Here is a 271,518-nt window from a genome sequence, read left to right on the forward strand (position 1 = left end):
AGTTGAACAACTCCTGACCACTGTCCAGGCTGCCTGTGTATGGCTTCATGACCCATAGCATCAAGTGGTAGGCTGGGTCCCCCAGGATAACTACAGGCATTTCAACATCCCCAACTGTTATTTTCTGGTCTGGGAAGTAATTTCCTTGCGGCAGCTGTTTAAACAGAGTAGTGTTCCTGAAGACGTGAGCGTCATGAACTCTTCCTGGCCATCCCACGTGGATGTTTGTGAAACGTCCCTTGTGATCCACCAGTGCTTGCAGCACCATTGAAAAGTACCCCTTGCGGTTTACGTACTGGGTGCCCTGGTGCTCCAGTGCCAAGATAGGGATATGGGTTCCATCTATCGCCTCACCACAGTTAGGGAATCCCATTGCAGCAAAGCCATCCACTATGACCTGCACATTTCCCAGAGTCACAACCTTTCATAGCAGCAGCTTAATGATTGCTTTGGCTACTTGCATCACAGCAGCCCCCACAGTAGATTTTCCCACTCCAAATTGATTCCCGACTGACCGGTAGCTATCTGGCATTGCAAGCTTCCAGAGGGCTATTGCCACTTGCTTCTCAACTGTGACGGCTGCTCTTATCTTCATATTCTGGCGTTTCAGGGCAGGGGAAAGCAAGTCACAAAGTTCCATGAAAGTGCCCTTACGCATGCGAAAGTTTCGCAGCCACTGGGAATCATCCCAAACCTGCAAAACTATGGGGTCCCACCAGTCTGTGCTTGTTTCCTGGGCCTAAAATCGGTGTTCAATGGCTAGAACCTGCCCCATTACCAGCAGGATCTCCAAAGTGCAGGGGCCCGCGGTTTGAGAGCATTCTGTGTCCATGTCCTCATCACTCTTGTCACCGCTCTGCCGTAGCCGCTGCCTCCTCACCTGGTTTTGCAGGTCCTGGTTCACCATAGACCACACGAGAATGCGTGAGGTGTTTACAACGTCCATGATTGCAGTGCTGAGCTGAGCAGGGTCCATGCTTGCTGTGCTATGGCGTTTGCACAGTTCATCCAGGAAAAAAGGCGCAAAACGGTTGTCTGCTGCTTTCATGGAGGGAGGGGTGAGGCTGTACCCAGAACCACCCACGACAATGTTTTTTGCCCCGTCAGGCACTGGGATCTCAATCCAGAATTCCAAGGACGGGGGAGACTGGAGGAACTATGGGATAGCTACGCACAGTGCAACGCTCCGGAAATTGACGCTAGCCTCGGTACATGGACGCACACCACCGAATTAGTGTGCTTAGTGTGGCCGCATGCACTCGACTTTATAAAATCTGTTTTAAAAAACCAGTTTCTGTAAAATCGGTATAATCCCGTAGTGTAGACATACCCTAATTCTGGTTTTGCTTGATGTTAGGTGGGTTCAGTAGTTAGTAATATAGCAATCTCGACATTTCTGCAAGTTTATTAAGAGTGAGTTCTCCTTTGAGAGGGGACAGGAAAAGTGAACTCTAGTCAAAAATCAATCCTTTTAATTTTTAACTTCTCTGCTCAAGGCATTTCTTTAATTAGTAAGCGATATGTCCAATCCCTGTAAATTAAAGCTTTCACAGCTTTTCTGGATGCTTGTTTACAGGAACACAAGGAACGCAAACATTTCCCAATGCGGATTTTGCATTAAAACTGGAGTAAACAACTGAATTTGCTGTATTTCTTCTAAACAGCCAAGTGGAGTAATTGAATTTCATTAAACCTAAAATAATCTTTGTTGATATCAACTGTCTTTGACATCAGTTCCTTGACGGTACAGAGAGAGCGCCAGCTAAGCAGGAGAACTACACTGATAGAAGTGATCGCTGAATGTAGTTTCGGAATCTGTATTCTTTAGTTACATTTCTTGTACGACCCGTTCCCTGTAGCTAACTCTGGCTTGGAAGCATTTGGGCCCGATCCTGTTTTTCTTGCGCACCCAAGCTCCCATCTAAGTTTTTTGTTTTTGTTTTTTTTTAATTTCTCTAAACTTTATTGGCACTGAAGGAAGAACAGGACATGGACTTTAACAAATTCCTCCAAACTAAAGTGTTTTGATACCAAGTTTCTTTTTGTGGTTAGCCATATGGGCCCATGAGTTACCTCACAAGCCCCAAGGGACTGCTGTTTTAACATAACCAAAATAAAAAGTTTGGTCAAAAACCATGTAGACATAATTTACAGCAACAAAAAAAAAGGCAGGCAAACACTTCATAGGATAACCCCCTGAACAGGATACTCCATATCCAAGTAGTAAACAAACTGGGGGAGGGGTTGGTGGAGGGGTTGGTGTAGGGATTGCAGAATTGGGTCCTTTGTTTAGTTGATGTGGTTCAGTAGAGAAAAAGGACTTCAGCTGGAGAAAACAGCGCTGCTCTACTTGTCCCAGGAGCTTCCCCAAAGACGAGCTGTTATCCTAGCACTGTTTTACTACACAGCGCTACAGCGCTACAGCCATAGGAGCAGCCGAGCTGATAATGCTCATTACTTAATTAGTGGAAGGGCTGACCTCTAAAGAAGAAACCTTTCGAATATATTTGTGAATGAATCAAGTAAATTAAACAGTGGAATGGAACAGAAATGTATCAAAACCAAAACTCCACTGACCCTAGCTATCGGAAGGGAGAATTTCTCTTTTTCGCGCACTCTGTTCATATTTGGGAACCAGTGATCTTTCTACAGCAAAGGGGTTACATGTGGACAATGCGTTTGCCTCTGAGATTAAGTAAGAACTCCCCTCGCTTTTGTGCTGATCTCAATTAAAATCTTAATCTCTAAATCCACTCCAGATAAAAATACTTTTGAAAACTCTCTGTCCCGAATGGACACAAACATCTCAAGGCAGAACAACGCGCGTCGTATTATTCGCTAACGGGCTGGGGTTCCAAGCGCTGGAGCTCTCTGCCGTGGCTTGGCTACATTATTTATCCATAACCCTGTCTTGCTTTCAGTTCCTGTAGTAACTCCGGGCTAGCAGCAGTACGTGCTTGGGCGTGAATTGGTCAGGCTCTTCCGTTCTAATTAAATGTAGCCAATCTGTGTGTTTGCTTTCAGACACCCATTTCTATAGAAAGGATCGGCTGTCCCTCTGTGTGTGGATCCCTTGCTACCCGCCCCTTGGCGTTGTTGTGGGATTAAAGCAGCGCGGCCCCATACACAAACGCAGCTGTTCCGTTTGGTCGGCCTGAGACACTTGCTGTGAAACTACGACAAGAATTCCAGTAAGTTGGCAACACTTTCACACAAAGAAAACAACAATAGGAGAAGTCCTTCCGTGCAGAAAGGAATGTTTCAAGCACTGTTCTCCTACAGTGAAAGGAGACAGGGAGGGAAGGAAGAGAGAGATTTGAAGAGGGCAGTTTCTCCCCCCCCCCCCCCCCACCTCAGCAGCTCTGGATCTTGTGATGGAGAGATCTTATCCTCTCTCTGTGATTCAGAGGTGCCAGGAAACTCATTGAATATTCTGATCTGCCCCAGTGTTTCTTGTGGCTTGACCCCGGTGCTGTGTCGTACCACTACACCAAGCAGCCCTGAACCTGCATAAATCACAACCCTGCAAAGCCTACACTCCATATCTTATCTTTCTTATTCCCCCCTCCCTTTCCTACTCGAGCATGATAGATATTAGAAAATCCTTACGGAAACGTTTGTGGGATTAGTGTCCTAAGCGATCAACGCAGAGAAAAATCCGTATCTCCTAATCAACAACAAAACAGCCGTGTATAAATTACAGGCACTTTGGAAATTAGTCTGTGACAGGCCCAAGAAAAGTTAAGTAATGTTTCAGAAATGCCTGTCAAACTCTACAAACAAGCCCTGCCTTTTAATATAAACTGTAAACTTTATGCAAACAATATAAGGAGTTTGTATAGATGGGGTAATTAAAATGAATAGGACAAATAATGTTGCGAGATAAATGCATCTCTCCCTCTCTCTGATACCATGATTTATACAATAATCCCTTGTTCCTGAAACGCATGAGTATGTTGTATTTCATACAGGAGCGATTGAGAGGGGAGGGCTAAGTGAAGTTCACCACCTAACGTTTTATCGTGATAAATTTCCTCTCTAAAAGAACTACAGTGCCACTGTGAGTCACGTTAAGCTACATGAGCTCGCAGCAGTTTTAAGGGAATTATAAATACTGTTAGTTAACATCATTTCTGTGTGATACTCCCGGTACTGCCTTCCCATCACAATCTTCTGACGGTCTCCGAAAATACGTCAACCAGATTAGATTGGGGAGTAATCTCGGAAAAATGCAAACATCTCCCGTCGTTCCCCTTTCGACTCATCTAGTCTTGTATCTCATTCCTGAAATGGCAACACTATCTGAACCCTGGATGGATATTTTACCCGGGATTTATTGTGCACCTGTGACAAAAGGATCCCCTTACCGAAGCCAGAATCATCACAAATGTTGACAAATTTAGGAGCAGGGATTTTAAAGTTTCCCTTAGCAATAGCTTCACACTCGGCCCAAGAGTTTTGTGAGACTGACTTTCTCTCCTGGGAAATTCACGAAAGGCTGGGGTGGAGAAATAGGGTTCATTCTGTGACTGCCACGACCTCAACAGCGTTTTAGAGGTGATTGACCGCGTCTTTTTATGGACTAATCAACGAAATCAGCGTTTTAAACTTTACACCCATGTCTCATTTCTAAAGCCTTTATAAGGTTCCTTCGTTAAACTCCTTTTCTTGGCGTCGGACATATTGTCAGTCGGTTGGGACACTGGAGCATCAAATGCTGTTCGCTATTTGAAATCACCCCGGATCTGCCCGAAATGTATTGTAAAGCAGTACATCACCAGTGTGATGTAACAAGTCATTGGAGTGCATTGGTGTGAAAGCATCCCTCCTACCCGGCAAAGTGCGCGCGGAAGGAGGGGCAAAGGCAGCCTGTGGCTGCAGGGCCTGGAGCAATGCCTGATTCCCTCATGCTAGTTCCGGGGCTGCTGGGTATAAAGAGCTTTATGCAATGTCTGGAGGGTGGGAGGTTCGTCTGCAACTAGCGGGATAGAAAAAGACACCAGGCGGCTTGGGCTGTTGCAGGGCAGAGCAGCCTTCCTGAGCCCAGCAGCCAGCTTCCTGGGGAGCTGGAGCATCCCAGCCCAGATGGGATCTCGCCACAGGATGGACGGAGGAGCAGCAGCTTCTTGCAAAGTGCTCATCTTATTCACTGCATGCATCATGCAGGCTAGTGGCCAAGGTAAGCCCCCTACTGCAGCCTCGTCTGCGTGGGGCGCGGGGCTCTTCCGCGCCCCTCGGGCTCGCCAGGGGGAAGGCGGCTGCTGGTCTGTAAGGGAGCTGTGTTCCCGCAGGCTGGAGCAGCGGGGGGTGACTCTCCCCAGAAGTTGTTTATCCTATAGTGGAAAGTAGAGCGAGCCCGGGGGCTCTGCGAAGCGAGTCCAGCGTTTTCTGTGACAGCTCCTCCTCAGGCTGGTTTCGTCTTTTGCTTCCCCAGGGCGGTTCTTTACCCAGTGAAGGGATCTGAGTCCTCGGGGGGAGCAGTCGCTGATCTGGGGTTACGTTGGGAAGGGCCGTTCAGGCGGTGCAAATCAACGCGTAAAGTCACGCAGGGTTTTCATTTTCTGGAGATGCAATGGAGAGAGAAGCCTTTAACTGGGGGGTGCGCTCCTTGCAGGGAGGCCGGCCAGGGCTCCGTGCATAAAGGAGGGGAAGACATTCGCCGTATCCTGGCGCTTGCTACTGAACATGTTTATTGGCCCCGGAGAACATCTATAAAGATCTGGTATGGCCGTGTTGCCGGCCCCTCTCAGCGCACCAAGTGCAGGTGGTTTGGAAGCCAAAAGTGAGCAGGCTGACTGAGTTCCCCTAGTTTCTAAGCTGGTTTTGCAACCAGCTCCTCGGTATAGTTGCACCTCGAGATGTGTTCCAGTAGGCAGACACAGGCTTTGCTAGTTTTATTTGCACTGATTATGCATGTGCAACGTCTACATGTCTGTTGTTTGTGTAACAGATGCGGTATGGTATAAAAAGAGTCTAATAAAGAAACAGATGCTTAGTCTGGAGCACAATAAGCTTCCCTCAGTCCCAGACACAGATTTGAAGTTGGGAGAGAGAACTTTTTCTCTGGGCTTTGCTGTTGCTAGGTTACATTGGGGAGCATGTGACTGGCAGAGCAGGCTGAGCACTATAGGCTGCGCCTCCGCCTACTCTGGTACTAATCTGGCTGCTGGGGATGGAGGAGTCCTGTCTCCACTCACTCACTCCCACCCTGTAACTGCAGCCCATCTCTTCCTGTCTCGCCCCTTCCCTCTCCCACACAATGTAATTGCCCCACAATTCAAATGAAACCCTTTATTGTTCCAGCAGGATGAGATGAAGTGAATTTCCTGGGCCACATCTATTGGCCGGTAGCCCCACTGTTTTATGTGTATGTGTTAGGTGGATGTATTCAGATTGTTAATCTGCTTTCTTTGCTCAACTCTTAGTGTAAGCTTCTTAGAGGGAATCAAGTAAGTAATTATACAGCAACTGCTGCTAACAGCTCCCTTTTCTGAGCAGGGAAGTAGTTAGGAGATAGCTAATGTACAGCAGGAGCATTGCAAAAGCTCCAGCCAAAGAGGTCACACTGGGTAGAGAGCTAATTCCTTTGCACTCTTATTTACACTGCATAGAACTGAAGCTGCAGTGCTGACTTAAATACTTATTTCCTTGCTCTACAGCCACTTTAAAAAAATTAGGACACATGTACAGTAGATGTGAATGTGAGAATTTACCAATTATTAGGCGGGGGGGAGGCATAGCTCAGTGGTTTGAGCATTGGCCTGCTAAACCCAGGGTTGTGCATTCAATCCTTGAGGGGGCCACTTAGGGATCTGGGGCAAAAATCAGTGCTTGGCCCTGCTAGTGAAGGCAGGGGGCTGGACTCAATAACCTTTCAAGATCCCTTCCAGTTCTAGGAGGTTGGTATATCTCCAATTATTAAATTAAAAGTGAGGGGAAAATCTTGAATTGACACTCAAAAGCAGGGCAGGTGTTAAGAATTTTGCTGTGCTGGATGTAGGAATTATCAGGAAAACTGCTAATGAGATGATGTAATGTTAGGCCTGGTCTACACTGAGCAGGGGGTGTCGATGTAAAATACACAACGTCAACTACGGGAATACCATAGCTGAAGTCAAATTATCTTATTCCAACTTACTTCCCATCCTCACCCTGCGGGATCGACGTCCACAGCTCCCCATGTCAACTCCGCTACTGCCACTCACTTCGGTGGAGTTCCAGAGTCGACGGGAGCGCATTCGGGGATCGATATATCACATCTAGATGATATGCGATATATCGATCCCCAAAAAATTGATTGCTACCCACCAATACGGCAGGTAGTCTGGACGTACCCTTAGTAATGAGTCTATGGTAATACCTGTGTTAAACCTCTTAATAGTAGTATTGTCAACTCTTGGGATTCTTATTCCAAGTCTCACAATATTTAGTATTTTACTTAAAACTCTAGTTCTTAGAATCATGTGATTATGTGGGGATTTCAGCTTTCATTTAAAAAAAGAAAGTGATTGCAGACCTTGTGGTTGCAGAGAAACTTGAAAACTTGACCCAAACATAAACTATCGTCTCAATATTCAGAAACCTCCCACTCAACCCCCCCCTCAATTTTTAATTAAAAAAAATTTCATGATTTTTAATCCAGTCTCATGATATTTTGAAGCATGACTCATGATTTTTGAATACTAGCAATTTGAATTTGGGAGCATTGAGTGGAAACCAGATGTTTCCAGAAGCCTAAGAAGACTCAGTTTGATCTGAGTGCTTATGCCTATATTAAGCAGTGTTGTGCCTTCTACCTTGACAAATCAGACTCCTGAATGTTTGTTAAACATGCTACTGGATAAACTGAGAGAAAAAATGACTCCTCAAAATTGCATAACAACTGATCCTGTTACTCATGCCAGTGGTCTTTATTACTTAGGATTACTGTCATGGGTAAAGATTACAAGATGGGGTCCATACTCTGTTTAATTTAATTTAATCTCACTGTGGTATCCTAAAGTAGCATTTTATAGGGAATTATAGAAGCAATATTTTATATTACCATAGCATTTCATTTTGAAGAATCTCAAAGCACTTCAGACATCCACCTGTACAGCACTGCTGAAATGCAGCCACAGCTTGGGTGGACATTGTGGTGCACAGCAGTGTGTGAAGGGCAAATTTGGATTAAGATCATCAAGGCAAATGTCTGAATTTACAAAAGAACCTGGAAGTCTTTAAGGATTTGTGTACTCACACAATACCCCATTTATCTGGTATTTATTATCAGACTCCTGGAAGGACTGATTCTAGTCTGCTATGATATGACCTCTAGTTCCTGGGAGTGTAGGTGTTTCAAACCTTGCTGCTCTTAACAGTTCAGTTCCATTGTGGAATCTCCATCTCTGGAGATATTTAAGAGTAGGTTAGATAAATGTCTATTAGGGATGGTCTAGACAGTGTTTGGTCCTGCCATGAGGGCAGGGAACTGGACTCGATGACCTCTGAAGGTCCTTTCCAGTCCTAGAGTCTATGAGTCTATAGGCAATGTTTTCTGTCTCTGTTCTTTTTTTATCTTTATAGTGGTTATCCATGAATAAGAAACCTATTTTCCCTTCTTGGACACTCAAATTTACCTCCAACTCACGCAAACCCAATTTTATTAAATAACATTTTTGTAACCTATGTTCAATTAAGCTTCCTACATTACTGTTTTTTTCTGGAGTGCCTTATTTTGGTTCAAATTCAGAAGAGATGATACACATTTGTCAGAAAAAGCAGCAAAGAATCCTGTGGCACCTTATAGACTAACAGACGTTTTGGAGCATGAGCTTTCGTGGGTGAATACCCACTTCCTCAGATGCATCTGAGGAAGTGGGTATTCACCCACGAAAGCTCATGCTCCAAAACGTCTGTTAGTCTATAAGGTGCCACAGGATTCTTTGCTGCTTTTACAGATCCAGACTAACACGGCTACCCTCTGATATTTGTCAGAAAATTAATATATATAAGTAGTAAAGTAACTAGCATGTATTTGGCATTCAGTTGATAGGTAAAATACATTGTAAGGAGGAGTATGACAAGGATTTAGCAGGAAAAGCATAAGGTAGTGGAGCTCCCACTTTATCTGATATGCTCCTGTTAACTTCTTTTCCTGTTACACCACTTTGGTCTCCTCAATGTGTAAGTTGCATTCATTTTTCCACCATCTCAATATCGAACTACTGCGAGTTACAAAACATTGTCACTCACACCTGTTTTCTGCAAAATTCCCTTTGACTTCAGTACCCAATGTGTAATTTACATCAACATTTAAATCATGGCTTTGAATCTGGTCTTGTCTGTATCTTTACATTTCCTCGGTGCTCTTCCCTGCATTGCATGATGAGACTTTTTTTTGCATATCTTGGCCAGATCCTCTTTAGTTTACCAGATTAAGAGTCCAGTCCAAGTCAGCGGGACTTGTGTGAGCAATGATTGCAGAACTGTGCTCTACATTTCCATAGTTAATAAGTAATATAATGATATTGGTCTAAACCTTCATAATGCTGGAGAGGTGAGCATTTCTGGTGATAGCCTTTCACCTTACATGGACTTGTTTGGTCTGTGAATCCTCTGGATACTAAAATGTGTACAGCTGCCTGAATGCACACTACAATTAAGTTGATTTCCAACTTTTGGTCTATTCCTCCTTTTTCAGTAGCTCATAATTTCCTGAAGCAAAATCTTCCTGGGCTGAGATTTTTCCATGGTTGCTCTCAGGCCAGAAGTGAAGTTTTTTTAATAAAGTTTTAACAAATCTGATCATCTATTTTATGTGTATATTGAGAAAAATCTATATCCTTCCCAGTATAACCTGATCAAAAATTTTACAAGTGGTAACACAATTCCTTAGATCATTGAGATCTAAGGAATAAGCCAAGTTTGAAGCAAATTGGTAGAGTAGTTTTAAAGGAAAGGGGAGAGATTTTGGCCCCATTAAAGGTAAAGGGAAAACTCCAGTTAATTTCAGTGGGGCCATGCTTCCATCCAGGAGAATTTAAATTTGGAAATTTTGCATTTGCACAGTTGAATTTTGCTGCATGTGCCATGATTTACTTCTTTTAAGGGTTTAAAATAAACTTCAGAGTTATTTGACATATAATATGGAATGATTTTAGGAGAGACTGTATTTTAAGTCTGTTCTCAGAGCAGAGTTAAGGTTGAAACTTCAGCTGTAATATTACAATTCCTGTCTTTTGAGTACTTGATTGCAAAACCTTAAAATGTTAAAGCTTATTTGTTCAAAATAAAAATGTAATTCTGCTATATGTATGAAAAAGTCATGTTAGCTTACACAGTAGCATCATAACTGATAAACAGAGGTTTGTAGCCTTTATGTATATTGGTGAATTCACATTCTTTGACAATTTTTTGGCCAATCTCTATTTTGTGCACGTTTAAAATTGGCCCATGTACCTGCATGTACAAACCACAAACTGGATATTTAGGTGAGCAATTATAAATCTCTTTGTGCAAATCTGAGCACTAAGTGATCTAAAAAGTAGTAATATTTGGGGTTTTCTCATGGATGCACAACTGAAAATGGGTCCTGTGTTTAAATGAGGTATGATAGAAAAGCAAATCCCTTAACAAACAATGATAATTAACAACTCTGGGCAACAGGAATCTTCTCTCAAAAGGAGGAAGTGATTTCAAAGTCTTCTAAAGTGTAAAACAGGGGCATACAATGGCAGATTGGATTATACTAGGATACAAAAGTGAACTCTCTTCACTTCCATGTTGCCAGTTTAAATCCAGCCAAGGACTAGATGTACAGTAGCCTCTATAAAATTAATAGGTGAACACAGTCCATGTCCTGGTGGATAGGTGTCACATCTCAGAAATCACAATCACATTTGGCATGAATTGACACTTTTGCTGATAGTTTCACAAATGAGGCCAAGAAATAAAGGGCCATGGATGGTTCTTACAGACCAAAACTGCTGCATATTGCTGGGGTTACACGGTGAAGCTTGCACTTCTACTACAGTATGTACTATCTCTGTTCTGTGTATGGGTAGAAGCCCAGGAGGTCTGAGCAGAAGATTACGTCCCTTGCATAGAGCCTCTGGGTGAAACCCCCTACTCTGAGGTTTTACACAGGGGAGGGAGGATTTGGGCCTTAAGGGGGGAAAAAAAAGTCAAGTAGGTGTTTTGAAAAGAAAATGAGTACAGTCCAATTTACAGTCTGTATGCTAGTAAAGGCAGATATGGGAGAGGACGTTTGGGTTGAACTGTATATCAAAATCCTGCACTGGTATACTTTTCTTGTACTCTGTCAGTGAACACTTATAAGAGGAATTCTGGGCTTGAGCTGCTCTGACAGAAATCAACAGCAGAATACCCTCGCCCTCAAGGGGAGCAGGATTGGGACCTCTGATTTGGGGAGCAGGAGTTGTGATGGCTTGAAAATTAAAAATACACATCAGTGAAACACATTATAATCATTTTACCTTTTAATTGATGAGTGACATTACTATGAACTTAATGTCAGTATTCGTTTTCGTAAGGTTTTTTTTTAAATGGGTAATCTACTTTTAGCACTTATCTTGACCTTTCTTTAATTATTTACTCCTTTTCTATATCCTGGGCAGTGAACTATATAAGGAATTTGCTAAGTAATCACCTAAAGTGAAGAACAGGATTAAAAAAACAAAATTTCAGTTAAAAATTGAAAGCAGTAATTAGATGACACCTGGTTAGACTTAGATTCTTCACGGACTGCTAGAATTACAGTAAATAATTAAGCTGCAGGATTCAAGACAAACAGGAACAGGACATCCAAGGAGATTTGAGCTAAGATAGATGTTCAGCATATGCAACACTTCCTATACAGCAAACCAAAACCTTCTTTTATATATTGAGCTAACTGGAAATTTGAGCAATGAAATCCCACTTTAATCCAGATTTACTTTCCATGTGTTTTGCAGGAAATGAGCAAAGATTCATTGAGGGGGAGGGAGAAGTTGTGGGAAGTTAGAATGCAATTTCATTAAAGCCTTTTAATTCTTTTCTTTTTAGGCTTCCTAGATTGACGTGAAATCAATCACGCTGTTCTGAGCCTCTACCCTGTATACGCCTTTTCCATTGTTAGATTATTGGGAGATCAAAGATCAGTAGTGTTTGTTTTTTCTTCTAGTTATTTAGGGCCAAATCTGTAGGTCTTTCAGTATTTTACTCAGGGAAATGTCTGTTGAAGTCAGTTGATTACAAACTTCAGGGTTTGACTGCCAGTAATAAGTTTTGCCTAACGTTCCCCACACATTTTTGAATCAGTATCTTCCATCTTTGATAATATTGCATCCAGTACTGTTCACTTTTATTGGACAAAACAAGACCTGTTCCAGACTGGAAAACTATTAAAGCTCTTCAGAATTACAGATGCAGAATCCCCGTTTCTCCTCATTTACAATTCTGCTTAAAAACTGATGGCACAATATAACCTTCTGAGTGGAAGCTGAAAAAGAAACACTTTCTAGAAGATTCGTTGGTGAGAAGCATAGAAGATTTTTCTTAATTAATCATCAACAGGTTGACACATATAAAGACTAGCTAATGGTAAGATTGTGTCACTGTGGTTAACTAGCTATAGCAATCAAACAAGTCAATTATCTGCTTGTTAATAGTTTACATTAAGTCTGGCAAATAAAGGATGGAAATGTTATACTTTTAAAAGTAAAATATATCTCTTGATATAACTTCCTAGTGATACATCATGGATTTTTTTTCCTTTTTCAGTCTTATGAGATATCTTGAATCAATTCCAGCTTGATTCTCCTCTCACTTAAACTAGTTTAATGTTATTGATTCAGCTGAGCTACTCCGGAAGTGCACTAATGTAAGAGAAAGGAGTATCAGAACCAGACACTAAAAAGTAGGGTCAGGTTGTTGCTTCTCATCTCTGCTGCAACCTGCGCCGTCTTTCCTGACTAGTACATGATCCTCACGTTCCATGTGCCTATGGTAATCCTCCTGGTTGCAAGAAGGGTAATCAGCTTAGTGGCTTCCTCATGGCTTTTACCACCCAGCGTCATGCATCTTCGAATTGAAGACCGTTCTTTTTCCAGGGTAAAAGTCTCTGTGGTCTCTATTGTTAGCGTTTCTGTAGCAGGTTGATTTTTTACGGGGTGGAGTTGCTAGCCCCACGCCCAACCCTCCCCCTTTATCCTGACTTGGGACAGGCAGATGGCCCCAAAGGACCTGTAAAAATTTCTTTTAATATTTTACCATATTTTGAGATCTGGTCTGAAGTCCACTCTGTTACTGAAATGTTCAGTTTATTAATTGGCTTTTGCTCCTCCAGTTCAGCACATTTTTTTGGAATGATTTCAAAAAATGAAGCTTAATGAGTAAACATGGAAATGTTGAATGGAATGGATAGCCTTCAGCGGATTCCACAATAAGCTTTTACTGTTGGTATTGAGCTTTTTAATGTTTTCTTTGTTTTGCAATTCTTAAACTGGATTTGAGATCTAAGGATCACTAGTAGTAGTTTCGTTTTGTTCTAGATTAAAAAAAAAGACATGTAAGAGTTAATTGAGACTGATTTCGTTTTCTGAACAGTTGTATTTTAGCAGTAATAATCTGGTTGGTTTGAATTTGATTGATTGCATTGTTATGCACTCCTATTTAAGATGAAGGGGGTCAGATCCTCAGCTAGTGTAAATGGGTTTAGCCAGTTGATGTTCTGACTCACTTTTTTTTTGTATTTGGATAGGCTTTGTTCCACACAGATGCATCCTAGTCCAGCCTGGAGCCCCAGATGCTATTTTGGTATGGGGGTCTGCTTGTATATTACAAGATTGCAGGATTGGGGCCTTTCTTGTGGTTTTCATCATGGTTAGAACAAACCAATTGGTATCATATACAGATTTTGCAGGAATCAAAATAATAATAATAATGTCTAGCACTTGTGGAGTGATTTTCATCTTCAGAAAACCTTGATACACATTTACTGATCAAGGAAATATACCAGTGGTTCTCAAACTTTTGTACTGGTGACCCCTTTCACATAGCAAGCCCCTGAGTGCAACCCCCTTTATAAATTAAAAACACTTTTTTGTATATTTAACACCTTTATAAATGCTGGAGGCAAAGCAGGGTTTGGAGTGGAGGTTGGCAGCTTGTGACCCCCCCCATGTAATAACCTTGTGACTTCCTGAGGGGTCCCAATCCCCCGAATATAATATTGTGATTCTCTTTTAGTTTGGGGAAGTAAGGGCTGCAGAATCGGGCCTTATACTCATGTGAACAATCCTCTCAGGCATGGTTACAATAGAAAAGTTTACCGAAAAAATTCCAGTTGGTGCTCCCACCATGTCAGCGCCAATGAGAGCTCTCATTTAATTGTGACTGGAACTATGACTAATGCTGTGTCAGCTGAACCTACTCTTCAGTAAGCTTAACTAACATGTAAGCCCCCAGAGCCTTGCTTACAGTAGGGCTCCCATCAGAACTATAAGGAACCAGTGTTAGCACTAGTGGGAATACTTTGGTAAAATTATCTCATGTAAACATAGCACTTGATTTCAAGGGGGCTGCCCATGTGTTTACTTTTGAGCAAAGATTGCAGGATTGGGCCCAATGTATGATACGGTAAACAAGATGGAAGATTTAAAACTAGGACAAGAATGCTACTGTAACTAATATTGGCATTTTTGCCATATGAAAAGGCTATGCATGCATTATTTTTTGCTTTTACGAGGTATAATAGGCTTTTAAACTATTGCACTTGTAGTGAATAGGGTACATAACTGGCCTGAAATTAGCAGACGTGCTTCTGGCATCTTGCTTGTGATTGTAGGAGCTTTCTTTATTAGTTTTTCAAATTCTGCCCTTCCTCTCTCTTTTCAAACCAGCCCCAGGGTGCCCTTTAAAAACCTGGCCCACTTCACCGTTTAAAACTAGTTTAGCTCCTAATATTGTGTAAATGCACTGAAGCACTAATATTCTTTTCATTACCTCTGTGGCTACTTGAAAGGTATTCACTGTAGTAATTAATCTGGGTGTTGACAAATGTGAACTGGCAGAACACCAGGAAAACTGAATTGAATCTCAGATACGCGTTGAGGGACCTATTCTGTCTTTCTTACTCAGGCAAAAGGCCCATCTCTCCAGTGTGAGTTTTGTCTGTGTGAGGAGGATAGCCTTGGGGCCAAACTCCCTAAGCACTTGCTAGGGAGTTATCTCGTGCTGTGGGATTTGTCCTGTGACTGAATGCAGTCGAGTATATAGAAATGGCTGCCTAATTGTGGAAATAAAAAATTGCTATGACCCTTCTGACCTAGTTTGGGTGTGGCAAATACATCAAAACTTTAATGCCCGAAGTGCTTTAGGAAATTGGACATCTCTTTGGGAAAGAAACAGGCACTTTGATAATTTACAAATAAACACCCTGAAGTAAACAATGACAATAGTAAAATTTGAAAACGGATTACTTATGACAGCTAAGTATTATACCTATTAGTGGCAATGGTCACATATCTGTTTTGCCCCTGACACTTCATCTTTTTGTTTCTGTTTAAATGCTCCTATTGCCTAGTCTTATAGAAAAATCAGTCTGGTTACCACCACACTATAGGCCCTGATCCTCAAAAGACTTATGCAAATACTTAATTTATTCGCTGGGAATAGTCACATTGACTACCATAGGACTACTCATTGTGCATAAAGAGTTAAGTAAGAGTATGTCTACACTGCAATAAAACACCCATGGCACGGCTGCGACTGGTCCAGGTCAGCTGAGGTGGTTTGTGAGGCATAGACTGCAGTGCTGTTAGGCTTGCTCTGGATCCCGGATCTGAGACCACATAAGAAGAAAATTAAAGTTGAGGCCAAGTCTACACCAGGAAAGGTTAGCCAGTAGAGCTATGCTCAGTGTAGCTATAGCAGCTATACTCAATATTTACACCAGCACACCCTCCCAGTGTAGATGGAGTGCCTACTGGTAAAATGTGCTTTTGCCCATTCCAGCCTTCAGTCCTTACCTGGGCCATACTCCTGTTAAAGCCAATGTTTGCTTTTGTCTGCATATAGACTGTCTGCAGCAATGGGTGTGTTTCTTTCAAAAGATTAGTAGAACGATTAAAAACTGGGCAGAGAAGGGGATCCAATCCTGCACCCCATATTTTTGTGAATAGTTGCATTGGGCTTCCTGAGAAAGGGCAGCAGGGCAGGATCCAAGGATTTTACGTGGGTAAATGCTTGAGGCAAAGACAGCATAATTTAAATCCTTATGGCCTGCTTCTGCTCCTGTGAAATCAGTGGGAGTTTTGCCATTTACTTCAGTGGCAGTAGGGTTAGACTCCCCATATTAAAAACAAGTGTTGCACAAAGATTTTATAGAAAGGATAATAAATGAATGGAATTAGCTAACAAAATGGGCCACTGAGGCAAGCGTGAGCAGTGTCTAAATTAGAGAACAAACAATTTTCTAGATGACAGAACATAGGGGCCAAACCCAACTCGCCTTACTTGCCTGGGCAGTTCCATTAGTTACAGTGGTGCTACTTGAGTGATAAAGGCAAGCAGGATTTGACCATAGATATGCGGATGTGCTGTCAGGGCCGGCTCTAGCAATTTCGCCGCCCCAAGCACGGTGGCATGCCGTGAGGGGCGCTGTGCCGCTCACTGGTCCCGCGGCTCCGGTGGACCTCCCACAGGCTTTTCTGCAGAAGGTCCGATGGTCCTGTGGTTCCGGTGGAGCTGCCGCAGGCGTGTCTGCGGGAGGTCCACTGGAGCTGCGGGAGCAGCGGACCGTCAGCAGAAACGCCTGCGGCAGGTCCACTGGAGCTGCCTGCCGCCCTCCCAGCAACCGGCAAAGCGCCCCCCACGGTGTGCCGCCCCAAGCACGTGCTTTGCGTGCTGTGGCCTGGAGCCGGCCCTGTGTGCTGTGTGGAGAGAAGTATCTTTTGCTATGTGAACTTACAACTTGCATTTAACTAACACCTAAAATTATTTTTTCTTGCATGGAAGAAATTCTGAGAATATTCCCCAATAAAGTTGGGTCGATACAGGCATTTTTTTTCAAAGTAATATATGTTATATGTCTTCTTAAATATAGCAATGAAATATATAATGGATTTTAAAAAGTGAGTTGTTTAAGATTCAGTCTTGCCTAGTGCATTAGGAAATCGTCATTTCGGGCTGATACCTGGAGCTGCCAGGACTTATCACTTCTTAGGATAGATAACTTAATTGCATCCAATTTAATTAAATCTGGCAGTGGCATGAGATTTAATTTTGAGAGCAAGCAGCTGATTGGATAGGAAGTTTATTAAAAGTACCTAAAAACCATTCAACTAAAAGTGGCTTGCTGAGAGGATGGTTTTGTAGCTTGAAACTGCATTTATCAGAATTTCCCAGTGGTGTATACTATACATGACGTGTCAGAATTATCTGAGCATGGGTTTTGTCATTGTTTCCCACATGCTATACAGTTGTAAATACTTCCAATTCGGGGAGGTTTTCCCACTTGGTCCCCCATTGCCCAATTGTTATTCTGTAGCAGCCTTGGGGCTATTAGCCAGTTTCATTCTTATGAAAATGCTTGGGATGCTTCTTTTTGTGAGTAGTTAAGGGTGCCTTTTACTTTCTTCCAGTTTGCTTGTTCTTCTTCCTCCTCGTGTAATTTGGTCAAATAGAATAGATATTTGCATATTTAATGTGTTTCACAACAAAGAGATTTTGAACAGCAATAGTAGAGCTCAGCAGAGTGTGCTTCGCTAGAGATCCACAGTGTGTGCTTCACTTATCCAGCTAATACAATCACAGCTGATTTATATGGATTAAGATACCAAATGTGAAAGCAACTGGTTAATATTATCCAATTTAGTGCAGAATATGTTCTTTCCGTAAAGTGTATCTGAAACCATTGACATTTTGTAAAGGCTAGTAGTTATTACCGAAAATTCGGACTCTCTAAAGTTAATCACGAAATAAATTTTGTAAAATAAGAGTACAACTAATTTTATACTGGACAGCTTTATAAGTACTTTTAATAAACATTTGTAATAAAAGAAAGAATTTGTGAAGATAGATTCATGACAGGTTCTCTATGGTTTGATCCTCTTTTTGTTGAAGAATAGGGGGAACTTCCTTCGATGGATGCAGGCTCATGTCTTATATGGTTAAGGGATGTGTACTTTAGAAGTAATGAGAAACTTTACCTTTTAGGTCATCTACCTATTACATTAATCCCACATTAATAAAGATTATTTCTTATTTCTGCTCTCTTAAAGGATGAGGGTGATACAGATGTGCTGGGTTTTTTTTTTTTTTAGTTCATTGGTAGAAACAAGCAGTGGATTTTTAAAGAAAAATTCGTCATGACACTTTTAAAATGAATATAGAAGTGTAGTTAGATCAAAATGAAGATAAGAATATGAACACATGCATAATATATGATTTATTTTTAATTGTTAGAGAGCTTTTTTCACATTTAGGATTGGTGTTGCTGATTAAGCATGACCTACATTTATAAAAATATCTTAATTTTTCAGTATTATTGGAATCAGTGATAAATAATATCCAGGTAGCATAACACTTTATTCAAACTCATGAACCTTATTTACAAGTTGGATTGTTTTGGAAGTTGATCTCTCAATGCTTAAATGGTTCATTTATGACTTGTCTGAAAACCAAGAGCTTGTTCCCCCTATTATTAGTTCAAATTCATATATTTGCATTTGTAGAATTTTTCAGTTAAAAGAGCTAAGTGAAGTTATAGAGGATGAGGATTATGAATATCTTGAATGTTGCTAGGAGGCATTTACAGTGTCATTCCTTTGAACTTCATGTCTGCAGGAGAGTTGAACCCTTTTTTCTTTGCAGGAAAGCTTTTCTGCTTAGTTTCAGTAGATTAAAATTCTGAATTTCTTTAATTCTAGGATTTATGTAAAGGCATTCTCAGAAATGAACCCATAGCCTCCTCTTTATGACTATTAAAATAACTGGAAAATAAAAAGGTTATAGTTTGACATACATAGAATGACTATATTCTAATTGTTAGAAGAGTTTGCATGAATGTTATTAAGATGACATTTGGTACTGAAGTTTTCCTTTCACATAGATACAATAAGTGTGTGTTGTGTATATTCTCATTTCAGATTTAGTTGCTATGTATGGTTGGGGTGCATGTGCACACACAGATCCAAATGCACAATACTTTTTGGAATCCAGCAGTTAGTAATGCAGAATATACCTCAATCCTCTACTGGTGTATATTGGCCATGCTCCACTGACTTCAATGGAGCTATGCTGATTTACACCAACAGAGGTTTTTGTCCCCTACTGCCTTGATAGAAATCCTTTTTTTGTACTGAGACACAGTACTTTTTGCTAACCTGTTTCAGTAGAGGAAATGATACAATCTGACATCGTCCTCTCTGAAACACTGCTTCTGAATTTACCATGCATGATGTACACTTTTGTTTTTGTATGCGCAAGATACATTGCATTAAACATCCGAGTAAAGTGAGAATTAACAAAAATAGGATCCTGGGGTCCCTTCTGAGTGTATAGACACATTCAGTGAAACTCCTTATGGAAACCCTGGCAGGGGGAAAGCATAGGTGTAGTTTACTTCTATAATTTTTTTTTTGAGGGGGGGGGAGTTCTAGTCAGGCCAATGGGGCTTCTTGTGGGGGGGAGGGGGACGCAAATTATGCGCTTGGCTGTGGCTTTCAGTTTGGTGGGGATCATGTCCCCTGCCTCACCCACAAGCTATGTCCATTGGGGAAAGGACAGGATTTGTCCCTCTCAAAGGGGCAGGGCAGCTGATTGTATAAAATCAAAACAGGTATCACACAGAGATATCTGAGATGGAGCAGTCTCTGCATAGCCAGGTGGGCTCATGGAAAGAAATGTACAAATAAGAGGGAAAACAAATTTCCCCCTCCTATTATCCTCCTTCCCCCTTGCTTCCCCTCCCCACAAATATCCACAGCTGATATCAGATTTAGTAATATCAAACCAAATTATCTGACTTATTTGTGCGGAATCACCACAGTTTTTCTGGGAGGGAGACGGGCAAGAAATGACATTTTCTGCAATTTGGCAAGATATAAAAAAGCCTTCACCGTTGGCTTTCTGCTTAATTTTGGGAAAGTCCCACAATTAAGATTGGGTAGCTAGACATCCAACCCAAGGTAGGTAGGGTTAGTGGAGAATTGGACCCTTTGCTTTTCAAGTTAAATCTTTCTTTTCCAAGCATATAGTATATGACCTCTGTCGCAGAAGTCTGAGTTATTTCTGAAGTGTCCAAATCTTGCTTTGCCTTCAGATCATATTGTATAGCTTTATTCCACAACTACAGTCTTCCTTATTTTCCTAATTCTGTAGTATTCAAGTCGCAAATGGAAAAGAGAATGTAACAAGTGCAACACATTCCCCACATTTGCTGGAAAAGAGAGTGCATGTGTGTTTCCCATGCTATATAATCAATAAGGAGCTGATTTCCGAGGTGTAAATGCAAAATTGAGCACTCTGAGACATCATGTGGCTTTTTTTAATAAGGGTTTGTGATCCATGTGCAGATAGATTCCAGTCACTATATATTTAGGCATTTTGCTATTTTTACAGATATATAACTAATTATCCAAATACAATTTCATGAATGCTGGAAATACTCATTTTAATTTACTCTGTCAGAACACTGTGTACAAGAGAGCAAAACAGAATGGAAATTGCTTAGGCCAAATGTCACGTGGAATGTTTTGCAGTGTTCTGAAAGTCAGGTTGTACTTTTTCTGGAACGGCCCAAGTGCCTTAACAGAATGAGAAAGTCATGTTGTGATATGTCATTCGCTTCACTGAGCCCTATATAACCCTAATTTCACTTAGTTACAGTACATATTGGTCGGGCATATAACATTCCTAGACTGGCTATAATTTGGGAATGAGCCAGTGAGAGACAATATGTGTGAAACCAAGCCCCCCTCCTCCCTTCAGAGAAACCCATGAGAGGGGGCAATATGGTAGGAAAACTCAGCAAAGGGAACCTTGCAGAGTTGTCTTCAAATAGATGGGGTACAGGTTGAGTTTACCGTGCTTCCTAGCAAAGGCAAAGGAGTTTCTGCCCCCAGAATCCACATATTTCCCCACTATCTACATAGACTTCTGGATGGAAACCTCTGTTCATTCCATTGGGACAAACACCACCCATCAATTTGGGGCAAACTCTTCAAAGCTTCCCTGGATGAGTTTTTCTTTCACCTGGTTTATTTCTGGACTTTCTGCGGGATAGGTTTATTCTCCCTGCATGGGGGGCTGGTCCTCCAAGTCCCCACTGCTGCCTACCCATGTGTGCGGCTGCCCAAGGCCCCTCTCTCATCCCCGTGTGCGGGGTTGCCCGATTCCCTCTCCCGCCTGCACGCAGGGCGGAGCAGCAGGTCTGAGCCGCTCTCCCTCTCTCCAGTGTAGGGCTGATGTTGCCACTCGCGCTCCCCCATATAGTCCTCTATGCCTGCTAGGGGCCTCACCCCACTTTTTAAAACAAAACTGGGCTTTTGTCCCACTTGCTTTTGCCATCTGATGATCAGTTGGCAAGAGCAAACAGGACAAATGCCCAGTTTTGTCAAAAAAAGTTGGGATGGCCGGGACAGGGCCTAAAAAAGAGATTGTCCTAGCCAAAATGGGACATATGGTCACCCTACGTATCCTGTTTGTAATTCTATCATTTACAAGTTACATATACCAGCAGTGCTGAATACTTGACTCATGTATACTATCACTTAGTGTAGAGAATGCCTTTTAGGGAAGTGAAAGACATAACACAACATGCGTGTGGCATTCCTTAGTTGTTGATCTTGGAGAGTGGGGAATTGAAGGCACAACACCTTCTATAGATTGTAAGCTCTTTGGAGCAAGGACCATTTTTGTTCTCTTTTTGTACAGCGCCTACCACAATGGGTTGCTAGTCCATGATTGGAGTTAGGGTGACCAGACAGCAAGTGTGAAAAATCGGGACGGAGGTGAGGGGTAATAGGATCCTAGATGAGAATTGACGCAAAAATCAGGACTGTCCCTATAAAATTGGGACATCTGGTCACCCTAATTGCAGCCCCTAGGTGCAATACTACTATTGCTCTACTTAGAAGCCCCCATACCCTCGTTTCATAGCTCCGGCTTCCAATCAGCACAGCTCCCTGGTCTACATACTCCCTGGGATACTCCCTTAAAGGAAAACCTAACCCACAGCCTAATCTGTATGTGCAAATCTGCCAGAAGAGAGAGCACCTAAAGATTCTTCTACAATGATACTCTCATTACTTAATTAATTTGTTTAAATCACTAATCCAGCACTGTAAAATAAATGGCAGTTTCCAGATATTCAGACTAGAAAGACATATTTCCTGCCCCAAAGAGCTTGCTGTCCAAAGGTAATCTGTACCACATGCCTTTTAATAACAAGGCACAATAACATGGCTGAAGAGTATTTTGTTTCAACATGATTTTTTGTTGGAATAATTTGCCTTTAATACCGATACATTATTTGATAGAGTATTAATTTTGTATAGATTTATTGTTGCATTGAAATATCAATTTAATGTATAAATGTGGAATTTAACAGCATAATTTTGCCAGGTACCACTTTCTCATTATGAGCTATTTGCTCCTTCTGCATGTTTCTTATAACTTTAATTGGCAACACAATACTAATATTTAGCATCATATAGCACGTAACACACTGTAATGAATCGTCATCAACCTTTATATATTTTACAAATGGAGACTATAGCAGGGTGTCCGCGCTCTTTAAAGTTAGGTGAGGGATCCTCCTGGGCCAGTATTACCCCATTCCAGTAGCCCTGACAACTGAACAGGGGATGTGGTCATGGAGGGGGACATCACTCATACTGCTGACTGCTTACGGCCAGAGACTGGTGGTCTGTGAGCAGGATGGGCTGGAACATCCCTCATTCCCTCACTACAGAGGGAATCTTGTCCATGGTTTAGGACAGTCCCCTTCCAATCCTTCCTTGAGAATCATGAGAACAGGATTTCTTGGGAACTGTTGTCCCCTGAGCTGTCATAACAGTAGTCCTAGGCTGGGCTAAGCATGCTAGCACTTGAGAGGCCTATATAAATAGCATTTTTCGAGCAATCAAGATTGTTAGGTTGGCAGGGAGATGCAACCTCATTAGGAAATTAGACCTAGAATCTGCCAGTTTACTATTACTAGTACACCAAATAATTTAAAATAAACTAAGGTTTAAATTTACATGATTTTTTTTAAATAGGAGTGTCTTAAGTATTTAATAATCATCAGTTTTCTTTTTGTGGAGAAAAAGCAGTCTCATGTCATGCTAGAAAGCTTGCATCAGTATGTGATCTGTGAGTGGGTTCTTGTGGTGGAAGAAAAGCAAGCAAAGGGTCTTAGCTGATTTATGCTTCTTTTCTTTTCTTTTCTTTTCTTTTCTTTTCTTTTCTTTTCTTTTCTTTCTTGGAATTCATATGGAGTTTTCCTTGTTCCTTTATTATGTGAGAGAAGATGAATAAAAGTGCCTAGTCTACCTCATTGAATACAAACTCTACGGCTTCAGGTCCAGATTAGCTCCTATGGGTATGGCTACACTTGAAACTTCAAAGCGCTGCTGTGGGAGTGCTGCCACGGCATCGCTTTGAAGTGCTAGTGTGGTCACAGCACCAGCGCTAGGAGAGAGCTCTCCCAGCGCTGCATGTACTCCACCTCCTCATGGGGTTTAGCTTGCAGCACGGGGAGCTCTCCCAGTGCTGCGGCACGGTTTACACTGGCACTTTACAGCGCTGTATCTTGCAGCGCTCAGGGGGGTATTTTTTTCACACCGCTCAGTGAGAAAGTTGCAGCGCTGTAAAGCGCCAGTGTAGCCAAGGCCTAAGTCTTTCTTGTAAGACAGCATTTTGGTTACCTCTCTGGACAGCTTTTTCCAAATTTCTGTTTAGTGTGTTTGGGCCTGAACGTAAAGGGTTTGAATATAGACTTTAGATTTCAATCTAAATATTTATCCAAATATATATTAGGATTGAGTATGAATCAAATGTGGATATGGATCAAATATAGCATAGGAATAGGAAAGTCCTAACAAACTGCCTTTATGCTGAAAATCTATAAAGGACTGGAACCTACAAATTAAAGATAGCTTCCACCTTCCAAAACCTCTGTGCTGAAAGGGCTTTGTACTACCCCCACCCGCTGCCACTTGGCAGAGTTCCACATGGCCTGGTGTGGCATTGGATAGTGTCTATTAGCTGGTGAATGGAGCTTTAATGCTATTCCCAGGGAGGGTCATTGGGTCTGTATTTAGCATCAGCTTCATTTTGACACTTAAACCCCATGCAGTCAATGGGCCAAATTCTCTATCCGTTTCACCAGTGTAAATCTAGAATAACTCCATTAAAGACAAGGGGGGTTACTCCAGATTTACACTGACGTAAATGAAAATTTTGCCCTAAATTGTTTTGGGGAGTATAAACAATTGCATTAAATAATACAGCTATTCAGGCATGCTATCGTGGTAGTGTAATGCTTGATATTCTATATTTGTTTTGATACCAAATATAGTTATATTTTTAATATTGAATTAAAGGCCAGGATCACTATGCCGTGGTTATAAGTATTTTGCTTGGTTCATAATTTGCCCCCAAATCTTTTGCTCCTCACAGGATCACTCTGTGATGCTTTAGTCTAATAGAAAGTCATAGTCTTGCATAATCTTATGTACAAGTAGCTTACTTTGTGCCATGGAAATTGGCCTTCTCTGTTTTGACCTAAGTGGATTGTGAATCCCAGACATCTTTACTCAGGAGACTATTACAAGAGAATCCCAGACACAGACAGCTACAGAAGGTGCAGCAGCAGTTGTAGCTTAAGGACCAGAGACATAAAGTCTAGCAGAAGTCTCAGGAACAGTACTCTCTCTGTATATTTCCCAAGGGATAAATTTTAAGCTGTGGGCTGGATTCTTCAGTGCAATATTGCTTTATAATAAAGTGGATGTGGAAGCTTTGTTTTTTCCAGTTGCTTTCTTGAATCCCTAAAAACTGAAACAGGCATTCGTCAATTTTTGAAAAGTCAGAATCCATACTATTTCAAAAAACAACCACCTTGGATTCTGCTTTGCATGGGTTCTTCTGGGATTCACAAAATCTTACCATCTGTCTTTTTGGTCTGTATTTGATTGATAGTTTCATCACAGTTCCATGGGTAAAAAAATATAATCAAATTAAAGCAAGGAAAAATAATTCTCTGGATTTTAAACTTCAAAAGTCACCTAGCCATTTCATCTTAGCAAATATGAAGCAAGATAATAAAGACTAAGTAAGTATTATTTCCTGCAGGAATCTTGCTAACTGGGTTCTGTTTGCCTGAGAGAAGTGTCTGGCTTTATCAGCATCTGCCATGGTAAATCAGAATTTGTACTGAAATTAGCTCATTAGTATTCATTTTTGGCAGTCGTGGTCTAATTTATGAACTGCCTTACCATTTTAAAAAGGGCACTTACTAAAAAGAAATTCTTTGATGCAATAGGGTGTCAGTAGTTACTAACCCCTCAGTTTAAGTTTAAGTTAACTTAAACAATGTCAGTTAACAAGAGCACACCTCTTACCTTCTCACATCTCCCTCCTGATGTAGAGCAACAGATTCTGCATCCATGAGCGGCATAGCACTTACTAATGTTGGCTTTGATGGACTACTCATGTGAGTAAGTGCTATTCGTTGTGAGTAATGGTTCCAGAATATGTCCCCAAATTAATACTTGGTTTAACAAGGGTAACTGCCTCTTACATCAGTTCAGCCCTTGAACACAAACTATTATAAAGCCTTCAGAAGCTGGTTTTAGTAGATGGTCAGTTTCTATTTTGTATCAAGGGGCATGTTTCTATGGGTTGTCACTTGGAGTTATTTCTGAAATTATTTGTATTGATTTAATCAGTCATTTTACTGTTAATTTTTTTTTGGATGGTGGACATTTCTAGCAATGGATACAATAATTGTGTGTACTCTGCATACTTCCTCCTTTTGATGGCCAGAATTTCTTTTGATCACAGTTTAAAAAACAACAACATACTTTTTAAAACCTTGGTGAGAAATGTCTTTGAACCTGCAGATGACTGTTACCTCTTTATTACTGTAATTTATTTTCAGCCAGATCCTTCTGCCTTTTTATTAAATAAACAATCATTTTGTACTATCTAATGTACTAGTACATTTTTACTAAGAGGATGCAAAGCAATGATATGTGAATCATCAGTTTGTTTTGCTTTTTTGAAAAGTTATTTCAGAACCCTAGCCTTCAAGGAGAAATAAGCGAGCATGGAAGATTACATTTGAAAAGACTAATACCATAATTAAATGAATTATAATAGGTCTGCTGATGAATTGTATAAATGGGCATTGGTACAGCACTTACTGTATGTAGTTCTGAGTGACTTGAACTATAATTTTTAAAAGTATTACAGAGTGTAAAAGAACTGGTTGGTTTGCAAATACTCTATTAACATTCAGTTACAGTTTTTTATAGTGTATGAAGACTGCTGTATTTATAATGCTTTCCAAAAAGTGTAACCAGTGTTATCTCATTTTATGTCACCGTACGGATATGTTTAATAACTTAGTAGAAAGGCAAAAGAAAATATTAGTATTATAGACAATGCTTAACATTTACTGGTTAATTATTTGAAACGAATGATATAATATACAGTGAAATTATATCCCATGCTGTTTGTTTTTAAGCATATACTTTTCCCATTTAGAAACCTGCAACTCTTTGCATGTTGATTAAACTCTATATTGTAATTCCTTTTTCAGTCAGGTGCAGTTAGGATTCTTGTGTACTTGGATGCTACTGATGCAGTAAATGTAGAAACAGATTGTTTTACTTCCAATAATAGTTCTAATTGATACATTGTTTAATATATGCTGTGTTTAACAATTAAACTTTAAAAAGGCCCTAAAAATCTCAAATTGAAATGTTGTTTTGTAGGGCAGAATTTAGTGAGAGGGTCTGGGATTCCAGGATGAACTTGTACATTCTTTCAGGGCATTTTTGCAAGGGAGGTTGTTGTGTTTTAAAGGTAGTTGATAAGAGACCTGCACCACCAACCCCAGACCTGCACCACCAACCACCATCATACATTAGTCTATAGAAGGTATTTGGGTGTACATACTCCTGTACCACTCGGTACCACCATTCATCCGAGTGCAGTTTTTGACCATTTGCAGGATACATTATAAATCAGGATGTCACTACCAGACAATCAGATTTCAACATTCCTTGCATAAAGTAGCTTGCTTATATCCCTTAAGAATACATCACTTAACTGTGCTTATGTGACCATGTTGGTATGTCTGGTTTTACATGAAAGTTAGGGTAACACATTGTTTATTTATGTCATTGTGAATTCAAGAGTAGGTGTACAGACACTGTGCTTTATATTTACTAAAGTTATCTCCTTTGGAAAAGTCACTTGGAATAATTGAATGGTAATTTCATCACTTGATTATTAATTAAAGCAGGAAATTGCTTTTTCTTAGTTGTTCTAAGAGTTGATCTTTGCTACTAACTCTGTTCTTTCAGTATTCCTTGCTTCAGGGTGCTGACTGAGGCTATGTGAAACAGAACTTTGTAAACCTAATTATGAGTTACAACTTCTTAGTTTTGGGGACCAGAAAATTGGCTAAATTTTCACCTTCTCTTCCCTATGACTTTGATCATGTTTCCCCTATTGGCTATCAACAGTGTATTTCATTCTCTTGTGGCATCAAGGGACTTCACTGGGCGTGTTTGGTAACGACCTGATCCTGCTGTCCTTACACATGGGAGCAGGAACCGTCTGATCAGGTCCTCAATCCACAGACATAGCAAATAGAGTGGTGGCTTTTAGAGTTTGATTGACAGCAGGTCAGATTTTCATCAGTCAGAAAGTTTTAAAGCTCAGATTCTTGTTTTAAAAAAAGCTACTAAGATGTTAATTGGAGATATATTTCCCTGTAAAAAATCTGTATCCATGTTTTGAAACCAGATACCAGTACAGGGCTGGCAAAATGAGATTTCCACTGCAGCTAAATGGATTAACTCTGAGGTTTTTTTTTATTTCTTAAATATTTAGGAACTACAAGGTGGTGGGGGTAGAGGTGGAGGTGAGGAGCCTAATTTTTAGTCTCCAGAAATGATGTTGAAAACCATTTTCCTCCTTCATTTAAGTCTGTATAATCTGAGTCCATGAAATGAAAATGGACATTTTTTGTCTTAATAGGCTTCCATACCTGGCAAACCTTTTCTTGGCTTTTTTTCTTTCACCTCTTTGTTTGACTTAAACTAGACTATTGAAGGAGACTATAGAACAGGCTAGACAGGAACAGCCTTCTATATTAAGAGTTATTACACTTGAATGTTGGGTCAAATTCTGCTCTCTCTTACATCAGGGCAACCTACTGAAGTTCAGTGGGCTTGCATGGGTGTAACCGAGTGTGGAATTTGGCCCACTGTTTCATCTGAAAAAGTGTGTTTAAAATGATTGTTCTCAATGTGTCCCTGAATTGTTGATGGGAACAATCTCCCATATCTGTTCTGATGTGATGCTATAACCAAGCTTCTTGGTTTGCTGTTTGGTTGCAGGGTGTGAGAGTGGGCAGTTCCGCTGTGGAAATGGCCGTTGTATTCCTGCAGACTGGAGATGCGATGGAGCAAGGGACTGTTCAGACGATACGGATGAAGCTGGTTGTCGTAAGTGGAATATTCAGTGCGTTAATAATTCGAAGCATTTTCACTTTTTTACAATATTTAGAATTCTCAGCTAGCACGATGCTCATGGTGCACCATGCCTGTTAATTCTTAGCGAGAGAGAGAGAACAAAGATGGTGTAAAACTCCTGGTTTGGAGGGAAATGGCTTTGGAATCTAATTGAGACTCATTTTTCTTGAGTTCCGTTGTACCGGTTCTATGGATATTAGAATATTGCCAAATTTCCAACTCACCCTTAGAAAGAGATCCAGATCACATGCTGCACTTCCCTCCAATATCCATGGCCTATGTCTAATAAGGACATCTCTTCTGATGTCTGTGCACTCTAAGCATTCGTAGATGACTAATTGGTATTACTGCAGTGAACCTGAATGGTGTGCACATACAGACACCAGTCTTCAGCATGGATACAACCTTTCGTATTCATGGCCACCCCTGTTCACAAGAGGGCATCGTACACATTTAATTTGTTCACTGTATCATGTATGATAAAAGGTTATGTGGCTCTTGACGGATTTCAGTTGAATCATTATGGAGATTTTTGAAATGTGTATCTATTAAAAATGTTACAAACAGGAAGAAACGGTTTCCCATTTTCAGAAACCCTTCTGTGTTTTGCCATCTGCCAGCACTCTCTTAGGTTTTGGAACCCTTTGTGGCAGTTAGCCTATGCTACAGTTAGGCCAGGTTTTGTCCTTGAGTTGATTTGGAGTGAAAAGGCTAATTTACATTGTTTCTTCCCACATTGGATTGGCTCGTCTCAGCTTGAGACCTGCAGTAATTGGGGGTAGTTCCTGCAGCCAGACTGGCTGATTTTCTGATTAATAAGTCAGCCAAGTGCAAAGCCAAGGGTGTTTTGGATGAAGAATATCTTGCATTAGAAGTAACTGCCATTCTGAGTCAACTGGCCATGTCACTGAGATATTTAAGTCTGAATTATTTCCTCTGAGACATTAGCCATGGTGCTATTGAACAAACTACTGAGCAAAACTTCCATTAACATCAGTCGGACCAGAATCACACTCCTAATGTATTTGCTTAAATAAGTGAAGTTGTTTTTGTCTTCATCTTCTTACATATGGACATAAAAATAAAAGATGGGTGTGTGTGTGAAAATGAATTTCAGTTTTGTTTAATTGGCTTATCTTGTTTTTTAATTCTACTTACATAGTATAATAATGATGGGGCCATAGAAGTACCTACACAGATTTTAAATCAACAGAACACAAATATATTTTTAAAATGAAACTCAATATTAATTTTTGTTCCTGAAGCAGGAATCCAAAATAATATTTATGATATGCAGCTAAACCATTTCCTTGCATGTAATTTAATTATGCATTCTTCATCCATGAAGCTGCAATACAGCGTCCCATCACTTCTTTAAATGGCTTCTTTACCTAATTGGGTAATCCCTAAATCTCATCCCATGGGCTCGGGCTGTTGCTGGGTTGGCTTTCAATGCTTGTGAACTGACAGAGTCTGAAGACATGATCTCAGGGAGAAGGGTCATTAAACAGAGAGGCCCTGCACAAATCAAATTGGACGGAGTGTGCTAGTGAGTCACAAGATGAGTATTAACTGGGGCTAGGCAAACTGTTCCAGAGTTAAGTTTAAACGTTTATTTTGTCTCTCTTTGTGCTCACTGTTTTTTTTTCTCCTTTCTCTTTTTTTAATAGCCACCTATAAAGTACTCAAAAGAGCAGGGACAGTAGAATTTAAACTATTCTAATCTCACCCCTGCATCATGAATCCACTAATGAAAATCATGTGCTTAATTTGGAAGAGGCCTCTCCCTTTAGCTCAAAAGTTGTAGGTCTTGTCCAAGTACCGTAATCCCAGGGTAGAACGCCTCATTCCTATTCTTTTGACTATAGGTGTCTCAGGTGTTTAGTTCATGCAGGGGAAGCACCCTCTCCTGAATAAACATTGTGAAATAAGAAATGATTTGCTTGTTTGTACTAGCACAACCTACCTGTGAGGGAAATCAGTTTCAGTGTCAGACCGATGGAGAATGTATTCCACAGTCATGGGTTTGTGATGACGAGGAGGACTGTGAAGATGGCTCAGATGAGCATCAACAATGCCGTAAGTACTTCCGTCCGAACATTATACCAGCATCATGAAAGTGCAAACTATTTGTATGTGAACATATTGATTACATAAAGCTCATGTGCACACACACACACAAATAAACCAGGCTAGTGGAAGCATAGCAACTTTTTATCAGAGTGATCTCTCTAATAAACAGCTGCTGAAAAGGGAGTACACTAAAATAATAATGAAATAAAACATAATAAAATAAAGCTGAATAGGCATTATTTAGATTAATAAAACCTCCAAATCTTGCAATAAAGTAGAAAAATAATTGGCTTTGCAGTTTAAATAAAAAAGAAAAGAAAATGTAAGATGCATATCAGTCACAGAAGAAGTAATAGGGAACTTACTACCAGATTCCAAAAATTGAATAGTGAAGTTACATCATTTTATGAACAGTTATACGCTTCTCAATCACCCTCAGTTAGGAGCCTCTTCATTCATTTTTTACTAAAACTTTTATTCAGCAGGCTCAGAATAAAAAAAAGAAACTATACATTTTTCCCTGGAAAAGGTTTGGAATCTATAAAAGGAAAAATAAGTAAATCTCTAAGTAGAGAAGAGTAATGAAGGGATGTTAAACAAGCCTTTAGAGAGATTCTAATGCTATATCTGGTGAAGCTCTTCAGTAAGATACTAGACAGACATTGCAATTTTACACTCTATTATGAACAGAGCTGTTATCCCTTATATTCAGATCCCCAAAAGTCCTGGCATCTGCTCATAGTCTTATGTTCAATAATCACTTAGATAGCTTAAAGCTAGTACATAAGTCCTGTTAATATTTCAGTTTAAAAGGGAAATATTTTAATGATACTTTCTGTATTAATCATGCATGGATTGGCATTTATGAACAAAAATATTTAATGTTCCCTTTCTTATGCTATAGAAACAAACACAGTGATTTGGCTGCTGCACATTAGACCAAATTTTGCCCTCAGATCATTAGCATTTGGTAGTATGTGGGATGTGGAGTGTCCAAACAATAGCTATAACCCATTTTTGGTATATCATTAGAAAACAAATGACTTCTGATTGAGTGGGATGTGGCTTCTTTACTTTTCTTCTTGTACAGATTGGTTTTGATCCTAAGATTTGCTATTTTATTCAAACTACCTAAATACCTTACAGTTAGTAAGCCAAATTCTGCTCAGTTACACCTGTTAAACCCCACAGACTTCGGTGGATTTTCATGAGTGTAGCTTAGATCAGAATTTGGATCACAGACCAGGCACGTGATCTTAAAACTTCATTTCTGTCTCTGCTGCAGAGGGGAATAAAGCTGGGCTGTCTTTTGCCCCCATTCTCCTTTGCGTATGTTATGCAGCCACTAGTTAGTTATATATCTACTAAGGACAGAGTAGATAATAAGGTCAAAATTCAATGACGGCTTTAAGTCAAGATTTGAACTGGGTCACTGTAACTTGCCTTCGTTCTGTGTGTGCCCATTAATTGGGAGCAGTTTTGAAAATGCCCGTCAATGGTTGCACAGTAAAATCCTGCAGCTTCTGCTTTGGAGCCACCTCTGGGAATATGCATTGATGCTAATTAATTTAAGGCACTTTTGTATTGCTTCTTCCTAGAATGCGTGTGTCAAGGTTCACTCCCCACTTTGAACTTTAGGGTACAGATGTGGGACCCACATGAAAGACCCTCTAAGCTTATTTTTACCAGCTTAGGTTAACGGTACACTGCCACCACCAAGCAAGTTAGCCAAATATTTAAGGAGAGCCACTTGGAAGTCGGCCTTTTCCCAAATATCTTCTAAGTCCCTAACCCCTCTTTTCTGGGCAGGCTTGAGAATGATTTCCACCCAAGTCCCCTACACCCCTTTTCCTGGGTAGACTTGAGAATAATCCTCCCCAAGCCCCTACACTCCTTTCCCTGGGAAGGCTTGAGAATGTATCCTCACTACTTAGTCCTGGTGAACATGGATCCAAACCTTTGGCAGCCGTGGGATCATTTTTAACCAAAAGCCCAGTGTGAAGATTTTTTTTCTTCTCCGAGCTGAAAGGAGAGACAGATCTTATCTCTCTTTGCCTGAAGGCAGAGGTGTTAAGTTTTTTTAACAAAGGTCTTTGTTAAAGGGAGGTTTCAAGCTGTGAGAGCTAGCAAGTAATTAACATTTTGCAAAAGAACTCATAAACAAGAAAAAAGTAATCTAACCATTCCTTCTCTAAATACTCACTACCCTATCGGAGTGGGATGGCTCCTTCTTTCTCTGTCTCCGGCAAAAGCACACACAGCCCAGACAAAAGACTTTTTCCCCCTTTCAGATTTTAAAGTATCTTGTCCCCTTATTGGTCCTTCTGGTCAGGTGTCAGCTAGGTTATGTGAACTTGTTAACCCTTTACAGGTAAAAGAGGAATTAACCCTTAACTGTATGTTTATGACACCGTGAAACTTTTTTGTCCATGAGAGCTATTCTGAAAGGCGCACACAATTGGAATGAAGAGAAGTTTGTTTTACTCTATGTTTTACTTTCTCACTTTTCTAACTGAGTTAGTGCCCTAACAGCAGAGCCCGTGATATGAGCACTAGTGAGGGAAGAAGGCACAGAGTTTCTGTACAAGAGCAGACCAGGATTCCATACAGCACTCTCCAGAGCATGAGGTGGGGGAAACAAGTTAGCGCACCAGCTAAAGGCATCACAGTCACAAGAGAGCATGGTCTACTGACTAAAGGCAAGATCATGCTTCACTTTCCATGCATGTAGGCAATGCGGTAGATAGGCTTGAGATTGCATGCCACTTTGGCCATTCTGAATTATCCTGCAGTAGCTGGCGGAGTGGCTTTGGCCTGCTGTGGCTGGTTCCACTTACTTATTTGGGTAACAGTAGTGTCCTGAGACCTCAGTCAGGACTTGGAAACCTATTGTGTTGGGCAGAGGACAAACCAGCCCCCAGCATGGAGGAAAAATTGGAGATGGGGCCACATGATCCATGACTATCAGATTAAGTGCTTCAAAGCCCTGGCATGGGTTGGAGCAGTGGCTGCACATTAGGAAATGTGTTATAGTTGTGTGGCCTGCCCACTGGTTGACAGGTGACTTTTATTTCTGCCCGAGACACAGAGGTCAAGTAATAAAAGACTGTATATTTCATGAGAGGGACTCAGTAATAAGAAGGGGAAGAGGAGAAGTACTTTGCTGCATGTAGGCCCCTCATTTGGTGAAAATCTAAATTAACTGTTTCTTGCAGCGGGGAGGACATGCTCAAGTCAGCAGTTCACATGTTCAAATGGACAGTGCATCCCGAACGGTTACACGTGTGATCGAGTTAAAGACTGCACTGATGGAACAGATGAGAGAGGCTGCCGTAAGTCTTTTAAATCTTAGCACTAGATCTGGTTTCAGCCCATCTCTCTCTGGCATTTTAATCAATTTGTAAGATTAAGGGGCTTGTTGATGGACAGAAATGACCACAATATGCTTTTTGTTATCAGAATTTCATTGCAGATTCTTTCATGGATTAGAGCTGATGTTCTGATACAGTTTCATTATTGTGGGACTTATTAAGTCCCTACTGCTGCCTTATGGTCAGGGCTTTTTGCTTGCCTGTCTCAGCAATAATAACGTTTTCATTTTAAAAACATCTTTAAAATGTTTTAAAACTTTGGAAAATTTAAAAAAATCTCATTTTGTATAAGAACTTTTATAATCAAACCTTTGCATACCTCTCAGTGGGGATTGTGACAATGTATCTAAAGATGGAATTTGGCCCCAGTATTTCATGTGTCTTATTTTTAACTGCCTGAAAATAATGTAGGGGAAATTCAAGCATTTCTTGTCTTTGTTTTTTTCTTAAGTTGTTTTAATTAAAAGTTACATATTAAGTTTAACTATAAAAGTGGTCAATAGAAAAACTGTAGGAGGTTTTATTTTGTTTTTGCGGATTGTCTATGGTACTTTATGCGAAACTGTATCATATGCTGGGATTATATCAAATATTGTGGTAAGCTTTATAACCATACATACAGAGTGTGTTCCCCAGTGATTATTAGGATGCCTAACAAGGAAAGTACAGCTGAAGGCCCTGATTCCTTAAAGATTTAAGCAGGTACTTAATTTTGTGCAATGTGAGTAGTCCTGTGACTTCAGTGGGACTGCTCAGTGTGTAAAGGTAAGCACATGCAGGGTCAGAATCTAAGTGTTGGCCTGGGGAGAAACCTTGGCCTCACTGAAGTCAATGGGAGTTTTGCTGTTGACGTCAATGGGGACAGGTTTTCACCTCTGATAATTTCATGGAGCATGGGAAAAAAAACATTGTATGCAGCGAGGGTGAAGGTGAAGACAATGGGATGTTGAATAATTATTGTGCATATGAGAGGAGGCAAGCGTGGGAAACATCATAGAAGGGGATGTGGGAGAAAGAGATGATGAATGGGAAAAGGGGACACTGGGAGGGAAGGAGTCAGTATACTCTGGGGCTGAAGGAAGAGACAGTTATACATAGGGAAGTAGAAAGTAAGCATGTATGCGCCACCAGTTGTGTATCAGTAGGGTGATAATGGGAAAGCAATGGGTGCTTTGGAATAAAAAATATTTTTTAAGACAAAAAGAGCATCATTTTAATTTAAATATTATCAAAGATTTACAAATAATGTAACATTCAGTAGAGGGAAAACTTAAGCTATAAACAAATATAAATAACAAAATAAAATGTTCAAAAGTTGGCTCATAAGTTGCACTTGCAAAATTTGCATGCACAACCATTGTGAATGCAAATTTACACAAGCAAATAGCTAATTGCACAGACAGTTGTTACTTAAAAACACAGCGCTTCATTTTGTGTAACCAGATTCCTGTTTACACATGCAAATGTATGATTTGTGCACACAATATGTATGTGTGCAAATTTTTCATGCACAAGCTTGGCCAAATATTTAATGGTCAGTGCCCATCTTGTGTTGCCTAATAGTCAGCGGGAGTTATTTGGGTTGATTAGAGGTCAGAATATTGTGTTTTGCATATATTACTAAGTAAGTAAGTAATATGAACAACTACCCAAGGGACTGCACTGTAGGCCCCCCAAGCAACATTTCCCTGGTCCCAGGGCAAACTCATAACATGGGTGCCCAACTTATTCCACAAAGACATTAATTAATGAAAGAAAAAAATATATTTTATTTTTGAAATGGCAGAGATGGGCCGTATCACTTTAAGCTTTACCTTTCTGATCTTTTTTCAGTAGCAAAATCACAGATGACCTCACTAAAGTCAACTTTTTTTGCAAGTTCACACTTAAGTAACTTAAGCGTTCCTATGCAATAGCAGATCATCTGCAGTTTTTGATGAGTACCAGCTTGCAGAAGACTTCTTTTGGCTTCTGCCAAGGTCATTGGCATTATGCAAAACGTTCATAGGGCTATATACACTGAAAATTAGTTGTAATTTTTTGTTGTAAATCTCATTAAGTAAGATAAGTGGTAGCAGATCAAGTTCTATTCCAAAAGTAGACTGGAAGCCAGTCTCTTAGAATCTTTTCTCTGTTGCTGAAAGTCCTGCGTTTTAGAAGAAATGCAGGGAAACTATGACTGTCAACAGCTTTTCAGATAGACTTCACTAGCTTTTGCGTTGGTTCGATATTCGGAGCACCAGATAGAACAATTTTTTGATAAAGAGAATCTGTAATGTGTTTAGGCCACAATACTGGATCTTGTAAAAAGCATGACTTAGTAAGTAGTGTAGCATTTCTCTCTCTTGCTTCTTGCAAATCTTCCTCTAAGTCTGGTGGTAATATTACTTGACTATCTTTGAAAGTCATTAGATTGGAATCACATGATTCATCTGGCTCCTTTTCTTCGGTTTCCACAGTCTTTATATTGAAATCATTGTCACCTTGTGGTTTTTGTTTATCCAGTATCTTAGTTTGTGCATTGTTTTGAGCCAGGCTGTTGAGAGGCCTTGTCTATCTGGAAAAATTAGAGGATTGACTGGGGTCCTTTGGCTTCTTTTCTTTCTCTTTCTTTAAGCTCTTGACGTTTCTGGCTGCCTGATTTGTATTGGTAGCCAAACATGGAGCACATACTAATGATACACAAGTGACAGATGCTCTCTAGGCACCCTGGAGATACTGTCCCTGGGATATGGTCTCAGCCATCTAGGTACCCTTGAGGACTCGTTCACTGTTTGGAATGTTGCTTCTGTTTTAACATTGCTTCTGATTGGCTCAGGTAAATCTTGCTAGATCACGTGAGATCTGGACACCGCATAGATGTATAGGCACAAACATACTCACCGAGATGTATAACATTTAATCAAACTCAAACATCCACAGTTCAGCCAGAAATTTGTTCTCATGGCTTTCTGGCTGCATCCGTCATTGGACCAGACTCTGGTAAAGTGTACCCATTTTCCCCCTTTACTTGGGGCTTGCTGCTTTGGAATAGCTAGTAGCTGGGAGCTGGAGAAAGTGGAGGCTGCTATGGTCACTTGTGCTTCTTCTCTAATTTTAGTTTCATTCTTTGAGGACATCTTAGTGTTGGATTCCTCCTGCTTGAACTCTGGACTATACAGAGTGTCTCATGGCAGAGAAGAGACAGAACTGTCATTATGAGTATAAAGAGGATTTTTCATTGTGCCTGCTGGACACAGAGAGATCCTATGGCTTTTCCAGTCTATCTCCCACACCCACTGAGTTAAAATAGCTGTGGACTGCCTAGTGACACCACACAGGGTCAAGTCCTGGCCTGGAGTTCACAGTCATGGAAGAGACTACTGAGTGAACTACAGAATAGAGGCCTCATTTTTCAAGGGGATGTCATTTGTGCCTAACACTTACTTAAAATAGTGCATCTCGGCATGCTTGCTGATAGCGTTAGTAATAATAAAAAGCTACGCTCATAGATCATGAAGCAGGTGCCAGTGTTTACAGTGTTGCTAGCAAGAAGACAGCAGTGAACTACAAAATACACTCTCAGGAAACAGATTTGGAAAAAAAGAAGAACATTGGATACTGGGTCATTAATAGAGGAACAAGAAATAAAAAGTCACGAATTGCTTTATTTACACAAAAAAGGCCGGTGTACATGCTATATAAAAGAAAACCAGCATATTACATTCTCAGCCAACAGCCTGTGCCTTTTATCCCTTACTTACAAATGGCTAAAAATGAGTGCTGTCTGTAAAATAAAAAGTGATTTAGAAGCAAAGGGTACTCTGGAATAAAAGGCAGCCCGGACAGCCAGCTTGGAGCTGTTCCACATGATAGACCTCCAGCCGACTCTAAAGTCACCAGCACAAATGCCTGAAGAATCTGCCAAGGATCCAGGAACAGATGCCACTGCTGGACAAATATTTTACACAGCTTGGCATTTGTGTCCTGTAAAAGCTTAGGAGAAAAGAGCTGGTGTTTAGCAAATGTTCAGAATATTTTTTGGGAAAAACAGTTTTCCTGAAAATGAAGTATTGTTAAAAATTAACATTCCTGTGAAGTGAAAAACTTAATGGTGACACTTTGTATTTACACAGCACCTTTTATTCAAGGATCTCAAAGCACTTTATAAACAATAATTAGCCTCCCAAACTCCTTGTAAAATAGATGATCATAGAATCGTAGGACTGGAAGGGACCTCGAGAGCTCATTTAATCCAGTCCCCTGCACTCAGGGCAAGACTAAGTATTATCTAGACCATCCCTGACAAGTGTTTGTCTAACCTGCTCTTAAAAATCTTCAATGATGGAGATTCTACAACCTCCCTATGCAATTTATTCCAGGGTGCTTAAGCACCCTGACAATTAGGAAGTTTTTCCTAATGTCCAACCTAAGCCTCTCTTGCTACAATTTAAGCCCATTGCTTCTTGTCCTATCCTTAGAGGTTAAGGAGAACAATAATTCTCCCTGCTCCTTGCAACAACCTTTTATGTACCTGAATGAAGTTATACCATTTTGTCAATGGGTAGAGTGAGGAATGGAGAGGGTACATGACGCATCCAAGGTTACACAGTAAGTCAGTGGCAGATCGAGCAATAGAACTCAATCCTTTGCTTTGAGCAGCAGACACAACAATGTTTGAAAATGAAATTACACATTTTGATATTCTGTGTTTTTATTTTAATGCTCCAAGATAAATAGAAAAATAAAATTTTGGTTTAAAGTTATTGGAATTGGCCTATTGCATGGTTTAGCAGTGTTGATTGTGTCCAATCTATTGCTCCATGGGTCACTAGATCTTGGAATTTTTGTGGATGCAGCATGTTGAGCCCTGAGGAGAGGAACTGCCTCATGTCATTCAGCAGCAACCACTCTGGCTGATTGGAGACTGCTGTTGACAGTCCTTCTTAGTCAGAAGGGTGATGACTCTGTCTTGTCTGCTAGTTAGAGAGAAAGTAGTGGTGGGGGGAGGAGGTGAGGATCAGAAAGATGTAGGGGTCCAGCGGACCATCCCCGAAGAGAATTTTACACTTCTATCTTTGCAAGAACTGGGGCTATAAGCAAAGACCATAAATCATAATGAATCACATGGTGATTTGATATACTGTAAATAGGGATTCCATTCGATTTTATACTTTGCTAGCAGTGGAGGTTGTGTGTTAATATTAGTAAGCACTATTTGTTTCCATCCAATCATTTCCCTTTCTCATCTGTGTTGATGCAAAGAAATGGTAAGAGAAATATCATTAATTTGGCCTTTTCCTCTAGCACAAGTAATTTGTACTAAAGCTTTTTTTAAATGAAAAATCTGTATAGAGTGGTCACGATTTATTGAGGAGACATCAAAGTTCATTTGCTGCCATTTTCCGTCAGAGTGTAAAGAGTATGTAAACATTTAGTGGACAGGTCTCTTACCGCAGAACTTTGGCAGTTAGTTATTTCTGGAGCAGATTTAAATTGCAAAGAAGATAAAGACTCAGCCAGTTTCTGAATGAGTTGCAATATTTAAGAAACCAGTCAAATGCAAAATGCCACCAATATTAAGTAACTGAGCAATTAAACCTGTAGTAAAATGCAACATGGAAATTCAAAGCCATAGTCCATTTTCCTTGCTGTTAATCCCATTAGCAGTAAAAGGCTAAGATAAACAACAGAAAAACATTTCAGCAGCAAGCCATTTAATTAGTGTATTGAAGCTGTTTCTGTTTCATAAAAATGTTTCTTGTCTCATTAAATAAATGCATCACTTTGTCTGTTTTATAGAAAATGGCTAATTCTTACTTCAGTTTTAAAATACTTATTAACACTTAAAAATGCAGAATGAAAATGTAAACCTTCTGCAGGAATGATTTGATCACAAATGTGTTTTAACCGTAAATAGCTAAGGTCTGTGTGATACCAAGCTGTCTTCCCATTTTGGTAAAGTGTGGTATTCCCCCATCCCTCCTGCCAACCTCTCAATTTAAAAATGAAAAATCCTATACCTGGGGTGGGAGCACCTGGCATCTCTGTGTTCTACTCTGCAGTGACTGCTGTGGCCAAGAAAAGAATAGTTACGTGAACCCAACCTTCTCAGCCAGGCAGGTCACTGTAGTGTGGGGCTATGAGGGAAGAAGGGAAATCCTCCCAGAAGGACATGTTCATTGAGGTTGATGATCTGACCACAGGCTCAGGAACTCCTGAGTTTTAATCCTGGTTTGGACAATGAGTTCCTAGAATGGGTAAATCACTTAACCTCTCAGTCTTTGCCCCAGTTACTCTATCCTTGAAATGGAGACCATATTGACTACCCCAGGAGGTTTTAACAAGTTACGGTTTGTAAAATGTTTTGAAAATGTCTCTGTAATAAAAAGTGTGACATGCAGGAGTGCTGCTAAGAAATTGCTCTTTATTCTCTGGCTGCTCTCATAGGACATGGTCAGGGTTACAAGAGGCTACACTTCTCCATCGTGTGGCAGAAGTCAGTGTCTGCTGCTTCCACTGGCTACTGTTACAGCTAATCTGCTAAGTATTATCGCTTGGTTATATTTTCCTCACAACTGTCTATCCCTGAGGTCTCAGAGCAAAAATATTAGATGGGAAGCAAAATAGTGTTGTTCTAGCCACTGCTGTAGAATAGCTTTCAAGCTGTTTATAAAGGTACAGTGTGTCCTTTGTGTTGCTACGTTTTAAATGCACCAATTAAATAAAATAACAGTAGTGACTGGTGCCCCAAATAGCTTGTGGGGCTGCGGGTAGCATGGTGCCTCCTCTCCCACCTGTCCTCTTCTGATGGTTGATCATATTTTGAAAGTGGAAAACTGGGACAATGTAGTTGGAAGCTGCTTTGGATGGGGATAAGCCAGGCCCTTAATTTTTGTTTTTTTACTGAAAAATTCCTGGGTTTTACCAAAGCTAAAATGCCATTTGGTTTTTCACATGAATTTTGGACCACTCAGATACATAAACACATACATATGTTAAGAAAATCCAATCCATTACATTAGGTAGATGTGTTTATGTTAATAAATTACCGGTAGTCTTAGTGTAAATGTGAGGCTATCAGTTAAAGTAAGGCAATGTTGTGGAAGACACACACAGGCACACATGTATATGTACACGTACATGTACATCAGTGCTTGAGTCCTAAAAAAAGAGGTGCCAGAACTCCCTGGACTTGGCTCCCTGCTCTGGAAGGAAAAATGACAGGTTAGTAACCTGGGCAGCCCAGGGAATCAAATCAGGTTAAAAATACTCTTACATTTCTCTATTTTAAATTTTTTTCTGTCCGCCTGTCCCCCAACATTAACCAAGATATTTACCCAGAAAAGTGTGAAGTTAGTTTTTTGCACTGATTTTCACCCATTTTTAAATTTTTGTAATAAACGCTAATAAATTCCTGGAAAGTTTTAAACAAAGTAAAAGCAGAAAATAAAGTGTCTTGGGGAACCCCTCTACTGCCTACTTTCCCTCTCCACAGCTCATAATCAACTAGTCTGTTCTGAAACCTCTCACACTCAACAACCATAGGCTCAGAACAAGCCCAGAGAAACAGTATAGCCAGCTCTTGTGATTTATCACAAATTTCACACATATTTGGTGTTTTTTCCTACAAGCCTCAGCTCCTGCAGTCAGGTGATCTCATAGTCTCCGTTTTCATTAAGAAAAAAGTTTCTAGCCTTAATGGTTGGAAAAACCTGGAAAATGTGAACCTTGAAGGCCCCACATCCAGCAAGAGATTGTAAAGAACTCCACATTTATTATTTTTCAAAATCTCATGATTTTTAACTCATGATTTTGGGGGGCCTGAATCATGGTCTTGAAAGATTGAGGTTGACCACACTGTAGAACACACACACACACACACACTACATTAAAGAAGATGGCCATTAGCACTGTCATAACCTTAGTCCCAGATTTGGACCTTAGCGTCCAAAATATGGGGGTTAGCATGAAAACCTCCAAGCTTAGTTACCAGCTTGGACCTGGTACCTGCTGCCACCACCCAAAAAATTAGAGTGTTTTGGGGCACTCTGGTCCCTCTGAAAAACCTTCCCTGGGGACCCCAAGACCCAAATCCCTTGAGTCTCACAACAAAGGGAAATAATCCTTTTTCCCTTCCCCCCTCCAGGTGCTCCTGGAGAGATACACAGACTTGCCCTCTCCGTTTCCAATCCTGGAACAAAAGCACTTTCCTCTTCACCCAGAGGAAATGCAAAATCAGGCTAGCAATCCAACACACAGATCTCCCCTTGATTTCTTCCTCCCACCAATTCCTTGGTGAGTACAGACTTAATTTCCCTGAAGTAAAGAAAACTCCAACAGGTCTTAAAAGAAAGCTTTATATAAAAAAGAAAGAAAAATACATACAAATGTTCTCTCTGTATTAAGATGATACAACACAGGGTCAATTGCTTAAAAGAATAGTGAATAAACAGCCTTATTCACAAAGAATACAAATCAAAGCACTCCAGCACTTATATTCATGCAAATACCAAAGAAAAGAAACCATATAACTTACTATCTGATCTCTTTGTCCTTACACTTAGAAACAGAAGATTAGAAAACAGAACTACTTCTCCAAAGCTCAGAGACAGCAGGCAGACTGAGACAAAGACTCAGACCCACAATTCCCTCCACCCAAAGTTGAAAAAATCCAGTTTCCTGATTGGTTCTCTGGTCAGGTGCTTTAGGTGAAAGAGACATTAACCCTTAGCTATCTGTTTATGACAAGCACAATAATTGTAAAGTGAATAAGGACCTGGCCAAAAGGGAGAAGGAAATGGGTTGTGCTAAAAGGTGAATGATTGGATTGGAGGGAGTTACAAGTGCAATTCCTGAAAGATTGGTCTTGGGGCCAGTCTGATTAGGCTGCATTGTCAATACAGATGAGGTTCAGAATATTATACAGGAAGATCTGGATGACTTTGTAGACTGAAATGACAGAAATGAAATGAAATTCAATAGTACAATAGATCATACACTTAGGGTCTAATAATAAGAATTTCTGCTACAAACTGGTGGCTCATCAGTTGGAAGCAGCAGAGGAGGAGAGAGACGTGGGTGAGTTGGTGGATCGCAGGATGACGATGAGCCACCAATGTGATCCTAGGATGTATCAGGTGAGAAATTTCCAGTAAAGATAGAGAAGTGTTAATGCCATTGTATAAGGCAGTGGCAAGACCTCATCTGGAAAACTCTTTACAGTTCTGCTCACCCATTTTCAAGAAAGATGAATTCAAACTGGAACAGCTGCAGAGGGGAATGGATGTCCTATCTTATGAGGAGAGGCTGGAAGAACTTGGTTTGTTTAGCCTAGCAAAAAGAAGGCTTAGGGGGATATGATTGCTCTCTATACATACATCAGTGGGTAAACCTTTTCAACTAAAGGTCAGTGTTGGCACAGGAACAAATAGGCATAAACTGGCCATGAACAAAACCAGACTGGAAATAAGAAGGTTTCTAACCGTCCCTGCCTTAGTAGTACTTATTATAAAAACTAATAGACTGCAAACTGGGCAAAATGCATATTTTAAATGACACCCAAACACCTCTGCTAATGGCACCTGATGACATCTTTTTAACTGTTTACATTGACATGACATGAGGAGAGTGTGCAAGACCCGAGTTGAGAGCATGCCCACTGCAGGAGTGATGCTTCCATAGCAGGGGTAGGCAACCTATGGCACGGGTGCCGAAGGTGGCACATGAGCTGATTTTCAGTGGCACTCACACTGCCCGGGTCCTGGCCACCGGTCTAGGGAGCTCTGCATTTTAATTTAATTTTAAATGAAGCTTCTTAAACATTTTAGAAATCTTATTTACTTTACGTACAACAATAGTTTAGTTATATATTATAGACTTATAGAAAGAGATCTTCTAAAAACATTAAAATGTATTTCTGGCACGTGAAACCTTAAATTAGAGTGAATAAATGAAGACTCTGCACAGCACTTCTGAAAGGTTGCCGACCCCTGTTCCATAGGTTCTCTCTTCTCCAGAGAGATTCCAGTGTGTAGTGGGGGAAAATGGTGCGAACTAGTGTGAACTAGTTGTCATTAATTTACAGTAGTTTGATGGTGGGTTTCAGTCCAGGAAAATGGGGCCAGCTTTCATATTTTCCCCTCTTAGCCTCACTCGGGGGTTCTGCAACAACATAAAATATCACTGGACGGGTTTATTGGAGGTGAGATAGAACTACTCCTCGCTTAAAACACTTCCCTCACCTCAGATCTGTGGGTTTTGTCTCCCCTTCCATTGTGGAAGTGGAGCAGGTTGTGGAGTCCACAGCTGGCTGCAGTTATTAGTAGGCTCTAAAATGTTGTTTCATTGTTTGAAGTTTTGAAAATAAAACACGCACAATATTTTTACTTTTTCTTTGTTGGTGACAGAAATGATCCATTAGTTGTTCTCTAGCTCAGACTAACCTCTTTTTTTCCAAACAGAGGGCTGGTCCAGACTAGGGGGGGGAAACCGATCTTAGATACGCAACTTCAGCTACGTGAATAACGTAGCTGAAGTCGAATATCTAAGATCGGATTACTCACCCGTCCAGACTGCGCGGGATCGATGTTCGCGGCTCTCCGTGTTGATTCCGGAACTCCGTTGGGGTTGATGGAGTTCCGGAATCGATATAAGCGTGCTCGGGGATCGATATATCGCGTCTAGATTAGACACGATATATCGATCCCTGAGCAATCGATTTTAACCCGCCGATATGGCGGGTAGTCTGGACGTGGCCAAAGATACTGTCAGTTTCCACCAGCTGAGTGATCTGATTGGTGGAATATTCTTACATGCTTAGTAAAGGCTGATCAGCCAGATTTAGCCTTTGAGGCTGTTAGTCCCCAAAAGAACTTTGGCTTCCTGAGCTCCTTAGCTGCAGAGGTACTGAGTGGGAAATGTCTTCTGTGGCATGTCCAGTTAGGCATTCTCTGCCAGCATCTTTCCTCATCATCCTGTACCCAGCTTGATCAAAATACATATCAGTCCGTTCTAAGTGGCTCTTAATCTGAGTGCAAGTACCTCCATTTCTAGTTAAATATGTTTACTGAGATCAATAACATTTAAAACTAAGATAAGAATAAATAAAATACTTTCTTTGGTATTGTGGCATTTTCTACATTACCATGGGGTTATCTGAATTATAAACTCCTTGGAGCAAGCACCTGGTCCTGGGAGTGGGGCAGGTTGTCTCATAATTGCCTAATTTCTTGCAGGGTTTTTTGTATGTTTCTCTGAAGCATCTGGTACTGATCACAGCTGGAGCCAGGATCCTGAACTAGATGGATCATTGGTCCCTTCCAGTGTGGCAATTCCTATGTTCCTTTTTATATTTGTCTGTAAAGCACCATGCATAGTGCAGACTGAATACATAACAATATAATTATACAGAGATACTGGATATTCTAATACTTATGGCTAATGTGTTTTTTTCTTGTAGGTTACCCAACATGTGAACAGTTATCTTGTGCAAATGGAGCATGTTTTAATGCAAGCCAGCGCTGTGATGGTAAAGTAGATTGCAGGGATGCCTCTGATGAAGCTAATTGCAGTAAGTGGCACACTTAGCATAACCCAGATACTTATAGTACTATGTATCCTCTTTGTAAGAGAAAGACTGGACTTTGTTTACTACATTTGAATATGTTTTTTTCTTTTCTCCATTCAAATGGTATCGTTCAGCCCATGGATGTGCCAGTACCCAGTTTCAATGTGCTAATGGAGAATGCATCCCCCGAGCCTTTATCTGTGACCACGATGACGACTGTGGAGACAGGAGTGATGAAAACTCTTGCAGTACGGTGGTTTTATTTGGCTTGTTTGCCTATTTTCTTAAGAGCTGGTTTTCTTTGAAAGTGCAGCAGTTAGCACAAAGCAGGAGCAATGCTCTGTTATGTAGCAGACAGAATCGAAAAGTTCTTTATATATATATTTGCTGAATGATGGACGTTAACAATGCTTCAAAAGGAATTTGTCATGAAATAGGTGTGTGTGGTGTACTGTATGTACTGGAGTTGGCGAGAATTTGCTTTCTGATAAATGGCCTCATGCCTTGATTTTCTGTATCTGAACTAAGCCAAAGGTAACTCTTCTTGCTTCCTCTGTCCCAGCTACTCAGAGCTTGCTGCTGTGTATTTTTAAAATTTGTTTGGACCTTTTTGTATTTGCATTATTACATACTGGCTGGACTTTTTAGAATTATTCCCAGTGACCATTACTGGTGAATGTCGTATCTCTATTACATATTTAGGTTAACATTTTGTTTGAAGGTTCTGTTGTAGGAAGTCTCTTGCTTATTCTTTTCTTTTGAGGGCTGGGTAATATGTCTTCTTTTGTGCAGCAAACCCACAAAACTGCTGCTTGGCTTCCTTGTGGGCTCTTCAAATGACCCCAGGGATTCTGAAGCCTACGTTGCAGGAGAGCAACAAAGACTTCAGCTTTAGGTTCATGAAAGGCCACATTTTCCTATTTAATATATTCCCAACACCAAAGACCATTTATTCCCAATGTACCTCCCCTTCAAGAGCATTCTTCATCTGCCCCTGTGATACCAACATTTTTATGCCTTATATAATGGAAAGGAATGATGTTCTCTGCTGCTCTCTCCCTCTGAGAACCCAGGGTGCAATTCTCTTTATTTTGTGAGTTTGTGAGTGTCACTTCTGCACTGTGCCCAACAGTCAAGAACTTTGGGAACGAGGTGTGATCCAGCCCCGCTGAGTGAATCGCTGGGGCAGCTCTAGCCCTATTACGGTTGCTTTTCAATTTCTTCAAGGAGCAAATTAAAATAATCTAAAAATAACCATTCAGAAAGTTTCTACCTAAAAACAGGGCAAAAGTACAAAAGTTACCAGCTGTGCAAAAACTTGAGCTGGGTTTACTCTTCAGGACTGGTTCTAAATGACTGGTCTCCCCATTTATCTGAGAGTTGTACATGTTTGTCCCTTGGAGCAGTTCAGTTTTCTCTTTTTCCTTCTCTCAGCTTATGCAACTTGCAGAGGCAATTTCTTCACTTGTCCAAGTGGCCGCTGTATTCATCAGAGCTGGATTTGTGATGGAGATGATGACTGTGAAGATAACGAAGATGAGAGTGGATGTGGTAAAGACAGAAGCCAACTTATTTTAATGATTCAGTTTACAAAGAAAAAACTTGCTAACCTCACTGTAAAAAGTCTTAACATAAGAATGTTTTATATCAGAATTTTTAAAGATCCGTGGACATTCCTGGAAAACATTAATTGTTTTTATAGATACAGTTCTACTAATATAGTTTATATTTTTTAATACTTTGGGTTTCTTTATTTTGTATTGCTAAGGTGGTGAGTATAAAGCAGGGTATGTTAAGAATTCATCTGCTTATTCCCTATAGCCCTGATCTTGCACCATTGAAATCAATGGAAAGTTTGTCATTGATTTTCATGGGAGCAGGGTATGTCCTCACATGAAGCGAGAATTCTCAGTTTGTAATAGAATGTCCATTTCCACGGTAACTAACTGTGATGTTACAAGTACAGGATTATGATTTCTGGTGGGTTGAGTACAGGAACAGATGAACTGCTGGAAGGAAAATCCTATTTTTATGTAAATATTCTTTGTAACATTTTTGTTATTAATAATGTGATATTCAAAGTAACCATCTCTATCTTTAATGAAGATCCTCCATACATCAAATCACCCTTTTCAGAGGAATTTTTAGTAAATCTGAATATACCAGGTAATGAGAAATGAGTGTGTAGGCATTAGGACTGATGAAGAGTTTTCTGCTGAAACTGTTTTTCTTACAAAAAATTCAGTTTTCAAATTTTTTGAAAAATTGAAATTTTCTGTGGGAACATTTAAACCAATTTTTTTTGTACTGAGATTTTCTGTGATTGCCCTTCTCCCCCTGCCATTTTTAGACCAGCTCTAACAGGCATATTTCAAAAGAACAAAACCATTGTTCCATTTTTAGTACACCAGTCAAGCCAAAGCTAAATAGTAATAGGTATCTGAAGAATGGGGAAAATGGAAAGGGTTCCCCTGACTGCATGAGTATTTTCCGCAGTGTAATTTGAAGACAAATGAAAGAACATGGTGACATACTATTTCTTTTATGGGCTGTCAGGGCTACATGCAACAATCAGAAGCTGAATGAAAAATAACTGAAGATGCTTATTCCCCAGGAGGCTTTTAGGAAAGCAGCTCCAAGTAGTACTTGAAGCATGTTCCTCAATTATTCTGTGTTGCTTCTCTTTTCCTTAGAAAGTGGTCGCCATGAGTGCTACCCAGGAGAATGGGCCTGTCCTGTGTCAGGACACTGTGTTCCAGTTGGTAAAGTGTGTGATGGGACTGCAGATTGCCCTGCCGGAGAAGACGAAACTAACATAACTGCAGGCAGACACTGCAGTGAGTATTAGCACTAGCAGGATGCATGGAATAGCAGAGAACAACCGTGATGTCTCTTTTGTGTCTCTGGGGTTTTCTAAACAGCACTGAGAATTTGTAGGCGCATTATTTTTATTAGCGCCGAGTTGATATACTAAAAAGTATTCTCTGCCATGCATGTATAGTTCTGTTGACATCTTGTGTGGAAGGTTTGCTAGATAAACATTTCTGATTGTTTTTTCAATATTTATTTGAAGAGTCAAAGGCTGAGTTCTTGTGGGCCATTGTTTCTCTTCATCCAAAATATTTTTGTTTTCCCTTTTCACATTAAACAGGAAAGAGCAAAACCTAGTGGTTAGAGCACAGGACTGCATGAATGGTCTACGCAAGTCAGTTAGGTCAGAATTTTCAAAATTGTCCGTTGATCTTGGGTACCCATGTTTTAGTGCTCAGCCTGAGAAACTCAGGGCCCGGTTTTCAGAAATGATGAACTTCAGTTGGACTTGTGGGTGCTCAGTAGAGTTGCCAGGTGTCCGGTATTAGACCAGAACACCTGGTCGAAAAGGGACCCTGGAGGCTCCGGTCAGCATGGCTGACTGGGCCGTTAAAAGTCCAGTTGGTGGCGCAGCTGGGCTGTCAGGCTCCCGGCCTGGCTCTGCAGGGCTCCTGGGAAGCGGGCAACATGTCCCTCCAACTCGGGAGTGGCCATGGGGGCTCTGCTCACTGCTCCCACCCCGAGTGCCGGAACTGTGGCCAATAGGAGTTGCAGGGGCATGGGCACTGCGCAGAGCCCCCTCGCCACCCCTTGGCCTAGGAACCAGAGGAATATAATATGACTTCCTGGGGGCCACTTGAGGAAAGCGCCTCCCAGAGCCCGCACTCTGAACTCCCTCTCACACCCCAACCCCCTGCCTCAGCTTGGAACGCTCCTGGAGCCTGTACCCCGCATCTCCCCCTACTGTACCCCAACCTCCTGTCCCAGCCTGGATCCCCCTCCCGCACTCTGAACCCCTCGGCCCTAGCCTGGAGCCTCCTCCTGTACCCCAAACCTCTCATCTCTTGACCCACTCCAGAGCCTGCACCCCCAGCCAGAGCCCTCACCCCCTCTTGTACCCCAATCCCCTGCCCTGAAAATGAGTGAGTGAGGGTATGGGAGAGCAAGTGACTGAGGGAGGGAAGGAGGGAGGGGGGATGGATTGAGAGGGGGTGGGGCCTCAGAGAAGTGTCAGGGAGAGGGGGAAGGGGAGGATCAAGGGTGGTCAGTTTTCTGCAGTTAGAAAGTTGTCAACCCTAGTGCTCAGTGCCTCTGAAAATCAAGCTGTGATGTTTTAAATTGGGCATTCATAATTATGGGAAAGGTAAAGAAAATACACTTCTCCTATTTAAATCACACCTTTTGGAATAAAGTTTCAGCAAAATGACAAGGATTTAAGGCTATGCCGCTGTAAGGTCTCCAGTGTAGCCTCTCTTTGCTGGCAAGAGAGCGCTCTCCTGCTGGCATAATTAACCACCCCCAGGGAGCAGAGGTAGCTATGTCAGCAGAAGAGCCTCTCCTGCTGACGTAATGCTGTCCACACCAGCACTTTTGCCGGTGAAACTTATGTCGGTCAGGGGGTGTTTTTTCACACCCCTGACCAGTGAAAATGGTAGTGTAGACAAAGCCTGAATCTTGTCCTGGGAAAGTGTCTCTGACCTGTGCTGAGTGATGTGATTGTAACACCAGAGAGCTGAGCTGCTCAGAGAGTAGATTCGGCGGGAAAAGGAGAGAAAGAAGTAAGACAAGGGAACTGAAGGAGGAAGAAAGTGACCTCTCTGATATCACAATATCACCGCTCAGCAACCAGCTGCTTGTAGGACAGAGGGAAAGGGAGGAGCAGTGAAGAATTGGAGAGGTAGAGGAAAAAGAAGCCAACACATTGTTTCATGAGTGCAGCCTAACTCTCACACTCTCGTATTGCACTGGTTAATGAACTGAATAGAAGAAACGCCTTCCTGACCATCCAACTATTGATAAAATCAGTGATTGTTGCAGAAGTGCTCTATAAAAGAGAGATGTAAATAGTGTATATATGTAAATAGTGAGGGCTACTAATGTTGCCGGTTAATGGCGGTCAAGGATAAGCAGCAAGCTGCTGAGTTTTGTAGGACCAATAAAGCTTGCAGTTATGCACTGTAAATGGCTGCCTCAATGCAGCGATTTATATGGAGCTCTTACTGTTGGTCTGTTTGATTGAATTTCATCCTTTCATTGCTTCCTGAAAACTCAGGTCCTCAAAGACTTCTCTAAACCTTAGCCCTCCTGCCTCACTATCCTGCTAAATTAGATGTGTACGCCTGCACGCACACAAACACGCATGGTATTGTGGAACAGACAAGATGTGTGTTTAGCTTCACCATTGACTTTTTTTCATTTTTATACTGTCTAATTAGATCCTGATCCTGCTGCCAGAGCTGCCCATATTTGTTTTTGCATGGGAGTGTGGTTTTTTGCTTATGGACCAGTTTCAGGATGTGTTCTGCAAATTGTAAGCTATTCACAACAGGCATCTTGGCCTCGCAACTGTCTGTAAAGCACCAGGTAGCCAGCTGCTATACAGATGACACTATTATTGGGCATTCCTGAAGTGACTTCATCTTATTTTTAGATATATCCCACTGTGCTGCCTTGAGCTGCCAGTACCGCTGCCATTCTTCACCATCTGGAGGAACTTGCTATTGTCCTGCAGGATATGTAATCAGCAACAATGACAGTCGCACCTGCATTGGTAAGTGAACAGTAGAGATGCAGATATATAAGTCTGGACTTTTCTCACAGGGGTCCTGGATATTATGGATTCCACAAATTTGAAAAAGGATCTATGATTATTGGATACCCAGGTGTGGGTAGACACATTGGCAAGCAGGTAAATCTTGAGAGTCATAAAGTTAAACCTCAAGCTGAATGGAAAAATAGCAAGAGAGCAAAAGCTCAGCAGCAGCATAAAACCACTGTGGGGACAGAGGAACAGGCCAGTGAGCCGTCATGAGGTCTTCACTTCCCAGCTAAGGAAAGACCATTTTTTTAATACTTGGAGAGGTTGTTTGTGTTTAGAAAGGCTGACTCTGCTATGGCAACTTTATGTTCAAATCTGATGAAACAGCCCTTTTACTGTTCTTGAGAGATTGATCCTGCATGCTGGGGTGTATGGCAATACACCTGGGAAATCAGAAGTTACTCAACATTCGATCTATAATTCAAAACTGACCTTATGTGAAAATGCAGATTGTTGTGGGTGAGGTAAAATGAGTATGGTACATTACTTTGCCACTCTGGAGGGCTGTATCTCCTATTATGCACACATCACATAGCCTTGCATAGAAACCAAAAAAAGTTTGTCATAATTTCAAGGTGTTGTTTGCCTAATATGCAAGTCATTGGGAAGAAGGGAATCACTGAAGTAGGTATCCAAGGAAGTAGATCCCCATGTAGCTGCTTGATTCTGCGTTAAAGCAAATGCATGTTCAGGGAACCCTCTTCTTTAACTCTGATTCAGAGCAAGTTGGAAAACCTACTCTCTGACCTAGTGTAAAGCCAGTCTCTCTTCTCTTAATCCCATTGATTGGCCTATAAAACAAACTCTCCACATTTGCTAGGAGATTGTGACAGGATGTCAGGTGATATTCATTGTGTGAGACACAGGATTGCACAGAAGAGATGGGCCACAGTCATTTTACTCAAAATCTAGCAAGGGATTAATGGCTCCTCTCTTCCTCCCACTGACTCTCGCGTAAAAAGGGAAGTCCCTTGCTCAACTCCTGATTCAATACGTAAAAAGTGGGGGCCAGCTGACATGTGAATCATTTCCTCTGGTTGGTATTGAGATAAGAAGTGAAGGGATTAGCTTATACCTGGGTTGGCTTATTAGCTGTAATGTTTGATAGGTTATTCTTTCACTTTTTAGTTTAAATTTAGTTTTACTGGTCGTATGCCTGAGGAATTTAGTGGGAAGTGGTTTTAATGAAAAGTATTAATTTCCCAAACTCATAATCTTTCATTTTTCCCTCTTCTCTGCGCCTGGTAGGGTTGCCAACCCTCCTGGTTTCACTGGGAGTCTCCTGGAACCAGGCTAGTGAAGCCAAACTGGGAGATTTTAGGCGCTAAAAGTCTGGTGGCGTACTGCGGCTAAGGCAGGCTCCTTGCCTGCCCTGGTCCCACGCTGCTCCCGAAAGCAGCCGGCATGTCCCTGGGAGGGGTAGGGGCAGGGGGTCTCCGCATGCCACCCCACCTAGGGACGTGCTGGCCACTTCTGGGAGCGGTGTGGGCCCGGGGCAGGCAGGACCATGCCGCCGACCGGGAGCCACCTGAGGTAAGGAGCTGCCCAGCTGGAGCCTGCACCCCTCATCCCCTCCTAACTCCCTACCCCAGCCCTGAGCCCTCTCCTGCACCCTAACTCCTTCCCAGAGCCTGCACCCCACATCCGATCCTGTACCCCAACCTCCTGTAGCCCTGAGCCCTTTTCTGCACCCAAACTCCCTTTCAGAGCCTGCACCTGTCACCCCCTCCCATGGCCCAATCCCTGCCCCAGCTCTGAGCTCCGTCCTGGAGCCTGTGCCCCCTCCCGCATCCCAACCTCCTGCCCCAGCCCTCAGCTTCCTTCAGCACCCACATTCCCTCCCAGAACTTGCACCCCGACCCCTCCTGCACCCAACCCCCTGCCCCAGCCCAGTGAAAGTGAGTGAGGGTGGGAGAGAATGAGCAACGGAAGGGAGGGGATAGAGTGAGTGGGCCGGGGCCTCAGAGAGGGGGTGGGGCAGGGGGCATGATAAGGATGTTTGGGTTTATGTGATTAGACAGTTGGCAACCCTGCCTCCTGGCTGCTGCTTCTTCACTGTGCTGTGGTGATTTACAGCATATGCCAAAGCCCTGGAACACCACAACTGAGAGCAACATCTATTAATTACCAAAAAATGCCGCTTCCCATTTTGTTTCAACAAATGCTTAAAATTGGAAACTCTAATAACAAGGCAGTTACCTCACCTTTCTCCCTGGGTTCACTTACCTTTCTGCCTTCCCCAGCTAGCAACAGAAAGTCATCCAATTTCAATTGTTCTTGCAGCTTTTGAAGTGGAGGAGTTTAAGATTTTAATGCCAAAGCCATGGTCAGATTAGTGCCAATAATCTGCTTGCTGCTCTTGTTGTAAATGACAACATAAATGGATGGGACCAAGTTGCTTATGCTGGGGTCAGAGACCAGGAGAGGTAAAGGGTTCTACGTTATTTTAAAAAGTCACAAAGAAAAACTCTTAGATGTTTCTCTATTCTAGAAATAAAAAAAAAAGATCAAGGGCAATTCTACAGGTGACCAAACAATTTTTTAGATCTTGTTATCAGGAAAATCTATTCTTGTTTTTAAAATTCCTTAGCTTTATCCCTCCTGCTTTGACATGAGGGTAAGACATTGGGTAGATCTCTGCCTGTGGCACTTCTTGTCATTTGTTATGTAGGTGGAACACTTTATTTTACTTGCACCAGGGGACTTGTGGATCTACTGCCCTTCCTTTTTGGTCCATCTCCACACTACCCAGCTCTCTCTCTTTCAGTTGCCAGGTCCTTTCCCTCTTTGTTAACAGATGAAGAAAATTTCCAATAGAAATTCTACAGCAACCTCCAGAGCAGAGCTGTGTGATATTAGTGAAGCTTTCTAAACATACTCACATTTTGTCAACATTGCAGTCAAAGCTTGTAAGCCTGGCACCATTGGTCCTGATGAACACTGAGAGGGAGACACTAGTTCTCCCTGATCATGAAAAACACGAGTGGGTTCAGGGAACCGTGGCCTTCCCACGGAGCTTTCTGAACTCTCTAGAATGCCAGCTTTCAATTAACATGAGGTTTCTAGCCCTTGAAGTTCTGAAGGGAGCCTTAAACTGCAACATACAGAGAAGGGTGAACTTAAGTTTATTTCAGTGGAACAACACTGGCTTGATATTCCTGGGCAGTGATTCTTTCTAGTTATGTAGACAGAATCCAAGTTAGCAGAACAAATATGAATTTCATGCTAGCATAAATAGAGAGTTCTCTGTGCAAGAGAGATCAGTCCTAAACCTTTCTGTGCTGCTTCCCAGAGTCCCTGTTCCAGTCCCTAGTTCTTGTGGTTCTCTCTGCTGCGCTTGCATAGGCTCCCAAATCCGTAAACAAGCCCATGCTCTGTTGGCTCCCTCATGAGTTCTGTTGAATCTCATTTCCTTAGCTCTGGCTTCTTGACAGAAAAAGTGTCATAGTAGTCAGGCACTGGACATTGTTTTAACAAGTAACTTCCTTTTCCCCAGTTCCCAGCTAAGTGGTAGATGGGAGGAAAAGGCAGTGAAATGGAGGAAGCAGGTGCAATGGAGTGCAGGAGTGGCAAGTTGTATGGGCCCATGGTGCCCGTGCCCCACCAATATAAGAGCACAGGGTCCCAGCTCCACCAAAATTCAGAGCTGGGTCTCTCCCCCGGCCCCGGCTGCTGCCCCTGTGCGCCTCCCCTGTCCCATCCCCCTAGTCCCCACCTGCTGCCATTGGGCAATTTAAAAGGGCCTGGGGCCCCTGCGACCACCACCGGCAGCATAACAGGGCTAAGGTGGCTTTCTGCCCACCTGCTGTGCTTCCAGAAGCAGCCGGGATGTCCCTGCGGTCCTGCGGGGAGGGGGGTAGGGGGGGGACTATGTCTCTGCATACTGCTTCCGCCCCGAGTGCCAACTCTGCCAACTGTGGCCAATGGGAGCTGCGGGGACAATGTCTGCGGGCAGCGGCGCATGGAGACCCCTCCAGCCCCACATCTAGGAGCTGATGCTAGAGTGGAGTGCGGGTTGCTTTCGGGAACTGCCCGAGGTAAGTGCTGCAACCCTCACCCTCTCCCACTCTCCCACACCCCAACTCCCTGCCCCAGGCCAGACCCCGCACCCAAACTCCCTCCCAGAGCCCAACCCCTCCCCCCACCTGCACCCAAACTCCCTCCCAGAGCCTGCCCCCTACACCCCCTCCTACACTCCAACCCTTGGCCCAGCCCGCTCCCAAACTCCCTCCCAGAACCCGCCCCCTGCACCCCCTCCTGCACTCCAGTCCCCTGCCCCAGTCCAGACCCCACACCCCAACTTCCTCACAGAGCCTGACCCCTCCCCTCTTCTGCACCGAAACCGCCTCCCAGAGCCTTAGGCAGGTGGTGGTGGTGTTGGTGGTGGTGGGGACTCGGACCCGTTCTGGGCACCACCAAAAATTATACAAACCTGCTGCCCTTGATGGAGTGGGGATAGAAAGGAGGAGGCTGCTTGGGTTGGGGAACAAATATCCCCATATTGTTGTCCTATACTTCTTTTTATACCAACTTGAAATTCAGATGTAATAATAATAATTTCTAATAATAATGTACATAAGAACGGCCGTACTGGGTCAGACCAAAGGTCCATCTAGCCCAGTATCCTGTCTATTGACAGTGGCCAATGCCAGGTGCCCCAGAGGGAGTGAACCTAACAGGCAATGATCAAGTGATCTCTCTCCTGCCATCCATCTCCATCCTCTGACGAACAGAGGCTAGGGATACCATTCTTTACCCATCCTGGTTAATAGCCATTCATGGACTTAACCACCATGAATTTATCCAGTTCTCTTTTAAACGCTGTTATAGTTCTAGCCTTCACAACCTTCTCAGGTAAGGAGTTCCACAAGTTGACTGTGCGCTGCGTGAAGAACTTCCTTTTATTTGTTTTAAACCTGCTGCCTATTAATTTCATTTGGTGACCCCTAGTTCTTGTGTTTTGGGAATAAGTAAATCACTTTTCCTTATCCACTTTCTCCACATCACTCATGACTTTATATATCTCTATTATATCCCCCCTTAGTCTCCTCTTTTCCAAGCTGAAGAGGCCTAGCCTCTTTAATCTTTCCTCATATGGGACCTTCTCCAAACCCCTAATCATTTTAGTTGCGGGGGGTACCATGGATTTATATAAGGACAATAAGATATTCTCTGTCTTATTCTCTATCCCCTTTTTAATGATTCCTAACATCCTGTTTGCTTTTTTGTCCCCCTCTGCACACTGCGTGGACATCTTCAGAGAACTATCCATGATGACTCCAAGATTTTTTTCCTGACTCATTGTAGCTAAATTAGCCCCCATCATACTGTATGTATAGTTGGGGTTATTTTTTCCAATGTGCATTACTTTACATTTATCCACATGAAATTTCATTTGCCATTTTGTTGCCCAATCACTTAGTTTTGTGAGATCTTTTTGAAGTTCTTCACAATCTGCTTTGGTCTTAACTATCTTGAGTAGTTTAGTATCATCTGCAAACTTTGCCACCTCACTATTTACCCCTTTCTCCAGATCATTTATGAATAAGTTGAATAGGATTGGTCCTAAGACTGACCCTTGGGGAACACCACTAGTTACCCCTCTCCATTCTGAGAATTTACCATTACTTCCTACCCTTTGTTCCCTGTCTTTTAACCAGTTCTCAGTCCATGAAAGGACCTTCCCTTTTATACCATGACAGCTTAATTTACATAAGAGCCTTTGGTGAGGGACCTTGTCAAAGGCTTTCTGGAAATCTAAGTACACTATGTCCACTGAATCCCCCTTGTCCACATGTTTGTTGACCCCTTCAAAGAACTCTAATAGATTAGTAAGACATGATTTCCCTTTACAGAAACTATGTTGACTATTGCTCAACAGTTTATGTTTTTCTATGTGTCTGACAATTTTATTCTTAACTATTGTTTTGACTAATATGCCTGGTACCGACATTAGACTTACCAGTCAGTAATTGCCGGGGTCACCTCTAGAACCCTTTTTAAATATTGGCATTACATTAGCTAACTTCCAGTTATTGGGTTCTGAAGCCGATTTAAAGGGCAGGTTACAAACCTTAGTTAATAGTTCCACAACTTCACATTTGAGTTCTTTCAGAACTCTTGGGTGCATGCCATCTGGTCCTGGTGACTTGTTAATGTTGAGTTTATCAATTAATTCCAAAACCTCCTCTAGTGACACTTCAATCTGTGACAGTTCCTCAGATTTGTCACCTACAAAAGCCAGCTTATGTTTGGGAATCTCCTTAACATCCTCAGCCGTGAAGACTGAAGCAAAGAAATCATTTGCCTCTCCGCATATGTGTTTCTCCCCATTCAGACACATGGCTATTGCATGTAAAACAAATACAATATGGAACCATGTAATGATGATTAAATCCTGGAAAATAGTTTGTTAGATAAGGCTTAACTCATCAACATTGAAGAACATGGAGCTTCTCCGATGGAAAGTCTTATAGAAGTTCCAAGTATTATTATTAAATATATTGAAAATTGAGTTTAGCTGTTTCTTTTATTATAGCTGATTGTAGCAATAGGCTTGTAGATTCACACTCCTGTGTATTCATTACTCGGTTTTTCTTTTGCACTAAATAAATGGTAATATGAATAAATATATTCCTCTTAGAATTCTTATAAATAAATATTCATGTATCCACACATGCAACACCTACTCATGAACTGCTGATGCTGCTCAGGTTTTTTCTCTCATTTATCTTCATACCAATCTAAACAATGAAAATGTTTCTGATAATTAAAAGTATTTACGTGGATGCATTTTATTTATGCACAAGTCATCAAAAGCAGTTTTGTCTAAATTATATTAGAGTTGCTTACTTCCAAAAATTCTGCAGTGTACGGTGTATCCTGTATCAATTTCTCCCATCTGAGTTGGATGGTGTATCTTCTTGATTGGTATCAGACACTGAGAAAACCTCACAGGGCTTGAGCCTGAAAGATGAGGGACACCTGGAGAGGTGCTGAGTGCCCGTAACTCCTTTGGATGTCATCACCTTGCAGAATTGGCCGGTAGAAAGAATGAGACATATGTGACATGAGTTAGGGAATTCATCATTAAAGTTCTGTGCTTTCATTTCAGTTGCATAAAGTAATTTCTAGAGATCCCATTGCTTATCTCCTGGGGTGTTGGACTGTGGCGTGCAGCAAGTATAATGAAGATGAATAGACAAGGTGTATTGATTTCATTAAATGGTTTCATCCAGTACAGGATTACTCAATTCCACATTGAAAAGAATTACTCACATGTTGACTTATATTGCTTTTTATAGTGTACTACTAACAGTGAAGTTATATATATGAAAATAGTATAGGCTTTCGTAGGGTCAGCTCTTCAGCTACCATAAGCTGAGAGAGCTCCACTGGAGTCAGTTACACCAGTTGAAGATCTGGCCCATGGTTTTTGCCTGGGATTATAGAGCAGATCTATATTGTCTAACTAGCTCTAAATACAGGGACCTGCAGGCCATTCACATGTAATATGAGTTTTGAGCTATTCATCTCATCTGAACAGTAGTTTAGTTCTGTTGTCTCTGCTAAGTCTAATGGAATTACTGTGTTAGAAAGCAGCACTTCTAAGAAGGTGGCAGTTGATATGTTATGCATGCTAACTAGCTAACGTGATGTTCCTTGTGGTTGTACTGATACTAGGGGCTGTACTTTTGGGAGTATTGTGCCCTTGGGTACCCCATGTATAGTCTCAAATAAGAGAGAGATTTCTGAGTCCAGCAGGGTGGGTATCTACTGAAGGTATCTCACATTCATTCCATCATTTGCTTTCCATTGTTCTTGGTCACTCTTGGAAGGTAGACACTGAAATCCCTTTTCTACCAATTATTTTTTCCTCCATTGCTTGCACAAACAAGTTTGTTATTATCAGGCAGCCCATGAAGCTTAGGCAGCCGCACTGATCTTTTTCTTTAGAGGAAAAGAAAATAGAAGCATTTGTTATCAAAAGGGAAATCTACTTACCAATAGTGACAGGGACTTTGCAAACAAATATAAGGAAAAAAGAGAGGACAGTCTTCTCAGGCCTGCCAAGTATGACAGTGTCCTCTTTACTCGAAGCTTTGTTCATATGCGTGCCTTCTCCCTCTAACAGATTTTGATGATTGTAAGATGTGGGGTGTGTGTGACCAGCTGTGTGAAGACCGTATTGGCCATCACCAGTGTCACTGTGTGGAAGGTTATTTCTTGGAGCATCACCGCCACTGTAGAGCCAACACTTCATGTAAGTAAATGGCACCAAGTGTGGTTCTTGTTGTAATTTTATTTGTAAAGCAAATATTATCTTGTAATTTTCTGTGTAGTGGAAAAAAAAGTAGTGAAATATGCTTGAGTACAGCAGGCACATGTAAAATGTTCCAGTGGCATGAAAGAGTCTGCTGGTTCCAGAGATATTCCCTATCTTTCAAATGCAATATTCAATTAGAAACAGGATTTTCAGATTGGTGGATCATTTTTAGGCTGCTTGCTCCATTTACTTTAATGGCAGCTTTGTCTGAGTGAAGTAAGCAGGATTTGGGTCTTAAATATCTTCACCTGAAGTAGATCCACTTGCCCTCTCCATGGATATATATTTTTCAAGGCAAACTTTCCTTCAAAGCCTTCTTATTGGAGAGTCTCTGCTGCTATGAAATGCTCTAATGGGATGTGAGAATGAAAAATACATATGGAAAGTGGCAGTAAATAAAAATTCACAGAAGATAGGCTGCGTGGCAAACTCAAAGAATATCCATCTCTCATGTGGGAAAAAGGCCTTTTGAGAGAAGGTGGAGGGTGGCGAGAGAGAGAGAGAACCTTCTTCAGGATGTGGATATGCACACTTTTGGTAACATTTTCACACAGAACTGTTTTTACTGCACATTCCTTAGTGGCTTCCTCCAAAACTCTAAACCAGGCTGTAGACCAGGTTGCCACGCAGTGCTTAAAGGGCCAGATTTTCACAGGTGGCTGCAATGTGTGCAATCCACAATAACAAAATCACATTTGCATCCACCAGCAGGTTTTATATGCTCAATATTGATAAGTGTCAGTTTATACCTGTGTATTCTATTTGTAGTTTGCAAACCTATTAAAGCCTGTTTGCAGAATAACTGATCTATATATTGTGCTGGTAGTCACACCTTACCCTCACTTTCAGCTGGTGTTGCATCAATTATTTTCTCCAATGGTCGTGATTTGCTGATTGGAGATGTCCATGGAAGGAGTTTTCGTACTTTGGTGCAATCCCAGAATCGTGGCGTTGCGGTCGGAGTGGACTTTCATTTTTACCTACGTAGAATCTTTTGGACAGACACAGTGCAAGATAAGGTAGGTAGAAATTTCAAGAAAAAATATGATTTTTTGGAAGTAAAAAGACCCAGGAGCAGAATGTGTTGATAGCTTTTCATTTTTGTGAGCAGATGCAGGCTATGTCTTTGTTTTCTAACAAAAAAGGCCCTTGAGAAGTTTTACATTAATCACCACATATTCCAAGCTATACTGTTACATCTGATATGTTAAACAAAGCATGCTATTATATGGTGCTATCTTGAGCAACTTTTAATTTCATTAGAAATGGAGTCCAAAAGCCTAATTAAGAGAAATAGTAGACATTCTTTCAAAACTGGACAAATTTTTCTTAGTAATTTTTTGAAACCTGATCATTTAAAATGTAAAACTGCTGTGTTTTCCAAGATGATAAAAATCAGATTTCTGCCATATACTCCAAATGGAATTGTAATTGAGCTTTGAGTAACAAATATTGACAATATTTTGTGTAATGAGCCAATATTTTGTTACACTACTTTTTTTGAAAAGAGGAAATATGTTCAGTTTCAATCAGAGTAAAACAGTAATTTTCAGAAGTTGGTTTGGGGTATATGTTAAAGCACGTAGGCTCATATTTTTCCCATTGTCTCTTTTCTCCTCCCCGAAACTCATCAAAAAGAATAAAAGTTTCAGTTCAGTTGCATAAATCCAAAACTTTTATAAGAACTTTGTAGGGCAAGTAAACCAACCCTGGAAATAAGCTGGTAACTCTGTGTCTGGAAGAATCTGTATATTTCTGAGTATAGTAACATGTCACTAATGTTAGCTGTCATATTACCTACACACCCCATTCCTCCAAGCTCTAGACTACCAAAAAAAGAGCCTAATTTCAATAATAAAAGTTTTTATAAGACACTTACTTATTGCCCTTGCTGGATGGGGAGTAGGGGATGGGAAGATCTTCCCGGTTCACCTATGAACCTCCCTGCTGACCCCAATGTGTGGAGGGTTAGCATAGAGCAAGGTTCCTGTCAGTGAGCTGGTGTTTACCACATGTGTAAATTTACCACATGTGTAAATTTTCCAAGCCTTCCACTGCAGAGCCACACTGCCAAGGGCCCTGCATGGCCATGGAGAAAGGGCAGGATTTTCCCCATAGTTGCACAATTCTTGTACAATTCTTGCATTTTCCCCACAGAATATTTCCATTTATTATGCTTAAGCCAGTTGCAGAAGCATAGCTTAAGGTTGAGGCCAGAGTTTTACCTGTAAACTGTTTTTGCCTGCAATTATACTGTTGTTTTTCCTTTTACTGTAAAAGGTACCACACTTCAGTGAATGGACATTTCCATCAAAAGCTTTTTGTGGCAGAGACTGTCTATTTATCTATGTTTGTGTAACACATAACACAATAGAGCTCCAATCCTGTTTGCAACTTCTAGGAGTAACAACAACAACAATAATAAATAAGGCATTCTCATACATGTGGAATGCATTGTAATTAATATTTATTATAACAGAAATTACATAAATGTTAGAAAAACAAAGACTGTTAAACACTCTGTTAACAATTAAGCTAAGGTACAGACTAATCAAGAACATTATGAGTTATGCACCTGTGGCGTTCCTCATCTTACCTAGTTTGCATTTGGCCTAAAATCCACAAGATCCTCTGTCACTGGGTTTAGAACAATGGAGTAGGTGCTTAAACAGTTCATATGTTCAACAGTTTGTGGACCCAACAGAGTGGATTTAAAATTGTGACCTTTATAGTTCAAAGCTTTCTGGATTGCATTAATTTGTGGTGCATCTTAACATTGTTTTAATGTAGGCTGCCTGCCTCAGAAAAAGACTTTTTTTAGTATGAATTTGATTAGTAGTAAAAAGACTAAAAGACTCACTCATTGTTTGCTTCATCGGACTGTAGCTGTGAGCTCACATGTAAATTAAAACGGCATGTCTCCTTGAGCCTTCTATTCTAAGAGCTAGAGGCTAAAGTAAGGGGCAGCAAAGGGAGTGCAGCTCACCCTCTGCTAAAATAGGAGAGCTTTCGGTCCTCTTCTTCACTTGGGTGAACAAGGCTTCCCTGCAGCTCTCCCTGATTGCTTGCTGGTGCAATAAGAGATCCTTCTCCTGGTTGTTTACTTAACCTCTGATTAGAGCTTTGCTAAAAGACTCTCTGTTGGTTAAACTGTTGAAAACTCATGCTTTCGCTGAGGTCCAGAAAAGCCAGGCAGTTGTTGTTTTTTACTCCAGGACTTTTGCCATTTTTACTGTGGTGGAAGACATTTTTAGTCGGGTAAGTTGTCCAGTCTGCAGGAATGAACATGGATCAAACTCTCTGTTTCTGCATTTGGATCCAAAATTTCACAAAAATCTTCCTTATTTCTTTTCGCAAAAGCCTGGGGAGCAGCTTTAAAGGATTTACATGGGTGTAACTATGGACAGAATTTGGTCCCATATCTGTAAGGTCATGTGATTACCTCAGTCATGACAACTACTGCGTGAGTAATTTAGATGACTAATAGAACATCATGGTAGTTAATAGTTTGTTAGTAATATGTATTTTATTTTCAGGTGTTTTCTGTTGGTATTGATGGTTCCGATATCCATGAAGTTTTAAATGTTTCAGTTGACACACCTGAAAATCTCGCAGTAGACTGGGTTAACAATAAACTGTATGTCGTTGAGACCAGTGTGAACAGAATAGATATGGTAAACTTCGATGGAACTAACCGTGTAACTCTTATTGCTGAAAATCTGGGAAATCCTAGAGGAATAGCACTCGACCCAACTGTTGGGTAAGTGATACAGGTGAGGTAATGAGAAAAGATGGTTGAAATCCCTGTATTTATATATAAAGGAACAGTAACTACGAAATAGTCAATAATTGTCTTTTGAAATAAAACATAAAAGGGAGTCCATGACAATTTGTGTTCTACTAGCTGATATCTCGTTTCACAAGAATTATGGGTATTATACCCAGCACCCCAACTAAATTCCAGTTTAAACATCATGCTCAGTTTGAAAAGTTACTTAACACTCTATCTTTCACATCCCTATGTAGGATGGCTCCTACATTTGCCCCTGAGAGGTGTCTGCATTTCATTGTGGGTGAACTTATTTCTGCACATGATGTATTGTACAGTGTCATGTTATCTGTGAGGAATTAATTGATAAATAATATTACCTATTGAATGGTAATTTACACAGATACAGACTAAGACCCCAGCTATACCATGCTATAGAACTGTCTGTTACGGCAGCACCATGGCGTGCTTTTACCATCATTGTTTGGAGCCTGAGTATTATGGCAAGATTTTAGCCTTCAATGTGCACGTGCAGCTACCATTGAAACCAGTGAGAATTGTGATGTGCATCCAGGGGGTAGAATTTTTCCTTAAATGTTTTTGTTGTGGCTGCTAGCCTTTTGCAGCTTGTGATGCAGTAGTGGGTGAACCCTGTACTGTTTTTGTTTGTCCCTGCCCCATATACTTCAGCAGTATTAAGAGGCATGAACAATTTTGATTGTCTTCTGGGACAGAGAGATGAGTTTTATGCACTTTATAATGATGCACTTCAAGGCCCACCTGGTTGATCCTGGCTTTTTCCTGGTGGTCTGTTTGGTTCCTCTGTCCATTGCTGGGCACATTAGAAGTTCCATAAACCTTTGGGTGAAATCACAGTTCTTGCTGAACTCTATCTGTAGAGAAAACTGTAGTCCAGATCCTCAATTGGTGTTAACTGGCATATTTTCATTGTGCACCAATTGATACCATAGCTCCAGCTCTAAAAATGTGCTGTGTTAAATGATGAAACAATTTGAAAATTCCACATAAAATGTAACTTTTATATAAAATCTCAAGGAAATGTGGGACCTTAATTGTTTTTTCTTTTATAGTTATTTATTTTTCTCAGACTGGGATAATCTTTCTGGAGATCCTAAAGTGGAAAGAGCCTTCATGGATGGCACAAATCGACAAGATTTGATAAAAACAAAATTAGGTTGGCCTGCTGGAATAACTCTGGATATTATATCAAAGAGACTTTACTGGGTGGACAGCCGCTTTGATTACATTGAGACTGTAACTTATGATGGACTTCAAAGGTAGAAGAGAATTTTGTTTCTTATATTTTACGGGCTAGTTGTACTATATCTGGTTCAAGATCTGTCTATCCAAATGAGATTCACAACATCTAAACTACAACACAACTTGAATGTGATATAGGACACCTTAATTTGTGAGAAGTGTCACTTGTTAAATGTTAAATTCCTCCACTGTGCCTCATGTTTTATGCCTATGTCCTATTTTCCCCTTGATTATATTTTTGCACTTCCTTCTTCATTCACATTGTTTCTTATTGCCCACTCCCATGATACATGTCTTTTGATGGCATGCATTTTTATATCTTTGAACACTTTACATTTCCTTTCTCTGTCTTTTCCTTGTGCTAGTTTGTTACATTCATTGTAAACTCGAGTTTCCTAAACCCCACACACCACAATGGAAATAAAACATTCTGATTTCTTCTCTTTTTGATTGCACTTCAAACCTAATCACAGATCTGTACTAACAGCTATTAAAAAGCCATCCTTTACCACCATTTACCACACAGTGATGTCTGAGACACTGCAGTCACTCCTGATATAAATAGGGAGTAACCACAGTATCTCAGCTACCACAGAAATTGTTGACTTTTAACGGTGACCACTGAATTTATTGTCTATTATTTATTATTTAGAAGCTCCCTCACCTCTAAATTGCTAATTATGGCCTCTGTGTTTCTCAGACATGAAGCAAAAATTGTTCCCTTTCTAGTTCCTGTTAACATCTTGTCCAAGAAAACAGTTGTCTGTCAAGTCAACAATTTTATTACTCAGGTTATTGCTTCATTTGCAAGAGAGTGTTTCTTCACATAAAAGCAATGCTGGTATCTTTGTTTTTCTCCTTATATCTGCTCTTTTCAAGGCCATGTTAATGGTTTAGTAAGGCAGGAATGCAAGTGGTTAGAACAATCTGTATTTTTCTAAGATAAAAACTTATCACTTGTTGCAACATTGAGTATCTTACATTAATGTACAAATTATGCATTTTTGAAGTGAGTCAATGGTATAGTTTGAAAGTACTTTTAAAATAGCATTTAATGTCCTCCTGAGTAACACACCGGAAAACCACAGCACACGTCTCCTCACAACTGGAGGCCCCTGGAGGTATAAAATTTGAACTACATAAAGGAAAAGAACCTTCAGTCATAAATCCAGGTTAATGTTAATATATTTAATAGTAAAGTGTTATTTAGTGAAGTAAACACTTTTGCATTATCCCTGTAATTGATCTAGCATACATTATTGCAGCGTTTGTGTGGAATGCACATATTTTATGATGGTTTTGGGTCTTTTCATGTGTCCACATTTAACTAGTGCAGGCCTCTCTGATTTGGCCTTCTGTAACCTTCTCCAAATTTTCTTCTTGACTTGTTATTTTATTCAGTATGTCCTGGCATTTTATCTTTTCACCACCCCAGGCCTCTTCTGTCTCCTTCCCAAGTGTCCCATGCTTGCCTGATCTCTGCTCTGTGGAGACTGGCTGCTTTCTGCTTCTCTCATCTCATTAGTAATTTTGAGTTGCCTTCTGCATTATTCACTTTCTGCCTACTCTGATTTCCTCTGAGACACTACTCTGCATATATTGTATCAGCTTCACTTCTTTGACCACTGTTTGTCTCTCTCATATAGTATTGGAAGCTTATTTGTATATAAAAGCAGAAGCTAATTAATGATTTAGTAGAGTTCAATTTTTTGTTGTTGTTTTTGATTAAAATGAAGTGGAATTATCTTTCTGACAATATTCTACATGTAACCTTAAATATGTCTTTGTAACAGGAGGACAATAGCTCATGGAGGGTCACTGGTTCCTCATCCCTATGGAATAAGCCTTTTTGAACATAATGTTTATTTTACTGATTGGACAAGGATGGCAGTGATAAAGGCTAATAAGTTTGCTGACTCTAACCCTCAAGTTATCTACCAGTCTTCACTGAGGCCATATGGAGTGACAGTTTACCATGCTCTCAGGCAGCCATATGGTAAGCCAACTGATTGTCAAGAGAGGTGTTGGAATCGTTCTCCTGCTTGATCCAACTGCCATTAAAGTCAATGGAAGTATATATCCACTGACTTTAATGGCAGTTGGATCAGGCCCTTTGTGACAAGTGAATATTGTATGTGAGACATAACTATGTACTGAGTGTAGGGCTATATCTGGACTACCACTTATGTCCGTATAAGTTACGTCACTCAGGGGTGTGAATAAGCCACCCTCAAGTGATGTAAGTTACACCGATCTAAGCGCCAGTGTGGACAGCGCTATGTCAGAATCAGAGCTTCTATGCTCTCGCTGTGGGTGGATTAATTAAGTTGATATGAGAGCTCTCTTCTGTCATCTTAGAGTGGCTAGACTAGAGAGCTTACAGCGGTGCAGCTGCGCCTCTGCAAGCTCTCTAGTGTAGCCATAGACTGAATACAGAAAGTTATAGACCAAAGTGTTTACTTTTTGGAAGGTGCTGAGCAATCTGAATGCCAGTTAACTTTAGCGATAGTTGATGATCAGTACCTCCTGGGAATTACTCAGCATCTTACAGGGCCCTCTGTGTCATATTTTCCTATTGAAGTTTTGCCCTCATTAGGCAATACCTCCAAATGATTTGCCGTAAATACTGAAAAAATGTCTGAAAATATAAAAGTTGATGATGTATGGAAAGTTTATAGCATGAAGATTTAATCCCATCCACATTATTTTCCAGTAAGAAATCCTTGTGGAAGTAATAATGGGGGTTGCGAACAAATCTGTGTTCTCAGTCACAAAACAGATAATGATGGGCTGGGCTACCGCTGCAAATGCACCCTGGGCTTTGATCTACACATGGATGGGCGACATTGCATTGGTAAGAAAGTGTATTAGTGGTTGTTGCAAGTAGCACTGCTATGGATGAAATTATGTCTGTAAATGGCCAGTGCACTAATGACTTCAAAACATGTGAACTCCATAGCTGTGTACTGGCTACAAAAAAATAATAGTTGAGAGAGATACAATAACTGAGAAGAAGAAAGTAGATAAAAAAGAACGGAGCCCCAGGAACTGAACTCTTTGGGAGTTTATAGGGGAGGAGACTGGGCAGACAGGAGGGGTCCCCATAGAAAAATAGTAAGGGAACATTGAGGGGACTCTAGTCCAGTTTTGTCTAGAAAATTGTGTAAATAGGTATTCAGAATCAGAGGGTAGCCATGTTAGTCTGGATCTGTAAAAAGCAACAAAGAGTCCTGTGGCACCTTATAGACTAACAAATGTATTGGAGCATGAGCTTTCGTGGGTGAATACTCACTTCGTCAGATGCATGAAAAGGTATTCAGAGTATCCTTTCCCTGTTTTTCATTACCAATGTGGGGTTAGATATGCGAAGTTGTTCAGCACTTTTTCCTATGACCTTTGTTGACAGCTGTAAAATTTAAACGTAACAATTTCCAGTGTTGCTCCTGTCTTTTCATGGTGACTTAGGAGCATGGTCACTTAGGACTTGTGTTGCTACAAGTGTCAGAAAAGAGCTGATGTGGTCAGCTCAGATATAGTCTGGTGACAGAGGTGGCCCCATACAGCCTATCAATTCTCTTTGCACAAATGGTCACCATGGAAATGAATGAGAGAGCCACGATGCCTGCTTTTCTTGGGGTAATGTTTTCTGTAAAGAGATGTAGAATCCTTAGCAACTATGCAAGTGGAAGAAGTGGAAGACTCTGCTGCATCACTATATGTTTCAGAGATTCTATTTTTTTTCTTTCTTCCATTTTACTTTTTCAGCCTCTATTTGCTTAAATTCCATTTCTGCTCTTTCCTTTTCCCCCTTCTTGAAACTCTAATTTTTTTTCTCATTCTCTTCTTCTCTCTCGTCTTCTATACATCTCTCTTCCCCCCCAATCCTTCTGTTTTATGTGTTTAAATTTTATTGCCAAAACAAACATTGCAAAATAAAACTAAAAAGTTCCTTACCTACATTTAATTAATTTTGAATCATCTGAGCCTGAGGAAGCCCTTTAAGTCACTAAAATCTATACGTGTTCTTTTCTTTTATAGCTGTGCAGCAGTTTTTGCTCTTTTCATCACAACTGGCAGTGCGTGGGATCCCATTCAATATCTCCACCCAGGAAGATGTGATTATCCCAGTGACTGGGAGCCCTTCATACTTCGTTGGAATTGACTTCTGTGCCCAGGATGACACCATTTTTTTTTCAGATACAACTAGAGATATAATTTATAAACAAAAAACGAATGGGTCAGGTGAGATGCAAACTGTTGGTTTGGTTTCTTTATGCATCTTCATATGAAAAAGCTAGGTATTTGCCTTGGCAGGAAATTTTGTAACCTCTTGCAAATTTTAGCCATTTCACAAATGTACTCAAGCCCCAGTTTTACATTCTTTGTACACCCAAACTGCAGTGGGTATGGAATCAGGCCACCCAAAACTGACGTTTTGCAGTAGCAAAAAACAGTCTATATATGCCCTCTTGGTGCAAATGGTACATCTTTGTGCCATTGCTGCCCGCTGTGTATCCAAGCTGGATTCACCACTGGCCATATACAGGTGACATCTCCATTGCTGCTTTTCCTGTAGGAAAAGACAGCTTTAAATTACACAGGTGTCATCTCAAGTCCTCCATAGCCAAACCCAACCCTCTACATTAGGACTGTGCTGGTTGTCTGCAGGCCACTGTTGTTTGCATAGGATATTATGATTAGCTTGTACCACTGCAGCCCAGCTCTGGAAGGACATTATACTGCTGGAGGCCCTCAAGTAGGGTTTGCACTATCTTTTCCCAAGGCAGAGGGTGCAGTGATCCTGCTCCATTACATACTAGTATTCATAGACGAAGATATGTAAATAATCTTTCATTTTTAGAAAATGCCAGCTAATTGAAACAATGACAGTAAAATATCAAAAATACAAAAAGGAGTATTCTAGAGAAATAGAGATGAATATCAATCCCAGTTTCAGACTGAGAAAGTACGATCACAAATATTTGTACTAATCTTATATGGGACTACTGTAAATACCACTCTGAAAACATTCAAAAAGATAAGAAGGCGGCAAGGATCCTTCCAATTCCTTTAAAGGATCTGTAAGGACTGATGCTTGCATTTTGTGTTAATTTTCCCTGTTTAAGGGCACACTACTGCAGTCCACACTCAGGCAAAACTCCCACTCAAGTCATTGTTGGATTCTGTTTTCCCTCATGTCTTTCCATTATAGGTGTATATGCTGGCTAGCATAATGGTGGCTCAGTCCCTGATTGGGAGCTCTAGAGGTGGTACTGAAATGTAAATATTGAATAATAATAATCTTAATGTGATTGTGTTATCCATAAACAGACACTCTGCTGGTCTTTGGCCAACTTGGCAACCTAGTCACTAAGAATTATTCCTGCTGTGTTCACTTAGGAGTGAAATATTTGTGCCCCCTCCTCCCACTCTCTCAACTAGTGCCAGTTCATCAATTCTGCTATATCTTTACATTGTGAAAATTGGGTGTTTCTTATTTTTATCTCCTTCTGTGAGACAAGACTCTGGCCTGATTGTTTGAGATAGTGCAGTATAGCAAGAGACCACACTAGTTGTGTGATGATTAATAAGAATCTTATTTGTGGTATTATTAGGAGTGTTCCTGACTGAAGTACAGATTAAGGACCAGTTTCGGCCCTTCCATACACATGTACACCTCTCATTGAGTTCAGTAAGGGCTACATGCACATATGGGAGGGGAGAATTTGGCCTTACTGGACTTGACTCACTCCTCTGTCAAACTGGTGAAAAATTCCCCGAGTGCTCATCACCCGGCTCCATCAGGGTGCCTGAAGTTGGCCAGTGCTGCCCAGACAGTGGGTAGCTCTGGCTGGGGAGGGAGGAAGCATGGCTAGGGTGCCTAAAGGATGTGCTGATTCAGTGTGTCCCTTAATGACCTCCCTTTGTAGGACTCCTGTGAAACCCTGTTTGCAAATTATAGCTGCCTTTTTCTGGCCAAACCTTAATTTTCCCTTTTCCAGGATGAATCTCTCTGAGTGTAGCAAGCCCTCTCTGACACGGGGTGCAATCCAGCTGCTATATCATTGGTTGGTAACTCATAGATAATCAAAATTATCCAAAAGCAGGATCGCTCTGCTCTGTGAACAAAATTGTGCTTTCCTGTGATTGTATCACATACAAAGGATTTAATTTATACTGTATCTATTGCAAATTCTAGGCAGAGAAATTCTGACAGCCAATAGGGTGGAAGGCATTGAAGATTTGGCCTTTGATTGGATCTCAAAGAACATGTACTGGACAGATCCTCGATATAGGAGCATTAGTGTAATGAGGTTGACGGATAAATCTAGACGAACTATTGTCCAGAATTTAAATAACCCTCGATCAATAGTGGTTCATCCTGTTATTGGGTAAGTCTGATTTTGTTTTTATTTTAAAAGCTGCAAATAATTGTAAGTTTTAGCAGCACCAGCACAGGTTAAATTTACGTTTCAGAATTTCTGGTTTTGGACTTCATCTACTTTCCAAAATATTATCTCTCCCACCAGCTTCTTTCTTCTGCATTTTTCTTATCCTGGCCCAGATTACAGCATCCCAAGCAAAGTGCAAGATGATATTCATTGAACATGAAAGCAATATTCAACAGAATTATCTTTAAAGGCACAGATTTTTTTATTTTGCTTTTGTTGTTGATGTAAAGCCAAGAGAAGCTTGTTAGTTTTATATCATTTGGATTAGAAAATTGCTCTCCACCTCCACAGTCTAGAGATAAAGTTATATATGTATTATTTTTAACACAGAATAGTTCTGAGAAGTATAATTTGGATCCTTTTATGACCTTCAATTTCTGTATTTGAATAATTCTATTTGAAACTTGTAAGATGCTGCTGTTTGTCTTTGACATATACTCTAAACAATAAGATTCTGCGTTGTGTAATACAATGAAAAGAAGAGTCTGTGTATCTTTTGATGGAAATGCCTAACCTTAATTGCAACTCTCCATGCAACTGCAGCTATGTTAAAGTGTCACTTTCACTGCATACTTTAGGTTCCTATCCCTGGTATAGAGTATCTTAATGATTCTTTGCATATTTTCCTTAATTGCATCTTCATTTTTAATAACCCATTCCCCTAGGCGGTTGAGTTATCCTAAAAGTGTAGTGATGAGCTGATAAGGAACATTCCTAATCTCTAACCATTGGAATGTGAAGCTTTGTTCACTGGTAGAGTTGTGTTAAGCAGCTAAGCTCAGCTCTATGACTGTAGGTGCATTGACAGGTCAGGACAAAACTATGGACATATTAATGCCTACCTGTAAATATTAAGAAAGGAATTTGTCATCGTTTGGTTTGATTTTTCTTTTTGAATTAAATCGCACTATACATTAAAATCTTGACAAAGATGTGGCTACCTCATGCCTAATGGAACAAAACATCTGAAAAATAGAGGGTACTGTGCTTAAAATAGATACTTTGCTTCTAGTGTCACTAACTGTATAAGGGTGGACCAGGGAGGTGATATATGTACTATTGAAAACCAGTAACTACACAGATCTTTGAAGCTGCTGCTCTTACCCAGTATGTTTGATTCATTAACCAGTTAAATCCGGCACCTAGAGGTCACTTGCTGTGCTTGGTTTTTGCTCATTTAATTAAACATTTAGCATTGCAGAACACTGCACCCCTCCCCATCTAAAGAAATACTCTGCATTTGTTAGGTTTATAAATCTTGGAAACTACCCTTACTCAACACACACATTCTTTTAAAAGTATTTAAGAGGATGCTTCTCTCTCTTTTATATATTGTCTTTTTGGTTTAGTAAACTCTCTCTCTCTCCTTGCTCCTTTCTTCCTGCTGCTGTTCTGTATTATCTTACTCAGATGTTGTCATAACCTTCATTTCATCTTCATTCTTCTTCAGCACAGCCACTTGGTCCTTCACAATTACTTTCGGATCAGAGGAGTTCCGTGTGATCTTACAGACTCCAGTTTCTGCTGCAACCATTGACTCCTGTTGTTTGTACTGCTTTGGCACTGAGTGGAGTGAACAACTTTGCTCTTTCTGCTGTCTAACTAATCTCTCTCTTTCTGCTACATGTGCTCTATTGCTCTATGAGGTTTATCTGCGTGATCTTTTAAGTGTAACTTTTGCCCTAATTCTGCTCTCTGTTGAAATGTGCCTTTTCTCTGCAACATGTTTTTTGTATTTATGATTCATTAGTTCCTTATTGTTCGAACTCCGTCACTTGTTTTGTAATGATTTTGGGAATCACCAAATTAGCCACTTTTAAGAGAGTCTTGTTACCTGCCAACACAATCAATTATTAACTTATCTGTGCAAATATGTATAAAGGCTGTTGTGGTGTTCGAACTCAGCTTTAATTGTCTACCACCCACAATTTTGAATTGACTCACTTATCTTCTGCAGGAAATGATATTTTGGAGTACCTCTTTACTTCTTCAAGGGGTGGAGATTTAGGAGTGGCGTGAATACATAACAAAAAATAAATGAATCAGCAACATGCTTCAGAGCTGTTGCTCTCATCTGTTTTATTATGACATGTAGTCATCTGAGTTGTTTACTTGATTTGATGTTTCACCTGTAAGTCATATGCATGGAATCTTATTCTACACCTACCAGTTCATGTTGGTACTCTGAGTTTGTTTTGTAAAATATTATTGCCCAGTGCTGTAGTCACTGATCTGTAACCAAAAAAATGTCCCAAGTGGAAGCATTTGGTTTCCCAAATGATAACAGCGGTTTCTCTTTCCACGTGCATAGCATGGTTAAGTGTCCATTAGTGCTCTGTTCACATAAGCTATAATGCAGCCTAACTGCATCAAGATTGCATTGGCTCCTCATGAGCTTGCATCTACTATCTCCAGTGTCAACTGTATTCATGTGCCTCGTACTATGGAAAGAGGAAGGGCTTGTGGAAACTGTTTAGAGCAGTGCAAATACCTCCTCCCCTCTCTTAGTGTATGCAAGGGACTCTGCTGGCTCTGGGATGTGCAATTTAGACCCCCCTGGGTCAGATGTAATGAATCTCGGTCCTTTTCCCTGCTTACTTTTAGTGAATTTGGGTCCTTTTCCCCACTTAGTTTTAGCAGAATACCTGGATGAGTATTATGAAATATATTGTTGTTGGATGGAGCCATTTCTTCCAACCAAGAGAAAATCTGATTTTTAAAAATGATTGTGATGGCATGACACAAAAGAGAGAGTGCATGTTTTTTTGAAATGTGCATTGATTGTATTAACCAAACTATTTTCAGTGGACAAAAACAGCTATTTCTTCATGGTTATGAATATTTCCCAAGCATTTTCTTCTTTTTTTTCCCAGTTATATATTCTGGACAGATTGGTTCCGCCCTGCTAAAATCATGAGAGCCTGGTGTGATGGATCCCATGCCTTGCCAATTGTGAACACAACACTTGGCTGGCCCAATGGCCTAGCCATTGACTGGGGGTAAGAAAAAGACCGATGAGAAGCCACGGAGGCCTTTTGAGCAAATATGTATTTCTTTCTTTAAACAGGGGGCATTGTAAAAGACACCTTTGCAACTATCTTTTATTGTTTGCAAGAAGCAAAAGTATGGAACACTATATTTCATACTGCGTGTTGCAGTGCTTTTATTTTCTCCGGGAGCGGTATTTTTTTCAAAATGTGAAAATGTGAAATTTGAGATTTTCTCAGAAAAAAATTCTGAAATAACTTCATGAAAAATCTAGTCTAGGACTGTTCACTTATTGGGAAACTTATTTCTGTTTGTAAATTTGTAATTCTTTGAGATAAAACCTTTTTATTGTTTTTAGTGCTTTAAGGCTGTATTGGGTGGATGCCTTTTTTGATAAAATTGAGCACAGTACCTTTAATGGGTTAGACAGAAGGACTCTTGAACGCATTAATCAGATGTCTCATCCATTTGGCTTGACTATCTTTGGAGGTGAGTCTGGCATTGAAAAATATTAGCTGTATTAAAATCCATAATATTTACCATGAAATGAGCTGAGACTGTACACAATGAAGTATTATGCAATCTTTTGCGATGCACGTTTTCTACAAAAAGACAGTGTTGAAAGTTCGTGTAATGAAATATACTCAGTGCTGCTTGTTTACTTTTGAAGGCTGCTTTTCACACATTTGTACTCAAATCATTTGAGAACTTAAATGATTGTTCTTGTAACTAAGTTAACCTTTTCAGTGCGATATCTTGGGTATGTTACACTACTAGCTACAGCTTCTAGGAGGGTGTGATTGTGTAATCACTAGACACTAGATCATAGTCTCTGAGAAGCTTAGTGAACCTTCAGCCACCACTGACCTCTCAAGAGGTGCTCTGTACTTGTGGATCGACTCAGTTGCATGTAGGATATGTCCTGATATTTATCTACAATGGCTCACATGATGTTAGTAAGAGTATCAGCACCTGCCCCCTTTTTGTGACATTATATTAAAAAATTATTTTGCAAAATATCTTCAGATGCTGGAAAAGTTTATCGGCAAACAGTTTTTAAAGTTGTATTAGAAGTTGAGATGGGACTAAGTCATTATATCCTGATACAGAATCAGATCTGAATTTGAGCTTAGACAACGTCTGGGAGGGCAAGTTGGATCTGTTTTTGGAGCAGGTATTTCTGCGGATTTAGTGGCAAATCAGTTTATGGAATATCTTTCACAATGCATTATGCAATCATTTTGTATTTGCTGCCATTTTTTTGTTTTTCCTGAAAGACTTAGGCATGAGAATTCATTAGATTTACATGACCAGCATTGAGATTTTATCCAGCGTCATTTGACCTTTTGTATCATATTGCACTATAACCGTTACTAAGTGTTAACTGTCTTTCAATACAGGTTATGCATATTTTACTGACTGGAGACTTGGAGCAATAGTTCGAGTGAGGAAATCAGATGGAGGAGAAATGACTATTATTAGGAGGGGGATTAGTAATATTATGCATGTAAAATCTTATGATGCTCATTCTCAAATAGGTAAGCTAGCTCGTTGTACTCACAAAAGAGTCAAAGTATTTGCCCTCTCACCATTAAAGGTTACCCCATTGGGCTGTCACTGATTATGTAGTTCAGTGTTCTGTGACTGGGTGTGGTTTTGTGTGGATGTATCTGTTAGTTGTTTAATAACCTCATAAAGATGAAATTCTAATTTCATTACATTCTGCCCAATTTATTATTTATTACAACTCAATATTTCCACTTTCATAAATAAAGGGTATATTGATTAAACGGCACTATTTGTCTGATACAAAAACTTGAAGACTGGACTAAACATCTTCTAAGTTGTGCTGTACCAATCATTGAATTATCTCCTTTTACATGGTTAAAATTTTGTTTTAGTCTTTTCACTCAGCTGAAATTCTGTGCATGAGGTTATTTGAATGAAGTATTACATGCAGTACACTGGCACTGAAAAATCCACCAATTTATCAAAAAATGCAACAAAATCTAGTGGTGAGACTTTCCGCTTACATAATGCTTTACATTTTCAAGTTGCTATCCAAATATTGTGTCAAATCCCATTGTCCTTACTCAGGAAGATGTTCCAGTTTGAAGCGTACGTGTGTATCTGTTTCCAGACACTTGCCAGAATTGGAGCCAAAATAAGTAGCATGTTGTTAGATTTGTTTTCTACTAGGAGAAATGTGTTATTAAACACTTACTGTACTATGGGCCTGCTTCTGATCTCATTTATACACTCTAACCCTATTGACTTTTCACTAACGTGAGAGCAGAATTAGGCCTTAAATATTTTTTTAAAAACTTTACCCAGATCATTTAGTTTTACATCATTAATCTGCCACAGTTTATGTTATGTTTTATGATAAACAATGTATTTTAACAGTTTCCAGACTATTACAAATTGAACATATATTAATCTCTCAGGGCATTTTCTTTTTAGGATCTAACTATTGTAATAGAGGAACAAATCCTAATGGAGACTGCAGCCACTTCTGCTTCCCAGTACCTAATTTTCAGAGGGTTTGTGGCTGTCCATATGGTATGAAGCTGGGTCCTAATCAGCTGACATGTATTGAAGATCCATCAAATGAGCCACCGACTTTGCAGTGTGGTTCCTATTCATTTTCCTGTGGCAATGGAAGATGTGTGCCTAGGTACTACCAGTGTGATGGTGTTGATGATTGTCACGATAACAGTGATGAACAAAACTGTGGATCGCTAAGTAAGTCGTCGTCCTTGTAATTTACAGTTAGTGATACTTGCACTACAGACACTTTTGGTGGCTCAGTCTGCATTGATTTTTTGCGTTTATTTGAGGACAAATCTTAGAAGTCTTCCTAATCCATGTGACTAGTCCCATTGGAGTTACATGAATAAGGGATATAGCTTAGACAATACATCTTTTGACTGAAAATGGGGCTTGCAGTGTCACAAGAGTGGCTTTTTCTAGGAGATTTCCATTAGTAAACTTTAAGGGATTAATAAGGTTGCAAGATACTACAAGAGTAGCTGCTAGTGGTATTTTGATATTTCTGCTGCCAGATGAAGTTAGTAAATGCAGCGGTATGTGGATGTTTGAACAAAATTGTGTTAGGGTTTGGGTTCTGGGTAAAGGTTTGGAAAGGTTTTTGTTTTATCTCCCTGAGTTCTGTCTTTTTTCTCCCATTCCACAGTAAAGTGAATGAAGAGTGCACTTTGAGCCTTTACTGTTCAGTTCCTGGTTTTTCTGTAAATTGGTTCAAACATACAAAGTGTTTAAATGTGTTGATCAAAAATAAAATGTGAGAGTAGTAGGAGAATTACTGTTGATAATATAATGCAGACAAGATATCGGATGAATACCACGCATTTATTTGGTGCTTGGCATCTTCAAGGTGATTTATAAGCAAGAGTCTCATTGACTTTACTGGGAGTTGCATGTATGTAACAGAGAGTAGAATCTATGATGTCATTTTGGTGAGAATGAAGGAGCAAGTGACCTTTCTTCTTTTTTTCATTGTTTTGAAATATTTTTTAAAACCTTTACCTTTTACCTTATCGTTAATAATTACAATTTAAAAAATTGTTCTAAGCATGTATTTCTTAAAATTACTGATGGTTTCTTGCCATAAATAATGGTTTTGATACAAGTTTTAGAAATTGCATTATTACATTTATAGTCCTTGTTTCAAGGAAGGCAACTTTTGGAGCTATTGCTGTACAAATGTTTTCATGTTTTGTTTCTTGTTTAGATAATTCTTGTGCTTCATCAGCCTTTACCTGTGGCAATGGGCAGTGCATTCCAGGTCGCTGGCATTGTGACAAACATAATGACTGTCTTGATGGTAGTGATGAACAACATTGTCCTACGCAGGGTCCCACTTCATGCCCTGTAACCTTGTTCACCTGTGACAATAGCAGGTGTATTCCCAGGATCTGGCTATGTGATACAGATAATGATTGTGGTGACGGGTCAGATGAAAAAAATTGCAGTGAGTGTCAGAATTATCTGGTTTGCAGTACAGTGTGTATAGATTACATATGACTACATAAATATGTGTACATATGTATATGAGAGGGATACATATGTTCAGAAAGAAAGAAAGAACCAATATGGAACTTGGAATAATACTATTCCATCTTATGAGACTTGGAAAAGTCAACATGCGTTCAAATATTAAGACCATATGGAAATACAAAGCAGTCACTATTAAAAATGATGTGATTGTGACAACTATATTGCTCTGAATTGTGGTATCTGCAAAATCCATTGCATTGCAGTTTACAAAATCAAAGAAACTAAGGCGCAGTGTTGTAAACACTTACATACATGAGTGATGCCATTGACTAGTCTATTGATAGGAAGGCCCCATCAGATAACATACTGTGAATGTTTTCACCCAGCAACAGCTCACAGAATTTTTGCAATGGAGTAAGAGTGTTAAGCTCCCTGGTTACCCTTCTGCAAGTCTCCTTCTCACAGGTTGGAGTCTTGGTTATAAAGAGGATGGTGATCAATTGTTCATGTCTACTAAGGGTAGGGCGAAAAGTAAACGTCTTAACCTGCAGCAAGGGAGATTTAGGTTAGATATTAGGAAAAACTTTAAGGATAATTAAGCACTGAATAGATTACTTAGGGGGTTGTGAATCCACTTCACTGGAGGTTTTAAGAACAGGTCAGACAAACACCTGTCAGGGGTGGTCTAGATATATATAGTCCTGCCTCAGTTTGGGGGGGCTGGACTCGATGACCTCTTGAGGTCCCTTCCAGCCCTACATTTCTATGATTCTATGGTCCTATTCTGCACAACTTCCAACCTGCAGCTAAATAAATCATTACCATGTACTAGTGTCTATGGTAGAATGTTTTTTAATTCATCTTGCTGTTAGCTGTTAGATAGCATGGATAGCTAAGAGAAGTGAGTCAGATGTCTTCATGTTCTGACCATTTTGCTGGTTCAAGGTAAAAGGAAAGAATGCAAACACTTTTATTTTTCTCTTAATAGATTTTACAGGGACATGTGAACCCGGTCAATTTCAGTGTCCTGACCATCGCTGCATTGACCCATTTTATGTTTGTGATGGGGACAAGGATTGTGTAGATGGAGCAGATGAGCATGATTGCAGTAAGTACAATTTCCCTCGTAAGCATGGTTATTTATGAATTTGTTTGTTGCACGTGCTGGTTTCTTTGGACTCTCTCATGCCATGTAAGCACAGGCTCTTAGTGGGTTTGGCATAAAGCTGCTCAGAGTTGCAAAATTCTCCTAAAATTCCCCAAAGTGTATGAGTAGTATGTCCAGTGCTGTGTGAGTTGGTGCAGAGTGCCAGCAACCTGCTTTCTCTGCCACTGGGGGGAATCTGGTTTCCCAGGGAGTGCCAAGGTTTTATAGTTTCTGTGCTCCAGAGAGCAAGAGACTGCAATAAAGCCTGGATTTCTTGCATCTGCCTATCTTTTGTAGCTACGGACAAGATAGGGACAATCTAGCCCTTTTTAAGGTAATAGCTAATGCAGTACTGTATTTATTCATTTGTAGTATACAACTGTAGTGCCTCAGAGTTTAAATGTGCAAGTGGAGACCAATGCATCAATACTTATTACCAGTGTGATGGTGTTTTTGACTGCAATGATCACTCAGATGAGACTGGTTGTCGTAAGTACACTATGATGCATAGATATTAAAATAGAGGCTCTGGTTATTAAAGTTTATAAAAACTGTATCTCACCCACTATTATAACCTCAAAACTACTTTCAAAATACTTAGTCTAAAAATATTTCTTCCAAGCAGGAACTCTGCATACAGTAGATTCCAGCCAAGAGCAAATTTTCTGGCATAGGCTAGCGTCTTCATTCTTCGTGGATCCAAACCTTGAATGGGGGTTTTGGCAGACTTGCTCCCAGCATTATTTTTTTAAGATTTAGAAATAAAATTTTAAAATATTTAGAATTATGATACTTTTTTGAAATCTTCTAACGCACAAGAGCTAGACCATAACTGAAGCTTAAACACTTTGTAATTTGAGCTAGTTCCTTTGAGTAATTTTGTAAATTAAAATTAATCAAGATTTTGAGGTACAGCAAGCAGATAATTGCTGTTTCAAAGACTTGTAGCAATTTGTGTGAGTATGTGCGTGCATGTGCATATTAATGTGTACATACTCAACACGGTGTGAAAAGTGAATGAAGCCACTGGTTTTTGCATTAAAAAAGTAGCAGAAGTATTTAGGAGAGTCTAAAACTTCCTGTCTGTAGCCAGACTTGGACCTGTGGCAAGTGGATACAATTCTATTGACTTCTCAAGAATTGTACCCACTTATACCAGAGTTGAATTAGACCCATTGTATATGCATCTCCATTTGAGCATGTAAATACTTTCCTTAATACCAGATATCACTCTTCTAGCTACAAGACCACCAGGGATGTGCCACCAGAATGAGTTCCAGTGTCAGTCTGATGGCAATTGCATTCCTGCTTACTGGGAATGTGATGGCCATCCTGACTGTACAGATGGCTCAGATGAACATCAAAGATGTCCTGCCAGAACCTGTCCTCCATCTCTTTTCCGCTGTGATAATGGAAACTGCATCTATCGAGCGTGGATCTGTGATGGTGACAATGACTGCAGGGATATGAGTGATGAGAGAGATTGTCCCACTCAGCCTTTCCGGTGCCCCAGCTGGCAGTGGCAATGTCCAGGTCACAGCATTTGTGTGAATCTGAGCAAAGTATGTGATAACATCGCAGATTGTCCTAATGGAGCTGATGAATCCCCACTCTGCAGTAAGTTGCTGTTTAGCATGAACAATAGTCTAAAAGTTTTGTGCTGTTTCAAAAAGTTATGCAATACAATGAGCATCATCACTGCTGCTTTGTTGTATATTCGGCATAGAAACATTTCTAGCAGAAAATGCAAGATTCATTGTGAACTCAGAAATGTGGTGGTATTCAAGATGAAGTTGGGTTAAGTATGAATCTCAGACAGGTGAACTGCACCTTGCAGTAGAAAGACAATTCCAGGGAATTCACTCCATGTGATTGGGAGCAGTCTTTATTCAGTGGACTTCCACTGACGTCAGCAGAGAGTTTTGTTTTATCAGGGAGTAAAATATTAGACACTATTTGCTTATGTTTGACATTTTAAAAATGGAACCTGATCAAATATGTTGTCATTTAAAATTAAATTGGATTCAATCTTCAATATTTTCTTAGATATTTCTAACTTGGTTTTTTTCTGATTTTAATCTAAAACCCATGAGGGAGCAGAATTTGTGTTATGTTGATTGCGACTGTTGATTTTCACTTAAGTGTAACTTCTTTCTTTCTTTCCTTGCTTCCTTCCTCTCTTTAATCAATGCACGCTCTCAGATGAACCTCAGCCAGGTATGATTATGAAACATATTAAATTACTGTGTATTAATAATATTTTAGTTTCCGATTTGCACTGTAAATGATTTATATACTTCCAGCTAACTTTGCTTTTAAGCATTATAGAACTTTAGCAAAGACTCTCATGTTTTGAATTCCTTTTACATGATAGTGACAAATATTATTAATATACTTTCCTTTTTATGAATTATACATACTGTACTTTAGTGTGATGAATAAAGATCCTGGCCACATTCTCAATAATTGACAGTTGCATGTGTATAATGGAAAGCAGAATGTGGCTCATAGTGCAAGTGCACAGGATTGATGCAAGCATAGAAACTTTAAAAAAAGATCTGCTTGTTTTCCCTCACCCTTGTTTCAGATCAGGAGAGTTGCTCTGACAATAATGCTGGCTGTACTCACGAATGCATTCAAGGGCCATTTGGAGCTCAGTGTACATGTCCAGTCGGATACTATCTTGCTAATGACTCCAAGACCTGTGAAGATATTAATGAATGTGACCCTCCAGGCTTTTGCAGTCAGCGTTGTTACAATGAAAGAGGGTCTTCGAGGTGTTACTGTGGTGAAGGATACATTTTAGAAGCCAATGGAAGGACTTGTAAAGCTGCAGGTGAGGAATACTGATATAAAATCCAAAACAGTGAGTAGGGGTTTTAGATGCAGTCCACAGCATCATGTACATAGACATTTTGATAATGCTACAAACCCCCTGTTTTATAAGAGGTTATAAAAATAGTAATTTTTTAATAATTCCTGGCATATAACCCTGGATATTAAAACTGTTAGCTGTGAGGCTAGCTAGTAATTATCATCCTTTCCAATGTGTTTGAAATGGCTTGTTCTAGAATTCTAACGTTGGGACTGTGAAAGTATGTTTTGGAGGAAGGTGTTCAGTGGGTGTGTAGATGCTCAGCACCTCTCGGTTTTCGCCTATTCAGTAAAATTTACCTCTGGGCAGATTGCAAGGTCTATGAACTACTTAAGTCCCAGCCTTACATAAGACTTAAATATTGCTTTGGGCTCGCCTTCTGTAGAGCAGCGAATGTCACCCACTGGTTGTCATTCTTCATTGTCTTGTAGTTTCTTCATAGCACTCCAGAAGTACAAAGGAGTCACAAACCCAGTGGATCTTGTCACTAGACTGTTCCTCTGTGATAGGGGGAATCCCCAGATGGTGGAGCAGCTCTGCACCACACTCCTTGCAGACTTTGTGGTTAGAGAAAAGGAGCATGGCAGTGTCACTTAGGCAATTACTGCCTGCTGGGCCCTTGACATTATAGGCAGCTGTATGTTAGTCAGAATGGCCCTGAAGATGCCCTGACTTATGCTGCGGCCAGCCCATCCTAGGATAACCCTAGAAAAATGGCTGCTTTAAGGCTACCTTTGACCCTTCACTTTCATTCTTGTACCAAACATAGCTTGACTGAAACAAATAACTGGGCGCATTGGGTGGTATTCCTCAACACATACTATTGACAAAATATACATAGTGTATTCAATATCTACATTATAGGTGGTGCAGGTAACATTGTTTATAGTGCGGGTTGACCAACAGCTCCCATTTTCAGTTGCTTATAACGTTTGCCAAATTTTTAGCTGTTCCGGCTGAAATATTCCTTACGAGGTGTCTACCTCAGACAGATTTTTTTTTTTAAGTTTCAACAAAAGCGATTTAGATGCTTTCAAGAACAAAATTAGGGAAAAGTTCATTATTTTGCCCATATTAAAAAATGTACACAACTTGTTTTATTAAGAACCTGTAGCACTTCTATACTTTGGCATGAGACAAACCCACTCAAATTTGTCCAAGTTATAAAATCTCAGTGGTTTGTTTTCCTCCCCTAGAAAAACATTCTGAATTGTTTATGGGGTTACTACTGCATAGTTTATTTGTTTGCATTCATTTCTCTTCTTTTGCAGAGTCTGGGAATCTTCTCTTACTAGTGGCAAGCCGTAACCAAATTGTTGTAGACAACATCACCTCTCAGTCACACAGCATTTATTCTCTGCTTCGAGATGGGAGGAATATAGTAGCTATTGATTTTGATTCAGTCACTGATCGCATCTATTGGTCTGACACCAGACAAGATAAGATTTGGAGTGCTTATCAAAATGGCACAGACCGAAAAATAGTAAGTCTGTTGGGGAATCTAGTCTTTTATTTCTTTTCACTATGTAAAGGAAGAGAGAATATACTATATCTTCCATTAACAAAGATGGAAGATGCAGTGTTGTCATAGCCATGTTGGTCCAAGGTTTATAGAGACACCAAGTGGGTGAGGTAATATCTTTTATTCAACCAATTCGGTTGGCGAGATAGACAAGCCTTTGAGCTATGCAGAGTTCTTCTTCAGGTCTGGGAAAGGTACTCTCAGGGCATGTTGTCATAAACAGATAGCTAAGGGTTAATGTCTCTTTCACCTGAAGCACCTGACCAGAGGACCAATCAGGAAACAGGATTTTTTTTTCAACTCTGGGTGGAGGGAAGTTTGTGTCTGAGTCTTTGTCTGTCTGCCTGCTTTTTTCTCAGCTTTGAGAAGTGATTTCTGTTTTCTAATCTTCTGTTTCCAAGTGTAAGGACAAAGAGATCAAATAGTGAGTTATGTGGTTTCTTTTCTTTGGTATTTACATGTCTATAGTTGCTGGAGTGCTTTGATTTGTATTCTTTTTGAATAAGGCTGTTTATTCAATATTCTTTTAAGCAATTAACCCTGTATTTGTCACCTTAATACAGAGAGACCATTTGTATGTATTTTTCTTTCTTTTTTATATAAAGCTTTCTTTTTGAGACCTGTTGGAGTTTTTCTTTTCTGGGAAACTTCAGGGAAATTGAGTCTGTACTCACCAGGGAATTGGTGGGAGGAAGAAGTCAGAGGGAGATCTGTGTGTGTTAGATTTACTAGTCTGATTTTGCATTCCCTCTGGGTAAAGAGGAAAGTGCTTTTGTTTCCAGGATTGGAATTACAGAGGGTGGACTCCCTCTGTTTAGATTCACAGAGCTTGTGTCTGTGTATCTCTCCAGGAGCACCTGGAGGGGGGAAGGGAAAAGATTTATTTCCCTTTGTTGTGAGACTCAAGGGTTTGGGTCTTGGGGTCCCCAGGGAAGGGTTTTGGGGGGACCAGAGTGCCCCAAAACACTCTAATTTTTTGGGTGGTGGCAGCAAGTACCAGGTCCAAGCTGGTAACTAAGCTTGGAGGTTTTCATGCTAACCCCCATATTTTGGACACTAAGGTCCAAATCTGGGACTAGAGTTATGATACATGTCTACACTTAAAACTCTGCTTTGGCACAGCTTCAGTGCTTAAGGGCTTGTCTACACTGGCACTTTACAGTGCTACAACTTTATCGCCCAGGGGTGTGAAAAAACACCCCCCTGAGCACAGCAAGTTTCAGCGCTGTAAAGTGCCAGTGTAGACAGTGTACCAGTGCTGGGAGCCACACTTCCAGCGCTGGTAGCTATTCCTCTCATGGAGGGTTTCTTTTTATAGCTATGCCATGGAGGGATAGCTCAGGGGTTTGAGCATTGGCCTGCTAAACCCAGGGTTGTGAGCTCAGTCCTTGAGGGGGCCACTTAGGGATCTGGGGCAAAATCAGTACTTGGTCCTACTAGTGAAGGCAGCGGGCTGGACTCAAGGACCTTTCAGAGTCCCTTCCAGTTCTATGAGATAGGCATGTTGCCGTATATTCTGTTCTCCTCATGGAGATGGTTTTCCTAAAGCTATGCCACGACTACACAAGCCACGTTAAAGCGTTGCCCCGGCAGCGCTTTAATGTTGCAAGAGAAGATGTGCCCTAAGTGAAGACACTCCTACGTCCACAGGAGAGCTTTTCCTGTCGACATAGCGCTGTCTACACAGGGAATTAGGCTGGTATAACTGCATTGCTTGGGGAGTGGATTTTTCACACCCCTGAGTGACAAGTTATACCAGTATAGGTCTGCAGTGTAGACATGGCCTTAGAGTGTCACAGATAAATACAAGCTTGAACGCAAAGTATCAAGGGGTAGCTGTGTTAGTCTGTATCCACAAAAACAACGAGGAGTCCGATGGCACCTTAAAGACTAACAGATTTATTTGGGCATAAGCTTTCCTGGGTAGAAAACCCACTTCTTAAGATGCATGGAGTGACTTGAACAGATAGTTTAGCATAAGTAGTTAGCACATGTTATAAGGGATCATTCAAGGGGAAGTAGTCCCTTAGAATATGTGCTAATTTCTTTTGCTAAACTGTCTGTTCAATCTTCTATTTAGACACTCTGACTACCTTTCCTAGACCTAAAGAAAAGCTCTGTGTAACTTGACAAGCTTGTCTCTCTCACCAACAGAAGTTGGTCCAATAAAATATATTACTTCACCCGCCTTGTCTCTCTAAAGAAGGAAGAGGCAGCTCTCCATGTATTATAATGAAAAGGAAGGTAACGTAAAGTGAAGCAGCTCACAATTTGCAGGAAGTAAGTTTAAAATTTGATGGATCACACACAAACACACACATACACACATACACACACTCTCTCTCTCTCTCTCTCTCCCTCGATAGTCTTGCATGTGGCCTTGATGTATTAATGCTACGCACATTATTCTAACTCCTTTCTTGGTGCCAGAATGTAAACTCCTTACTACTCGTGGGCCATTACTCACCCAAGTAGTCCCATAGATGTCAATAGGAGTACTCAGGTAATTGCTCATCAATGGGAGCATGGGGTTCATAGACTGGCCCTTATTTTGTATAAGAAATCTAAAGGGTAAAGGTTACTTGTTTCCTCTCTTCCATAGCTTTCAAACAATTGTTACCAATAGTGAATTGTAAATTATTTAGTGCCAACTAACTCTTCAATGTTTTTAACAGGTGTTTGACAGTGGTGTCACCGTGACTGAAAGTATAGCAGTAGACTGGGTAGGTCGCAATCTTTACTGGACAGACTTTGTTCTGGAAACAATTGAAGTCTCTAGAATGGATGGGAGCCACAGGACTGTGCTGATTAGTGAAAATATAACAAACCCAAGGGGACTAGTGTTAGATCCCAGAATTAAGTAAGAATTTTTTTTTGTTATTGTTTTTAAAAAATAGTATTTTATAATGATTACAATGGTAAAATAATTTTAATTTTTAACCAAAGTGCAATATTTAAGATGTAACCAAATTTATCATAATTGTAAGTAACAATTAGCGTTTGGATTATAGGAAATTTCAAGTTTACTAAACTAAGTTTGTTCACAAGTCTCAGTTACAGGAAACACTTAACCTTGTTCAAGCCATAGTATAATACATCCATTTGTTAACTGTCTTTCACTTTAATTACTCTTTGTTAACATGAAACAGATATTGTAACACTTACTTGTATGAAGTCCTGTTATAGCTGTGTTGGTCCCAGGATATTGGAGAGACAAGATGGGTGAGATAATACCTTTTATTGGATCAACTTCTGTGGTTTCTCTCACCAACAGAAGTCGGTCCAATAAAAGATATTGCCTCATCCACCTTGTCTCTCCAGTAACACTTATTTCTTAGATAAGAGCTTATGCTTTATAATGTTAATATGTTGTGGTTATTTAGTGTTGCATCACATAACTACATACAGTCTAATGTGTCATGTCTGTATAGCACAGAGCTGGTTCTGTTGCACACTGAAAACATTTACACTATGTTAAATTGAGAGAGCTGCCAGTAACTCATTAAGTGCTTTCCCATCTGAAGATGTGACAAAACAGTCAGCGCTGAATATTAATGGCAGATGAATCCCCCCTTCACTATTTATGTACTGCTGCTGACTGTACTGAAGAGTGGAAGGTAAATCGACAAACCCCTGCATCCATATACTGTTTTATTAGCAGAAAGTTGGCAGCCTACCGTGCTCTCTAACAGCTTGAGTCTGAACTATGCTGTCAGTCATGCTGAGCTGCTCAGTTACAATAATATGGTAGTTGTATAGGGGACACACCGTGAAAGACAAAATGTCTATTTTATTAAGTTGGCATTAAGCAGTTCCGGAGATGGAATGTAAAGCATTTTATCTAAGAGTTGAAAAATAATCACATGATTATAAAATAACTTTGTTAGAAGTACCAACTGTGTATCAAAGCTATAGCAGAAAACATGTTTAAAAATGTTTTATTATAAAAAAGTGATGGTTACACTTATTTTGAAAAAGAATCCTCATCCACTAATCCGACATTGATTCCAATAGTGTTTATTGCATAGTATATTTCATAAGTTTCATTTTATTTTTGTCTAACAAGACTTTCTCTGAGATTTCTCTATATGCAAATAATTTTTCTCAATCAGTAACCACACATTACTTTTTACAGTGCTCATGTGATGTTCTGGACAGACTGGGGCCAAAATCCTCGAATTGAAAAAGCTAGCATGGATGGCACAATGCGAACAGTTATTGTTAGTGATAAAATCTACTGGCCCAATGGACTTTCCATTGATTACCCAAATAAACTGCTGTACTTTGCTGATGCCTATCTTGATTATATTGATTTTTGTGATTACAATGGAAACCACAGGCGACAGGTGGTAGCAAGTGACTTGGTAAGAAAATAGTAATGAAAAAAACTGTTTCCCATGGTTCTAAGGTTCTTTTATGGTTCCCATTACAGAGGAGACTAAGAGATTAAGTGAGTTGCCAAAGGTCATATAGCAGAGCAGGAAATTGAAATTGGGGTCCTGAGTCCAGGCTAGTGACCTAAACACTGAGCTATCCTTCCTCTCATCTGGCTGTTTAATAACATGAATTCTAAGGGCCCTATCCTCCTTTGCTACTAAGCCCAGCACACTGGATGTAGCTGAATATGTTATATAAAGGTTGGAACAACATAAGGGACATTCTGACTAACAATGAGACTGCCATAATATGCCTTGTGCTGCTGCTCTTTGTTGCTAGCACTCACTATTGAGAGAAGCAAATGAGGAAACCATGCTCCCACCTATCGTCATGGCGTGAGTTCCAGTGTGGTGGCAGCTAATATCTGCTACTATACTTCAGGTCATCATTAGTACCTCTCATCTCCATCTCCTCATGGTACACATTGTTGCTTGCAGCACAACTTTGCCCACGGTACTGCCTATCCACATGTTATACCACCTATTTAGTCACAAGCAGGATTCAGTACTTTATATAGTGCTGAACAGGTTTATCAGCTAATGCTATTAGAAACATAGAAGTATGTGAGGATTAATGTATGGAATTCCACTTAATGCTAATAAGAATTACATTCACAAATCTTTCCATATTAAAACAGGAATCTATCTCTTTATATGGAATAGAAAATATGAACTAAATCTTTACTATATAATATGCATATGTAATACATAATATAAGATTTATTTGGAGTGGCCATAACTGAAGTTAACTGTCCGTTTCGTGGTGTTTAATTTATTAAGTGGATGAAAGGTGTGTGTGTCAGAGTGAGTGTGTGTATGTAGGGGAACAAACTGGTCCATGTTTTTTTTTTAGTTACAATCTTAGTAACGGTTGCCATAATTGTGGATTGCGTAAACATGAGTTCTCTGAACTGCAATATTAAGGATGTGTTAAATCCTCAGCTACTTAGATTTGCAACAATTGAGGCTCTAGCTCCATTTCTATGGCAGGACAAACCAGTTCTTGTTAAATTGGACCACTATAATCCTCAGCCCTCTTCTTTAACCCAAACCTAATTTTCCCCAGATTTGGATAAGCAACCCTCTACAACAGGCCAGTAAGCAACAGGGAATTTCAAAGGTACAAAGGGCACCCAACTCCCATTGACTTTTCTACTCATGCCTTTGAAAATCTACACCCACCCCTTTATTTAGTAGGCCCTTCTGTTCTACTCTTACAACATCTGACAGTTCTATTAATCTTCCAGGCTAGGCATCTTGTATTTGACAATGACAGACTAATGTTTATTTATCAAGTGCTTTTTCATTTAAAAACTTCTTTTTTTCCAGAAAAGCAATTAGCACCTATCCGCAGGTGACAGAGGAGAGGGTAAATCATTTGTATTCCTACTGAAGGATGTGTGTGGGGTGACAGCTGTTATGTTTTCCATTGTTCTTAGCTCTGCTGTTATTTCAGTGCAAGTGCTGGTTAATAATACCAATGGAATTAAATTGGTAAATATTCTTTCCTTTAGGTATTACAGCATCCACATGCTCTGACTCTCTTTGAAGATTTTGTGTACTGGAGTGATCGATACACTAATCGAGTCATTCGGGCCAACAAGTGGCATGGAGGAAACCAAACAATTATGATTTATAACATTCACCAGCCTTTGGGGATTGTTGCAGTCCATCCTGTTAAACAACCTGGTGGTAAGTCAAACAAAGCAACTTTGACACCGCAAAAGCAAAATCTGCAATATGCATGTACATAAACACTATTGGAATCATTCATGCAACAAAAGGCATGGCTTAAAATAAGATTACATTGTTAACGGTATTCCCTGGCTGTTGGGGTTGATCCAGTCCATCCATCCTGCTGGTAAATCAAACAAAAGTAATCTTGGCAATACAAACTCAAAACTGGCAAAATGTATAGTAAGGAACTGGTATCTGGAGTTCCTCTGTTATTTATTTTTATCTTATTTATTCAGTTAGTTAGTTACTTAGTTTAAGATAACTGGCACCTTAGAATGCATTTTACATTGTAAAACATCTCTGGCTGGAATAGATGGGTGAATTGCTTGCACACAATTTTGTCACATTTTTAGATAAGATATCTTGCTGGCTTGCTTCTTAAACATTTTTGCTTTGATTCATAGTGAAAAGGAAAGGGAAAAGGATGGTGCTATTCCATGGTGTGGCCACGCCTTTAATACTATGTGCAGTTCTGGTCATCCCATCTCAAAAAAAGATATATTAAAATTGGAAAAAGTACAGAGAAGGGAAGCAGAAACTATTGGAGATATGGAACAGTTTCCATACAAGGAGAGAGTAAAAAGACTGAGACTGTTCATCTTAGAAAAGAGATGACTAAGGGACGATATGGTAGATGTCAATAAAATCAAGACTGGTATAGAGAAAGTGAATAGGGAAGTGTTATTTATCCCTTCATGTAACACAAGAAGCAGGGGTCACCAAATGAACTGAATAAGCAGCAGGTTTAGAACAAACATAAGGAAGTACTTCTTCACATAATGCACAGTCAACCTGTGGAACTCATTGCTGGAGGGATGTTATGAAGGCCAAAAGTATAACTGTGTTCAAAAAATAATTAAGTAAGTTTGTGGAGATTATGTCCTTCAATGGCTATGTGTCAAGATGGTCAGGGATGCAATTCCATGCTCTGGGTGTCCTTAAGTCTCTGACTGCCAGAAGCTGGGACTGGGTGATAGAGTATGGACCACTTGATAATTGCCCTATTTTGTTGATTCCCTGGAAGCATCTGGCACTGGCCACTGTTGGAAGACAGTATACTGAGCTAGATGGACCATTGGTCTGACCCAGTATGATTGTTCTTATGTTCTTATATTAATCTACTGTATTATTCTTCTCTATCTTGAGTTCTGGTTTTATGCTGCTGCCTTACTACTGTTTTGTTAATCTCTTTTTAATTTTTGGTAGGTTTTAAATTAGAAATGATGACATTTTATCCTTGAGTTTGTAGGCCTCTCAGATTAGCTAGATTAGCCTTCTGCTAATTGTTAGGGGTAGCCTCAAAACATGATTTCACTACGTGAAGATCACTCTTCATGAGAACTCTTTAGTGGCAAGCTTGTGGGATTAAACGAAGCAATCTAACTTGGAAATGCAATAAGTAGATCAGTGGTGATCAGAGAGACCATGTTCCCTCTGTAATTTTCATTTTACAAATTTAGTCTGGGATTTTCAAAGAGATCCATGGAGTTAGGCAATCAACTACCACTAAAATTGAATGGGATTTGAGCACTTAACTAGCTCTCTTGTTCTGCTTTGAAAACCTCAGCCTTGAGAATTAATTTAAATCCTCTAAATTTGGCATTATGGATAAGGTTAATATGATCATGGACTAGGAATCCTGCACCCCTCGCCATGCAGTGGCATCAGGCATTGCATCTGGATTCCGATGTTCTGCATTATACAAATGAAATGAAATGGCTGGTATGTCAACAGCACTGTTGTTTTGACAATCAACATGGGAAGGTTATTCAGTGTTACAGTGTTAGTGCGTTCCTGCTTCTAGAAAACATTGTTCCTGCATTTAAAGAAATACAGATAAAGTACTGTAGTGGACTCAGTTCAACAGTTTTAAGTTTTTTATAGGATTAGGACCTAAATAGTTATTGACTCGGAGTGTATGCATACAGAACTTCATGACCTATTGTACTGTTACATCTTAGATTAACCAGTGCTTTCTTTTTAATCCTAGGTATCAATTCTTGTGCATCATCTTCCTGTAGCCACCTGTGCTTGCTTTCTTCATCAGGGCCTCGGTTTTATTCCTGTGCCTGCCCTTCAGGATGGACACTTTCTCCTGATAATGTGAACTGCATGAGAGGTAAGACCATAATAGAGATGCAAAAAAATAAAACTAGCAAAGAAAAAAAACCCGTTGGATCATTGTCCATTCCTCTGCTAGGGCAGGATGTACCACACAGAATGGTGGACTGCTATTTATGGAAAATATATCCTACATCGTTTTAGGCAGTTCGCATGGAATGTACTTTTTCTTGAAGATTTGGGGCCAAATTTTTGCAAGAGCTCTGGGCCAGATTTTTCAAATGCTCAGCGCTCACAGTCTCTGGGGGCAGATTTTTGAAAGGACTTAGCTCCCATTTAGGCACCTATAAAGGAGCTAGATTTTTTAAAAGCATTCAGCACATTGGGTGTTTCTGACAGAAATACTAGTGAAAAGAGTTAATTTTTAGTAAATATTAGAGAATATTAGCAGAACGTTGAACTTTTTTTTTAACTATTCAGACTAGACACCTCATTCTAAGACTTGTAGTAATCCAATCAGAGAACCAAAGGAGCATCATATTGCAGTGTATGTAACTAATAATGCCTAATTGCCAAGGCTGGCAAAGAGATGAATTATGGAGAACAACAGGAACTGTTGCAACATGCACTCTACTGTTCCTTGGGTAAAAATTCCGAGTACGAAGTTCAGGACCTCTAGAGGCACAAACTAGTATTACAAATACACATGACTTGGGACTAATCAAAACTAACCTACCCAACTCGAATTTCAAATATCAGATAATTACATTGATTTGCCCTTGACCAATCTGCAGACCAAGGGTTGTTTGCAGAAGTCATTCAGCAAGTTAATTTTCTAAAAATTCAAGAAAATCATAAATTGTTTGGAGGGAGTTCATGACCAAAAAAAGAGACTAAATTAGTCAAAAAAGCAAACGCATTTGCTGTGAATTGTTCGCTTAGCTCTGGTGATGTCAGGGCCGGCTCCAGGGGTTTTGCTGCCCCAAGCAGCGCGCGCAAAAAAAAGAAAAAAGCTGCAATCGTGATCTGCGGCAATTCAGCGGGAGGTCCTTTGCTCCAACCAGGAGTGACAGACCCTCCACCGAATTGCCACCGAATACCTGGACATGCCGCCCCTCTCCCGAGTGGCCGCCCCAAGCACCTGCTTGATAAGCTGGTACCTGGAGCCGGCCCTGGGTGATGTGCAAAGTGCTTTGGTGGGTTTCTCAAGGGTAAGCTTCAGAGCACATGAAATTTAGGGTAGAAATGCTTCTGGGCTAGTAAAGAGTGGGGTTCTCTCACTAATTCCGCGGCACCTTCTAACTCTCTGAGTTTTCAAGGAAAAATCAGCGGTGTTTTTTTTTTGCTGAATAAATTCTTAAGCACTGTATTCTTCAAAGAGCCATATCGATTTCCCTTATAAGAACGACAAACTAAATAAAGTGTTTTAAGTGTATATGCACCACACATTTGTTTTTCAATCTGGAGAGAAGGGGGTTCCTCATGGAAGTATGCACTATACTCTAGAATAAGAGGGAGTAGGGCTAGGCTTAGAGAGAGTACCATGAAAGAAATAGATTACACCTGTGATCAAGCTAACATGCACATGAGAAATGTTATGCATGTTTGCAAGAGTTTGCAGGATCTTTTATGCCACTAGCCAATGGGTCAGAATATTTGGAAAGTCTTGTCCTTTCTTCCTAGACCATAAACCAGGGGCGTACTGTGAAACTTCCTAAATCCATTTATGTACCGTTGTGACCTTTTTCTAAATTCCATAGCTGTGCAATACATAGAATTGTGCAAGAAAAAGGGATCTGTAGACATTTCTGTTTGAATGAAGAAACTGAACATAACTTCAGGTGATTTTTAATCTGTGTAGGCTTCTTTATCCTGTTTAGTTAAAACTTCTATTATACGCTGAAAAAACAGCATATAGAAAACAGCAGTTTTTATGTATGCATTAGATTTACTATAGGTCTGATCTTATCAGCAAAGGGTATTATACAACACTGCTGATTCTTTTCATGGTGAAAGATTTTAATTATCGTTAATGATTACAAAAGAATAGGCATTTGCCATTCTTCTTCAGAGGTTTATTATGATCGTAATCCTTGCTGACATTGTTTAGTTTAGCCTGCCAGCACAAACTTTCAGCAGAAAGATGAAACTGACTTACGCACATTTTGGCTGTATAGTGGTCTTTTCAGCAGAGTGATATTGGGGAACTCTGCATAGGTAATTGGCATATCTAACCTTATGTTGGTGGAAAAGTGTTAATTCCCAGATTGCAAATTTTCTTGCTTTACAAAATGGCTTTGGTAATTTTGATTTCAAGGTTAGGTTTCGTAATAATTCTATTTTTAAAACTTTTTGTGACACGAATGTTAGAGATGTTACCATTTTGCTTGGTGAGTCTAAAAAAAAATGTAGATGTAACACTGAAATGTAAAATCTTATGCTAACAAAGTAAATTTAGTATCTCAAACATTTAATTGAAATGGAATCAGACATTTAATTTTATATAAAATAAATCTTAATAATGTAAATGTATATTAAAAGTAATAGCTATATGAAGGATATATTTTATGGACCTGATTCAGCTTCACTGATTTTACACTCATGTAACTCCATGAGCTTCAGTGAAGTTACTTCAGAGCACAGAATCAGGCTCTACATATTCATAGTTGTGAAATAAAAAAAAACAATCCAACCAAATTCCTTGTTTTTAATATTCCATGGGTATGTAATGAACTTATAACTAGGTTATTAAGTATAATATTAACATGCATCTCAGGCACTTCCCACGTGACCTCCTTTTAGGCTAGGTCGACACTTAACATATGTGTAAGGGGCAGCATGTAGCTGTGCTTATGAGGAGTTTCCGTGGCAGGGAATTGTGACTCTGAGGCCTCATCTGCCCTGGGGTATTTTTGTACGAGTATAGCCACACTGATGCAAAGCCCTGATGTAAATGCGCAGCACCTCTAAACCAATGCAACCCCCCTCCCCCAGGGTAAACAACCCCTTAGATCAGGGGTTCTCAAATTTCATTGCACTGCGACCTCCTTCTGACAACAAACACTACCACACAACCTGAGGAGGGGTTACGGAAGCCTGAGGCTGTCCGAGCCCTGCAACCCCGAGGGAAATCTGAAGTCCAAGGGCTTCAGCCCCAGGCAGGGGGCCTGTAACCTGAACCCCGCTGCCCAGGGCTGAAGCCCTCAGACTTTGGTCCTGGCCTCGGGCAGTGGGACTCGGGCTTCAGGCCTGGGCCGCAACAAGTCTAAGCCAGTTCCGGCAACTCCATTAAAATGGGGACACGACCCACCTGGGGGTAGTGACCCACAGTTTGAGAACTGCTGCCTTAGAGTGTCACAATTCTTCCCTGATTCCAGTGTGCTCCCGGAGGTGATGTAAGTTATTGCTGCCCTTAACATGGCGCAGTTTACTGTTCCACTGCTGCTGGCTCAGCTGTTTGAGCTGATACATTGCTCTTACTCCTCACCACTCTCTACTCATTCCCTGCTCATTTGTTCATGGCGATGGGCGAGGGCCTCGAGCTGCAGTCCTGCTGAACCTGCTCTCTCCCATGTTCCCAAAGGCTGATCCTGGCAGAGATTAGGTATTGGCTCATGCCCTTTTACTCCTCTCTGCACCTGCATTAGAGCAAGTGACAGTCTTACCCTTTATTATTAGTCCAATTAATAGAACTGAATTATTAATGACTAAAACTGGCTTTATTTATTAGAGCAATATTTTTTCAAGTGTTCTTTGTTATGGTCTTATGTTAATTCAGCAAAGCACTTTGACTTATCTTTAAACTACTGATCTAATTACTTCAGTGGAACTTAAGCACATGCTTAAAATCAAGCATATGCTTAATGGTCTTTCAGTAGTGCCTAGATGATTTAGGAGCACGTTTTATTGAATTTCAGTGGGGCATGTGCTCCTAAATCATTTTGGCAGATTGAAAATCCCATATAAGTATTTTGCTGAATTAGGCCTATATTATAAGATCCCACAAACACTTACACTTGAGTAACGTTACTCATATGACTAGTTTCACTGACTTCAGTGATAGCTGCTAAGTTTCTCAGCCCTTTTGAAAACCCGGTCACTGATTTCAGGGCTTAAATGTCATTTGAAGGTTATAACTAATACTCATTTTTGAAAAGTTTACTGTGTGTGCTCACAAATTCTGGCACAGTTAGCAAGCACCATCCTATAGCATCCCATTTCCTTTACTGACTGAAATATATAGGAATATAATTCTGATTTCTATTTTGTTTTTTTCGCAGTTGAACATCCCTTCCTTATTGCTGTAAGAGATAATATCATTTATGGGATTTCTCTTAACCCTGCGGAGAAGAGCAATGATGCCATGGTTCCAATAGCAGGAGTCCAGAATGGTGTTGATGTTGACTTTGATGACTCGGAACAGATGATCTATTGGGTTGAAAATCCAGTAAGTTAATACTTGTGTTTGAAATGTACACTAAAGGGACAACACACACTTAAAAATGATACTTTTGTCTAATTTTTAACATACTAATATTATAGATAATACTTACATTACAATAACTCAAAGGAATGAAAGAAACTATTTCTTTATAGTTTTTCGATTTTGTTTATTAGTCAGTTTCATGGTTTCTTCTGTATATTCAGTTAGGGCTCAATCCTGCAAAAGCAGGATTAACTTTACCCGTGGGACTACTTATTAGAGTAAAGTTATTCGTGTGTGAATGTTTTAAGGATTGGGCCCATAGCTTGTCAGTCCAGAAAAATATGTTTAAAAAAAAAGTGTGTAAAAGCGTGTATGTGTGTGTGTGTGTTTGTGTAAATGTGATTTAAAAAAACACAACAATTTCCAGGGGGCTCTGTGGAGGTATAATGCTCTGAAACTAGTTTTACCTGATTTTAAAAAACTGACTACATTTGAATTTGATGGTGCCCCTTTAATGACTGCTCCTGCTGAGCTAATAAAAGGACTTGTTCTCTAAGGTCAACACAAAATATTTCCCAGCTTTTGCAGTGTGGAAGCTTATTTAAAAGTCTGCGGAAGCCACTGAAATGGACTTAGCAAGGAGCCTGCTGATTCAGCAACAAGCAGGTTAGGCCATGGAAACTCCCTTTTTAATTTTTTGCTGTGCTAAGTCCAGGAGAAGTGTGATGTCAATCAAGGCTTTCTCATGGGTTGTGCTGTACAGCAAGTTAGTCATGTTAGCTTCTTACCTTCCATCCATATAGGGATTTGCTTAGACTTCCCCCCGCAAATGAAAGTGGTGAAAATTTTTTGCCTTGTTTTTTTTTGCAGGTTTCTTCAAAAATAAAAAAAGGTGTTTTGGAAGAAAGAAACTAAAAATAGGGCTAGTAATGCAAGTTTTCCCTATAAATAAGTATTTAATTTTGTAATTAATTTGATTCAGCTATATTTATGACCCCATTTTTTTTTAATGAACTTTCAAGCAATCAAGTTTTACTGGAAAAAATAGTAGCAAAGGATGATTTTCAAAGTTTCGTGAGCAAGTATTCATGGAAACCAAAGCCCTGATTCTGCAAAATTTATTTTGCTTATTTAAACACATACATCAGTGTTTGCAGGACCAGAAACTCATTTTAAATTCACATGCTCATGTTTTTGTGACAGAAGTGATTATACTCTAATTCGGTCAGCGAACAGAAAAAACACCATGTGATTTATCTGCCCAATCACACGTAAGCAACACAGCTGGAATTTCTAATGTTCACAATGAAGGCATTAAATAAAATAAAAATCAAATAGATTTTAATCAAATAAATTCCAGTAGGACTTGATCCTGCAAGGTGCTGCACACCCTGGTTCCAGTTCAGCAAAACCCTTAAGCATGTACTTAACTTTAAGCATCTGAGTAGTCTCTTTGACGTTAATGAAACTAGTCAGGTGCTTACATTTATGCATATGCAGAATCCTTCGGCACCTTGCAGAATCAAGCCCATAATAAATGTGAGAAGGTAGTTATTGCCTCAGAGATATTCTGGGAGGAAAAAAGTGGCTACCTTAGTTAAATAAATAATTCATTTTGAATAATTTATTCAGCGCTAAAAAAATAGCAGCTATTTCATAGATCCATAGATTGCAAGTCCAGAAGGGACCATTGTGATCATCTAGTCTGAGCTCCTGTGTAACACGGGCCATAGAACTTCCCTTAAATAATTCCTAGAGCAGATCTTTTAGAAAAACACCTAGTTTTGATTTAAAAATTGTCCATGATAGAGAATCACCATTACCGTTGGTAAATTGTTTCTATGTTTAATTACTCTCACCGTTATGAATTTGCATCTTATTTCTACTCTGAATTTGTCTAGCTTCCCCTTCCATCCCTGGGCTTGTGTTATACTTTTCTCTGCTAGATTGAAGAGCCCATTATTAGATGTTTGTTCTCCATTTAGAGACTGTAGTAAGTCACCTCTTAACCTTCTCTTTGTTAAGCTAAATAGACTGAAAGAGCTCAATCACTACAAAGCCAGTTTTCTAATATTTTCATTCTTTATGGTAAAAAAAATTGGTTTGCTGATGAATTGACAAAATATTGTTTGACACACTTTCAGTAAACGTTGTTTGTCGCCCCTCCTTTTACAAAAGTTCATTATGCATCAAAGTTTCAAATTCTCTGTTGTTCACAAAGATCTCCGGTTTCAAACATAATGTTGATAGTTTCACAGAGCTGTATGACCAGACCCTCTGAGAATTTTTCAAGCTAGGAAGTTGCCTGGGAGCATGGGGACCTAAGGGCCGCATTCTGCAATGACTTACACATGTGCTTAACTTTACACACTGTGAACCGGATCCACAACCTGTATAGATTGTCGTAGCTGAAATGAAGTAAATGATGCTATCAGAGCTGGGCCCAGTGAAGGATCTGGCTCACACTGTGTATAGTTAAACATGTATATAAATTCTTGCTGGATTTGGGCTCAAGTTTGGCAGCTTGGGTCAAAAGGAAAAATATATATTTGATCACATGCAGCAATGAATGGCAAGGTGTGTGGGTGTGGGTGTTATCCTGGGTGCCTGTATGTGTTAGATACCTCTTAGTGCTCATGCATCCACAACTATTTGAGAAATGGGTGTATCCAGCACTGCACTTCTGGAAGTAGTATTATTGCTTCTATAAAAACATTGTGTTTCATCTTCAAATGTCAGAAAATTTTAAAATTAGTTATCCATTTTTAAGTAAAAAAAGACTTAAACTAATTCCTTTTGAAACATTCTCAGAGTCATTGAACAATGGATTTGTGTTTGCCATCCTCATAGTTCCTAATTGCCAGGAATTGTTAAATAAATGTATTTATTTAGACTATTTTTTCAGTAGAGAAACAGTACTGAGTTCAGGAGTCTAATTTGATCCTAACTGCTGTTTGAAAAAGATCATTGCCAGCTCTCAGCTGGCAGGTACAGCTGAAATTTACCAAAAGTCTAACAATTCACCTGAAGGCTCCAGGCTGATGTATCAGTTCACACAAGTGGCAGCTGAAATTCCAGGTGCAGCTGCAGGCTAAGTTCTGCAAATATTCTATTTCATTTGGAGTCTGCAGCTCCAGCTGGGCAAAGAGACTCAGGGTGATTATGGGACTATGCCCCCAATCCAGATCCCTGACCTCCAGTAGCCTCCTGGGCAGTCCCCATTGCCATTGGGTTATTGCCATTGTCAGTCCTGACAGGACTGAGGCACCCAGGGTGCACATACAGAGTCTTTTTATCATGGACTCTTCTCTACAATATGCATTTCTCTCGGATCTGTGTGTGTCAGCAAATTGCCTACACTTCCCTTATGTTCCTTGCTTACACCGCCACTCTTTCTTATCACCCCATTTTGGTTCTGTCCCTTGGGCTTTGCCTACCTTAGCATACTTTGTAGCTATAATTCTCCCTCCATGGTGGCAACAGTTGAGTCTGTAGTATAGACAGAGCTTAGGTAATTCCCACTTTATTGTCCAACTCTGCTTGTAGAAAGGTTAGATGACATGGTGGAAAAATACCTGAGCCCTGTCTTCACTACAGTCTTTGCTGATGGACCTACATGGATGGAGAACTACCTGGGTCCTAATTTACTCAGGATTGGAAGACACAATGGTAAAAATGCTTGAGCCTCATCTACACTAGTACTTAAAATGCTGGTAGCAATGATGCAAAAACACACGCACTAATTTTCCTAGTGAAGGCAAAGCTTGAAGTCTGCCATTTTCTTCCTGACCCTTCCTGTTCTCATTTTGTACCCCAGCTTCTGCTTGTTCATCTACACACAGCCCATCCCCACTAATTACAATTTTTGAATAAAATAAAAGGAACAAAACAAACACACCCCTCCACACCCACTCAACATACCACCAAGGTAGGTGCTGCACTATCACAGCATTCTCAGTATCCTCTGCTTATAACCCTTGACTCCCATTCACACTACTTATTCCCTATGTGTTTGCCTTCCGTTCCTTAGACTGCAAACACTTCATAACAGGTACCTGTCTTATTATATGTCTGTGAGGTGCCTAGGTAACTTTAGGTGGATCAATTAATAAATATATAAGAAGCATCTACCAGGCTCTTGAAGACTAGTGTCTTGTTTTTTATACTTTTTATTAAGGTGAAGTTACAATAAAATTTTAACATAAGACATTGTACGTTACTTTTTACTTACTCAGTGTCAGGTTAATATTCAAAGAACCTGGCTAAAGATTATGGCTTCCTGACTTGTGAGCCTTCCTTCTCTGAGTGTGCTAAAAAGGGTGATAGAATTTCTAAATATCTGTTCTCTTTTTGGCTCTCCTCTTGTGTACATACTTGGTGTGAAAGCTTCTCCACTGAAGGACAGTCCATATTTCACTATATCCCAATTCCACACAAGAAGACCCCTTTTTCACAAAAATGTGCAATACAAAGTCTTGCTGCAAACAATAAAAAATAAATTAATGTATTGTTCTGTTTAAAATGTAGACCCTTTACTGGAGCGTTAAGTAAGCAGATGAGGGAATCTATAGGAAGCCAGCATTTTGTCATAGAAGACTAGTGTTTTTACTGTGAAAAATATATTAAAGTAGGAAAAATGAGACTGGAAAACAGTACGAAAAATAATATTCTTTCTTGTTTTTCTCTTTGCCATAGACAGAGTGACTTGAGGGAAGATTAATTGTCTGGCAGTACTGTGGAGATATGCCACTTGGCTTAAGCAGGTACCACTCTGTTGAAGGCAGAGAAGTTATACCTGCTTATGACAACAGTAAATTTGACCCAGTAGCCACACAGCTGTAGCCTTTGCAGCTGATAAGATACTTGCTTTCAGAATGCCTGCATTAATGATGAGATACATTCTGCCATCAAATATCCCTGAACAAGTTCTGTAAAGTTGAAGTAAACTCAGAAAATCAACCAAAGAGCAGCTATAGTAGTCAGCTCTGTAGATCCCTGTCTGGTCAGTATACTTCCGGATGTGTCTCTGAAGACACTCCTAAGGGCCGGCTTACCTTACCACTTAAGTAACTTATGTTGCTCAGGAGTGTGAAAAAGCACCTGCCCCCCAAGTGGTGTAAGTTACATTGACTTGAGTGCTGTTCACACTGGCGCTATGACGGCAGGAGATGGTCTCCCGCCGACATAGCTTCCGCCTCTCATGGAGATGGAGTAATTATGCTGATGGGAGAGCGCTTCCCATTGGCAGAGAGCTCCTTCAGCAGACGTGCTACAGTGGCACAGCTGCATTAGTGCACCTGCGCCAATGTAGCGCTATAGTATAGACTTGCCCTGAGTGTCATCCATAGAAAGATGGCAACTGGTGTTGGAGATTCTGTAGGGTTTCCGCTCCTGGAGCAAGAGTGGGTAGGATCACTGGGATAAACTTAGTCAAGTTTCCTGACATTCTAACTGTTTTCAAAGTACAAATCTTAAAAAGTTATACTGGGGAGAAGTCCACATAATTTTCTTTTATTGTGTTTAAACTGTATCAAAGATGTTTATCACAGACCTTCCTTGAGTTTTCCCTAATAAAGTGTTCATACCATAGTATGATTATATATAACTGTGAAAGATATAGACTCCAACTTTCTATTCTAAGCTTAACAATTTTATATCCTCCAATCAGGATAGAGAGTAGTAATGTTTCTTTATATAATGTAGCTTTTATGATTTAAAATAGTATTTTTGCAGCTCTTTTGTACTGTGCATATACACATAAATTCTGCTAGCTCTGTTGGATTTGCTTTTTCTTAAGCAAACTAATACCATGTAATGGAAGTGCTTGTGAAGAGTAAGAAATATGATATTTTCTTTGTGACATTGCCATCGACACGTTCTCACTTTTCTTATCTTTTTTCCCCAAGGGTGAAATTCACAGGGTGAAGTCAGATGGAACTAACAGGACAGTATTTGCTGCAGCAGCTGTTATTGGTGCTCCTATTGGCCTGGCTTTAGACTGGATATCTGCAAACCTGTATTATAGTAACCCTGGCACACAGTCAGTTGAGGTACTTATTTGATAAATACAATTTAAAGGTGAAAGCCTGAATTTTTCTTTCAGAGACCATACATACAGTTTCAAAGCAGCAAGGAATTCTGGGGAAATATAGCTGAAAGCAGCTTTATTTTAAAACTGAGTATTAAGGACAAAAAACAGAAAAAAATACAAAATTTAGTTGCCTAAAGAGTCAAACTAAACAAATCAAACTCGAATCTGGACATATGTACATAGCCAATGTGATTTTAAAAGCAATACTTCATGGGAGCATCCATTAACCTGTGCACAGATCTACTTTTTATTCACATCAGTAAGCTCTCCGATGTTGTTTGATGCTGATAAATCCTCAGAACACTAGAGTGGAATGATGTGTTGCAGTTCTGCATTAAAGTCTAAGCTCCAAATCCTGTGCCTACTGAAATTAGTAGGAGTTTTGCCATTGGCTGCAATGAAAGAAAGTTCAGGCCCCAAATGCTTTGGTATGGTTTGATGTGTTGGGGCTCACGAGAGACTAGCTGCTTGGAAGTGGCTAAAGGATAAAAAAAACAGAGTTATTTAGAGTGGAAGGGAGAGGAGTAATAGGAATATAATGTAATGGATGATCAGGGATATCTCTGTCCAGAATAATTAAAGGGGGACATGTGATTAAATTAAAAGGAAGCTAATTTTAAACGGGTTAAAAAGAAATATTTTGTAAAGCAGCATAAAATCAACCTGAACCCCACTTAACACCTCCAGTGTTATAGTGAAGTATGGAAACAGTTTAGTAAGGATTTTAGTGATTTGTATGAACAGGGATCATTTACAGTTATACTAGCTGAATTAAGTACCGCGGGAAGTTTGTTTGAGAAGAACTTGTCAGAGGAGAGAACGCATTGGAGAAGTACAGAAGTCAGGGCTTTTTCTTCATGGTGCTTGTGTTAACTTTTTCTTCAGCTTGAACCTGTGTGGGTTCAGGCTGTCCAGGTTTTAGTCTGAAATTATACTGTCAATTCCACGTCGCAGACCCTAATTTTGCTAAACATTTATGTAGGTACTGAAGCTGCGTGGTGAAGTAAAGTACAGAAAAACTCTGATTACCAATGATGGTACCCCTACTGGAGCTGGAGTGCCAATTGGTTTGGCTGTTGATCCAGCACGAGGGTGAGTTTCCAGATAGCTTTTTTCTTTACTTATGCTTTATTTTCTAAGTTCTATCAGCTTATAGTAAATACTTTCTCAATTATTTTATTCCTCTCCTAATTTTTAGGGTTTATATGATGGGTGGTGGTGAAAATTTGTTGCAGGCATAAAATTGGCATACACAGAGTTTGTTTTATGTAAATTATATTTGGGTTGAATCAGTTAATCTTTTAAAACTATAGTTAGAGCTTAATATGTAATACAATCAATTACACGAATGCATACATTGCTGCATAGTTGCAGATTATTTTTTAATTGTCACATAACTTGAACTCTGGAGCACAGCTTTCATTTAAAGAAATTTCATCTTAAGCCATTTTGACTGCAAAGAAAATCTTCAAAATATCAACCCAGTGTAAAGTGATACAAGGATGACTGTCTGGAGCATTGTCTATAACGAGAAAAGGAACCATGTCAGAAAACATGTGAACTCACACATTTTAACTACCCTGATTTTAACATGATTTTATCTCCCCGTTCCAAAATGGCATCTCTTCATATTAGTCCATGTTATAAATATTAAGAGAATGTCTTTAGGTAAAAGTTTATTCATTTTTTTAAAACTGTTCAAGCCTAGCAACATACAAAAAAAACCCTCATAAACATTGAAAGTAAATTAGATTCTGGAGCTGGTTGGAAAATTTTTGAAAATTTATGACTGGGTGGAGAATGGTAATTCCATGTTGTGAAGAACTGAGGGTATGTCTACACTACACAGCTTTTGGTGACATGGCTATGTTGCTACAGCCATGTTGTTAAAAGTCAAGCTGTGTAGTCACTGTTTGTCGGCTCTCCTGCCGACAAAAAACTTCTACCCCCCACGAGCAGTGTTTGTGTCGTCAGCAGAAGACCACTCCTGTCGACAATGTGATGTTCACACTGGCACTTTGTCTTTCGAGGTGGGGGACAGTGTTTAATACCTCTGAAAGACAAAAGTTTTGTCATTCAATTACCAGTGTAGACATAGCCTTAGACATTTTTGGTTTTCATTCCAAAAAGGAACTAAACCCAATTTTGAAATCTCAGAATCCTCTGCAAAATGGAAATTAGCTCTGTTAGATTCTTATAATTCGCTGAGTTTTAGTAATTTAAGATGTTGTGAGTGGTTCAGGGAAAGGAAATATTTTTTCTTAAACTGTCTTTAACATGACAATGTTCCGAGAAAGTGAAACAGGTTGTTGGACCCGATTCAGCAGTCCATCCCTACTCAGAACTTATTGAAGTATGTTGCTGAGTAGCCCAGTAGAGTTAAGCATATTCTTAAATGCTTTGGTGAATTAGGGTCTTAGATTCTTACCTGCTTCTATAATTGGTGCAATAACATATGTTTCAGGAAACTGTACTGGACAGACCAAGGAACTGACAGCGGGGTTCCAGCAAAGATTGCCAGTGCAAACATGGATGGCTCAGATATAAAAACCCTCTTCACTGGTAACCTTGACCATGTAGAGTTTATTACCATTGACATTAAGGAACAGAAGTTGTACTGGGCTGTCACAAGCATAGGAGTGGTATGATTCTTTTTATATTGTTGCTGTAGTATCTATGTGCCCATTTCTGAAACCCTCAGTTGCATAAGTAGTTCACTTATTTAACTGAGAATAATCAAGTGACTAAAAGTTGCAGGCCATATATGACTGATTCATACAGTATATAGTAGCTGCTGGACTGGAATGAATCTTGCTTTTTTGAATTTCAGTGAGAGTTGAATGCCCAACTGCCTTTTGTGCCTCTCCCTCCATGGGTACTGAAACAGGACTTGAGTATGGGGAAGATACAGTAGTCTTGTTTACTAAATAAAGTATTTATCCAGTGTCCCTATGGAAGAGTGTGCACTCACATGTTCCATAACATTAAAAAAGCCATTGTGTTTCCTCCAGTGATTTTTAACTAATGGACAATTGAACCCTCTAGGGCTTCTATATCCTGCTCATATATGCTGCTGTGGGTCAGGCAGAGTCCAGAGAAATCTCTCAGTAGGAGCAGGAACATATCTTTCTGATTCATAGCTATCAGGAGTGTACCTGGGAGGTCCAGGGTCGCATTAGCTAGAACAGGCTTTCAATGAATGACATCAAAGTTTGTGAGAGGAAAGGTATGAACTATTCACTCCATTTTGCCAGTTTTATTGAACAGAGTGTATCCTTCTAGCACAGAGCTGCTCAAACTGCGGGTTGGGACCCTTCTGGATCACGAGATTATTACATGGGGGATCACGAGCTGTCAGCCTCCACCCCAAATCCCGCTTTGCCTCCAGCATTTATAATGGTGTTAAATATGTAAAAAAGTGTTCTTAATTTCATAGGGGGGGTCGCACACACAGGCTTGCTATGTGAAAGGGATTACCACTACAAAAGTTTGAGAACCCCTGGGGTAGTGGTGCCCACTTAAAAAAAAAGAAAAATAATAAAGTAGATGAAAATACTTGTGTGTGTTAATGAGACATGGGTGAGTAATATTTTTACTGACATGAACTTTGCTCTTATATAATTATATCTTTTTTATTTTCTCCAAAGTGTCTTTTATTTTAGATTGTCATAAGCTGTTTTGAAAAATGACAAGTTTGTTAAATTTTAATGGAAAGAAAAGAATAGTTCTCAAAAAAAACCAACCACAACTCTCGCCCCAAACCCAAGAAAAATGCCTAGATTTCTGTTCACAGAAAGAGTTTATCAGCATGTATAAAATTCTAATGAAATTCTAACTGATCTCTTAGATTGAAAAAGGCAATGTGGATGGTACAAATCGTGTGACCCTGGTTCTTCATCTCTCTCACCCATGGGGAATCGCTGTCTATGATTCCTTTCTGTACTATACTGATCGAGATTATGAGGTCGTTGAGCGGGTTGACAAGTCCACTGGAGCGAACAAAGTGGTGATGAGAGACAATGTTCCAAGACTGAAGTGCCTACGAGTGTATTATAGAGACAGTGAGTATTTGCTACAATTTAAAGAGGCAGTGTCAGGAAGTCTATATTTTGAAAAATCTACCATCCTCAAAACAAGAATCTGAAACATTATTAAATTGCCAACAAGACGGCATGGCAAACTGCAGACCATAAATTAGTCAGGTGGTGGTTTGAGTTTCTGAGAGCATCCTTACACATCATACAGGTGCATAGAAGTGTATAGCCGCATTCCTCAGCTTTACAGTGTTTGTCTGCTCATTTATTTTCAGTCAAATTACTAACATATACAAGAGTCATGTTTTATAAGAGCATTCCTTTGAAACCAAACTAAGTGGGTAGGGCTAATTTTAGACTTGCCAGCTTTGATGGTATGTTGATAAAACATGAATTTACTTATGGAATGTGCAGCAGGATTTATATATGTCTTTAACACAACATTTTAGTGCTATTTTGTGTTTGTAGTTATGAGATAAATTAATGTTATTGCATTGTCAAATATTTCTATTGTTCTTGTGTAAGTATCTCTATTTTAAGAGTTTCAAGATATTTATTGGAGCTCAGAGAAGATGACCATAATGGTCCTTTCTGGTCTTAAAATGTATGAATGTAGTTTAGGGTTGTTTTTGTTAGTTTTGATTTCAGTATGATTTCTAGTAGTATGGTATGGAAATAATTCAGGTACATTAACTTTCACTGCTCTGTATTAACATAGGCTGAGTTAACTTTTTCTGGAAGAGAAGGGAGTTCTGATTGATTGTAAAGATCTTTCTCACACGCATAGTTGAGATCTGAACTTCCACAGTGTCCAACAGTGTTATGCTCTAGTTTTAACGTTGGGCTCATTGCTAGTTAGTTTATTCATTTCAGTGTTCAAATGTCCTCAAGTAATTTGTAGAACTAGTTGATGAATTCACAGTGAATAATATTTTGCTGTGAATTTTAGCATCCTTTTCTACTTGCAAATTGTCCACAAGAAGTTATCAGTTTTCTCCAGTATGTGACTTTTTCAAAATTCTTCCCCATATAATTTCTGTGAATAAATCTCAGTATTTTATTAGATTATTTGGTAGTGAAATATGAAATGCAATCCATGTGGTTAATTTTCATAAGAAACATTGATCAGATGATGGTGTCACTGTTTTCTGACTGAAAGAGCACAATTTATTGAAATAAATTTCTGTGGAAATGTATTTCTGAGTTCAAAATTCAGTTTCTCTGAATGTTCTGATATTTATGTAAAATTCTGTTTTCACAAACATTCCTGGATATAGCCTCATATGCTTGAATATTCTCAGGAATAGAACACAAAGGGGTATGAATTCGTGCAATGCAAATTTAGTTTTTTTTATTTGAGGACAATCACATGAGGCATTTCCCAGCTCTAATAATTAGTTGTGCGGTTATCCAGTTAGGATTTTGCTGTTGCATCTGTTTTTACAGTAAGTTTACAGCTGTAACTTTAACTGAATAATTCATTCTGGAATTTCATGAGCTAGTTTACTTCAAATGTATATGAGTCATATCTGATCCTGAAAAAATATGCTCTACTGAAGATCTCTTCATCTTAGGTGAAAGGAGTCCAGACGCTTATTTTATTATTAATATTTATTTGCCACGGTTCAAAATGATTAAGATTCTTACTATTGCTTCTTATTGTTATTAGTCACTTTCCTGATAAGCTTGTGGCATGCATACATTTTATTCTAGAACAATGAGAGTTTGTAATGAACAGCTGCACTATTTTTTAAATGTCATTTCTGATTCTATAAGGCTATATATTCAGTTGGCATGTGGAGTTCCAGATCTTTCATCAGACATGTTGCAGGCTCATTAGTGTGTAAGTTACTCTTATGGGTTAGACTCAATACAATCTCAAGCTGAAGTATTGTTTTGAGACAGGACAGTTTTACAGAATCTAGCCCCAAATAAAGCCCTGACACACCTTCGTTCTAGATTTTGATTTCTAACCTCAGTATTAATCCTTTAAATAATTACGGTCCCAATCAACAAGGTACTGAAATGTGTGTGAAATTTTAAGGTGTGGGGAATTACTCATGTACTTTAAAGTTAGCAGTGTGCTTAAGTAGCTTACTGAATTGGGGCCAAAATGGCTCTGTCAGTGAATACCTACTTTTGGCCACAATAGATTAAATTTCTGCTAAAAACAAACCTGTCAAACAAAGAGAAGGAAATAGAGTTTAAAATGCACTATTGCATGGTTTGTGCTGCTGTCAGTGGTAGTGATCCATCATCTTCTGACTTCACATGCATCAAAATTCAGTTAATATTGAATGTTAGACATTAAGCTTAAAAAACCAACAAAAAAAAAACCACCACCCAAACCATAGCCCACTCAGTTAACTGGGCCAGAACGTCTGTAGAAATCTATTAGTGGTCACAAATTGGATTTTTCTCTTTTTGGCCTCCTAGTTATTATGAGTGATTCCCTATTTTTAAGTATGCTTATATTGAACTCTGAGAGCCATATGTGGTCTCCAATTCCTCTTCTTTTTTCTTTTTTCTAAAGACATGCATGACATAGGACAGTCTTTTTTAGAACTCGTGGATCATTTGGACTGATCCATTCTTATTAAATAGAGAAACATGTAAATAGATGGAAAACAGTTTTTCAGGAGATTCTTTAAAATAAGAGTTGGGGGTGGGTGGGAGAGGGAGGTGATTCTATTAAAAAAAAGGGTGGGGGAGGAGGGATAGCTCAGTGGTTTGAGCATTGGCCTGCTAAATCCAGGGTCAGGAGTTTAATCCTTGAGGGGGCCATTTAGGGATCTTAGGCAAAAATCTGTCTGGGGACTGGTCCTGCCCTGAGCAGGGGGTTGGACTAGATGACATCCTGAGGTCCTTTCCAACTCTGATATTCTATGATTGAGGTTTTACATGCATCTGTTTCTTTCTGACACAGATTCAGCTGGTTCCTCAAATGGCTGCAGTAACAATATTGGAGTTTGTCAGCAGCTTTGTCTGCCTGTGCCTGGTGGACTATTTTCCTGTGCCTGTGCCACTGGCTTCCAGCTAAATCCTGATAACAGGACCTGTTCCCCATATAGTTCCTTTGTAATTGTTTCCATGCTGTCTGCAATTAAAGGATTTAGCTTAGAGACATCTGATCACTCTGAAGCCATGGTACCACTGGCAGGAAGAGGTATGTGAAGATTGTAGTAGATGAGAAAAATCTCTTTATGTCTATTGTGGTTATTTTCTGTTAAAGATTTATAATGCTCTGGTGATTGCTTACCTGACATATGGTATACTTAACAACAAGACTAATATACTGAATAAGAATATTGCCTAGGCATCATGCCATGGAGGTAAGGAATGTATAAAATTCAGTGGCAATACCTGATCTCCACATAAAGGCCTAAATTTTCAGAAGACAACCACTTTTTGCAGATGTAGTTTGTGATTTTAATTGTAGCACACTGTAATAATCAGCCTTTATTAGTTTAATATTCTCATGCACTATTTTAAATGTTGAACTGTGGAGCCATAATAATACGATGCTCTGCACATTAACAGAGAAGCCAGTTATATGATCTTATCTAAATGTTTACATATAAAGAGTACCATGGCAATGTAAATTGATGGTAGATTTTATGCCATTAGATTGTAAACCTCAATTCACTTTTCATTGCAAACAACATAAACCACAAATTTTAAATAAAATACTTTATATTAAAAATAATTGGTTGCTTTTTAAAAATGTTTCAGGACGAAATGCACTTCATGTGGATGTTCACATGCTTTCTGGTTTCATTTACTGGTGTGACTTCAGCAGCACTGTTTCTTCTCAGAATGCAATACGTAAAATTAAGCCGGATGGTTCTTATTTTAGAAACGTTATTACAGATGGAATAGGACGAAATGGAATCCGTGGCATTGCAATTGATTGGGTAGCAGGTAAGCAGAACTGCCGCACAGCTGAATTTATAATAAAGGTTTCTCTGTATATGTTGTTGGAATCTTTAGACTAATTATATAGAAAAAAAACTCATGGAAACATTTCAAAGGGAAACCATGTGTGCTTTTAGCTAGAGCTGTATATGCAGAGTGGTTTTAAAATGAAAAAAATGTGTGAAGGGCAGCAGTCCCATTGATTACAGTTGGAGTTGAATTAACAAAGTAGAGGACAGAATTTGGCTTTAAGCTGTAGACTTAAAACCATACTTTCCAATTAATACTACAAGTTAAAATCAAACAGCAAGTTATAATTAATGCAAATACCAACTTTTCAGAAAGCATTTATTAGTTTAACACTAACCAGGAGATCTTTGTCAAGTGCATACATTCGTTTTTGATTCTTTGGTGTAATTCCTTCTGGGTGTGTCTACGCTGCACCCGCCTGTTGGTAGTGTGTGGTGCACATACACATGGGTATAAGTAGCAGTATAGACAGTGAGGCATGGCTTAGGTTAGTAGACTACAGACATGCCTGAAGGGTGTGGGCATGTACCTGACTGTGTACCCTGCATGGCTCTCTACACGCCCAAACCCTGCGTCCCCACCTAAACTGCTGTTTTTAACAGCGTAATGTCATGCTGCTGGAGCCTTTCCCTGCTCCAGGAAAAGACTCCAGTTGTGTAGAAAGATTCTTCCAGCTCCTTCCCCACTGCAGAAACTCTTCACCACTGGGAAAGTCTCTGGTTCCCTGCTGCAGAGAAAGACTCTGGCAGTGGGGAAAGGCTCTGCCAGCTCCCTACTGCCAGAGCCCTTCTCCACAGAAGGGAACGACTCCAGCAGTGGGGAATGGCTCTTGCAGGGGAAGGCTGCAGGGAAGGACTCAGCCTTTCCTCATCTCAGTGAAAGGCTCCATCAGCAGGGAGCTGCTGAAGCATTTCCCCTCTGCCTTCCCTCTCCCAGAGCCCATCACTGGCATGTGTAGCTACACACCTCAAGGTGGATGTGAAGTGTTTTTCACTGTGGCATGTATTACACATATACTACTTGCCACCAACAGTGGTGTGTATATATAGACGTAGTGTCTTTAGTTTCAAATAAAATACTAAGAAAATTTTTAATGTTGATTTGAAGCCATGTAATAAAACAAGACCTTTGAACTAAATACATTTTGTTATATGAAACCATGATGATGACCTATATGAGTGGGCCAAATTCTGTCTCAGTTATGCCTGTGCAGCCCACTGAAGTTAGTATGGATGGATGAATGAATCAAGGACAGAATTTGAATAATGTTATTTTGTGGTATTGTTTGTCTATTTCTTCACAGTTAGGCATCTATATTTAAAATTCTTTCCAAGGATGCAAATGCCCTAACTGGCTAAATACTTTTTGCTTATCATAATTTTATGATTCATTTTATGATCACCAGTTGAAGGTATCAGCTTGTGTTTCTCTGATTTTGAATTAAATTGTATTTAATATTTTTTTTAAATACAGGAAACCTTTATTTTACGAACGCTTTCCTGACAGAGACTTTTGTAGAAGTTTTGCGTTTAAACACTTCTTATCGACGTGTTCTCCTGAAGACCACAGTGGATATGCCAAGGCATATAGTAGTAGACCCAAAAAACAGATACCTCTTCTGGGCAGATTATGGACAGAATCCAAAGATTGAACGTGCGTTTCTTGACGGCAGCAACAGAACAGTGCTTGTGTCTGAAGGCATTGTCACACCACGTGGCTTGGCAGTAGATCACAGCAATGGCTATGTTTATTGGATTGATGATTCTTTAGATATGATTGCAAGAATTCAGCCTGATGGGGGTGAAGCAGAAATTGTTCGCTATGGTAGTCGCTACCCAACACCATATGGCATCACTGTCTTTGAAAATTCTATGATCTGGGTGGACAGGAACCTGAAAAAAGTCTTCCAAGCCAGCAAAGAGCCAGGCAACACTGAGCAGCCAACAGTTATACGAGATAATATTAATTGGCTAAGAGATGTTACCATTTATGACAGCCGTTTTCAACCACGGTCTCCCCTCAGTATCAACAACAATCCTTGTTTGGAGAACAATGGAGGTTGTTCCCATTTGTGTTTTGCCTTGCCTGATCTGCAAACACCTAAATGTGGGTGTGCCTTTGGCACACTAGGAAGTGATGGAAAGAGATGTTCCATTTCAACAGATGATTACTTGATTTTTGCCCTTGAGAATGCACTTAGAAGCATACAGCTCGATCCTGAGAATCACAGCCCCCCATTTCGCACAGTGAATGTGTTAAGAACTGCAGTGGCTCTAGATTTTGACAGCATGAACAATAGAATATATTTTACACAAAGTTCTCCAGCTGGGACAGGAAAAATCAGTTACGTTAATATTTACTCAGGAACTGGCACTCCAACTATAGTTGCGTCAGGTAAATGCCATTAAACTTGATCTAAACTAACAAGATATTAGCAAGATAGGCTTATAGCACCTGATTACTAGTTAAATAATTTACAGTATGTTTATTCTAATGATCAAGACAGATTGTTGAGTTAAGATATTCTCTTGAAAGCTTCTGTTGACATTTCTGTTTAGTTTTTTCTCCTTTCAGGTTCTTACTCCATCTTTATCAGCACTCACGCAAACTATGAAAGTATAAGATTAGTTAGTAGTATTATTGTTTGTTTCTTGCAGTTCCCATAATGTAATGAACACTGAACCAACATATGGGAAGGCATAGTCTCTGCCCCAAAGAACATATAATGTAAAAGCTCAAAAGAGACAGATAAAAGGTTAGCTGGATGTAACGTAGAAGCAGAGTGGTCAAGGTGGTGTTTGACCTTGGTCTTGGTAATACAGTGTTGGGTAACACAATATTCTGGGGTTTTAATTTTTTTTATTTACTGTAGAATATCTGCAATTTCCTGTCAGCCTTGGCATGACCAGTCTTGTAGGTGTCACAGGAAGTGGGTCTTCAACAGAGATTTCATTGTGGGATGGGTATAGTGATGTTGCAGACCAGCTCAGAGAAGGCGATCAGTGCAGGATAGGGTGGAAGAAGACACGGAGAAGGGAAAAAGCTTGAAAAGAGCTACAAGATCTTTTGAGAAAGCAGAGCTACTCACTATAATTGCTGAGTTACGCTGTTTGTTCATACTGCGCCAAGTCCTCAGGCAAAGGCTCAGCTCTGCCTTTTCAGCACAGCCCAGTGGTGGGGGTGGGGGTGGGGCTGCACCTCCCCTAGGAGAGCTCAAGGAGGGATTCTGTCTTGGAATCCTTTCCAGGGGCACAACTTACTGCCCTGACTGCTCTGGTCCCACTGCAGGGTGGCTGAAGAGAGAAGGTAGGGCAATGTCTCTGCCTCTTCTCCACCCTTCTCTGCTTCTTTTGGAGCACTGGGCACTCCCAGAGTAGTAATGCTGGAGAAGTCCCTGCACTTTCTGGAGGATAGAGACTGCAATTCGTCTTGCCCTTGAGTAGGCCATATAAGTGTCTGAGAGGAAGGGCTCCTTGTCCATTGACAGAACCCACCCCCACTGCGTGCCCTTATAAGGGCCTGTTTCTTAGATTTTTACTTAGGCAAATACCCATTGATGTCAATAGGATCTTAACTAGATAAGTACCTCAGGATTTGGCCTGTTATGATGGTGATGATTTGGTGAAGTGCGTGGCAATGTTTCAGAAAGTTCTAATGAAGAGATGTTCTCCTTTCTTAAGGTTTGGGAACTCCAGATGGCATAGCCTTTGACTGGATCAGTAACAGAGTTTATTACAGTGACTATTTGAACCAGACTATCAGCTCAATGGCTGTGGATGGATCTAACCACACAGTGATTGCCCGTGTTCCACGCCCCAGAGCTATTGTACTAGATCCTTGCAGAGGGTACGTCTTGCTCTTTTTTCTTCTAAAGTTTTCATTAAAATTGTAGTTTGATATTAGGAGAGCCTGGTAACGCTGCTGATAGTTAAGGGTGCCTGACACTTCCCATTGCTGGACCCATTTGGCAGAGAGATCACCCTGCTCTCAGCAATGTGGCTTTTTTTTTTCTGTTTCTGTGAGAAACTGTCCACATTTGGTCTTTGAAAAATCTGAGTTTGCTCATGTTTAGTAGAGACTTTTAAAGAGTTTGGCAGCCAAATTCCCTGAAGATTTTGCTAGTACTGGACATGCATCCAAGGCTGCAGGGCTGAGCAGGATTTCCCTTGCAAATGCTGTTTCTGGCTGCTGTGGTGCTGAGCACCAGAACTGAGAGCTCCTATGAACCTTGGCTCCTCCTGCTGGTGCCCATGCAGTGTAGAGGAGGAAGTGGAAGGGTCAGAATTAAGGTTGCACGGGGATCCTTAATTCTGGCATTTTCTAACTTCTGAGTGTTTGACTTTGCAACTTCAATATTCTTTATTTGTAGTTTTTGGATGTAGTAATATAAGATTAAATTTAGATATAGACCTTCTTTGATACTTTGCTTTGTCAACTAAATTTCAAAAAGACAAAAGCAATGGCACTCCCAGGTAAATGGTGGGGGTACAGTGGGAGCAATACTATTTTTAGAAAAGAAATAGAGGAGAAGCAAAAATGCTGTAAGTTTGGAAGTGTGTGGGCTGGAAGATAACAGCTTGAGGGAACTATGTGAATTGCACAGAGTTCTGTGTTCTGTTCCTGGCCAGTGCAACAGAATGTGTATGTATATTCAGATATATACAGACAATATGAGACAGTGCTTTGCAGGTGAAAGCAAAGGACCCACAGGAGACTCCTTCACCTGATAGTGAACGCTAGCCCATCTGAGTAGGTGCCAGGAAGATCTCTATACCAGCAGGAAGGAGAGGCATCCATCACCAGATATTGGTCAAACTAGACAGAGAAGATAATGAGAAGGCATCTGTCCACCACTTATCTGAGCTGAGCAGAGGACCAAGCGGTGGATGTTCAAAATAAGGCTTCTCTGAGGGTAGCATGTGCCTAGGATTAGTTGACACACCAAGGAAATCTACCTATTTAGATTCCTATATGGTCTCAATACCCTGTACTATCCGAGTGCCTCACAAGAATTCATGAATTTATCCTCACATCAGCCCTTTGAAGTAGGAAATAATATTATTAGCACTATTTTGCAAATGGAGAAACCACAGGAGAGAAATTCAGTGACTTTCCCAAAGTCACACATGGTCCTAGTTGATGGAGATAGTTCTTTCCTCCCAGCTGACTCTTGACTTCAGTAGGAGAGACCAGGAGGGATGTCTCTTATGAAATAATTGAGTCCTATGGCTTTTGTTTGCCAAAGAGATAACTTTGCAATTGTCTGATTGATAGATACATGTACTGGACTGACTGGAGTACCAATGCTAAAATAGAACGAGCTACACTTGGAGGAAACTTCAGAATACCTATTGTAAGCACCAATTTGGTGTGGCCAAACGGACTTACCCTGGACTATGAGGAACAGCAACTTTACTGGGCTGATGCACATCTGTATGTATCTGTCTCATCTGTGGTAGGATTTTTAAAAGAAATGTATTATTACACTTTACTCTTAGAGCTCAGATTTTTTTTCTCCCTTTTTCATCACTTCAGATGCATTTGGTACCATTGTATACTAGGGCCCATTAATAATCATTTAATAGTTTTTGAATTCCATTGTGAAAAGTAATCAGTAAATACATACTGTAGTACTGTAAGTGATTAACCACATGGTTGTTTCTGTCTTGTACCACGTAAACAAAATTGTAGGGACCAAATTCTACCACCATTACTCAGTCAAAACTTCCCTGGCTTCGTTGGCAGTTTTGATTGATTAACTAACAAATCTTAGAATTGACTTGTGATTTCAAGAACAATGTATGTTAGTAATTTGCAGGCACATATAATTACTGGGTTTCCTGAAATTCAGAGGGAGCTAAATTTACTCTAATATTGTGCTAGCTCATTTGTCTTATTCTTAATGCAGTATTTTAGCATCTTCTGCACAGCTTCTCTCCTCATTCATCACTAATTGGCAATGCCTCTCACCGCAGCATTTGGAGATGGTCCAATGTTGTTGCTGGAGGCTCTGGGACTGAGCCCTGCCCATCAGCTCAGGCCACCAGAATTTCTGCCTTCAGCAGCAGAGCTAGTTGGTTGTTCAGTCTCTCTAAGCCACTTCATTTTCTAAGTTTAAATTTTTAATAGTGACTGCATTTCAGCTTCTGTGTGTCTCTGGCTCTCCTGAGGTAGTGCGTCACTGGAGCACTGAGGCTGTAACCCCTGGGGTTCCCCAGTACAGCGTCTCTTCCACAGCTTCCTCTTTCCCCTTCCCCTCGTCACAGCAGCAGAGAAGCCTTGCAGGCATTGAACCAAGTCCAAGAAGTGCTGTACCCAGCTTTTCAGGAGTCTTGGAGGATGAGCTATGCTCTGCTGCCTCTAGCTGCCGACCATCACTCTGTCAGGGCATGAGGCTGGAGACGGTGAGCAACGTCCTGCAGCTGTAAGCTACTGACCCTTTCACTGCTAGGGAATGGGGCTTTGCATTGGACAGCTGTGTAGGGTCTCAGTTCTTGTCTGAAGCTGCAACTCGACCATGGAGGGCTCAGCCAAGGGCATGAGGATTCTGACAGAGAGGAAACCCCATCACAGCCAGCCCCGGAGTAAAACTCTGGTCTCAAAAAGGCAAAAGCAAGCATCCCATTCGTAAGGCAGTGATTAATGTAGTTAACGAGCAAGTGGTATAAAACCCAGGGGTTTAAACCCTTTCTCCTTTGCTTTCCCTCCATGAAGGAGCATTTGCTGGGCTTTTCTCCTCACAGGTGCTCTGTATCAGGATCCCCCCCGGCCTGCTTTTGTCAGGGCATGCAGATGCCTGGTGCACTCATGGAGCTCTGCTTCAGGCAGCAGCAGTGTTGCCAGTGCTTAATTTGTGGCAGGCCTTGTCAAGGCTGAGCTCTGGCACCTCTAGGCTTGGCAGTTCATAGCCCCAGCAATTTTGGGCTTGTCGCATCAGTTATGAAAGTTAAAAAATTGTTTGAGTCCTGGCACCTCTTGCATTACAAATTAACCACTGCGTGTTGCTGATCCCTGAAGTTCAAAAGTCAGATCCTCCAAAATTTTGAGATTGCCTCTCCCCCTAAGAAAGACCAAGATACATTTTTCATCTTAAGCCAACAAATTCCTCAGCATGACAAAGATGACATGAGCATTTGTACATGAGAGATCAAACTTCCTGTATAAGACACTTTCTTTCAGTCTGCCATCTGCATCCAGAGTCCTAAGAAATAGCTGGTAATAGTCACAGCACATCTATGCCCATGCACGGACAACAGCACAACCTGTGCCCTGTTCAGAGAAACAGACTTACTCAGAATTTACCAGCTGCTGGAAAAAGTTCAGCCCCACTACTTCATCAAAATCAAGAAAAATGTTTTGAGCCCAGTGCAGAAAATTGTTCAACCAGAGGTCAAAATAAGCATGGGTCTGACTGTAATTTTACCATTATGGTAAATATTCAAAAAGATACAAACTTTCTTGCATTAATCATTTCCTGGTGGTGCTTATCCATAACCAGTTGTCTCTAGTGAATGTGTTTGCTGGTATCAATCATCTGTATTATCCCCCAAGTGGGATTTCACACAATCTGTCTCCAGATAGTCCTTCTAAGAACATGGTACCACGGAGGGGACGTAATACAAAATTAAGCACCATTCCTGAATCATGTCTGTATCTCCCCTTGTGGGCAGGTAAGTACAAAGAACATGCTGAAAATCAACTCAGTTTTCCTATAGACCATTGCACACTTGCTATGAAAGCAAACCTTGCAGGGTCAGAAGCATACCTGGAAGACAAGATGACCCAAGGATTATCGTCCCGCACTCAGAAAAAGGAAAGCATACAGGTCTCTCAAGGTCGCTCCTGGAGCGGTACCAATTTCCAGTATCTCAGAGTGCACATCCTTTTAGTTCACTTCAACACCTCTGTCAGCGGTGTGTGAACACAGCCATAATGTTGGTTTTGCAGGATCAGACTAGTGATCCATCAAGTCTGGTGTCCTATCCCAGTACCATATCCTTTAGACGAAGGTGCAAGAAACTATAGAGAGAAATTATATAACTTGCCTGTAGGGGAAGTTTTGTTTTAACTCCCATTAGTTAGAGCTTTGTTTATGCTCTGAAACATGAGTATTTATACCTAAGGCTGCGAGTTTGTCATGGAAGTCATGGATTCCATTACTTTCCGTGACCTCCGTGACTTCTGTAGTGGCCTGTGTGCCTGACTCAGGGGCAGCTCAGGCAGCCTGGCTGCTGCTGGGGCAGCCGTGGGCCCCCGTGTCCCAGCCAGCAGCAGAGTTTGGGTATGGGAGGGGGCAGAGGGTTGGGGTACCAGATGGGGTGAGGTGTCCTCTGGGCAGCGCTTACCTGGGGGGCTCCCTGAAAGCGGCAACATCCCCCTCACTCAGCTGTTAGGTGGAGGCATGGCCAAGTAGCTCTGCACACTGCCTCTGCCCAGAGCACTGGCTTCGCAGAACCCATTGGCATAGAGCCAGGTAGAGAGCCTTCTGGCCCTGCCTATCCCCACTCCCAGCACCAGCAGGGGTCCCAGGCTGTGTGCCCCTGCCCAAGCATCCAGCCCCGCCCCCACCGCTGCCACCTGTGCCCAGCCCAGCACCAGTGGGGGTTCCAGGCTGTGTGCCCCTCCCCAAGCATCCAGCCCCACCCCCACCACCACCCGCACCTCTCCCAGCACCCACAGAGCCCCTGGGCAGCCCCCTTGCAAGTTTTATTCACTGGTATTTTTATTAAAAGTCATGGACAGGTCACGGGCTGTGAATTTTTGTTTACTGCCCATGACCTACCCATGACTTTTACTAAAAATAGCTATGAGTAAAATGTAACCTTATTTATACCCCTTCCAAAACCAGGGAATAACCAAAGGTCAAAGTTTCTCTGTGACAATGGAAATAATGTCACGGGCTGAGAAAAGTCTGCTGCCTTTCAAGAAGGTTCACATAAAGGATGTGGAGAAGAGGAAAAAGGAGGGTTGAAGTCCTAATCCTCCAGGAGTCAGAAGGCACTTTATATTTGATAGACAACTGAGGAACCTCCATTACACCTGCTGAAAGACTCCTCCTTCATCTGGACCTGGACAACCTACAGTTAATAGCCTGGGCATAGGAAGAGAAGTGCAGTTCAGCAGGGTTTCTCTATTAGTCTCATTGATACATTTTGGTATCCAGACAGAATTTAACCAGGGAAATGTATTAGGTCAAATTTCATTTCAGGTGTGAGGGGAAACAGAAGGCACTTTGAGGCAAGTATGATCTCTTTGTTATTTATTTGTACTGTGCCCAGCAAATGGGGCCCTGGCCACTAATTTACTACAAACAATTAAAACAATCACAAAGTTCTGGTGATCTGAGCTACACTACAGGTTTTCCCAAATGGCTGGTCAGAATCCAGCAACCAAATACCATAAAAAGGTGTGTACCAGCCCTGGCAGTGTTCTTTATGGAGGGACACCAGAATCTCCACTGAGTATTGTCAAGTGTCAAGATTCATCAGACTGGACAAACTAGACAAGCTTGTGTGCAGCTTTTCTTCTTCACATTACTTCCAAAAGACAGGGTTGGAATTAGTTCCTCTATCTGTACAAGAATGACATAGCTGTTGTCAAGTGGAAAAGGTTATTCTTGTAGCTCTAGAAATAATTCTGACCAAGATTAGTTCATCTTTCCACAACTCCTGTGAAACAGTGTTTCCATCATTTTGTTCCAATCCTTACACTCCATTGGAAAGTTTTGGCATAAATGGGCATTCTCAAAACGTCTCATTCTATCCAAAATGCCATGACCTTAGGATCTCAAACTTGCTGCAGGCAAGGCATTAAAATCCTTTACCAGTTGACATCCTAGGCATCTGGGAGACTATTTATGGAGTACGAATCAAGGTGCCCTCAGAAGGTCCCTATTGGCATTGTGGGGAAAAGTGTCTGAGCCTCATCTACAGAAGATTTGCAAAATAGATTTTCATTGCTCTGCAGAGGGAGCCTTTTGGTAGAAAGGTGCTATTGGGTTGGTTCCCACATAATTCCTTAAATTACAAAGCTTTTGCTTTACATGGGATAACTTGAATGTCTGTCTATTATTCATCTTGTAATAATAATTAAAATTTTGCTTTATCTTCCCTTCCTCCACTTCTGTGATTCACTGCTTGTTACTTCCCATTCGTGATGAAGGAGGAGAGAAGCCATGCAGCAGAAGGAGAAATTTCATACATGATAAATTTCTTCTGTCAGCAGCTTCTCTCCTCATTCAGCCTACCCTAGTAGTCTGGTGTATGACCAGAATGCAATTTGTAACAGTTGAGATGTTTCTTTGAGGGAGACTTAAACATACAATTGCCCTAACATTAGCTAATGTAAGTTCATGTTATTCACTTAATGCTAATGGTTGGTTATCTGCTTCTACAGCTTTGGAAGAGCTCTTCTGGGTGTTAAATGGAAGGGCGGGACTTAAGTCTTAGAGCTGCAACATTGAACCCCTCTCTGGACACTGGGAATTTTATTGTTTACAGTGTCATTTTCAGAAAACCTTTCTGTTCCATTGGCGGTCTACACACAAACATAGCTTTGCTACCAGTATTTCTGTGTATGCAGCCTTGATGGGTCTTGTCTTCCCTTTAACTGCATTGTGAAGAAAGGAGCAAAAGCACCGCAATTGCACAGGCGCATCTTTGAAGGAGAGGAGCAGAATTCACATGACCTTCTGTCTCCTGTCACCAAAGCCCTGCCATGTGGATAGAACACCTCATTGGGTTGTCTGATAACCAGAATGCTGGGAAATGGAGTCAGGCAGCAGCCCTTACCCCGGGCATAGTACACTCTTCACATTTGCTCTGATTTCCCTAATTCCCCTACACTCCACCCAGTATTTTCTCCTCACTTCTCCCTTTTTCTCTTCTTACTCCCAGCTTCTAGCTATGCCATGCTCCTTTTTTACCAAGCACTTTCTCTCTCCTCCTTGAAATCCCTCCTCAAAATACATTTCTTCTAGAAATCCTTCCTACCTTGTTAACCTTCCTATCTACAATCTTTCCACACCCTCCTTTTTCTGTACTCTTGTGTTTTGTTCTTGTGTGACTTCTCTGCTTGGACTGTAATCTCTGTGAGGCAGGGAACTTGTTTAACTATGTGCCTTAAGTGCTGCAAACATTTGTGGCCTGATAAAATTTTACGTAATTTTACGCAACTGTAGCATAAATTGGTTCTTCCTGAAGCAGCACTATCTGACCTCCACTGGAAGCTGGTGCAGGTGGGTCAATAGTGCTGCTAGGGATAGGATGGGTAGACAGTATGGAACAGGGATATTGCTTACCACAGAATCTTTTGGGTTGGAGCCTGTATCTCCTGTGGACCCCGGAGGTCCTGCTTCTGTTAGTTCTGCTCATTATTGCAGAGGGGAGCCTGAACCCGAAGGTCAACAGAGAAGAATTTGTGGTTATTTTATAGCAACTCTTCTTCTTTCATATATTTATTCATGGGAAACTTAGCACATAGGTTTATGTATTTCCTGGTAGCATGAATTTGGGTCTTCAGTAGTGGCAAGTAAAAAGATCGTATCTTTCCCATTCATGGTGCCACTGTACGCCTAGTGCAAAGCTACATTAATTTTGAGTCCTTTAAAAGGAAAGAATTCTGTCGTGAAATCTGTGCTCATTTTGGTTATGAGTAGTGTAGCTGCTTAAATGTTCTCTTCCAAAAACTAATTGCTTCCAGTACATTATTTTATTAGTGCTTCAAAGTCATTACTTTGCATCATTATTGAGCCAGTAGTTTGAAAAGCCCCAGAGACCTCAAACTGTATTTAATAACAAAACTTAGTTAAATATGCTCCAGTATTTAATTGGTAGGAACTGGTCACAGAGTGTAATTAAGTATCTGTTGGTATCTGTAAAAGTTCAAAGGCTTTAGTATTTCCTTATTTATTTTAGACAGAAGATTGAGCGATGCTCCCTTTCTGGTTCCAATCGTGAAGTAATTGTTAGTACTGCTATATATCCATTCGCCGTGACCTTGTTTGATCAGCACATTTACTGGACAGATTGGAATACCAGAAGTATTTACCGAGCTAACAAATACGATGGCTCAGATCAGATTGTAATGATCATGAATCTGCCACAAAGACCAATGGATATTCATGTTTGGTCAAAAAGTAAGCAACAACAGTGCGTCAATCCTTGCAACCAATTTAATGGCGGTTGCAGTCACATCTGTGCACCAGGTAAACTATTATGTTTGATGATAATGTTGACTATAGCAGAATGCATAGTATGGTGGAGTGCTAGGTTTAAAAATTACTTAGGAATGGCTGAAATATATATTCACCTAAACCAGGGAAGGGCAGCTTTAAGGTAGCAGAGCACCACAAAATATCCTAAAAGCCGGAGCAGGCCACACAGAATTTTTTTTTGAAGATTGAGCCAGGTCACTGAGGGGTGCCATCTTTTAGTAAAGTTGCTGCTGCCTCATACTACTCTGCTTGGCTCTGCTTCCCCATCAGCCTTTCCGCACCGTGCCACCAAGTTCCAGTTACTGTCTACCCCTTGGATGATTGTTTGGGAGCTGAGAGCCAGTCAGGTTTTGGCCAACAGGGAGGAACTAACCAGAACTGGGTGGCATGGACCAGAGCTGGAGCCTGGTGTATGGGTTCTGCATGTTGGGGAGCCTGTGTTTAAGGGGGAACAGAGTGAAGGCAGAGACCATGGACTGAGTCACAATGCCACTCAAATTTGGCCCAGCCCCCATCTGTCATGTCAGCAGGGGAGAGGCTCTGCCATTACACCATCCAGCTCTGGTTACTGCCTCCATGTTGGCAGAAGTGTGTCCTGACTCGCCCACCACTAGGAGGGGTCAGGGCTGATGACAGATAGATTGGCTGTGGAAGATGGGAGCCAATGGGAAGGCAGGAACGAGAGCCGGGTGACGTGAGCCCTTGCCTGCATGAGTGACAGGTGGTTGGGCTGGTGAATAGTGTTGCTCCACTCTGTACTCACTGTAAGCCCTTTCACTTTAAGTGGTTGTGCCTGGTTCTCAGACTTGAGTGGGCCTGGGTGTTACTTGATTGGGCCATGGCCCACCCAGGGCTATGCCCCTGCTCACTCCCCCCCAAATAATATTTTTACCAGCTGCCTATGGACAGGCCAGATAAAATGATCTGGTGGGCAGGTTGTTTCCCCTGTGCCTACGGTTGCCCATTCCTGGTTGAAACTAAAATATGTCTCATTGTGGTCCAAACTATACAAACTGAATTTTCTGTGCTCATGTGACAACTGCCATTTTGGCTGACACCTCAGGGATTGAACTACATGAGCTGCTGTAGTTGGGGCTAAAGCACTCTAGCTGGGGCTGTACCGAATGCCTGTCCTCTCTGGATTTGGCACAGAGGGGACCTATAATACATACTCACCAGTAGATTACACTGAGGCCTCAGAATGGTACCACGTCACTAAATGCTTCATGCTGCAAATTTAAAATTTCATCATAATCTGGATTTCTTCGTCACATGATATTACAAAATGTTTCCGTTACCATTATTTTCCAGACTCTTTCAGAACCCCTTGCCTTACAATCTCTATCTATTTTGTTGTGTTATTTTAAAAGCTTTGGCAATTGAAATCCCAATTTCCAATAGAAAATGAATGGGTTTAATAAGCTGATAATGTTGTACAAGTTTGGCACAAGCTGAAATTGTAAAATACATTAGGAGAGGGATTTTTAAATGCACCCAGGGCAAGATTTTAAGTCTCCTAAAGATGCAGATAGGTGCCTAGTGGGATTTCCAAAAGCACCTAGGCACTTATTTCCCATTCACAGTTGGCCTGGAGACAAAGGGAAAACTCCCATCGCGTTCAATAAGAACAAAGTTAGTCTAATGTTTTCCATTCTTAGCGGCCAGATCTTCAGCTGGTGTGGCCTTAATTTTTGATGATGGGATATTTTCTCACTTGGACCCAAAAAGTGCACCTATTATCACACTGAGAACAGCCCATGGTATTTATGGCAAACAAATATTGTAAATCAATGCACCAGATTTTGAGCTCAGTTACTCCAGTGTAACTCTTGAATAGTGCCATTGAGTTAAGTGGATTGGCACAGGTGAACTGAGGTCAGCATCTGACCCAGTAGCCTTGCTTATTGAAAAGGTTGACACATACAACAAAGCTAGCTGTTATAGTTCAGCAAAGAATAACGAATGTTGTAGCTATGAATAAATTTAAGGAAGGCTTATCTTAATGTGTTGATAAGCTCATCCTTTTTTTTTTGTGCGGGGTTTCAAATGTATGCAGGTCCTACTGGTGCAGAGTGTCAGTGTCCGTCTGAAGGTCGCTGGTATTTAGCTAATAATAACAAGCACTGTATTGTGGACAATGGTACCAGGTGTGATGGAGGGCTCTTCACATGCCTTAATGGACGCTGCATCTCAGCGCGGTGGAAATGTGACAATGATAACGATTGTGGGGATGGCAGCGATGAGCTGGAAAGTGTGTGTGGTAAGTGTTTTAATAACTGTGTTCAAAAGTGACACGGGGCTCAGTCCCGCTCTCACTGACATCAGTGGCACTTTTCCCATTGGTTTGGTGGCAGTGGGATTGAGTCCTGTGGTAGTAATTTAGAGCGAGCTCCTGCCTGGTTTCCAATTTTATATCTGCATCTTCATGGGTATTATGACAACAAATTTGCATTAGAAACAAGAAAGGATTTGTAGGCATGCCTTTAACTTTAAATCATGTTTATCTGACTTTACCTTTGACTTTGTCTAATTCAAAATGTGTATTTTACTTTTCATGCAGTCCGTTTTGCAGCGATGTTTGCCCTGGCAGGTAAAAGTGAAGTGTGTTTTCCTTTGCTGCATTTGTCAAAGAATTGAGTTTACATTGTATCCATGACTTTTCTTCCCTGTTTTTATCCCCTTTTAGCTTTCCATACCTGTCAGCCAACAGCTTTTACCTGTGGCAATGGGAGGTGCGTACCTTATCACTACCGCTGCGACCACTACAATGACTGTGGAGACAACAGCGATGAGGTGGGCTGCTTGTTCCGAACTTGTGACTCCCACACAGAATTTACTTGCAATAATGGAAGGTGTATATCTCTTGAATACGTCTGCAATGGTGTAAACAACTGTTATGATAATGGCACTTCAGATGAGAGAAATTGCCGTAAGTTCATCATAACTACCTATTGTATATTTGGATCTGACTCTTTAGACCAAAGAAGAGGCAAATATTTTGCTTGTGAAGAATAATGAAGCTATCAGCAAAAGAGAACAAGTGACTTCTCTTGACACGATTGGTTTATTTTAACAATAGTTTGCTTTATACTATTTTGAAACAAAACACAGTAATTAAAATATTTTTGAGCAATATGAGAGCATAGATATTTTATTTTATTATTAAAAATAGCCTGTCTTCTGTATGTCTCCAACCCTGGAAAGATTTATGCATGTGCTTCACTTTATGTGCTGTGAATAGTCCCATTCAGTTCAACAGGGCTATTCATGGGGCATTTTGTCCTTATGTAAGTCACCACAAAGTTGGAACCCAAATTTGTGCAGTGGGTTTATGCTATAAAGTTTTATATCATTCTTACTGTGTTAATTGCAATAGCTTTAAATCACCAGCAGTAAATATTATGCATATTACTTCAGTTACTCTTACATTTAATATTATTCTTTATATTGCTAAAAAAGTGGAAATGCTTCATTAGTTAAGTGTTCATTTCAAAATCAACAGAATTGTTTTTGGAAATGAGTATTATTTTCAATAAAATACAAAATGCAGTTAAATCAATACTGACCAATAACATGGCTAATCAGACTAAGAAGCCCTTCTGGTCAATAGGAAGTTCTCCTATGGAACATTCATAACGGGAGCTGAGCAAATAATTCATGATAAGAAATGTATTCAGTTAAGGTAGCCCCTTTTTCTGCTTGTGCTATAGTTGTTGGTAGATTGTGATTTTCTGGAATGTACTTGTAACTTACATTTTTCTAAAATGTTTTAAATGTTTACTCTATGGATTTATCGCAAGTATTCCAAAGTTCAACTATGTTGCTTATTTGTGGTTGGTCAGATAATTCGCATGGTATTATTTCTGCCCCAATTGGTTGAATGTACAAGCACTTCCAATGTGAATATATGTGCATGTGAATTTACAGTATGGTTTCTGTGAATACCAGCACATGCTACTTTGAAAATGCATTCTGCCAACATTTTTGCCAGTAAAACTTAATTGCCTGAGTGTTCACAGAGAGCAGCAGGACAGCCTCATGAGCACAGCCCCAAGTAATTCATATCAACATTTGAACAAAAATGAGTGGAAAACATTTGAGTTATTTGCCCATCTCTCCATGTTTAGCCATTAATAAAGAGAAAATATCCCAGAAAAATATGTAAAAACTGTGAGGAAAACAGACACCTAAAGTTGTGCTGCCGTTTTAGCTCTCTCTAGTGTTTTTTAGAGCCACTGTGCATTTCTTTTGAGTGAACAGTGATATTAGTGGCAGGCTCTTAGCTAAAACTTATATAAGACAGTGAAAATTTACTCCAGAGTACATTTTATTTTAACAACGTTGTGTTTCTTTCAAAATGATACAGTTTAGTGAGTTAAAAATGTTCTAAACATGCACTCTCTCTTTCCCTCTTAAAGCTGAACGCACTTGCCAATCTGGTTTTACAAAATGTCAAAGCACAAACATTTGCATTCCTCGAACATATCTGTGTGATGGAGATAATGACTGTGGAGACATGAGTGATGAGAGCCCCACTCATTGTGGTAAGTAAATAGTGCCCTAATCACCTTTCTTCACTTCAGTAATTCATTCCTCTGGTGCCTTTGGTACAAGCTTAAATGTTCTTGTCACATCTGTTCTTTATACTCCCTGAGGTTTATGAGGTATATGTACCATAACGTGCTCACCATTTATGTAGTCTCAGCTTTTCCCAATGAAATCAGGCATAATTTCTCTATCTTTTTTGTTTGTTTCAAGAATTTCTTATCCATTCTGTTTTTTCTTTGCTGTACCTTCTACATCAGTGGTTTTCAACCTGTCTGCAGACCGCCTTAGATTTCCAAAGCAGTCTGCACCTCCATTCGAAATTTTTTAGGGATCCACAAATGAAAAAAGGTTGAAAACCACTGATCTACATCATATTTTTCCAGGTTACCAGAATTGAGCACACTATACTGAATGTGCCCTTCGCCAATCCCTTAGTGCTAGAATAACTTCCTCTCTCTTTTGCTCAGTACTTCGGTTTACACAATCTAGGGTATAGTTTGTTTTACTTCTGAAGTGTTTATATATTCTAGACAACAGTTAGTCTTTTATTATTGCTTCTAAGTACTATGTAAAAGCATCTCGTTTTCTCTGTCATAAGTACCAGATATTTGTTTTTAGCATAGAAGTTGGTTGTATGTATTTCCTTCCATGTTTAAGGTATCCCAGATCAATTTATAAAGTCTACAAGGTATGTTTACTACTCTGCACTTCTAGTGATGGAGTGGGTTGTCATTATCTCATAGTTATCTACATTTAATTGAATGGTCTTTCACCCAGTCTTTCTAAAATACAAGTCTAGCTTTTGCCCACAGAATATGGTCAGTTTATGGGTGGAGCATGTGTGACAGGAAGAAATTTTGGCACCCTTGCCAGCCAGTAGGAATTGTAACCCTTGTGCTGCTAATGAAGGATGTACTTCCATCCCTTTGTATCATAAATCTTGGAAGTGCTGCTATATTACTGATGAGTGTTCTGCACGGAGAACGGGTGAGAGATGGCAAAAGTGTAGTGCATTGTGGAAGAAAAAGAGATAAAGGGAAAGTGGGAGGGAGAGAGGGACAAAAGGGAAACTGAAGCAACTCAAGGGTGTTAATGAGCAATACATTCGATGCCCCTGACTTCCTTAGTTGTAGGGAAACAGGGAAGATAACAAGCCCTCGTCCAGACTAACCCGCGGCATCGGCGGGTTAAAATCGATTGCTCGGGGATCGATATATCGCGTCTAGTCTGGACGCGGTGTATCGATCCCCGAGCGCGCTTACATCGATTCCGGAACTCCATCAATCCGAACGGAGTTCCGGAATCGACACGGAGAGCCGCGGACATCGATGGAGCCCCGTCCAGACTGGTGAGTACCTCGATTTTAGAAATTCGACTTCAGCTACGTTATTCTCGTAGCTGAAGTTGCGTATCTAAAATCGATTTTAATTCCTAGTCTGGACGTGGCCCAAGATCAAGTCCAAACAGCAGATTTCTGGCTTGTAGTGTTCCATTTTCCTATTATTTTTAAAGTGAAAATCATCTTAGTCTCATCTCAACTATAAATGTACAATGTGCTTTGCTCTCTAGTAATCTTATACTAGGGGCAAATTCTGCATTCCCATAAGTGGATGCAACAATAGAAGCTGCACATACTTGTGTAAGGAGAGAATTTTGCCCAGTAGTTGTACAAAAAGCTCTTTGCAGATAGAATATGAAAGGGCATCCTTGCTAGCATAATTTTTTCTTTTTCTTTTTTGGGGTCTATAATGTTTTTGGACTCAAAAGCAACTTAAAACAAGTTGGAAGGGTAACAAAAAGAAAGAAGTCATACATAGGTTTTTTCTTCCAGTCTCACTGACTTGCACAAATAGTGAGTTTCGTTGTACATCTGGACGTTGTATTCCTGCTCATTGGTACTGTGATCAAGGAGTAGACTGTGCTGATGGCTCTGATGAACCCGCATCTTGTGGTGAGTGTGCAGTTAAAAGAGAACTGTTTTGAGGAAATTGGTTATGGGAAAAAAATAATTTCTCTTCTAGGTCAGCAGTACAAATCCAGTCCAGGCTGGTAGTAATTGGAAAAACCTTTTAAGGCCTGTTCAGTGGCTTGTGTGAGATGAGCCTGTAGTTTCAATTTATTTCTTAGTGCAAGGGTGGGCAAACTACGGCCTGCAGGCCACATCCGGCCCACGGGATCATCCTGCCCGGCCCCCAAGCTCCTGGTCTGGGAGGCTCACCCATGGCCCCTCCCCTGCTGTCTCCCCTCCTCCGCAGCCTCAACTCACTTGCTCTGCCACCGGCGCAATGCTCTGGGTAGAGGGGCAGCGAGCTCCTGGGGCAGCACAGCTGCAGAGCCCAGCCTGACCCAGTGCTCTGTGCTGCATGGTGGCGGGGGCGGCAGCATGGCCCAGCTCCAGCCAGGTGGCACAGCTCTAGCGCTGCCAGCCACCGGTGCTCCAAGCAGTGCGGTAAGGGGGCAGGGAGCAGGGGAGGTTGAATTGAGGGCAGGGGAGTTCGGGGTGGTGGTCAGGGGGCAAGGGTGTGGATAGAGTTCAGGGGGAAATGGAGCTGAATGCGAGCACGGGATCTGGGGGGCAGTCAGGAAGGAGGGGGGGTTGGATGGGGCAGCCAGGGGACAGGGAGAAGGGGTGGTTGGACGGGGCAGGGGTCCCGGAGGAGTTGGATGGGGCGGCGGGGGTCCAGGGGCAGTCAGGGGACAGGGAGCGGGGGAGTGTGAATGGGACAGGGGTCCCAGAGGGGCCGTCAGGGAGCAGGGGGGGTTGGATGGGGCAGGAGTCGGGAAGGGGCAGATAGGAGGTGGGGGCCGGGCCACAACCCCCTCCCGTAACCTGCCCTCCATACAATTTATGAAACCCAATGCAGCCCTCAGGCCAAAAAGTTTGCCAGACCCTGTCTTAGTATCTGCATCACAAAAGCTCTGTGTGGAATGTGAATTCTCTTAGCTATCATGATTGATTACTAGTAAATGAAAGCCATTCCTTTCTCCTTTGAAACAACAGTGTTGGTGAATTGGCTGATGTGGGGTAGCCTGTATTTTGGAATGGTCTTGGACATGAAGAGCGCATATGCACTCTGACATTTGGGAAAAAAGGTGTGGAGAGAGGTCTACACTTCAGATACTGTGAGACTGAGGCATTCTAGGATTCTGAGTGTCCCATCATTCCTTGGAGTAGTCAGGTCCTCTGTGCAGGATGAAAACCGATTAGAGTAAATAAAGAAATAAGAAAGGGAAGGGAGAAGGAAGTGGGGAAGAAGCCAGGTATTTTCTCCATAGAGCGGAAGAGGAGGAAAACCAATATCACTGGGAAACAAGTAGAGTACAGTGTGGCAGATATCAGTGGAAAAAACTGGTACTGTAACAGAAGAATAGGATTTTCCTGTAAAAATGGGCTGATGTCTCATTCTCCACATTTTATGAGGTATGAGAAATTCAAGTGATAGCTGGTAATGTAGTGTTGGTTTGTTACTATCACTGTATTTATTAAAATAAAAACTACACCTTTTGATTTCAAACTTAGAAATGATTGTGACTTTTGCCCGCATTTCTAGAGCTCTGAGACACATGCCTGCTTTTGAAGGAATTCAAACTGACACACCTTCAACCTTATTAAGACCTGTCTAAAAGGTCTCTGTATTGCTCCAAAAACCTCAGCCCCTGATTACAAACAAGCAATTATAAACATACATAGTAAAATTAGTACTGTCACTCTGTCAGGACTGTTGATGCCTGCTTCAAGTTTACCACGTTTCCTAATTTCAGGTTTCCTTAACAGTCTACTTTTGATGTATAACAAGACTGACATACTAACAATCAAAGCAGTAATGTGTTTGTACGGGTTGTTAGTGTAATTGACCAATAAAGAGAAAATGGGGACATGGAAAAGTGGTGTTCACCTTATCTCAGCAAGCGTAATTTGACCTAGGTTCTAATTTTTGAGCTTTTCTCTTACATTTCATTGGAGTAAACCTGTCCTAAAGAATGCTTCAATTAGTAGGTTATTACAACGGTGCAGGCTAGTTTAACAAGCAGAGTAATTCTATTCATTTTTTAAGTGTCCCATGTGCGAACTTGTTCAAGTATCCAGTTCAGGTGTGATGATGGCAGATGTATCCCAGCAAGCTGGATCTGTGATGGTGATAATGACTGCGGGGATATGAGTGATGAAGATCAAAGACATAACTGTGGTAAGTGTCTAATACAAATAAAGTATTGTGCTAGGGCAGGGGTGGGCAAACTTTTTGGGCCAAGGGCCACATCTGGGTGGGGAAATTGTATGCAGGGCCAGGGCAGGGGGTTGGGGTGCGGGATGGAGTGTGGTGTGCAGGAAGGGGTTCAGGGCAAGGGATTGGGGTAGAGGAGCGGTGTGGGGTGCATGAAGGGGCTCAGGGAAGGGGGTTGGGGTGCAGGAGGGGTGCGGAATGCAGGGAGGGCTCAGGGCAGGGGGTTGGGGTGCACGAAGAGTGCGGGATGTGTCAGGTGGCTCAGAGCAGGGAGTTGGGGTGCAGGAGAGGCGTGGGGTGTACGAGGGGGCTTGGCAGGGGTGCAGGAGGGCTGCGGGGTGCAGCAGGGAGCTTAGGGCAAGGGGTTGGGGTACAGGAGGGGTGCAGAGTGTATGAGGAGGCTCTGGGCAGGAGTGCAGGGGGAAGGGTGCAGCAGGGGGCTCAGGACAGAGGGTTGGGGTGCAAGAGGGGTGTGGGATGTCTGAGAGGGCTCTGAGCATGGGTGCACAGGAGTGCAGGGTGCAGCAGGGAGCTCAGTGCAGGGGGTTGGAGTGCAGGAGGGGTGTGGGGTGTACGAGGGGGCTCAGGGCAGGGAGTTGGGGTGCAGGAGGGGTGTGAGGTGCAGGCATGGAGGGCGGGTGGGGTTCAGGCTCTGACCTCGTGCCGCTTACCTGAAGTGGCTCCAGGGTGACAGCAGCTCGCACTGGGGCCAGGGCAGGCTCCCTGCATGCCTGCGCTGGCCCCACGCCGCGCCACTCCAGGAAGCACTGCAGCCCCTGTGTGTGTGCGGCGGGGGGGAGGGGCGCTCTGGGGCGGAGGGCTCCGCGTGCGCTCGCCTTGCATCCAGGTACCTCCTCCGAAGCTCCCATTGGCCGGGGTTCCCCATTCCTGGCCAATGGGAGCTGTGGGGGATGGTACTTGGAGGCAAGGGCAACGCATGGAGCCCTCTGCCACGCAGCCTAGGGGCTGCACGGAAGTGGTGCCAGTTGCTTCTGCAGAGTGGCACGGGACCTGTGGCGCCACAGGAGGCAATTCCGCGGGCCAGATCCAAAGCCCTGAGGGACCGGATCTAGCCTGCGGGCCGTAGTTTGCCCACCCCTGTGCTAGGGGCAGCCCACTTGCTTTCAGACCAGGCTAGATTTACTGAAAAGTCTGCATGACATAACTTTTTTTCTGTCTGAATATTTTGTATAATTCTTTATTTTAGTCTACATTTTTTGAATTAAAATTCTAAATTCTAATTAAAAAGTCCTTTCTCATTTTGTCCCATTCCATTCAATAGCCTTGAATTATACACTGCTTTGCAATGTAATTAACATGGCGTGTTTGTTTAACACAGACCGCTGTAACAACTTCAACATATAGAGTGCCTGATCATGGCAGCACAGCTTTTCTTGTGAATCAGTATCAGGTATTAGTGTCAGAGAGGTTCCGGTAGAAATCCTATTAGCTGGAGAGCAGAGTCAGGTTGTGCCAGGCTGTTTAGTGGATGTACAAAGAGCAGAAGCGCAGGAAGCCTGGCCCCCTTCCTTGTGCCCTTCAGCAGTTATTTGCTCCCTTGATTTGCCCTCTGGGGAGCAAGCATCTCAAAGGAGTGAGTAGGGAGAGGCAAGGTCTTAGCTCTGCTTCCTGATGCACTGGCCTGGCACCAAGGGAAAGAATGCTGCATCCCCAGAAGGGGTGTAACAACAGGAATGGTTCCCCTGCATGCCAGGGAGCTCTGGGAGGAGTGCTGCTTCTCCCTGGGGCATTGTGGGGCACCACACTACCCTCCACACACAGCTGCAGTCAGTGGAGATACACCAAGGATAAATCTGGCTTTTGGCAATGGATAAGATGCATTTGAATGAATTTCTGCTTGAAATTTCGGGTACACATGCCTAGATGTGAATGGGGAATGCATATTTTGTACATGTAAAATGAAAATAACTCTATTTCAATTATTTAGCAAATGTGTTTTATTTTAGCAAACCACAGCTGCACAGCCACTGAGTTTACATGTGTGAACAACAGGCCCCCCCTGAGGAGGTGTATCCCTCAGGTATGGGTCTGCGATGGAGATGCTGACTGCAGTGATGCTTATGATGAACATCAAAACTGCACGCGACGGTCTTGCACTGAAAATGAATTCACGTGTAACAATGGATTGTGCATCCGAAACTCTTACAGGTCTGTATATACTTCAGCAACAATACAAAAGCCTTGCAAATAGATTCAAATGAAGGAATGAATTAATTTCAGTTTTTATACTTTGTCATTTAATGGGATTACATTTAAGTGTGAAATAATTTATGTGCAGTACAAACCTCTGGGATGGTTGAGTTAATATTACCACAGCCTACCTATGGCATTAAACCTGTACTTCTGGGCACAGTAACTTTTCATGGGAGGAGGCTCACTGGTATCTTTAATAGCCGTACTTGCATCAGTACATTTTGATTTCATTTTAACTATTCATGTGAGTAAGGGTGTATTGTTGGGAGTAAGGATTTGCATGACCAGGTGTATATCTACCCCTCCGTCCATCCAACGGTCACTACCTTTATGTGTTTAACAATGCCACCTTTCTTTCCAGATGTGACAGGCGGAACGACTGTGGTGATAGCAGCGATGAGAGAGGGTGCACCTATCAGCCCTGCCAACAGCACCAGTTCACATGTCAAAATGGGCGCTGCATTTCAAAGGCATATATCTGCGATGGAGATAATGATTGTGGGGATGAATCTGATGAGCTGGAACACCTCTGTAATACACCAGAAGCAACTTGCTCTCCCCATCATTTTAAATGTGACAATGGAAACTGCATTGAAATGGTTAAAATTTGCAATCGGCTGGATGATTGCTTCGATAATAGCGATGAAAAAGGATGTGGTACGTGTGTAGTCCTGGGGGTAGTGGATTAGGGTTCTGATATTTTATTTTAAATATTTTAGACAATTTAAAAAAAATTAAGTCAGCGGGTTAGTTAAGATGATACATGTTCCATCTGGACTTGCAAATAAGATGTATGAAGAATGCATACATATATTGCACACTTATTAATTATTAAATCATAACATAGTATGCTATTTTGTAAATATAGCACATCAATTCATATACTAAATCCATGAAAATTAGCCAGTAATTGGTAAATAGAATGAATATATCACCACAGATTTTAGATATGAAAATGCCAGATAAATAGTTTTTTTTAATATGTGTGTGTGTGTGTGTGTGTGTGTGTGTGTGTGTGTGTTTCTTCTGAGAAATAATAATATTCTGCACTGACAGAATTTGGGGGCAGATCTGCCACTGGTGTAAATTATCATAGCCCCGCTGTCTTCAGTGGAGCATGATAATTTACACTGGGTAAGGATCTGCCCCTGGCAACTCAATTGTAGCCACCCAAGATTTAGAATATTTTGGTATTTTTGGAACAAAAGTTGTTGCCCACTTGTCATGATGTTGACTCTTATGAATACTTTGGATAAGGGCTGCATTGTTTTCTGGGTAACTCAGTTGCTTGAATAATAATGTTTTTGTTTTTGTACCACAGGTATTAATGAATGTAATGACCCTTCAATCAGCGGATGTGATCATAATTGCACAGACACCCTGACTAGTTTCTATTGTTCTTGTCGTACTGGACACAGACTTATGTCCGATAAACGGACATGTGATGATATTGATGAATGCAATGACACGCCATCAGTATGTAGTCAGATTTGTGAGAACACTGCTGGCTCCTACATCTGTAAGTGCGCCCCAGGCTACATCCGTGAGCCTGATGGAAAGAGTTGCCGGCAAAATAGTAATATCTCCCCCTACCTTATTTTTAGCAACCGTTACTATCTGAGAAATCTCACAGCAGATGGCCAGTCTTACTCTCTCATTTTGCAAGGACTAAGAAATGTGGTGGCACTGGACTTTGACAGGGTGGAAAAGAGATTGTACTGGATTGATGTGGGGAGGAAGGTCATTGAAAGAATGTTCCTAAATGGGACAAACAAGGAGACAGTAATAAGTGATGATGTGCCAAATGGGGAAGGTATTGCTGTGGACTGGGTTGGCAGGTAAGAAAATGTTTTTAGCTTTTCTGAGCTATTAAGGAAGTTATTTTTTTAATGTCAAAATATGAGTTAAGATACTTGTTTGGTATTGGTTTTCAATCCACATACCATACATCCAGTATAACAGTATCCTAATAATGTCAATAATAATTATTCATAATACTGCTTAGCTCTTTAGTGTGTTTTATATTTTCAAAACGCTGTACAAACATTCACTAACTAATCCTCACAACAGCCATGTGAGATGGGTACATTGTGTTATTCCTGTTTTGGTGATGGGGAAGCCAGACCGCGAGTGGTTTAGCAAACACGCAGCAAGCTAGTTGCAGAGCATGATTAGAAAGTTTCTGGCTCCTAGCGCTATGCTCAGTCCTGCTAGCAACAAAACATGTTGTAGCCTGGTGTTCTTATCATCAGAATGTGCAATAAGGGCACCACAGTAATGCAAAGACTTCTGAACATTTATGTTAATGGACCATTTAATAATAGTAATAAGAATAAGAATAATTAATAGAAGATCCACTTCTCTGATGTGATAGGAAATGTCTTAACTGGGAGGGATATAGCAAGCAAGCAAGCAAGCAAGCAAGCAAGCAAAGACAATTGATAAAACCTGAATTTTTATATTTAAAAATACTCTTATTAACCAGGGAAACCTCACTGACACTGCCATTTGAGAACCAGATTTTTCTGGGTGTGCTGTGATGAATGATTCTTACAACAGAGGTGTTACCCAGTGTTTTACCCTTGTCCCCATAAGTGAAAGTACTTTATAATCATGCATATTTTTTCACTCCTTTGGTTTGCTGAAAGCAGGGATCAAACTGCAGGGGAGGGAGAGAGAGATGGTGATTCTAATGGCAGCCCCAGCTGCAGCCCCACTCATGACCCAGGGCACTGCACATCTCTCTTCCTGGCCCCTCTCTGTGCCATCTCCTTGTTGCCATCTCTTGGTAGGAGAAGAGGGGAGGAAAAGTAGAGGTAGTGACACGCTGTGCTGGCCGTGTGCTGCAGGCAGCTGTCTGAGATGGGGGATTTATTCCCCAGTTGACCAGCTACAGTTTTGAATTTGGCACTAGTAGCAGTAATTGGCCAGTGGTGCCAATGTCAGAGGAGAGGATAGGGCAATATGGCACATGGCTCGGGAAAGGTGGGAGTACGGCATATGGGTTTGTACCTACCCAGTTTGAGCCCTGAGCAACAGTTGGCAACATTTGTCCTTTGTCATGTTGGCTGTGTTGGAGGACTGAGAAGTAAGTGGTCCTGATTAATTCTTCTTTCATTACAGTGGATTCATCATTACTCTAGAGAGAAAAAAGCTCTGAAATTAAAGTGAGGTGCTTTATTTTGTATAAAGCAGGGTGTAAAATATTCATTATAAAACATTTCAGAAAATTGTACTGGGTGGATGCATACAAAGACTGTCTCTATGTCGCTGAGCTTGATGGCAGATTCCGGAAAAAATTGGTGGATCGGTGTGTGGATTCCAACAACACCTTCTGCTTTCAGTATCCCAGAGCTATTGTCGTTCATCCAAAATATGGGTATGACATTTCCAGAGTGTTTCTCTTTCACCTAGCAGTTTGCCAGTCTCATGCTGTTTGTGTTAAAGTCCATACTAAGTTATCATTTTGTGTCTGTTAGTAAGAATAATTACAGAATATTTGGATCATATCCTCCCGTTCTGCAAAAATGCACCAACGGTGCGGGATAGGATTTGTTTTAGTGCATGAGGTGTTATGTTGCAAATGTACCTTCTAGAATTTGTCCCTGGATCTTTTCCTACAAAACTAACTATGGATGTTGTTTAAATAGACAGGTTTACTGGACTGACTGGGCAGACCGAGCCTATGTTGGAAGAGTGGGCATGGATGGCAAGAACAAGACGGTGATTATCTCTACCAAGTTAGAGTGGCCCAATGGACTCACCATAGATTACACCAACGACAAGCTCTACTGGGCAGATGCCCATCTAAACTACATTGAGTACGTACATAGAGAAGAATAAAGCAACTGGGTAACTGTTCATACCAAATTTCAGTGGTAGCACTTTATTTTAAGAATTTTTTAACCCCTTCACTGCTGACAGTTTGTGCATGGATCAAGGCAACAAGTTGTTTTTTTTTAAATGGAACAAACAGAGATATTTTATGTCTTGTCGCAGTGCAGTTAGACAAATGACATATCCAATTAATCCATCAGAATTGAAAGGGTTAACTAATTCTAAATTAAAATGGAATCAGAAGTTAGGTGTAAAGGTGATGAAGAGGAAATATTCCCTCCTTATTTGGATAAAATTAACTTTTGGGGTTTTTTCGACTTTTTCTTTAGCAGCAGTTGGCACTTGTGTTCTGAAGTTTTATAGCATATATTTGCTAGCTCCAGTGATTATAATAAGGGACAGATTTTCAGTGGGTCTTCAGAACTTTGCAGCAGGGGTTTAGGCTGTAAACCTTTTACTCACACTAGTGGGTAGTTGCATGAATAGTCTCACTGGAATCTCAGAAACTGCTCATGGAAGTAATTGTTCAGACATTCAGAAAGAGGTTCACAGTCTGGGCTAGAATTTGCCAGTGCATCTTCATGTAGATGCAAAACCCAAACTGAGGCAGAACTGAATACCAAATCATCATTTTTTTTGCCCACAGATCTGAGGACAGTGGTAAGAAATGTATGTGCATACATTTGTAGAGTTCTGCTGAACGTTTGGCCTTAATATTCCCCTTATTAAAAGTTCACGACAATACTGCAGGCAACCTGTGGCTTTGTTATGTAATTTCCTACATTTGATACAAGTCTATAAAATGTCAAATAAATTTCATATGATGAAATGCTTAGACTTCAATTTCAGCTCAAGTAACTAGCTAACTTTCTGATTCTTTCCAGGTATTTCCAAATTAACACATGTAAAAAATCTCCTTCGTGTCTCTTCTTTTAGCTCCTTTCCAAGTTTCCATGTTAAAATGAAACATTTTAGGGAAAAAAATGTTTTCCATAATTTCCTGCTAATGCTTGGTCATAACAAAAAGAGATAACCCATTAAAACTATTTTACTGTAACAGACACTGTGAAGTCACAAAGAATCAGTGTTTTTAGAGCAATATGAAAGTGAACAGTTATGTTAAAATTTTGATGTTTAGCATTTCTGTCAAAAATTTAGACTTGGAGGATTCTCCATTGGATTAATTTTTGCCAAGTTTCTTAATTGATTTGTTCATTAATCATAAAGTTGCTGTTCAGAGTTACTAACTTAGCCTTCTTTGTTAATAATACAATCAGAAAAAAATGTGAGAGTTACAGAAGATTTTTCTATTAAAAATGTTGCTAAAAGTAACATATAGCAGTCCTAGGATATTTAAAATTTAGGAATAAAGGTGTTACATTTTGCCAAGTGTCACTTGAGTAGCTATCTGAATTATACAGCCACATTCCTGTATGACAAGTAACCTATCATCTATGCACAAAACTTCATTGGACAGCCAGATAATTTCTTAAGGATGGCTTCGTATTTCCTTTTGCGTGTTTGGTCTATTTCTATAACTAAAGTAAAACCTATTTAAGCCTTATGTATCAAAATGAATTAAAGTATTTTGAATCCACTGATCACCACTAAGAAACTGCTTGCTGTACGAAGATACGTTAAAGTCCTGAAGCTCTTGCAGCTTTGATCTCAGTGTTATGCATGTTTTTTGTTCATGTAGGTACTCTGACCTAGAGGGACGACACCGTCACGCAGTATATGATGGGACTTTACCTCATCCATTTGCAGTTACAGTTTTTGAAGACACCATCTACTGGACTGATTGGAACACAAGAACTGTTGAGAAGGGAAATAAATATAATGGATCAGGCAGAACTGTTCTGGTGAACACTACACACAGGCCATTTGATATCCATGTCTACCATCCATACAGACAGCCAATTGGTGAGCAAACAGATTTAAAATTTAGTGTGGATGTCTGGCCCTTATTAGGGCCTAGCCCTGGTTCATGCCGTGTGAACATCTCCCATTGGCATTACAAGGAGTTGAAGGCACTTGATTGCTCACAGGAGGCACACTCAATTTCTTGAAGGATCACCCCTTAGTTAACCTACACAGGTGGTCTTTGATTTGGCTATCTGATAAAGTAAGATAAATAGAGCAGAATCAGACCTGAAGTATGGATTTAAAGCCAGTTTCTAGGGTTTCAGGGTTCACTGTTAGTATATCTTCAATAAACTATAGTTGAGACTGGATTTTTCTATCTGAGTGCCTGATTTTTTTGTTTGTTTGTTTTGATTTGCAAGAGATAATATCAGTGCCTTCTGTGCAAAAGGAGACTATTGCAAGGTCTTTCTGTTTATGGGAGTGTGAAGTATGATGATTATTCTTCCATTTTACTAGTGAATAATCCTTGTGGTACCAACAATGGTGGCTGTTCCCATTTGTGTCTAATAAAAGTTGGAGGTCAGGGTTATTCTTGTGAATGTCCCGATAACTTCATGGTGGTACAACTTGGCAACTCTGCACACTGCCTTCCAATGTGCTCCAGCACTCAGTTCCTCTGTGCAGACAGTGAAAGGTAAGTCCTTTGCTCAGTATCTTCTTTTAAAATCTCTTTAAGGATAACATCTATATCTAAGGCTAATTTACCTGGAAGGCTTGAAAGTATGTAGTAAGTCTCCATATTTTGGGTTCTGGGGACTGGTGGTAAAGACAAGCCCAATTCCAGTCTGACTTCTGTGCTGGCAAAAATTTCTAGCAGAGTCCTCCTTTCTGGCTAATGGGATGAGCTCCTTATTAATGCCCTTGCTTTGTTGTATCACATGGCTAATCCAATAAGGACTGGGGTGTTAGTCATGCGTTGCCCCAGAGGCCTTTTCCCAGTGGATTCGTGAATTATGAGTCTGCTCCTGTCTTTTCTACATGCTGTGCAGTATGTTTGTTTCTGCTGTTAACTGATTAAGTTATTCTGGCTGCCAGTGGCCCATAGGGGTCCATTCTGAAAGCAAGGGGTCAGCTGGTGCGGTGACACAGCCATGGCCCTTTTCCCTGGCCACCCCTACATGGCAGGAGCCAGAATTGTGGGGACAGGCATAAGGCTCGCTATCCTGGCTCTACACCACCCCAAGACTCCTGTAGGCAGCTGGGTTTCTCCGGTGGCCCATTCTGTCAGGCTTAATGCTGCCTCACACGGGAGCACCGATTGCTTATATGGCTAGGTCACTGTTAAACTTATGCACTTAATAGATTTCTCCATCTAAATTTCAGATCACTTATGGAAATGTATCTTGTTCTCTGTCTCTCAGCCTATCCAGCTAACATTTGGCTTGCCTAGGTGTCTGAATGATGAGTCTCAAGAAAGCTCAGAGTGACAATTTGCACAAAAATACTGCAAACTTGAGTCCATATTAATTTTCCATGAGCCTGTTACAGAGGTTTCACCATCAACATATGTTACTGGCAACACCATGTTGTGGTATATTTTGTTATCATGTGACAAATGGCCTCATGTCATGTAGAACTGAGGCTCAAGAAATATCTGAAGCCAAATGTTGCAAGATGATTTGTCACTGGCAAAAGCTTGTCCACAATTGGGATGGCTGGATGCCTGTAAAGTAATTGCTTCATCAAAGGAAATTTATTTTCTCTTTGTAGGTGCATACCGATCTGGTGGAAATGTGACGGGCAGAGAGATTGCAGGGATGGCTCTGATGAACCCCTGACTTGCCCACACCGATATTGTCGTGTTGGGCAGTTCCAATGTAGTGATGGGAACTGCACTAGTCCCCATTTCTTGTGTAATGCTCTGCCAGATTGTCCTGACAGATCAGATGAAGATCATGTACTTTGTGGTAAATGTCAGATAATTATTCTTGACACATGTGTAGCACGTCACATGTTCAAAACATTGTATAAACACTAACCATTTAATCCACATAAGCCGCCCTAAGAGGTTGGTGAGAATCATGATCCCTATTTTACAGATGTTAGGCCTGATTTTTTGCTGCTTTGCACCTTACATAGTCTTTTACCCCAGTGCAAAGTGATGGTAGAAGGGGTGTAAATGCTACCAAATCAGAGTGGAAATGTTTTACACTGACTTTGCTTCACTTGCACTAGTGTAAGATACAAGGCAGTGGAAAATAGATCTCATTGTGTTTTGCTCAAAGCAACACCATGAAGTTGAACTTGTCTGCACGGTCCCACAGTCCAGACTTCAGTGGTGTGAGTTGCAGCATGCACTAACTAAATCGTGCAAACTAAAAGGTACCTAGTTTGTGTTCACATTGTCCCATTTCAAACAGGACTAGGTTAATGCAAACTAAGTACCTTTTAGTTTGTGCTAGCAGGAGCTAGTGGGGCAGTTACCGCGCAACATCTTCAACAAACAACTCTATGTAGACAAACCCTGGGTGTTAGAGGCAAGATCAGAACTGAAGATTTTCCAACTCCCAGCTTAGTCCATCAGACCATGCTGCTTCTTACCATAATCTGCCTCTTTAAACAATGAAAAAAATTATTTCACATGAAAATTGCTCAAAGTGCAATACACCCAGGCAGACAGTTTTGGAGAACTGAATGTGATGGAATTTAAAAAAAAATTGTTAGCATCTAATTATAATTGTGAGGCAGTGTATTAACAATTTTTAAAACCCATCTTGTTTCATGTGCTTGTGTCTAATTAGAAAGCTAATTATTCTCTTCTTGTAAATAATATTACATTGGGAGTTGCAGTCTGAGCAGTGAGAATGAAAAAAGGAAGCTGTGTAGTCATATAATTGATATTTTCAGTGACTTCCATTAACATATAATAGTATTTTCTGTAATGTCATCATAATTAAAAGAAACCTCAATTTTACATGAATTTCAAACAGTCAAGCTCTTAAGTAAGGCACAAGGGAGTATTAAATATGTAAGATAAGAAATTGACATCTGCATAATGAGTTCACATATCTCTATTTTATTGGGTAGAATACAGATGATTTTGGGGTATATACACAGTTACATAAGGGGGAAAATGTGCTCTAGAAAAGCTAGAAGTGTTGAAGTTTGCAGAAATCATGCTATGTTCTCTCTTCCTGGAGGAAGGGATTAGTGTGCATGTCAAAGGGGCAGTGGGAGAAGTATCCAAACCATGGAGGCTGGAGATCAGTGGAAAGCCAAAGTGAACACCCCAGCTCACAGGCTAGCACTTAATGTGACTCCTACTCTGCAAACATCACAAACCTCACCAGCCGACCCCCCAACATTGACTTCTGCTCTGTGACTATGCATGAGTTCCCTCTGAGGAAGATAGAAACTATGGATCTAAAGTTAATGGTGCTCTGAGCAGCATGAACTTGTGCCAAGTGTCCTGGCATGCAGCGTGCTGGTTTAGCAGGAGAATATGCTGGGTGGAACTAGAGTGTTTCCTCTCTGGCCCACTGTCATGTTGTCATTCAGGTGCCCTTCTTTCTTCTCTCTAAAGGCTCTGTGTTGTATAGTGCAGTATTTTAGAGCTGGGGGAAAGCAGCCTGTGGGCCATACCCACGCAGGATTAGAAGTCAGTGTCTCAACTGGACAAGTAAATTCTAAGCTCAGTTGAGTTACCAGCATTTCCTTAATATGCTGTGATGACATAATACAGATTCAGTTCCCATAACACTGAAGGGCTAGCTCGCTCTTATAAGCGTCACCAGCCTAATAAAAATGTGTATTCTTTCAGCTAATCACCAGTGTGAGACACATCAGTGGCAGTGTGCCAACAAACGCTGTATCCCAGAAGCCTGGCAGTGTGATAAAGAAGATGACTGTGGGGATAACTCAGATGAGGATAGTTCTCACTGTGCCAGTAGGACCTGCTCTCCAGGCCAGTTTAAATGTGACAATGGCCGCTGCATCCCTCAGTCCTGGAAATGTGATGTGGATGATGATTGTGGTGATCACTCTGACGAGCCGTTCCACGAATGCAGTAAGCACTAAATCTGTGGCAGCTGTCGACATTATAGCATTATAGGCAGAGTGAATGGCATTGCTTAATTTTCAAGAGGTTTGCTTTTGAGGCGATATGAATCCTACAAACTGACTGCTAAATTGCAGTAGGTAACTGACACTGCAACACAGCACTTTGTGACTTGGTAAGAGAGTCTCATGAGATACCAAGCAACAAATACTGCAGGGGGAAAAAGTCACTAAACATCTACAAGGTTTTTGAACCAATCATGCGTTTGTAAAGAACTCAGAACCCAAGCAGCATGGTTTGTAAAGAACAGATCTAGCCAGGCAGATTTGATTATGTCTCTTGCCAGACTGGTAAAATTAGCAGATGAAAGGAAAGTGACAGACATAATACACTTGGATTTTCATGAATCTTTTAATACAGTTGCTCATAAATCTCTTACTTTCAAATTTAAATCTTCTTGACTTGGATATGAACACAGTCGTATGGGTAAAAAAATCTGACAGTTTGTGAGTAAAGGGTTATGATAAACCACAAAGTCTCAAGTTGTAGAGGAGCTATTGAGTGGGGTGCTCCAGAGATCTATGGTAGGCCTGGTTTTCATTAATATTTGTTTAATGATCTGGAAGAGTGAGTAAACAACATATTAATGAAATTTACAAATGCTACTAAATAGGGAGGAGTTGTGGGTATCTGGAATGACAGAGAAATAATAAAAAAAGCACCTAGATAGAAAACAACAAATTTAAATGAAATTTAGCTTGGCGAAATGCAAGTTAATAGAACTGGAATAAAATAATCTGAACAGCAGCAGTCTGAAAGCTGGAATGCAATAATGTGACCTACGAGTAATAATAGTCAGCAAATTGACAGGGAGTTTGCATGCAGTGAGACAGCTGAAAAGGCCGAAGCGGTGTTGAGTTATATGTTTAAGTACATCAACCCTTACAGCAGCATGTAGAGCACAGACACTGTGCACCCAGCCAGCATGGATATAAATAGTGGTTAGATGATGAGGTGTAGCGTTAGGCAAACAGAGTATAGACATACCAGAACCATAAGGTGTAGATCCTACATGGCTCTCCAGATGCCCAGATGGTGTCTCTGTCTGCACTGTTATGTTAGCAGTGTAGAGTCCCACTGCTGGAGCCCACCACACTGGAAAGCTCTGGCAGTGAGGAAAGGTTTTGGCAAGGGAGAGGCAGTGGGGAGCTGTCAGAGCCCTTCCACACTGCCTCCCTGCTACAGCCTTTCCTTGCCATAGTAAAGGGCTCCGGTAGCAGGGAAGCCAAGTTCCCTCCTGCTGTGTTTCCTGCATTGGGCACAGCTACTTGCCATCCTTTACAGAGGGCTGAGCCTAGTGGTTCAATCTAGCCCCAGAGGAGGACATGATAAAAGTTAAATATTTGAAGAATAGTCATAAAGGAAGGAGAGGAATTATTTAGGGCATCAAGGAGCAGGTTAACTCTGAAATGAGATGAAATTAAGAAAGGGGAAAGTTAGTCTGATTATCAAGGAAAACTTCCTGATGGTGGCTAATTGGAATAATTGCCCATGCAAAGTGGTGGATACCCAGTCACTTAGCATAAAAACAGAGTGGACAAAATGCTGGTAACTGTATAAGATGACTCCATTGTGCACCAGCAGGGAGATGGGCTATATGACCTGACAGTTGTTTTTTTCAGTCGTTGACTTCTTTTAATGGAAGTAGTGCACCGTAAAACAGAAATCAAATGTTTAAGTCATGAGCATACAGAAGTAATACAATGTTCTTTGACAACTCTCTCTTGTGTTTTAGTGGGTCCTGCCTATCGGTGTGATAACCACACAGAATTCAGCTGTAGAACCAATTACCGCTGTATTCCACTGTGGGCACTATGCAATGGGAATGATGACTGCAGAGACAACAGTGATGAACAAGGCTGTGGTAGGTGTAGGGAAAAGCTTTTTTCTGAAATGACGTATGCGGCGAATATTCCTCCACGCTATAAAAGCCTCATGGAAGTCTTCTCGGTGATAATTAGTATGCTTGTACTTCTTTCGTTTTCTATCAGTCCATTTCACTGATATCCATCTGCATGGAGGAAAATTCTGTGGACAACAATTCACTATAGGTCATTGTGTAGCTCACATGCTATACCCCCTGAAAGCTAGATTATGATGATTATTGTAGTATTTATTATTGAATGTTGATTCTCTGCTTATTACTGAATAAAACAGAGGGAAGTATGGTTTCCTGCTCCCGAATCTCACATGTAGGAACACACATGAGAGCTGTGTTGTTGTAGCTGTATTGGTCTCAGGATGTTAGTGAGACAAGGTGGATGAGGTAATATCTTTTATTGGACCAGCTTCTGTGTGATGAGAGAGACAAACTTTTGAGCTTACACTGAACTCTTCTTCACATGAAAGCTGTCATTCAGTTTTCTTTTTGCATATTTTCAAAACTACTTCCAACTCTCAACTGGGCATACACTATACCAAAATCACCAGTGTTGAGGATTTATGATGCTGCAAGAGTTGTTTTGAGACCTTTTAAAATGCTACAAACTAAGTGAACTGAGTTCACAACATCTACATCAGAATAACCCAGGGAAAAACAGGATGTGGCAGTCTGGCCTACAGTGTGCCATGTGGCTTTCAGCTCTGGCTGTTTGTCAGTAAAAGTGTGTGCCATGCCGAGAGTCACCAGATACATACCCATATACACATACCCATTTTTCTTCCACCAAATCATTTATTCTGTAGCTAATGTTTGTTTCTATCGATGCTGGTTGTTTTATACTTTCCTCTTCTGAGGGACAGTAGAATTGTTGTTTCTGCACAAGTAGGATATAGGGTGGTTGTTTTAGGACTCCCTGGCTCTGCAGTCCTTGTGTTGGGAGTAGCATTCTGCCTTTCTAGAAAATGGATATGTCCAGAAAATTACTGTGAAAGTGCAAAGTCTCTTCCTGAGCATTCCCCTCCCAATCCTATATCATTACTTGATGGGATGTTTCCTAACTGCTTGACCCAGTTTATGGTATGGAACTCTACCCTATCCAAAGCATCCTATCCTACTCTAAGCATCTCTCTACCCTGTCCAAAGCATATTCAAGGCTATGCTAATGTATGCTGGTTTATTGTCTTGGTGACAAATTGTGTGCTTTGCAGAGGAGATGACTTGCAATCCTTTGGGAGATTTCCGCTGTGATAATCACCGATGCATCCCGCTACGCTGGAAGTGTGATGGAGATAATGACTGTGGAGATGGGTCTGATGAGAACAACTGCAGTGAGTTGTCACTCCACTCTCATGATATTTTAGTATTCCTTGCTTTTCACTTATAGCCTCCTATTTCTTTTGAAAATGGGGCATGTTGTTCTTAATTGCAAGAGTTCAGTTGTTCCACTGTGTAGTCTGTATTGTTACTGCTGAGCCATTTGGAATGCTGTTAATAATAACCTCTGTATTGTACAGAGATAATGGTAGTTATAATGTATGTGAAATTATTAGTCCTGATTTCCACTAGAGTTTAAGGACTCAATCCTGCGTGTGTGTGTGTGTGTAAAAACATTTCTCTGAGTAAAGAGTGCAGGATCAAGCCCAAACTGAATTTTATTATTTTCTGATTAGAAGATGTAATTTCCTCAAGATAAAAATGACTCTTGGGTAATGTAATAAAACAAAGCTTGAGAAGAGTTAACCCACGGCACTCTGGAGAGACATGAAATATTTAATATCACATAATCTGTATGCAGAAATATCAACTTGCCATTTTAATGATTGTCTCACATCTCACCCTGCAATCATTTTGCCTATTTTAATGAGACAGGCTTGGATGTTTAGAGTTACAGTTGAGTGACTTCACATGTTCTTTGCACTTATCTTTTAAATTGAAGGCCCTCGCGAATGCACGGAAAGTGAATACCGTTGTGATAATTTGCGCTGCATTCCTTCTCGGTGGGTTTGTGACCATGATGATGACTGTGAAGACAATTCAGATGAACGTGACTGTGGTGCGTATTGACTTTTGGGTGTCATTTCATCATATTAGAAACTGAGGTTTGTGCAGGTTTGAAATCACTCTACAAAACCATATTTTACATCAAGGAGCAGTAGTGAAGCAACCTTTACTGCACTGCATTATTTACTTTTATTTGGAACAGCATATGCCGCAAATACTATGATACATTTAGATAGTGTGGATGGTGAATGCCCAGTTTTTAATGGTATCTTCTGTCTGAAAAATATCCACTTTCATCTTGTTTTTCATGTGAAGACATTTCACTAATCATTTTGGAATCTTTTTAGAGCTGAGGACATGTCATCCTGGATATTTCCAATGTAGCAGTGGACATTGTGTTGCAGAACGCTTCAGATGTGATGGAAGTGCAGACTGTCTTGATTTCTCTGATGAAGCAACTTGTCGTGAGTTTAAAGCATGTGGTGGGAATTTATGCGGGAAGAACAGAACATAAGACACACTTTAATTTTACAGAAACTTACTTTTTATTGTCTGTTTAATACAAGAGACAAAATCCTGAGTAGTATTGAATATCTGCCACTCAAATGACTTCAGTAATAATTCAGGAAAAAATGTAATATATTGAACTATTTTTTTAATATACTAATGGATTCTCAGGTATTCCACTGGCAAATTATAAATAGATTAAAAGAATAAACCTGCTGGAGAGAGTGATGCCCAAGAAGTCCTGCTCTTTGCAAGGATGGTCTAACACAGTGTGTGGATTTTGTTCTGTCCCAGCTACACTGCAAGACAGAACGGCTTTTTAAACATTTCAAGGCCTACTCTACTGTAACAGGCTAATGTGGCTGATTTTATAGTGCGCACAGGGCCTTAGATGATCTCATTCCTCTTCCCCCCCCCCACTATCAATGAAACAAGGGAAACAAAGTGTTTTCCTGTTTGTGGTCTCCAGTCTGGATTGTGCCCTAATCTCTACACTAGGCTACGTTTTAAGACCATTGGGGAGTTGCGGCTCATGCAGACTGTGACTGCTTCCTCATTAAGCGGTGTTTTTTAGGGGACATTTCACACCTGTGCATTGATAGAGCTATAATGGCTGCGGGATGATTCCCAGATGAAGTTTAAGGTTTTCATCTATAGAGCCCAAATGGTTTGGGGCCTTGGTACCTGGGATAATGTCATTCTTCTCATGTTCCTGTCACAGCAGTTGTGATCATCCTTCAAGGCAGTTGAACTAGAAACCCTGGATTAAGTGGGAAGGGGAAGAGTCAGGACATTTTCAGTGATGCATCCTATATTCTGGAGTTTATTTCCAAGCATATTTTGTCCAACAGAGGCTGGATTAGACATCCTTTGTGGCATGCTGTAAATCACATATTTTCCCTGGGAAAGAAGATAGCTGGAAAGCAACTGATGGGCTGTAGAAGTTGATGAAAGAGAAATGATTTGCAGGGTGGTTGTGTGTGTGAGGTGAAGGAAGGGGAGGTCCATGTGTGGTCTCGATCTTGTGAGATGTTGTTTTCAAATTTTGTATAGGATCAACATAATTGGATGGACACTTTATAAATGTGAATAAATTAATAATTAATTATCTAGTTAATTCCCTGACCATTCACTGGGGTTGCTGGATGAAATTTGTGTAGATTATATTAATGAATTGCCGGTGATATATGCAAACAGCACCAGTAAAACTCACACCACCGTATTGTGGTTCTGAGGTCTCTGGCAGTAACTTTAGTGTACTATTTAGCTTTGTAAAATCTTAATCTAAATTAATCAACATACTTAGCCAGTGGCCCTCAGTCCTTGCAGTCTACTGTTCCTGCAAACCTTTTATCCTGCTTCTCCTGTAGAGAAGAGGGTTTAGAAGAAATAATGACCTAGGAAATGCCTGAATGTTATTTCAGATCAAGCTAACTTGTTTATACTAAAAATCAAATTTCTTTTCACCAGCAACACGCTATCCTAATGGTACATACTGTCCACCTACGTTGTTTGAGTGTAAAAACCATGTCTGTATCCAGCCGTATTGGAAATGTGATGGTGACAATGACTGTGGAGATGACTCTGATGAAGAACTTCACCTTTGCTGTAAGAGAGAAAAATTAAATGAAAATGAACAATGTTGACTCCATTAGTAAAACTATATAATTACAATCATTAGTGGTACAGAAGTAAGAGCTAAATCATAAATATGTTCTTTTGACTGGAGATTCTCATGGGTTTTGGTAAAGAGAGCCACCAAGAAAGTGTTGTTTCACATGAAGCATGTTTAAATTCACTTCATACTCATTCTTGTGGTTTTGTAGCTCATTCATTGCTTTCCAAGCATCTAAATATGCATCTGTAAAAGAGGGGAGAAGTCAAATGATGAGAGACAATCCCCGTAGCAATTAGAAATGTGAAGAACAGGCAGCATTTTCAAAACTGGTTGCCTAAAATTAGGACCCTTAACTGAAATTTAGTGATTTTCAATGGTGCTGAGCATCCTCAACTCCCATTAGAGTCAGGGCATGTCCTTCAATTTGTATTATGGGTCCTAACTTTAGGCACTCAAGTTTGGAAATTTTGACCAATACCTATGAAAAACACATGTTACATACAGTTGAGCAGCCACGACAACTGCATTTATAAATTAGGTGGGCTTTTCATGAAATGATTTCTGCTGTTGTCTAGAAAGCTATAGAGCACAAACTAGCATGGTGACTACTCATTATATTCCCCGCAGTAGTGGTGAATGTTTGCTTTCTGGGATACACACTACCGTTTTCAAGAAAGTTGATTATCACTATGTCATAAACACAGATTTTAGGTTATCTTTAAACAAACCTAATTCAATGCCCTGACTGAAGAATATGTTTACTTTTGGCCTGGAAGACTAGTGCTTTTTAAAATAGAGGCACATGGTAGCCGAAAAAAGTGATGTATTGCTTTGATGGATTGTATGCAGTAAGTGTTTGCATCATACTTGCTTATTTGATCTACTTCATTTCAGTGGATATTCCCTGTGAACCACCATTCCGTTTCCGCTGTGAAAATAATCGCTGTATTTACAGTCACGAGCTGTGCAACCAGGAGGATGACTGTGGAGATGGAAGCGATGAGAAAGAGGAGCACTGTATGTTTACACATGCACAGCCAATTTTATTCAGCAATCAGTAGATACATTTTCTAGTAATCCTAGACTCAGACTTCCATCAATGTACAGTATTTGTAATGTTTAATAATAATAAAAAACACCAACATTGAATAACAAAATGAAACAAATATTTTAAAACTAATGTTCAGCAGGAAACGATTTGAACTGTGGTTATTATAACACAGAATATTTGTAGCATATAGATGCAAGTATAGGTTTAATGGGTAACAACCCCGCCCCCAGCAATAGTATGCCCGCCGTATGCCATGAGCATGGTGATAAATCAGTATAGTCTGAAAAAAAATATCGAATTATATTTTTATGGTATAGTCTATTTAAAATAATGAAGAAGAAAGAATTGGCAATTCAGTAATGGTCAGGGTGGCAAATGTTCTTGAAGTTGTTTTGAACACAGTTGTCTCTGAATTCTTACCATTGTTATGCATGTCTCAACAATATTGAGTCCTGAATAGTACTTATGGGGATATTAAAAGTTTAGGCCCTGATGCTGTAACTAGTTCTGCCTGGGTAGACCCCTGCGCTCACAAGGAGCCACACTGATTTCACTGGGGCTCTGCACATGAGGCTGCCCGTAAAGAATCAGTTATAGCATTCGGGAATTAACACCTGTAATAATAGATAAATTCTATTATATATCTTTATTGTACAATGCAAAGTTCTGCTCCCAGATATATTCACAGTACCCACTGACTCGATGGGACTTGCATGTGCACGTTTCATAGCAGAATTTGCCTCCAAGCTTAAGAATATTTATTATTTATTGACTTTTTAAATTACCCAATGTCATGTAATTGTAATAGCATGTTGTATATGCTAGAATGGTCTCAGCTAAACTAAAATATCAAAAACTCGAGTTAAAGTATAAAATATAGAGATAAAAGATATTAATAGCCTTACCAAAGCAAGAAGTTGAATCCACTGTTGAGTAGAAAATATGTAACAAAAAGCGTTTATGAACTAGCCCTTGTATCACTGTAGAAGGAGGAAGTCTGGTTTTTGAGATGAGGCACAGGACTGGGAATCGGCAGAACTATGCCACAGACTTCCTGACTCACGGGATCAAGTTATTAAACTTCTCTGTGCCTCACTTCCCTCCTCTGTGAAAGGAATAATGCCTAACTTGTGGATTTTGGTAGGCTATGTAGGTGACAGTAGTGTGTGTCTTTTGAATTGTAGGTAGAGAACCTACCCCAAGACCTTGTATGGCTGAAGAATTCAAATGTGGTAATGGAAACTGCATTCCTCTACATTATGTATGCGACAATTATGATGATTGTGGAGACCATTTTGATGAAATAGGCTGCAGTAAGTAACAATATCGTCGTTATGCGGTGTAGTAGTAATCAGTACAATTGAAATGAAAGCAGGTTTTGAAACAGAAATAAGAAACATATAGTATCAACTAGAGCTAAAATATAATCACTTGGAACAGCTTTTTGCTCCTCATCTGCTGCATATCTTTCTAAAACATTGTCATTTGCAAACTAAGAAACTCAGTGTCCTGAACTGTGCAAGTTAAGGCTAAGAGTCTTGTGCTTCACAAGAAGCAATTTGGTCTTGTTCTAAAATGGGATACACTGTGGAGGTCAGAGAAGACCCTGAACGGCTATAAATTGTCATAGCTCCTCGGAAGTCAATAGAGCTAGGATGATTTTCACCAGCTCAGTACCCATCCCAGGAGAAAGTGAACAACTCATCTCACACCAGCACCCTATTGGCCAGTGCTCAGATTGAAGTCACCTCCAGTCATCAGCCTTCTTAACAGTTTTTCATAAGATGACAGAGACCCAATCAGGAGAGTCACTGCAATGTGGAAACTTGGAGTAAACTTTGTGTGATAGGGAGTGCAGAGAGATCCTAGAGGAGTCCACCCGAATAAAGCATTTTGATTGCAATAGGCAGACATCTTAGATTCCTAATTTGAGTATTCACTTGTGATTTCAGTTTGTCAGGTGTTTATGGCTTCAGGTGAAAATGTGCCAAATGATGCACTCGGGATTAAAACCTAGTGTGGTTGCATATCACAAATAACTATCAAACTGCTAGCATGGTCTTTTCTGAGGTGGCCTGCATCTGTATTTCACATCCATCCCAGTGGACTTTGAGTAGTGGAAAATAATTATGTGACCTGATGAAAATATAAAAGTATAAGAAGGATGTGAAATGGTGCAAATCAGACATTTTGCTGGCATTCAGCCCAGTACTGTTCATGGGCAGACATGAACTCAAGCCAGACTGATGGCTTTTGGATCCTTTCCAGCTTCGAACATCAGCATTAAGCAGAGAGAGAATAAATAACACTAAATAGTGCTATAAACTTAATCAGGATGACAAATATCTTTTGTGATGGGAATAAAAGATGTCTAACTTTAATTGCAGGTATAAATTTTAAATATGAATGCAAAGGCACTGTGTTTGTGTGTGTGTGTCTATATATATAATATGTATGTATATAAAGATGTGTGTATAATTATTGTAATTAGCATTGATATATAGTTGTAGGACATAAACAGTTAATTGAGTTAGTGAAATAATATTTTGGCGTAAATCTGCATCCTTCTTCATCTTGTGTCAATACACATTTACTATTTAACTGTTTCTACTTATATGTTATAGATCTACTTGCTGTATTTTCTAAGTGTCAGAGTAATTTCTGTAAATGTGTTGTACTTCACCAGTTTAGCTATATAGGTTCTAACTGCAGTGGCAAAAATACCAGTTTTAGCAGCTGCTGTACTATATCACATGTGACACTTCTCAGAGGTACCCAGGGTTGTAAGGTGCCTTGCTACCATCTGCTCTTAGTGTGAAGAAACCTTCTCTGTGCCTGCCATGGGTCAGCTCCCTGACTCCACCAGCCACAGGCAACACAAACACTCTCCTCTCAGCCTATGCAGGCTCTGCTGTCCCACTGTAGGTTGGTCATAGGCACTATCCAACCCATGAGCGCCCTCCCCCCGCCCTCCCTCCAGTGTCTCACTGTAGCATCCAGCCCTGTTCTGGCCACCCACAGTAGTCTCAGATTTGCTGGTCCCAAAGAAGCAGTGCATCCCAGCTTACCAGTATCACCTTAGATCACTGCTTCATTTACACACAGCACATTAGATATGTTTATAGTGAAAACAAGTCTAAGTTTCTTTAAAAGAGACTAGAGATAAGAGAAGTATCATGTAAAAGTACTGGAAACAAATAGTTACATCTAAATTAAAATCATAACGTGTTATAAAGCCTAGACTTAAATAACAATAATAATGAAGTTTAGCTCGCCCAAAGTCTTTGCGATGTTTTCCAGTCAGGTTGGCTGTGACCCTCCTTTCATAAGACAGAACGTGCTGACAGTTTGTCTTCTTGGTGAAGGATCCAGGTGCACCTCAGGACTCCCAGTTATACCCCCAAAATCTGTTGTCTTCACTTGTAAACAGGATACCCTCTGCTGTTTTTGTGTTTTCCTGCAGCTCTCCTCCCTTGTGATTTCATAATCTCTTGATTAGCATCAGGCTCAGTAATACAAACAGGTCTTCATTGTGATACATACAATGTACAATACATTAATGACCAGACAGAGATACGTGTCTGCTAGCCCCTACCTGAAAGGAACCTGTCTAAGACATGTCACCTCCTGGTGACCTGTCTTTAACTTCCAGGCTTTAGGAACATAATTTCCAGTGTAATTATATAGCTTTTAATTATTATATGAGCATACATTTTGCAGTGATTATGGCGAACAGCGGACTGCTGGCTCTCAATAGAGACCTCATAGCCACCCTTTGGTGAGTTATTATGCAGATGCCTGACCCAGGGGATCCCTGTAAAACCCCATGCGTCCTCTTTGTGTCCTCTGCCAGTTGGCATTAGGGGACCCTGTGTCAGAGGTCCCTTGCTTCTCCCCATGTGAGGCCTGATCCAAAGGCCACTACAGTAAATGGAGTTCACTGACTTCAATAAAGGTTGGATCAGGCCTTACATGAATTAGGTGCCCACCCTAATTCCAAGGTACAGCTGAAATAGGTCTATATCACATGTCAAAGGAATTTAGCAAACTTTCTGTTTTGGTTGTGAGATAGGAGGGAGGTGATGGTGGTAGTGGGGCTGTCAACCTATCCAAATCCCTGGAATAGTTGCAGCTGCTTTGAACTGGTGTCTGATATTTTATGTCATTCCCTTTAGTGCTGGGTGAGGCTGGGTGGGTAATGAGGTCATTCAATATGGCAGTGTCATGATCCCGCCTCAGAGTTTCCTGACCTCCCTGTCATTAGTAAGTAGTACTGTGGCCAGGGAAATCCCTGAAAGACCTTCATGTCTGCTGAAAGTTTTTTCTGAGGAGGAAAGAAGAAGGCTAACTTAATATTTGAAAATTGTTTGAAAATTGAAAACTGTAGCTCTCAATATGATTTATGCTTTTCCAATTATAACGATTTACATTCTTTTCAGACTCAGGAACTGGACGAACTTGTGCTGAAAATATCTGTGAACATAACTGTACCAACTTAAGTGGAGAAGGCTTTATCTGTTCCTGTAGGCCAGGGTACAATGCCAGTGAGCTGAACCGGAACTCCTGCGATGGTATTTTCAATATTCTATTAATCTTCTCCATGAAAGGTGTTCAATTTAGTTTTGGTACAATAATTTAGATGTAACTATTCATTATTGCATGCAAAGGGGATTTTTGCACTTCACTGGACCTTTTCTGACACAGATTTGGTGTCTGAAATATATTTTCTCTCCCAGAATTTAGGCCCCGGTACAGCAGAGAACTTAAACCTATGCTTAATTTTAAGCATGTGAGTAGCTCCCTTGACTTTAATGGGAGTGCTCAGATGTTTAAAGGTAAATACATTCTTATTTGCTGAATTAGAGCTTTATGGTTTGATCCAGCTGCATTGAATTAAAGGGAAGCCTTTCCACTAACGTAAGGCTAGATCATATCTGAGTTACCACTGTCAATATTTACAATAAAATCAGAGCTTCTGCTCTGAGAAATTCACTAACTTGCTTGCAGTGCAGTTCTACACTGTTGCTCAACAGCTCTGTTCCCTGTGTGGTTAGTGTAATATATCCTTGCTTTAGAGATGAAAATAAATATGTATTGCTTCTTACTCTACCTAGTGACACAGAACCAGGCACATTCAAGAGCGAGCGAGCTGGATTCTAGTCTGTCAGCTCAGTCTAGAGAATTGTTTATTAAATTCCAAGAAGGGGGTTTGCACAGGTGTACACTGAAGTGCTGCTGAGGGCAACATTTGGCCCTTTAATGCTGGTGACGATGTGCTCCATGGAAAGAACCTAGCTGGACTCTCAGTCCCAGACTGACAGAACAAACATTAGTGACGCAAGCACACTGGATCTGGAAATGACTGAGACAGAATAAACGTGGGAGCCTGTGATGTCATTTTAGAATCCCTTTACAGGGCAGAACACATCACATCCTGAGTGTCTTGGCATGTGCAAGGCCAGATTAGAACAATCTAAGGCCCTTGGCACACTCTGACATGGGGCCCCTTGTGGCTTCATCCCCATATGGCCTTGCCCCTGCTCTGAAGTCCTTCCCTACCCCTTGGAGTGGGAATGGTGGTGTCCTTTCCCAGAGAGGCAGAAACAGAGGCATGGGGCCCCTTTGTCTCCACCCACCAAAGCAGCTGCAAAGGCCCTTCCCCTGAGGAGGAGCAGAGGTCCCCCGGTATATACACCAGGATTCAGGTGAGGTGGGCTGGGGCCACTCCACACTTTTCTACCTGCCACACACAGCTTCCTCTTTTGGGATGGAGCTGACAGCGAGTCCTAGTTGTTCACACTCTTCCGGCCACGCTGCTCAGTGGGGAATGTTGCCCAGTGTGATGCAGCAGCTCAGCACAATGGGACAGAACTTCCTCCCCTGCCAGCCCCCGACCAGATAATGTGCTGGGATGGGGCAGCAGCACTCTCCCAGGTCCCAGGCAGCTTCCAGCCATGCTGCATGGGAGGGGACACTGCCCGGTGTGGTGCAGCACAGTGGGACCGAGCCCCACTCCGCCAGGTAACATAGGATGGGGAAGGGGCCAGATGGGGATAGCGCGGGGGCCCCAGACTGGGAGTGGGATGGGGAGGAGTCATGAGGGGTGCTATATCATGAGGCCATGTGCCCCTCTTTGGTTGGTGCCCCCTTTGTGTTCCTCCCCCCTAGTTGCCCCAAATCAGAATGTTGAAATTATAAATGTGAGTAGTTCAGCTAAGGAAACAATTAAACATGAGATATTTTCTCTCTCCATTTGTGTTTAGATATCAATGAGTGTGAGATCTTTGGAACCTGCCCCCAGGACTGTAAGAATTCCAAAGGAAGTTACGAATGTTTCTGTGCTGATGGCTTTAGGTCTGTGGGTGATCAACAGGGAAAACAGTGTGCTGCCAATGGTATGTTTAACTGACAGCCTGACTGATTGCCGCCTGTGAAAAGCAAGCTGACTGTAATAGCTTTAAAGAATGTAGGCTTCCCCGTTATAACTGGGGAAAAAAACAAAAATCTTTTTGTGCAGCATTAGATTCTGTCTGGTTTACGTACATTCTTGTAACCTTGTACATCTTTGTGCAGGAATGTAAATACTCCCTCTCTGCTTCCATTTGTAAGAATTAAAATAATACCCACTTCTTGCAGGTATCTGACTTGATAAATACTCTAGAATATTTAGAGGGTGCCTGCCCTGCGCTCTCCTTCCCCAGATTTCCTGAAAACAAAAGACTATCTATGTTGCGGTTATCAACAAAAGGCAGCTGTCCATTAGCTCCCACCCCCAAAGGCTTTAGACTTCGTAACCTAATTAATGTATTTAGAAGAAGACAGTTGTATTAGAGTGGTGCAAATCAAAGACAATTTGCTGACAGATCACTGTTTATTGTTCATGGACTGATGAACACAAACAGGAGGATTTATAACAGCTCATTTATAACTCCAAGCATTAGTTCTGTCTCTTAGGTTAATGTCAGTGTGACAGTCACTGAGTAGGTTGATTCTGATTTCCTTCAGAAAATGAAAAACAAAGAGCTGGAGAAAACAGAAAGGAGGGCTGAGAATGGAACAGTAATAATATATGGTGATTGAGATGGGGTTGTGCTCTATATAAAAGGATACTCAGAGCTTCTAAAGGCTAAGTGATAAATAACGAGGTTGTGGTGTATGGAGTTAAATAACATAGCCTTACAAAGAGGAAGCAAGGCACCTGTCCTGTTTGCAGTGAGAATTTCTAAAAGGTGAAAAGCCAAGGGTGTGTAAGAAAACTTATTTAAAAAATAGTTTTAGAAGTTTCCAGTCCAAGGGCCTGAACCTGCAAACACTTACTACTCGGCTTATTATGGTGAGGGAGTGCACTGACGTCAACAGGACTAGTGATGGTAGTTAACACCAAGCCTATCAGTAAGCAACTGTAGGATCAGTTTTGCAGACCCAAAAGGGTTCGGTAGTTCAGATGATTGTCCAAGTAAGTCTTTTTTCTATCAGGTTCTTATCCAAACATAACCTCTAAACCTTTAATTTAGGTTTGATCATGGGTAGTTTTCACCTGCTTCCCTTGTGAGAGTACTATTGAATTCAGAGAAGTAAAATCTATTGTTGCTTTCCAGGTAACCCACCATTGTTACTCCTGCCAGACAATGTGCGTATTCGGAGATACAATATCTCATCACAGCAGTACTCTGACTACATTGATAACCAGGAGCACATCCAAGCTATAGACTACGACTGGGATCCTGAGGGGATAGGCCTGAGTGAGTATATTTGAAGCTTTCATACTTAACTATGCATTATTGATTTCATAACTAGCATTAGTTTTGAAGGTTAATTTTCAAACTATATTAGTTAACAGTTCTGGTGGAGTGGATGTGTCCTTCAGCTATACGCCTCCCTCATACCTATCCTCTCACACCCTGTCAGTTCTTTAACTACATCTAGTCAGTGAGTTTTGGTTTGTTCTGTTATCTCTTTCTTTCCCTTTCATTTCTTACCCAAGGACATTATGACTTTTATGACAGGGTCATGGCTGGCTCTTACTGTGTGTGCAAGAGTAGAAGGGTGCAAGAAGCCCCTCATCCTGGCACCCCCAACTTCAGGGCTGGCCACAGCTAGTTTCTGCACTCTTCTAACCTCAGCAGGCTTCAGGACTACAGTAGTCTGCACTCATGTGTCTCTCCTCCACCACTCATCCCTAGGGGGGAAAAGGCTGGTGAATCCTTATGTTCTGTCATATGCCACCCTACCACTGAACTCATCCTCTGCCATGTGTAGCCCCTGCATGGGCTCACAAGATCCTGCCTGTGCTAGTCAATGAAATAGACATCAGAGGTAAGGCACTGACTCTTGCAAAATGTGGCATGGGATCTTTAATGATTTCAGCTGTACGTCTTATCCAGTGTATATTATAGACTGATGATTTTAGAATTAATGCAAATTTTCCTATATTTTGCATTTTCATTGAGTGCCAACATGAGATTCTCACACAAACAGAAATATGTTAAATTGGTATCTCATGTACCATAGTTATCTCAGTAGGAGTAGGATCATCCAAAAATGAGTAAACCTTTCAAATGACTTCACAATGAAAATGATCTTTGAATTTTTTGTAGGTATTGTATATTACAGCATTTTGGGACATGGCTCTGAGTTTGGATCCATCAAACGTGCTTATCTCCCCACTTTTGATGGCAGTGGAAACAATCCTGTGAGGGAAGTTGACTTGAATCTGAGATACATAGTTAATCCTGATGGTCTAGCTGTGGACTGGGTTGGGAGGTGAGTAAACAGAAAAGTTAGGAATGTTACACATCTGAATATGGTAAGAGTCTGAGATATTGATCACTGGTTAGACATGTGAAATCCAGTCCTTTTATCTTAAACAGGCATGCATGAGAGATGAGAAATATGGTGCTAGTCTTGCATCCTGCACAAGCCGTCCTTGTGCTGGAGATGGGAGGTCTCAAGGTGGCCCAGATGAATGCACTTTTGTACGCACTTTGCTTCTTTGATCAGAAGCAGCGTGTGTCTCAATCTAACACCTGTTGCCTATTGCATCATATGTTCTAGCTAGCTGCCTGGGCACTGCACCTACTCCCCAACTGGCAGATCAGTCATGCCTCATTAGGATTATGGTGCACGGGCCACTATGTTTGCTGGACATTCTCCCTGGCATTAAATTAAGAACCTGTGAAAGAACTTGCCCTGTGGCTTCTGCAGAGGGAGGAGGCTCTCAACCCCCTTTTTGTCTGTCTGTCTTCTATTTGTCTAGGCTCTTACCTGGTTCTACCACCATAGTGTCTGAGTGCCATCCAAAACAGAAGAAAGGCAAGAGTTGAACATAGACTAGAATTATCAGAGAGTACTAGAATGTTAAGTGTGTGAAAGCGTTTCTTTTTCTTCCTTCAGCTGTTGGGCTAGAGAATTTAGTTTTTCACTTAACCCTGAAGGTGATGAGTCTGCAGCCATTGTTGCTCCTCTGGAAGAGAATTCCTTGGCCTTGCACCAGTTGTGGAGGAAGCTTGACCCCTCTGCTGTTATGAGATTAACTGCTGAAGCTGACCTTTTTGTTGTTCCTGTGGGATGGAATTACTGAAGGAGGCTGTGGTCCTGAGTAGGAGGTGATGTTTTAGGTAGTTTGATCTAACGCCATGGAATGCCTTATGGGTGTAGGCAGAAATCTTAAAACGTACCCAGTGTTCTGTGGGGAGCTAATATCGTGAGTGGGGCACGATGTGCTCACAGTAGCAAGATTCATTTTTGAGATGGGCTGCTGCATATTGGACCAGCTGAAGTGTTTTAAGGCTGGTGCAATCATTCCAAGTACGAGGAGGTGCCCTTTGCCAACCTGGGTGTGACAAAAGTCACAGTGACCAGGTCAGTAAGGGACACAGCCTCTTGCTATCTACAAAGAGAATAAAACATTTTTGGCAGCACTAGCTATTTCAGCATCCAGAAACAGTGAGGAGTCTGAAAACAACGCCCAGCCAAAGAAACAGCTTGACTGAATAAAGACTCCCTTAATGGTGGGAGATAGCACAGCAGTGATTATTTCTGTAAAATGTTTCCCTTTCCCCTCTGGCATCACCTCCACCTTACTTAGTTTTAGCATCAGTCAGCTGCCTTTCATCTGCTGGCTGATCTCACCCAGGCACTGAGATAGTTGAGTATCAGTCTTGCAAGTGAGTGAAATTATTGTGCTGAGCTATTCATCTGAGTAGTGTGGACATTTGACTGTTAAGTTTCGTAGTGTTTCCCTAGTTGTTCAATCAAGATGTGGTGATAGAAGCACAACCTAGTGAGCAGTCTGGTAAAGTGAGGAAGACATGCTCGTTACAGCTCTGAGTTCATGGCCTGAGGGAAAGGAACTTGGCCATCTCACTGCTTTCCTATTATGGGCAGTGGAAGGTCATCCATTAGCATAACTAGTGTTGTTTCTAATTGCACGTGCTAGCCTGGTACCTGACTGGGGGAGACCTGGATATTGGTAGTGGATGGACATAGTTGGAGACTGCCCTTTTTAGCTTGTTGGGTCTGAGTTACCAGTGTTGAGTCAGACTTCCTGTAGTTCTTCAAAGCTTCTTGTGTGAATGACTGATGATTTTAGAATTAGTGCAAGGAGAAAGGAGACAGATGTTTCCAGTCGTGAGCTTGATGGGTGGCTTCTGTTGCTCTTCCTCCTGGATTGGGTAATATGCTCTGTGAAATAGGTTGGCAGTTCGTCATCGCATGCTGTGTTGTTTACCAGGGCAGAGTGACACAATCTGGTTGGACAATCTGGTGATTTTACTACCCTGAAAAATTCTGTTGGTTCTGACTCAATGGCTGAGGGGAAGAATTATCTCTTTTCTTCCACCATGGCTGTGTGATATAATTGGAGAAAACTTCTGTGTTGAAAGCCTTAGATTTACACTGTCAGCCTTCACGTTCTCTTACTGTCTGCTTTACCCATGGCAGATCAACCCGAGAACCAAGGTTATCTCTGAGGTCAGTAGGGGCTGGCTGCATTTATGTGTCAATATCTCCACAGTTGTGAGCAGGTGCAAACAACATACTGGTAAACACACCAGCAGCCTGTCTATCCTGGCACTGGATCTGTATTAGTACTAGAGCAATGGTGAGAGATTTAAATAAAAACCCACTCAATGTATACTTAGGGTCTTTCTACCTGCAATGGGAGGTGTGACTGCAGTTTAGGCATATATATCCATGCTAGCTTTTATCTAGCTAGCCTGGCTAAAAACAGCACTGGAGATGTGGCAGGACAGACTGTGGTATGGGCTGCACAAGCCTGCCTGGAACCCAGGATAAGTACTCGCCTTGCTAGTCCATGCTGGGGTATGTGCCAGCACATCCTCATTGCTGTTTTTAGCTGCGTTAGCTATATTAAAGCTTGTGTGAGTGTGCCTACCTGAGCTGTACTCACACCTCAGACTGCAGTGCAGACATACTCACAGGATCTATACACTGAGATGGGGGTCACATCTTTGTGCCTCTGTTTCCTCATCTGTGAAATAGGAATAATAGGTCTGTCAAGCGATGAAAAACATTTAATCACAATTAATCACATTGTTAAAGAATTATAGAATACAATTTATTTAAATATTTTTGGGTGTTTTTGACATTTTCAAATATATTGATTTCAATTGCCACACAGAATACAAAGTGTACAGTGCTCACTTTATATTATTATTTTTATTACAAATATTTGCATAGTATATTTCAATTCACCTAATACAAATCATGTTGTGCAATCTCTTTATCATGAAAGTTGAACTTACAGATGTAGAATTATGTAAAAAAAACTGCACTCAAAAATAAAATATAAAACTTTAAAGCCTACAAATCCACTCAGTCCTACTTCTTGTTCAGCCAATCGCTCAGACAAACAAGTTTGTTTACATTTGCAGGAGATAATGCTGCCTGCTTCTTGTTTACAATGTCACCTGAAAGTGAAAACAGATGTTTACATGGCACTGTTGTAGCCAGCGTGGCAAGATATTTACGTGCCAGATGCGCTAAAGATTTATGTATCCCTTCATGCTTCAACCACCATTCAAGAGGATGTGTCCATGCTGATGACAGGTTCTGCTTGATAATGATCCAAAGCAGTGCAGACCAATGCAAATTCATTTTCATCATCTGAGTCAGATGCCACCAGCAGAAGGTTGATTTTCTTTTTTGGTGGTTCAGGTTCTATAGTTTCTACATTGTAGTGTTGCTCTTTTAAAACTTCTGAAAGCATGCTCCATACCTCATCCCTCTCAAATTTTGGAAGGCACTTCAGATTCTTTACCCTTGGGTTGAGTGCTGTACCTATCTTTAGAAATCTCACATTGGAACCTTCTTTGCGTTTTGTGAAATCTATAATGAAAGTATTCTTAAAATGAACATCTGCTGGGTTAGGGTTAGGGTTATAGAGACTGCTATAACATGACATATATGGTAGAATGCAGGTAAAACACAGATCAGGAGACATATAATTCTCCCCCAAGGAGTTCAATCACAAATTTAATTAACGCATTATTCTTTTAACGAGATATATCAGCATGGAAGCATGTCCTCTGGAATGGTGGCCGAAGCAGGAAGGAGCATACGAATGTTTAGCATATCTGGCACATAAATACCTTGCAGTGCCGGCTACAAAAGTGCCTGTTCCTCACTTTTAGGTGACATTGTAAATAAGAAGTGGGCAGTAAACATAAACAAACTTGTTTGTCTTAGCAATTGGCTGAACAAGAAGTAGGACTCAGTGGACTTATAGGCTCTAAAATTTTATGTTGTTTTGTTTTTTTGAATGCAGTCATGTAACAAAAAAAAATCTACATTTTCATTACCTTTTCACGATAAAGAGATTGCACTACAGTACTTGTATGAGGTGAACTGAAAAATACTATTTCTTTTGTTTACCACTTTTACAGTGCAAATATTTTAATAAAAATAGTAATATAAAGTGAGCACTGAACATTTTATATTCTGTGTTGTAATTGAGATCAATATATTTGAAAATGTAGAAAAACATCAAAAATATTTAATACATTTCAATTGGTAATCTATTGTTTAACAGTGCAATTAATCACAATTTTTTTGAATTAATCGTGTGAGTTAACTGCGATTAATTGACAGCCCTAAGGAATGACAATACTTCCATACACTCACAAGGTGGTGATGAATCTACATTGGTTCAGAGAGAAGGCATGGTACAACTGCTAAATATTATTTTGTTGAATATGTGATCTTCTTTGAGATAGCTAAGAAGATTAACAAAGGTATTACAGTAAAGAGTAGCTAAATCCAAGGAAGAGCAAACACTGCTCTGCACATAGAATCAGAAAATCTGTATATCAGATACGATACTTAAAAATTCATAACAACCCTTGTTTCCGAAAATGTTTTTGTTAAAAGACAAAAATATAAAGTGGAGCTGTGACCCCATCAACCCAAACAAATGCACTCACAAGATTAATTCAAATTTAAATTAATTTTCAGTTTTAATGAATCAGCTTTCTGTTCCCAGAAGACTATAGCATCTGTGAAGATGCTCATTAGTTACGTGCAGTGCCTAAAAGTAACAATAAAACCTCACAGTAGGACTTCTGTCAAGGCTATTTGACAGGAAACAAGGCCAGCTGTGGAAACTTCTGCACAAAGAGAAACCTAGTTAACCTTGTAGGTAAGGGCCGCTGAATTCTGCAACAAGCTGCATCTAAATTCAACAGTGAGGTTTCTGTGGCACTGTGGTGACGCATGTTGGCAGTTCTACCATTCAACCAGTGCAGTATTCCTGTGTTAGTTATACTGGTATTAAATAAATGTGATTTTACAGGGTCCCAATGTTTTTTCATGTGTCAGGTTTTTTTTTCATTTGAATACCGAGTGCTGTAAAAAACAACAACAAGAAACATATTAAAAGATAGGCAGATTTTCTCAGCCCTGTCCCCAGATATAACATCTTAACCTTTTACAGCATTTTGTGTTTAATATAATTCAGGCATCTTTACTGGACTGATGCTGGGACAAATCGAATAGAGGTAGCAAAGCTAGATGGACGGTACAGGAAGTGGCTTATTTCCTCTCTACTGGATCAACCAGCAGCTATTGTTGTGAATCCCAAGCTTGGGTAAGTATTTCAGGACCTCAAGGAGTTCTGGGAAATGGCACACAGCAAGCAAGACAACAATAGAACAAGAACACAACAATAATCTATAAGATTGCTCAGTAACTGAAAAGACTAAGGCTACGTGTTGCTGTTGATGTCCATACAAATTTCTGTCCATATCTTGACTACAGGGAATTTTTAAATAAGGGAATGTATTTCAGGGCCAGATTTCAGGAGGGGTCTGGTTTGGTGTTACAACAGGGGCTTAGAGGTCAAACTGTCGTGTCTCAAACTGCAGAGCCTCAACATGTGACACTGACTCCTTAACATACCTATTAAAGATGTCTTTCCTATAACTCCTCCTGCCTTTCATATTATCGTTACTCAAGAAACAGGAAAAGCTGTGGAGATATCTTTCCGTTTATTCAGACTACAAGAACCAAAGAAACGTCATCATTTTCCTTTTTTATTATTTGTTTTGGCCTAACCAGTCCCCATTTTGTATTCAGCATCACACAAGACACATAAATAATGGCTGATCCAGCAAAGCACAATTCCTCCCCAGCTCTTCTCTTCCTCTGTGGGAGAGGGAGTAAGTTCCTTCTACTCTTTTTGGGTGTAGCTTACTTCTTTTGTGCGTGACCAGCTCTGCTGGCGGGCTGGATGGTGGAGCCTTATCTCTATCCACTCCTCATTCCTTCTCATCCCTTCCATGATCCCTTGCTCACAGGGAATAGCATCAGGCAGTCAGCCCCTTCTGTGGCCAGAGCAGTAATCTGGGCAACCCTAACATGGATGCACAGAGCTGGAGGGAGTCATTCTCCCCTGCTCAGCTGCACTATGGGAAAGTTGTGTCTAGCCCATGGGTTGTCCCCTTAAAGTCAATGTATGAGTAAGGACTGCTGCATGCTTGCTTGCCACTCTGCACTATTTATCTTTGTTGCAATTTTCATTATGTATTAAATGGGAAATGGTATAAATACATTGGCATATTTAACATCTCTGAGTGATGCATATCATAGGTCAAACACTCAGCTGGAGAAAATTGGGATAGATCCTTTGAAGCCAAAGTTACATGAACTGAGGATAGCACCCAAAGGAAACTGCTGAAAGCCCTTTTCCCTGAATGACCCCGTTAGAATTGCCTCTGCAACTGCCCCCTCTCCACCTGAGTGCCAAGATGCAGAAACTCTCCTTTAACGTTTGTTTTCCATGATATTCATTTATAAGAATTTGCTCATTTGTTGAGTTCTGTGTGTGTTTTTCCTGATCCCAGTCTGCAGATCAGGAGTTACACAACAATCTCTTTGATGAGTTCTAGACTTAGTTACTGGATGATGCCAAAGAAAACAATCCCAACCACTGAATTCTAAGTCATTTTAAATTCTAGTTGTATTCTTATAGGCTTATGTATTGGACTGACTGGGGGAGGCAGCCAAAGATTGAATGTGCCTGGATGGATGGACAGCAAAGGCGAACGCTGGTTTCTGAAGACGTTGGCTGGCCCACAGGCCTTTCTATTGATTATCTCAACAATGACAGGCTGTACTGGACTGATTCTAAAGAAAATATTATTGAATCCATGAGACCTGATGGAACAGACAGAACCACTATATTACATGGAGGTAGGAAATTTACATGAATGTTGTATATATTTCTGGTTTAAAAAATTAATGTGAATGTAGGGCCAGATTTTCAAGTACTCAGATCTCACAACTGGAGCCAGATTTTCCAAAACACTCAGCTCCCAATTAGGTACCTTATTAAGAAACAGACTTGGTAGTGTTTTGCATTCACTTTGCATGCGTGTAAATGACTATGCAAGGTGGTTGAGAATTAGGTCCACTGCGATTAACTTGCATGAGCAAAACAGACAGAACATGGCACAAACTGAACTGATTATTGCTGTTTTACATGTGTTATCAATTTGCAGGTGCAGTGGCCTGTTCTTTTCAATCATGCGATGACATTTCAGTCAATACCAATGCAAGTGGTTAATGAATAATATACTTGATTGAAGGAGAAGAATAGTTCGCTCATCAATACTGCTAGGGATTCTTTGCTAACTGATTATTTTTTTTGTTCCTTTGAGAAGTCAGCAGTCCGTACAGCCTTGATGTCTTTGAAGGCCATTTATATTGGATTTCTAAGGAAAGAGGTGAAGTCTGGAAGGAAGATAAATTTGGAAATGGAGAAAAGGTTAAAGTGCTGACTGTAAACCCTTGGCTCACTCAAGTGCGTATCTATCATCAGCATAGATACAATCAGTCAGGTAATCACCACTCTTGGATGTTCTGTTCCCTGTTATCTGGAAACTGCTATCCCAAATGAATAACAATGCCTTCAAAAAGCTTAGTAATAGCCTGGGAATTGGCAGATCTCTAAGTACATGAAGTACTTATTTTTGAAAGCATAAAGATGGAACTGAGATTGATAAGTGTATTAAATATAGAGAGATAGAGAGATGCGGGAACATATAAAATAAAGCAGAGTTTAAACACAGAAGAACAGTATATTTCTCTTTTGCAGTCATTTAGCACAAAATTATTCCTGAGTTCATTTTCCCCCTCCTACAGCTTCTACGCAGGAGGCAACAATAATTGATATTTGCACTCCAAAAGCACAAAGTGCAGGCCACTCATTACTGCCTCCCGTATAGACCACCTCTATCTTAACTCTCCTGCAATGGCAAGTAAAGGCAGGGCTTCCCAGGAGAAGTTCATACTACTCTAGCATGCTCTTCCTAGAAGGCTTCGTCTGCACTATGGTGGTGTGTGGTGTCCATGTAGCCACATGCCACAGTGAAAAGCAAGATGTGTCCACATTGCGATGTGTAGCTAGATGTGAAAGACTCCACCAGCACAGAGAGTGGCAAGGAGAGGCGCAGCAGGGAAAGGCTCCAGCAATGGGGAGCTGGCAGAGTGTTTTCTCACTGCCTCTCCTGTGCCAGAGCCTTTCCCCGCTGCTGGAGTCTTTCACTGCAGCAGGGAAGGGCTCCAGCAACAGGGAGCTGGTGGAAAGAAGCAGGCAGTGTAGATGTACCTTGAGTAGGCATGCTTCGTGGTGCTCAGACAATGGAGATGTTCTGTTCCTTCACCTCCTTGTGCACTTGGTTTGAAAGCTGTAATTTAGCTCTTGTAATGAATGTAAAAGAAGACAGAAGATTTTAATATAAAATACAGTATTTGTAAGCCATCTTGGTTGTTTTACATGTAGAAAAAGCACTTGTTTTAAAATTTTACTGTAATAATCATGAGGTACTTTGGTGACAGGTGGAAAACCCCCTGTTTATGTCTCAGAAATGCTGCTAGAATGCTCCTCCAGTTAACCTTTGTTATATCTGCATTTCAGTGCCTAATCCTTGTAAAGATGTCTGCAGCCATCTCTGCTTACTGAGACCAGGGGGATACACTTGCTCTTGTCCACAAGGGACTCGTTTTATAGAAGGCAGCACCACAGAATGTGATGCAGGTAGAGTGAATTGTCCAACTGCAAATGGAACCACTGACTGAGTAGTATTTTCCTTTAATATGTCCTTCTGATTTGGAGGGGGAATGTATATAGCTTTTCCATGATTAATAAAGCATTCTTGAATTAGAAATACAAACTGGGAGGAGGGTTCTTCAGTGGTTAAAGCAGGAGCCCTGAAGCCAGAACATGTGAATTATATTGCCAGTTATACCACTGATTTGCTGTTACCTTGGACAGGTCACTTAACTTCTTTGTACCTCAGTTCTTTGTAAAATAGACAGGTTTCAGGTTCAGCTGTGAAACAGGCCATTGTTCACAAAAACCATTCACAAATGTACAGCTGTCTCCAGAGACCCCTGGCGATTTGTTTCTAATGAGTTGAACCAGAACTGCAGACCCATACACCCTTGACCTTTGGGGAAGTTAGGTTCCAAATGTGGATTCAAACTTTGTAGCCTAGGTTAGGTCCTGTCTACATTACAGCTATAGCCAGGGGACCAAGTTACAACATGGATACAGATGGTGTGTAACTTAACCCACTAGCAATGGTAGGAAATTTCCAGTGGAACATTCTTCGTAGGAAAATGCTAACTTGTTGAAAGCAAAATATTTCACGGAAACATTTTGGAAAAAAATTGTTTTATGGGGGAAAAAACAGAACAGAGCCTTCTGATAAGGTCTAAACATTGTCTTTTGGCCTTTTTCTGAATTGAACAGTTTGATTTTCTGTTTCAAAATGGCTTTTTTGTTTCAATTTTAAAAAATTATATAATATTGTGTAATCTTTTTAAAGATCAAAATGGGAACAAAACATTTCAATTTTATCAAAACAAATCTTTTTTAAAAAATTTCATTCTGTGGGTAACTGGAATCTTTTGTTTCATTCCGTTTTGGAATGGAACAAATTTGAATCATGGAATTTTGCATGAAGAGAAAATCCACTTCCCACCCAGCTCTACAAACACTCTATAACTGGGCTAAAAGCCTTGGTCAATCCAGGATTTTGCCTTGACTAACGGATATGATTGTCATCAGCTGCTCTACAAGTTTAAGCCATGAGCAACCAGATTCTTTTATTCTGTTATGAACCATTTGTGTGTATACATTAGTACATATACGTTAGTGTAAATGGAACCTTAGAAACATAGGAGAATGAAGCAGTGTATGACAAAATGCAGATTATGTTTACAGTTATGTACATTTTTCTTTTGGGTGATCAGTAAACATTTTTGTACAATACATGTGAGAGAAGACACAAAGCTCAAAATACATCCAGAGATCATTTACAAGTAATTGGCTTATCATGCAAACCTTTTAAATATAAGCATTCAGTGCTAAATTGTAGAATTGCACCAGACCACACAGTGCCATCAGGAGCACTTGGGAAGCACAGTTGCTGTGCCTTCCTTGAGCACCCACCCAAAGCGGTAGAGAGAGGTATGGGATCCATGAGCATGCTCCCACCTCTCTCCACCCTCAATAGATAAAATGGGGGCAATAACCAGGAAAAGTCCTTGAACTGTGTGAATGTGAGGGCTGCCATTTTACTTAGCTGTTAACCGAGTTTCCAGATGCTCTCTTCTTTGTGCACCCAGGGAGTCTGGGTTCTGGCTTAGTTTGGTTGATAGCACCTCATCACAACAAAAAGTACAAAAGATGAGCCAAACATATCCTAATCTTATTTGCACCTTGATGGGCAATAACTATAACAAAGTGGTCCTTGTGACACTAAATCTAGGCTACTTCTCTACAGTTAATCCATCTGCAGGATTAAGAATGAACATTGGTAAGGCTAAGGCTATGATGGCAGAGGGAGGAGGACCCACCATGAAGGATATTATAGATAGAGAACTTACAAGAGTGAAAGAATTTAAATACCTAGGTCAATGATTGCTGGCAATGGCACCCTCCTGTGTCATGCCCAGCAATGTACCAAAGCTGCTTCCTGCAAATGGTGGGAGCTGACACCAGTTACCTGTGAAAAAAAGATACTAATAAGTTTAAAAGGTAGAATGTATTGTAATTTGATCCATCCCAATGTATGGAATGGAGACTTGGCCAGCCATGATAAAAGAAATCAGTATGCTCTGCTCTATGAAATGAAGATGTTAAAATGGTCATATGGATGGATGCTCTGTGATAGGCAGTTAAATGAGATTGAGGAGATCCTAATGAGAGTTGCCCTAACTGAAGACAAGTTGAGGGAGCTAATCTATGTTGGTATGGACATGCCCAGCAGAGACCCAAGAGTTACATTGATAAGCCCTTGCTGTGATCGTGGACAGAAGATGATGAAAGAGGAGGCCAGAGACCCAGTTCATGGACTGGATATCAGTGGAGCTTAGAAAGACCAGGTTGCCTAATAGTCATGAGTTTTGGAAGAAGGCTATAAAAGTTGCCAACCTCAAATAGGGAAGTGGCAAGATAAAAGAAGAGTTAATCTGTCTGTTATGAATTGCAATAGTCTTTTTCCAGGTCAGCGACAGACAATTTCACAAGCTATTCCACAAAGATAGTGCCACCTGTGATTTACATTTACTCATTATTCTGTCGTACTTTGACTTATTATTATCACAAGATACTATTTAGGCATTAAGTATTGGATCATCTCCAGGCAGGCCAAGGAGATATTTCAGTTTAACACTGCATCTCATTTGTATCTAGCACAAGTTTGTTTTGAACTTTGAAGCAACAACCTTGCAAATTGCTTTAGCTATATTTTATGACAGTGATTTGCTGTTTATTGCTCATAGTGCCTGTATTTGTTACCCTTAATTAAACTGCTTTAAATAATCTGGCCAGAGACGAAGAAAAACAGGTCACGATTTTGTTTTAGAAAAAAATAATTGTACAACAAAAGGAATTTTACAGTATTGGGCCCAGTGACTCAGTTTTCTGTTCCTGTTTGGAACTTTGCGCTAAGCTTTTATGTGATACCTAACTACACAGTGGAGCTTAACCATTTAGTTGTCATATAGTTTTGTTTGTTTTTTTATCATTTCCCCAAACTAAGGCCTCTAGTTGGAAGCAGAGACCTTAGCCCCAAATCTGGGATCCCTATATAAGCTAAATTACCATTGACACAAATAGGAGTTTTGCTTGAGTAAAGGTTTCAGGAATGGACTACTTCTGACTGGAAAGTAGATAAATTGTACTATATAAAAACTGTTATGGCTCATCTAGTATATCTAGCTTGTAAGTGTAAGGAAGAGAGAGCCAAAATGCATCTTTCATTATAGACTATAAAAGCATAGAGGATTCAGACCTTTCCCATAATATTTGTACCATGCTTTTTAGTGTGTAGATTTCCCAAAATCTGAATTAAGGCCAGTAAAATTATACTTTAAAGAACCTTACTCTCTTTTTGAAGATCTTCATTAGGTTCAATATCAAAACATCAGAAGAATCTCTGTGGGTTTCTCTTAAAAATTTACCAATCCAATATTATATGGATGTGTCTCTAGTCCAAGTCAGACAATGTTTCAGCCTCAGGAGGTACCTGAAGAGTGACTGAAACAGTAGCATGACATTTAATGGGCTCCAATGCTGAATAATGTGGAGCTTGAGCTGCTTTGTGCTGACACAGTGCAATGTAGATAATAAATGGAGACTCCTTGGATTTGGGATTTCTCCCCCTTTGTCATTGTCCTACTTGGGGCACATCAGAGGTTCTTTCCTCCTGTTTAAAAGCAAGTTTCCATCCACGATTGCCTTCATTCTCTCCAAAAATAAATGCATCATTTCTGGACAAATCACTTAATGCTCATCCCTATGGGACTGAATCTCCCAGCTGGCTTGAAGAGGAGTTTGGGACAGATGAGGTAGGATAATGTTGCATTCTGAATTTTCTGCAGGCAGGGAACAAGAGATTTGCTTGACCTGACCTTGCTGTGTCTGTAACTTTCCAGTATTAGAAGCATACACTGCAGTGTCCAGCAATTTTCCTTTACATTTCTTCATTGTATATGCAAGAGAAACTGTTGAAACCTGCACCCTTCTTGATGCTACTGAACCATTTTTACTGAATAACCCCGTATTATGCAAGAATAGAAGTTTTACCTGGATTAAAGATTGTATTTTGGCAAGACAGTAAATATAGTAACAACCTATGTCCCTGGCATTAAGAGCAGTGTTTTCAAAAAACTGCATCTGGATTTGAATTTGCAAATGTCAGCACATACTCAGTTTGTGATTGCATACACAAAATTAAAAACCTGGTTGAAATTTGACCCTAAAAGTAAACTTAAAAAAATTGCATGGTGGCATATGCTTTGCTGAGTATGGCTTATTAACACATGCATGGCTTTCCATTTCTGCAGCCATTGAATCCCCTCCAACAATGCCACCAGCATGTAGGTGTACGTATGGAGGAACATGCTATATTGATGAAAATGATCTTCCCAAATGCAAGTAAGTCACTGTTGTAGTGGCCGTAGGTCAGAGTTTGCTGGTTTAGTAACACACTAGGGTTCAGTTCTTCAAAATGTAGTTACAATAATGCATTAACAGAAGATCTAACACACTGATAATAGCGTATTTGTAGCAATGGTAGGAAAAATGCACATGACCATAAACCATTAGCAAATAAGTAGTTTGAAACTAAAAGGTTTGGAAAGGGGGAAAAAAAGCAAACCATAAAGATTTCTCTAGTACAAGCTACAAAATGATGACAAATTTGGTGAGGGGGGAAAGACCTGTAAATGCACAGAGGTAGGAGCCAGTAGGTGCTGCCGATGCTCCACGGAAACCAAATCTCCACTTTTAATTACTCTAGTTTCTGACTCAGCATTACCTGTATGTCTATTTCTAAGCAGATAACAGGCATATTATTTTTACAGTCAGTGAAACATGTAATTACTAAGAAGTGAGTTGAACTCTACTGCCTGTAGGTAAACATTACAAAATATAATAATAAAGTGTACCCACTAGACTTAATAAAAGACAAACGGTTAAACTATCTCCCTTATATTCACAGGTGTTCTTATGGCTACACAGGAAATTATTGTGAAATAGGATTGTCAAAGGGAGTGCCGCCTGGAACAAGTAAGCTTCAAGTATATATTAAACTCGGTAACTGAGCTCAGTTGCATGTCAGTTTAAGGTCAATGTTATACTTCTGACAGGGCTTTTTTAACTTTTGAGGTATGCTTGTTTTAATATTTATTTACTCTTCTATCTCTGGTAGCAGCAGTAGCAGTGTTGCTGACAGTCATTCTAATCATAATAATTGGAGCATTGGCAGTTGGAGGGTTCTTTAACTACAGACGGACAGGCTCCCTCTTACCAGCACTTCCCAAACTACCAAGGTATGTTTCACAAGACAGATTGTTGATTACATTTGTAGATCAGATGTTTACATTTGTGACTGAATGTTTCTTAAGTGGGGCTGGGGCAGGGCGGGGAGGAGGCTGACAGCTCGCGACCCCCAGTTTGAGAACCCCTGTTCTACAGACACAAGGAAAGTGCAGGGTTAAAGCAATTCCTAAAGATTTATGCTTCCAGTTAATAACAAAGCCGGTCATACCTGACAACAAAGATTACCATATTGTCACACTACTCTGGGCCCCAATTAGTTTTCACATAAATAAATACAATATGCTTTTTAACTGGATATTAGACTAGGTATTGAGTTCAGAGGGATGGCTAAATATGTTTATTTTAATTACTTTATCAAAGGTTGTAAGACTACAACTCAGACAAGTTAGATACAGGAACTCTTTAACCATTAGAAGGCTGAGCTCTTCTGTAATGTTGTACTCACCTGCAAGGGATGCTAGGCCAAATACCCACATTTCATGTTTATGAGAGGCAGGAGACCTCTGTCAGATCGCTGGCCACCTGAGACGCACAGCAATCCAGTGAAACTCAACTTCATGAATTGTTATCATTTTTTTAAAAAGTTTGACATTTTAAAGTGAAAAAAGGGAGATGAAAACAATACTTCTAAAAAGAAGGGACTCAGAGCACAAGCAGGTTTTTAAACATTTCTTTGAAAATATCTATTTTATTTAAAACATTTACTCTTTTTTTCTTTCAAACTTAAAATTGGTTCTGGAAGTACATGGGTGAGAAATGACACTTTCAGCTGCAGATCAAACGTGTGTGTGTGTGCACGTGGCTGGGTGCTAGTCTACACACACACTGTTTGAACCAATGTTTCAAACCATTATAATTAAGTCAATGAAACTTGTAAAGTAGACCCGGACCTAGTTATACTCATAAAAAAGTGTTTGTCTTGGTATGCCAAAACAAGCAACCCCCATATACACATTTCTATATCTTTATAACTGCGTCCACACTAGTGATTACACGAACGTCATCATATTAGTTTCTGATCTGATACAGCTAAATGAGTGCAAAACTGTTGTAGACCAGCCCTGAGAGCAAGTGTTAGAGTTCTAACTGTTGGCTGCTGACAGTAATATTCTGTTTCTGCGTTATTTCATGGAAATGGTCATTGCATCACCAGATACTGAGTAAGTGAAAGTTTTAAAACACTTACCTGCCTGTTTCTATTGTCAATTTCCATGAAAATGGGGTCCACAGAAATAGAGTTCTAAATCTTAGTCCTCTAACTACTGGTTCTCATTTTAAAATCTTTTTCAATGAGTATGGCCTAGCGCTAAAGTCTGTCATTGTTCAACTCCTCCTAATAGGCTCTCCCTATGTAATGCGCTGGCTCAGTGCATGTGGTTGTGTCGTCTGTTGGTGGTTCCAGCAGCTATAAAAGCCTGCTACAGACATCTAAAGGAATTCTCTTTTAGCTCAACAGATAGAGCTTGTCTTCACTGTAAAGTGTACTTGAATTATAAGCTGAGTGTTGCTCCCAACTTAAATCCAGTCCACACACAAAAATCCTTGTTTGGAGTATGGTGGTGCTTTTAACTTGAAATGACTAGCCCATCAGAGGTTATAGTCTAAAGCTCAAGGTAGCACAGTTATCAGCTGTTAACACAACCACTCTGCAACATGGACATTGGCTGGCTCCACTTGAGTGCTGCTAGTCCTCCAATACCTTCCCACAATCCCCTTGAAAGGACAGACAAGCTATCCCACAGTTCATTGGGAAAGAATTCATAGAGCAGCTCAACTTACTTACGTGCAAAGAACCATGTGATGTGCCCCCAGAAGTCTTATTGCCACACATGAGTGAGGTCAATGCCAGTGTGGACTAAGCAACTTTAATGTTATTTAGCAGTGTGGGTACTTTCACTCAAGCCAGGTTAACTCGAGAGAAGTAACTCGAGTGTAGATAACCTGAGTTAACTCTATAGTGAAGGCCTCTCTTTTAGTTGCTGAAGGTCCTGTTTTTGACCACTGCTAATATCTTCATGTGTAAGGCCACAGTTCATATTACTTAGAACTGATACTCTTCCTCTCACCCAATTTCTAACATTGCTCATACAATTGCAAGCCTAAATTGCACCTGCAGTTATCACAATTTCATGTGCAAATTGGGCAGTTACATGAAAATATCCATGGGGAATCTAAATGATTATTTGTATGCATAGACAACTAATGTATACAGGCAATTCCTGAAATTTTATCCTCCAGTTAGATATACAATTGTAATGACATTTTTGGGTATGCTTTGGGCTTTTGCCCTGTGGAAAACTGGCCCTAAGGTTTTAATAAAAATTATGCTATTGAATAGTAAAATTGTCATGGTATGAGTCCCCACTCTGAACCTTAGCGTCCAAAAGATGGGGTACCAGCATGAATTCCCCTAAGCTTAATTACCAGCTTAGAACTTGTAGTGCTACCACCAACCAGGACTTGCAGTGCCTGGTACACTCTGGTCCCCCCAAAACCTTCCCAGGAGACCCCAAGACCCAGACCCCGTGGATCTTAACACAAGGAAAGTAAACCCTTTCCCTCACCGTTGCCTCTCCCAGGCTTCTCCTCCCTGGGTTACCCTGGAAGATCACTGTGATTCAAACTCCTTGAATCTTAAAACAGAGAGGAGTTCACCTTCCCCTCGCCCTTCTCTCCCCCTCCCAGATTCTCCCTGAGAGAGAGACAGTAATCTTAACACAGAGAGAAATCAGGCTTTTCCTCCCTCCTTCTCTCCTTTCTCCCACCAATTCCCTGGTGGGTGCAGACTCCCTCCCCTGGGGTCTTACACAAGATAACCAAAAAATCAATCAGGTTCTAAAAAAGAAAAGCTTTTAATAAAAGAAAGAAAAACAATACAAGTTGTCTCTGTAAAATTAAGATGGCAAATGTTACAGGGTCTTTCAGCTTATAGACACTAGAGAAAATCCTCCCCCCAGCACAAATACAATCCTTCCAGCAAAATACACATTTGCAAATAAAGAAAACAAATAAAAAGACTAAACCACCTTTCCTAATTGGTACTTACTAAATTGAACAGAAGAGGCTGTTTCAGAAATTTGGAGATATCTGCTTACGTGTCTGGCCCCTCTCAGAACCCAGAGAGAACAGAGCAAAACCCAAAAAACACAAACAAAGGCTTCCCTCCACCGAGATTTGAAAGTATCTTGTCTCCTGATTGGTCCTCTTGTCAGGTGTTTCAGGTTCACTGTTTGTTAACCCTTTACAGGTAAAAGAGACATTAACCCTTAACTATCTGTTTATGACATGCCCCTCCAAATCACAGACAGTGGGGAACCTCACTGGCGGTGATTTCTTCCTAGAACTTTAGAAGAAACAGATTAATACAACACATGCACCTATACATATACTACTAAGTAGGTAAACTACAAGACTTTCTACATTTGAAGGACAATTTTTAACCAGTGGATTCTGGGAAACTTTCATGGGAGAGTGCATCAGCTACTTTGTTAGAAGCTCCTGAAATGTGTTGAATTTCAAAATCAAAATCTTGGAGAGCTAAGCTCCATCGAAGCAGTTTTTTGTTGTTTCCCTTGGCAATATGAAGCCATTTTAGTGCAGCATGGTCAGTTTGTAGCTGGAACCGCCGTCCCCAAATGTCTGGGCGTAGCTTTTCCAGGGCGTACACAATGGCATAGCATTCCTTTTCACTGATGGACCAGTGGCTTTCCCTCTCAGACAGTTTCTTGCTGAGAAACATGACAGGATGGAAGTTGTGATCCAGTCCTTCCTGCATGAGAACTGCTCCTACACCACGCTCAGATGCATCTGTGGTTACTAGGAATGGTTTGTCAAAGTCCGGGGCCCGTAGCACAGGGTCAGACATGAGCATCGCCTTAAGCTGGGTAAAGGCCTTTTGACACTCATCAGTCCACTTAACTGCATTCGGCTGGGTCTTTTTGGTCAGGTCGGTCAATGGGGCAGCGATTTGGCTGTAGTGTGGTACAAATCGCCTGTAATACCCGGCCAAGCCTAAGAAGGATTGGACCTGTTTCTTTGACTTTGGGACAGGCCACTTTTGGATAGCATCCACCTTGGCCTGTAGGGGGTTTATGGTTCCTCGACCCACCTGGTGTCCCAGGTAAGTCACTCTGTTTTGGCCTATTTGACACTTTTTGGCCTTAACAGTTAGTCCTGCCTGCCTGATGCATTCAAAGACTTTTTCCAGGTGTTCTAGGTGTTCAGGCCATGAATCAGAAAAAACGGCCACATCATTGAGGTAGGCAACTGCATATTCTCCCAGTCCTGCTAGTAGACCGTCTACCAGCCTTTGGAAGGTGGCGGGTGCATTTCGCAGCCCGAAAGGAAGCCCATTAAATTCATACACTCCTGCATGGGTGATGAATGCTGACCTTTCCTTGGCAGGTTCATCTCGCGGTACTTGCCGATACCCCTCGGTTAAGTCTATTGTAGATATGAACTGGGCACGTCCCAACTTCTCCAATAGCTCATCGGTGCTTGGCATTGGATAGTTGTCTGAACGAGTTACCGCATTTAGCTTACGGTAGTCCACGCAAAAGCATATTTCTCCATCTGGTTTGGGTATCAGAAGCACTGAAGATGCCCATGCACTGGTAGATGAGCGGATTATACCCATCTGTAGCATGTTCTGGATCTCCCGTTCTATAGCAGCTTGGGCATGAGGAGACACTCGGTAGGGTGGGATTCTAATTGGGTGAGCATTACCTGTGTGAATGGAGTGGTATGCCCATTCAGTCTGTCCTGGGGTGGCTGAGAACAATGGGGTAAAGCTAGTGCACAGCTCCTCGATCTGTTGCTGCTGCAGATGTTCCAGGGTTGTGGAAAGGTTCACCTCTTCCACACCACCGTCACTTTTTCCTTCGTAGTAGACACCTTCAGGCCACTCAGTGTCATCTCCTCCCTGGGCTGTAAACTGACAAACCTGTAAGTCTCTGGAATAGAAAGGCTTGAGAGAATTAACATGGTACACCCTGGGCTTTAGTGAGGAATTGGGAAATGCTATGAGGTAGTTAATAGCTCCCAGGCGCTCTTGGACCATGAATGGCCCTTCCCATGATGCTTCCATCTTATGGGCCTATTGCGCCTTCAAGACCATAACCTGGTCTCCTACCTTGAAGGAACGCTCTCTGGTATGTTTATCATACCAGGCCTTTTGCTCTTTTTGAGCATCCTTTAGCTTTTCTTTAGCAAGGGCTAAAGAGTGTCGGAGGGTGCTTTGTAGATTGCTTACAAAGTCCAGAATGTTAGTTCCTGGAGAAGGCGTAAACTCCTCCCATTGCTGCTTCACCAACTGTAATGGCCCCTTAACGTCATGGCCATACACAAGTTCAAACGGTGAAAACCGTGAACTGGGATGTGGTACAGCCCTGTAGGCAAAAAGTAACTGCTGCAACATTAGGTCCCAGTCATTGGAGTGTTCATTCATGAATTTACGTATCATGGCCCCCAAAGTTCCATTAAACCTCTCCACCAGGCCATTGGTTTGATGGTGGTACGGGGTGGCAACCAAGTGATTCACCCCATGAGTTTCCCACAGTTCTTTCATGGTCCCTGCCAGGAAATTTGTCCCTGAATCTGTAAGGATATCGGAGGGCCAACCTACCATGGCAAAAAATGTCTGTTAGGGCCTGGCACACAGCTTTAGCCCTAGTGTTGCCTAGAGCTACTGCTTCCGGCTATGGGGTAGCAAAGTCCACAAAAGTCAGTATATACTGCTTTCCTCTGGGTGTCTTTTTTGGGAAAGGACCCAGAATATCCACAGCTACTCACTGAAATGGGACCTCAATTATGGGGAGTGGCTGGAGAGGGGCCTTGACCTGGTCTTGGGGCTTTCACACTTTTTGGCACACCTCACAAGACCAGACATACTTGGCAATGTCCTTGCCCATCCCTTCCCAGTGGAAGGACTTCCCCAACCTGTCTTTGGTTCTGTTCACCCCGGCATGGCTACTGGGATGATCTTGGGCTAAGCTTAAGAGCTTCCCCCAGTACTTAGTTGGAAACACCAACTGTTTTTGCGGATGCCAGTCTTCCTGGTGTCCATCAGAAAGAGTCTCCTTGTATAAAAGTCCTTGTTCTACAACAAACCGGGATCGGTTAGAAGAGCTGAGAGGCGGTGGGGTGCTTCGTGCCGCCGCCCAAGCTTTCTTAGGCTTAAGGCTGTCATTTGCTTCCTGCTCAGTCTTGAACTGTTCCCTTGAGGCTGGAGACAGCAGTTCCATCTTAGACTGTGGGCTTGGGCTTGGTCCCTCTGGAAGCAATGTAGGTGATGGGGTTGTTTTTGTTGATGGTGAACCGCTCTCCGCTGGTGCACCAGGCTCTGGCTGAGCCTCTTGGGTATGGTTGTCTGCTGCTTTGGCCAGTTCAGGCTCGCTGGTGTCCTCTGGTGTTGGGGTTGAAGATTGGTTTGCAATCGCTGGCGCTGGTGCTGGTTGCTTTTCCAGTTCCGGGTCTGGGACTGGAGGCACTGGGGCTGTTTCAGTCGTTGGCAGGGGATCCGGGTCCACTACCTCCATCTGAGTCTCTGGTAACACAGATGGACCCCTTGTGGATGGCTGAGGAACAGGGATGAGTCTGGAAGCTTTCCTGGCTTGGCTGCGTGTAACCATTCCCACCCTCTTGGCCTGCTTTACCCGGTTGGCCAAGTCTTCCCCCAGTACAAATACAATCCTTCCAGCAAAATACACATTTGCAAATAAAGAAAACAAATAAAAAGACTAAACCACCTTTCCTAATTGGTACTTACTAAATTGAACAGAAGAGGCTGTTTCAGAAATTTGGAGATATCTGCTTACATGTCTGGCCTCTCTCAGAACCCAGAGAGAACAGAGCAAAACCCAAAAAACACAAACAAAGGCTTCCCTCCACCGAGATTTGAAAGTATCTTGTCTCCTGATTGGTCCTCTTGTCAGGTGTTTCAGGTTCACTGTTTGTTAACCCTTTACAGGTAAAAGAGACATTAATGCTTAACTATCTGTTTATGACAAAAATATTTTAAAAAGACAATGGAGTTATGAATTTGTCAGGAAAACAAAATTGAAAATAAGGCTAACCAAATTGTAGTCGGCATACCTTTTCTTTCTTAATGACTCAGTATATCTTACATATAACCAAACCCTGAGGTTCTTACTCCTTATTCGGCCAGAACTGCCATTGTATTCAGTGAGAGGTTCGCTGATGTGAAGAATAAGTAAGGCTTCTGGAGTTGGCCTATAGAGAGAATGTTTCAAGTTTCCTAGCAACAGTCACACAGAACATTTGATTGTAAAGGTTACTGTCCAAATAATTGATTTTTTATTTTTGAAGCTTAAGCAGTCTTGTAAAGTCCACTGAAAATGGCAGTGGGGTGACCTTCCGATCTGGAGCAGATGTGAGTATGGACATCGGTGTGTCTGGCTTCGGAGCTGATTCTACTATAGACAGAGCAATGCAGATGGTAAGGCTCAATTCCAAAATCATCTTTAACATTTTCCCTTCTTTTGTAGCTGTTTTGTGTGTCAAATGCAAGAATTTTATACAGCAAGACAATGAGATGATAAATGCACTACAAACAAAGTGAATATTGAATTAGGTTACTCTAAAGAAGTGAAAGCAAAAAGTGTTCTCTGATAATATACTTTTCTCAAGATTTATGTGATAGAAATTAAATTAATCACTCTGGAAATACTTCAGCATATCATCAAGGGAATGCATGGGTAGTTTAGTCCTGTAATTCTACAGATATTACTAGACTCCCTGCAAAGGTCTTTGTGTACTTGGGCATCTCATGGAACAAGTAAAAATGGGCAAGTTACAAAGGTTCCCCACTTCCTGTCCCTAGTAATATTATACATAACTGAGGCTTCAGACATAATATTCAGAACAGTCACAGGCAATACAACTTTCTGTATCAGACTGTAAACTTGTGAAATTCACTGCCGCTGGAAGTCTGTGCAAAACCTGAATGTTTCTATCAGTTTTTGAGACATGTCATATTTTATCCAGGCTGACATATTACCCTGTCTGAGAAATAGCACTGTTTTTTGAGTCTTACATGATAAAACTGTGAATTGCTCCCTGCTGGCCCCTCCACCAGCATGCAGAATCCTAGGCAAGCTCACTTCCTGCCGCTGCTTCCCAGCTCTCTTGGGCTCCCTGCTGCAGATATACCTTCCTTCAGGGGTGCTGTGTCTGCTAGCTATCCCCCTCCACTCCCTAACTCCAACCAGGCTTCACTCATTGAGTGAGAGCCAAAGATTTGCTCTCTTTCCTGGTCAGGCCCTAACCAAGCCAGGTTCAACTCTTTTAACTTTTCCCTCCAGGTTCGACATTTACTGCAGGTGTAGCGGATAGGAGGCTGATTGTGCCCACAGGCTCTCATTTACCTGCAGGCCCAGTGTGGGGTGGGTATACACCAACACAGAGTACAACTAGCTGCTGTTAGCAGGGCCGGCTCTAGGTTTTTTGTGCTCCAAGCAAGCAAAAAAAAAAAAGCCAGAGTGCCGCCAAAGCAAACAAAAAGGCCGGAATGCCGCCTCTTGAAGTGTGCCGCCCCAAGCACGTGCTTGGTTGGCTGGTGCCTAGAACCGGCCCTGACTGTTAGCTGCTGACACAGTCACTCTGTCACGTGAATGCAGATTAGAACCACTCAAGTACTGCTAGTCCTCCAGTGCCTGCCCACAATCCGTCCATGTGCCCAGAAAGGACAGACAAGCTCTCCCACAATTCGCTGGGAAAGAACTCATAAAGCGGTTCGGCTTACTGTTCCAGAAAGAAACACACATAATTGAGCTCAGTGCCAGTGTGGACACAGCGGCTTAACTGTTATTTCAGTGTGGCCAGTCTCCCTGGGGCCAGCTCATGCAAGTGCCAATACCCTGAGTTAAATTTGCAATGAAGACATACCCAGATAGTGTTGTGGCTAGCTAAATCTGAAACAGAAAGTCACATATCAAAATGCTGTAAGACTCTGAAATCATTCAGACTGGATCCTCTGCATCACTATGGTCACTTGAGAATTCTCCAGTGCTGGGGCAATCCTCAGGTGCTTGAGAATTGCCATAGTAATTGCTGTCCACCCTCACCCTCCTGGCTGCTGGCAAGGAATTGTGACCTGGGGGAAAAGAGGCGTGGCCAGGGCAAACCTATCCCCAAGCAATGCTTGGCAAACCAGGGCATTTAGAGAGGCCTTCATGTTGCTCTAATCTGCCCCTGGGGACTAGCCCAGGGCTCAGTCCGCCAAACATTAAACACTGTTTCTGGCAGCATCTTTATACATCTACCCAGAGCACTGCAGCCACTGCTCAGGTCTGACACAGTAGCTGTGTGAAGTAGCTGCCATTTATATTATGCTCTGCAGGAATGCAAAATGGTGTCTTTCTAACTTAATTCAGAGGTTTTTAAATGATCAGATAAACTTATGTTTCTGCAGAAAAATATAGCAATCTCCCTGCTAGGGCAATGTGAATTGATCCCATTCTTTAATATTTCAGATACCAATGGTTAATTTGTATGTCATGTTGAAGCCTCTACAGTGAAACACCTGTTTGGGGATTATGCTTCCTTTGACATTTCCTTGCTCCTGAAGGCTTGCTTTGCGGAAGCCATCCTTCCGCTTTGTAACACATTTTGAGTATTATTGAAATGTTTCATTTTTGCTTAGCTATGAAATGGACTATGAGCCATTATTATGTGTTCAGGCTTTGAATGTGATGTGCTCAGTGGTGATCTGATAGACAATTAACAAGTCATTGAGCGGAATAATGCATGGTAAAGTTACACATTGAGTTTCATATATAACTTTACAAAAATAAAAATGTATTTCTCCCTGAGGTAAAGGATTAGATTACAAAGTGCTGGCTATATTAGCTGTATATTATACTGTGGGTTTTTTTCACAGAATGAAAACTTTGCCGTGGAGTCAGGGAAGCAGCCAGTCACGTTTGAAAATCCAATGTATATAACCAGAGAAGGTGGAGCCAGTGTAGTAAATGTAGCTCAGCCTCCATGTGTAAGAAATCGAGTGTTGCTTTTCTTCTTTCCTTCTTCTTACATCCTTATTCCTCTTCTATGCACTGGATCTTTCTTTCTCCAATTTCTTTTTTCATTATTATATCAGTCCTTGTCTGTGGGTCTTAACTTTTTCTGATCAATACTAGGATCTGTATAACCCTTTTAAATTATTTTTACAAACAGGTAACCGCATCTGATAGTGAGGAAAATGAGAATTTTGGAAATCCTGTCTACTCCGCTGCAATATCTGCTAGTTCACAGCAACTTCCTGCAAGTACAGAAACAACACAGGTAACACATTGGTGCTTTAAAATTTTTTAGAGCTGCAGCTAATTCATTGCTGTATTGTTCTTAGTCCTTGAAAACCCTTTAGTGCTCCATACCCAGAGCACTCTTTTATTTGTGATCAGTGTTAGGATATCTGAACTCTCACACTTAATGCAGGAAAGATGTGCAATATAATTTTCACTTTGCATAAAATAATGACCTGGAGTGAAATTGACACATCTCACTGCACAAAGTCCAACTAATCAGGCGTTATATGACAGTAAGAAGGCTGCAGTTCATCCTCTCTGCTGTTGCTGTTCCAGCATGCAAGCTCTTCTTCAACCTCATATACAAGGCTTTTGTCAAAGCATCTCTGCAAGCATTCTCTTCTCTTGTCCACCTCAAGAATCCGCTTCATGTTAGTCGATTTACAGTCTATGCAGAGTTTGCCTCCTCATGAAGTGCAGAGATCATACATGCACAGTTCCAACACAGCACTGCTATAGGGATTGAATGTCTACACTGCAGTTATAAACCTGCAGCTGGCTCATGCCTGCTGACTCAGGCTCATGGTGCTTAAGAGGCTGCTTAACTGTAGTGTAGATGTTTGGGCTCCGGCTGCAACCTGAGTTCTGGGACCCTCTGATCTCTCAAGGTCCTAGAGCCCAGGCTCCAGCCTAATCCTGAATGTCTACACCCCAGTCAAACAGCCCCTTAGCCCGAGCCTCTTAGCCCAAGTTAGCTGGCATGGGCCAGCTGTGTGTTTTTAATTGCAGTGTAGACATACCCTTAGGCACCTGATCTACCCAAGAAGTTGCACCAGTTTAACTAAAGATATGATGGGGGCACTGGTTTAGTTAAACCAATATGACTCTGTATATGGACGCTCTTACATCTCTTTAAATCTGGTTTACAGCCATTTAGACAAACCTTTAAAAAGGAGTTGAGGGCATTGGGCACCTCACAGAAAGTGTCTGTACCTCAAAGGATGTGGCCCATAATCCTATTTACTCTTCTTCCTTATCTCTGCAGCACAGATGCCAACACTTCTGAATACTGAGTATGCTTGACAGTTGTAGGAACCAGCTGCTAAAATTTGTCAAGTTTTATTTCCTGCTAAGACTGTTTCAGCCCCAGATGGCTTCCCAGGGTTCTCTCTGTTTCTCTCCAGCACTGGCTATGCTTGTGACGTTGAAAGTGCATTTGAATGGCAGTACTTGTACAGTGAAGAGCCTACCAGTGTTTTCATTATAACCCTCTCTTTTCAGGGCCTTCTCTCAGCATGAAAGTTGCAATGTGAGAAGGGAGATCCTCAGCTAGTGTAAATTGCCATAGCTCTGTTGACAATAGTGGAACTATGACAGCTTTCACCAGCTGAGGATCTGTTCCCTCCCACTCACAAGATAAGTGATATTTTTTTAATAAACATTCATATATTCAGCAATTGACAAACAAATCCCTACTGAAATACATCTGCATAAAAATAGTTTGGTTTTTCATAGACAGTAACACTACACTTTGATCTAAAATCTGATTCATTGTAATGAAAATGTAAGAGGTTTATCATTTGTGTAGTTTACTCATGTTTTTATATTCTATTTATAACCATAGCAACATTAAACATTGCAATTTCATGCATCACCTGCGCACAGAACGTTTGTTTCAAGTATTGTTGAGTATTTTCTTGCCTAACTTAGTCATGTGATTCCTGGAAGTCACATTATTATTTCTGAGAATACATATAAGCAAAGGCTATCATATCTCTTCAGCTCATCTCTCTCACATAAATTACGAATTGAGGCTCACTGTGAATTTCAGTGGACATATGCCAGAGAATATTTTGCTGGCTGCATGCTTGTTGCTAAGGTAACGATAACAACGTGCATATTTTTGAAGTTTTCTTGAGGGGCGGAGGAAGTCCATTAAGGCAATCAGGATAGAGTTTTGCTTGTGGTGGAAGCAAAGTCCTAGGCTTATCTGGTGAGTGGACTGAAAGGCTGAGTGCTTAGCTTAGATGCTAAGTTATCCTTCCTATTGAGTCAACAGCATGCGAGTGTAAATGCTGATGCTGCAGAATGATATAGCATCCCTGGAACTCCTCTGGAAACTGAGGCTAAGAGAAATCTATTGAATTACTTTAGTGTGGCTCTTTACAGGTCAGCGTTCATTTAGGGGCTAATTCTACAATTTTCTCCTTGTGGGTGGACCTGAGTTTCCAGGCAGAGCTCACTATACCTCATATCCCTGCATATACTTGAGTGTTGCTCAGTCGTTAAAATAATTTCTCATTTTATAATTTCACACCTGTTTTTTCTTTTCCATTTGATTTGCATAGAGTCCATTGGTAGTGTTATTCTCTATAAATAAATGTTGTCATTTTATCTGCTGTCATCTTACCTTGTGGATACTGCTTTAGTTAAAATAGCAACAATTGGCCTATTAGATTAGAAACTGGACAGAATCCCAAGAGAACTGGGCTCTATTCTAAGCTCTGCTACTGACTTGCCTGACCTCTGTTTCCCTCCTTCCCTTCTTCTGTCTTGTCTACTTCAAATATGAGCTCTTTTGCGGCTGTCTCTTTCCATTTGTTTGTGAAGTGCCTAGAACAGTGGGGCCCTGATTTCCGTTGGGGCCTCTAGCTCAGTGGCTCTCAAACTTTTTTATTGGTGACCCTTTTCACAGAGCTAGCCTCTGAGTGCAACCCGCCCCCTTAGAAATTAAAAACACTTTTTATATATTTTACCCCATTATAAATGCTGGAGCCAAAGCAGGGTTTGGGGTGGTGGCTGACAGATTACCCCCCATGTAATAACCTTGCGACCCCCTGAGAGGTCCCAACCCCCAGTTTGAGAACCCCTGCGAGCTGCTACTGTATTACAAATAAGAAAATAATGCTAACAACAAAACAGGGGTGAAGGGGAAATAGTCTAAGATGAACTCATTTGAATGACATTATTGAGTATTAAAAGGTAGGTTTAGGGAGATGACTGTTAGCCCATATGGTGAATTAAAATAAGAATTAATTGAGTGGTAGTGAAAACCTAGCTAATTTTCCCTGTCCTGAAAAGATCCACTGAATTGCCTTCTGTGGTTGGTTGACTGGTGAAGGATTAGAGGCCGTGTCAGGAATAATAATATAACTAGCCATTTCAGGTATGATTTGTGGGTGTTCGTTCCGTTATACAAGGCACGATGAGACCTCATCTGGAATACTGTGTGCAGTTCTGGTCTCCCATGTTTAAGAAGGATGAATTCAAACTGAAACAGGTTCAGAGACGGGCTACTAGGATGATCCGAGGAATGGAAAACCTGTCTTATGAAAGGAGACTCAAAGAGCTTGGCTTGTTTAGCCTAACCAAAAGAAGGTTGAAGGGAGATATGCTTGCTCTTTATAAATATATCAAAGGGATTAATATTAGGGAGGGAGAGGAATTATTTAAGCTTAGTACCAATGTAGACACAAGAACAAATGGGTATAAACTGGACACTAGGAAGTTTAGACTTGAAATTAGACGAAGGTTTCTAACCATTAGAGGAGTGAAGTTCTGGAACAGCCTTCCAAGGGGAGTAGTGGGGACAAAAGACATATCTGGCTTTAAGACTAAGCTTGATAAGTTTATGGAAGGGATGATATGATGGGATAGCTTAATTTTGGCAATTGATCTTTGATTATCAGCAGGTAAGTATGCCCAGTGGTCTGTGATGGGATGTTAGATGGGATGGGATCTGAGTTACTGCAGAGAATTCTTTCCTGAGTGCTGGCTGGTGAGTCTTGCCTATATACTCAAGGTTTAGCTGATCGCCATATTTGGGGTCGGGAAGGAATTTTCCTCCGGGGCAGATTGGCAGAGGCCTTGGAGGTTTTTCGCCTTCCCCTGCAGTGTGGGGCATGGGTCACTTGCTGGTGGATTCTCTGCAGCTTGAGGTCTTCAAACCACAATTTGAAGACTTCAATAACTCAGACATAGGTTAGAGGTTTGTTATAGAAGAGGATGGGTAGGATTCTGTGGCCTGCTTTGTGCAGGAGGTCAGACTAGATGATCATATTGGTCCCTTCTGACCCTAAAGTCTATGAGTCTATGAGTTCCATCTAATATGTTTTTTTCTGATGAGCCTTCAGAAAACCCCAAACAAGCAATGCCTGTACTCCTAAGGAGAAATGACATTTTTAGACACTTTAACTGTGCTATTACATTTTTCGTTTCTTCCTTTACAGGTGGGTTGCCATGTTAACGATTGTTAAAGCACTTAGAATCTGAGATAGGCTTTAAAAAAATTACATCAGAAGAACATATTAAAAACAAATAAATAAATAAAATGATGATGGGTTGACCGTTTCCTGAATAAAATCACTTACGGATATAGCCAGTAGGAAATGCTATTGAAACCCTCCCTCAACAGTATTATCATTTTGAAAATGAAAGGGGAGAAACTGTTCTGCTAAAGAGTTTATTAGTAAAGTTCTATTATTTTTATCTTTCAGGAAACAAAGTGGAGTTTCTTCAAAAGAAAACTGAAACTAAGTACTAATTTTGAAAATCCAGTCTATGCAGAGGTAACTCTGAATTGTATCACTCTCATTCTCAGCCTGCACTTTTCACCTAGCTCACGAGCGGGGCTGGTTCTTGTGGTGTGGGAAGCATGAATTAACGTTTGTTTTCACAGTATAAAGATTATGGGTAAGAGTCTGTGCTGCACCAGTAAGAGGCACAGCACAGAACATGCAGCATGGGGAAAAGGGGCTGGGGTGGATTTAAAGCCACAGTTACGCCCTCCCAACCTTAGGCTGTTCCTGGGGCTGAAGAAGCTGCTGGCATAAGTCCCCAGGGCTATCTAAGGTTATGTCTACATGAGGCACCTGTTAGCGACACAGCTGTGCCATGCCGCCAAAAGGTGGGCAGTGTAGCTGCTCTTTACTGGCAGGAGAGAGCTCTCCCACCGACAAAATAAATCCACCCCCAACAAGAGGTGGTAGCTTTCTCCCACCAACACAGCACTGTTCACACCGGCACTTTTCCTCAATAAAACTTGTCGTTCAGGAGCGTGTATATTTTCACACGCCTGAATGACGAAAGTTTCACTGACAAAAGTGCAGTGTAGACAAAGACTAAGTTACAACAGCCCCTGGCACTGCCCTATGAGTCACATCACTGCCCAGAATCTCTGAAGTGCTGAAAGCTGTGGCTCAGCCCTGAGCTCTCCCCTCTATCCTCAAACCCACCCTTGGCATGCTTGTGAGGTGGTTCTTGTAAGGCAGCTGTACAGTCGTCTTCTGCAGTGCCTGCATCAGGGGAATTCTCCCCTGGTGGGACACTGGTGCTTAAGGCCCTTTTATCCAACATAAAGGGGCCAGATCAAGAGTCTCATGGTGGATAAAATTTTCAAATGCTCAGGAGTGACTTAGGAGTCTAAGTCCTATTTTCATAAGTGAATTAGGCATGTAGGAGCTTAAGTATCATTGAAAGTAACTTCTCCTCAGTCACTTTGGATAATGTGACTTAGGCTTCGAGACATGTAGATGCTTTTGAAAATTTTACCCTATTTGTCCCGTACTGTATGAGATGTGAGTGGGAATTTGTAAAACGAAGGATCCAGCCCAGCAAACACTACTGAGATAATGCCTCCTTCCTAAGTAGTGTTAGTTACCTCAATAATTATCTACAGTAATGAGTGTGTATAGACATATAAAATCACTCATTGTTAAATACATGGGTGGTAGTAATTGTTGGCAGGATCAGCCCTGACTAGTTTAGTAATTCATTTTTTCCCCAGCTTTGCCTGCTGAGGTGAAATCCATGTTTAAATAATGATATATGGGCTGATGGTCAGAGGGACTGAGTATCCATGTGCCTCACTGACTTCAACAAGAGCTATGAATGCTTAGCAATTCTGAAATCAACCCTAAAGTGAATGGTTAATGCTAAACCATGGTTTTTTATGGTGATTGTTTCAGATGGAGAAGGAACAACAAGGGGACGCTGAAAATGCCTCTCTCCCCTCTCCTTCACAGCCTCCTAAGATTACTCTCAAGACAGACCCACCTTTAGCTTATACAGCAACAGAGGATACATTTAAAGACACCGCCAATCTTGTTAAAGAGGACTCTGTTGTATAACTAGTTAATCAGTTAGAGAATAATTATCCATACCCATTTGCACATATATTTTTTATAAACAGAAGGAAAAAGGTTCACATTCAAATGCTTTATAAAAAATATATACACCTTTTAGCCAATAGCTGAAGATGTTTTTTGAAGCTATGCCTTGTTTTTTTGACAAATGCCAACTGCTATTTTTATGAACAATTATCATGATGTACTATATGTATATCTTTGCACTGAAGCTGTCTGAAAGTAATGTTATAAATATATTGTACATTTGTAAATTTTTGAAAGATTATCTTGTTTGTTGATGTAGCTAAAGAAATCTGTTTTGAATTGGTTGTTGCATCTTTAGGGATAAATCCATTATATACATGATTTAACTAAAAAAAATCAAGGTAAATATAGAGGTTTTCTGATTTACAGAAACTTTTAGAGCCTATATATTTATAACAGCACCTTCTTAAACTTGTACTGGTGTGTTGTGTATCTCTACTACCCATTTAATATACTACTGTATATAAAAATGGATCTCTCTGTCCTCTATCTCTGTATATCTCATATTAAACAAAAGATGGAGAATTCAGTACAGCGTATTTTGGCTGAATAGCTATCTTCACAGAATATTGTTCTTGAAATATTTTGTCTGGTTGAAATCAAATAATTCCTCCCCAGATCCATAATACATGTATTTTCCCTCTAGGTTCCAATTAAAATATCCCATTAACAGCATTCATAGGAGGGAGCTGATATATTTACATTTTAGTACCATGCTGTAATTTCATACTTAATTTAATGAGATTTTCTCCTGATCATCAATGGAATAACTCTGTTCTTGGCTGGAGTCTCTGGAAGTCCTTTGTACTGTTAAATGAAGTAGTTAGCAAAGTACAAAAGATGCTGGTTAATTTAAAAATGAACCAGCTTTTTTCATGTGAAAAATTAAATTTTTATTGACTATTTATTTCCTGAGGTGGACATTAATAGAAAGGGAAACAGTTTCTACTGATGCAATCTTTGTAGGTCATCTGGTTATATCCATAACGATCTATCAGAATATACTGTACATGTTGCTAGCTTTTCCATTAATTAGCCAGTTTAGTTTCCATAACATGAACAATTTAAGGAAAGTCTAAGCACCACTGCAGGAATAACTCTAATATGTTATTTAGCATTCCTGGCTAGTTACTCATATATCTGCAGGTTCCTAAATTTATAATCAATGAGACTTCTGCTGTTTGATTGTTTCATGCCTGAGTTCTCAAAATATATGCTATCTCTATTTAGCATGCTTGTTGTAATGACTTTGAAATGTGTTTTGATTAGAAAAGATAACTGGAAAATGATGCTGCTGAATAAATCTAATAAATGTGTTATTTTATCATATTCTTAATCCATAAATTATTGAGTCTAATGCACCATACAAATCTGACATAATCTGGGGTTTTCAGTACAGACTGAAAAAAAGCAGTGCTTTAGAGAACACTAATAAAAGTACTTGTACATTCCAAACATTTGAGCCTAGTTACACATTGAGGGGTAAATCAGAACTCTATTGAAGTCGGTTATACCTTGGTAAAGCATGAGATGAAAATCATTCCCTTTTAACATTAATACTCACAACATCCCTTGTAAAGTAGGAAACTATTATTCACAGTTACAGATTGTGAAACGAGGGCAAAGAAACTGACTGGTTGGAAGCCATAAAAGGAGTTGGTGTCAATACTGGGATTAGAGGGGGAAAGTTTCTGGTTTCCAGGCCTGTACGCTGGCTGCTCAGCTCTCCACTCCCAGTAAATCACAGAAGGCCAAACTTTGGCTTGTACGCTCCAACGTGCATATCATACTAGTAATTGTAGAGCTCCCTGGACAAAATACATGCAAGTTAATGCCTACGCTATCATGTTGCTAACGCTATTGTTAATATCCTTCATGAGTTCCTATCCTGTAATCTCTGTTATGATGAGGTAATAATCAGAATAATCTCTCTTCTGATGAGGATGAATGCCTGTCACTGTGTTGGTCAATCTAGGTGTATTAGAGTAATAATTAAAATCCACATGCACAAAAACGGGATCTCAGACCAACACGTGTATTTGCTATGGCTTTGTTAAACTGAACCTGTTAAATACATTGGAAGCCTCCAGTTCAAGGAAATGTCAAATTTTGTCTCCCTGCATCCTTGTGGTGTGTCTGTCTTCTTGGGCCAAGTGTTTTTCTAATATTCCTGTTCTTGTGGGAGTGCTAGCCTTATACTTGACCCAAGAATCACAATATGACAACTGACCTTTTACCTGGATGACATGGCTCTTTCTGGTGTCTATGTGCCAAGAGAAAATAGGGCTTGCTGCACGTAGGTGCTTGATTCCTCCTCCAGCTGGAATAATAATATTGTGTAGCTGGCACAGCTTTTGTGTTGGTTTTGAAAGGCAGCTTACTCAAAGGTTTTGCTTTGGAGAAACACATCCACTGTTGTTCAAGCCAAACCCTCTATTTTAATCTGTACCCATTCATAAAACGTATGCGGGTGTGATCATGAACTGATTTTAATGATGGTGCAGATTTGCACATAAGTGTGATTCAGAAGAGGTACTCCGTTCACGCGTAAGTTGTTTGCAATTTTAATTTAGTGCATGAGTCCAGCTCACCCCCAAAGTTGGCTTGGAATGTTGTAAATCATTATCATTTTTACAACTTTTCTATGATACATTTTATTCACAATTTAAAGAATAATGCAATATCCTACAATACATAAGAATTGTTACATCCTGGAAAAGTTATGAACAGGGTCTTTTGCACAAAAAATGTATAATAAATTGCATTTTACAAATGAACCTGTGTAAGCATGTCCAGTATCTCTCTTATTCTGTAAAATCAGGAGCCAGATTGGCAGCTGGTATGTATTGGTGTAACACCATTGACTTCGACTAAGCTATACCAGTTAATACTAACTGAGGCTCTGGCTTCAGATTTGTAAACCTTTTCAAGTACATAGTTCTGTTATAATGTCTCTGATCAGTATTTTGGAACTACCAGAGAAGGGACTACTTCAAAGAGGATCTTTCCAAGCCATTACACTGAGCTCAGTTTGTGGTGGAAAAGGCATAGGGAGTGTAGTTAGTACTTTATGAATATAGATCTGAGCAAAACAAATAATGGCTTGGTAACTCCATTTTACCCCAGTGCTTTACTTTAAGATGTTCCTAGTAATCCGTGGAACAGTTTACAAAAGATGTTTTTTAAAAAGTGGCTTTTTTTCTTTTTGAAGGAAAGAACTATCTCAAACCCACAAAGTTCTTATACTTGAATTTTTAGAGAGAGATGATATTGAAGCCTGTATTTCCCAAATCTGGCCTCCCTTTGCACCCATAAAAAATGTAGGTGTCAATTTTGCAAATTATACCCGCAGACATAAAGCTTCAGCCGTGCTGAAACTCTACTGCTAAAACTCATGCTCACTTGAAATATATAAGAACTGTTTTTCTCGCAAGAATTGTAAGTTGTCAGACACAAATAAAATGTAGTCTCTTTGGGGCTGTACTGTTTATATAGTGCGTATGTTTGTTCATAATTTAAAAAAAAACTTTCTTTTTCTGGCAGAGGGACCCCCAGGCACCGGTTTGGGCTTCCTCTCTTTCTCAATAAAATGTATAGCAAAGGCTTCCCCTCCCTTCCACGAGTCAATGAATGGAGAGTAGCTATGGTACTCAGTCCAGCAGAGATTTTAAGGTTTTTGTTCACAGCTTTATTCTCTGATTTCTTTCACTTTATGATCCCCATCCCTTGTTGTCTTTCTGAACTCTAGACTGATGGTCCTTTTCTATGAGCTTTCAGTCTCTCTTTGTAATCTGCCACTGTTTGGGTGATAAATGACATTAGTTTCTCTCAGATGTAGGATCTTTCAGGCCATCAGACCAGACAGTGAAAAATATTTATAAATGTGTGTTTATTGTCAAATAAGGTAAAATGAATTTGCTTTATCGGAGAAAATTTTGTAGAGAGGTGACGCTGAGTGCAGTTCTTTAATTTCACACAAACACATGATGAACCCCCTTTCCTCATTCAAAGTTCTGACTTTCTGTGATATTTTTGTAAACTTAATTGACCTGGATATTAATCATTAATCAGCAACTCAAATTGCTAGCAAACAAAACCTTTACCCTATCAATTTTCAGACCATCATGTCAGCTACTCGCCAGCGGCTTATCAGGGAAAAAACCTATAGTGCACTTAGCATTATAATGTCAAGAGGCATTACAACCTCAATAAAACTATTTTACTATGCTTAGTGCATTGCATATAGTAATATTAATCGATGACAGCATAAACAAAATGATCTGTTTCACGAAATTAGCATAGGGTAAAATGTAAAAACCCCTGGGATCCCTCAGGATAAAAGGCATCACGTACGTATGTATTATTTTTCGGATAAAACTACACTAAAATTAGGAATCAGGGTAATGTATAAATATTGTAGTAATGTATAACAATTGTCTTTGATTGTCACTTATGTTACATATTTTTGAAATAACCTGTGTATTATCTCCACTATAGTAGCTGCCTATTGAATGGTAAATAGGCGCATAGATGTAGCTGAGAACTGGAACTAACATTTTGTGGATATTTTTCAAATGCTAGGGGCTTACTTTGACTGAATCATGCACACCAGCCACTGAACTTCACAAAGCTGTGAACGTTAATGGCTTAAACTTGATCAAATCAAATACCCATATTCAACATGAATAGGTGTATCAGTTCTTGAGTAAATGGGTTCTTATAGAACATGTATATTCTACCCTCTAGAATATATGGATTAACAATGTTGCACTTTGCATACCAACGTCATGTAATTCATAGGCTGACATTTGGTCCAACTTTAAGAGCAGAATAGATTGGCATACAGAAGGACTGATTCAGGAAATAAAAGGCCCAAAGTCACCAAATTTTGTATCTGGTAAATACTATTTGACCAGCTCTGCAGGTGAATGTTATGCTGCAAATATATCTCTGATGAATATAACAAAGAAAAACTTTCTCCAGACTGAAGTTAAATAAAAAAGTGTTTTCTAAAGAGAATTAAAGCAGTCAGTTAGTTATAGGTAGGAAAGCGAATGGCTGATTTTGAAAAGAATAACAATCATCACTTTAGCATTGATAAAGAAAGCCGACCCCAGGCCCAAAGACCGGGTCTTAATCAAGCTAATAATCATATCAAGGCCTTAGGCCTCAATCACACTAACATACATAGCAAAGTAAAAACATTGATTTTATACTAACCCTCCTGAGGCTCACTTTCTGATTTAACTATATCATACACTACTAATATGTTACTTAATGCTGCTAAAACACAAAATGCTGCTAAAACACAAAATGCTGCTATAAGGGGTTAAACTGACATAAAGTCCCTTAAAAACCCCATCCATTACTGCCAAATAAACTAACAACTGCTAGGCTACTATAGTTTATTAAGCAGCTTATGCACACAGAAAATTAACCTCTAATAAACTTGGCTGAACATGCAGTTTGGGCCCAAGTTCCTCAAATTTGCTTAAGAAACATAGCTGCTGACACTGCAAGTAGGCGAAAACCAGGTGTCAAAGTCCTGACATTAACAAAAACCCGTATAAAGGGGAAGTTGCAAAAAGCAGGCTTGCAGATTAGCTCATAACCAGTATAGTAATGGTAAAAGTTTTTGCAGATGGTTAAGAAATGTCATTGTATTAACCAAATATGGTATCCTCGGATGTATAAGCTCATATGGTAATTTGCGGTTTTAAGCTTTATAACCCCAGGTATTATTGCTGTAAGGTAGAGCGACTTCCCTCTTGCTAGAGGTCCTGTCGTCTCTCCCTGCATATATGCTTGTAATCTATGATTAATCAATAAAGGAGCCTCAGGCTGTCTGATCAACTCAACTGACTGGTGGTCAATTTCCACGACAATTTGGTGCGTTGGCCGGGAACCCACAAGAGGGCTTCTCCTGGATCGGAGGACCGCAGGCAGTCTCCTTCCAACCCCCGGGCCCAATTAAAAGGTAAGAGACCTTTTGAAATCTCTATGGGGTTTGGCAGAGGACTAGTCTGTAGGCTCCGGTTTGGGTAAGTCACAAGCTGGGTTCGAACTTTTAGCTATCAGACAGACCAGATGCCCTTTCTCCAAGGTTTCTAAGATTCCAAGGTTTTAGCCTTTCCAGAGGCTCCCGTGGTTTCAAAGGTACCGCTAACAACCCACGGACCACGCTCCTTTTGGTCCGGAGAGTCCTGATCCAGGCGTGGATCAGGGGTCCCCTTCCTACCAGGTCTGATGGGGATCCGGGTTTAATGTTCCAGTGTTCCGCGGTTTCGCCTTGACGTCTGTGTCAAGAAAGTGCCTGTGTCTGTGTGTGTGAGGGTCAAGCGGCCAGAGTGAATGCAGCTGTGGGAAGACGCCCCGAGCCTTGGTAAGTGGCTAGCCTGTTGGGTGCTTGTGTGTTTCCCCGTCCCTCTTCCCTTCCCTTCCACGACCTATGACCCTGTGACCGCTCCTCGAGCACTGTCCTTACAGGACCGCAGAGTCCCTATTTTGCCCACTGGAGCCATAAGCTCCCTTCCCTTCTCGGAGAGGAGGGAAGCCCCCAGGAAAACCGTACCGCTAAGTCCGTAGCTTCAGAAGCATCGTTGGCTTAAGGCTGGTGCTCTGGGCTAACGACAGGCGTACGGGGACCGCGGGTTCTCCGGAAAGGAGCCCGTCCCATCCTTTACCTCCTTCCTTGTAGGTACCTGCTGTTTGGCGGGTCAGAGAAAGCCTACTCCACCTAGTTCCCCTGCCCAGGGCAGGTAAAGACACCACCGGTGTTAGAACCGTGGTAATCCTGATTAGCGCTTCCCTGGTGTGAAAGGCTTGTATGAAAAAAGGGCTGAAGTGAAGATGGAGTCTGGTCCAACAGGCACTCCTGCTGCTTATATGTATGTGCACCGTGGCCCGTCGACATGTAAATATTTGCAAAAGTGGAGCTGGTATACCAGAGATAGCCCAAAGCTGCAATTCCCTGTAGAGGGCAGTTTTGATCTTGACAGGATCGTGCACCTCCGGGGTGCCCTTCTTGCCAATTCTGTGGGACGAGGGCAGTTTAATGCTTATTTTGAATGGTGTGATGAATCCCAAGCAAGGAATCAAAAAAGTACCCAAGAAAAGTTAAAAACTCAGCTTACTGCACGGAAAAAATTCAAAAAAGAACCCCATCCCTCTTTAATAAACGAGACTCCCCTTAGCCCATCCAGGACGTGCCTGAAACTGGCTGCCCCAGAAAAAATTTACCCTTCACCGTCTTCTGAGGAACCAATCGAACTGTTCACAGGAGACCGACAGTGGCCAGATGCTCCTGCTCCTACTCCTATCCCTCCTCCCTATGATCTAAGTAATCAGGGTGACTCCCCTTGGGAAAAGTCCCCAGCCACAAACTCCACAGACAGCGAAAAGTCCCTAACCACAAACTCCACAGACAGCCTTGAAAATGAAGAAATCCTTCAGGACCTTTCCTCCTTATCTTCCCCGGGTTCTGACAGATTGACCCCTTCCCCGACCCTTTCCAGTGAAGCCTCATCACATTCAACTTTGTCGCCAAAGTTGGTGGACGCCCTTGGGGCTATAACAACAACAGGAGAACTGTTAGTAACCAAATGGCAACTTGAGGCAAGCAAAGAAGGTGTAGAATGGGAGGAAGGGGATATAAATTGGGAAAAGGTGTCTCCAGACTCCCCGCTGTGGCGATTGTCAGGTACCATCGCCGAAATAATGCAGCTTATGACATCATCAGAATATAAATCCATTCTAGAAAATCCCATTCCCAGTTGTAATCTTGCTGCCCTTCACACTCGCGGTAATGCTTTACTGCGTAAGACAGCACATATAAAACCCCTGCCATGGACCGTTAATAATTTCTCTCTTCACCAATTGCCAGGCCAAGGGGGGTTAGTAACAGTTCAGGCCCCCTGGTCACCTAGTGATCTTTATAACCTCGTTAAAGAGTTTCCAGAAATCAGGGAAAATCCCGATAAATTCCAAGAACAATTAAGAATAATAATTAACTGTTACAACCCCTCGTATGCTGCTATGCACCAACTCTTATCAGCTATAGTACCCGAGGAAATTCTTACCAGCCTCTATGCAAAGGCAAATTGGCCGGTTGACCCTGATCAAATGTCTGAGGCCGATTTGGTCCAGAAAAGGAATAACCTAATTACTGAAGTTCTCAATGTATGCCCAAGAAAACTGGACTGGGCTAAAATAAATGCCTGTAAGCAAAGTGAGGGAGAAAATCCGGCTAACTATATGGAACGTATAAAGCAAGTGTTTCAAAGGTATTCGGGGATTGAAAATGCAGAGCAAAAAGCCACGCAAGCAGTAGTGACGGCCTTTGTGCAAGGACTCTTGCCAAAGGTAAAAGAAAGGTTAAAAGGCAATGTAGTAAATTGGAAAGACAAAGATCTAAAAGGAATCCTGGCAGCTGCACAGCATTTTTACTGTCAGTTAGAAAGAACAAAGAATGAAACAGAGTCTAGGCTTACGGCCTCAGGTTCCCAAACAATTCAAAACTCCGCTGGGGAGAAACCCAGAAATAAATCAAAACAAGCAGTAATTGAACCTTATAACCCCCTGACTAATTCTAACCCCATAGTTTGCTTCTGGTGTGGGAAAAAAGGACATTGGAAGGCCAATTGTCCACAATTAGGGAAAGTTCAGTGCAGATATTGTAAAAAGGAGGGGCACCTTCTCAAGGATTGCCCTATTCGACCTGATAGACCATACCCACGGCAGGAGACAATACCTCCTTTTCTCCCACTGCCCCCCGCTAGATGGCTTCCCTACCCTCAGCCGGGTGGTTATGAAAACCTCTAGCTCTGAAAAACACAGTCCCCTCATTTCCTTTTCTAAAGTTGTAACAGTGATAAGGGGTGTCCCCAAAATTTAGTGTACATTAATCTAGTTGGTGTGTGTCTGGGGGGGGGGTGCCAAACCCTGCTCACAGTAAAGAAAGGACTAACCCAGCCCTTCCTCGTTGCAACAGGAACGGTTGGTTACAGTCTCTCCCTCCGTGTGAGCATGGTAATGCAATTGGGCACCTTGGATCTGCACAGTTGGCTGTAGTTAACCTGAACCCGGTAAGACCACTTCCCATAGTACCGTTAAATTGCAAAATTAGCGTTATTGTTTTTCTTTAAATATAGTAAAAGGGGTCTATACGGTATCTAATTTCTCAAAAAGGAGTCCTCATTTAAAACACAATAATAAAATAATGTCTGCAAATAGCGCATCAAACTCAACCGTACAGGTCACATACGACCTAGCCCCCCTATTGGATGAACAGCTGGTGGGACTATCGCTGGCGGATCTACGTAACTACCTGTGGGGCCTCCCCGGGGAGGAGGCTAAACAATTAAAGGAGCGCCGGCGCAAATTAAAAAATCGGAAAAATTCAGCCACTTGGCGGAGAAAGCACCTGTACAAATGGGGAAAGCTAGAAGAACAAAATACAACACTAAAATGGGAGGTGCAAACCTTGGCCCAAGAAAATGCACTCCTACGTTTGCAACTAAAGGTCCTGCAGGACCCATCCAAGCCATTGCAAAGCTCCGCCGCTTGCATGAACCCCATTAAAAGTGACAATTCCCCAGGCTATTCCTGCTCTCTTAACTAAAAGCAAAACACAGCATCTTTTAAATTCTAGACTTACTAAGTGTAAAATGCTTTTATTACTTGCTGTAAATGTTGCTTTAGTCAACTGTCCAGTACTAAATCCTGCTTCCCTTCTCCCCATAGCAACCACATGGAAAACCCCATAATTGCTTATCTATAGCCACTGAATTTTCTGCTCCCAGATCTCATCTGTATAAATATTCCCCTGCAAAATCCCGAGTTGATTTATTATGTAGATGGTTCCTGTTTAAGAAATGCGGAAGGGCAGCTGGTAGCAGGCTACGCTGTATGCAATCAACACAGTACCATAAAAGCATTCTCTCTCCCTTCAGTAAAATCAGCTCAGGTTGCTGAACTGTTTGCTCTTACTCGAGCCTGTTGTTTGGCAACCGAAGCGTCTGTTACTATTTATACTGATTCAACATATGCTTTTGGAGTAGTACATGATTATGGGCAATTGTGGAAATATAGGGGATTTCTTACTTCTACCGGAGCACCTATTAGCCACGGCCCATATGTCAATGCTCTTTTGTCTGCTTTACAGTTACCGTCTGCTATTGCTGTAGTCAAATGTGCAGCCCATAAAAAACCCCATGACGATGTTACTCGAGGAAATGCACTGGCGGACTCCTCCGCCAAGCAAGCGGCCCTTTCCGGGTCTCCGGCTCCTACTGAAATATTTACTCTTTGTATGTCCCAGCCCATCTCTTTAGTTGACTCTCTACAGGACTTAGCACTTACACAGGAGTCAGCATCAGACGATAACAAAAACTGCTGGAGACAGTCTGGATGTTCCAAACATCCAGAGAATGCCTTGTGATATGCTCCAGATGGTCGCCTGGTGGCACCCTTGGCTCTGCTCCCACACCTTGCCCGGCTAGCACACGGGCTAGCCCATGTAGGCAAGGAGGGGATGATTGCTTCTGTAGCTAAATATTGGCATGCTCCAAAGTTTGCAAGCATTGCCCAGCAATACTGCCAAACATGCCCTATCTGTCTGGCATACAACAGTGGGCGACCGGTTCGAACCACCCAGGCAGCACACCCACCGCCCTGGGGATCGTTTGTAAACATCCAAATAGACTTTATAAGTATGCCTAAGTGTTGTTCATATGAGTATGTACTTGTGTGTGTGTGCATGTATTCTGAATGGGTGGAAGCTTACCCATGCGCCAAGGCAGACTCAACCACTGTAGCAAAGAAGTTGCTCAAGGAATTTATTCCCCGCTTTGGTATCCCTGTCTCAATTAACAGTGACAGAGGAACCCATTTTACAGGTCAAATCACTCAACAAATCTGTAAGGCCCTTCATGTGGACCAACGCTAGCACTGTGCTCACCATCCTCAAAGCGCGGGAGCAGTGGAACGCAAAAATGGGGATCTAAAAAAACAAGCTAGCAAAGCTGTGTGCAGAGACAAGCCTTAAATGGCCGGATGCACTCCCTCTAGCACTAATGCAAATGAGGAACACTCCCATGCGTAAACATGGGTTGTCTCCCCATGAAATTCTCATGGCTAGACCAATGAGAATGCCAGTGTCTCCGCCCCTATCCCCAAACTCCCAGCATTTGCAACTCAGTGATGAAAATGTACTAGAATACTGCAAGACGCTAACTAGACATGTCAGATTTATTCATTCACAGGTCCAAAGTGCCCTACCAGATCCAGCTGAGACCGCATGCCATCCCTTGGAGCCTGGTGACTGGGTCTACTGTAAGGTGTTCCAACGAAAGTCTGCCTTGGAGCCCAGGTGGAAAGGTCCGTTCCAGGTCTTACTGACTACTCACACTGCAGTAAAGTGCCACGGACTCCCAAATTGGGTACACGCATCTCACTGCAAGAAGGTAACGCCTCCTTTGGATCCCATCAGTACCCCGGCTGTTCTACAACCTCGGCTGACAACGTCAGCAGGTGAACCTGAACAAAAACCCAAGTATCACCTTCGAGGTCGGCAGGTTATATAAGGCATCATGACCGATCCACAGACTAAGATCAAACAGACTGCTCGAGTGCGAAAGTGGCTAATGCCCTCTATCTGGATTATTACCATTCTAATGTTTTTTATGTTTCTTTTGAACATTTATGACTCTTACTTACTCTCAGTTGCTGCCCGAAAGACTACTTCGCTACGTCTCCTGTCAACAGGAAAACCAAAAGCCAAAACAACCACCCCACCCTACCCAATGTGCGGGATAGCAGTTAAAGAAAAGGGAAAAATCACTCCCCGTTCCACTCCGTGTGACGAACAAAACCTTGCTGCCGAACAAAGGAAGAAAGTAAGAAGGTCTCGAGAAGCCTCCACTGCTAAACCCAAAACTCTTACTATAGAGGACGTTAAAAATTGGCCATGGTATAAAAGACGTTACGTGATGTGGTATCAGGGAGGCTCTTGTGGCCGACAGGCTTGGTCATGTGGGGTACATTGGTATTTGGGATTTCTCCCCGGTACAGCTGATTGCAACCCACCACAGGTCCCCTGGCCATGCTACGTCATTCCAGAATTACTAGACCACACTTCCACTGTTCCCCCCACGGTCCCTCCACTAAGTAATCCTCCCATAGTAACCCCATCTATTAGTACCCACCTTGAGCCCCATGCAAATCCATACTTACCCAAAACCTCAACCATCAGGCAATGGCCTAGGCCCTCTTCCACTAATTTGTTTTCCTACTGTCTAACTAAGTTAATTTTCTCCTTGCAGGGTCAAGTGTACCAACGGTATGTTAAATGGAATGCGTTTGGTATGGTATACCTTAGTTATCGTAATATAACCTCATATTTAACATACACAGGAGAATCTGACCAAGCCGAAAATTTTATAGACATGTGGGACACTGACCATGATATAGACCTTATGTTAATCCCAGGCACATGTTGGCCCCTCACGGATGAGGGTCCCGAATGTTTTGTAGCCACTCATGCCACAAGAACTAATGTTACTGTTAACAGAATATGTTTAGCTGCTGTAGGGTTTGTTTGTGCTCAGGACATTCCCATCACTGAAAACCTGACTTGCACATTACTTCAATACACCCCTTCACACTCAATCAACATCACACTGGCCAAAGAGGGCATTCAGGTGCAAGGCCAACAATTGTGGTATGAGCCCACTGAAAATCCCCATTTATCAGGGTTCAGATGGACAATACTAAATGCTACCTTGGGAACTGTCCATTTCTCCATACCTCTCACTCACTTCCAAATTACTAGTACTTATTCTAATTGCTCTAAGGGTGCGGCTATACGCCTACTAGAGCAGCAGGCTAGACTTGCAGAAAGAAGAAAAAGGAGAGATATTGTTGACACTCTACTGCATGGTGCCAACACTGCAGCGTCAGCCTGGACTCTATATAAAACGCAGGAACATGACAGTCATCTGGGACAACTAGACCAAGCTCAGGGGTTTATTTCCGGGGCTCAGATAACTGAGGAGAAGGCCGGTATAGGCGCACTCCATACTATTTCGGCACTAAGTATTGTTACCCAGGACCTACTTAAGCAAATGGTTCACCAGGTTGCCACATCAGGAAAGGCATTGCAGTGGGACCAAGCGTGTTCAGAAGTACAGGATTATCTTAACACTATCCTTTTTTCCTTACGTAAGGACCTTGAACAGCAGCGCTGGCCCACTGCCCTTACTAATACATCGGGTATACCCCTCGATTTGTGGCCTTGGAGACTTACGTGGAAATTCTCTAAATGGAGGTGTTGGCGCTCACAGTGTTCCTTCCGGGCTTATGGACCCGTGAAAGGATTTTGGGCCCCCACTTACCGTATCCTTCCAGGCCCTTGGGGTGGTTGCTTATGGGACTGGGTAATTCATCGAGATGTTTGGGAAATTAAACCCCCTGGCGGTCCTAACCGCTTCTTAATCGGTGCCCCAGCTATAACCCCTGACCTTTGGATAGGTCTAGGTGATCTTTGGACCTATTGGCCTTTGCAACCCCCACAACTGCAATGTTTTAAAAAATTACACCCAGGGGAGGTAGTAACTGTTTATCACCGAGTATGTTGGGAAGGTCTTGGTACTTTACAAGACCTAACCTCCCATGATCTATTATCTGCTAACAGCAGTTGCGTTCATGTTAATTCCTCAATCATACACGATGTGGCCTTTAACCTCCACACCAGCTCAGGCACTCACAACATTTACTGGCCCGCAGAAAAGGATTATCAGGTTTATTTGGAATTTCAGGTTCCTTTTGATTGGACCTCTGTTGTTCCTGACCGATTCCATTCATTGTTATCCCTCCTACCAGACATTCAATCTATTTCACATTTGCAAACCCAAATTCACTACTTAGAAACTGTCTACCAAGAAGCTTTAAATGCTCTTCAAACGGTTCATTTGGTCTCCACCCTTTGTATTAAAGGTGATGTTCTGTGTCAGCTCACAAAAAGTTTCCAGTCGCCCCAAAAACACCCTTGGTATGTATGGCTTCTTTTTGCCATTGGTACAGTTACCTTTGTATGTATTTGCTGTTGGTGTTGCTGTAATTGCTTGTCACATTGTACTTGCCTTAGTACAACTTCCCGTTCCTATCCCCCACCACAAATGGTCTCTATTAACCCTGTTAGAACTGCATCATATTACACACCCACCAATGCCAGTGATGATATTTATGTTACATTCGACATTGAAACCCCTTCCAGTGCTCCCCAGGAAGGCAATTCAGGCCAGGAAACAGTAAATCAGCAATTAATTGAAAACATTGCGCAGGAACTTATGAATATTTCAAATTTCGATGAAGTGTTTGCTGCTGAGGAGAGCCCAGTAGCAGCAAACAAAGGAGGGGATTGATAAAGAAAGCCGACCCCAGGCCCAAAGACTGGGTCTTAATCAAGCTAATAATCATATCAAGGCCTTAGGCCTCAATCACACTAACATACATAGCAAAGTAAAAACATTGATTTTATACTAACCCTCCTGAGGCTCACTTTCTGATTTAACTATATCATACACTACTAATATGTTACTTAATGCTGCTAAAACACAAAATGCTGCTAAAACACAAAATGCTGCTATAAGGGGTTAAACTGACATAAAGTCCCTTAAAAACCCCATCCATTACTGCCAAATAAACTAACAACTGCTAGGCTACTATAGTTTATTAAGCAGCTTATGCACACAGAAAATTAACCTCTAATAAACTTGGCTGAACATGCAGTTTGGGCCCAAGTTCCTCAAATTTGCTTAAGAAACATAGCTGCTGACACTGCAAGTAGGCGAAAACCAGGTGTCAAAGTCCTGACATTAACAAAAACCCGTATAAAGGGGAAGTTGCAAAAAGCAGGCTTGCAGATTAGCTCATAACCAGTATAGTAATGGTAAAAGTTTTTGCAGATGGTTAAGAAATGTCATTGTATTAACCAAATATGGTATCCTCGGATGTATAAGCTCATATGGTAATTTGCGGTTTTAAGCTTTATAACCCCAGGTATTATTGCTGTAAGGTAGAGCGACTTCCCTCTTGCTAGAGGTCCTGTCGTCTCTCCCTGCATATATGCTTGTAATCTATGATTAATCAATAAAGGAGCCTCAGGCTGTCTGATCAACTCAACTGACTGGTGGTCAATTTCCACGACAGCATTGACCCTAGTGTACTAAATATTAAACATCAAGTGGAACTCTGGATAGTGATTTCCTACTGGCTGCTGGAGTTGGAAGCAGCATACGCAACATCATATCAGATAGAAGGGTTGGTGCGTAGGAGAGGGGCAGCCAAAAGAACTTTGCATCCCATCCAGATCCATAGCGTGTCCTGGGGTATTTTGCCATCAAGGCATGCTCCATGCATTTTGTGACTTTAGAAATGTCAGAGTCGCACAATCTTTTCATTGAAAATCTTTGAGCTCTTATATCTGCAGGGAAGAAAATAAATGCTTATGAAACATTCTCTGATAAAAGAATTTTAAATTGTTGACAGCTAAAACTCTGTAAAAGAAAAAGCAGAGCTATAGATGCTCTCTACACCCAAATGTTACTGTTAACTGCATTGTAAAGCTTGTAAATCATTCTTTTTTTATGTTAGTAATAGTTGCTTATTTGCTGCTCATGAAACAAATATTCAATAGCCCATAATTAATCTATGAAACTACAGGCTTTGTATATTGTACATATGTTTCCAAGTTTTGCTGTTTATCTCTCTGCCTTCTGTAGCCTGAATTAAGTATATTTAATAAGTAAACTTCACTTTCTTTCTTCTTGAAACTTCCTCAGGCCATCTACTTCGCTGCAAATGTTCTTGTACCCCGTAAGAGTAACTCAAAACTAATCTTCAGCAGAACAGGAAATCCTGCAGCAGAAGAGGAAATACTCTTTAGTGAAACAGAAGACTAGAAAATCCTATGTAGAAAGAAAAGCTATTCTGTAAAGCATTGGGAAGTATATTGACTCTTCAACATTGTGATGAATTGCCTGGAAGAGTGAGGAGTGTCCTGCAAGGCAAAGACGTGACAACCCCCTAGAATCAAGTTCTCCTGCCTCCTGTCTCTAGCTGTCAGTCGTTGAGGACAAAGGACAATAATATGTTTTACCAGGTCATCAATAGAGCACTCTGTCAGCTGAATAGCATTCTTTCCCAGAGTTATCTGACCCAGAACATGTTCCACCAATCTAATAGGTGCACCAGGAGACCAAGCCCTTCACTCCAACAAGAGAGTTGTACTCCAAAGGAAATAATGGTCAATCCATGATAGATTAGCCAAGTCCATTCCAGTCCAGTGATGTTAAGTATTTGTACTTACACTCAACAAAGTATTTATCTCCATAGGATTCTCTGACCTCAGGAGTTAGTTGGTTCCAAAGTCTTAGCAGGTCTCTCTCAATAACCTCTGAACTAGTTACTCCAGTCTTAAAGCATCCTGGCTCAATTATGCTCACCTTCACTCCGAAATGCTGCATGTCTCTCCTGGAATGGAAATAAAACAATAGCAAATGTTTTCATTCTGGGAGACCCAACAATTACATGATCTTTAAATATTTGGTTCTGTAATAACCAAAGTGAAAGTGTGTACCTTAAGAACATAAAGGTCAAATGTTGGTTTATTTCTGGTTACGTAAAAATGTCCAAAAAGTGCAAATTAGCTTTAGTATATGGCATATTGTCTTTTTGTTGTAACCTATCACAGGAAAAGACCCACTGTACAGAGAACTATACAATCTAGCTAGGAAGAGTGCTTGAATGCAGCAGCAGGTATACTAACACCTATTCTGTGTGGTTTGCTTAGGAACAGTGATGATCAAGGTAACTCCCAAATCCATGTGAGCCACACATCTAGCTGAAACACTGTACATTTCTATTCAAAGATGTAGAATACAAAGAAATGTTTCCAGTTCCTACTGCTCTGTTATAATCTACTTCTGCTGGGAGACCATTAACAACCTGAAAGAATCAGAAAGCAAAACACAGCTGGGCAGATTCATTTGACTGCATTAGGAGTCTCAACTCTGTAGATTTCATTGCCCAAATATGTGCTGAAGGTGAATTCATTTACAGTTAACTAATAAGAAAGGGAGCAGATGTTTGCAGTTTATATTTTGCATTGTAGTTTCACTCCTTCACTCCTTCACCATGAAAATTGCTTGTCTCCCCTAGGGGGCAGCTTCAGAGACTTTTGGGGAGCTGACTCGTTCATGTGCCATTCCAAACAATGCCACGGAATTGAACACTCTTGCACATCAGCCACTAAATTTGTTTCTTGGAGCATGTTCTGCTTTATCTGAATGTTCACAACTGTGCCCAGTCAATTTTACTAGTTCTACCTGCCTGTTGAGAGGAACATCTGGATCAGCTCTTCAGCCGCTGTAAATCAGCATAGCACAATTGACAGCAGAGGGATAGATACTCATTGAGTCTAATATTCCAAAGTTATGTGTAAGTATCTTTGACATATGAGGGCCTAATTGCTGCCCAGCAGCACTAGTGCTTAGATTATTATGGGATATTAAAGACAGCAGAAGTTAAGGATAAAAGGGGCAACAAGGAAGTTTAGGCCAGTGGAAGCATGTGATTACAAGAACCAGGCAGAGGAAAAGACCGGCTAGCGCAGGAGCAATAGAACTCAGGAGCTAGTTTGCAGAGCTGGAGAATGAAGAAGGGGCACAGCAGGCAGTAACTGAAGGTGGGAGGGCAAGGAAGAAGAGAAGAGCAACTAGTCCTGTAAGAAGAGGAGAAGAGTCAATGGGTCATTCAGAGCCCCAGGGGGATTAAGGATGACTTGGAGAACATTACAAAGGAGAATAAAAGACAAGAGGACTTGCAGAAAGAAAGAACAGGAATAAGGCTAGAGGAGAATCACACCATCACCGGGAAAAGATAAGTCTATATGACTGGGGACTCCCTGCTAAGAAGAACAGACAGGGCTGTCACCAGAGCTGATCCAGAGAAAAGAAGGGTGTGCTGTCTGCCAGGAGCTAAGATGCAGGATGTGGATCTGAGGCTGAAAATGAGCCTAATGGGAGCAGAAAAGAATCCACTGATTGTCCTTCATGTGGGATCAAGTGATGCAGCTAGATTCTCGATTCTCGCTAGATTCTATAAAGAAGACTATGCCAGGATAGAGAAGACCCTTAAGGAAATGGATGCTCAGGTGACCTTCACTGGGATTCTATCTGTCCCTAGAGGGGGAGAATGAAGGAGAGACAAGATCATGATGATCAACAGATGGTTCAGGCAGTGATGCTATAAGGAGGGCTTTGGGATGTTTGACCACTCGGAGGCATTCATGGACAGAGGAGTGTTCTCATGGGATGGATTCCTCCTGAGTAGCAAGGGAAATAGACTTCTGGGATGGAGGTTGGCACAACTCATTAAAAGAGCTTTAAACTAGAAACTCAGAGGAGACGGTTGGGAGATGCTCATGTAATCTCCATGCCTGATTTTAACATTGAGAGGGAGGAAAATCAAGTAAGAAATGATACAGCAATGGAGAAAGGAACAGAAGTGGGTAGGAGAATGGACATTAAGAGGAAGGATAGTGTTGAAACCAGTCAGATAGGCAATACTGGCAGTATAATGACAGTATCCAATTGGGCGAGGAATGTGGGAAAAGCCAAGTAGCAACAGTTAAGATATTTGTACACCAATGCAAGGAGCCTGGGTAAGAAAATGGAGGCATTATAACTACCGGTGCACGAAGTGAAACCGGATATAATAGGGATAACAGAAACATGGTGGAATATTAATCATGGCTGGAGTACAGGTATTGAAGGGTTTGTGCTGTTTAGGAAAGACAGAAATAAAGGCAGAAGTGGTGGAGTAGCACTGTATATCAATGATGGAGTAGACTGTATAAAGAAATTAGAAGTGATGGAATGGATAAGACAGAATCTGTTGGGGCAAAATCGCTTTGGGGAAGAAAGCTACAAGAGGTTCCCCTGGGCTGGTGCTTGGGGTGTGCTACAGACCTCTAGGATCCAATTTGGATATGAATAGACACCTCTTTAATGTTTTTAATGAAATAAATACTACTGGGAATTGAGTGATTATTGGAGACTTTAACTTCCCAGCTATAGATCGGAGGACAAGTGCTAGTAATAATAGTAGGGCTGACATTTTCCTGGATGTGATAGCTGACAGATTTCTTCACCAAATAATTGGCAGGCCAACAAGAGGTGATGTCATTTTAGATTTGGTATTGGTGAGTAGTGATGACCTCACAGAAGAACTGGTTGCAGGGGACAACCTTGGTTTGAGCTAATTCAGTTTAAACTAAATTGAAGGATAAACAAGAATGGATTTTCAACTAAGGTCCTGGATTTCAAAAGGGCAAACTTAAAAACATTAAGGGAATTAGTTAGGGAAGTGGACTGGACCAAAGAACTCAAGGATCTGAATGTGGAGGAGGTGTGGAAATACTTTAAGTCAAAGTTGCAGGAGTTATTTGAAGCCTGCATGCCAAGCAAGGGGGAAGAATTCGTAGGGAAGGGTTGCAGATCAATCTGGATGAACAAGCATCTCAAACAGGTGATTAAGAGGAAGCAGAAAGCCCACAAGGAATGGAAGATGGGATAAATTAGGAAGGAAAGCTACCTCTTGGAGGTCAGAAAGTGTAAGGATAAAGTGAGAACTGCCAAAAGCCAAGCCGAGTTGGACTTGCAAAGGGAATTGAAACCAGTCATATAAATAAAAAGAAAACAAGGAAAGAAGTGGGAGCACTAACCACTGGGGATGCGGTGGAGATTAAGGATAATCTAGGCATCGCCCAACACCTAAATAAATACATTGCCTCAGTTTTCAGTAAGGCCAATGATGAGCTTAGAGAGATCGTGGCAGGGTGACTAATGAGGATGTGGAGGTAGACATTACCACATCTGAGGTGGAAGTCAAACTCAAACAGCTTAATAGGACTAAATCGGGGGGCCCCCGAATAATCTCCATCCAAGAATATTAAAGGAACTGGCACATGAAATTGCAAGGCCAATAGCAATATTTTTTAATGAGCCTGTAAATTCAGGTTGTACCCTATGTCTGAAGAATTGCTCATATAGTTCCTCTTTTTAAGAAAGGGGAATAAAGTGATCCAGAAAACTACAGGCCGATTAGTTTGACCTCAATTGTATGCAAGATCTTGGAACAAATTTTGAAAGCGAAAGTAGTTAAGGACATAGAGATACACAGTAACTGGGTAAAATACAAAATGGGTTTACAAAAGGTAGATTGTGCCAGACTAACCTGATCTCTTTCTTTGAGACAATAACTGATTTGATAGACAAAGGAAATGCAGTAGATCTTCTCTACTTGCATTTCAGTGAGGCATTTGATACAGTTCTACATGGGAAATTATTAGTTAAATTGGCTGCCTGCTCAGATAGGGCTGATTGGTAGTCTCATAACAGCTCTAAAGATAAAAGGGCTGCAAGACAGGAGGGCATGTTGGCTGCCAGAGGAACTCCAGAGAGGAGGCCCCTTCCACAGACTGGCAAGGAGCTGCAAGGGACATCAGACATCCTGAGAGGAAGCACCGGAACAAGACCATTGGAGAAAGCCTAGCGAGAAGGCGAAGTAGGAATCAGCTCAGGGAGCAGCAAGGGTCTGGGAGGAACTGGTTCAAGTTGCTTCAGACAGTGTCCCTGAGCTATAACCCAGTGATATTGGTGGGCGTGGGTTCCCCTACTACCGTCCAGCACAAGGCATGGTATAGACTTTGGAGCAAGAAAAGACGCTAGGCCTGCATGGCCTAGAATTGTCCATTAGAGCCACTGAACTCCTCCTCATCCTTTATTACCCCTAAAGGGTAGCAACTAATAAGAGCCTGGCCAGACGACTGGGGTCATAACAAGAAATCAATATTAACTGTGTGAAGGGGAGAAACTGAATCAAACTCAGGGTAGCACCCACACAGCCACAAGAGGGCGCAAGCTGGTGAAGGCAGCCTCAGACATAGGGGTAAAGTGACTACACAGAGCAAGACAACTCAGATGTTAACTATGCGGGGTTTTCACCTTGTTAGCTGAGTCAAAGCTTCATTTCCAGCACTTTGTACAGGAAGGTTTATGCTGTTAAAAATGGGATAAAATTAGAGAAAGCTCCAAACTAACCCCTCACTAAAGGGAACAACCCAAACCCTGGTGAGGATCAGAATTTCACATCTGGTCTTGAACCTATTATGATCTCAACCACAGGCTCAGATTCAAACAGCTACAAACTGTAGAGCATTTGAAATCCAGAACTAGCATCACAAATCTATCTCTAATGACTCACCGTAAGATGTCTGAGAAAGCTTCCACGCCCCACTTTGACAAACAGTAGCCACCACCTAAAAACGCCAAGCGACCCATAACACTGGCAACGTTGACTACTCTTCCTTTAGCCTTTTTCAAAAGCGGGAGAAGCTTCAGGGTGATTTCAATCAACCCCATCAGATTAACATCCAGAATTGTGTGAAAATCATCTATCTGCATCCAGTCGGTGGGTGCCATCGGCGTTGCTCTTCCAGCATTATTTACCAAGCCAAAGAGGCCTAAGAGTATTCCAAAAATATCACATTCAGTACGTGCCAATATTACAGCAGGGAGTGAGGTTGGAGACAGGATGCATGGCAATAGACTGCGAGAGCTCACATTTTGCACACGGTTTAACAAGATGAATGTCGCTGACTGGGTTTCCTCATGACTATCTAAATTTATACCGTACAGCTGGCAAACTTTCTTTAACCTTCCTAATGCTTTAGTCAAGGTTCTAAACTAGAACTGGGTAAAATATGAATGGAGAAATGATTTCAGTTGGAGCCATGGCTTCCTAGGCCTTCTCAGTACTAGACCTGAAGGGTGTGTCTACCCTGCAGGTGGGAGTGAGCCTTCCAGCCCAGGGAGACAGACTGCTGCGAGTGGGACTTGCTCTAGCATGCTAAAAATAGCTGTGTGACAATGTGGCACTGGGAGAGCTAGCTCAAGCCACCATTGTGCTGCAACATGCACACGGCTGCTTTTGAATGCTAGTGTGAGCCTCACTATCATGAGTTTGCCTACCTGGGCTTAGAGCCTTGCTCCCAACTGCAGTGTAGACATACGCTAAGTGGGCCTAGAGCTCTCTCCATTACCCCATCCATTACCCCATCCATAAAACGGAGATGATAATGCTCCTCCACCTTGGTAACATACTTTGGGCTCTACAGATAAATAGTGCTGTACAAGTGCCATGTTATTAATATTACTGCACCCTGCTCAGACCGGCCTATTTCTAAAGAGAGAGGATAGTGTAGACTCCCTGCTAAGTCAGTGCTTGGCCTCTTTGATTACACAGCTAGAGTGAGGATTACAGTGAATGTTCGCTGCGGTTGCCTGTCCCATGTAGACTAGCCTGAGAACAGCCTGGTTTGGTGCTTTTCAGATGCAGTATGTGGAGAGGAGTTCAGCAAAGTCCCTGGCAAGATGAGCTGTGCTTATTTTTCCTAGTCCCACCACTGGAGGTAACACAGTGCATGTCAGAATAATATGAAGGTTGAATTGATTTTGGACTTTAGAACAGCAGAACTGAACTTATCATCCGATTATTCAAATGAAAAAAATGCCTTATTGGTAAAAATATTTTGCTTTGCTGTTGGACCTCAGTTATCAACTTTGCCAGCTTCTAAGTACCAGTTACAACTATATACTTTCTTCAGCTAAATAAAGTTGTTGTGCTCCCCCTTGACCTTACTCAAAATAATTAGTCTGCATTCAGCATCTTATTTCTATTGCTAATGTGAAAGTAAGAGAGGAATGGACCTCTTGCCATAGCAGAAAAATTCATTGGGTTAGGAACAAGACAGACTTTTTACCATTTTCTGCCAAAAGCAGAAGCCAAGTAATGATCTAAACTCTCTGTTCACAGGTATTCAGCGACACATGTTCTTCCCTCTTTCACATCATTAAACTCACTGGTGTGCACAGAAGTAGCGCTCTCTGGTACAAAGAAACACCACTGTATTAATAATCCAAAGGGAATGATGGATTTGGACAATGCCCCTTTTGATTGCTACACTCAGTGTCATCATTATGTGTGTATTACAAAAATCAGACTTCTTGACATAGAAGAAAACTAACTGTTTGCTTTCCCAAAGGAGAGCGTGAACTCAGATAGGCATTTTTAATTGGCCAGGCTGACTGATTGCTTAAGTAGGTCAATGATGTTCTGATTGACTCCAGTTAGCACTCCCACAAGCTGAGTTCTTTACCTACAGCTGAGTGAGACTTAAAAACGCGTGCAAGTATATCTTCTGACTGTTAAAATATCAAGGAATCTGATACTTAGAAGGTCCCTGATTGATAAAAGTGGGCAACAGTTGAAACTGGCTTCTGGAACATAAAACATTCTTGGAACTATGGTGGTTGGTGTTAATAAATACCTAACCAGATAGAACCATAGCACTGAGGAAAGTACAGCTTTAATCAGCACAAGAAATGCTCCCGTGCGGCTATTATGGAAGATTACTACCAGAACTCTTCTGTTTTATACTGGAGTATATTTCATAATTTGTATGGAGTGCGGCTATACAACTTACCCTCCCCATCTGTCTCTTGTTTCACAAACTCCACTGCGTTGGCAATGCTGCTGGGGTCAGTTAAGTTCAGGATCACAGTCTTCAGTGAGAGGGATGTGCAGGCTAGTAATTCTCGGCTTCCCTTTTCTGTTAGACATGCGGCAATGACATGGAATCCCCTTTGGTCAAGCTGTTTAGCCAGCAAGTTTCCAAATCCACTGTCACATCCAGTTATGAAGACGTGCTTTCCATTCAGATCTTTCACGTTAAGACTGTTTCGGGTGAGCCAGCAAATAATGAGGAAAAGTATGGCAGCCAAAATTCCTATCTGCGCTGAGTTTGAAAGCAAGGCCTATAAGCAAATCATGTTAGAGATCTGGGAACTTAATGGAGTAAATCTACTAAATCTATCTCCAATTTTAACACAGTTCCTGTAAAAGGCTTTGTGTCTAGTTCCAGCTTTTTCTGTCCTACTGTGAGTAAAATGGGGCACAGGCTTAAATGCTTGGGCACAGTTTGAATGGTATCCATGAATAATATATGTATTGACAGAGCCTTTCTCTAAACTTCCTTGTCAATAGATTTCCATTGTTTTCAAGATGCAGCTTCACTTGCCCTTCTCCCTAGTCTGCAAGATGGTTGGAGAATGTTTTAGGATGACAGGAAGCATGTCCCTCACCAGCATCAGAGCCTCCTGTTGTGAACACTTCTGATTAGTGAGGGTATTGCTGGAGAGAGAAGAATTCTGCTGCAAAGGAGTGCAGTTTGGTATGATCATCTGCTTCTTGCCACCCACAGCACTTCTTTGCTTCATAGCACAGAGACTGTGTGAGCCCTGAGTGAGAACAGAAAAGTCTGGGCTATATGGGGTGAGTGCACTGACTCCTTTGTTGTGTGCTCTGTAAATGTCAAAAATGCTGGTGCTCACAATCTGCTTTTTTTAACCTCTGGTTTTTGAGCAAGGCAGCACTTCAGAGCAGTATCTGAAGCTGTTTTCTCTCTCATTATCTCCTTCTCACTAAATAAGTGGTAAAATGAATGGAAATACCTATAGCAGGCAAGTGCTGACGGGATCGCCGATCAGCCTAACTTGATTGCGAGAAAGAGGATTTCAAGAACATTGTTCAGTACAAGTTGCCACAGTGATTATTGTTGCATATTTAAATAAACAACATTCTCATTCATGGTGACAGTCCACACTCACATATGCTTCTTCATTATCACGGGCTGGCTTTGGATGCATTTGCGCTTTGGGTTGGGGCAAGAATTAAACTGAAGCTCAGGGCCAAGGAGGCTGTTTTCAAACTTGCACACTGAACACTAGATCCCAAATCCATTTGTAGACACCTAAGCAGAAAAGGTCTGGTTTTCAGAAGTGCTGAGCACCTGCAGCTCACAGAGATTTTTATGGGATCTGGGGCTGCTCAGCACCTTTGAAGTCTACTTTTATGTAGGTGCCTAAATTTGGCTTTAGTTGCCTGATTTTAGGGACCCAGATTGAACATCTGAGCCTTTACTGTTAGTTTTTCAGAGCATTTAAAAAATAATTACATTTTAGAGAAATGTGACTGATCATTTTTAAATCCTTGAAGAAGTTAAATGACCCCCCCACAATCTTTCCAATTTTTGTTTACTTAGACTTCAAAATTCTTTTGTTTTTTAAAATTCATGTAGACAGGCAAAATGTCACACAATAATCAACTGTTTGGATAAATGAACATTAAAACAAAGATAAAATGCTGAAATATTAGGCCTGGACCCTGCAATCCTTACTTGTGTTTGTATTCCTGTCAGACCATTGGAGTAATCACATCATTTTCTAAAAGTCATAGAATAAACCAATCTTTTATTGGACTAACTGCAATAGCCAACAAGACACTGTGTGGAGCACAAAAATTATTCTAGTCAGTAGGACTCATGTCAATAATGCCTGACAATGGAGTGTTTTATGCAGAACCCATAGCTGGTTGGTTAACAGTCTCTAGAAATCATTCTGGAAAAGTAGCAGTTTAAATCTGAGTATCCCTTTGTCACCTCTTCGCCACTGTAATTTCTTCTATTACTAGTCTGCAAACTCATATAGCCTCTAGTTTTACGCATTGGTTTTGTTCTTGTGCTGGTACTTACATTCTGGGGAGGCATCTGCAAGCTCATTATAAGATTCCAAGAGAACAGTGTCTTTGCTGGTTACAGCTAGTGCTGGCCTGAAGAAGTTGTTGCAAATTTTAATTCACAAGGCTTTTCAGTAGGATCTGCACAATGATACCTCGCTGAGAGTCTCAGCGTAGATTCTGTACTCTGTGGTACTGTGTGATCCCTGTGCAATAGCTGACAAGCCCAGGACAACTCCCTTCTGTTGATTATGACTTACATTCTGATGACTATTTTAGTCTCTCACCAGGAATTAATCTTATGTGTATTCTAAATACCTGTGTATCCCACCTAAGTTGTCTAAGCTTTGCTGGCCTAAATACGGTAATTCCCAAAGCACAGGGATTGTCAAGACTCATTAAGGAGATAGAATTTATCCCATTTAGAGGCCTGATCCAACTCCCATTGATTTCAGTTCCTCCATTGTTTTTAACTGGCGTTGGATCAAGCCCTCTGGGAATTAATCTTGTTTTTTTCCCCTATACATGTGCACAATTTCTGTTTGCATCAATTGGAGTTGCAGGCTCAAAAAATGAGGAAAATAAGCTCTTGTGTTTGATCATAGTTAGGGCCAATTTCTTTTTTCTGATCTACATTGCCTATTTCTGATCCCTAGAATAAATGAAGTATCTAAGAAGTTGACAGCAACTTTTTTTTTTTAAATAAAATATTTAGAATCTGTGAGAGCTAAAATCCCCATCTGGGAGAAGAATCCACACAGAAGTATGACAGCTAACAAACTGCAAAGCCCCTCCTCGCTCCCACAAAACCTTGTGAGCTACATTTTGGACTTAGATGCAAAAGAGTTTTCTACCTGTATCTTGTTGACTTCCACTCTTTTATCCTCAATCCTACATATCCTCCACCCTCATTAAGGCAGAGCTGCCCTGTCATAAACAGATAGCTAAGGGTTAATGTTCTTTTACCTGTAAAGGGTTAACACAGGGAACCCAAACACCTGACCAGAGGACCAATCAGGAAACAAGACTTTTTCAGATCTGGGTGGAGGGAAGTTTTGGGTGTGAGTCCTTTGTTCTTGGTCTGTTCTTTTCTCGGCTCTGAGAGTGACCACAGGAATCTCTAGGCTTTCTAATCTTCTGTTTCCAAGTTGTAAGTACAAGGATAGTAAGACAATAGGTTTATATTGTTTTGTTTTGTATTTACATGTGTGTAATTGCTGGAGTGTGTTCTTTTTGGATAAGGCTGTTTATTCATTTTCTTTTAAGCAATTGACCCTGTATATTGTCACCTTAATACAGAGAGACCATTTTATGTCCTTTTTCTTTCTTTTTATATAAAGCTTTCTTTTTAAGACCTGTTGGAGTTTTTCTTTAGTGGGGACTCCAGGGAACTGAGTCTGCAGCTCACCAGGGAATTGGTGGAAGGAAGAAGTCAGGGGGAAAATCTCTTTGTGTTAGATTTACTAAGCCTGACTTTGCATACCCTCTGGGAGAGAGGGGAGAGAGATTAGATCTCTCGGTACTTGTGTTTCAAGGACTTGAAGCAGAGAATCTCCTAGGGTCGTCCAGGGAGGGGAGCCTGGGAAGAAGTAACAAGGAAACAAGGGGAGGGGATTATTTCCCTTTGTTTTAGACTCAAGGTATCTGAGTCTGGGGGTCCCCCAGGGAAGGTTTTGGGGAGACCACAGTGAGCTAGGCACTGTATAATTCCTGGCTGGTGGCAGCGATACCAGGTCCAAGCTGGTAACTAAGCTTGGAGGTTTTCATGCTAACACTCATATTTTGGACGCTAAGGTCCAGATCTGGGAAGAAATGTTATGACATGCCCCAGGCAGGATAGGCTGGACAATTCTGGATTTTGAAATGAATGCATAAACTGCTTGTGAAAGGTGATCTGAACCTAATTGAATGAAAATTTAAACTGGAAAGAAAAATGCCCACTCCTTATGCCTGCTGTGTGATGTAGCCAATAGAGACCTCTCTGGCTCTATGAACATATATGTGTCTTTTAGCTAAATTAGAACTCCTGAATGAAACTGTACCATTCATGACACTATGTGGATTTGCAACTTTCTCTGGGGACTTGGGTCAATGCTTTATTTATTTATTTATATATATATTTAAATCCTGTATTAGCATACAGCATTGTGGAAGAGAATTTTTTTTCCCTGGGTGGGAATTACACTGAATGTCACTGAATTTAAACGTTTATTTAAAATAATTAGGAGCTAGTTTGTGCAGGCCTTACAGTGCTGAGCCTTTACTCATGTGAGTTCCTATTTTAAAGGTTTTTGTTTTAGGTGTAGATGGAAAGGAGATGTTTGCGCTTGTTTTGTAGTACAATCCTCATTGACATTCCTCCCTTTTTTGTTTCTATTTCCAATTGTTCCTTTTCTTCTTCTCTTTCTCATAGTCTCTCTCTTCTGCTGCTTCTTTCTCACTCCACCTCTCTCTCTGTCTATAAAGGTGACTGATGTATGGCTCCCCAATACATGCCTGGCAGTCTGGACCTGCCCAAAGATTCAAAATGTCTGTCACATATGATTTAACATTGTCAGTATATACAGTATATAATGCAAAACATAGTTAACGTGACCCCCTCACTGCACTATTTTCCATCAGAAGTCCCAGGCTATTTTTGGAGGAGCATTCCTCTAGGTCTCTTTGCTGTCAGATTCTATCCCTATTTTGAGATGTTATAGGCCTCCCCTGACTGAAAACAGGTGTAGTAGAAAAAAGTCTAAAGGGAGACTCAGTACTGACTGTTCGTGCTGAGGATCCTGGGTTCTGAATGGTGTGAAATCTTTTGGGAGGGGTGTAAAGGTCCTGCTTAGCTTTCCCAAATCAGTGACTAAATGGTACTCTTCCACACAGGTAGCTGATAATTTGTCAGCCTCCCGAGCACTCTCAGAACACGAGGTCTGAGAGAACACAACAGAACGGAAATTACTTAGGCAAAATGCGAGCTTGGGCTGCGACTCTCTGAGAGAGAGTGTAGAGCCAGGCCCAAGACAGCTTGTCGTTTACAGAGTGCAATCACTGAAAGCTGGCATTTCTCACCTCTTCCATGGGCTTACTTTGTAATCAAACCTCTAGGTCTGAGAAAATAGAAGGAAAAATGACAGTGCTTGAAGGCTGACATTGGGAAGGGGAATGAGATGTACAACTCCCCAGGCGCAAAGAGTTCAACATTATTCATGCTAGACACAGGGACATTCTTAGGTATATGTTTCGTACACCATGGTTATAATAACAGGGAGTGTGGAATATTGACTGGAATAGGGAAGTGAGAGTCAGGACCTCTGAGTAGGGTTGTCAACCCTCCAGAATTGGCCTGGAGTCTTCAGCAATTAAAGATTAATCTTTAATTAAAGATCATGTCATATGATGAAATCTCCAAGAATACATCCAACCAAAATTGGCTACCCTACTCCGAGCTACTTTTATTTGCTGTATGACCCTGGGCAAGTCCCATCATCTCTCTGTGCCTCAGGTTTCTGATCTGTAATATAGACATTTAAAGACTTACCTGCCTCAGGGGGTGTTATGAGGCTTAATTAACCACAGATGATAACTAGCTCTGAGAGCTGTAGCTTGAAAGATGCCTTAGGAGTGCAAAATATTATTAAAATACCTTCAAGTTAATTAAAATCAATCACTACATCAGATGACTGGAAAGTAATCAATGTGAAAAAGGTGGTGATTGTGGGAATAACCGACCAGTGAGTCATACTTCAGTGTCAGGTTAACAAGTTAAAACATAATTACAGTCTGATATGATATTGGAAGGAAAACCGTCTTTCCAGTCTACTAGAATTCTTTGGCAGAGTCAACTAAATAGTGCGTAAAGGAGAACTGGACAATACAATTGATCTGGACTTTCAAAATGATTTTGTAAAAGTCCCTCACAAAAGGCTACTGAGGAAACTACAGTAAGTAGTTACTGTGTGAGAGGTAAAGGTCTCTCAGGGGTTAGGTACTGGTCAAGAGGGAGAAGGGAAAAGAGGAATGAATGGTACATTTTCAACATGGGTGTGGAGGTTAATGGTTGAAGGAGGCCTTGGTCTCACTTTCACTCCACACCTGCCAGCTCCCGTTGGGGTAGGTAGCACCAGCAGACATCCTAGCAGAGAGCCCCACATGCACTCTTGGAAGGCACTATGTCAAATCCTGTAAGGGAACACAGCACAGGGTGCCCCTGGTGCACCCAAGCAAGGCTGGGCACAGTCTAGCCCCTTTTGCTGCTGTTATTGCAGGCAGATGTTCTCCCAGCTAGTGAAAGATTAGTCACATCTTGGGTGCAGGTCAAAATGTGAGGCTAAGAAGTGCCAATGAAATCTGATTACAGAATGAGAGTCCCCAACCTCCTAGGGTCAAAACCAGCAGAAGATTAAATCACAGAGACCCCCCCCCCAACCCCAAAACTCTGAGAGAGGAGACCGAATTGCCCTGCAGGTTGCCAGAATCCTAGCTGATACTGATCAGCCTCGTCACTGATCAAGGTTAATATTTCTCATTCCCATTTTCAGCCCCTGAGAGAGTAACAGACCATTCATGTTTGTAGTGGTTTATGATCAGGGAAGCAGCATGTACCCACTCACTGAGGACTGGCCAAATGTCGCCAAGATTTCTATTCTGAGAAGTGAGAGAGGTTGTAGGAACACAGGGTGTGTCTACACAGCAATAAAACACCCATGTCTGGCCCACGAGAGCTGACTTGGGCTCCCGGGGCTTGGGCTGCTGGGCTATAAAATTGCAGTGTGGATGTTTGGGGTCAGGCTGGAGCCCTTGAGTCCTAAACAGATTGAAGGTAGGGAAAGGGAATGATGAAAATATGGAGGCCTAAGATGCAAGAAAACACAAAGGGCTAGACCATGACACCCTCACTCATTGCAAACAGTGCTTTAGTCTTTGAGCAGTCAGTGGGACTACTTAAAGAGTAATGGGTCCTGCTGGTGGGCACTAAAGATTCCCTAGTGTGCTTTAACTTTCTGCCATTTGAAACAGCATTATGTTAAAGTGCACTAGGGAACCTTTAGTGTACACCGGGGTTTACATGGACCAATTCAAGTGCAACATATTAGTGTGCTTTAGAAATCACACCACCACAGAGTGCATTACTCCCCTGTGTAGACAAGCTGCCGGTCACTACTCAGTGGAAGTAATGATGTCACAGTCTGGCCCTCAATAAGCAGCTTACTTCAGCTTGTGTTTTGTTGATTTCATGTTTCTGAATTCTCCCTTTCATCTATTTTCCCTTTTGGAAGAAGTGAGTTTGAAGGAGGAGAGGGTATAGGTGGAAGGACAGTGCCTGTGCCAGTGCTCTACACAGGGACACAAGGAAATAGGAGGAAACTTTCCGAGCCCTTTCTGTACACCCTTTGATCACAAGAGTCAGCTAACCCTAAGAATGATAGTTTTTTTTCTCTTCAATGAAATATTCAGATCGAGTAGCCCAACTGTTCGAATGGAAGACTCCAGTTTAAAAGTTATTTCCACAACATGATGCACACCGTATGCAGTATTATATGTGTACATTTTAACTAGCTGAGTACCCATAAGTATTTTAATAATACTGTGCAGAATTAAGAATCAGTGGGGAATGATAACATCCTTAACACAGGCTTTGGTGTGCAAAATGCCTTTAGTGGGGTTCAAATACCCCTGCACTTTAAGCTAATGTGCAACTAGGTAAACAGATAATTTAATGTTTTAGTTATTGCATAATGTAGTGGCTTGAAGGTCAGCCCTAGCAAGAACTCTTTAGCTGCACATAAAATTATTCAGGTTCATCCCAGAAATAAATTTTACAAGAAGGAAAGGCCACTGACTAATTTTATATAATAACCAAACAAATCAATTCATTAGATTTAGTAAAATTGTATTAAAGAAAGGAGGTAGTAGAAGAGGGTATTGAGACAATAAAAAAATTGATTAAAATGCAATTTTAAATGGAGTATTCTCTGAATCATTTACTATTACAAGTGGCTGCTAGATACTGGTCCAGAATATGGGCCATAGATGATTCTGTCCAGTTGTTTTTCTTTCTGTCTCAAGCTGAAGAACAGACTGTTAAAAATGGTTCTGGCAATTGGATTAGAATAGAGTTGCAGACCAGTTTTGCATAAAACTACATGAGTTCAAATGCCTGGAAAAGAGTAATAGGAAAAGTCACAATGTCACAGGAAAAAGTTCTGCTATTATACACGCAATTCCATTAACATTGCAGGGAATAAAGGCACTTAATCAGAAGTAGAAACCATGTTTTACTTCCATAAAAATATAATAATTTCAGCTCTTTTCTATTAATTACTTTTATCACTGCAGCTCATTTCCGATAGTCACTGGCCAAATGCTGTTCTCAGTGACACTGAAGTAAATGAGGAGCTTGGTTACAATGGTGTTGCTGACGGCAAAATTTGGCCCTTTATATGATGTAGTATAATATATTTGGGGAAGAGCCAGCTGTTCAAATAGCTACATTATATAAGGCACATTTAGGATCATCTTACCCACTCCCAAAATTCTGTTTATTTCTTATTTTGATTTTCAGATTTCATAGATCTGTAATATCATAGCAGGTGACAGTATGAATGAGCTTCTGAAGGAACTGATGCAAACAGGTATAGTTAGCTATATAAATAATGAAGATCAGAGCAGGATGGTAAGTGGCATTGATATATTCAGGATTATTTCTATTGGTTAGATACAACTCATTTTCTTTCCTTCCTTAATCACTCCAACAGCCTGGGTCTGGTTTGCTCAGGGCTAGTCTATACTAGAAGTGCTATGCTGGCACAGCTGCACTGCTATAGTGCATCTGGTGAAGATGCTCTGTGCTGACGGGAGAGCTCTCTTCCATTGGCATAATTACTCCACCTTTGCAAGAGGTGGAAGCTATGTTGGTGGGAGAGTGTCTCCTGCCAACATAGCGTCGATGTGGACGGCGCTTAGGTCATGGTAACTTGCGTCACTCAAGGGGGGAGGCTTTTTCACATCCCTGAGTGACATAAGTTATATCGGCTTAAGTGGCAGTGTAGACCAGCCCTTGGTGTATAAAATACTTTCCTTTAACATCTGGAGATAGAATTCAGGTCTCCTAAGTGATATGAATCTAAGTGTCTCAGTTCAGTTCTGAGGACAAGCAGCACATAAGCATAATCTGGTGCTCTTGGTTCTGCAGAGTTAACATAAGGACCAAATGACCTCTAGCTTAAAAACCCAGCAGCTTTTCCAGGCCTAGGCTAAGGTTATTGGGGTGGCAACATGTGGATGCTCACATTGCAGCTATCTGGCTTATGATTTAAATAAAAAGAGTTTGCTTTCCCACCACTCTGTACCTTTGCCTTTATGAGTACAAATATTTTTAGAAGAAATCTGCAATAGCAGGCCCACTACTACTCACTGCAGTAAGAATAGCTAATCCACAGGCATTTGTACAGCACACCTCAAATTTGTTCTAATAGGAAATAACAACCATACAATTCTCTTCATGCAAAATATAAATGAACTCCACACACTGATGACTAAATACAAGCTGCAGTCAGAAAGCAGAGTGATACCTTGCAAGCTCCAGAGAAGTTAAATTGAAAACCGGCAATATTTAGACAGGCACTGGGTGGCTTAATGTTTAGCCTAGTCATGTCACAACAAAGTCACCAGACCAAAGAAAGCATTTGGCTTTGCCATTGGCCAGTTTTCTGCCCAGTGGAAAACCACTTTCTGGGCAAACCACTAAACAGTTATGACTTGAGGTAATTTTGTGCTGTTCTGGAGCACTCTGGTCATGTCTAATTCGAAATGAGCCCAAGCAGCCACTTGTAATAGTAAATGCTGCGCTCCTCCTGTCATGTACTATGTGCCTTCATTTCCCATGTACTTTAACACAAGTTAAAGCCCCCTTGCAGGAGTCACTCAGCACTTAGCAAAACCAAGGCTGTCATCTCTTTGCCTGGAAATAATTTAATTGAAAGACTCAGGCCTACATTGTGCCAGAGTTACTAAGTGCCTAACCTGAGTGTGGGTGCTCAGTACTGACTGTAAATCTGAAATCTTTGAGGTTTCACAAGGTGAGCCCCCCAAATCACTGGCCATTTTGACCTCTCTAGTTCATATTTTCCAGAATAAAGAAATATCCTACACGAAATATTGTAAGGTTTGTAGTTGATGATTTTTGGCCCAATTCATAACGCTTTATGCACTTAAAGCTAGATAATACATGAAGGATCAGTCACTTCTTTGCAACCTTTCCATTTTTTTACTGATTCTTTGATAAATGTGGCCTGACTTATACATAAGATTAAAAATATGGCTATAATATGTATCACAGATTTGAGAAACAGGCACTCTAAAAGCCGTTAGAAATATAAAAAAGTAGGTGTCAGGCTCAGTTTGGATCAGCAGGCACAGGGCTAAAATAAACGGCTGGTTCTTGTTGACTCAGACAGCTGGGCCGTCCCGATTTGAATGGGAAAGTGTAAATAAAGGAGGAGAATTCACCCTGCAGTTGGGTCCGCAAGCTCTGTTTTGTTTCTCAGGAGTACAAAGTCCTGTATTGCTGCAGGCATGCTTGAAAGGGGGATCCAAAGAAGCTTAGCATCCCAGCCTGCAGTGTAACGTGAGCGAGGATTAATGCTTGTTAGAGCATGCTCCATACATTGCACAACCAGTGAGAGGTTTGTGTTCTGAAGCACCTGAATCAGCTTTTCTCTCCTTGCTGCATCTGCAAAAAATCAACGAGGGCTTCATTTTAGTGGCAGGACCTAAAGGAAAGGAAAGCAAATTCTATCCCATTTCCTGAGTGTGCATTTGTGATGGTTACTTTAGGCCTGGTCCACACTACAGCATTAAATCGATTTAAACAGCGTTAAATCGATTTAACGCTGTACACGTCCACACTACAAGGCACTTTAAATCGATTTTAAGGGCTCTTAAAATTGATTTCTGTACTCCTCCCCAGCGAGAGGAGTAACCCTAAAATCGATATTACTATGTCGATTTAGGTTTAGTGTGGACGGAAATCGAAGTTATTGGACTCATTCTTTTACTGAGCTACCCAGAGTGCACCGCTCTGGAAATTGATGGTAGCCTAGGACCATGGACGCATACCACCGAATTAATGTGCCCTAGTGTGGACGTGTAAAATCGATTTTATAAAACCAGTTTTATAGAACGGGTTTTAATAATTTCGATTTTATGCTGTAGTGTAGACGTGGCCTTTGATTTTCAATTCTGGCATGACTGAGCCAAATGGCAGTTGCTGTTCTCCCCAAAACAAGGAGGAAAAGCGATCTATATTAAAGGCCAAGTCTGGCCATTCTTACTCAAGCTGAGTAGTAATTTGCTCCCTGAATATTCTTATTGATTTCACTTGTGGAGTAGGGCACTACTGAACCTGAGCAAGGGTGGCAGAACCTGGCTTATGATGTCTGAGGAAAGTGGAACTGAAGGGGGCATAGGTATTTCTGGTGCCAGGTTCAGTGCTGGTGTAAATGGGTGCAGCTTCATTGACTTGAGTGGAGTCACGCCTGCTGATGCCAGCAGTGAATCTGGCTCACTGGGGTGGGAGAAGATACAAAAGGCAGCTGTAGAGAAAGGAACTAGGGGAGGAGGGTGTAGGGTATTCCAAGGGTTATTGGATAAGCAGATCCCATTTCAAGCTGGATTCAGCAATAATCTGTCTGTCAGGGGAGCTGATCCTGCAGTGAACTTTCTGCAGGTGCAGGGAGCTGCCCATGCAGAGCCTATTGCCAGAATGAGGTCTTAGGTTTTTTCCATGGGTTCCATCACCATAGTATCTAATAGGAGCAAAGAAGGTTTGTCCTTGGACTATTTGAATTACCAAAAACTGGTAGTAGTGGGGAAGACACAAACATCCCTTCCCTCCCCTCTCATATGTTTCTGCTTGTATCTTTGGGTCAAAGGTATGTGCATATGCATGTTTGTTTATTTAAGGGTCATATGCCAAGCTGAATATTCAAAACTCAGATGAAATTGTAGGCAGTATCATGGGCAGAAGGAACAAAAGAATGATTATTTTGTGCATAGTCATTCTACGACATCTAGCATTTTAAGCTTATATTTTTTATGTCAAATTTCAGAAGAAAGAGGTTCACTGTAAATCAGAAAAGTCAGGGCCATTTTCCAAGGACTGTGATGCTGCAAATGACACGGTCCCTTCAATACAAAATAATCAAGTAATGTCTCACCTTTCTGTACATACCCCTCTCCATATTGTTTTCTAATGGCAGGAGGAAGTTGATTCCAAATGACCTCCCTTTCTTCGATGATCTTTTTTCGATTGGATAGTCCAGTTTTGAACAGCCCAGGTTCAATGCAAGAAACCTTAACTCCGAAAGCTTTCATGTCCCGTCTGCAGAAACAGCCAGTTAAGGATGTCATTGCTATTTTAGACAGCATTGTTAATAGCTGATGTATTTATATCTGCAGTAATGTTCTCTTCCTATCTCTGTAGCTCATTGTGCATATTGGGAAGGCCAAGATCAAACTGTAAGTAAGTGTTATCTAGTGGTGGGCCAGTGTGGAGAGGTCACAGGGAAGCAGCCAGTGTTTTTATTTATTTGAAGTCCTTTGCAGTGATACATCAAGGGGGCTATACATACAAGACTATATATATATACACACACATTTTAAACTTCAAAAGTTGCCTTTTGTTTTAGTTTTAAACAAAAATATGGGGCATTGCATTTTAAGTTATGCCAATTGCAAAGTGTACTGCAGTCATCATTAGAATGAGACCCAATAAGGCCTTTTAATTCTTAGCCTCCCCAACCAGCATTAAATGACAGTCACTCCTTTGGCGGGTACTACCTCACTATCAAGTTTCTCAGCATTATCGAACATGTATTATTTCCTCAAAATTAACGTTACTGTACCTTAAACTGTCATTAAATGCTTCCACCCCAAACTTAGAAGGAAAATAGCCACCCCCATAGACTGCCAGGCGGCCTCCGGTGCTGGATATATTTACTAGTCTCCCTCTGGCCTTTTTTACCAAGGGAAGCAAATGTAATGTAACATTTATGAGGCCAATTAAATTAATTTCAATTGGTGCTCTGAAGTGCTCAATATTCAACCAATCTGTTGGCGCTGATGGTCCCATAATCCCCGCATTGTTGACCAGCCCCCACAGACCTGCAGAGAAACAAACAAAAAATTAAAGTAGTGATTTAGGAAGCAAATATTCACCCCTATGTAACATAAAGAGAAGCCAAACCAACTGAGAACTCATCAAGAACTGTCTGAGAACCAGACGGATTACAAGATGGGCAGGAACTTATAAATAAACTGCCTCTAGATCTCCTGCAGCCTTCACCATTTTACCTGATGCTTACGTTTCACCACCACTCTTTCCAGGCCACTTCACAAACTGTGTTAACATTTTCCTTTCATGACCTTTGAAGGTGGGTGGGTGGGAAGTCTAGGGGCTTTGGAAGTCTGGGCGGCAGTGAGGTGTTAGAAACCAAGGAGCTATAATATTTTTGACACAGCTATAAGTCCAGAATATCAGGGTTGGGTGAGCTGGTCTGGATAATATAAGAGATCTAGACTTGCAACCAAAATTGAAGTCAATCTTTTTGAAAACAGCTGAGAACACAATAAATGGGAAATTTCAATATCATGTGTCCCACACCTCCCACTTATGATTTGATTGTAGTGAAAGGCTTGCACCTCCTGGTTACAATAATCTCACAGTCATTCTGTAGACTCTCTTCTCATGGCTTCTCTTGTATCTATTTCTGTATTGACAGAGCAGTTAAAGTTGAATTGCAGGACTGTTTTAGGCATCTTTTTCGCTATGGGTGCTCCATCCAGAAAATGTTTATTCCCCAAAGGAGCTCCCATATCCTAGCTTCTCTTTAGTCACAGCTATGTAGTATGATAAATCACCACCTAACAAAGGTGATGGTATTAAAATTGGCATAAAGATTTGTAGTTCTACTAGTTATAGGAGCTTCTGGCCTATTTGCCTTCTGAAGCTGTGCTTTCTTAACTCAGCTGCCCTTAGACCTGAGTTTCTGAGAGCTGAGCTCAGGTTTCGCTTTGGAAATGTGTCCAAAAATTCTTCTATTACCCAGGTGTGAAATTGCCAGCTTTAAAGATTCATAATTTTACAAATCCTGAACTGATATTTTCAAACTTGGATTATTTTTCACATTTCAGTGAAGACTTTCAAACAAGATAAGTCTGAAGATTTGTTCTTCCATCATTTGAGTTATGTGAGTTGAAAGTTTGATATTGACACAGGAAAGTGTATTTTTCTTATCATCACAAAACTCAAAAACAATTGAATGGATATTCCTCCAACGTTACAGAAAAAACATCACCTTTGGGTTTAGGCCAAATGTTGAAAATGTCAACCTCAAAACAATTTGTTTGAGTAAATTATAAGCAATTTAAAAGGGAGAGAGGGAGGTTAGCCTGGAAGGTGCAGGTTGCAAGCTCCAGGCTGCATGGTTCAAAGGGCCAGGTTCTGTTTTATCTTAATTCTGAGTAGTGCTTTTATTCCACCAGTGGCCCCATTGCAATCAAAGCAATCAATCAATCAATTAACATGAGTAACAGTATCAGAATTGGGTCCTATGAAGATAGCCTCTGGATAGTTAATGTGGGATTGCATATGAAATACTAATTTATGGCTGGATAAATAACTGATCTAGGTGATTAATATGTAAATAAATAAATTGTTCAAATATTATGTCTCTTTTCCTGTTTGAAAATGATGCAATTTGTTGTGAGTATTCAATATTAAAAGTTTAACTCTGCACATAGCTCTCATGGTATAGTTAAAGAACAAAAGAATGGCCATATTGCTTCAGATTGATGCTATATCTATCTCTGAATCCTGTCTTCCAACAGTGGCCAGTGTCAAATGCTTCAGAGGAAATGAACAGAACAGGGCAATTATTAAGTGATCCATTCCCTGTTATTCATTCCCAGCTTCCGGCAGTCGGAAGCTTAGGGATACCCAGAGCTTGGGGGTTGCATCCCTGACCATCTTGATTAATAGCTATATTGATGGAACTATTTGCCATTAAATTATCTATTTTTGAACCCAATTATATTTTAGGCCTTCACAACATCCCCTGGCAATGAGTTCCACGGGTTGACTGAGTGTTGTGTGAAGAAGTACTTCCTTTTGTTGGTTTTAAACCTGCTGCCTATTAATTTCATTGGGGGACTCTTGGTTCTTGTGTCATGTGAGGGAGTGAAAACACTTCCCTATTTACTTTCTCTGCACCATTCATGATTTTATAGACCTTACTCATATCCTCCCTTTAGTTGTCTCTTTTCTAAGCTGTTCTGTTCTCTAACAGGGGACTTCATTCTGAAAAGTGCTAACTCCTCTGGCACTGATCCAGCAATGCACTTAAGGAGGTGCTTAGCTTGAAACACATAAAGAGTCCCATCAAAGTCAATGAAATTCAGTTTCCATTGTGAATATTTGTCCACTTTCCAATAATGTTCTTCAATATTCACCTAAAATTAGCTGTATCCAGAAAAATTCCTTCCAGTGATGACATCCACTAGAATATTTGTGGAAAGTGATACAAAAGAGACAACACAGCCAAATACAAATTTCAAACAAATATCCAGAGGGATCTATTTTGCAGTTTTTATCCATGCCTATTAAACAGTTGCAATTCATGTAAGTGTAACCTCTCCTTGGAGTTTGCTCAGCTCCTGGAACTCTCAACTGAGCTTCCAGGGGTTCCTACCCTGTGGACTATAACAGTAGCAGCTACCAGAGCCCTCTGACACCATTTCCAAGCATGCATGGAGTCAGGGGTGGGGATAGAATGGTTTAGGAACTCTTGCTGAGGCCAACAGAGTGGTTTGTGGATGAGGTGATATAGGCCAGTGATAAGCCCATATCATGTGCCAGTGATGAGCCAGGGCTGCTCAGCCCCTGGATGGGGCTTTGTTCCTGACTCAGAGACAAAGGGACCAGGTTTTGTTCCAGTTTTGAGTTTGGGAGCAGAGCCAGAAGCAGAACAATTTAGAGGATCGTTGATGAACTTCCTCTCCCCACAAAGGAGAATCTTTGAATTGCTGTAGAATCTAGTGCATGGGTCAGGCAGTTCCAGCTCTGTAGAGACCAGTGTCCAGAGTGGCAGAGATGCAATCCACTAAGACCTCCATTGGACTCCTGATCAGGGAGCCATGACAGGACTTTCCTCACCTAGGGGTAAAGACACTGTAAGAGGACCATTTTTTTTTGTTTTAGCTGGCCAGTAGTGCTACAACACTCATCTCCAAACTCATCCCCAGCATACCACCTACCAGGGATGTGCCAGCTGGGGACTGGGGGGTGTTGTGCATGTCAAGAGGTGGGAAATTGGTTGATTTATTCATGTTTTAATACTTATTAGTCAACCCTAACCCTTTCTTTCCCTAGATCCTATTTTCCTGTTCCCAATAAAGGTCACTGCTGTTATATTGTTATTCTTGGATTTGTCATTTCTTTACTGGGGTTTATGTTGATGTATTTGTTTTTCATGTGCTGGGATTTATACTTCTTACTACCACAGGTAGTATTAATGTTCTCCAGGGACAGCAACCTTGTGTCACAGGCACAGTGAGAAGTCATCTTGGGTGGAGACACCAGCCTCACTAAAAAGAACTCAGGACCCACCCCATGTGAGGAGAGGGGAAAAGCCAGTTGTTCCAAGAAGTAAGCCTCAAGGAAGAGATAAGAGCCACACCTCGAGGAGAGGCTACATAGGAAAGAATCCAGATCTTTTGTCACTCACCTGCTGTCCCCACTTCAGCTTTAATCCACTCAGCCACCTTCCTAACGTTGTCTGGATCTGTCACATCCAGCAACACTGTCTGGAGCCGGTCTGAGGTTGCTGCTTTTAGCTCCACTGCTCCCACTTCAGTCAGACAACTGGCAAGAACTCGAAATCCTTTCTTATCAAAAGTCCTTGCTGCCAGATTTCCAAATCCCGAGTCACATCCAGTGATGAATATATATTTGTCTGTGAAATCTCTAATCTTCTGCCCATCTTGTGCCCCGCATCTCCACCACAAATAGAAGATGGCCAGAAAGATGAGGATATAGAAAAACATTTTCACTAAAGACTTCTGGTCCCCTTTCTCCTGAAACAGAAAGAACCAATGAAGGGAGGCTTCCCTCCCCTTTTGTTCCAAGTTTATTTAAACAGGAGAGGACACAGTTCTGTGAAGTGGCTTCCTCAGTGTTCTGCACCTATAGGATTACTGCTTGTATTAAAATGAGGACAAAAGCTAACATGGCAAACATATTATGATGGGATTCTACAGAATAAAAGGACCCTTGGACACTGCCTCCCCTTTTCATAGCCTCAGCCCCAAAGGAGACATAGTTGAGATGTAAAGAGTCTAGAGCAGGGCAGCAAAAATGAAGGCTATATAGGAGTAGACTGACAAGACTGGGCTGCACTCACCCATTGATTTGCACTAGCACAATAAAGCAACTGGTATTGTAAGGTCTATGAGGGGCAAGGGTCCAGCTGCACAAGTCACCTCCAACCTTTCTCTTTGCAGCAGCCCAAAACTGTGGGCTGGGCCATTGTGGAAGGGAGCAGACCAGTAGAGCACATCGCAGAATGGGGTCCTGATCTATGACTAGAGCTCCGAGGTGCTACGGTAATACAAGTGAAAATAAATAGATAATTATAATGACAAATATGCTGATTACTGGGATTATGTATTTCCGGGGGATGCTCCACTAGCAGTGCTCCTCCCAGCTAGAATCTAAGACTGTCTTTCCCAGACAGAGTCCCAGAGGAGGATGGTGGCAGTTCTGCCACTCATCCCCCTCAGGGAGTAAATTTCCTCTCCAGTACATTCGTCCCATGAGTTCAGTAGGGTGCAATTTGCATCCCTGCTCTTTAAGAAGTGAATCTGACTGTGTTGTGTTTTGTGTTTCATAAGAGTCTACTACATTTTGGGATCTACTGCAATAACAGTAATAAGAAGTAAATAATTAATAATTAATAAATAAATAATTAACAATGGACATACCAGCATTCTATACAATCATAACTTGAGTGAAAAACGGATAGAAGGTAACATAATATTTTTATACACTGCATATAGACACTGCTATCTCACTGCTGCAGGAAGTCATTGCTGTGACATTAACTTTGGCCAAATTCTCCATCAGGAACAAGACAACCCCTCTCCCTTCAACTGCCAAAGAGTGCAAAACCAAAACACATGCATTTACCCTGTTGTTCTGTATTGTGGGAGGGAGGGGTGTTCCTTTCTTATCCCCACATGTAATCCCTTTATGCTCTGAAACACAAGGACCCATATACCCCAGACCTTTTGCCTGATTTCCTAGCTAATGTGGCTGCTTGTCAGAGGCTGCTCAAGACTATCTGCTGCCCTTGGCAAAACATAAAATGCGCCTGCCCCTCCTAGGACAGTAGATTTGCCCCAGATGTTCCTCCATCACGATGGCAGGGCAGCCAGGGCAAATTTAAGTAAGTGATGTTGTGACTGGGCCCCCTGGGTTGCAATGCCACTCAGATTTGGCTTAGCTGATTCTCTGTTATGCTGGAGGGCCAGCTGGACCAAATCTGCCACCCTGGAGAGCTGCTCAGAAATCTGCTGCCTTAGACTGTTTCCTCTTTGTCTGTAGCTAGAGTGGCCTCTGTTGCACATATGCTCGTCTTCATGTAAATACCTGTGGTGGAAGTGGGTGTAGCCTCTTGCACTGCAAGGTGTTGCACATAAGTGTTGCAGAACAGGATACATACATATACTAGTTTGTGTTGCTTAACTTTGCTGTCCTCTGTGATTTCAGCTGTGGGGAGAGAATACTGAACTAGATAAATGCTTGCTCTCAGTGTGATTAAGTATATTTCCTTTGTATTGTAGAACAAGGAATTCTAGTATGTAAATTTACGTATATACAAAAGAATGTTGCATTTTCACTGCTTTTGTCTATGACCTTTATTTTAATCAGCTTCTTTCCAGTTTATCATAGTGCAGATGGGTGAGGCACTACTTGGGTGTGTAGAGAACCATGGAGGGTACACACTCTAAGGGTGTGCCTACACCTCAATTAAACACCCATGGCTGGCCTGTGTCAGCTGCCTCGCTAAGGGATCAGGCTGTGGGGCTGTTTAATTGAGGTATAGATGTTAAGGTTCAGGCTGGAGCTGGGCTTTGGGACCTTGTGAAGTGGGAGGGTCCCAGAGCCCAGGCTCCAGTCTGAGCCCAGACATCAATACTGCAGTTAAACAGCTCGATTGCCTGAGCCCCATGAGCCTGAGTCAGCTGACACGGACCAGCTGTAGGTGTTTAATTGCAGTGCAGACATACCCTAAGGTTCTGGTGTCTCTACTCACCTAAGCAGTGTCTCACCATCTACACTGCTATTTATGCCTGTGCTGGGGGGAGCTTGCAGCATATGTTCTCTACTCGCTGCCATGAGGTGTGTACAGTGTAAACAAACCTTTACACTGAAATTCAGTCTAATCATTTTGCTTTGTTTCAAATCGACATTTCGGAATGAAATTTTTTTCATTTTCAAGCACTGAGTTGAAAGAATAATTTTACATCAAATCATTTCATTTTGATTGAAAATGTCCTAATTTTCTGTTTTGACATTTCCAATTTGAAACTTTTCAGAATTTTGTGAAATTTTTTGTGAAAAAATTCTGACACTTTGTCTTTTGGCTCCAGTTTGGAATGAAAAGTAATTTTGAATTGTGAAAATGTCCTGTGAAAGAACAATTACGTTTTTCAAACAGCTGTAGTCAGTACTTTTATGTTTCTCTGTAAAGTGCATTTATATGAGTGAGACCACATGAAATGAGCTGGTTTTATGTAATGAGCTCCCTACCAAGGTCATTAGTTGTGATAGAACTTACGATGTTTCTGGACCAAAAGCACAGACCGCCACCCCTTGATCTGAAGGAGTAACTCCACTGGCCAATGGTGATAACAGACACATATCTTATATGTAGGCAGCCACAAGCAGGAGACAGGAGCACACAGATTTAGCCATTGTATTATAGTTACTGTACCTAGCAGTTCAATTTATTCCCCACACCAATATAAGAAAATTTCATTTCATTAAATGAAATGAAAATTGATTCTTATCAGCAAAACAGCTTATCACTTGCAGGAAACAATGCCTTTCAGAGAGGCAACTCCTCTCTTCTGGCTGGCAAAGTCACAAATTACATACTTTTTCTTAATGGTCAATTTATTTTCTTCAGTTCTGCTTGAGATATTTCATTTTCTTCTCCAAAATCATGCACTGATGAAGGAAAAATGTTGTAAATATGTAGTGGCATCTCACAGAACAGACATGCCACTTCCGCTTTTGAACAGCAAAACCTCAAAAGAAGTAGAGGGTAAAACCTGTGTTGGACAAAGTGAATACTAAAGATCTCTAGCAAGTTTCCTGTGAACACCAAGAAAAAAGTGAAGAGACGTATTTTCATGGTACTATACCTGAACCAGCAGGAGCTTTGAAGCACTTTCTGTGCACAGCCACACTTCAAGAATTGTGCACTTGTGGCAATCTTGTGTTAATAGTATTACTTGTAATCCAAAACAAGAACAACTTTTTCCAGAAGCATAGCAAGTAGATTAAGTCCCTGCCTCTCAGTGAGCTCATATGTGAGGGAGAGAAAAAAGTATCCTGTTATTCCTTAAAATTGCAAAAACAGCTGAAAATATTTCCCTGGCAACTGTAAAAGGCAAAATATCACAGAACTGGAAACATTTACCAGTAACTCTAAATGAATCAGATTCAGAAAAGTTTTTCCTTTTCATCCTCTCTATGTGTAAGGTTGTCATGTAAAGAAAAGTTTGAGCAGAATAAATAAAATGTTTACATGAAAAATTTAACTCTCACCTGATTTAGGGGAGATATGGTCTCTGACAGGTAGTCATTGCCTTGTCTCTGTTGTCTTCTTTCTCTGCCTCTGTTTAGGGGAGATATGGTCTCTGTGTGCTTACTAAGGAAGTAGTGCTGAACCAGGAAAAGCCTGGTTACATGAGTTTCACAAGTCACTTGTCATAAGCAAGAGCTATGTTTTGATCATTCGAAGGTTGGATGAGCTCTGTTAATGTTTGTTCCTTATTCATGAGTCATGTTTGTTATAGGATCCATTGCTGGGTATTATATATTTCACCTGTGCACTCCAAAATGAACTAAAACTTCACTGCTAGTGTAGGTGAGCACAACTCCAGTGACATCGGTGGAGTAACTGATTCAGTGGTTGGCAGCTACTTTGGTTTCAGTGGGTCTTTGATTTGATTCTAGCAGGGCTACACAGAGCTTTTTGGGGACGCGCGTCAAAATCTGAAAATGAGCTCCTCCAACTTTTCCAAAAAATTACCATCGGTTGGTGGGGGAGGAAGGTTTAGAGAGGGACCGCACCCTGCAGCAACAGTGCCCCAGGAGGCTGGGTCCTGCTCCCTGCTCTGGGCATTGTGACCTGGTATGTGGAGTCCCGGTGCCATTCGAATTTGGCCCAGCTGTCTCTCTTTCATGGTGGAGTGACCTCCACGGACACACTTCAGTGGCACTGCAGCCCTGTGCACCCAGTTACAAGGCCACTTGGTTTGGGGAGAGGATGGGGCAAAAATGTCTCTTCCACCACCCCTCACACCCCCCTCAGCTCCTGGATTCTAGAGCTGGGCAGATAATGAAAAGAATTCACCATGACCATTTCCTTGCATTTGTCATAAACGGATAGTTAAGAGTTAATGGAACAGAAGTACTTCATATCTTTTTGCCTGGAAAGGGTTAACAAGAACAGTGAGCCTGGCTGTCACCTGACCAGAGGACCAATCAGAGGACAGGATACTTTCAAATCTTCAGGGAGGGAAGTTTTTGTGTGTGCTGTTAGTTTTTGGTGGTTGTTCACTCTGGGGGCTCAGAGGGACCAGACGTGCAACCAGGTTTCTCTCCAATCTCTCCGATACAGGCTCTTATAAATTCAGAATAGTGAGTACTAGGTAGATAAAGCGAGTTAGGCTTATGGTTGTTTTCTTTATTTGCAAATGTGTATTTGGTTGGAAGGAGTTCAAATGTGTATTTGGCTGAAAAGATTTTAATTTGTACTTATATACTTAGGCTGGGAGGGTATTCCCAGTGTCTATAGCTGAAAGACCCTGTAACATATTCCATCTTAAATTTACAAAGATAATTTTTACTGTTTTTCCCTCTTTAATTAAAAGCTTTTCTTGTTTAAGAACTTGATTGTTTTTTTATTCTGGTGAGACCCCAGGGGACGGGGTCTGGATCCGCCAGGGAATTGGTGGGGAGAAAGGAGGAAAGGGGGAGAGAGAGGTTATTTTCTCCCTGTGTTAGGATTACTGTCTCTCTCAGGGACAGTCTGGGAGGGGGAGAGAGAAGGAGGGGGGAAGGTGCATTTTCCTCTCTGTTTTAAGATTCAAGGAGTTTGAATCACAGTGATCTTCCAGGGTAACCCAGGGAGGGGAAGCCTGGGAGAGGCAACGGTGAGGGAAAGGGTTTTCTTTCCTTGTGTTAAGATCCAGAGGGTCTGGGTCTTGGGGGTCCCCGGGCAAGGTTTTGGGGGGACCAGAGTGTACCAGGCACTGGGTGGTGGCAGCACTACAGGTCCTAAGCTGGTAATCAAGCTTAGAGGAATTCATGCTGGTACCCCATCTTTTGGACGCTAAGGTTCAGAGTGGGGAATTATACCATGAAAGCATTTAAAAATGAATTTGCTTGGATTGTTCATTTATTATTATTTATGTTAACCTGAATCCCTCAGTCATGGAGCAGGACCTGATTGTGCTAGGCACTGTACAAACACAGAACAAAAATGGTCCCTGCCCCAAGGGGAATACAATCTAAGCATAAGATAAGAGACAAGAGATGAGTACAGCCAGCCCAATGGGGGAATACAAGGGAACAATGAGACAGTATTGGTCAACACGATGGGCAGAGAGGTCTTAGCACACCTGCAGCCTAACTGTTGTCAGGTGTTATGTAGGCATCATAACAAAGGAGGGTTTTGAAGGCGGAAAATGTGGAAATTTTGTAGATGTTTATGGGGTGATCCTCCCAAGCATAAGGGCCAACATGGGAGAAAGCACAAAGGGACTTTTAAGGAATTTAACTGGTGGGTGATGGAGACTGACACCATGGTCTGATTGGAGCAGACAGTCAACATCTCAATAATGAATGAGGGATGACAGGTAGGGTGCAGATATATCATAAAGGAGCTTGAAAATTAATGCAAGCAGCTCATTTTTGATGTCATAGAGAAGGGGGCTCCAGTGGAGGGACTTGGAGAGGGGTGACATGGTCAGAGCAACAGGGTAGGAGAATGACCTTTGCAGCAGCATTCTGAATGGAATGGAAGTGAGGCAAGATTGAGTTTGTCAAGGCCAGAGAGAAGGATGTTGCAGTAATTGAGATGAGAGATGATGAGTGCCTGGATGAGAGTTGTAGCTGCGTGGATGGGTAGAAATGATTGTATCTTAGTGATGTTTTACAGAAAGAATCAGCAAGATTTAGACATAGCCTGGATATGAGGACCTATACAGAGGTCTGAGCTGAAGCTTAGATTACAGCTCTGGGTGACAGGCACGATGGTAGTGTTGTGTACAGCAATTGAGAAAGCAAGTGGTTGGGAGAGCTTGGGGAAAGGCTCAGAGCTCTGTTTTAGCCATGTTGAACTTGAGCTCATGGCTAGACATCCACAAGGCGATGTCAGAGACACAGACTAAGATTTTAGTTTAGACAGAGGGAGACTGGTCTGGAATAGAGAGATCTGTGAGTTGTCAGCATAGAGATGGTAGCTGAATTTGTGTTTGCAGATGAGGTTACCCAGAGATAAAGTGTAGAGTAAGGGCTGGCTCCAGGCACCAGCTCAGCAAGCAGGTGCTTGGGGTGGCCAAGGGGAAGAGGCGGCACATCGGGCTCTTCGGCGGCAATTCGGCTGTGGGTCCCTTGGTCCCTCTCGGAGGGAAGGACCTGCTGCCGAATTACCACTGAAGAAGAAAACGGTGCGGTGGAGCTGCTGCCGATCGTGATCGCAGCTTTTTTTCTTTTTTTTTTCTTCTGCTGCTTGGGGTGGCAAAAACCCTGGAGCCGACCCTGTGTAGGGGGAGGGGAGATCAGAGCAAAGCCCTGTGGGATCACTACAGAAAGCTGGAGGAATGATGATGAGGATCCTCTGAAGAGCACACTGATGGCACAATTAAAGAGGTAGGAGGAGAACCAGGAGAGAAGAGGGTCATGGAAGCCAACAGTGGCTGACAGGTTAAACGAGGTAAGAATAGAGACTGGTTTCTGAACTAGGAAGGCCATGTGAGACTTTGGTGAGAGTGGTTTCAGTGGTGTGCAAGTTCAGTGGAGTTCGTCTGTTTTGTGTATGTTTTCTACAGTATTTTAGTGATTAATTTAGTAGTAGTAATGGAAAGAAAAATGATAAATGTTAAGAATATATTGAAGGATATTTGTGGAAAGTGCCTTTTGAATTTATAACTGAATAGTTATATTGGAAATCTGATTCTAAGAGTTCTGCTCAGGCAATCCGGGAAGAGAATCAGACCATGTGACCAATCAAAACTAACCAACATAGCCTAATTTTGAATATTGGAAATGTTTGTGAGTGACCTACAGTTTGAGAATTACTTGCTGAAATTATGTGACAAATTATCCTGAATGGCAAATTAAAAAGACAATTGCAAACGATTCAGTCATGTACCCATCTTCTTGTTCCTTTTTTCTAAATAACTTATAATTTGAATTTAAATTTGTAAAAGATATGAAAGTATATAATGTTAGGCATATGAGGCAGTAACCTAAAACAATAGGGTAAAAATGATCCATGGATAGCTGCAGATAAAAAGCGGATGTCCATAGATCTGCAGAGCTCTATGCATATGTATAGCCATGTTATTTTATTTACTTTCATTCTTATAAGAATGATAAGCAGAAAGGGAAAGGTCACAATAATGTATTTTCGTTAAGCTGGTCAGCTGGTTTGCCCACAATTTTCTTTTTTTGGATCCACTTCTGCAATTTTTGCTAACACTAGCAAATACTCCTATTAAAGTAAATGGGAACTTTATCTGCACTGCAGCCTTCAGGAGCAGTTCCCGTATTTGCGACCTGATGATTTCTTTTCATTGATAGACGAATAACTGAGGAGAACACAGCAGTGTGAAAAGTCAGATGCTAAGCCAAGTATGTAGCCTTTTTCCAAGGCCAAAGATTTAGCATTTTCAAAGTACCAGAAGAAATAAGCTGTTGTTCTCAGAAGTGTCAACATGAGAATAAACTCTCTTGACATGCATGGTAATGAAACGAGGGTCATTTATTTTCCTGATCAATATCTCCGAGGCCACACATAGAAAAATTAATAATTTTAATGTTCATCTTATGGCAGCTTTGATTGATTGTTGCTTCTTTTTATTTCATTTAGAAGCTAGTACTAGCTAATGTTAAAAGTTTTACAGCTCTTCTGACTAAAGACAATGTATATGCAGGACAAGGTGGGTGAGATAGTATCTTTTATTGGACCAACTTCTGTTGGAGTGAGAGACCAGTTTTTGAGCTTACACAGAAAATAGATGACCTGAAGAAAACTCGGTCCAATAAAAGATATTACTTCACCCAACTTGTCCTCTATTTATAACTCTAACATCGCAAGGAACACCAACACGTGCAATGTAAGTGAACTGATCAGGGACTTACCTGCTACAATGAACATATGCTAATTTGCACTGCATATTTACTACTGCCAGCGTCAGTGTCCTACCTGAGTTAGGCTTGGCAGAATTTGATTTATTTTTCATACTTTTGATAGATAATATTAATGTTTATTTTTACTTTTTTTTTAATTGACTTACATTTTTACAATTGTGGAAAATTATTGGAGGGGGGTGTCACAGGGTGCTCTACTCACCACTTGCCTGGCACCTTCTCCTGGTCACGCTGGAGATTAGCTCTTGAGGTCAACAGCCCTTCCTATGGTCGCATACTGCATCTCTCTCTCGGGTCTGCAGCTCCTCTCTCATCCAGGAACCGCAGCATCCTCTTAGTGACTCAGTCCTCCAGCCAGGTCACTCAATGTTCCCCCTTCCGGGTACAATCCTTCTATTCTCACAGTGACTCAGGCAGTGTTCCCATTCACTACCCTGCTGATGCCACTTCCCCAGTGGCGGGTGGGGGACGCAGACCCACCCTCTACTCTGGGTTCCAGTTCAATGACTGTCAACCCAGCAGTTCTCGGCTTTCCTCTCCCAGCCCTCACTGCTTCCTACCGCTGTGGTTCCCCTCCTTTCCCTGAGTGTACCGCCTCCAAACCCTCCTCCTGCTTCCCAGGGAGTGACTGCCCTTTCCCAGCAGCTGCCCCTGTTTGTTACCAGCTTGCTGGCTTTATAGGCCCTGCCCAGTCATACACAGCTGAACCTGCTTGCAATCACTTCCCTGCTCCCTGGCTCTTCCTTCAGGTTCATCCTGAAAGTCTATGAGTCTGTGAGCTAACAGGCTTACCTGGCCACCTTAATGCCTTCCAGTCCTGTCTGGAAATCCCAAAGGACACCCCATCACATGGGGTCAAATGTTAATTATTTAATGACAGTAGATTTTGAGATACAAGAAGTTAAATCTTTATAACTGTTAAAACACAAATGATCAAAATTACAGGTCAAAATATACAAAATAAATATCCTTAAATCAAAATCTAGTAAGGTAACAGTATTTTTCTTGTTTGCCAATCTGTAAATTTTGATGATTACTGATGGAGATATTTTTTTTGGTTTGTGTGGGTAAGATAAAATTGATTTTTATCAACAATTACTGATAAAAAGCTAATCCTTCCAAGCCTTTTGTACCAGAGAACAATCTGTCCCCTTCCCATCTCTTCTATTTCTTCTAAAGTGTTTTGTCTATTATTCATTATTATTATTCAATTGCATTAAGAAAACTAGTAAAAGTTCATGACACACACTCCAAGCAAAGGTGAAAAATGAAGACATTTTACAATGAAGATAACTGCAATTTCTCCCTTAAAGCACTTGCTCCATAATTTAAGTTGCAAACAAAAATAATAGATCCTGTGTCCTGGTTTAATTCTGGGAATCAGTTATACACACTGTTATCCAGCCTCACTGTTTTTTAGGACTTTGTATTATTTGGACACAGGGGAGTGTGATACCATTTGGGGCTAAACAGAAGAAGTTACTCCCGAAGCCTTGCTGTCCAGAAGTGAAGGCCTAGCGAGCTCAGAGATATGAGTCCTCTGCAATGGGAGGAAGTAGGGGTTTTTTTTGCAATTAAACAAAGGTAAAGTGCAATTACTCAACACTAGTAGAAGCAGGATGCAGAGGTATTACGATGTGGTATTGTGGCTTGCCCTTCACTGGCTCATGATCTGCAGCTTTCACACTGTAAATGACAAGGTGGAATAACTGTTTGGAGATGGAGGAACTAAAAGTAAACTGCAAAAATAACAAGCTATGCCTCAGTTCCCACATGTAAATAGGGGACATTAACACTTCCTCTCTCACAGAGCTGCAGTGCAGCTTCATTTATTAAGATTAGTTTGGGCAGTCACTGAGCTCTTCACACACAAGGTGTGAGAACAGCACAGAGTGTTGTCATCAGTATTCAGAAGCGACCATGATGATCTCCCTAGAAGTACCTTACATTGACAAATAAAGGACTCATTTTACTGCCAGGGCCACAACTGAGAATACGGAGTAATTCCACTCAAAATTAAATTTAATTTGAGTGTGTGAAAGATTGAGAGCTTCTCAGGTGACTGTGGGTCCTGACTCTTGGACCAGTGTTATTGTAGCGTAATGTAGTTTAGAGTAACCTGAGGGCTGCTCTGAACCAAGTCCTCTGCCAGTCAGAGATAGTCCAGAATGCTGCACCTCAGAGCAGACTTTGTCCCAAAGCATGGAGGCAACTTGGTCATCTGGTGTATCAATCTGGAATTAATGTGTGGTGACATAAGGTGCCACAGGATTCTTTGTTGCTGGAAATATAAGGTCATCTAAGCACTCTACAGCTATGACTCAGAATAGGGAGTCACAACTTGTGGCTAACTCTCTTGCACTGGAAGCTTTTTAGTGGATCACTGCCGCTAGGGTTTTTTGGGTTTTTTTTTTTTTTTTTTTTGGACAATATACTAATCTACTGTGGTAAAACCAGTTTATTGTAAACAATTATGTCATACCTTGGAGCAAGGGGGTGCCTTCTATAGGAGACATAATAATGTATGCCAAAGGGCATCCAAATGTTGTATGCATGAGAGAAATAATCTGTCTATGAATATTAAAGATATTTCCCCACTAGCTTACTCACATGAAGGATATTGGAAGAAATCCAAAGAATAGATTGTGATTTTATCACTGGATATACAGTGACATAAATACTTTGGTTAAAAGGAAACATAAAATGTATTGCAATTTGACTTTCTTCTGCTCATGCACAGTAATATTAGAATAAAGTGAGATCAACACAATAAGTTAACTACTTCCTTTTAACTCAGATCCTGGTAAGGAGGAACCCCTCTTGCAAAAGTAGCGTACATTCCATGGACTGAACTTCAATGGGATTTTGGCATCTAACACCCTCAGGTGTCTTTGAAAATCCCAGCCCTGACCATTCATGTTTTAGTGCCATGGTTCTTAGTACACAGAAATGCTACTTGAACTGAACCCAGAGAAAGCAATAGATTGTTTTTCTCTTTTCCAGCACATCTGAAGAGTGCCAGAAAGCAGTAATGTTCCAGGAAAAATGCTAGATTTGGCAGGTGCACTAATAGTACTTTGGAAAACATGAAGCTGGATGCGACTGAGCACAAAACAGGGCCTGCAGGTGCCAGAAAGCACTGAAAACGTGGGAATATTTGAATCAGAGTCATAGATTTTAAAGCTGAAGGGATCACCAAATCATTGTCTGACTTCCTGTATATCTCATGCATCCTACACAACCCAGAACCCCACCGTTGGCCTCAACAACCAAATCAAAATATTATAGCCCACAGGAAATGAGACTATGATGTGCCACTGGCAGAGAACAGAAGAGACTGAGGTGCACCAATGCTCAAAGCCCCTGAAATGGCAGGAACTGATACATTGAGATATACCCCATGGTCACCGCAACTGACCCACACCACAGAGGTGAAAAAAAACCATATCTGTCAATCAGGCCTGAGAGGGAATTCCTTCCAGACTCCCAAATCTGGCAATCAGTTAGACCATGAGCATGTGACCAAGAACCAGCCAGACAAACACCTGAGATAACACTTGGTGCCACCTCTGAGCCCTGGTCCTCCCCATCCAGTATTCCATCTTCAGCTGTGGCCCACTCTGATGCTTTGGAGGAAATAGACAAAAAACCAAAATCAACCACCAACCCAACCAGAACGTACTGGGGAGAAAACTCCTTTCTGACCTCTGCAGGTGAGCAGCTAAAGGCCTGAAGCATGAGGTTTTTAGAAACATAAAGCATAAACTGGAAGGGACTCCTGCCCCCGCGAGCCCGCCAAGCCCTGCCCCCTCCGCCCCCCATTACAAGTAACTCTATTCATGGCCAATTTCTACCCATTTATTCTTGTGCAAACATTGTCCATTAGCTAAATAGCTCTGCTCCCCCCAACGTGTATTCCTTCGCTCATCGGCAGCACCCATCCAACCCGGAATTTCTTGTTTGTCTCCCCACAGATAGTCATGCTTTTATCCGCCCACCTGATTGCTTCCTTTTCAAAGATAGCAAATAATTTATCTGAAGGCTGGGTTCATTTTTCTTTTTGTTTTAAACCTTTACAAATATACTTAGCCTGCTGTGTATTCAAATGTATCTAATTGGATGCTCCAGAGAAAGGATCTGTTAACATCTGTTAACTGCAGAACAAATCCCTGGCTCCCCTCAATCATTGTCTAAATAAGTTGAAAAAATAGAGGTTGTAAATCAAAATGTGACTTAGCGACTCTTTTATGATGAGGCCCAGTGAGGAAGTGTTTGAAAGCTAAGGGGGCTAGGGGTGACCAAGAGGACAGAGACCCGCTGAGGCTTTTTAAGCAAGATCACAGCAGGAGAGGCAGGTTGTCATGAGGCTAATTGGCTGGCTAGCTATTTAAGCTTTGTTTTTATTGCTAAAAAAGGTGTGTTTTACTGAGGCTAAATAATGCCTATCTCGCTGTAAAAATCTAGTGGAGATGAGCCACTATAGTTTTACCATGAGGTGAACAAGGTAAGATCAATGACCGATGGGGGGATACAGCACTGACCTCGCCTCATTGCCTCGTGATAAGAACTACAGGGTGCTTGACTTCACTATGATTTTACTGTCACATGTTAGTTATCTAACTGTAGAAAACTCAACCTATTAGCTGTGATGACAAAAGTTAGAGCCCATGTCAGAGAGGAGGGAACAGAGAGCAAGCTTTTGGGGAAGGACCAAATGTTTATTCTCTCTGAACTTAACCTCCGAAAGAGTTTGTCTATTACTCAGCAATTTTTTTTTACGGAACCAATTATTAAGGCTGAAGTTGGTGTTTACAATGGAGATACTAACCTATTCTGACCCACATCATTGCTTGCCAAGTAACGCTATAATATTGTCTTCCTATAATTTTAAGAGGTTCTATGTTTTAACCACTGCAGAGCGAACTGCTGCCCAAGTGCCCTGACTCTGTGTTGTGTGATTACTTTAGTCAAGTTTAAACTCGCCATCTGATGTCAATGAACTGTAGCATGGTGACTGCAAGGTTACTGACCCAGGTGCAAATAGTCAATGCCCACTTAAAAAGCTTCAGACCCCGTTAATGGATTAGAATGATGCAAACTGTGGCTGCAAATGGATGTACACATCTTTGGCTACCTGCACTGAACTGGGTCCTTGCAGTTTCTTCTATGGTTCTTTCTTACATCTTTGGTGAGCAACAAATCTATCATATTTTTAATATTGGAACATAATAATCTGCAATTTACTGATTTAAAAAGTGACTTGTATTTTTGCTCCAAAATAATCTGATGAATAGTATGAGTCCATTGGTGGCTACTCAAGAAGCTGAGTCGCTATTTGGCATGCACACTAGTATTAATTTTTCAGAGTATTCTGGGCTCACATATTCAAAGAGCAAAGAATGATATCTATGAAACTTTTTGCAATGCCTGTTTTCAGTGCTTATTTCTAATTTCTAGACAAAGGGCCTGATCCAAAACTACTGAAGTCAAGGTTTTGGATTTGGATTAGAGTGGGGTTTGGATCGGGCCCTGAAGTTCCTTCGTCTAGAACATATTTTCCTTTGTTATTTTAATGTGATAATTTTTTTTAATGAACCTGGCTTCATTTTCCTCTTTATTTCCCTAGAGATTTTGGCTTATCAGAAGTTTAATATTTATTGATTGTTTGGCTATGGCAAAATGTCATTTCACTTTAATGCCATATCTGATACATCCTGTGCCATTAGTTGTTTCTGCACATGGTGGGGAGAGAAATGAAGATCAGATCTCTTCTATTATTTAATTCTGTCCTAATCCATATATCAGCTTCTGTAGTCTGCAAAGTGCTACCAATGTTCTGTAGCTAGACACCCAATCCCAAAAGGGCAGTCTGTTCTAGCACTCACCCAGCCTATTAATCTAGTGTATTGATCTGTTTCTGGTAATCAGCAGAATGATGCTTGCTGAGGATTACATATTTTTTGGAGCTTCAGAAAGGTAAAAATGCGTATTTAAAACAATTGGTTCCTTCTTTATTATGATCATTCACAATATTACAGGAAAAGTCAGATCATTTCACAAGGTCTGGTACTAACAAAAACTCCACCGAGAATCTTTGCCCAAAGCCAGTAGCAAGAGAGAAAAATGACATTTCATCTTTACCTGTTGATTTTTTTTTTATCATTTTTATCATTCTGTAGGCTTTATGCATCAGAATTTTGGGGTTGAAAGGTTTCAGCTGTGTAGGGATTTATATCAACTGGCTGAATCTAATCTGGATCCTGGGGCTCAAGGTTCTGAGGTCACTGACAGGGGCAATTCATGATATCAGCAGGTGTTTGTCATGCCCTGAGTCTGACTGGCAGCAAGCCAGCTACAGAAACAAAGCCCTTCCTAATTAAAGTACTAACAGTACCTTTTGCTCTCAGCGTAGTGACCTGGAATGGCATGTGAGCATCAGACAAGCAGGCTCTCTGCTTTAGAAAGGTACCAGATGTATTACACAAAACAATGTAATGGCTGTGGTCTTGTGTATTCTAACACAATGATCTTTAGCTGACCGCATACATTTGACATAGGAAATGCAATACAACGCAACATTTGGGCAAGCATGTCAAAGGAACTTGTTATGTGACAGTAAGCAGCAGGCTCAGCAGCAAGTGTTCACAGGATCAGGGTCCATCTCAAATGATTTTACAGAGTTAAACAATATGGTTGCAGAGAGAAAGAGAGAGAGACAGAGAGGGATTCTGCCAACTCAGAATGGACCCTCTCACTGCAGGCTATGACATGTTTCTGAGGTGGAAATGCTTCAATATAATTTTCAGTTGCTTTGGCTGCTTTCCATCAATCCAGTTAAATCAGGCTCATGACTGCTTTGCACTCACAGAGCTGTTGGAAGAAGCCAGAATGTGCCAGTGAATCTCGCCCCATAGCACAATGCAGTTTCCAGATGAGTTTTCAAATATTTAAGAATAGTGGGTATGAGCATTTCACCAGAATTTGCTCACACAGTGCAGAAAATCAACTTGGGGATGAAGTCATCATTACATAGCAGAACATATATTTTCACAATCCGGTTTTGCAATTCCATTTATAATTATACTTGTGCGAATGTAAAGGTTAAAGAAACATTATAGAGTTTGCCTTTGGAAATACTGAATAGTCAACAAACTTCTTTGTGCATTCAGTTACTGTTCTGTAAACACAGTGACAATACAAAGCAATCAGAGCTGAGGCCCAGGAACTAGTCCATTTTAACACGTTTAACTTAATAAACAAGGAATTTCTTTTGCTTAGATCCATCTGCAACATCTAACCATTTAGAAATAATAATCATAATGAATAAGCATGTCTGTTCTTTGTAGTTTAATATCCTAAGCCGAACAAGGCTGATTGACTGTCATGTCTGAACAAAGTCTGTATGTCATAATGTAAAATAAAGAAGTAGTCGTGGGTAGTAGGCTTACTCCCTGTGAAGCCTACATGATAATACAAACAGTTTCTAAGGCCCAAAGGTCAGGGCATTAATGATACTATCTCTACTTACAGCCAGAGAAGTAGATGTTTTATATGCAAACAATGGCATGCTCTCTGGGAGCATAATTCCTAGTAAAATTTTCAGAAGTGATCACGTTCTTTTCATAGAATATGTCAAATGAGTTTGCATGTTGTCTCTTACAGAAGTTGTTAATACAGTAACCAAACTTTTGGCTAATTTAACCCAGTGAATTAATAACTTTGATAAAATTATACTAATTAACAAAACTTTACGGCCTTACACATTTCTCCTACTTTTGTGTGTGTTTGCATGTGTGTATCTGGCATGCATGGAAGAGTTGGAAAATTGGACAAACCTTAGGTTGTTTGCTGCTTTGTATTGACTTCTCCCCACGTCTGTAGGACTCCTGTCAAGTTTATCGGGACTTTGCATAAATGGAGGAGGGTCTGTACTCTGTGTAGCCTGGCTCTGACCCCAGAAGCTAATCAACACTTTTCATATGTGTTTGATACAGACTAATTTAAAACAGATACTTTTGTTACAAAGCATAGCTGTAGCCTGTGATCAGTGACACAGCTGTCCTGAGGAGTTTAGAGAACATAAGAACGGCCATACTGGGTCAAACTGAAGGTCCATCTAGCCCAGTATCCTGTCTTCCGACAGTGGCTTCAGGTGATTCAAAGGGAATGAACAGAAAAGGTAATTATCAAGTGATCCATCCCCTGTTGCCCATTCCCAGCTTCTCACTTTTTCTCAACGTACTTTTCTTTGGACTTTGGGACAGTTTGAAAAACTGCTTTCTGCTGGCCTCTTGTTTTAGAGTTTTAAACTGGTTAGTAAGTCCCCACAACTGCTAGCTGAGGAACTGTTGTGTATTTTCACTGTGGGAGTGGGTGAGTCGTCGTCTACAAAATAATTTTAAACTGCTAGGCATTTATGCTTAGTTGTTTTCTTTTTTTGGGTGGCGGGGAGGGCTGCATATATGTTTATGAATATAAAAATAAATTAGATACTCCCATGTGAATACTGGGTTTTTGCAAAATTTTCTTTCCATGCACCTGATCTGAAATTAATGGAAAGACTCCCAGTGGCTTCAATAAGCTTTGAATCAGGCCCCATGCATGGGAGGGTGAATTTGTATACAGCAAATTCCCAACCCCTGTGACATTTCCTTTAGTTGGCCAAATCCTGGCTTTACATGTTTTCTCAAAAGTCCCCCTTTTCTTCTGCATGTATAGCTTGTGACCATTCTTAACTAAGATCACTTTTCCTTTTCCAACAGGGCTGCAATTTTTTCCTATTGGCCTATAAATTTTTCCTGTTACAGACAGCAGTTTTTCTTCTTGTGATTTTAATCTAAAATCAGGTGCAACAAAGCTTAAGTGCCTGCGTGCCCACCAAACATTTGACACCACAAACCTTGGCTGCCCTCTGAAAAGGTAGTGAGGGGGAGGAGTCTGAATTACATTTGCCTTTGAGAAAATAATTTTTATACGAGATTTTGTGCTCATATTATCATAAACGTATATCATACACAGTCTACAAAAAGAGGATAGACTTCTGTCACTACAAGCATTTTTTGTTTTCACTTGTGGCTTTGAAATCAGGCATAGTGTCTGGCTCCTGCAGCCTTGTTTAACCCAGCTACCATGTCTGCAGGAGGACTAAAAATTATAGTTGTGAAGTGTGTGTATGTCATGGTACAATTCCCCACTCTGAACCTTAGCGTCCAAAAGATGGGATACCAGCATGAATTCCTCTAAGCTCAGTCACCAGCCTAGAACTTGTAGCGCTGCCACCAACCAGGAATTCCAGTGCCTGGTACACTCTGGTCCCCCCCAAAACCTGGCCCGGGGACCCCCGAGACCCAGACCCTCTGGATCTTAACACAAGGAAAGTAAACCCTTTCCCTCACCGTTGCCTCTCCCAGACTTCCCTTCCCTGGGTTATCCTGGAAGACCACTGTGATTCAAACTCCCTGAATCTTGAAACAGAGAGGAAAATGCACCTTCCCCCCTCCTTCTCTCTTCCCCTTCCAGATTTTCCCTGAGAGAGACAGTAATTCTAACACAGAGAGAAATTAGCCATCTTTCCCCCTTCCCTTCTTTCTCCCCACCAATTCCCTGGTGGATCCAGAACCCGTCCCCTGGAGTCTCACCAGAATAAAAAAACAATTAGGTTCTTAAACAAGAAAAGCTTTTAATTAAAGAAAGAAAAAGCAGTAAAAATTATCTTTGTAAATTTAAAAAAAATGGAATAGGTACAGGGTCTTTCAGCTATAGACACTGGGAACACCCTCCCAGCCTAAGTATACAAGTACAAATTAAAATCTTTTCAGCAAAATACCAATTTGAACTCCTTTCAGCCAAATACACATTTGAACTTCTTCCAACCAAATACACATTTGCAAATAAAGAAAACAAACATAAGCCTAACTCGCTTTATCTACCTAGTACTCACTAGTCTGAATTTATAAGAGCCTGTATCGGAGAGATTGGAGAGAAACCTGGTTGCACGTCTGATCCCTCTGAGCCCCCAGAGTGAACAACAACCAAAAACTAACAGCACACACAAAAACTTCCCTCCCTGAAGATTTGAAAGTATCCTGTCCTCTGATTGGTCCTCTGGTCAGGTGACAGCCAGGCTCACTGTTCTTGTTAACCCTTTCCAGGCAAAGAGATATGAAGCACTTCTGTGCTATTAACTTTTCTTATCTGTTTATGATAGTGTAAAAGAAGAGTTTTCTTCACAACACATCTTATTATAATGGGTTATTTTAAATACACAGGGTTAAATTCTTTGGGGGTGTAAATGGATACAGCTCCTTTAATTTCTCTGCAACTTTACATATTTACGCCAGGAGACAATATGGGCCCTAGAGTGTTTGAAATCTTCTCTTTAATCATTCTAGAGGAAGAAAACATTTGTGGTGTTTTAGTTAATTTTTGATTCTAGCAGATCTCTTTTCCCCACAAATGTTAATTTTACCCCTTAAACATATTTAAAACAATTATGCACCAAATTCTCTCCCCTCCCTTTTAGTTTTTCTTGTGATTGTTGAATGCAACACTTTGTTTCTAGGAGTATCACTATTTATTGGCTAGTGGATTAACAGTTCCAGTCCACACATCAATATCCCACTGGCTAGTCTTCTACGTAAGAAAGGTGGATACAAGTACTAAAAAGGGGATATGGGCAAGTCAGAGGCGGAGAGGCCAAAAGGAAAGATGAAGAGTCAGGGTGGAAGTGAATGGTTCTGAAAGGTGGGGATGAAAGGAAGGAAATAGACAGGAAGTGGCAGGATTTATACAGGAAGTGACATCAACATAATTATCTAGTGATCAATCTCCTATTTATCCCTCACTCTTGATTTGATAAGGAGGAGTGTGCTTATATTTCTTGCATCCAGCTGTAACTTAAGAGAGAAATTGCCTCACAACTCCTCCTGCTTTTACGTAACTGCCACTTCATGGATTTCATACAGTGCAATAGGCAGGTAAACAACCACAGTGGAAAAGGGAAGTATGAAGAAAAAAACCATTTAATACTAAGACATGTGAAGACATAAGCAAGTGGCAAGAGGGCAACCTATATGCACAGTAGAGAAGGAAGCCAAATCCATCAACATGACACTCAGAAGCCTGAACAGACCAGCATAAGACCGAAATCAATGGCAGAAACAGGTAGATGCCCTATGCACAAGAGGGCGTAGGAAGATTAAAAAAAAAGTGAGAGAACAGACAAGTGCAGGACCAGCCAATGGTGTTGCAGAGCTTGGGAGAGGTGTGCTGCCATTCTTAAAGGATTGAGGCCTAAGATAATGCAGCAGCAGTGGAGGACTTCTGGGACGGGTTGGGAGGATTCCATGTGTTTGTCCAGTGGTTTCCAGGCCATATAAGATGTCCTGGATGCTACCTTTCCTGCTTTATCCAGCCACTGGTTCACTAATCCCAATGAGATGATGAGGCAGACTGAGGACCCTTCAAAACCCATTCAGGGTTTAACCATGTTAAAACCTCATGCAATAAACTACCCGTGAGGGCAACTTAGCCTGAAGCATTGTTTCTGCTAGCATGACTGTTAAAGGTAAATCCCTGCTTGTATTGTTTAGGCAAACTGTGCTACAACCATGCTAGGTAATTCAGGGCTGGCTTTAGGCCGATTCGCCCAACTCCCCGGAACTGGGCCCCATGCCTTAGGCGCCTTTTTAATTTTTTTTACTCACCCCAGCAGCAGTCTGCTCTGCCAGGGTCTTCAGCGGCCCCGCTCACCTGGCCAGAGCGCTGGCCAGAACTCACTGGCTCCATGGCCCCGTGATCCCGGCTGGAGCTCCAGCCAAAGCAAGGCAGCCCCATAGCCCCATGACCCTGGCTGGAGCTCCAGCCGGAGCACGACAGCCCATGGCCCCGTGACCCCGGCTGGAGCGCGGTGGTCCCACAGCCCCGGCTGGAGCACAGCAAGCCGCTCACTCCCCTCCCCCGGCCGGCAATCGAAGTGCTTCTGAAGACTGGGAGCACGAGCGCCACCTGGTGAGTATAAGCCCTGCCCCCAGGAATCGGGCTCTGCACTTGCTAAGCCGGCCATGCTAGCTATAATCAAGTTGGAGAAATCCTTGCTGAGTAGCGTCTGAGCCATGCTCAGCATGTATTGTAATATTTCACTCCTTTTGAAAGACTAACACTTTAGTCATTGATAGTTAAATGTGCTTTTGTTTCAGCTATCTTCACTATCGGTAGTGTCACTAGACTTGTAGGACTGTATTCTGTTCTCAGTTACACTGGTGTAAATTCAATGTGCTTAGCAGAGTTACACCGGAATAACATGGATGTAACTGAGATCAGAATATGGCCCGTACAATGTTGTCTTATCATTTAAAAAGACATTACTATGGTGATAATTTTTGCCTTTTCAGGGTTTCTGATTAAAGGAGCAAATCATCATGTCCAATCCTGTTGTTCTGCGCGGTATTAGGAGATTTGAAGAGGATAACTACATTTCTGACTCAGATGGATCATGTAAGACATTTATTCTTTAATCAGCTTTTACTTTAATTTCGATAGCCTGTGGAAAACACGTGGCATACTAGATATTGCAGTTCACATAATTATGGGCATATTTTATTCAACACAACTTTTGTTTACAAGCCCAAAGCAACAGTCCATGTAAGTGGATGATCTCTTCTTATCTGCCTAGTTATCCACGGTATCTGTCTATATGTCCCCATCATCTGTCTACCAAATGTAACTAATCTATCTAGATTTTTATACCATGATCATCACCATAGTATCTGAATAACTCCATTGACTTCAATGGCCTTTCAGCAGGGATTGCTCTGGCATTCCTCTTCACATTTTAGAACTTACAATAAAAGCTGAAACACCCATGTTCTGCAGGTTTCTAGGGTTGATTCATTATATTTAGAATTTCTTTTAAATGTGTGACCAGCTCTTGCTTTCCTCACCCCTCTCCAAAGCTTTCTTTCTCTCCTCCTTCCATTCTTGCTTCATTTCTCCTCTTCGAGCTTCTTTTTTTCTTTAAGTGCTTGTTAAACACCAAGCATCTCAGTTCAAATTAAACAGGAGGTTGTGGCAGGAGGCTTGGGGTGTTAGGTGAAGATGAGGAGGAGAAAAATGAAGAGAAGCTGCTAAATGTCTTGACCCTGACTTATATGTTTTCGTATAAGCAGGTGAAAAATTAAAGGGATGCTGGATATTTATGTTTAATTGAAATTGCAAATGGAAGCAAGTTAACACGGTAAAATAGAAACAAAAGCAAAGGCACATCATAAGGAAATACATGTCCATACATGGCCTCTGGATTTAAGCATAAAGCCCACACCCATTACATCTGCCGTTCTCCCATATAAGCCCAAGACGCAGTGGAAATACTGTGCTTTCACTGAGAAGTGTGGGGTGGGCAGGCCGCTGAGTCCCCAGGTGCAGGGAATTCTTTGCACCCTTTGCACTGTGGCACACAGCTTTGCAGTGACTGTGCAGAGCAAGGGGCATGGAAGTGTCCATGCTAAGTGCTGTGTTGCTTGAGAATGGCAGAGAAAGTAAGAGGATGGGGCTTTTCTATTCAAGCTGCAGCAATAATTGGTTGAAAAGTAAAACACGATTCCAGTTCATGTTAGGACCTAAAAATGGGCAGTGGGTTGCCAGTGCACTGGAAAACTCTAGAGATATGCACTGACTCTCCAGGAGCATGCACAATGACTATTCAAGACAACTCTGAGCTTCCAGTGGTGTTGCTGTCCAGAGCTAGCGCTTCATGCTGTGTCGCACAAAATGACTTGTGATAAATATTTTAAGCACTGATTCTTGTGGTAAGACCTCCCCAGTGGGGCCACTGTCAAGACCAAGCTACATTTTAGGGCCCTCATCCTTGATAGCGTCTCTTGATGCAAAGGGTCAGATCGTGGCTGTTAGGCCGTGGCCTGAGTTGCTATGGAGACTGAGGTGCTGTACTGCAGCCAGAGTCCCCAGGTGGAATTCTGTCTCTCTAAGTCATAGTTCTTCCAGGGGCTTCCCAGGAGTGGACATACCTGTGACAGCTCAACCTTCCTCTCAGGGGATGGAGCAGGTACTCCTTTCTATGTACTGTCAGTGCTGGTGGCAAAGCTACAGCCCTTTCTCTTTACTGCCTTTTTTAAGTTGCTGGCACACTGTACGTGACCATGCCACTCATCAGGACTGTGACTGACAGAACCAGCTGGATAATAGTGAACATTATTTACCATCAAATTATTTGTCACTTGATGGGAATATGCCCCAAATAATGTATTGAGTGAACAATATTCAGTCATGTATTCGTGGTTAATTATTCAAGGGGAGAGTGACAACATTTGCAATTAATTCATTATGCGCAATCAGGGGTGCTGGAACAATTTGTAGAGTGAGGGTGCTAAAAGCCACTGAACCAAACCGTAAACTCTGTATATGATGGAAACTACACCCCTAGCTCCAGCACCAACATGTGCAATGAATTATTTCACCAGCATTAGTGCCTGAGGAGCTGTATGAGTGAGAGGAGTCTCCTTGAATCCGGGGAGGACTGGGTACCTTGGGCCCTAAGGTTTATTTCGAGAGTGTGTCTGTTGGAGACTATGCACTTTATCAATAACTATTAACTATGGTTTGTATTTATTTCCCCCTACAGATAACAACCATAAGAAACCAGAGTAAGTCCTATAGTTGCTCATTGATCATACAATCATTATTTGTTTCTAGAATTATCAAGTGAAAAATGTTATTAACACATGACATTAGTGCATTTATGGTATTTGAGATTCAGACATGCACTTTGCTTCTGAAACTGCACTATTCTATTCAGCTGAGGCAGGCTAAAGCAATCTTTACAGAAGAAGTGAAGAGAAGTGTTGAAGATGTAGAGTAATGGCTGCAAAATATCTGGGTCTCCTTCAGCAAATCCCTTTAATATTCATTTTGTGTCTGTTCAAACCACACACACACACACACCCCTAATCACCCAGTGTGGTTTGGCGAATAACATTAACAAAACTTCAGAACTTTTAGAAATATGAGACTAGAAGTGAAAAAGATTCAGTCCAAATCATTCAACAGGAGAGGAATTGAGATTGAAATGCAAATTCCCTGCTATTTACAGGTTACGGTGACCAGATGGGATGAAGACAATATCGGGACATGTTGGGGGGGAAGTCACGCTGGCGGAGCCACAAAAAAAACCAGGAGTGCAAAATAATGGGGCAAACGCCTAAATTTCAGGACAGTCCCAATTTTATGGGGACTCTGGTCACCCTATCACAAGCTGAAAGGTCATAGAGACCCCAATCATTCTCTGTGACCAACAAGTGCATTTGGAAAACATAACACCTCTGTGTTCCTTGATTCTGGAGTTGCTCCACGCCAGATTAGACATCCTGAGAGCTTCTGTAATTTGCACCCATTCTTCATGGCCACAAAGGGAATCACTAGTGTTGTTTTATTTTTTGATTTAGATTTTATTGTAACAGCACATCTCACAGGACACCAGACCTAAATTCAAGCTGCCTCTGCCCTAGTTACTAGCGGTTTCTTGAAACACACCCACGTCACATATGTATCTTATTTAGCACACATGAAATTCACTGGTAGCATCAGAGGCTCAGGCCTCTGAAGAATGTGCAGTATAAATATGGCTGTAATTTATTTGTTACATATTTTAAAAATTTTAAATGTCATGTAAACTCAAATCCAAATCCACTACTCATACAGCTCTCACCACACAAAAATGTTTAGTATAACATAGATCCCATTCCTGTTGACTTGATAGGACCTTTAGGCTTCATAAATTACTGCTGTGTGTAGTAGGCTAATGTGGGCATTTCTGGAGGGTCAGATAATACTCTCCAGCAGAAACCTGTGCAATGGGATAGGGAGAGAGACTCCAGGCATACAGGTGTTGTGTGGTCTGGTCCAGTCAGCAGTGGGAGCAGGAGAAGACACTTACACCGGAGATTCACAGGAAACAGGCCTATATCCTGTGTATCTCTGGCCTTCTTGCATATCAGTTGTTCCTCTCTGTGACCTCAGGGAACTCCCAATCCGTTATAAACAGTGCTGTGAAGTGGGATTAGTGGTGGCCTCATCAGCATAGGCCTTCATGTCTCTTTAACCACAGAGTTTTGTTCCTAATCTGAGTGCTGCATATTAGCATCTGCTTCTCTGATTCATCCCCTCTCATGCACAGTGCACCATCCTCCTGGTACTCCTGGGTGAGGGGGATTTTGCAGGATTGGAGGCATGGGGGAGTTTGTGATGGAGTCACTGCTCCCCTTTTTGCTTATCTTCCACCCCAAGCCAACAGTCCCCTCCATCAGCAGAGCTAGAAAGGCGCACTCAGGCCCAAGATGCTGTTTAAAGTAGGTTTAGAACTGGAGTCATTCTGCAATGGTGATATGTCTACAGCTTTCAGAAAAACTTACATCAAATCACTGCCCTAGAACAAGTCTGAGAGAGAACCACATCATATAGGATTTTAGAAGAAAAGTTGTGTGGCTAAAGTGTTCTACAAAAAAAAAAAAATTTGATGCCCTATATAAGCGTAAAAAAAGACTCATGTTATAGGTATTTCTATACAAATGAGGAATCTTCTCCAGAGAATAAGAAAAAGGGGACAAGGGAGTTAAATTCAGCTCTATATGCAATCATTAGGCACGAGAAAACATATGATATAGCTGGAAATTGCAGTTTTATAATTCTGCATTTTGTTTTCTTGAAGGTCATCAAACAAGAAAGAAAATGACATTCAGCTTGGTTTCTTTCAACTGGTAATGAAAGTGTTGGATTTAAATATTTTACACATATTATATTGTGGGGTCACTGAAATGTACCCTTTAGTTGCAGTATGTAGTTGTGACTCAGGGCTTGTCTACATCAGAAAGTTGCAGCACTGGTGAGGGAGTTACAGCGCTGCAACTTTGAAGGTGTACACATCTGCAGGGCACCACCAGCGCTGCAACTCCCTGTTTGCAGCGCTGGCCGTACTCCCGTTTTGTCTCGGGTGTAGAGGATCCAGCGCTGGTGATCCAGCGCTGGTAATCCAATGTAGACAGTTACCAGCGCTTTTCTTGACCTCCGTGGAAGGAGGAAGCCTCTGGTAATCAAGCTGGTTTCCTTTCCCGGTTTGCTCTCTCGGTCCCAGAGCCAGCCAGCAAACCGCAGGGAAGGAGACCTGCTTGCTCGGGGTTCCGGGACCGAGAGAGCAAACCGGGAAAGGAAACCAGCTTCGCCGCGGTTTGCTCTCTCGGTCCCGGAACCCCGAGCAAGCAGGTCTCCTTCCCTGCGGTTTGCTGGCTGGCTCCGGGACCGAGAGAGCAAACCGCGGCGTTCCCGGTTTGCTCTCTCGGTCCCGGAACCCCGAGCAAGCAGGTCTCCTTCCCTGCGGTTTGCTGGCTGGCTCCGGGACCGAGAGAGCAAACCGCGGCGTTCCCGGTTTGCTCTCTCGGTCCTGGAACCCCGAGCAAGCAGGTCTCCTTCCCTGCGGTTTGCTGGCTGGCTCCGGGACCGAGAGAGCAAACCGCGGCGTTCCCGGTTTGCTCTCTCGGTCCCGGAACCCCGAGCAAGCAGGTCTCCTTCCCTGCGGTTTGCTGGCTGGCTCCGGGACCGAGAGAGCAAACCGCGGCGTTCCCGGTTTGCTCTCTCGGTCCCGGAACCCCGAGCAAGCAGGTCTCCTTCCCTGCGGTTTGCTGGCTGGCTCCGGGACCGAGAGAGCAAACTGCGGCGTTCCCGGTTTGCTCTCTCGGTCCTGGAACCCGAGCAAGCAGGTCTCCTTCCCTGCGGTTTGCTGGCTGGCTCCGGGACCGAGAGAGCAAACCGCGGCGTTCCCGGTTTGCTCTCTCGGTCCCGGAACCCCGAGCAAGCAGGTCTCCTTCCCTGCGGTTTGCTGGGTGGCTCCGGGACCGAGAGAGCAAACCGCGGCGAAGCTGGTTTCCTTTCCCGGTTTGCTCTCTCGTCCCGGAACCCCCCTTGAAGCCGCCCAACAGCGCTGCAGTGTGGCCACATCTAACACCACTTGCAGCGCTGGTTGCTGTAAGTGTGGCCACTCTGCAGCGCTGGCCCTATACAGCTGTACTAATACAGCTGTAACAACCAGCGCTGCAAAATTTTAGATGTAGACATGGCCTCAGTCAAACCTTTAGGGTGAAATCTGGACCCTACTGAAGTCGACAGGAGTTTTGTCACTGGCATTAGCAGAGCCAGTATTTCACCCTTTGTCATTATGCCATATGTACATTGCCTATGGGTCATAATTGTCTGCTAGGCACATTGTCTTTAGAGTAGGTCAGAAATTTTTTTATTTTACAAAATATTTGGAAAAATATGACAATTTCAATGGGAAACTATTTTGAAATTTTGCTATAGAATTTTTAAATTTCATTTTTAATTTAATTTTCTTTTACACTTTTATGCTGTTTTTATTATTTCATGACATGCCACTAGTAGTAGTGCTTAATATGACATAACTTAAAAGTTGAAATATACTACTATTTTTATTTTATTTTATTTAAAAAAATTATGAAGGGCAGCTGCCACTTATCATCAAACACTCATAGTCTCCTAAGGTCCGTTGTTCCAGCCAGAGTGATCTTGACTGCTGGCATTGCACCAGGCATCATGTAGTGAAGTTCCCAGATCTGGCTCAGTCTTGTGGATCCCCCAGTCTCTGGGGCGGCCCTCTGGTTTGCATCAAGTAGAGTCATGGCATGCACTCCTTGGCGTACTGATGGACCGTTTGAGAGCGCGGTGTGCTAGGATGTTTTTATTTTCCCTGGTAACATAGCTGAAGAGCTAACAGTCCTGCTTTTGAAAAGAATGAGCAATTGAAGGAAAGCCAGACCTTTGTAAGATTATGACATTTTGCACAAAGTCCAACCACTTTATGCTCAGGATTCTGACAGCGAATACGGAATGCCTATCTGCTACCATTTAGAACTAACTGAAACATTTTACAATAGTAATAATAATAATAATTACTAACAATTGAAAATAGATACTGACATGTCATGAAATAATGTAATTAATATAAAAATAATAGGGTTGTCAATTAATCGCAGTTAACTCATGCGATTAACTAAAAAAATTAACTGGGATTAAAAAAAATAATTAATCGCACTGTTAACAATAGAATACCAATTGAAATTTATTAAATATTTTTGGATGTTTTTCTACATTTTCAAATATATTGATTTCTATTACAACAAAGAATACAAAGTGTACAGTGCTCACTTTATATTATTAATTTTATTACAAATATTTTCACTGTAAAAATGATAAACAAAAGAAATAGTATTTTTCAATTCACCTCATACAAGTATCGTAGTGCAATCTCTTTATCATGAAAGTGTAATTCACAAATGTAGATATTTTTTATTACATAACTGCACTCAAAAACAAAACTTTAGAGCTTACAAGTCCTCTCAGTCCTACTTCTTGTTCAGCCAATTGTTAAGACAAACAATTTTGGGTACATTTTTGGGAGATAATGCTGCCCGCTTATTTACAATGTCACTTGAAAGTGAGAACAGATGTACACAGGACACTTTTGTAGCTGGCATTTTTTTTTTCCAGGTTGAGCTGTGACATTTTATTGCAAGGCCCAGGGAGCAGCCCATGCCGCAGGGAGTGAGTGGAGGCAGAGCTGGAACTGTCTTCATTTCACACCACCTTTATCAGGACACATGAGAATTTTCCCAGGGTAGACCTGAGACACAGCACCAAGGGCTGTGGGCTACAGCAAGGCCTCCTCCAGGCACAGGATGATGGAGTGTGAGGCCTGGGAGCAGAACAAGGCCAGGGGGTGGGTATTGTTCCACCTCCAAGGCAAGAGGGCAGCTCCAGGGACCAGGGCAGGAGGCAGCAGAGCCCCAGGAGGTAAAGGCCACAGCAGGAGCTCTGGAGAGTGTATTTACCTGCCAGATAAGCTAAACATTTTTGTGCCCCACATGCTTCAGCCACCATTCCAGGGGGCATACTTCCATGCTGATGACACTCATCAAAAAAATATGTTAATTAAATTTGTGACTCAACTCCTTGTAGGAGAATTGTATGTCTCCTGCTCTGTTTTACCTGTATTCTGCCATATTTCATGTTACAGTGGTCTCAGATGATGACTCAGCACATTAGTTTTAAGAACACTTTAACAGCAGATTTGACAAAATGCAAAGAAGGTACTAATGTGAGATTTCTAAAGAGAGATACAGTACTCGACCCAAGGTTTAAGAATCTGAAGTGCCTTCCAAAATCTGAGCGGGATGAGGTGTGGAGAATGCTTTCAGGTGTCTTCAAAGAGCAACATTCCGATGCGGAAACTACAGAATCCAAACCACCAAAAAAGAAAATTGACCTTCTGCTGGTGGCATCTGACTCAGATGATGAAAATGAGCATGCATTGGTCCACTCTGCTTTGGATAGTTAGCAAGCAGAACCTGTCATCAGCATGGACACATGTCTTCTAGAATGGTGGTTGAAGCATAAAGGGGCATATGAGTTTTTAGGGCATCTGGCACGTAAATATCTTGTGATGCCGGCTATAACAGTGCCATGGAAATGCCTGTTCTCACTTTCAGGTGACATTGTGAACAAGACATGGGCAGCATTATCTCCAGCAAATAGTAACCAAACTTGTTTGTCTTGAGCGATTGGCTGAAGTAGGACTGAGTGGACTTGTAGGTTCTAAAGTTTTACATTGTTTTATTTTTGAATGCAGTTATTTTTTATACATAATTCTACATTTGTAAGTTCAACTTTCATGTTAAGGAGATTGCACTGCAGTATTTGTATTCAGTGAATTGAAAAATACCATTTTGTTTTTTACAGTGCAAATATTTTTAATCAAAAATAAATATAAAGTGAGCACTGTACACTTTGTAGTCTGTGTTGTAATTGAAATCAATATATTTGAAAATGTAGAAAACGTCCAAAAATATTTAAATAAATGGTATTCTATTATTGTTTAACAGTGTGATTAATCGTGATTTTTTTAATCACTTGACAGCCCTAAAAATAATAATTAAAGCAAAGTCAAAATGAAATTTTGAAAATCCAAAAAGAAAAATTTCCAGGAAATTTTCAAAATATTTGTTTTTGCTCTGATTCACAATGGCAAAAAACATTGAAATGTCAAAGTTTCCTATGAAACAAAACTTCCAATTTTTTCAACCAGCTCTAGTTGTAATGTACTTAGGTGGTGTATGTGGAGGAAAGCTAGTTCAGTGATTAAAGCACACAACTAAGGATTGGGAGATCTGGATTCTCCTCATTTCTGCCGCTAACTCACTGCATGACCTTTGGAAAATCACTTAACTGCTCTTCGCCTCAGTTAAATCTTTACCTACATCCTGGGTATTCTGAGGTTTGGTGCTCATAAAATGTGTTGAGACTCTCAGCTGGAAAATGGCATAGAAATACAAAGCATTGTTATATATCTCACTGAAAGATTTTGGCGCTTCTCCTTCAGATCATGTGGTTGAGGGCTGGGATTTTGGAGCAAAGGCTTCAGAGTTCTATACTCACATCATACATATGTTAAACTGTTTTGATAGTTAGGTGTAAAATGCCCAGCATATACGTACCATATGTGGCTAGAGAGCTGATGCCACACAAAACAGGGCATTTTCCAAGGTTTTATGGCAAGATCATTAATTTCATTCTTTTTCTCAGACTTTTTTTTTCTTTCTCCCTTTTAACACTGTAGCACTTCACTGTTGATGAGGTGTGGGCAAACTGTTTGGCTCAAGGGCCACATCTGGAATAGAAATTGTATGGTGGGCCATGAATACTCTCAAAATTGGGGTTGGGGTGTGGGTGGGGGTGAGGGCTCTGGTTGGGGGTGCAGGCTGTGGGGTGGAGCCAGAAATGAGGAGTTCAGGGTGTAGGAGGGGGCTCTGGGCTGGAGCGAGGTGAGGATGCAATGGGGTGGTGAGGGCTCCAGCTGGGATGAGGGCTCGGGGATAGGGCTGGGGGATGAAGCGTTTGGAGTGTAGGAGAGTGTTCTGGGCTGGCACCGAGGGGTTCAGAAGGTGGGAGGGGGATCGGGGCTGGGGCAGGGGGTTGGGGCATGGAGGGAGGGTGAGGGGTGCTGGTTTCGTGCAGTGCTTATCCCAAGTGACTTCTAGAAGCAGCAGCATGTCCCTTCTTTGGCTTCTATGTAGAGGCGCAGCCAGATGGCTCTGCACACTGCCTCGTCTGCAGGCACTGCCCCTGCAGCTTCCATTGGCCGTGGTTCCCAGCCAATGGGAGCTCCAGGGGCATCGCTTGGGGCAGAGGCAGTGTCCAGAGCAGAGCCACCTGGCTGCCCATATGCACAGGAGCCGGAGAGGGGCCATGCTGCTGCATCTGGGAGCTGTGTGGAGCAAGCCCCAGACCCCGCTCCCCAGCAGGAGCTCGAGGGTCGTATTAAAATGGCTGGTGGGCTGGATCCTGCCCATGGGCCATAGTTTGCCCACCCTGCTGTAGACATTATCTGTGCCAATGGGAGGGATTCTCCAGCTGGCGTAGGTAATCCACATACTCGAGAGGCAGTAAGTAGGTCGACAGAAGAATTCTTCTGTCAGCCTACCATTGTGTACACTGGGGGGAGGGGTAGGTCAGCTTAACTACGCTGCTATGGGGTGTGGCTTTTTACATCTCTGAGCAATGTAGTTAAGCTGACTTAATTTTCTTGTGTACACCAGGCTTTAGTCTGTCTTATTTCTTCCCCTGATTTTCACCATCAGAATATCTCTGTCTTTTGCTTTGTTTCTGTGCCTTTTTTGTCCCTTGACACATTACAGCATCTGTGTATTATTTGTATCTATACTCCACCTCTCTCCAGTATGTAAACTTCATATTTTACACTGCATACTTATAAATATCAGTCCCCTTTTCAGCAAAGAGAGATCACTTCTCTAATAGTACCTGACCATAACACTCTATATACATCAATTGATTGGGTGTATCTATGCAACATCCCAACCTGAGTGTATTTAGTTAAATTTCTACCATATAACCACAGAACCATTAGGAGTAAGTCACAATAATTTACCTTATTCATATGTTGTGTAGAATGTCCTAATTTAAAAAAAAACATGCAAAGTTGACTATACAAGTAAACATGAATTTCAAGGACATATTCACAGTCAATCTTTGAATCAAAGTGTGGAACACTGATATCTTGCAGTGATGTTTTATTATTTGGGTTTCATTTGTTGTTACTGTCTGCAAGTCTGATTATATGTTCACTCAGAGGGTCAAACTCTGCTCCCGTATTCATGGCATCAAGGGGGATTACACACCCATGCAATGAAAGTAGGATTGGTTCTACATCTGTAGTAAAAACAATTCTGAAACAAATATTCACTAGTAAACATTGCTGAAATTACTCTCCTGAAATATCAATCAGGGAAATATGAATGATTAATGCATAACTAACATCCAAATCACTCAGACAGTATTTTTTTCCCTCTCTTAGTTTCGATTCTCTTCATCATCTGAGATTTTAATGATGGCTTTTGGTAGTTTCTGTGCCATTCTTCATGGAGCAGCCCAGCCATGCATGTTGCTTGTCTTTGGTCTGATGACAGACACATTTATTCAATATGACATTGAGAAGCAAGAGCTTAGCAACCCAGACAAGGCATGTGTGAATAGTACCATAGTGTGGATCAACAGTTCCCTTCACCCAAATGAAACAAATACACCAATAAGTTGTGGGTAAGTGGTCCATGGAGTTTGTTTCTTTTTTTTCTCTTGTTAAACACTGTAAGTGAATTTCTTGCTAGAGAAAAGGGCCCAGTTCAATCTAAGAGGCTAAATGTTCTATCCGTAGGAAACTTGCCAATGTTCTTTCTGTTCTACTACAATGCCTCAAGTCTCACCTGGAGGGGCCACATGTAGGGGTGGGAGGGATCTCATGCCTATTCAGCCCTTGGTCTCTCAACTAGAACTGTCAGCAAGGACGCTGTTAAGTGGTGGTTGTTTCTATGATAGGGAGGGACCCCTGCATCCAGGAACAAATTTGAGACCCCTAATGTATTTCACACAGGTAACTAAACATCCATTAGAAGGGAAAGACTTTTGGTTGTTTTCCGCCTACCTGAACTAGATTTGAACTAGTCACTTCAAGAGAAAAAAGCTCTGTAGCCAGGTATCAATTCCCTCAGTCTTCTAGGCTCCTGGCAACTTTTGTTGAATTGAAAATGATTCATCTGACCGCCTCTGATGTTTTATGTTTCCAATGCTCAGTTTCTGCAGGAGGTCAGGCTACATGATCATAATGGTCCCTTCTGGCCTTAAAATCTGTGGCTCTTCTAATTCTGTGTTTGATGAGCTTTTAAGCAAATAGACTGGCTCCTACTCTCATCACTACATATAGAAATCTAGAGAAATAGCCAGGAAGCGCCACTGAACTATTTTGAAATAATGTAAGAGTAACAGCAACAAATTGGTGTTCACCATGGAGATTAGGGATAATGCTCAAATGAATTGGTTAGTCTCTAAGGTGCCACAAGTACTCCTGTTCTTTTTGTGGATAATTAATATTTCCACATGATCTGAAGGAAATGATTATTTCAGATTGGGTACCTTTTTCATAATATAATGTAATATTTGAATGTACAACAACCACCCCTCACACTTGTCTATAGAACATTGTTTGATTTTTGCTACCACATTAGCATCTATATTGGTAAAAAGTAACTCAGGGCTTGTCTGCATGAACATTTAGTTCACCACATGCTAGGGTGTGACTCTAACCCACACTAGCCTGTTGTGAACTAACTGGCCATGTGGACTCTTCTTTACTGTGCTTTTATCTAGTCCTGTTTGAAAGTGGGATAGATCAACGTACGATATGTACTCCTGAGGGAATTCTGGGCCAAAAAATTAAAAATTCTGTGCACAATATTTTAAAATTCAACATATTTTGTTTGTCAAAATAACACAATATAATCACACTCTTTTCAATTATTTGCTGACAAGTATTTTGAAATATATTACCAAAATAATTGAAAAGACTGTGATTATATTCTTATTATGTTACTGTGTTATGCTGACAAATACAATCTGCAGAATTTTTTTTTTCATCTCCATTGTCCTCCTTCTCCCCACCCCCTGCCCAACTGGAACTAACATCCCTGGGCAGCCAGGGCATCCCCAGACCTCCCCTTCCAAACCCCAACCTCCCACGGTGACTTACCTCTCCCTCTGGCTGCTGCGGGTGCCTGAACAGACACACCCGCGCTGCTGGGGAGGAGTGAGTGAGTGCTGGTTTGGGAAAACAAAAGGAATCTGAGGAGTGGTGGGGGAAAGAAGGGGAGATATGTTTATGCATGCATGCAGTGACAGTGAATTCCCCCAGGAGTAGCTATAGAACTTTTAGTGCACATCAGCAGGGTCCATATAGACAGTTAGTTCACAGCAGACTAGCGTTGGGTTAATTCACACCCCAGCTTGTGGTGGACTAAATGTTACTTTTGTTCATGCCAACCTGGGGTATGAATTTACCCCACACTAGCCTGCCGGGCACTCGCTGTCCATATAGACAAGTCCTATATAAGATCACTATCTACTGAAACTATGTTGGACACCTCTTCCCCCAAACAATCCTTTCCTGCACCTTTTCATTGCATGAGATCCAGTGGTGTTTCACAACCATCCACTGCAAACTACTCCACAGCACTCCTTACACTTCCCAGTCCCCTCCACATCTGCATTAGGCTCAGAAACAATCTGGCCTTTGAGAACAATAGACTGTTAATGAACAACAGTTTACGGGACACCCCATTATTTCTGATATCAGAAGAAGCAGTTTTGCCACTTCTTACCTCCAAGATGTGATGTTGCACCAGCTTTAGAAATCAATTACCAAAGTGCCATTATTTTAAATTATCCTGAATAATAAATGCAGGGAATGCCCTTGAAACATCACTGATAAGTGGACTGTTAAGTAGATTTACTGTCAGAAATTTGTAGCAATATTGTTTAATCTTCTATTTTTATTTTATTTTATAGGTTTCTGGACATTGAAAGTGAAATGATCAGATTTGCAAGTTATTATGCAGGAATTGGCTGTACGGTGCTCGTGTTAGGATACCTCCAAGTCAGTATTCGGTTCCCCATGTTATTTCCAATATATAAAACACAAAATTGTTATGTTTCATAAGAAAGGCTCCTATTGACTGTATTTTTGCACAATGTAATGGAGAAGGCATGCGCTCTTGCAGTGTTTCAGATTTTAATGTCATGGGGTGAAACTCACCTCTGTGCAGAGGGCTGGCCCAAGTCTAGATAATTGTAGGGCATAGGCCCATGTTGGTCCACTGCATGGGGTGAATGTCACGCAGTGTGAGATAACTGCATGCAGTTTCTGTTACACCATGTGCAAAGTTTGCTTCACAGTGGTTAGGGAAACAAAAAATTGACTAACATAGCCAAGTTCAAAGTGTCAAAAGCATCAGATCCAAATGTCAGTGAGGACAAGTTATTTCTTTAGTCTTTATACTATACAATATGATATTATATATTTCATTCTATCTACCGTATAAAGGACCTGATTCTCCTCTGACCTGCATAGGCATAAATCAGGAGTAGCTGCAATGAGGCCAATGGAGATACACTAGTATAAAATTAGTTTAAGAGGAGAATCAGGCCCAGAATTTTCTGAAGTCATGGCTCAGACCACTACAGCTTATCCCTGTGTGATGTGCTTTGGGTTTGGACGATTCCTGTAGAATACTCTGCTAGAGTTTTTTTGTCTCTGCCCCACGCATTATTTTCAACAGGAGAAGCCATTTTTTACTCTTCCTCCTAAAAGCGCATGGAGTTTTGCTGGTGCAGAATGGTTGCTGCCCTAGCACTGGCTTTGTTTCGGCAGTGAGTGATGTGATCTGTACATTATATACACATACAGATGGCCAAATTTTGTCCCAGTGATAACCATGCAACCTCATCAAAGTCAGTTGTCTTGCATTACTTCTCCAACTCTTCTAATTGAGGCAACTACTTGGACAGTCCATGAACATTTTGGAGGCGTCAGAAATTTTCCTATTCTGCACTGGGACAAAACTGAGACCTGAAATAAAATACAAAATGAGAGAAGGAGAGGGAGAAGGGGGGGGGGAGGGAGAGAGAGAGAGAGACCCACTCACTCTAGAATAGCCAATAGCCCGGTGATTAGGGTACTCACCTCAGAGTTGGGAGGCCTATGTTCAAGTCTTTGCTCTGAATCTGGAAGCAGGGTCTCCCAAATCCCAGGTTCTGATGAAGATTCCCAAGCAGCTGTACATCAAGTAGGTGTCACATGTATGTAGTTAGAATTATAATGGTTATTTCATCATTAGCCATGTTACTTTTTTGCAGTTGTGGGAGTGGAAATGGTTTTCTTAACAGTAAGTCAGTATCCACATTACTGTCTTCCCAGATCTGCTTTTGGATAATGTCTGCAGCTCGTCAGATTAAAAAAATCAGGAAAGCATATTTCAGGAAAATAATGAGAATGGATATAGGCTGGTTTGACTGTACGTCAGTAGGAGAACTGAATACACGAATCTCGGAGTAAGTAATCTCAAAGAACCCTATGCCACAGTCAGGGCCGGTTCCAGGCACCAGCATTCCAAGCTGGTGCTTGGGGCGGCAATCTGCAAGGGGCAGCAGTCCCTGTTGTTTTGCCCCCAAGCAGCGCGCCGAATTGCCACCGCGGAGGGCGGGGGCAGTCCGTGTGCTCTTAGGGCAGCAGGCGCATTTCCACGGTGAGGGCAATTTGGAGGCAGCTTCTATGTTTAGCTGTCCGGGGCAGCTTCAGCTAAACATAGAAGCTGCCGCTGAATTGCTGCCGCCGCGGAAACGCACCTGCCGCCCTAAGGGCACATGGACTGCCTCCGCCGCGGCGGCAATTCTGCACGCTGCTTGGGGCGGTGAAAACTGTAGAGCCAGCCCTGGACACAGTGCATGTCTTTTTAGTTTCTAAGGTGTCCTGAACAATGAGTAATACATAAAAGACTTTAGAAGACTCAGTCCACTAAGGGCTAATCCATCTCCAATTGACTTCATTAGAAGTTGGATCAGGCTTTAAAGACCTGATCCAAACCCCTTCAAGCCTTTGGAAAGACTCCCATTGACTTCAGTGGGCTTTATATGAGACCTTAAAACCCAAGTTATGGACTCCTAACTTAGGTAAAACATAGATACTTCCGTGACAGGGGTCCATATAAATACATAGACTGTCAGAGAGGTTATCAGCTAAATTGTACTGTAAGTTACACAGTCCACATTTGGAGAACAGGAGAACTGAATCTTATAAAGAGCTAAAACAATATATTGAGGATCCCATTCATAAAAATATACTGCATACAGAGAGAGCAGGGAAGTTACATTCCAACTATTGTCATTGTCACTTTTCCTTCTGTCTGTTGCCATTGCATAGTGGTGCCTTTCCCTTCCAGTAAAGTTCTGGACCAAGGTCAATTGTGTGAGAGAGAAGAATTTCAGGGGAAAAAGATGATGTAAATAACTTTTGTATTTCCAACTACGCTGATGTAAGCCAGTTCTCATCTTTGGCACCACTTTGTGCCACACACCCAGAGAATACTCAGCTTCAAAACATGCCAGAGAAATCTTACAGACTTGTAAACATGTTTCATAAATCAAACATGTTCATTTTTGCAGTAGATAACTTAACATTTTACTGAATGCACCGATGTGCTAGTAGTTCTGCTTCTTATGGCTATTCCAAACCTCCATGCCCTCTGCTCCTGATAAGGGTGACATGAGTGGACCACTTTGCAGTTCTCATGCATGGGGTGACAACCAAGAGATGCAGAAGTGTGTGACCACTGAGTCATATTAAAACCTGACAGAAATGTCTTCTGCACTGAGAAAGCGCATTACACAGGAGAAATGCACCTGTGTGTTCATTGTTACTGAAAACTGTGCAGTTGCTCTAGGGCTAGATTGTGATAGTCACTGCCTGTCACACAGGAAGGGTAAGGGATTGCACAGGACGCCTTCCAAGGACCTTCCACAATAGCAGTTCATACACTCCCTGCTCCCTCCTGCTCCATTCTGCCACCCCTCCAAGGGAACATGAAGCTGGAAAAGCGGTGGGGAGGGGCTGAGAGAGAGGAAAGAGTTGGGGTCTTGGCCTTGTCCTCCCTCCGAATCATCCCACCAAGGGAGGCAATGCAGTCTATTTTAAGGGACAAAGGGCAGGATGCTCAGTCCTTCTTTAGATTGCGCGCGCGCGCACACACACACACACCCACACCCACAACTCTTGCCATTGGATGGAGTGGGGGGAATTGCACCCACTCCTCACTACAGCCCAGAGTTTCTGGAAGTGGTGATAGTGGGAAAGAATAGAGGCAAGGAAAATTACAGGACCCCAATTCAGCTCTGAATTATAATACAGGGGAAATGAGATTCATCTCTCTTTGCTTTTCTTGTTCTCTACAGTGATGTGAACAAAATCAATGATGCTATTGCTGATCAAGCAGCACTCTTTATCCAGCGCTTCACCACCTTTATTTGTGGATTCCTGTTAGGATTTGCTAGTGGCTGGAAACTGACCATGGTTATTATTGCTGTCAGCCCACTACTTGGGATCGGAGCAGCTACTCTGAGCTTGGTAAGTTCACGTCTTAATGCAACTATCATTTAGAGTGAGATGCTAGTATACCCTAGGGCTGGGGGATTCAGATCATAGTGGCGCTGGTGTAAATACTTCCACTGAACTACGTCAAGACGCAAGAGACTTTGGATTGACACTGCTTTTGCCGAGATCAGAACCTGGCCCACAGCTTTCTTTCACTGTAATACCTTCTGTTTTAGAAAGTTCTCAACAAAGGGCTTGAACTGTGCATGTGTGTGAGAGGAAGGAAGTTCTGGTATAGTGCTGTGTCTTGTTTGCCCCTTTCTCTACTCCCCCATTTTCACTACCCCAAGTGCAAGTGAACCAAAGCTTCTCCTTTTCTGCAACCTTCCTCATTGCAATTCCCCATTTTACTGCCAGGAAATGAAAGGCAGGTTGAAAACATAAAACCAAAATACCCCTCAAGTTCTGCGTGGCTATTCTTGCTCTCCATTTTCTCTGTGGTGGCTGCTCTATTTCCCTCCTCTCCATTTGTCATTTTGTTCTTCTGTCCACAGAATGTCCCCCCACTCTTTTCTTCCATATACTCACTGTCTCGCCCACTTGCCTGGATCCCTCATCCCATCTCTTTCTGGCCCCCGTTTCTCTCTGTTTTCTCCACAAACCTGGTCTCCCTGATATCTGGGCCACCCTCTCCCAGCTTGTCCCGTGGTGTTTCCATCTCTCCACTATCTGATGGATATTCTTTTCGTCTCTGGTGGGTCACTGTACTCCTAGTTGTTCAGTTTATCAGGAGTGTCTGGGTGGAGAAGCCTAAGCTGTTTTTAGGGCTCTGTGGCAGCTCTACAGCTGATTACTGCCATGGAATAAAGGAGGATGTGGAAGGGGTAGACTTAAATAACTCGCTGCAACTGCTCTGCCACTAGGGTGACCAGATGTCCTGATTTTATAGGGACAGTCCTGATATACGGGGCTTTGTTGCACCTATTACTCTCATCCTGATTTTTCACGCTTGCTATCTGATCACCCTACCTGCTGCTGCTCATGCATCTGGTCTCCAGTGGCTTTGCTAAGGACTGCCACAAGAGAACAAGGGGGGAGTGCTGAGGTCTCTACTTAAGCTACTCCTATGGCTACTCTAGCGGCAACAGGAGCAGATACACAAGCAGGTGGGAAACTGAAGTAGTTGCTTGCTGCTTTTTCCCACTCCTTATTGTCAGCTGAGGTAAAGAGTGATTTAGCACTGGAAACTGGATGGCACCTGGAGTTTACAGCCGCTGCTCCTCTCTACTTCCAGCTGGCATCCTCTGGGACTCCTTCCCTTGCTGCTTAACTCTGCTTAACCCTTCCCAGAGCTGCTTAGAGCCAGGCAGGAGCAAGGAAGGAGGAGAATGTGAAACCACTCATTGTCAGCTGCTCTCGTCAGTGACTCTCACATTCAGCAAAGCAGCTGGCAATGGGATATGGCCATGCTGCCCAGAGTGCAGGTATACATTGTGGCCACATGCTAGCAGGGGGTTGTGCACGGATAGGACAACCAGGGCCTGTGCAAGGAAGTTTCGCGCCCTAGGCGAAACTTCCATCTTGCGCCCCCCCAGCTCTGCAGCAACTCCTCGCCCTGAAGTGTGCCCGCCGCCCCCGCGGCAGCTCCCCTCCCCCTGGCCCGAGGAGCCCTGCGGTACCTCCCCACCCCAGCTCACCTCTGCTCTGCGTCCTCCCCGAGCACACTGTCCTGCTCTAATTCTCCTCCCAGGCTTGCGGCGCCAAACAGCTGATTGGTGCCGCAAGCCTGGGAGGCGGGAGAAGTGAAGTAGCAACTGCGCAGTGGAACCCCTGGGCTGCCGGTGGCACGCTGACCCAGGCATGGGTGGCAAGTTTGTAGAAATTTTGATGGTGCCCAGAACCTGCCCCCCAAACTCCGCCCCCACTTGCCTAAGGCTCTGGGAGGGGTTTGGAGGGAGAGCTCTGGGGTACAGGCCCTGAGCTGGGGATTAGGGTGCAGGAGGGGTGCAGGCTTTGGGATGGAGTTTGGGTGCAGGCTGGGGGTGGGGGTGTAGGAAAGGGTGAGGGGTGCAGGCTCTGGGAGGGAGTTTGGGGGTGGGAAGGAGTGTGTGGGAAAGGGGAGGTGGTGCACGCTCTGGGAGAGAGTGCATGCTCTGGGAGGGAGTTTGGGGATAGGAGGGAGTGCAGGGGGATGAGGGTTGGGTCTGAGGATGAGGGGTTCATGTTGCAGGGGGGGCTCAGGGTTGGGGAAGAGCATTAGGGTGCAGGAGGATGAGGGTTGGGGCTGAGGATGAGGGGTTCATGATGCCGGGGGGCTGAGGGCTGGGGAAGAGGATTAGGGTGCAGGGGGATGAGGATTGGGGTTGAGGATGAGGGATTCATGATGTGGGGGGGCTCAGGGCTGAGGCAGAGGATTAGGGTGTGGGGGGCTGAGGAGTTTGGGGTGTTGGAGAGACTCGACGAGGGCGGAAGCACAGGTTAAGGGCAGCCTGCCCTGCCAGTAGGAGGTGGGGGGCACTAGGACCCTGGGACAGCAGACAGCAGTTCTGCCGGAAGCCGCTCCACTCCAGCAACAGAAGCAGGCAGGGGAGAGGCGCTGCAGCTGCTTTCTGTGAGGCACGGACGTGGCGGGGCGTGGTGGGGAACGACACGCGGGGGTCGGGGCCG

The 271,518-nt window shown here is 41.3% G+C and overlaps 3 protein-coding genes and 1 long non-coding RNA gene across 7 annotated transcripts; 2 read left to right on the forward strand and 2 right to left on the reverse strand.

Moving 5' to 3' along the window:
* The first annotated feature begins 5,009 nt into the window (after window positions 1–5,009).
* LRP2 (LDL receptor related protein 2) lies at window positions 5,010–191,154 on the forward strand. Of its 2 annotated transcripts, none has more exons than XM_030580404.1 (80): window positions 5,010–5,179; window positions 28,623–28,730; window positions 30,714–30,836; window positions 34,046–34,162; window positions 45,642–45,752; window positions 45,884–45,997; window positions 47,184–47,300; window positions 48,443–48,586; window positions 51,211–51,330; window positions 59,513–59,641; window positions 60,554–60,723; window positions 63,241–63,464; window positions 64,565–64,771; window positions 66,548–66,750; window positions 67,468–67,608; window positions 68,793–68,996; window positions 70,954–71,146; window positions 74,080–74,205; window positions 74,553–74,683; window positions 75,595–75,732; window positions 76,658–76,939; window positions 77,949–78,188; window positions 79,203–79,322; window positions 79,734–79,850; window positions 80,601–80,978; window positions 81,564–81,578; window positions 81,949–82,197; window positions 83,508–83,719; window positions 86,434–86,618; window positions 87,894–88,122; window positions 89,709–89,886; window positions 91,922–92,050; window positions 96,273–96,439; window positions 102,325–102,468; window positions 103,492–103,601; window positions 104,974–105,151; window positions 106,357–106,570; window positions 109,470–109,709; window positions 110,276–110,464; window positions 111,962–112,882; window positions 114,169–114,334; window positions 115,763–115,921; window positions 122,404–122,693; window positions 124,759–124,962; window positions 125,389–125,631; window positions 127,121–127,246; window positions 129,082–129,201; window positions 131,306–131,437; window positions 133,441–133,642; window positions 134,049–134,344; window positions 135,009–135,525; window positions 136,914–137,066; window positions 137,338–137,508; window positions 139,224–139,447; window positions 139,907–140,084; window positions 141,161–141,357; window positions 143,211–143,456; window positions 145,243–145,371; window positions 146,598–146,717; window positions 147,326–147,442; window positions 147,738–147,854; window positions 149,368–149,505; window positions 150,410–150,532; window positions 151,751–151,879; window positions 155,006–155,137; window positions 156,830–156,961; window positions 158,165–158,308; window positions 159,164–159,329; window positions 164,542–164,670; window positions 166,054–166,274; window positions 166,745–166,921; window positions 168,001–168,120; window positions 172,440–172,530; window positions 173,096–173,163; window positions 173,306–173,426; window positions 180,763–180,892; window positions 183,335–183,445; window positions 183,631–183,738; window positions 188,198–188,269; window positions 189,668–191,154. In XM_030580404.1, the coding sequence occupies exons 1-80, from the start codon at window positions 5,086–5,088 to the stop codon at window positions 189,827–189,829; spliced, it is 13,992 nt and encodes a 4,663-aa protein (XP_030436264.1). In that variant the 5' UTR covers window positions 5,010–5,085; the 3' UTR covers window positions 189,830–191,154. The 2 variants fall into 2 exon arrangements, with proteins under 2 accessions (XP_030436264.1, XP_030436265.1); XM_030580405.1 differs by having other exon boundaries at window positions 173,309–173,426.
* Window positions 191,155–205,101: 13,947 nt separating this feature from the next.
* Window positions 205,102–214,698, reverse strand: LOC115659888 (retinol dehydrogenase 7-like). The gene is made up of 5 exons (XM_030580629.1): window positions 214,660–214,698; window positions 213,477–213,807; window positions 211,196–211,454; window positions 206,238–206,401; window positions 205,102–205,352 (listed from the first exon to the last, which is right to left on the reverse strand). Exons 1-5 carry the CDS (start codon window positions 214,696–214,698, stop codon window positions 205,102–205,104), a joined length of 1,044 nt encoding a protein of 347 aa, XP_030436489.1.
* A 7,729-nt stretch (window positions 214,699–222,427) lies between these two features.
* LOC115659968 (dehydrogenase/reductase SDR family member 9-like) lies at window positions 222,428–239,810 on the reverse strand. 3 transcript variants are annotated; one of them, XM_030580814.1, is made up of 6 exons: window positions 239,488–239,810; window positions 234,450–234,519; window positions 230,341–230,689; window positions 226,462–226,720; window positions 225,775–225,938; window positions 222,428–224,288 (listed from the first exon to the last, which is right to left on the reverse strand). In XM_030580814.1, exons 3-6 carry the CDS (start codon window positions 230,657–230,659, stop codon window positions 224,062–224,064), a joined length of 969 nt encoding a protein of 322 aa, XP_030436674.1. In that variant the 5' UTR covers window positions 230,660–230,689; window positions 234,450–234,519; window positions 239,488–239,810; the 3' UTR covers window positions 222,428–224,061. The 3 variants fall into 3 exon arrangements, with proteins under 3 accessions (XP_030436674.1, XP_030436672.1, XP_030436675.1); XM_030580812.1 differs by lacking the exon at window positions 239,488–239,810 and having other exon boundaries at window positions 234,450–234,542; XM_030580815.1 differs by lacking the exon at window positions 239,488–239,810 and having other exon boundaries at window positions 224,097–224,288; window positions 225,789–225,938; window positions 234,450–234,542.
* A 19,045-nt stretch (window positions 239,811–258,855) lies between these two features.
* Window positions 258,856–267,199, forward strand: LOC115659962. The gene is made up of 3 exons (XR_004002679.1): window positions 258,856–259,187; window positions 261,146–261,147; window positions 267,189–267,199. It is a non-coding gene; the product is annotated as an uncharacterized LOC115659962 (long non-coding RNA).
* Window positions 267,200–271,518: the final 4,319 nt, after the last annotated feature.

The sequence above is a fragment of the Gopherus evgoodei genome, chromosome 11 (genome assembly GCF_007399415.2).
Source record: "Gopherus evgoodei ecotype Sinaloan lineage chromosome 11, rGopEvg1_v1.p, whole genome shotgun sequence".
In the NCBI taxonomy this organism is placed as follows: domain Eukaryota; kingdom Metazoa; phylum Chordata; order Testudines; family Testudinidae; genus Gopherus; species Gopherus evgoodei.

Excerpts from the sequence above, each read along its gene's own strand:
- LOC115659968 (XM_030580814.1), bottom strand. The coding sequence starts at position 230,659 with ATGTTTTTCTATATCCTCATCTTTCTGGCCATCTTCTATTTGTGGTGG. Across the intron at positions 226,721-230,340 it reads AGCTGAAGTGGGGACAGCAG|GTCTGTGGGGGCTGGTCAAC; the intron begins GTGAGTGACAAA and ends GTTTCTCTGCAG. Across the intron at positions 224,289-225,774 it reads AGAGGGGTATGTACAGAAAG|ATGCAGCAAGGAGAGAAAAG; the intron begins GTGAGACATTAC and ends GATTTTTTGCAG.
- LOC115659888 (XM_030580629.1), bottom strand. The coding sequence starts at position 214,698 with ATGCATCCAAAGCCAGCCCGTGATAATGAAGAAGCATAT. Across the intron at positions 206,402-211,195 it reads GCTTTCTCAGACATCTTACG|GAGAGACATGCAGCATTTCG; the intron begins GTGAGTCATTAG and ends TTTCCATTCCAG. Across the intron at positions 205,353-206,237 it reads AGATAAATACTTTGTTGAGT|ATATAAGAGCTCAAAGATTT; the intron begins GTAAGTACAAAT and ends TCTTCCCTGCAG.
- LRP2 (XM_030580404.1), top strand. The coding sequence starts at position 5,086 with ATGGGATCTCGCCACAGGATGGACGGAGGAGCAGCAGCTTCTTGCAAA. Across the intron at positions 83,720-86,433 it reads ATGGCACAGACCGAAAAATA|GTGTTTGACAGTGGTGTCAC; the intron begins GTAAGTCTGTTG and ends TGTTTTTAACAG. Across the intron at positions 133,643-134,048 it reads TGCATCCGAAACTCTTACAG|ATGTGACAGGCGGAACGACT; the intron begins GTCTGTATATAC and ends CTTTCTTTCCAG.